At 39.6% G+C, this 243165-nt stretch overlaps 1 protein-coding gene and 1 non-coding gene across 5 annotated transcripts; one reads left to right on the plus strand and one right to left on the minus strand.

The window, feature by feature from the left end:
• Positions 1-920: 920 nt before the first annotated feature.
• On the plus strand, positions 921-190217 carry SHROOM4 (shroom family member 4). Of its 4 annotated transcripts, XM_045570362.1 has the most exons (11): positions 1105-1224; positions 56249-56405; positions 80562-80713; positions 144291-144425; positions 146938-149413; positions 155765-155826; positions 176457-177266; positions 180410-180928; positions 181434-181614; positions 185386-185655; positions 186613-190217. In XM_045570362.1, exons 3-11 carry the CDS (start codon positions 80598-80600, stop codon positions 186880-186882), a joined length of 4839 nt encoding a protein of 1612 aa, XP_045426318.1. In that variant the 5' UTR covers positions 1105-1224; positions 56249-56405; positions 80562-80597; the 3' UTR covers positions 186883-190217. The 4 variants fall into 4 exon arrangements, with proteins under 4 accessions (XP_036316400.1, XP_036316402.1, XP_045426318.1 ...); XM_036460507.2 differs by lacking the exon at positions 56249-56405 and having other exon boundaries at positions 921-1224; XM_036460509.2 differs by lacking the exon at positions 56249-56405 and having other exon boundaries at positions 923-1224; positions 180410-180559.
• Positions 131114-131218, minus strand: LOC118731829. The gene has a single exon (XR_004991976.1). It is a non-coding gene; the product is annotated as a U6 spliceosomal RNA (small nuclear RNA).
• Positions 190218-243165: the final 52948 nt, after the last annotated feature.

Genomic DNA, 243165 nt, shown 5'->3' on the forward strand with positions numbered 1-243165 from the left:
TGTGTGTGTGTGTGTGTGTGTGTGTGTGTGTGTGTGTGTTTGGGGGCTCCTGGTCTACAAGCCCAGTGTGAACAGAGGAGCAGAGATGTCTGGACCCTGCCTAAAAGCCTGTTCTTACAAAAGGCACAACATTGTTAACTGGCCTGCTTATCAATGGATGCTCTTTCCTGCAGGTTTGTTTAGGAGTGCAAACAATACTGCTAGTCATACAGTTTGCTGATTCCTGGCTTGGTCATCTCAGTGGGGCAAGTGCAAGGCCGTGCCAGGAACTCCAGATGACTGGAACATACACAAGCACAGTGCTACCCATAGACGCCAGCGCTGAGCCGGGTGCGGCTGAGCCCAGGCAGGGGGCATCCTCAAAGTGCTTCTTTATTTAAACTATGCTCCGGGGCAGTGTTTCATAATGACCCTACACACCTAGTGCATACGCACAGAGCAGCCTACACACACAACCCCACTGTGTTCGCTGGCCTGCTGGCTTTCCTTTCCATCCCTTTAGGCAAGATCCACAAATTAGCAGCCTTGTAACCCTCTCAGGAACCGGTTCTTGGGACCTTCGAGAAGAAAAAGGCAGTCAGAGGAACAAGAAGGCGCTCGCTAACCGGGGGAACCAGGGTTTCAGCCCACTCGGCCACGCGGGCCATCTACACTAATGCCTGGCTGGAGGGGCGGGGAACCCCGCCGTAAGGAGGAGGACCAAAGTGGGGGCCAGCTTGAATGAAACAATGTAACAATTGATGTGAGGCCTCGCCTTGCTCCCACTTCCCCGCGATCCTATAGGCGAGGTCTCAGGGACTGCCCCTCCCCATTGCTCCGTTTTCTTGTCCATTACACGCCATCCCTCCGCCTCTCCTTCTTTCTTTTCTTTTCTTTTTTTTTTTCCCTCCTCCTTTCCCCCCCTCTCTCCCCCTTTCTCCAGCTCCGTGTCATTTCCTCCTTGTGCTCGCCCGGGCCGGGCCGAGCGTCTCCAGCCGGGAGAGGAGGCGGAGCGGGGCGGTGCGGGGTGGCGTAGCGCTGGAGGGCAATGGTGGCGGAGCTGCTGGGGGCGGAGGCAACGTAGCCCCCGCGGAAAAGGAGCCCCGCGGCGCCTGAGCCGAGCGGAGGATGGAGAACCGGCCTGGGTCCTTCCAGTACGTCCCTGTGCAGCTGCAAGGGGGGGCGCCCTGGGGCTTCACCCTCAAAGGGGGGCTGGAACACTGCGAACCGCTCACGGTGTCGAAGGTAAGCCCTGGCGCCTCTGCCCCGGCGGTGCCCAACTTTGAATGGGCAAACGGGCGTACAGGCTGCAGAACGGGGCCCTCAGACCAACTTTGAAACCGGGCTCGGGCTGAGGGGTGAGAGCCCCCCGATGGCCCCGTAGCGGCTCGGAGAGCCCCTGCCACCAGCCAGGGCACAGACAGCCCCTGCAGTGTGGCCAGAGCGCTGCACGCAGACACACTCCGGAGGCTCTTTCGCTCCCCCACGTCGGGGGCGGCTGCTCCCCTCACTTTGCCGAGAGGAAGTGGTGGCTGATGGGGGTTTCTCCTTAGAAGTTCCCGCGCCCCTTGCGGGAAGGCGAGCCGCGAGAGGGACAGGCGAGGAGGCTTGGCAGCTTCCTCGGCAGCGGTGGGTGGCCCTCGGTGGGCCATCCCGTCAGGGCAGGTTGCAGGGCAAGGGTCTCCCGTGGGAGCGGAGATGAGGCATCGGTGACTTTCGTCGGCCTCACTTCCCACGGCCGGACGCGCGCACATCCATTCAACTCGCGGGGCGTCGCTGCCGCCGCCAGGGCACGGCCTTTCCCTCCCTGCCGAGTCCTGTCCCAGCGCCGGCGAGATTTCCTGCGCGCCGAGGAGTGTGGAGGAAACTTTTGCGCCATGGAGCGCAGCTGTGCTGGAGCTGCCGCCGCTGCCGCCAGGGTTTGTTTGTTTTAGGAGGCTGTGATCTGCTGGAAGCCAAGTCCCAGCTGAGGACCAGGGAGAGGAGCTCTCCCGAGGGCTGCAGAACCCGCAAAACTAGCCATTCCTGGGAGGCGTGAGGGTGGGGGCCGCGGGGGCCCTTCCTGGGAAGAGGGACTTGTAGGACAACTCACCTTGAGGCACCAGATCGCCAAGGAAACCAACTTCATGGACTTGATTTGCCCCGTTTTTGTTTGCATTTCTCTTAAGTGCTCAAACCTGAGGAGCCTTACCAACCCGCTGAAATGGAAGTGGAGGTTGTAGATGTGGGTTTGGGCTGGAGAGAGAAAGATGTGGCTTCTCGGCAGGGGGGGGGGGGGGGGGGGGAGATGTCACTTCTTTTTTGACTTTTTAACCTGGGTCATGTCTCAGCAGGGGCGCGAGTGCCCCTAACCTGAGCTGCTTTTGCCTTGCTCTGGAGCTGCTGGTTAATTTCTAGAGCAGATATCCTTGAGGCCTCGGGGCCCACCCACACTCTTACCAGCCCTGTGGTGTTGTCACAGGGGGTACCACTCAGCTGGAGCAGCATGAGGTATGCTGAGGCACACTTTTGAGGAGCTGCCAGGGAAACCTGGGATCTTGAGCCTCCTAGGACACCAGTAACTAGTTCAGATCTTCATCCAACACTCTTCCCCTATACTAGTCATGTGTTTCTAACCAGCCTGAGATGCCTTTGGAACCCACTGTCATCCCCCCTCCTAAGGCATCTCCTTCCAATCTTCTCTGGAGGGAGTAATATGCTTTTCTTTAAACAAAAACACTGTCAAACAACCCTTTTGGAGATGGCAATCCTGGCCTTCGGCATTTCTTCTAATCACCCCCACCCTCCTTTTTCATCAAGGTCACAACTGGCTATGTAGCCCTCCATGATCTGGCAGTTCCTCTCTTTTTCTCCTTACACCACCCACAGAATTTCCACCGTCTGCCTGAACAACCTGACTGGGAGTGGTCACTTGTGACCTCTGCCCAGGGCTGACCCATTCTGAGAAGTACCCCCATAGAGTGCTTGCCGCTGTGCTGCTGGATTGTTATGCGAGCCAGCACTGGCATGGCAGGGGGTGTTACTAAGTATGGGGCAGCCAGCAATTTGTGGTCTGGCTGGGGGATTATTTGCGGGTAGATGAGGGTTTCCTTGGCCAAGCTGCCAAGGAAGTGACTCGTGTGTGGAGAGGCAGGGTGCCTTTTAATGATTCCTTTCCATTGAATGTACAGGTGACCCCTATTATATGAAGGCTCATTATTACACACATTTGGAGAGGTAGGGGGTAAAATCATTTCTCCCCTCCCTCCCAAATAGCCTGGTTTCTTACAGTAAAGGCCAGCTATATTTCATCTTTAGCCCCAACAATATATAAAGGGGCCATAGTATTTTTTTTCTCCAAGTGCAGTGGTTGCCTATTTTTTTTTTCTTGCCAAGCCACCTTATGGCACATTTCATTCCCCTTAAGCTTTAGAACAATATAGCTTTCTTCTTGAAACCAGCTTCAGTATGAACACACTGGTGATGATGGAATGAAAGGGCATAGAAAGAAAATCCCATTGGCAGATCAAAAATGTTGGTTCTAATCCTTGATTTGCTACTCACTAGCTCTGGGATTCTTCATATTTCACTTGTCCTCCATGGACTTAAGTGCCACATGTCTACAATGAGTTTCAGGTGGGTGGTCTTTAAATAAGACGATGATGGTCTGGTAGCCAATCCTTTATGCTAGCTCAGGCCCTTTGCTCCCCAGAAGAGTTTCAGACTGAGGAAGATGATGCTTTGTTCCACTTTCACACAGGGCTACTTTTATAGTGTGTTTTCACATCCCTTATTTCATTAGCACTTTCCAGGCCCCCTATGAGGAAGTCAGGGAAGGTTGTGGACAAACTAATGGACAAACTGAATGGCCAGGATGCACTGAGTGGCTTGACTAAGTCTGACTTCTTGTAGTTTGTGAAGGGGCATGGGGCAATGCCATTCAGGTATATATCCAATTTTGGCAACCTCCCACTCCAGTCACCCTTTCTATGCCAGCCTATGGTTCCACAATGGGCCAGATCTGGGTTGTAGACACTCCCTGATGGAGTCTGGGCTCAGGGAGTGGGATAGGACTATTTTGATAATTTTAAACCACGTGTGATGATCTCAGGTTGGCAGAGACAGAGGTAAGGTATAAGAATCATGGTTGGAAATGGAGAACCTCCTTTAGCATCATAGGGAAACAATCTCAAAAATGATTGGGTCTGGATGGTGTGGTGTACATGCCTGGAGATAGCCATCTTGAGAGTGGACGAATTTGAGAAAATGTGATTAGTGGGAAAAGAATGCATGTAGTATGAAAGTCTACCTCATATTTGTCATGGGAAAACCTTTGGACCAAGAAATAATCAGGTTGGGGAAATCATCAATTCCTACCAACTCCTGGGATTTTCCTGAATGTGAGGAATTCAACTACCCAAAGTTATGATGATTGCTATAGTTTCCTCCTGACAATCAAGTGACAAAAAGAGGAATTTTTTTTTAAAGTTACTGTTAATTATCCCAAGTGTTAGAGATGGTTTCTAATTTCCCTATTGAAACATGACCCACAAGAGAACTAGGATCATGTCCTTGGTGTTACTAATTTCTTTGGTTAGTGTCTTATACTACCTTGTTGGTCCGTGGAACCCATCTAGATGAAATGGGGATTCTCTTCTAAACAGATTTGTCTGTTTTGCTATTTAGGGGTTCCCTTTTACAGTATAGACAGCCATCTATGAAGTCGGCTTCCTGCGCTGGAAAAGATCATCTTTGGGAATGGGTGACCTTTCCAAGGTTCTGGAACTAATTATTGTGCATCACATGGGGCCTTTTAGTGTGGTGAAGGACTAACTCCCAAGAAGCACACCCCACGGAGGTCCCATTGTGAATGCCAAGCCCAGCCTGAAACACAGCTAACAATGTTTCACAAGAACTGTCCTTTTCCATATAACAGGACCTCTGCACCCAACAAGAACTCAGACTTACAGCCAAGTTTATTGCCAACCACAAGAGAGCCTTAATCTGACTTTACTGGGATGGAGTAGGAACCAGATAGAGGGAGGCAAAGGGTGGAAATGAGGGACATCTGTAATAGCCTCAACAATAAAGATAAATATATATATTTTAAAAATAGGGCCTCTTAGAGCCCCCTTAGTGATTCAAATTTTATCCTCCTCTCTGTCTCTCTTATCCCCACCCACTGAGAGAGAGACTGAGCTATAGCATAGCATAGCATAGCATAGCATAGCATAGCATAGGATAGCATAGCATAACATAGCATATGGTTCCTATACTCATTTTGTTATTGGTAATGTGCCCTGAGGTTGGCTAAGGGTGGAGACCAGTGTGGAGATGCAGGAAGAGGAGGAAGAAAATTGGGTGTGGGAGGTTAAGATGGGGCAGAAAACAGGTTCACCCTACATATTTGCCCCTTTCTCGGCCCATTTTTAGCGGCAGTCTCCATTTGGCACAGTGAGGGAAGTGGGGGCTAGTGGCTGTCCTGGAACTAAGTAGAGTGGAACAGTAGCTTGGAGGAAAAAGAAGCTTCACTCCTCCATGTAATGTGCACTGATGTCACGATATCATTTCACCCTTTCTAGACCCAAGTCTCTGTTTGCAAAATGGGGTTAGGCAAACATGCCTGATTTTTATCATCAAAGATGACACAAGAATGAATTGGGCAAACTCTAATACTGCTTGTCTAGGAAGATGGCAGGTAATGCTCTTTAAGTTGCTTTTAGGCCCTCCTCATCCCCACTGTGGGCATATTTCTAGAAGAAGCACACAAAGACGCAGTTGAGATTTCAAGAGGACATGGGTAAAGTCAGATTAAGGCTCTCTTGTGGTTGGCAGTAAACTTGGCTGCAAGTTTGAGTTCTTATTGGATGCAGAGGTCTTGTTATATGAAAAAGGAAAGTTTCTGTGATACATTTTTAGCTGTGTTTCAGGCTGGGCTTGGCATTCACAATGAGACCTTCATGGTGTGTGCTTCTTGAGAGCTTAGTCCAGCATGGTTACTTTATAACTCCTCTCCTCATATCTGCCTTTAGAATCAGCAAAGATGCCTACTTCTCGGTTCCTCAACTGCTCTCCTCTCCCATAGAGTAGTAGGCATTTGGGGACATGATGTAGGAATTAATCCAGAGAGATAAAAAGAAGGTTGAAGGAAGGTAGAACGAGAAGGGAAGTGGTATATCTGGTAACCTTTGGCTGAGCTTTGGGTACACACTACTTTTGGGCCTGCTGGACTGTCACAATATACCTGGTATCCTACTGAGATCCTCATGTGTGGTCTGTGAAGTGAAAAAGGTGAAGTCTGTTAAAGGGTTTTCCATCATCTAAGCTTCAGACAAAGAAAATAATTCAACTCCAGCTGGGAAGACACTTAAATGTTGTCCTTTAAAAAATTAAAATTATTTATTCCCCTTGCTCTTTCCACCCCCCTCCCAGGATGTTTTTAAACAGACTTGAGATTGGTGTTTATAGAGTGATTACCTGGAGAGAACATCACAGTTTTTATAGTTAGGCTTCTTCAGAAGCAGTGGGGGTTGAGGGAAAGATGCTGACCCATCTGAGAAAAGTTACTGAAGAATAGTAGGGATTAAGTGAAAGGTGCTCTCACTACGCCCCTATACACACACACACACACACACACACACACAGCATAGACACACAAGCACGCACACAAACACACGCACACAAACACACGCACACAAGAACGCACACAAACACACACACACACACACACACACACACACCAAAGCAGACTCAAAGCAGGGCTATTAATCTAATGCTATTCCTGAAGGAGACCTAGAATCTCAGATTCTCAGCTGGTGAGGGCCTTTTGGAAGTCCTTTGGTCTTAGTCTTAACCAATCCATGAGCCTCCTATGCAGTAGCCCTGAGCTTATTCTCCTGTGGTCATTAGGGAGCTTGCTCCCCTATTAGTTAGTCCATCTCACTGTTAGAAAATTTTGTCTGTGGAAAGTTTTTTATTAAGTTGAGATGCAATCATTCTCCAACTATTATCTATGGGTCCTGGCACTACTTTCTGGGACCACGCAGAACAAGGATGCTTTCTCTGTCTTAGAACAGCCTTTGGGAGGTGCAAAGACAAAGACTGTGTCTCCTTGTTTCACTTTTCTATGCTAATGAGGCATAGATCTTTCAGCTGTTGAGATCCAGTCTCCTCTTCTGTTTCTTTCTCCCACTCTGGCTACAATCCAGCCTATCTATAATCCTCTTGAATTATGGAGCCCACAGCTGAGTACCATAACTGAGGAGAGTATGACCAAAGTTGAATAGGATCATTCTTGAAAAATAAATACAGCTGAAGACCATTTTGGCTTTTTCTGGAGTCCATGTCATATGAAGATCCTGTGTCAAACAAAGTCTTAGTGGCGGTATCTATCTATACTGCTGCCAAGCTATACCTGCACAAGCCCTCCACGTGGGCCTCTGGAATACCCACATAATACATTTGAGAGGGACACACTTCACCTATAACTATTGATTTAGAATTTCCCCTAACCCTGCTCCTAGTTCAGGCCAGCCTTGGGAGAAGTGTTATAAGGGAGATGAGAGGACAGAAGCCTTGATTTCAAGGAGTACATATGTTTATACAAAGAAGACAGAGAAGGAATTTTTATCATAGAAGAATTAAGTGGCATTTAATGAGTAGTGTCAAAGTCAGACTCTAAAACATCAGATTTAAGTTATTTTAGTTTTCCCCAACTGCTGGCTTAGAATTTGTAGGAGCAACCTCTCTAAACTTAATTTTCCCCTTTGGGGAAAAATAGGTGTCTCCAAGATTGAAGATGTTGACCATGTGTGATGTACAATCAGCCCCCAACTTACAGACCTCTATGTAGGAATTTAGACACAGCAGTTCTTATCCCCAACTCCTGTCAGATACTTATCTGCACATTAAGTGCACATTGCCACTTGCACTGACTGCGAAAGCCCCTGCTGTTGCTGCCATTCCTGGGTTCTCTGACCTTCTTTGTGTACCTGCTGGAATACCCAAAAGAGTCATTCCTGCTGGAGGTCTTGCACCCATAGTTTCATTTCCCCATGTCCTCATATCTATCAATTTGTCACCTGAGATGGGCAAATAAATATATATTTTTTGTTTGTTTTTTGCTACTAAAGCCCTGATCAGGAAGTGTATTGGGGTAGAACTTAGTACTCATTATTGCTGAAAGATGAGAGGCCTGGAGAAGAGAGTGTCTAGGACACATGTTCTATGGATACAATGTTATGATAACTAGTGTCGTGGTGCACAAATTTGTGCACATTGAAAGGAAATCAATTAGAAGAAATATTTTAATATTGCTATTCGCCCTTTCTCTATAATAGAAGTGTCAATCAAATTCACAATTGACAGTGACAGATCAAAACGCATGTGTGGGATTGGTGCCAGTGAGAGCTTTATATGTATCACACATGTGCGAGTCAACTTAGCCTTTTGTAAATATATTGCAATAGAATAAATTTGCTTAGTTAGACCTGCTTTCTGGTGTAGTTAAACTTTTCCCAGCCCAGTGAAGCAGCCCAGCTCTCTTTCAGGCAATTGCCAGCAACACAGCAGTAAATATCAATATGAAGCAGATTATTATTATAGATCTTGGAGGGAGAACAAAGGGTAAAATATTTAACTGCAACAGTGTTTGACTGTATTCTGCACAGTGAGAAAACCTGAAGTCATTTTCAAGTTCCATAATTTCTTACTTCTTTTCAGTTGGGTCAAGTTTCTAAACTTTCTAAATCTCGATTGTCTTGCAGGCCAGGTCGAGGTACCCCACCAGTGCACAAATCTATGCTCTGAGTTTCTAGTATACATATAAGATTTTTGTTTAATCTCTTACCACTCTCCTGTCTTCCCCTTTCCCTCTGAGATTCATCAGTCTGTTCCATGTTTCCATTCCTGTGCATTGAGCATCTGCCTCCTGGTGGTCAATGCGTGTCATAGCTACCAGTCAAACGGTGGAACTGTTGAATGGTTGACACTTAGCATTATATATATATATATATATATATATATATATATATATATATATATATATATATATATATATATATATATATATATAATTTTAGAGGCCTGGTACATGAATTCGTGCACCAGTGGGGTCCCTTGGCCTGGCCTGCAGGATCAAGCTGAAACTGGCTCTCTGACTTTCTCCAAGGGTCCTGGATTGTGAGAGGGAGCAGGCTAGGCTGAGGGGGACCCCACCAGTGCATGATTAGGGCTGGGGAGGGATGCAGGAGGTTGGCCAGCTGGGGAGGGACTGCTGGAGGGCTCCAGGGCTTCTCTGGCCTATCTCCATCAGTTCCAATTGGCCAGACCCCAGCAGTGAGCTAACCTACTGGTTGGAGTATCTGCCCCCTGGTAGTCAGTGTAAATCATAGCAAGCAGTTGAGCATCCTTAGCATATCATTAGCATATTATACTTTGATTGGTTGAATGACTGACTGGTCAATCAGACACTTAGCATATTAGGCTTTTATTATGTAGGATATATGGCCAATGGTCAGTGCATGTCATAGCTACCAATCAGACAGACAGACACTTAGCCTTTTATATATGTTATTGATAATAGCTAGGGTCATAACAGTTTTTGGGAAGGCCTATTTAAATCATAGTTTATGACTGATGAACTTTCAGAATCTAACCACCATGTACAATATTCTACCTACAGGGAACTATTCAAAGGTCCAAGTTACTTATTTATAAAAAGTATTTTCTGCAAAACCATTCATAAGTTTGGAATAAGAAATGCTCTAGATATCGCCGTTATACACATCTGGGTGAGTTTGGGGTTTCCACCAAAGATGCTCATATCACTGAGTGTTTGTGCACACAGTGTATGTATACATGGTTAAATTTTTTTCTGAAACGGAACTCCATGTTTACTTGAGTTATCTTGTTATCAGCAATTGTCCCTTCTATATTGCTTATGTTGGTACCTAGATCACTTTTAGCTTCTGTGTAGCCAATATTTTGTCTCTTGGTACTCCCCTGAAGTATACCTTTTAGGAAGACTTTAATTAATTACATCATTAACAAATAAGTTGATATATTATTTTTCTTGGTTAAAGATTGTGTTGGGGCAGAGGTTTGTTTCCTAACACTCCTTTGCCCCATCTAGTGTGAATAGGCCAAGTGGAAAGATCATCTTAGGCATTAGTTTTGCAAGGAATGATCCATTCTTCCTCACATTACACTGGTATGTTTACTTGGGCACATAGCCATCCTGGCTAAGCACTGAAGTTGCAAGGATCAAGATGACTTGGTTTCTCAAAGTAACTAACTCCTCCCCTTTGACTTCATCTCCACTCCCTCTTCTTACAGTATGATTCTGTGGCTATGTTATGTCACAGAGTGAGCACTGCCTAGTAGGAACAGAGACACATTTTCCATGTGTCAAGCTGCCCTTCTTTCATGACTGGTCTTGGATTCCTAGCCCCCACCCATCAGTACCAGTTGCTTGAAGCCTACATGTTGAACTGTCTCATTCAAATGCCATTGCTTCTCTGTTCATTCATTGGCTGCCCTATCCTCCTCTGTCCAAAATCCAACTTTTCCCCTTCTTTGGTTAGAGTGGGCCCTTCTAGTCCGCTATACCAGCTTAGTCCCTCTTGTCTTAGCCATACTTCTGGTGGGGGGGGGGGTGAGAGAAGGTCACAGAATTAAAGTTGATAAAGTTTAAAAACACTCAGCAAATTGATAGCTAGATTAGGGGGACATTTTCTCATGTTGTGACTCTCTGTCTTGTTTTAGTGGAGAACAAGACCTTTGTCACATTCCTGATACCCTCTTATCAACTTGTTGAGTAATCTTGGCATGTTACTTCACTTCTCTGGACCCTCCTGTTTCTTCTCAGACTCTCCATGAGGCAAGCTTCTGCTTTATTGATGGGTGCTAAGGGCTCCAGTATCCTTGCTTGGTCTTGGTGGAAGTGTGAAGGTTGACTGACAGCAAGCAGTTCTTACAGGGCATTGCTTTGCTCCACACTACTACTTCCTATCTTTCCAGAAGTGACTATTTCCTGGTATGTTCTCAGGGATGGCATGCAGCATGGTCTGTTAACTTTCACTCAAATCTTTTAATGTTATATCTGCGAGGAATGCAGGAGGTGGGACTAATTTGACAGGATCAAGGGTTAAGCCCAGTGATGGACAGACCCTTTGTGATGTCTTCTGGCCCCCACCCCAATGCCACTCAGCAGATTCCCAGCTGTATGGTTGTCTCTCTTCCTGAGCCTCTGGCAGGAAACTTTTAAATGGTTCTCCTATACTGCCTTTCACGGTCCATCAGAAATTGATTTTTCTTATGGGGAAGGGGGTTGGGGTGAGGTGAGGTAGAGCTGAGAGTAAATCTGGTTCAACTAGTTATTCTGGAAATAGGCTAGAGTCTCATGGCTGCAGCCCCATCTTTGCTTATGAAAAGATGACATGCTAAAGCCGTGTCTTTGTTGGGCTGCCTTGCTGTTTTCTATTTCTTTTTGTTTATGTTTTATGTAAGTAAGAGCTCCTGTGAAAACTTCTGCAGGTAGGCAGCTTTTGATGGCACCTTATCTGACTGATATGGTGAATGATGACATCTTGGAGTCTCAGGGGTGAGTAAATGTCTGATACCGACTCATGTTTTTTGTGTGGTTTTTTTTTTTTTTTTTTTTGAGGACTTGACTGAGAGTTAGAGTTCTGTGCTAATTTAAATTTTCAATCAGGGAATATCAAGATAACAGGCTGAAAAGTGGACAAGGTAAGGACTTGGATATACCACTTGTGTGGATGTGCCTCACTGGATAGAGACAATGTAGCTTGGTTGGACCTCAGCAACCTCTTGAACCAAAAGTGTCATCTAGATATGATGGGATAGAAGAGGTACTGGATCTGCTGCATGGCAAATACCGTGGTTTTTAGGTGTTTTATATATATTCTTATTTAATTTTTACAGTAATTCTTTGAGGTAGATATTGATGGCCCCATGTACAGATGAAGGGACTGTGGCTCAAGAAAAGTTAAGTTGCAGACTCCAAGTCACACAGTAAGTGGAAGAGCTGGCATGCAAATTTACTTCCCTCTGACTTTAAATCTCAGTCTTTTTCTATATTACCATGTTTTTAGAGGTGAAAGGAACAATGAGAGAAAGAACTGGATAAGCATAAGGGAGCAGGAAGAGATAAGAGAGATATGAGAGAATTATAATTTAGTGTAAAAACTGGTAATAATGCCAATATACCCTCAGGGATTCCGGTCAAAGAAAGAGTTTTTGATTTTTTTGGGGGGCGAGGGTTGTTTAAATCTCTAGTGTAAGGAGTATGAGCCTTGATTCAAAAGACATGAAATCCAGTATTTGCTTTGCCAATTATTACTTATTTGTCATTGGGCAAGTCATTTCCCTCTCTGAGTTTCAATTTCCTCATTTGCAAGATCAAAATAATATAACTTGTACTTTTTTCCCAGTAGGGAGGGAGATTGGTTTTATCCTTTATTTCATGTAAATATTTGATGTGTATGTGATTTAAGAAAGAAATAAAAAGCATTCTACGGGTGTCCATTATCAAATGGCAATTCTCCCAAGATAATTTTGAACTTAAAAAAAAAGAACTTTCTGAAGTTACCAAATCATTGAAAGTGTGTGCAATGGCAGGATACCTTTAATGTGATGTTTGCTACTGATGCAAGTTAGAAGACCAGACATAATTTCTGGCTAATGTCTGAGCAGCCAGCCATTTGAAAAGTTATGCTAACCCTGGTTTGTCTCCTAAGAGCTCTCAATTAAGCCTCCAATCAATCAGTCAGTCATCCCATCATTCAACACATATTTGTTGAGCACTGTGTAAAGAGCCTAACCCTAAACTAGAGAATTCAAGAGACAGCCACCATAGAAGACCCGCTCCTTAGAAGTGATAGTTTTGTTGAAGAGAGGCACTATTGAAAACTCAGGAAACAAAACTCTTGAATTTCTGAAACCATGGGGTAGGATCTAAGAGCAGCATTTATTCAGCGAGAAGAGATTTCATTAAAGGCTGCTGTGACTGGGGAGCTTTGTGGGAAAATGGAGAAGAATTAGAATTAGGCCTTAAGGGATATATAGGATATAGATAATCTGGGGAGAAAGAAGGATATTCATTTAGTGAGTGCAAGTGCTGCATGTTCTAAAGACACAGATAGGAGATTGAGACCAGTTGGTCCACTCCACAATGAACTGATTACAGCGTGAGCTCCCCAAGGACAGAGCATGTATTATTTGTTCATTTGCTCACTTAATTCATTCACTAAACTTACTGAGTGCCTGTTTTAGGAGCTGAGCTGTTCTTCCTCAAGCCTGTAAAACAAGCACAGAACTCCATAAATGTAAATTTTATTTGTTTTCTAACAAATTCTTTCATAATGCATATCCCAGGCCAGGCACTGGTTTTCTATTTGGACACATATGAACTCATTTATTAACCCCATTTTACAGATGATAGATTGAGGCATAGAGAGGTTAGGTAACTTGCTCAATGTTATACTGTTTGTGTGGTTGGCTAAATGAATCAGTATATCTCTGCTTGATTGTTGCAGAATAATGGGATATAAAGGTGAATGGTGTGAGCCAGTTATTCTGAAGGACTCAGAAAACTGGGCTACATAATGGCCAGTTGGGAATAGGTAGTGATTCAGTTGTTTGGGAAGAGTAGAGTTAATGTTTTAAAAATAAAGCCCCTAGCACAGCACCAGCCACATAAACGCTTCCTTGAAGAAAAACCTGAACTGAACAATGAAAGGGCACATTTTGAGAGAGTCAGTCATCTGGGCAGTGTTGTGACTGCTATACATTAGCAAGTTGTCAGAAGTTAGTGGTAATGAAACACCATTTGCATATGAAGAAATTAAGGAGAGGTAAGTGAAAGGCAAATCCAGTATTTATAACCTAGAAGGTTCTAAGTGGTGCTGGGGGTTGGGAGGGCTAATCAGTTTTGGTTGGATCTTTTGAGACTGAGGTGTCTACAGGACAATCAAGTTAAGAAGTGCCATAGGCAGTTAAAAAAAACACACAGGATTTGTTGACTTAAGGCCACTGATCAGTTAAAACAACAAATCATTATTTCAGGAACATGAGGGTTAACACAGACAATGTACTAATCTGCTGATTGTTGTGAAAATGTGTTAATTGCCAGAGAATCACATGCCCCAATAGACATTGGAACAGGCCTGCATTGTTATTTAATGGGACTTTTTGGTTATAGTTCAGTCTTGCTTTCCCCTCTAATCTGCAGGATGTCTAGTCACCTCAGGTGTTACTGGCTGAAGTTAAATTTAGTACTTTCAAGTGATGAGAAAGTCCCCAATCAAACAAAAAATAGAAGAAACTGACAAAAGGCCAAACTTCAGACTTGAAATGTTAAAATGTTCTAGGTTGTGAAAAAAAACCACAGTTGACTTGCCAAGATGTTTAAGGATTGCTTTCTCTATATGAAAAACACAGTGTTGAGGCTTGGAAAGCTAACCTCAAACCTCTGGAGTCTCAAGTCTGTATTGCATTTTTGTTGTGAGCAGTTTGACACTCTCCGCATGGTGTAGTATTATTAATTTGTGAATATCATTGTTAATATTTCTATGACAGTATTGGTTCTTGAGTGTGACCTTTGGGAAAACACTTAAATTTGCAAGTATTATTCAATTGCCTTCAGTGGTGTCCTTATCAAACTCTCATCCTGATTTTTATATTAAAATGAGGATGAGATAGGGATTTAATTCACAAATTCATTCACTGCTATGGGTGGGTGGAAAACATTACTTTATCATTAAGAGACTATTTCAAATTTGGAATGATTATCTAACCACTCCAAGTGGTTGGCAAACTCATTAGTCAACAGAGCCAAATATCAACAGTACAATTGAAATTTCTTTTGAGAGCCACATTTTTTTCAACTTAAACTTCTTCTAATGCCACTTCTTCAAAATAGACTCGCCCAGGCTATGGTATTATGTGGAAGAGCCACACTCAAGGGGACAAAGAGCCCCATGTGGCCCGCGAGCTGCAGTTTGCCGACCACGGATCTAACCCAAATCCTAGGCCTGATGCGCATACATACATACATGTAATTCTCAGAAAAGGTTACCTTTGTGTGCAGAAGGGCCTGGTAAGCTCACTCCTACCCCCAGCCTTTTTGATTTATTTTCTAGAGCCATTACTTCTTTTGTGCAGCATCATCTGCTTTTCCGTATGCTGAAAACTAAAACTTAGAATGTTGTAATGATGCTGGTGCTATGGGACTTGGTTTATTCCCTCCCTCTCTCCTATAGACAAAACTCATTTCTTGCTAAAAGACTAAGGGAACATGGATTCCTTTACCTAACTCTTCTCTCTGACAAGCTAAATCACTTTGCAATTTATGTTTGCAATTGATTTGAATATCTAGCTGCTGGGGCATTTTTATGAAAAAGTCTACCTGAGTATTCTGGCTTTTACAAGAGCCAGCTTGCTAACTTCTGCTGTGTGAGCCCTGCCTGGTGGGAGGGAGATACTCACCTTTTCTGGATGTAAAGGGTTAAATAAGTAATTTTCATGTTTTCCCGCGCCATTGGGCCCTTGGCTGGAGAAATGTGCAGTGTTCTGAAACCTGCCCAGGCTCTGCACATATTGTATCTGCTTAAGGAAGGTTTTGGCTCTTAGCCCTTCTCAGCTGCATTAGAGTTCAGGTTACATCCTTCTCCCCTTCCAGCCACTAATAAAAGCCAAAAGAATTAAGGATCAGGGAGAGTTAATTCCCACTGCTAAGACCCAGGCAGGGCTCTTACACCTCTCAGCATGGCTTCTAGGTTGGAGCCCTAATTTAAGGCTGAGCTCTAGTCTAAGCCTGTAAGTGACAGTGATCTGGAACAGGCCCTAGAAAAGCACTTGACAATCAGGTTTGCCCTATGCTGTTATGTCTCTCATCCTCTCCTCTCCTCTCCTCTCCTCTCCTCTCCTCTCCTCTCCTCTCCTCTCCTCTCCTCTCCTCTCCTCTCCTCTCCTCTCCTCTCCTCTCCTCTCCTCTCTCCTCCTCTCTCCTCTCTCCTCCTCTCTCCTTCTCTCTCTTCCCCTCCCCTTCCCCCCTCTTCTGTTTGGATCTTAGAAGAGACCAGTGACCCCAGGGGCCAAGCCGACTGATGCTATTATAGAAATGGAAATGATGTATCAGAGCACCTCTCTTCTAAACTGGAATATTTGGATGAAGCTTCTACTCTTTTTTTTTTTTTAAGTCCCTGACCAACTTCAGTACAACATGAGGAGTCTCATTCAGAAGAAGAAATGCTATTGATATTTCACTCAACTTAAAAGAGTTGCAAAGTAATGAGCTCTGAGATAGTGAGCTCAGACAGAGGGCAGCTTTGAAGGAGGATCTTGCAAGAGCTGGGACAGGCAGGAAGAAGCCTCCTTCTGGAACAACTACACTACTATAGTGGCTGCCTCAATGCTTTCCCTCCCTTTGATCATCCTCTCCTCCCCCCTAAAATTATTGAATGGCTCTCTCCCAAACTACTTCAGCCTGGTGTATGGCTCATTCTCCATCTGGCTCTAGTCTTACTTTCTAGAAATTCTTCCAGGACCTGGTTTTCTTTCTGCCCCCCTCTCTCCCCCAAATACACCTGGGAAATTATGGCCTCCAAATTTCCCACCCTGATGTTCTTTGAGTGGCTGGGCTTCACACTGCATACTTGGAAGGCCTTCTTTTCTCTTTTATGCCCCACCCAACTGGACCTAACCTTCAAGCTCTATCTGTATGCTTCAAGGGCATCATCTCACTTGGCTCCTGATGGAAGTAATTGCTCCCTTTTGGAATGCTGGAGTTCTGATTTTCCAGTAGGAATCATTGGGTACTTTTGCTGCCTTGTATCTGGCTTACTGGATGAAAACCTTCTAGAGGACAATGGTTACCTTTACCATCCTCAGCGAAGAACATAGAGTGGACTCTCCATAATGATTGGCTGGAAGACTCAAGCAAAAAATTTGTACTCAATAATTGATCATTTTTGCCTTTCCACTCCCAATCCCAAATTAGAAATAGCATATGACATGAAGTTTTCTAGTCTTTCTGTGATACCTAGTACGTTGGGTGAGCTAGGAACAGAGGAAACACATAAAAGGAAATAATGGTATTGGCGAAAGATGAGAGGGATCCCGAATGCAACCCCGAATGAGAGGGGAGATGGCAGTAGTGGTGGTTACCTGTTTGTCCCAGGGCTGCCTAGAGTTTGGTTTGCAATAATTGGGTTCCTTGCTGCTGCAGATCCTGTGTGTGAACTGTATTCCTGAGGCTTGTACTAGTATGTGGGGAAGGCCTGTTGGCTGATGATTACAGCATTCTCCTTGCTGTTGGGAAGGGTTGCCATGAGACTCTTAAAACAGCAGCCACCCTTCTTGTTGCTATGTGTTTGGGGAGGGTAAAGTGTGAGCATTCTCCCTGACTCCAGTGTTTTCACTGCTTCAGCTGAAAAGAAGTAGCTTTATGTGAACATTGTGTGTGTGTGTGTGTGTGTGTGTGTGTGTGTGTGTTTTCACTTTTGCTTAAGCAAGCCCTAACGAATTCTGACTGACTAGCCTTGAATGTGAGTCACCGTCTGGTATTTACACCCAGTGCCTTAAGTGTCCTTATTATTTGACCATGACATTCCTTTTCTCACTCTTTTACTCAAAGCTGAGAACACTGACAAGGGCCAGAAAGAACCATCTCTGTCCTCCTTCCTAATGGGGTCTAAACTAATTGGTGGCTAACTGTCTCTGTGGAAGTCAATTAGGTTCTGTTAGGCCACTAAAAGGAACATATGGAAACTCACAGTGGCAGTACTGTGATAGGTTAGAAGACACACTGTGAGGGCTTCTCTTAGTCTGGCTCAGACTATTATTGGAGCAGATTTTAGGAACAGGCCTAGAAAGGGACCCCAGGAAGTGTTTGTTCTTATCAGGATCACTTAGTAAGGAGTACAGACCATCTGAGACAGTCTTAGAGCAGATGATTCACTCTTTTCAGTTATTGGTGGGAGAAGCAAAGAATGTTAGCTGCTCCTTATGTCTGTTCCCGTTAAGGTCCTTCTGAAGTTGAAAATTTGGTTTCGGAAGCATGCTCCTAGAGTGTGGGAATGGTAAACCCCTTCAGGGCCACTGGTGTTATCAAAGGGACAGAGCCTCAGAGAGGAAGGACATGACTTCTAGCATGGTCATTTGGAGGCCAGGCAGCCAGTAAATCATTTGAGAATGAATTAAAAGTTCAAAGGGCAGGAGGGAATTCTTTGGCTGACCTCATAGGTGCTTGAAAAATCAAAGGGATAGCCAGTGTGCTTTTATTTTTTGAGGGCCATTTTGAAAGGGCGATGGAATGGAAGTGCAAAGTAGGAAACTGGCATTGCTGCTTTCACGTGCTTAGGAGCCTTAACTCTGGGCTTTGGATGATAACAGTTCCCATTAATTAAATGTCCTGGGAATTTTATATGTGTAATTTCTAATTTTTCATCATTGCTATCAATTAAGTAATAGTATTCCTATTTTGCAGATGAAAACATGAAGCTTAGAGAGATCAAACAACATTCTCAAAGTAACAAAGCCTGTAGTGGTAGACCTGATTTGAACCCAGGTCTGCCTGACTCCACATCCACTACACTTTAGAATTTTGTTTAGAAAACACTTTTTTGTGACTCATGATTTCTTTCCAATACCAATATTAACTATTCCTATGATCATGTTCTGTATGCCATAGCATTGGAAAAAATGGGTCACACAGAACCAGTCGTTCCCAAGCTTTCCTGGGAAAATGTTAAATATGCAAATTAGACTCTCAGGATTAAGTAATATAATGAGAGCTACTTAGTAGTGCCCCTAATTCTCAGATGCAGAAACTGAGGCTAAGAGGGTTAAATAACTTCCCAAAATTCATTGGACTGGTAATTGGCAGAACTGGTATTCAAAACGTGGTTTATAGGATTTTAGAGTGTCCCAATGCCCCCGATTGCCTCTCAAACTGGGATGGGGGGGACACAATAAAACAAACAAAAAAAAAAAACAGCCTGACTATCTTGATTCCCACAAATCTACTAATCTCGCATGCCCTCTTTGCCACCAAATTTCCTTAAGTGTAGAGTGGTGTTTTTTTTTTGTGTGGTTTATTTATTTTATTTTTTTTTAAGAGCAATGATGAGATCTCATGACTCCAAAATCTCTTGCCTTATCCTTTAAAAATATATTTTTTTATTGAATTCAGAAAGGAAGGGAGAGGGAGAGAGAGATAGAAACATCAATGATGAGAGAGAATCACTGATCGGTTTCCTCCAGCATGCCCTACACTGGGAATTGAACCTATAACCCAGGAATTGAACCCTAACCTCCTGGTTCATAGGTCAATGCTCAACCAATGAGCAATACTGGCTGGACTTTCCTTAACCTTTTTATCAAAGCCCTAGGTTCTTCAGCTGTCTGATGGACAGTATCTATTTGAATATTTTTTCTTTTTTTAAAACCTCAAATCCTAATATGTCCAAAGTGGAACTTATTATCTCCCCCTTACCAAACAGGCTCTGTCTTAGGCCTCCTGTTTTTTACTCAGCTAGCATTGAAATCTTGGAGTGACTGCCTATTCATCCTCTATATCTGATCAACCACCATATGCTTTCAGTCTTCCTTCAGAATAACCCTCTATTCATTTCGGTTCCTATTATCCCTTTTTTCCCTCCCTGAATTTCTGGATTCCTGGCTGTCTTCCCTACCTCTTAAATTTACCTTGTAAGTCACTTCCCCAACCTGAGACTTTTAGTGTTCCTGTTTGTATAATGAGGAAGCTGGACTGACTGGTTGATTTCTACAGTCCTTTCCAGCTCTAACATTCTAGACTAGCAATCTTCCTGAACAGTATATTCTCACCTCCTGCCACTGCCACTCCCTATATTGCCCTCTATCATTTAAATAGTTGCTTTGCACAAATCTTTCCTCCATATAGTTTCTAGTTTCTTTATCCTAACTAATGCTACTTACAGTTTAAAGGAATCTTAGAGGTCATTCAAGTTGTCTAACCCTGATCCACTGCCTGACTAGTATTTATAACATCTTTTAATTTGGTTGACCAGGCTGTGCTTGAACCCTTCTATTGATGGTAACAGCTATCTCACTAGCCAGCCCTTTCCATTGTCAGGTAGCTAGAGTTGTTATAAATCTATCACAAACTGACACCAACTTGTCTGACTTTATGGCACTCTGTTATTCAAAACTCCCTTCATTTTGATTTAAGTATCAACCCTTGAAGTCTGACATCCCAAGTTCTCCACAACTTTCTCTTCCAACGTTAAATCCTGGGTACTTTTTTTGCACTTCATTCGAACCAAAAAAATTAAAAAATTAAAAAAAATTGGCTAACATTTATTGAACACTTACTGGATGTCAGGCACTATTCTTAGTTATTTTTAATTTATTATCTCATTTAATCCACACAGCAATCATGTATATTTCTATTATTCTCTCCCCCATTTGATAGAGGAGGAAAATGAGGCATATGGAAATCCAAATGATTTACCCAGAGTCTCACAGCCAGTAAATGGGAGAGCTAGGATTTTAATCCAGCAAGGTTGTTTTGAGAGCCTATGTCCGTAATTCCTGTCATACACTGTCAGACCCCAATGTGACAGTTTTAGGGGTTGAGTCGTTAAGGTTTCTATGTATAAGATTATGTGTTCTGCAAAAATAGACAACTTCATGTTTTTATATCAAATTTGGATGCCCAATGCTTCTTGCTAGGACTTCAGTACTGTGTTGAATAGAAGTCTCAAGAGTGAGCTTCCTCATCATGTTCCTGATCTTAGAGGAATTGTTTTTAGTTTAACATTGATTACTTCTCACCTTCTCTCTCCCTTGTACGTAGCATTTATTACTATTCTATCTACAAAGTGGTGTGAATTTTGCCTTTTTACATAGGTAGAGAGATATTTAACTTCAACCTAGAGACATTATTCAACCTAGAGATTGTGAATTTTAGTGTGTATGAGAGAGAAAAAATATGAGAGAATATGAGAATGTATGTATGTGTATCTATGCGCGCGCGCGCGTGTGTGTGTGTGTGTGTGTGTGTGTGTGTGTGTGTGAGAGAGAGAGAGAGAGAGAGAGAGAGAGAGGGAGAGAGAGAGGGAGAGAGAGAGAGAGAGAGAGAGGTAAATACCTCTGTGTTTGGGTGGAGTTTGGAGTAGAAAGATTCCTTGTATTCTGTTTTAAGAAAGCTCTTTTAAAATGCTGCATCCTACAAAACTTTTTCCTCCCTCTCCCTCCTTCTTCTCTTCTTTCTCTATTCCCTCCCTTCTTTTGGTAGTGATGTGGTTTCCCAATTGTATTTTGCAAATGATTTCCATCTGAAGTTTCCACATTCTCTGGTTGAGTGAGATATGCTTATCTAGCATGTTACTAATATACAGTAACATGATTTACTACCCAGACAGACAGACTAATTCAATGGATAACACATCGTTCTCTAAAGGATCATGATACTGTTGCTAATTCCCTGTGTGTACCAATTTAATTACATTTCAGAAGTCAGAAAAATTTAAGTAGTTCCAGTTGCAGTGTTCCAGTTCACTAAGCATTAACTATAAATCACTAGTGGGTACTTTAAAAAAAATCTTTTGATGGATTGGCTGGTATTTTACATGAGTATAAGCCAACTACCTAAGGGTCTCTAAGTTGATTTTGTAAAGTAAAAATGTGTTCTTGATCTCTCTCTCTGGCTCCATAATATCTTTGTCAACCCCCACCCTATCCAGTACACCTTTCACAGGGCCCCCTTTTCTTCTCCCTTCATATATTTCATCAGACTCTTTAAGGGAGTCATAGACTGGTTGTGATTATTACTGAACCATATGGGAACCACACGTCTTATTTTTTCTCCTTCTAGTTTTTCGAATAACGGTTATATCTCTTAAGTAAATTAAAAAAACAAGACTAGTTTTTAACTATTGAAAAACGTATTATCAGGTAGCCTTGACTTAATTTCATCATCCAATAAAGCCAAAATTAATAATCCTTCTTTTCTCTTTTTTTTTTTCCAGCTAACACCTGAAATCTGTTCTATAGGAGGGTGATCCTGGTTACCTTAATATACATTAGTGTGAAGCTTTTATGACTTATTGTTTTTATTAACGATCTTATGGATTAGAAGGGTCTATGAGTCATTATTTAGTCTCTTTATCCAGAATGAACTGTGCATACTGTGTTAAGTTTGACTACAAAATAAGCATACTGGTTTTTATTTGTTTGAGAAATAAGTCCCTATTTTACATGTGTATTTATGATGGTGTTGAGTCAAAGTTGGGGATAATGTGTTTTCTAAGTATACTAATTATATGAAGTTGGGCTTTATTTTATTTATTAGCATATTAAGCCTTCTTTTGGACCTTCTCCAATTTGTTAGTGTTATCCCTGAGATGTGGTAACCAGACCTGCATATAGTTATCCCAGGTAAAGGCAAACCATGAAAAAGGAATTGGTGGCGGGGTTAGATGAAGTATTGAGGGAAAGGAGCATCCTCTCTCTCTCTCTCTCTCTCTCTCTCTCTCTCTCTCTCTCTCTCTCTCTCTCTCTCTCTCTCTGTCTCTTTCTCCCCCCCCCCCTCTTTTTCTGTTATTGACATACCTAGACCAATTATTTTGGCTGAAACAACAAATTAGGCTGGTGTCTTCAGAAAACATTCTACAGTATTTCCAGATCCCTTTCCTTGTTTCAGAGCTTATAGGTTGGAGAACATATTCCCAGAGACAGAACCACTTAAAAAAAAGCATTGCTCGATCAGCATGGCTCAGTGGTTGAGTATTGACCTCTGAACCAGGAGGTCATGGTTCAATTCCCGGTCAGGGCACATGCCAGAGTTGAGGGCTCCACCCCCAGTAGGGGGTGTGCAAGAGGCAGCTGATCAATGATTCTCTGTCATCATTAATGTTTCTGTCTCTCTCTCTCCTCTCTTCCTCTTTGAAATCAACTTAAAAGTATTTTTTAAAAGCATTAATTACCTTATACTTGTTTCTCCTGAGACTGTATGTGGAGTGGCTGGAAGGTCTCTTGGTCTCTCAGCTTAAGTATAAGTAGCCTGAGTCAGACAAAGCTTCTTTGGAAGTGTCCAACCACTCCCACCCATTGCTCTCCCATTTCTGCTCCTCTAAGAGAACTCATTAGAAATATATGCATATTTATACAACTGCCTTCCAATCCTTATTCACCCCTCAATTGCAATGGGCTTCAGCTTATGCATATTTATAGAACTACCTGTCAATTCTCCTTGCTCATCCCTAAATTGCAATGGGCTTCAGCTCTATTTACATGACCAGTGTGGAGTAAAATAAGAACTTTGGTTTATCAGTACCACATGAAGATAAAATGCCTATACCAGATCATCCTTTCATGTTAGCCTCCTATTATCATCCTAGTCTATTTTAGATCTTAAGTATGTAGAATGAAGGAAAATTTGCGGCTTAATGTGATATAATTTAAAGACCCTTGTGTCAGAAAAGAGAATGTATCCAGGAAATTTCAAATTAGCTCTAATAGTTGGGTGGATAGGATAGAGGAGAATGTAAGGGAAGGAGGATTGTGTTCAGGCATAAGATAAGTTTAACTTTAGCCTTTACTGTGGGGAGGACAAGAGGAATTCCAATAGCCTGGCTGTTTACATTGTCCCCAGTGCTTATGCAGATACACAGGTAGGATTCTGTCTGTCCCCTAAATTATATTTTTTCCATTTACTTATTTGCATTCAGTAGACAAAGTTGGGCCATCTGTTATGTGTAAGGCTCCCATTTCTGAAACATGGGTAATTTTCTTCCTTAATATTTTTGGCTTAGCAAAATGACTATTTGAAATTATTATTTAATTTGTCTCAAGTATATAATTACAAATGGAGAACATGAACAATGCCTGACTTCAGAGAACTTTACCCTATCCCACACCACCCTCACTGCATTTTTAATTTATGTAAAGCAAAATACCCTACACTCTACAGTGGAGATTGTTATTTCCATGATCAGTTATCATGGGCAAGTTACTACCATTCTCTAGGCTTCCTTTTCCCATCAGTAAAGAGTTTAAGGACCCTTTCAGTCCTAAAAATTCTGATTCCAACTTTTGTTTTTCCTTTGTGAGTGCAATATGGAACATAACATAATCTTCAATGGTGATGATAATGGCTTATTTTAATGTTTTTTAAACAAAAATTTTAACTACCCCTCTGAATCTTAACTCTGTTGAGAGTTTTTGCTTTTCAGGCAATTAAGTAAAACTCTTATAATATCCATCTCTATGTTCTTGAAAAGAGATCAAGTGAGTCAGACATAGCTGTATCAACAATTTAAACAATAGTCATGTGTTTTTTATCAATATGAAACCCTCTGAGGACACAGACTTCTGAGCTGTCTCTAGCCTGTATGTTGCTTTTATGCCAGATATGAAAAGACTCTCCTTTCCTCAGGTGCATTCAGCTCTGTATAGAAGCACCAGGCTTGGCAAGTGCAGCCCAGATTCCCATTTAGTCCCTCAGCCATGGGGAGTAAATGGTAACTCAGGCTCCCTTATGCAGTGCTTAGATGCTATGTGATTTCATTACTAGTGATTTTTATAATGTGCTTTCAAGATAGGTCTCAATTTTGCTTGTTTTTCTAACTCTTTAAATTGGAGTTTTCCAATTGGATCTTATCACTGACTTATTTTTCAGCTGTAGCATTCTTTGAGGTTGCAATGCAATGTTTGTCTCTCCTTCACTTTCTTACCTTTGGCTTGTCATACCATATTGTTGATTCTAGGTCCCATGATCTCTGCCTCCTTTTTGGTTGACATTTTAAAATTATCTTAGTCATTTTGGTGGCTGAAATCTCTCACCTGGATGCAGAGATAATTCAGGGTCTGTTTTCCTATCCTTAGCATACAGGGCTGACTTAGGACTCTTTTGCGCATTTCCTTACCCAAGGAATTTATTACTTAACAGCTACACAAAGATGTCCTCACCCACATGCCAGACACCATACTGGGACTTTCACAGCTATGCCTCTGGCCTCAGAGCCTTTTCTCTTTACAAGATGCTGCCACTTCTTGCTATGAGTTTGGAAGACTCCACAAGGCCACCATTCTCACCATCGCCCTTCCCATCTTTTCAGCAAGGAGGGAACACTATACTACTTTCTTAGCTCTGGCCCTAATTCTGGACATTACCTCCTTCTGGCTTCTCTTAAGAGGTGGTGGTGGCAGTGGTGACTGGATGATTCCCTAGGGTAGGAAAGAGGAACCAGAAGTTGCAAAGTCCAGGAGGGAACTGGTAGAACATTGTGAGCCTTTTTCTTCTTCCTGGGTGTTCCAGACTCCCCAAATTCATCATAGAAATATCTGTGTCTAATTCCCATTTAGGGGGAGTCCAGATAGCAGACAAGTATTCATTAACCATTTATTGGCCTGGAATATTGAAGGAGAAAAATCCAAGAGACCTTTGGCTTATCCTCCACAAACTGTTGACTTCATGCTTAGGTCACTGAATGCAATATCCACAATACTATTTTCATTATTTGTATCAGTGAGCTTGTGAGCTCTTACAGAGCTAGATCCTGCTTTTCCAAAATTTGGGTACCCAAAAGTGTCAGACTATCAACTTTTACCTCCTTCTATATTATCTTTTAAAATCATCAACTGTTTCTTTTATCAATTTCCTGTAAAACCCCCTGCTTATAAACATTGGACAATATGAACTCCAGAATCCTTCAGACCTGAATTTAAGTCTAGCTATGTAAACTTTGCCTTATGTAAAATAAAATTACTATCATTCTCCTTGAAGAGTTGTGAGAATTCAGTGAGGCTATGCACATTAAATTTCCATCACGCATTACATCATGGAAATGGCTCTGTTTATTAATGGCCTAAACAGCATGATTACTGATGGCCTAAATTCTGAAATACTTATCGTAATTACATCTAAAAATGTATAATACCTAAAACGCATATAGTGGTAACTGTGTCAGATGCTGTTTAAGAGCTTCCATTGCTTCACTCATTTAATTCTCACAACAACATTTTGAATATCTATCAGCATCTCCATTTCACAAATGAGGAAATTGAAACACATAGAGGTTAAATGTCCATGGTTACTCAGCTGGAAAGTGGCGGAGCCAGGTTTGTGATCTCAAGCTGGTAGGCTCCAAATTCCATGTCCACTAGGCTATATTAAATGAATTTGATCAGGGATGCTTTTAAATATGACCTTTAAAACTATTTTAGTTGATGAGCACTTACTGAGGGCCTCCTAGATGATAGAAGTTGAGACAAAGAGAAAAATGTACGTTACTATTTTTAACTATCTTACCATCTAAGAGAGAAATGGATAAATACCTGAGAGAGACTGAAGACAGCTTTAAAACAGTAAATAAATCTATCAGTTCATTATAGCTGTCAACATTTTGCTTTACCTGTATCTTTGGGGCCTTCTAGGTCATTACTTCTAACCATTACTGTGTATGCAAATCTCTTGATGAATACTATTAAATGCAGAATTTGATTCAATAGGTCTGAGTGGAACCAGAGATTCTGCCTAAGAAACTCCCAGGTAAGTCTGATGATACTGGTCTTGAGACCCACTTTAAGAAGAAAAGTTTGACACATTGAGGGTCTGCTAGGTAATGCAATGCTTTCTAGCTACTCAAAAACATGTTGAAATATTTTAAGGTGACTTTATGGGGAGCGGGATGACTGTTGGAGAACATAATAGAAAAATTGGTTTAAATATTGGTGTGTTATGTAAAGAGCACTGGGGGGTCTTTGTGGCAGACCAAGCAAAGGATTAATATGGTCAGAAACATGATTATTGGTGCTTTGTGGTGGGTGGATATTGGCAGCCAGAACTGAAGGAGGTCTAGCTCAGAGACTGGTGTGGACATTCAGGCAATGAGAGGGTAAAAGCCAGGAATGTAATTATGGCAGTGGAAATGGGCAGGAAGGCTGGCTCCAAGACAGATTGATTTCTGTAAACCACCAAAAATCCAGCACAATTAGGATTTCTTCAGTAATAGCTCTGAAGTGAATAGTACTCTAATGTTTGAAAAAATTACTTCCACATCCATTATCTCATTTCAGCAACTATGGGAGATTAATAGTTACTTTCACCCACATTTTACAAATGAAACTGAGATAATGTAGTAGCAATTTAAACCATGTTTGAGAAAAGGTAAAACTAATTGCAAGAGAAAGGTCATTGTGAAAAGGGTCACTATTACTCAACTTATTTTTATAAGTTGATTTTTCTCATTAGAAGAGTAATATATTTAGATTAAAAGGTAATGTGTATTTGAGATCATCATACTACATGGCTATATCGTTTATATCCTCCCCTCAAATTCTTCCACTTAACTTATTATGGCTTTTTCTTGTCATTAGAAACATTTCTGAAAGCTTAATTTTAAATTACTGCATAATAATAGCCTCATATGGATGCACTGTAATTTAATTTATTACTTCCATGAAATTGGCCATTTAGGTTTCCAATTTTTTGTTATTATAAATAACATTGTGGAGAACATATTTGTACATGCATATTGGCCCAAGCATCTGATAATTTACTTAAAGACATATCAACTCTTTAAGAAGTCTTCTTACTGATTTACAATTGGGCTGATTTAGTGCTTGATAAAAGATTGGGTCAGCCTAGGGCTTGAGGATGTTCCCAAAGATCTTCTCATTGTCTCAGATTACATAGTGAACTCACACTGAGCCCCAGGTTCAGGAAATCATGTCTTGGAAAATGATGCTGCGTTTTGGTATCATCATTGATCTTGAGTCTCCTCATGCTGGCCGGTCAGCAACAGATATGATTATCCATTGGTCTCTGGACTGGGATTTGGGTGAGACAGTGGGCAGAAGTGAAAGAGAAGACATAGTTACTGCCTGCAAGGGGCTTATCAGCTCTTTGAAGAAAGAGGTCAGTCACATGTGGGATAGTTAAGGACTAGATAAAATTAAAAAACCAGTTTATGTAGCTTGAAAATCGGTAGAGAAAAGCAAATATGTTAATGATATTATGGGTGATTTTGTTTTCTTCTTTTTGCTAACCTATATTTTCTGTGGTATCTATATGGAAGAAGTAGGAAGGCAATATAGTGTGGATCTGAAGGCCAAATTGAACTGAAATTCTGTTATTTATTGTGTGACCTTAGGTAAGTTATTGAGCCTTTTCAAGCCTAATTTTTCATCTGTGAATTACACATAATGATATTATTTATATGTAGGTCCTCTAATGTGAAGAAATGATCTAAGCCACTAAGTGCCTAGTCTTGTGCCTGGCACACAGTATTGCTTATTACTAGGTAATAAGTACTACCTAGTATTATTATTAACATTATTATATACCCTGTTTCCCCGAAAATAAGACAGTGTCTTATATTAATTTTTGCTCCCAAAGATGCACTAGGTCTTATTTTCAGGGGATGTCTTATTTTTCCATGAAGAAGAATATGGTACACATTTATTGTTAAATGAAAATAAAGGAAATTTATTACCTGTATACAGTATGGTAGTACGGTAGTTGTCAACACAAACCAGACAAACTGTGAATCCTACAGTATCAAGAATTTACTCATTTATTCAATGACAATCATGTCATCATCTTCTGGAACATCATCATAACAATCCAATTCCTGAATTTCCTGGTGAATTTCTTGTGACTCCATTTCTTTCAGAATCAGTGGACCAAATCTCTCATGTTTAGCCGGGGGGGGGGGGGGGGGCTTTTTTCAGGGGGATGCCTTATATTTCACTCAGAAGGAAACCTGTAAGTAGGTCTTATTTTCAGAGGATGTCTTATTTTGGGGGAAACATGGTAGCATTTAAATAATGGGTAAAAATATACATATGTAGTACCATCTATATCTATATCTATATCTACCTATCTATCTTCTGGTTTTTGTAAGTATATGTATTTTGCATATTGGTCCAAGCATCTACATATATGTATATATATACACACGTATATATGTATATATAAACACAAACATATAGCTGTTATAATTGTCATAGTTATATTTACAAGGAACAGAATAGGAAGGAATTTTTAAAAGCCTATAAATCCAATTTTGAAAGAGGCTTTCTGTGGCACTCAGCCGCTAAGGTAAAGTTGTTACTGCAGTCCCTTCTCACCGCCAATATTGGGCGCTTGGTTCCTTAGCTGTACAGGGCCAGCACTATTTAGCAGCAGGTTAACTTGAGAGACTACAAGTTGTGAAGCTACAAACATCTGGGTTCAAAGCCTGGAAGTCCTCTTTCCTAGCCAAGTGCTCCTGAGCAACTCCCTGTATCTCAGTTTCCTCATTTATTAAATGGGAATCATTCATTCTTAAGTTGCATGGTTGTTGTCAGGAGAATTAAATTAAACAATAATGCCAATATGATTGTATTGGTCCATGGTTGAGTGCAAATTATTTTATTTTCATGAAGTGTTTGAGGAGCATTGGGGTCAGTCACACCTGAGTTTAAACTTGGGCTTTGTCACACCAAAGCAGTGAGGGCTGACCCTTTCAACATCAGAACCCTGTTTTCTCACCTATAAAATGGGGTCAAGGGTACTCCCCTGATAGGGTTATTGTGAAATTTACTATATTAAGGCATACACTAGTCATATCATCATTATTATCTCATGTGCCCTTTTAGTCAGGTACTAAAATTAGCACATGAGACAAAACCCATCAATTATTGGAAATTCCCTTTGAAAAATATAGAGTGCTACTCTATATTTAGAACTCTATACAATAACTCTGTAAGTTTGTGAACCTATGACATGGACTAAAGGAAGGAGCAGGATCCTCTCTCTCATACTGGCTTTGAGGTAGTGAGCTTCCAGGAATGTGAGTTACCTATGAAGAAGGCCATGTGGCAAGCACATAAAGGTAGCCACCAGCTGACAACCAGAAAGTATCCAATAGCCCACAAGGAACTGAATCCTGTCAACAGTCACATAAGCTTGAAAGCAGATTCTTCCCTGATTGAGCATTATATGAGACCTCTGACCAACACCTTGATTTCAGCTATGCAAACAACCCAGATAAGCTGTAGTCTGGACTCGTGACCTACAGAAACTGAGAAATAATAACTCTGGTTTGTGTCAAGCTGAAAGAAAGGAATACATGGAAAGTATTGATGCAGGTGTCTAGCCATTTAAATAATTCTACTTCTAGGCTGACTATCAAATTCCTAGTGGTGAATAAAGGGATCTGTGGAGAATTCTTGAGCCTTTATTTGTTGGATTTGTTCCATTTTGTTTTCATATCACACCTCTACCTTAATCCAAGTTAATAGAATGGTGGTTGTGAAAACTTATATTGTATGTAAAACACTTAGTCCAGTTTCTGCCACTATGAGTAAGGACATAATAAAATGTTATCTGCTATTTCTCTTAGTAGTAGTAATAATAGCAGTACCAGTAAGATATGTGACAGCACCTAACACAGGGCCTCATACCTAGTCACTGATCAATAATATTTGCTGTTTTGGGTAATTGGATGCATATACATAATATTCCTTTTTAGTGTAGTAAAGAAGGTTTGGCCTCCTGCTTCCTATCTTTCTAAGGTTCCTGCTATGGCTCCATGGCCATTTGTCACATTTCAAGCTGGAGTTTATTCTCAAGTAATTCTGAAGGCATAATTTTGCCTTACTCATCTTTGTATTCCCACAGTTTCTGGCACATGATAGGTACTCAGTGAAGAAAGAGAAGGATGAAAGAATCAGAGGTTCAAATCAAACACAGACTCTTCTTACCTTTGTGAGATTTTTAGGGACCACGCTTCAATTTGGGCTGTTGTTGCTTTTCCTGGGCTTTTGGCATCAAGCCTTAATCGTTCTGCAAATTCTTTGAAACCTTTCTCTGAGCTGGAAACAGGTACATTCTTAATGGGATCTCTCTGGTATAAGTACTTGAAAGTATAAAAGTTGGCTTTGGTACACTGAGCACTTCAAGGAAGAAATGGCCTTTGAGAAGGAAGGTGATAGAGCAGCAAATAAAAGTATGAGATTTAGAGTCAAGAGAAACCTTAGCTCAAATCCTAATGCTGTCACTTCTATGGGTTCTTGGGAAGTCTCTTAAACTCTTTGAGCCTTGATCTCCTGTCCTCATCTGTAAGATGGGGGACAATATCCTAATATATAAAAACTCTGGATCATAACATCCAGTAATGACTGAGGCTTGACCAACTGGAAGTCAGTCCTGCAGTCAGCGCTGGGCTGCTGACTGCTGAGGGGGCTGCAAATCAGGGCCAGAGAGAGGCTGAAGAAAGAAGCAGAGACTGATCCATTGCCTCTGTGGAAGCTTTTGATCAGTACTTGCTTCTCTCTTTCTCTCCCAGTCTGGCCAGCAGCCGCACCTTCATTTCTCTCCAGGCCTCCACTGGAGCTGCTGATCAGCCCCGCCTTTCTAATCAGGCCCTATTGATAGACCCAGAGACACCGACTGGCATAGAAACCCACCAATCAGAACCATATCTGGGTGAAGTGTGAGGAACCATTGCCTGCCTAGGAGGCAGAGCTTTTGACGCTGACTGATGTAGAAACTGACCAATCAGAACCAAATCTGGGTCAACTGTGAGGAGCCAATGGCTGCGTAGGAGGCAGAGCTTTTGATGCTGACTGGCATAGAACTGACCAATCAGAACCAAATTGGCCAGTAGAGGAGGGCAGTTGGGGGTGAGATCAGGTTTGCAGAGAAGGGCAGTTGGGGGCAACCAGGTCAGCAGGGGAGGGCAGTTTGGGGCAATCAGGCTGGCAGGCAGAGGGGTGAGGGGCAATCATGGAGGCAGGCAGAGCCAGTTAGGAGCAATCAGGTGAGCAGTTAGGAGCCAGCGGTCTCAGATTGTGAGAGGGATGTCTGACAGTTTAGGCCCAATCCCCCAGGGGGTCCCTGATTGAAGAAGGTGCAAACTGGGCTGAGGGAACCCCTCCCCCTCTGTGCATGAATTTTGTACACCAGGCCACTAGTTACACAATATTATATACTTCTTGGTGGTGTTATGAGGGTTAAAATATTGTATAATGTGTGCTTAAAGCTATGGTATATAATAATTGCTCAATAAATGTTATCTACTATTGTTGCATACCATATCTCTTCTTCTTTTCAAAATGAATATAGCTTTATTGTTTCCATGTCATCAAAAGCAATACTGTTCATTATTTTAATACTTAGAAAATAAATAAAAGCTTACAGAAGAAAATTAAAATGACCACCACCTAGAGATAACCAGCACTGATAATTAGGTGTATATATGTCACACTTTTTCTATGTTTATATATACACACATATTAAAAATGAGGTCATATGATATGTATTATTTTATAGCCCATTTTTTATACCTGACAATATGTTGTAGGAATCTTTTCAGATCAAGATAAGCATTTTAATGGCTTCACAGTATCACACTTTATGACTATATGAATGTTATAAATATTGTAACCAGTACCATAGTAATTTAACTTGCTTCTAATGATTTGCTAATATAAACAGTTCTACAGTGGACATTTATGTACATAAATCTTCACACACTTGTCTAATTATTTTATTAAGAGACATTCATAAAAGAAGCAAATTTACTAGGTCAAAGGGAACACACTTAAAAATCGTCCCTTTCATTAAAAGCACATACTGGATTAATCTTTATTAAATGAGATAATGAATGGGGAAATCTTTGTAAACTGTCAAGAACTGTATGCATTATTTCATTTCAATTGTTATTGTTAGAGGTGTGGTTGACTGATGACTTTAAGGCAGGGGTGGGGAACCTTTGTTTTTTTTCCAAAGGCCATTTGGATATTTATAACATAATTCATGAACCATATGAAATTATCAACTTAAAAATTAGCCTGCTATATTTGGTCAAACATTTTATTAACTCACCCCTAATGCCTTGGCAGGGCCAGACCAAATGATTTTGTGGCCTTATACAATCCTCAGGCCGGACATTCCTCACCCCTGCCTTAAGGACTAGGAGGGGGGAGAAGGCTTGATTTCTCCCTGATTTCCACAAAAATTAGGATTACCTTTATGAACAGGTATGTAGAAGTGGATCATTACTACTTATTCTTCCTCTTGATGATGAAAAATGACTCTTGTAGCCTTGAAGTTAAACAATTGCTTTCAAATATGGCTGCTTCTAGACAAATGTTCAGACCTATTCTTTGCCAATCTCAAATTCTAGGAAATCACTTGAATAGAGAAGCACAAGGTCTCCAAAGCTGCTTCTGTCCTGTGTCATTCAACTATGCTCTTGAGAACCAAGCCTGGGGGCCTGGCTACTTTATTTGTGTAGGTGGGGAGGTAGGGGAAGGTGTTAGGGAGAAATAGCTTTTTAAGGCAAGGCTGGTTGGTCAGTGCCTAGCTTAAGGATGCCTTGGTCACACCTTTAGTAGAGAGACTCAACTTTCTAGTGAGCCTGACATTCCACCGAGCTCAGGCCAGCCTAAAGAGACCAACTTACCCACCCACTTCTCTGGCTTCCTCTTTTTCTATCAGCCAGAGTGCCTCTTGAGTGCAACTTTATTGTAAGCATTGTTGAGTAGGGGGAAGTGTGTATTGAGAAGTCTTGAATCTGGATCTCCTCATCTAACAGCCTGAATTCTCTCTGACTTCAAAGGCTGGGCACTCATCCAGAAATGATGCTCTTGGCCCCTTCTAGAAGGTGGGGCCAGGTGTGGGAATGCAAACAGACTGTGGGGGCCTCTATGAGGGTGGAAGGAAGCAGAAGAATATGTGACCATGGAGGGGAGCAGATGCCTGTGTGCTTGGCCTGGCTCCACCTTATAAAGGGTGCTCCTTGTAGGAATGTTTTCAATGATGCCTGTCAGAGAGTTTGGGCTCTTTGAACCTCTAAGTCTGAATTGGGTGATGTTTGCCATAAGCAGTAATGAGCATGGAAATGATTTATTCTGGTATCTTGACTATATTACTGTAAAATCACTGACATACTGATGGAGCCTATTGATCCTCAGACTGTTTCCTGAGTTCTCTCTACAAATCCATTCTCTCTAACCCCTTGCAAATCCTTGTCACCGCTGGCTATGTGTGTGCCGGTGTCTCAAAAAGCAGCACCCTGTGGGTATTTTGGACTCATTTGTCCTCCTTTCTACCCAGGCCTCCAGTTCATCAAGCTGTGATCTTTTTCCATTCCTCCTCAATCTGTGTACTTTGTCTTCTGACTCTGTAAGCAAACCTGTGCACATATATTTTCATGTGTTCACATGCACTTTAGGATATGCATGCTTGGGCCCTCGAAGCTATTTGTAAGTCTACATGTGTCAGTAAGCCTTTTTTGTGTATAAAGGAATATATCACATCTGTGTGTACAGAAACCTTGATTGTGGTTGGTGCTGTGGAGACAGGCCTTGTAGGGAAAGTAGGTATTGTGCTGAAGGGGAGTGATTGGCCCTTCTCTTGGACAAGCAGGCTTTGCTGAGCCCTTAATTGAATTATGAGTCTGGAGAACTGGGAAGCTTTTCTCCTACTGTTGGGGAAAATATGGGAGATTATACTGACTCTGGAAGAAAATGTCTTTATTTCTTTTTCTAGAATATGTGACATGGACTCAGAGGACTAATACAGGGTCTAGATTCAGAAGGCCTCATATTTAGGAAAATGTGGGGTTTGAGATGTGCAGTTGGGCCTAAGACATGTGAATGTTTTGAATCATTTTTATATTTCTCACCCTCTCTAGACTTAAAGCCTTTTATTTTTCCTTATTTTTAAAAATATTTTTTATTGATTTCAGAGAGGAAGGGAGAGGGAGAGAGAAAGAGAGAGAGAGAGAAAGAGAGAGAGAGAGAGAGAGAGAGAGAGAGAGAGAGAGATAAAAAACCATCAACGATGAGAGAAATTCATTGATTGGCTGCCTCCTGCAAGCTCCATACTGGGGAATGAGCAAATTGGGCATGTGCCTTGACCGGAAATCGAACCCTGATCTTCTGGTTCATAGGTCGATGCTCAACCACTGAGTTATGCTGGCTGGGCCATTTTCCCTTATTTTTGCATTTCCTCTCTGGGTCTTGTACAACACAGACACTTAATAAATAGTGAATGGATTATTAAGGCAAAGGGATAGACTGCTAGGCTTACTGAGACTATTGATGGCCCAATAGAGTCCCACATAACTCCTCAGGAAGGAAGGCTTAAGCCCGGGAGGTCTTGTTTCCAGAGCCAGCCTTAGACAAGGGTCCCTCCCTCCCCACTCATGAAGTAATTGGCAGGATGGTTAGAACAAGTGAATGATTGTGCCATAATTAGTTTATGACCCGAGGGCATGCCAGTTTGTAGCTCTGCCAGTCTGCTAGCTGCCACCAGCACAGATATGCCTCATAAAAACGCAAGCGACAAAGCTATGGCACTATTCCCTGGGCCTGCTAAGCCTAATGACTCAGGCCTATGAACTGAGAGAAACTGAGCTAGTGTGTTAACATTTCCTGAACACTGACCTTTTATATTTTTATTTTATGCAAAAGTAACCTTTATTTCTTACAGTTGTTAATCCTTTCTTTGACTTAATCATAATGTTCTTCCCTTCTTCCCTTTCTTAGCTTGCCTTCCTCCCACTTTCCCTTCCTTCTCTCTTTCCTCCTCTTTGTTTTGGAAAGAGAAACAGCGAGGCTAGAGCAAGACAGAGCATTTGGCCCATTATGTAACAATAATTGAAATCATTCCCTTCTGATATGCTCAGGAAATGGCTCAGCCAATATCTCCTGCAGGTCTCACTCTCCTGGCCTTCTGCTGGTATGATTGTTGTCTAAATACTCTCTTCCAGTGCCCTAAGAGTTCAAGAAACCCAACTTTGTTAATGGGAAATCTATCAACCTACCAACCTAATTCATATAAATGTGTGCCAGAGTGTTGGTAAGAGACATCAGCAGATTTGGATTCTGAAAGTACCTTTTGATTCTGAGGTTCCATGAGCTCTTCTTTCCTTTCCTGTCCATCAACCTGCATTGCATTTTTCGTTCAGATGCTCAACAGATGGGACTCTTTGGACCCATTAAAGTTTAATTAAGCGTGTACACAGTATTTGTTGCTGACCAAAGCACTAAGCAGCTCATGTTTATAGGTAAAGCAAGGGATTTACAGATTCACTAATATTCTTTTTACCTATAAGAAATAAAGTGATTTGCAAAATGGCCAAAATCAAACAATGGCTCCAATTCAGGGATTCCTTTCAGAATTTGTAGGATTGTTGTTTACAACCTCACACAAGCAGAATTAACACCCTTAGCTTGATCCAGGGTACAGAACCAAGGTGGGAAATTCTTCACTTTTAAAAAAATCTTCTTGTCATCACAGCCAAGTTTTCACAGCTTAAATTTCATCAGTGTTTTGTTTTGTTGGTTATGCTATTTAAAATGAAGATATAATTCTCTTTTAACATCATCATCAGTCACTTTTCCCACCCAAAATGTCCTTATTTGTATTTATTTTGAATTGCCTTTAATGTGTCTACTGGCTTTGGTAGGGCTGGTGTCAGGGTCTTGCACAAAAGAAGGCTTTAATAGGTTTATATTAGCGTCTGTATTTTGGCCCTACATTGATTTCAGATTTTTTAAAATTACTTTATTGATTACGGTATCACACATTTGTCATTGATTTCAGATTTGAAGGCTAATCATGTATGGCCTTCAGTAAAACCTGTAACTTACAGAGAACTGACATTTTGTTTTAAAAAAATAAGTTTGAGAATGGATCCTTGATAAGAAATGTTTGAGGTTGAGTTTTCTTTTTTATGAGAAATGAAAGGCTGTTATTTTCACATATTTGTGAAATTCAATACATTTTCTATTATTTCAAAGCAGTAGTAATCTGTAATAAACCAACGAAACCTGCATTTACAGAAATGCATTTTAGTTGATAATAGGCATAATATGATCATGACTCTAATAAATTTGCTATTACCAGTACTTGTCTTTAATCATCACATGACCACATGTATTCTCAAGACTTATAATTTATAGGCTATTTTTCCTGATCAGAGGTATTCAGAGGTATTTCCATATGAAAATATTTCTAGTATGAATTAGAAAAGTTTTGTTCATAGAGCGTAGGCCTATAGACTGAAGGGTCCCAGGTTCGATTCCGGTCAAGGGCATGTACATTGGTTGCGGGCACATCCCCAGTGGCTGGTGTGCAGGAGGCAGCTGGTCTATGTTTCTCTCTCATCAATATTTCTAACTATCTTTCTCTCCCTTCCTCTCTGTAAAAAAAAAAATCAATAAAATATATTCAAAAATTAGTGTTCATGAAATGCAAACAGTTATACGAGGGCCTATTATTAAGGCTAAACCATTTTCACTAATGTCTCACTTCTCCTGAAACTCAGAACATAGCCTGGACCGCAGTAATACGTTTTTTAAAGGCTTTGAAACAGCTGCCACAACCTGTGGTACAGGGTAAGAGGCCCTCATGCCTTCACTTCAGAGAGACCCACTGAGTCTTAATTTAATGGGAGCCTGTTATTCCCTAAGTTATAGCAGAATACAAGCAGTAAACTAGAATTGGGGGTAGCAGGTCACATGGGTTTTAGGAGGTAGTTTACAATGATAGTTGCTTGCTAGACAACTGAGACAGAGAGACCACAAAAGGAAAGACCTGGCGGTGTGGAAAAGGTACATAGCCTTCCACTAAAAAAACCAAGATTGTGGTATTCTGTAGTGTTGCTATGCCAGATTATTATTCTATTATTATTGGGAATTTAAGTTCTTTTAAAATTTTCACTCTTATAGGAAGTGGGTGGTTTCTGTACAAATTGCATTTCTTCTGTTTAGAGTTATTGCTTCCTGATATCTTACCAAAAGTATAATAGCCAGGTCAAAAGGTATGAGCTGTTTTATTGCTGTTGCTATATGTTGCCAGATTGTACTCCCAAAAGATTAAATTGTGCAAGCACGCCCATTTTCTCACAGTCCTGCAACACTGAATGTTATCATTTTAAATATTTTTGCTAGTGTAATAGGCATGTAAATATACTATCCATTTTTAAAATTTTTATTTACTTAATGAGGCTTTGCATTTCTTAATGTCATAGTTTGCCATCTGGTTCCTTATTCATTTTCTTTGAGCACTTACCAAGAAAAATTGACCTTCTATATTTTTATCTATTCTTTGTATTTTGGAGAGTCTAACTTTATCATTTATGTTTGTCACATATTTTTCCAATTTTGTTGCTTTCTTTTTGTGTGTGCTTTATTATATTTCACTATGCAAAAGTGTTCTTTTTCAAATTTATATATTCAAATCCATCCATCCTGTCTCTGATGGTTCTTTCATTTTTCAATATTCAGAAATGTACCACTCCTCCACAGCTGGGACAAATATGTGATTCTGTCCTCCCCACTCCCCCAGGGTGTTTTTTTTTCTTCTTTTTTGTGTTTAATTCTTGGACCCATCTGGAATTTATTGAAGTGTATGGTATGAGGTATGGATCTAAAGTAAAATCTCCGTACTGATAGCCAAATGTTTTAGCAATTCATTTTGGCAAATACCTCTTGAACTCCTCCTATGTGCTAAACATTGTGCTAAGTACCACAAGAGAGTTTTTTATTTTTTTTAAATGAGGCAAAGTCCGTGCTCTCCAAGTGTGTGATCCTGTGCCCGTGTCTGTCTTTCCCTCTCCCTTTTTCTCTGAAGAGGGGAAAGGTGGCAGTGGCAGTAATAGGGTAGATATTTAAATAATTATATCAAAATATAAAGGAATCATTAAAGAAGTGAGAAGCAAGAAAGTGAAGGAATTTAAAGAAGTGAGAGATTCTACGTGAGACAAGGTAAGGCCTCAAGGCGGAGGTGACATTTAAGAAGGGCTCATATGACAGGACTTTATTCATTTAAAAAAACATGTACTGAATATCTGTTCTGCTAGGCCATGTGCTGGATGTGAGGGATAGAGATGAACAAGACATAATCCCTGAATTCAAGGAGCTCTCAGACTAGCAAAACTGGGTGCTGATAAAGGAAACGGACCAGGGGATAGTAGAAAGGGAAACGGATGTGGTTGGAGAAAGTTACAAATTGGGGAACTGCAGAGATTGAGATTGGAATGTTAGGTTGGGGTCACTTTTAAGGTGGACCTTAAATGTCAAGAGGAAGCATTGATTCTTCCATTGTTTTGGCATGGAGAAGGTTTAGGGATATGACAGTGGATTTCTATCTAGTCCAGTCCATTTCATTTGGAAGGCTGTTTTCTGGACTATTCTTTGTTTGCTGGACAGTCTCTGAAATGTGAGTGGGGTAAGCGTGTGTACCATTTTGATATTTGGGCTCTTTGGCAGTATGAAGTCTACCTTTTACAGTATCTATTAATATGTCTGATACCTCTCTGTAGTTTGTGTTATCTTTCATTTATTGCAGATGGTGATTTTCAAAGCAATCCTTTATTTTCTGTTTCAAGTAGTTAGGATCACCTTTTTGCCTGAGTTATTTAGGAGACATTTTAGAATGAGTACATCAAAATGGCTAAAATGAAGTATCTGATGCTTGAAGGATAAAGTTCAGATATCAAGAAGATTTGGTTATGGAAAACAGTTCATACCTACCTTTTGCTGGAAAAACAAGAGGCCGGTATGTATTAGACAGAAAATTAACTTGAATGAGACTGCTCACATGAATGTACAATTAATAAATATGTGAAGTGTTTTCTTTTTTGTGGGCATGAAAACCATAGTTTGGAACTTAAAACATTGGTAACTGAACCCAAGCCATCTGCAAATTTGAAAATGAATTATTTTCCAGAGCTTAAGAAAAGCTTAATCAGAAGCTTAAAAATTAGTAGTTCGGGAGCAGAACTTCCAGAAAGAATGTGTGAAGAGCTTAACTAACTCTCTTTCCAGGGAAACAACCACTTAACTGGTGAAGATTATTTAAAACACACACACACACATTTGAAAATTCACCTAGGAGATTTGATATATTGAGAAGTATTTTAATGGAAATCTATCAAGTCCACTAAGAACAATGGGAGTCTAGATGTGACCTTGCCACCATCCAGCTCCATGCTATAGATGATTTATTCTTGGCAGGTATAGCCCAGAACATGGAGCTCCCTTACCATCAGTCCCCAGTTGTAGGGCTGTGGTTTCACCCTGAAGCGTGAAGGGGAGGAAAGGCTGCCAGCATTTCTTTTCCAAACTCTCAGCTTCATGTTGTGGAAGCTCTATTTTGGGCTGGCATAAACAAGAAGATCACTCCCACCCTAGTTTCCATGTGTATGGCAGAGGTTCAATGCCAGGAGAGGCAAGCTTAGAACACCACATTCCAACATCTTCCCCCAGGTCCTGCATGTAGGATTCAGGTTACACACCATGAAAGTCATACCAAGAAGGTGGGGGATACCATCCCCCCCCCCCTTCCAGCTCCTGCTTATAGGGTAGAAGTGTCACTCAGGGAGAATCTGACCACCACAACACCCTAACTCCCATAAAGTAGTACAGAAAGTCTGCTCAATGGGATGAGTAAAACTGGAGGATCAGCATGGAAGAATTAAGCCCCCTCCACAGGGCTACTGAGCTGCTGAGCCTCCAGTCTTATTCATCCCATTGTATAAAGCAACTAGTAGAAGGCTAGTAGTTTCATTAAACTAGGAGCAACACATGGCATGGCAGACCAGCTAGCAATGTAATAGAATCAGAGAGAGAAAGATAGACAGCTCATAGGAGCCCTGTTAAGAACACACTTATCCCTGAGGGCCAGGAAGGCTGTGCACGTATGCTACATTGCACTTACTCAAAAGCAACCTGAGTGGGCACTTGAGAGCTACTAGTCACTGCTTGAACATGGAGCTGCCTTAAAAGCATTTCCTAAGGTGCACAGAGATCTGAGACCAAGTTTTGAAGCCTTACTGGCTCAAGAGGTATAAACATAACTTTTGACCAGTCACTCTCTGAGTATTGTTATTGCTGACCCAGGAGCAACTCTGAGGTAGTTTTCAAAAATACAATGAGGCCCTGCCTGTGTGCCTCAGTGGTTGAGTGTTGGCCTATGAACCAGGAGATCACAGGATACAAAATAGTACAGTTCTTTGTAAAATAGTTGGGCAGTTCCACAAAATGTTAAATATAAAATTACCATATAATTCAGCCTCACCCTGAGATACATATTTACCCAAGAGAAATGAAAACATATGTTCACACCAAAACAGATACATCCCAAATGTCCATAAAATGATGAATGGATAAAGAAAACATGGTATATCCATACAATGAAACATTTTTCAGTACTTTTATAGGTCATATCATATGAATGAACATCTAGCACATTGTACTAAATGAAAGAAGCCAGACACATAAGTCTACATGTTATATGATTACATTTATATGAGGGGGAAAAAAATCTGTAGAGACAAAGTGATTGGTGGTTGCCTGGGGATGGGTTTGGGAGTGGGGACTGACTATATATGGCACATGGTTTTTGTTTGTTTGTTTTTATTAGGATAATGGACATGTTCTACAATGAAATGGGGGGGTAGTTGCACAATTCTGTAAATATGTTAACATTCATTAAACTGTACATGTTAAATGGGTAAATTTTATTATATGTAAATTATATATCAGCAAAGCTGTTAAAATGCAGTGGTTTAAAAAAATAATGATGATGATTTATAAAGGATAAGACTACTAAACAAATTAAGTGATAACATCCATTCCAAGATAAAGTATAATTCTCAAATTTATATTCCCGTTACATTCCCAGGACCTTGTTCTGTTTGTTAATTTCCTCCATGTACTCATTGTGTATGCTACCATGGGTCTCTTCCTTTGGATTTTGTGATCCACCTTTTCACTTGCCTTGAGCCTATTTACCCTTTCAGAACTTTTTTCTCTGCAGCATTCTGGCTTGTGTTCTCCAAAAACCCCTTTCTCTTAAGATTTATTTTATTTTCACATCCTGAGTGTTTTTCTCAAACTGCTGGTTCTATTTCTTTGATGAAAAGTGGAAAATAATTTCCCTTGGGTTTATGAATTTGGCAAATGTTTAGTGAGCATTTGCTGTGTACTTGACCCTGTGAAGATACTTATGTTGGCTTATGTTGCTGATCTTTGTGTTTTGGAAATAAGAATTTTTAGTATGTCACAAAATATTCTATATAGAAGTTACATTTAATTAGCAATTTTGCAAAGACAAATGATGTTAGTTGGGTGTTACATTGCTTTGGGAAAGCCTTTTCACTCTTCGGATTCAATTGCTACCAATTATTGAGTATCTACTGTGTGCCAGGTAGAGAGATAAGTGCTTTACATACATCAACCCATTAAATCCTCATAACGACCTTATGAAATAGACATTTAATTAGATCCATTTTATAATGAGGAAACCAAGGCCTGGAGAATTTAAATCAACTAACATGAGGAAGAGCATGCAATCAAACCCAGTTTTCCCCAACTATTAATCTTGTACTTGTTCCATTATACTACATTGCCTCCTGTTCTGTGTTACTCTTCATTCATTGATGCAGGGAACATTTATCAAGTCCCTAGCTCAATTGTATGCCAGACTTAGACCTTCTGAATGGAAAGGAATCTTGCTCTGCTGAAATGTCATTAAAAAAACAATTATATTTTCTAACACCATTTCCCCTATTTCCCATAACTGTGATGCCTGATAATTTGGAACTACCAGGGGAAATTAAATAACTTCACCCCTCATCTTCCCAAATGCTTCAGCAAGTTCCCTGAGGTGAGAGTATCTTACTTAGTCCCTGAAGATGAATGAAATCCCAAGCAATGGTTTTATCAATGCCATCATACCCAACTCCCAAAGGTTTTCTTTATGCTTTCAGTAGTTGAACGGCTACCAACAAAATGCTTACTTTATATCAGATGAGTCAAGGGGCATAGAATACTTATTTTATAGAAGATGAGTCAAGGGCCTTTTCTTTAAAGAATTTTTTTTAAAGTGTTAAATCCATTTAATGCTACTTAAAGGGGTTTTGAAGGGCCACATAAGGAATCCCAGTAGCACTAATTCCCCTCTTGGGCTTAGAAACTCAGAAGGAGGTGGAAAGGGATTGGATTAAACCCAAGGTTGAACCAGCTATTCCTTTATGCCTTTGTTAAGGTTCTTGTCCTTTGTGTTTGTTTCATTTTTTGTTTCTTCAACAAACATTTATAGAATCTCAGCTATGTGGCAGGTGAGGTGTTAGGCTGGTGCTGTCTAAAAGAAATATAAGGAGAACTACATATGTGCCATTGTAAATGTTCAAGTAGTCACATTAAAAAGGTAAAAATAATCAGGTGAAATAAATTTTAATATTTTATTTAACCAAATGTATTCAAAATGTTAACATTTAAATATGTAATCAATATAAAAAGTTATTGGTGAGATATTTTACATTCTTTTTTCATATTAAGTTTGAAATCTGGTGTGTATATTAAACTTACAAATACATCTCAATTTGGACGAATCATTTTTAAGTGCTCAATCATCACATGTGGCTAGTGGGAAGCAACTGTACTCATAGCCTTGCTTTCAGGGATATTGAAATATATTAGACTAGAGGCCCAGTGCACAAAATCCGTGCATGGGAGGGGGAGGTCCCTCAGTCCAACCTGTATCCTCTCCAACATGGGACCCTGATTGCCTCTTACAATCCAGGATCGCTGGCTCCTAACCACTCGCCTGCCTGCTTTCCTGATCGCCCCTAACTACCTCTGCCTGCCTGATCACTCCTAACCACCTCTGCCTGCTTTCCTGATCTCCCCTAACTGCTCCCCTACTGGCCTGATCACCCCTAACTGCTCCCTTGCTATCATGATTGCTCATAATCACCTCTTCTTTGCCCCGCACCTGGGACCCAGGATTCCCTCCTCTGGTGGGTTTCAGGCACCTGGGTCCTGGGCTTTCCTCCTTCTGGCCAGCTGCAGGCACCTAAGACCTTGGCCGGCTTTGCCCAGGCTGGCTGCAGCCACAGGGGACTGTGGATGGGCGGCTTTGCCTGGGCTGCAGCCACAGGCGCCTGGGACTGTGGGGCAGGCAGCTTGCCCCTATCTCAGGCCACAGCCTGGCTGGTCCTCATTTCTCTCTCGTGAGCTCATTTGTGCCTGGCTGATCCCCATTCTTCTCTCCCCAGTGTTGAGTGTCTGAGCTGTCATGGAATGAGGGTGTAATGACTATTTGCATATTAACTCTTCATTATATAGGATACCTTTCTGTAAAGTGATGAGGAAAGGCACATCAAGTGGAATAATACTAATAATAATTTACTTAGCATAAAGCATTCTGTGTTGTGTGTTACTTCCCTCATCATAGAGGGAAGTATTAGCTACATGGACTGAAAATCATGAGGTTAAAATCCCATATAACAGTCCTTCAGGTTCCTTCAAAGTCTCTCCATTGCTTTTGGGAGAGTAGCTCTCTTAAAGTAGGATAGAAGTTTGATTCTGCAAATATTCTCCAAAGCAGGGAGGCCACAGGTCTCTGCAGAGTGGCCATGAATTGGGGCAGGAAGTGATTTAAGATGGGGACCTTCAGGGTCATCAATGAAGAGGCCCCTGCCATTCAAGATGCTCAAGTGACCCAGGGGAAAGACCAATAAAGAATGATGTACTAGCCTGGGAATTCTCTCATTTTTCATTATCCTCTACCTTTCCCCATTGCTCAATCTCTTCTCCTAGGACATTCCATCTGTCAGGTGCTCCCTGTCTCTCCTCTGTGCTCTGAGGAATGTATAAATGTATGTGTGAGGGTGTGCAATTATGTGTGTGACTGTGTGGAGGTGTATGGCTATGTGTGGGACTGTGTGGGTGTTACCATGGCTTAGCTATGGAAGGTATAGGAGGGTAGTTTACAGACCCAAAAGTATGTCTAGGGATAATCAAGTGAAAAGATTCTTTCTAGTTTGTATCCACTCAGAAGATACAAATTAATGAAGCCTGAATTTAGGCCCTGAGATCACTAGACAGTTTTCAGAAAGACTCCTTCAGTAGTTGCAGGCCTGCCTGGAACAAAGAAAAACTGGTATTGAGTTTTCCACCAATGGAAGAAAATATTTTAAATCTATTTGTCACATAAAGGGCTCTTGGAATTGTCTTAGGTTTTAAGTACTCTTCCTTGATTGGAGATATAGAGGTGGGTTTTTAAAAGAGTTCCTTTGAAGAAGGCAGGTTTCTTTTTTAAACGTTTGGGACAGTAAGAACAGGAGAGATGGGAGAGTTGTGCTTTGTAGAAGGGACCCTTCTCAGAAGCCCTTAAACCATATCAGGCATTCCCTTAGACTGGTTATAAAGGCAGTCTGGCTAATGGAGTTAATCATCTGAAAACTAAGACAGGTGGCCATCTTGTTGCTCTGAAACAGACACAATCACATGTTGTCTATTGTCTGCTTTCCTCAGGGAGAAGATGTGGCTCTAAGCCAGTGTGTCAAAAGAGAAGAAAAAAAGGCACATTCCTTAGGATTAAGGTGTGAGTGAAACTTACTCTGTCTGTTCTATCAGAATAGGAAGTGCTTACGGACCACATTTTCCAGAGGGCTTAGTCTGCTGTTGACAAACCATGTTTTGCCAGGAGTGACTAAACCTGGCTTTAAAGCTGGAGGAAGATCAGAACTAGGAATTCTTGTAATATTGGACACAAGAAGCATGGAATAAAATGTTTATCCTCTATGTTTAGTCAAGATTTACTGAATACCTAGTCAAATCATCTTGTGTTATCTTACCAGATGTAGGAATAGTAAAGAGGAAAGAGGAAGATAACTGTCATTTACAAAAATGTGCCACACACTTCACATATTCTTAAGGCCAACCTGTGGGGAAGATGGCACCTTTCCCAGTTTATGTGACTTATAGCTAGTGAAGAAGCATTCCAACTTGGATATGACTTATTCCAAAGCCCATTTCTCCCACTGTCATAAACTGCTGCCTTAAATCTTATTACTTAGCTAGGGAAACATGACTTTTATTATAAAGAAACAATCAGAGAAAAGGTGGCCCAGAAAGAAGCTCATTACAGACTGATTCATATGCCTTTCAGCATAATGATTATTTCTTGTCTCATTTTTTATTCTTATAAATATATTTCCAGTAGGACATGATCTCACTTATCTAGGGGAAATGGTGAACAACATAGACTGATGAACAAGAACAGACCCAGAGATAAGGAGCCATGGGTCAGACTGTTGGACCTCAGAGGGAGGGTGGGGATAAAAGGGAGAGATCAACCAAAGGACTTATGTACATACATATGAGCCTAATCAGTGGTCAAGGACAATAGGGGGGTGGGAGCATGAGTGGGGTGGGGGTGGGGGATTTGAATGGGGGGTTTGGGACAAATATGTGATACCTTAATCAATAAGGAAATTAATAAAAAAGAAAGTAATAGGTTAATTATAATTAAATACTAATAACATGAAGTAGATACAGCATGTATTTGACATGATAAAGAACAGTTCTAAGATGAGGGAAGACTTTTTATTTCCCTGATAGTGTTAGTGTCATGCTGGGTAGTAGTAGAAGTAGATATGGAGCTGTCAACAATACAGCCCAGTGTTTCTAAAGGAAATGACTATGGTCACTTTCTGATTTCCCTCAAACTACGCAGAAACCAACCTGGACAAAAATCTAACAGTGAACCCCAACTCTTCTTGATTTACAGAATATCATTAACTCCTTAGATAACGTTATTTTGATAGACTGATAGAGAGTCACCCTTTTGGTAGGCTAGGTTTAGATTCTGGTAGGTAGAGAAATACTAGCTATCTATTGTTTTCCCTGGAGTTATAGCTGAGAATTCAATGCCTGATAGTTATAGAGGAGAAAAGTTTCATTATTGTTTTGTTGTATTGTCACATCACCCTAGGAGCAACAATTTCACAGTTGATCAAAGACGTGGTACTACATGGATCCATCTATAATCTGAGCAATGTTTAGCATAAGACTCCACAATTTCAATTAGAGTGGAGAGAATTTTTCATTGCCTCATAAGTCTTAACAAAATCAATTGTCTTGTTAAAAATGAATAAAGATAGGTTCAATTAACAGTGCTTCTAAAATACATTCTCTCTGTGTATGTCTTTATGAAACCTTTGGTAAAGGTAAAGAAGGCAAGTCTTCAAACTTTCTTATTTTTACATAGCATGACAGAGTCTTCCTGTGTAATATGGAGTGTCATATTAAGTGATGTCTTAATGACTTAAAAAGTCTTAATGGCCAGCCTCTTCTAGGCCCATTTGAGAACAATCTTAACCAAGCTGTGATTAGAGAGCTTTTATTAAATGTTCAGCACTGCTCCACTGCTATTTACCATTTTCCAACCCGAGTATTTGCTTGAGGACGACCAAGGATGATAATGAACATTATAGGTAAGGTTTCTTCTCTTATGGGCCTTAAAATCAACTGAGATCAGTGCAATTAAAAATAACAGATTTGCTGTGTCAAAAGAGGTTTGTAGAAACATAACCTCTTTAAACCATTTTAAAAAGGAGGCTATCCACAAATGCAGGAGTTTATCTCTTTAAGAAGGGTCTGTAATAGCAGCAATAAGGATTCCTGATGGAAGTCCTTTGGACACTTCGCTCTGGAAAAAACATGTCTTTAGTAGCTAATTTGGCCAGGTAGACTGGCACATGTGGCACTCCTTTTATTGTCTCTCAGTAATAGGGTCTCATCACTGGCAGATCTGGGCATAGATTCTAGTAAACACCTTCATAATAGTCATTACATTCCTGGAGGTGCTGCCTGGAAGAGACCAAAATAATGAGATGTTTTATTACCAGCTTGAAGTCCCAAAGAAACATCTCTGTTTTTCAATACCAGTTCACTGTGGCTTCAATGACTCTCAAGAGATAGATGATGGAAGTCTTGTAACAACCAGATTTCTAATGGCAAGGGCACAGTCAAGTCTTCAGTCAGCAATGGAGGCCAGTTCAGTTATTGGTATGCCTGTTGAAAGAGAGTCTACTTATAGCAAGAATACCAAGAAGTTGATTCACTACTTCCTCATATATCCTATGCCTTAAACAATCTGTATCTGATGAACTATTTTCTTTAAATGTACCAAGATCCTTCCCACTTCCTTGTCTTTGCATGTTTTACCCTTTGCTAGAATGTTCCTTCTACATGGTGAACTCTCAACCATTCGTCATGGTTTAGCTCATATGACATATTCTCTGTATATCTTCCCCTCATTCCAACTCTCATTCCCTTTCTGTGGTCCCACAGTCTTTTGTATAGATCTGTAGTGTAGATTTGCTCATACTAGGGAGTATATTATCTATGAGGATATCATTCTTTTAAATTGTGACCATTTCTAAGATGGGGATTGTGCCTTCTTATCTCTGTTACCTCCATTAAACAGAACAGAGACTGGCATTCAGCAGGCTGAACCAAGTAAATGCTGACTGAGTAATTGAGTTATTTATTCAGATCTGGCTGGGGTTGCATATTTCTGGGTTTACCATCATTAAGCTTTATTTGATATTATACCCTGTGTATGTGTATTTCAGGGACCTCTTGTTTAACGAAATGATTAAACTTTTTTATCTTTTTTTTGTTTGTTTCTTTGAGCAAAAGGTACATTTGTAGCCTTCAAGTGAATTGGTTCAATGCCCAGATTCCAATGGAATACCACTGGCTCCCTCTTGTGAGGCAATCTCAGAATTTCTCTTATAATTAATTTCTTAGTTCTGTTGTAGAACAAGTAGAGTTGTTCTAAGGGTCTGAATGCTTTGGCTCCTAAGTGCTGTTAACCAACCAGTTCCTTCTCAAGAAACGTTAATTCCTTCAGTTGAAAAGGGTAAAGAGTCATTCTGGGAATCTTGATCAGCTCAAAATCTGAGTATCAAGGATTCCTTGGAGGAGGGGGGGTCATCTTTATAACCTAATCTACAGAGCAACTCATGCCAGTTTTGAGTTGTGCTCTCTCCTAGAGGTTTCTCTACCTATTAGAAGGTTATTTCTTTTAAGGAACTAAAACCTGCCTCTGAACCAAAGCCTACTCAACTGTTTCTTATGTCAGGTTTGCAGTCATCTAAACCACTTCTTGTAGATAATTTCCATCTTGTCACTGGTTCCAAAGTTTGTAACCTGTTACATGTTATCCTTGTTAAATGCTTCCCATTGTTCCATCCAGTCCAGATTTGTAAGTTTCCATCATATGTAGGACCTTTTATGTCCTGGGTGAGCTGCTCTTTTAGTTCCTCAAGTATAAGCACTCAGTTATGGGACTTTGGAATACTTCTCAAAAAACAGCATGGTGGAATTGAAATGATGGGCACCAGATCTTAGCTTAATTTATTCACCTCTTTGGGTGATTGTCATGACTCATAAGATACTATCTGTAAAACATTAAGCCCTGTGCCTGAACACTTAATGGGTGCACAATAGAAGTTAATGTCTTTCTTCCTGCCAGCTTTGCCCTGCCCACTACTGCCCTCTACTGAAGAGAATCAGTAACTGCTTTGAACTTGAATTCTAATTTGAGCCAAGTAGTTCTATTCAGTTTATTTCTTTTTAGCACTTTAGAGAAGGGGAATCTTGCATGAAACATATATAACACACACTGGCAACTATGTAAAGTAGATCTCGTAAAAATATTGCAGCCAGTAGCATTGCCTATTTCTGACACAGCACAACTAAATTAGAACTCTGTATTGCATGGATAGCTATTGGTGAGAAATTATTTTTTTCAAGTATTACAAAATCCCAAGACAGTAATCATGGATGCTTTTAATATAATAAAAAAGTTTATGCTGTTCATTTAAACAGTCAAGATCACAGCCTGAATCTGAATTCATTCACAGATTTTCTGGCTATTAAGATTCCTGTGTTCTTTCTAAGGAGGAACATATATATGAATTAGTTCTTTTAATTCCTCTGAAAAAAATGATGTAGGATTTTCAAAAAATATATGTTTTACTTATTTCAGAAAGTAGGGTAGAGGGAGTGAAAGATAAGAACATCAATGATGAGAGAGAATCATTGATAGGCTGCCTCCTGCACGCCCCACACTGGGAATCAAGCTAGCAACCTGGGCATGTGCCATGAGCAGGATTCGAACTGTGATCTCCTGGTTCATAGGTCAATGCTCAACCATTGAACCACAACAACCAGGCAATGAGGTATGTTTTCATAGAAGAAATAAAAATACAGGGAACCAAGTGGCACTAAGTGACACATCAATGAAAGGCCATATTGTTGGAATTCTCAGTATAGTAGAGTGAAGATGATAGCCTTGGTATCAGATATGAGTTTGAGTTCCACTTCTGCTATCTACTAGCTGTATAATTTAGGTCAAGTCCTTTGACCTCACCTTACCTGAGCTTTGTCTTGTGTTAAATTATGAACAATTTACCAACCTTGTGGGCTTATTGTGAGAATTATGAGGTTAACAACTCTGTACCACTTAGTATAGTGCTCGGCAAGCAATAAATCATTGTTCTTAGGAACAATTTCAGTTAATAGCAACCAAGCCACTTAAAGCTACAGTATCATTTTCCTATTGGAGAGTGAAAGGAACAATATTATGTACATGATTTGGAGATTCAATTCCTGTGTTCATATAGGAACTGTGTCACCCTGGTTCCTTCAGATTCCACTAGCAGTTTAAAGAACATAGGAATACAATAGGTTGCTTAATAGCCCTTGATGGCATGCGAGCAAAGATTGTGAGAAGAACTCAGGAGAGTAAGGTACTACTTATGCTCTGGTGCACAGTTCTTTAAATGCAAGGACTTAGATTTACCAACCGAAACAAAAGTGAAATGTTGCTGCCTTTTTTGGATATCTATAAACATTATGTACATGTGTCTGGTAAGCTAGTTACCAAGGCCCCCTTTTCAGTGGAATTTGGTTACTAGAATCATTGTTTTCTATTGAGGAATCTTGAACTAGAGGAAAAAAGGAAATCCCTAAAATATTCTGCTCACAACAAAAGAGCAATCTGGCTGAGGTGGGTTTCTTAGTAAGGATAAGCTTTACCACCAACCTACTTTGTACATTAAAAAGAGACACAAAAACTAATCAATAGTGACAGAAAGATAATCAATGGTTGTCTGAGAAGAGGGCAGGGAAGGGCAGATGGTAGTATAAAGAGCAAAGAAACTTTTGGGGCTAATGTATGTCAGATGCACCTTAATGAAGCTGTTATTTAAAATGAACCCAGTATACCTGCAACCTAGTAGATGTTCACTTAATTATGTGTTGAATTAAGATAAGTAATTGTGACAGCAACTTCTGGAATGGCTATGTTCAGCAGACCCAGTGAAATAATTATTCTAATGGTTAAAATCACCAACATTTCTTTTAGTGTCTGAAAATTAGTTTAAAGGCATGCAAAAAATTGGAAAGCTTTTATTTAAGAAAGTTTATGGAGTCTTGGCAAGAACGATTGGCATCTGAGGCATTTGAGCTAAGACTTGCTCCTACCTCTCCTTCAAGTTTATATTTCAGAAGATTTATTCTAGGTGGGCACAGCAAAATAAATAAATAAATAAATAAATAAATAAGAATAAAAACAAAACAAAACAAAAAACAGGGGTTCTCTTCTTCACCAGATCCTGGTTGTAGGGCTGTTGTTTTACTTTGGCATTGGCAGGCTGTAAGTGATTTTTATTCTGCCCTCTAGTTCTGTGTTATGGAAAATTTATTCTGGGTGGGGATGGCCAAGTAGACTGCCCTGCCCATCTCTCACTCCTAAGACGGAGTCAATATCCTAGATAGGTACAGCAAATTGAGTGGCAGTTGAAGAACCCAGGGTCCCCCATTTCTTCGCTCAAAGATCCAGTGCCTGAGCCCAGGTGTTGTACTTGTCAGACAAGGATCTCAAGAGCTCTAGGGCATAGGTGTCACTCCAGAAGACACAGGCTGCCATATCACCCTCTCCCCACCCAGCATAGAAGCACAGACTATAGAGGCTGACTGTCTTCAGAACAGAGCATGAAATGAACGCATGCTTAAAGGTGTTATTGAAAACCATAGAGATCATAGTAGTGGAAAGGAGGAGAGCAATTATATATTAGTAGAAAACAAAAAAAGAGCAGATCAGCCAGATATTTAACAGAGAGATCTAGGCAAATAAACCATCAAAAATGGCCCTACTAAGAGCAACCTCTCTTGTTTCCTGGAAGGCTGTATCCATATACAAGGATAATCCTGTGTAGGGGCAACCAGAAATGTTATAGAACTTCTAAACTCTATTTGAATGTGGGGTAGAATAAAAAAGTTCCTGAATTGTGAAGGCATTCCACAAGCTATACAAAGATACATTGGCGAAGGATAGATGTCTAATTGAGTCTGGGTGCTTAAGAAAACCCTCTATTTGATAATAGGCTAAACACTAACTATACTGAACTAGTGGTGACGCAGTGTGAACAGAATCCAGAGTTATTATAATACATTATTTAAAATATCTATTTTGAAAAAAAAGAGCCTTATGAAATAAAATACAATGCCATTTACATTAGTATTCCCCAAAATTAAATACTTCAGTATATTGATAAATCAAACAAAATATGTTCACGGACTATCTGAGGAAAACTACAAAAAGTTCAATGAATGAAATCAAAGAACTAAATAAATGGTTAGGTGTTCCATGTTTCATGGATAGAAAGACTCAATATTGTAAAGACGTCAGTTTTCCCAACTTAATCTGTATATCCAATGCAATCCCTATCAAAATCCCTGCTGGTTATTGATAAGCAAATTCTAAAGTTTATATGGAAAAGCAAAAGTTGTAGAATAAAGACACAATATTCAAGATGAAGAACAAAGTTGGAGGACTGACATTACCTGACTTTAAAACTTACTATAAAGCTACAATATTCAAGACAATGTGGTATGGATAAAAGAATAGACAAATAGACCAATGGAACAGGGTGAGGAGCCCAGAAATAGACCCACATAAATATAATCAAATGATATTTTGACAAAGGAACAAAGATAATACAATGGAGCAAACATAGTCCTTGCAACAAATGGTGTTGGAACAACTGAACATTTATATGCAACAAATGAATCAATATACAGATCTTAAACCCTTCACAAAAATTAACTCAAAATACAGCATAAACCTAAATGTAAAACTATAAAACTACTGGAAGACACATAGGAGAAAAATCTAGGTTACTTTAGGTAATGCAATGATTTTTTAGATATAACACCAGGCATGATCCATGAAAGAAATAATTGATAAGGTGGAGATCATTAAAATTAAAAACTTCTCTGTAAAATACATTGTCAAGGGAATTAGAGACAATCCACTAGACTGGGTGAAAATATTTGCAAAGATACATCTGATGAAGGACTTTATCCTAAATATACAAACAACTCTTAAAACTCAACAATAAGAAAAACAACTCAATTAAAAAGTGGGCCAAAGATCTTTTTTTTCCAGTTTGTTTCTTTTATAAATTAAGTTTATTGGGGTAACATTGATTAATAACATTATATGTTTCAAGTGTACAATTCTTTAATACATCATCTTTATGTTGAATTGTGTGCTCATCACCCAAATCTAGTCTCCCTCTGATACCATATATTTGACCTCTTTTATCCTTTACTACCTCCCCTTCCCCCAGACTTCTTTCCCTCTGGTAATCATCATACTATTGCCTGTGTTTATTAGTTTGTTTGTTCACTTGTGGCTTTCTGTTTTATATCCCACATGAGTAGAATCATATGGTTCTTGTACTTTTCCATCTGACTTATTTCACTTAGTATGATGCTCTCAAGATCCATCCATGTTGTTGCAAATGGCAATATTTCATAATTTTTATGCCTGAGTAGTACTCCATTGTACCATATTTTTATTCAATCATCCACTGAAGAACACTTAGGTTTTTTTCAAGTCTTAGCTATCATAGATAATGTGGCAGTGAACACAGTGGTACATATATCTTTATGAATAAGAGTTTTAACAAATTGGGCCAAGGGTCTTAACAGATTCGCAATCAAAGAAGATATGCAGAGGGTAAGTATATGAAAATATATCCCATATCATATGTCATTAGGGAAGTGCAAATTAACACAATACCATGACCCCACTTACATATTAGAATGGCCAAAATCTAGAACACTGACAACATCAAATGCTGACACGTTTGTGGAGCTACAGTAACTTTCATTCATTGCTGGTAGGAATTAAAAATGGTATAGCAACTAGGCAAGAAAATTTGGCAGTTCCTTACAAAACTAAATTCTTTCTTTCTTTCTTTCTTTCTTTCTTTCTTTCTTTCTTTCTTTCTTTCTTTCTTTCTTTCTTTTTTTTAAATATTCAGAGAGGAAAGGAGAGGGATAGAGAGTTAGAAACATTGATGAGAGAGAATCATCAATCAGCTGCCTCCTGCACACCCCCTACCGGGGATGTGCCCGCAACCCAGGTACATGCCCTTGACCGGAATCGAACCTGGGACCTTTCAGTCCACAGGCCGACGCTCTATCCACTGAGCCAAAACAGTTTTGGCCTAAACACATTCTTGACCAAATGATTCAGCAGTTACACTACTTGGTATTTACCTAAAGGGGTTGAAAACTCATGTTTGTTTATAGTAGTTTTTTTCATAATTGCCAAAACTTGGAAGCAACCAAAATACCCTTCAGTAGGTAAATTGATAAATAAACTGTGGATGGAATATTTTTTATAGCTGAAGAGAAAGGAATAATCCATAAAAAGGCATGGAGAAAACCTTAATGCATATTACCACATTAAGCGCACAGCCTGTTTTGTCTTCTGGACAGAAAGTATAGTGTCAGTCACTGGTGACTGACTGGGCACTTAATGTGTTAATAAGTGAAAGTAGCCAATCTGAAAAGGATACATAGTGTATGATTCCAACTCTATGACATTCTTAGAAAGGCAAAATTATCCTATATAATAAAAGGGTAATATGCAAATTGACCAAACAACCAGTCACTATGATGTGCACTGACCACGAGGGGGAAGACGCTCAAAGCAGGAGCTGCTGCTTCCTGGTGGTCAGTGTGCTCCCACAGGGGGACCACAACTCAGCCACAAGCCAGGCTGATGGCTAGTGAATGCAGTGGTGGTTGTGGGATCCTCTCCCACCTCCATGGCAGTTCTAAGGATGTCTGAGGGCTCCTGAATTGCTAAAGGGTACAGGTCAGGTTGAGGGACGTTCTCACCCCCAGTGCATAAATGTCATGCACTGGGTTTCTAGTAGATATAATAAAAAAAATTAGTGGTTGCTAGTGGGCAAGGTTGGGCTGAATAGGCATAACAAAATCAATCTGAGTGCTGACTGCAGAGGAGCCAAGGGCTAGAGCTGGGCTGTGTGTTAGAGGCCACTTCCCTTAGGTAGACTTTTGCCTGACTTCTCTACACTTGCCCTCACAGACACCCCACATCCCCACCCACCAACAGTCGCATTCTTTGGCCTTCCCTGAACATTGCTGTGGGCCCCTACACTGGATTTCCCTCCCTCCTCGGACTTTTCCAGAAACATCTTTTCCACATTGAGAAAACTTTCATTTTCTCTCCCCCTCTGCTATTACTTAACTCAAGGACAGAGGAAAAAGCTGCAGTCCAGAAACATACTTAATAAAAAAAATATATAAAAAGAAGAAAAAGAAAAAGAAGAAGAAGAAGAAGCCTCAAACCAATCCCAGATCTTTAAGCAAACAATCCCATAGGATTTGATTTTGAATTGCCATGCAATGTGCGGAATGTGAAACATGTGCTAATCAGGACTCTTTCTGGTTGGAGCCTACCTGATTTCTCTGCACCCTCCCTAGCCAGCTGGGCTAGGCTAGGCCCAGGGGAACTACAAAGCCGCCAGCTTAGAAGATGGAGACAAATAGGGAGGCCCCAAAGGACAAAGCAAGATTGTTACTAGTTCTGAAGCCAAAGCAACACACATAGCGTTTAAGGGCTGTGGGGGTAGATGTAGCAAAGCCTGCAATCCCAGCTTTGACGTTAGACTGAGACTGACTTTCAGTGACTGTTCTGGAGGCAGCATTTTCCAAGCTGCTTCACCACCCTGATCCTCATCTTGACTATCTACCATCATACTTTCCCAACTCAGTCTCTGCAGCCAGTCAGTGCCTTTTCTGTACTGTTTGGCCACATGGCTGCCACAGTGCTCTTTCTAAAACAGAGGTTTGACCTCTACTCCCCTCTCTTCCAGTCTTTCTCATTTCCTTCAGGAGAAAGCCCACATTCCTTACATGATATGTAAACTGACCTCAACTGCTAAAGCCTCACGTGTCCACACCCCTGGTAACCCCACAAAACTATTTACAATTTTTCTGAACATGCCTTTTCCTTTCCTGTATTAGTCCCTTTGCATCTGTTACTCCTTCAGCCAGGAATGAATACCATTTTTCTCTTTTTCTCCATCAGGGTGTATTCCACTCATCATTTAAGACCAAGTGAAACCTTAGGCTTACTGGAGAGGGGTTTTCAGCTCTCTTCTTGTTTCCAGAGCTCACTGAATATACCTCGGGAAAGCAGAGAGGTGAAAAGGAAAGAACCCAGATTATGGAGTCAACCATAATAGGTCAATAACTTTCTCTCTCTCTCTCTCTCTCTCTCTCTCTCTCTCTCTCTCTCTCTCTCTCTCTCTCTCTCCCTCTCTCTCTCTCTCTCTCTCTCTCTCTCTCTCTCCTTCAGTTTTCTCATCTGTAAAATGGAATATAAATCCCAATAGGGAAAAGTAGTTGATGTTGATAAATTCTAAGCACAGTACCCACTACATTAGATACTTGGGCAATGTTGCATGTTGTAAATGATCCCTTCACCCTCAGTTGGGACTATGAGGAGGCTTTTCTCACCAGGTAATTAGTGAGTGGTGTTCTCTGGGACTGCTTTACCCAATCCTCTTCATAAATGTTCATCTGCCTTTGGCCATCCTCACATCTAAGGGGTGTTGTGCAAGTATCTTGCCTTCTTAGCAGCAGCCATCATCTGCCTTCCCATTCACATCCCTTAGAAATCTGTGTGAGAGAGGAGGGATGAAAATTTAACATTTCATTCTTTTCCTCATGCCCTAGTCTTACTTCCCAAGCCTGAAAGAGATTTTTTAACAATCATTTCCATGTAGACTTTGTTCTTTCCTATAACCTGCTTGCTCCCTAGTCTTTTTTTCTGCAATTGGGATTTCAGAAATGAAACTGTCCATGAATAAAGATCTACTGTTCTCAGATTGGGATGGACATACACACGAGCTGGTTTCTCATCTGGACTCTATTTCAGAAATGTACACAAGATGTCAAAAATATACCACTTGGAACTAGAGCAATATTTATTTTTTAAAAATTAGGGGGGAAAGTTTCCTTGCTTCAATTCCTACTGGAATGTAAAATAACTATGTGCTGATGCTGCAGTTTGACAGCATTGATTTAGTTACCCTCAGGGTCATTGGATGAGTGGTGCATGGCTGCAAACACTCTCTCTCTCTCTCTCTCTCTCTCTCTCTCTCTCTCTCTCTCTCTCTCTCTCTCTCTCTCTCTCTCATACAGAGTGCTTTGTTGTGAACTGGTGATTTCAGGCATTCTGATACCAGAGTAAGGCTTTATTGGATCAAGCCATCCATTAACAACACTTTACTAAGTGTTCCCTTGTGTGCCAAGCCTTGTGCTAGGCTGGCAGAAGAAAAGAAGCCAGGGAACCAGAAGTCATAGATGGAGTAATCAGAACACAATATGAAAGTATAATGAAAGCACTAAGGCAGTAAAATAGACTAAATATTAAAGGGTAATATTAAAGGATAAGGTTACTGAACTGGGGTCCCAGGGCACATTTCCTGGGTGGGATGGTGAGACCTGAGCAGCACTGCGTTGGAGGACAGGATTGAAGATGCCCAGTCACTTGCAGTATCCTCTCAGAGATGTCCATTAGAATGTATTGAATGGATATTATTATGCAGGAGGTAGGAACAAGAATGATCTAGACTTATCCATGTCTGAAAGAAGCCATATGAAAAGTTGAGAGTAATATGAGACCAAGAGGCGAAATGCATCTTAGTCCTAGTATTACCACTGATTAATTGTGAGTGATGTTGGACAAGTCCTTTGTCTAAGAACATCAGTTTCCCTATCTATACATTGCAACTAAATACTATTAGTCTTACCCACATCCTAGGACCATTGTTAAGAGAACAAATGACATAGTTGTACTTGGAAGAGTAGAGGGGACTATCCATAATATAAGTTGGTATTATGAAGGCAGGTGTTTATACTGTAGCCACTCTCCTGCAGCTGGGAATAGGATGACCTCAGTATTTGAATGATTTTTTCTTGGCAGGCCTCTTGCCTGCCATAATTATAGCCTGCTAGCCACTAGCTAAGTGTTCATAGTTAAACAGGATCTGTCACACAAATATAAACGTGGGCTCGTGTGTGTGTGTGTGTGTGTGTGTGTGTGTGTGTGTGTGTGTGTAAGCTTGTATTGGACTAGGATATTAGAATCCTGACAATAAAAATACTGGAAAACAAAAGTGATATATTGATATGGGGATTTGTGCAAATATTTTTAGGCCTGCTTATAGAAATGCATGCTCTGTTGCCCCTGCACTAAGCCCCGTTATCTACCATCTTTGGTATATTGCAAAGCCTTTCCATTTATCTCCCTGATTTCATGCTGCCCCAATCCATTCCATCCTCTGTACTGCTGCTGAATTGCTCTTTCCAAACCACATAGAATTCCTGGGCTCTTGTATGCCCACAAGGTAGCATACATGATCATTCACATGACATTGAAGTGGGGCACTAATATAGCTACACCTTTTTCAAATTGTGGAATACTTTGATATTCAGAGCTGCTCCTCTGCATTGCCTCAAGACCCCTCTTGCTGCACTGTTTCTCACTCCTCGGAACCCAGCAACTAAAATGATAGTGCCCAGCACAGCAGAGAACCTGAAGAATACTGTTTCATTTATTGACCTGCATCCATTCTGCTTGGTCAGTGCTCTTGTGTTCTGGTTTTTAAATATTTTGAGGATTATCTTCACATTCACAATTCATCTAATCCCAGCTCATCTTTATGGCCTCATCTCTCACAAGTTCTCCCCACAGATTTCAACAACACTGAAACCTTCATGTTTCATGCCTGAATTTGTACACCTGTCTCTTACTATACTAGAAACTTGAGGGCAGAGACAGTGTTTTACTCATTAATGTAGTCCCAAAGCCCAGCTCATAATCCAGCATGTAGTGAACATGCAATACATGTTTGTTTCTTAACGTAGGGCATGCTGGTAGATGGGCTGTTCTATTTGTAATCCTATAATCTACTCCAGAATCTAGACCTGAAGCTGGTGCAAAGCACTTTCCTGGTCTCAATAATACCTCATTAATTAATTATTCACATTTCAAGTGTCCTTGAAGGGAAAGGAAAGAGGAAATATCATTTCCATTCTATTACTATGGAAGTGGAAGTATTTTAAGAGTGTGTCTCAATCACAATAAATTCTTAATAGAGCTGAGACATAAAGTCATATCTCTGGAAGATTTCCTTACCCATTCTATAAAATAAAAGGGTAATATGCAAATAGACAGAACAACTGAACAACCAATCAAAGAGTAATATGCTAATGATATACAAAGGCTGCTCAACTGGTTGCTATGACTTGCACTGACCACCAGGGGCAGATGCTCTGACTGGTAGATTAGCTTGCTGCTGAGGTCTGGCCAATTAGGACTGAGTGAGATGAGCCAGACACACCCTGGAGCCCTCCCACATTCCCACCTCAGCCTGATCTTGCACCAGTGAGGTTCCTCAGCCTGGCCTGCACCCTCTCACAATCCAGGGCCAATGCTGGAGAGCTGGTTTCAGCCTGATCCCACAGGCCACTCTCCTTGGGAGGGTACCAGCACAGGGCTCATGTCTGTCAAGTGCTGCTTTGGCAGCGTCAACCTCTTCCAATCCGGTCTGATTGGATGCTGCAGGCACAGTGGGGCTGGGATGAGCAGGAGCAGCAGGTAGGAGCTGTAGGCAGCGTTGGACTGTGGGTTTTGGCCTGATCCCTGCAGACCACCCAGAGGGACCCCACCCGTGCACAAATTCATGCACTGGGCCTCTAGTAGTACTATAAAGCCCTTTGGGGTTTGGTGGTGAAACTATTGCTCTAATGTGAGTAATTGTAGACTGCTGCCTTTTAGGGAGGTGCTGGTTTTCAGTCTCTCTAAGAGGGCCTGAGGACTGTCTATTGGAAGTGATGTAAATGTTCGTGCCCCTTCTCCTCAAACTGCCAGGAGAAACATTCTCTTGTGGGGTTGGGGTGGAGAATACATTGCATCCCTCTTGAATTGGTTGTCAGCTTCTGCTTCATTAACATGGTTTCATAACTGGTTCTTCCTTGAGCAACAGGCGAATTTTTGTTTCAGTAACCTCTCTGACAGACTCTCTCTGAGATTCACCTTCCCCTCACTCACTGTAGCCAGCCAAGCTGTGATTACTGTAGAGAAGGCCAGAGTGAGAGAATGGCTAAGCCCTATTTTCAAAGAACTTAGTGTTTCTCAGGAAGCAGGTATCATATAGTACCAGGTTTGACTTAGGCTGCAAGTAACTGAAACTCCTATTCTAAGTCGAAGTTATCTCACATAACAGGAAATCCAGGGAAAGGGCTGGCTTCAAGATTGGTTGATTCTGCTGCTCTTAATGACTATTAGCATGTGGTTTTTTTTGTTTGTTTGTTTGTTTGTTTGTTTTTTGTTTTTTGTTTTTTACCTTGCTCTTATCCAACAGGAGAGAGAAGAATCTAGTAAATCCTAAATCCAGTAAACCATGTTGGTGTAAAACATTCTCAGTTTCCTCTTTATAGAAAGTAGAAAAACATGGGCACTGGAGAGCAACAGGGTAGACTCAGAGTACCCAGTGAGTTCATATTAGCAATGTGGCCTTGTATGAGTCAATTAACTACTCTGAGCCAGTTTCCTTACATTTCAAATGGCAATCATAATATCTGACTTGCTTCTGAACAGGTTTGTGGTGGGGATCATGTGGCAATGTGAAAGCATTTGGTAAACCATATAAAATGCCATATACTTTGAGGCCTTGTAAAGATGTACGCGGAACACATACTGTATATAAGGCAGTTTTAGATTACAATGTTCAAATTTCCCCAAAACAGTTTAATAAGCATCTACTAAGCCACCCATAGATGCTAGGGACACAGATATGAAAAACCCAGTCTCTGCCCTGAGCGAGTTTTCAATGGAGCAGAGGAAACAGACCTATGAAGAGATAACTTCAATACTATTTGGTAAGTGTGTGGAAAAGTAGAGGTTCCACACACTGGAAGTACACAGGATTTACTAGCTTACCCAGGCCACATAAGAAAGGGATAGAGGCAATGTCTGGAGCTTATAAAGCAATAAAAGTTACAAAAATAACCATATAACATAGATACATGCACAGCGAAGTCCCCAAACATCTTTCTTACTTTATACTGTAGAAGCAAACAAAGGAGTGAGAGTCTGTAGAAAACAATGAGTAAACAATAGGGTGATAAATTCTTTCCTCCCTCCCCTCCATATGTTGTGGTTAACCCACACATGCTCCTTAGAGCTTCTAATCCACATATATAGCCTTAAATCTAAGTATCTCTCCATGAATAACAGCGTCTCAAATTGTCATTGAACACCGACCCTCACTGGCAGAACAGTAGCTTCTGAAGTTGCTTCATGATCTCCTATAGCACATCCTCTAGGACTTACAGAAGATCAGGCCCCCTAATAACTGGTGGGGACGTGTATATCAACTTTTTCAGAAAAATATTATTTAACTATAGAGTCTCAGATATCCTATCATTAAAAATCCCAGTGGTTGGCAAACTCATTAGTCAACAGAGCCAAATATCAACACTAAAACGATTGAAATTTCTTTTGAGAGACAAATTTTTAAACCTTTAACTTCTTCTAATGCCACTTCTTCAAATAGACTCGCCCAGGCCTTGGTATTTTGTGGAAGAGCCACACTCAAGGTGCCAATGAGCTGCATGTGGCTTGCGAGCTGCGGTTTGCCAACCACTGCCCTATCCTATGTTGCTATCTTAATGTACCTTAAACTAAAACTATACTTTATGTGCATTTTTAAAACAACAAGATGTTCTTTAAATATAAAGCAATTTTTCAGTTTTTCTAAAAGTGCTGTTTTCATTGACTTTATGAGTTCCCTGAACTGTGTAAGCCCTGCTGGTAATGCTATGAGGACAGGGTAGTAGGCATGCAAAGTCTGTACAATCTAATCCCTGAATCAAACATCAAGGTTAAATGCTGAGTTCCAGTGACAAAGCCTTGCTTGTCACCACTCTCTTATGTAGAGATCTTTGCTTCTCAAGGACCTTTTGCTGGTGGAGGGTCTTGCCTTCAATTTGTAAGAAAGGCAATATCTGAGAAGTACAATAAAGTGAAATGCAGTAAAATGAAGTATGCCTGCATTTTTAGTATTGACAGTATTACAGATGTCCTCCACCCCCACCCCTTTACACTCCACCATCCAGCTCCAGCCTTCCCCAGACCTCCCCCTCACTGTTTTCTGTGTCCATGGGCTATATATATATATTCTTTAGCTAATCTCTTTCCATCCCTTTTACTCCCTTCTCCTCTGAGATCTGTCATTCTGGTCCATGCCTCCATGCCTCTGGACCTATTTGGTTAATTATTTTACTATCTTCATTAGATTCAACATATAAGTGAGATCATGTGATATTTGTCTTTCTCTGACTGGCTTATTTTGCTTAGCTGATAGGGGTGTCGAACTCAATCAGAGAAGGGGCCAAAATCTAAAATCCAGCCTAAATCACGTGCCGAATGGTTTACTGAACAGTCATAAACTGTCATTGTGATGGAAACGCAGCGGAGTGCAGTGATGACAGCGCGGTGCGGGCCACATTGCAAGGCCTGGCGGGACGGATTTGGCCCGCGGGCCTTGTGTTTGACACATGTGGAGCACAATACTCTCCAGGTCCCTCCATGTTGTCACAAAGGGAGAGAGAGAAACATCAATGATGAGAGAGAATCATTGATTGGCTGCCTCCTGCAAGTCCCCTAATGGGGATCGAGCCTGAAATCTGGGCATGTGCCCTTGACCAGAATCGAACTAGAGACCCTTCAGTCCACAGGCCAACTGTCCATCCACTGAGCCAAACCAGCTAGGGCGAGGTCTTTCTTTTTTACAGCTGCACAGTATTCCACTGTGTAAAATGTACCACAGTTTTTTTTATCCATTCATCTACTGATGGACACTTGGGCTATTTCCAGATCTTAGCTATTGTAAATAATGCTGTTATGAACATAGGGGTGCATACTGTATATTGTTTTTAACTGTGCTGTGCAGTTTCCCAGTTTCCCTAACAGTTAGGGCCTGACTGAACTAGCAGCTCCGTTGGTAGCCAGAAGTCAATGTTTCTAACTGGGAGGCAGTGCCGAGATTGCTTTTCCTTCATTGACTGGGGGAGAACCAGTTGGCATTTAACAAGATTTGGTCCTCATATTCCTTCACTTTGAAAAATTTCACCTGTAAGCATTTCTTCTCTTTTCAAGCAAACACTTGTGAAAGGTAGCCCATTGGTTACAGCAATTAACTTACTAGTTTAAACGGAGGTGAGAACCTTGAATAATTTGTTTGATTTCATTGTAACTCAATGTCAGTGATGTATAAGGGCTAACATTAAAGGCTGCTCTTTTTAGCAGGGCCTCTTTCATCTGGGTTTGTTTAAAAGGAAAAATAATGCTGCTAAACAGAAAATGTTCCCAGGTTGGTCTTCAAAGTGAACTGTAGTCAGTTAATTGAAGCACAGATCAGGGCTGTGAGCTGAAATATACACAGAACACTCAAAGGAGTGTGTGTGTGTGTCTGAGTAGGATTTAGATGAGAAACCCAAAGGGCCTTTGGCCTATTTGAAAAAGGCCTGCTGGAGCAGATAAGCTGAGCTACCTCCTTGAAAACCAGGCTTCGAGTAATTTGGCAAGTACAATAGTAGGTCCCGAGATTGTGAAAGGTACTATACACTGAATTGGCAGAGGTACCGCACCCAACATGCCTGTAGCCTTGGTCTTGTTGGTTAATGGTACTTTTGTTGGCTGACAATGTTAACATCACCACTAGGATTTCTAATCCAGGGATTTCCACAATTGAGAGTTTACAAAAGCACAGATTGCTGGGGCCTGCCCGGAGAATTTCTGATTTCGTACAAGACCAAGGGTGGGTCCAGAAAATTGGCATTTCCAGGGAGAAGCTGCTGCTACTGGTTCAGAAACTACACTTTGAGAACCCCTGCATGAATGAATGAATGAATGAATAGGTCCCTTGTTGCAAGAGCACATGCCGCCCCCCCCCCCGCCCGTAACCTTATGGCATTATTTATAGTTGAGTGAGAATGGGCACACACTATATAGGATGTGTTTGATCCTGATAAGTTTTAGAATGAGGGGATTACTAGGGAGGACATAAACAGGAGTCCTCTCTTATCTGTGAAGGGATATATACCAAGACCCCCCAGGTGAATGCCGAAACCATGGGTAGTACAAAACCCTAGATATACTGTTTTTTCCTATACATACACCTATGATACAGTTTCATTTATAAATCAGGCACAGTAAGAAATCAACAGCAATAATTATTAGTAAAGTATATCAATAACAAAAATATACTCTAATAAAAGTTACATGAATGTGCTCTCTGTTTCTCAAAATATCTTGTACTGTACTCACCTTTCTTGTGATGATACGAGATGATACAATGCCTGTGTGAGGAGATAAAGTGAGGTGAGTGACGCAGGCATGGAGAAACAGCTGTAGGCTACTTTTGCACTTTGGGCCATTATCAAGTAAAATAAGGCTTCCTTGAACACAAGTACTGCTATCCTGCCACAGTTGATCTGATAAGTGCAGTAGCTATTAAATGACTAACAGGCAGGGAACACATACAGCGTGATTATGCTGGACAAAGGGGATGAGTCACGTCCTGGGCAGAATGGAGTGGGATGGCGAGAGATTTCATCGAGCTATTCAGGGAAGTGAACACTTTAAAATGTATGAATTTTTTTATTTCTGGAATTTTCCCTTTACTGTTTTTCGACTGCAGTGGATCACAAGAAACTGTAATAACAAAAAGCAAAAACATGCCTAAGGGAGGACTACTGTACACTACCTCTTTCTTTAACACGCACAGCAGGGATTTCAGTTTGTACTGCGCTGATTATGACCCTGAATTTTTCACAATCCTAACTGATCTTGCTGCAGACAAGGAAAGAACCCAGGCCCCAAACCACATGGCACAGTTTTAATCAACTCTCTTCAGTGTCGAGACCCTCTGAAAGAGATAATATGCGGCTATGGAGACCATACGTCCCAGGTTTCCTGGAATAGCTCTGATTTCACATAGTAGACCCTCTCGTCCCCATAAATATAATTGTCAGACCATGTCCTGCTTTGGGGTTCAGAAAATATTGTTCCCATATGCATGGCTTAGGGGCCTTGGAGAGCCAAAAACAAGTCTTCACTGTCTTTCTCGAGATTGAAGGGGCCAGGGCAAAAGCTTGGCTCACAGAAAGGACTGCAGAGTTGGGATAAATCTAAACATTTGAAATCAGCAACAAGCTGCTTGTTTCTTCTTTTTTTGTGTGCGCCTCTGTGAAGTGATTCCTGTTACAGATCCTTGAGTGTTACAAACACGAGATTCTGAGCTCTGAGAGGAACTGAATTGGACCTCTGGCTGCCTCTTTCCTCCTTCCCCACTCTCTGAAAGGACCACACAGAAATAGCCCAGACAGAAGAGCCACTCCAAAGAAGGAAATTCCACAACCTTCATTGACCCAGCACTCACTCTAATATTTACCTACTTTCTCTGGCAGGAAGTCCTTCCTTCTTGCTAACACCAGTCCCTCGCATTGCAATTTTCGTTTCTTTTCCTTTGCTCTGCTTTCAATCAAAATTGAGAACAGCTGGTCCTCACCCTCGATGTTTTTTATGTGCTTAAAAATCATATTAAACCCTTCTTCCTGGGCCCAGGTTTAACCATCCTTGGAGCTCCTTTATCCTTCCTGCATGCATCTGACTTGCCAGCCGTTTAATCATCTTTGCCATAGGGAAGCAGCTTAGGCAGTTCTGGCCAACAGTGCAGCAAAGCCCAAAGCTTTATGATTTGTGCTAATGGGCATGCTAAATGTTTAGTGGAGGCTATTTTTGAGCACGCAATTGTGAACAATTTAAAATGGACTGTACATGGAACCCATTTCCTTCCCCGGCTCCCCCAACAGGGCCTCCCCTTAGCAGCTGAAATGAGTTAGTGGCAATCAGCGTAGAATAGGAATCCTGTGGTTTCTGCCCTTTCCCTCCTGCTGTTCTATGGCAGATAGTCTCCTAAAATGAGCTTTCTCCTTAGTATGGCCGGTAACTGTGTCTTCAGAATCAATTGGGCAAGGGGTTTAGGAATCGCTTTCGCCAAAAAACAAGAGGTTTTAGTGGAGAAACTCCTTGTGAGGTTTAGGACAGGGTGGGAAGACAGGGGTTAACAGGAATGAGAGAGAGAGAGAGAGAGAGAGAGAGAGAGAGAGAGAGAGAGAGAGAGAGAGAGAGAGAGAGAGAGAGGGAGGGAGAGAGAGAACATTCATAATGTTTGCTATATACAGGACGATTGCACCTCCAAATTAGGGCTAATTTTATTCCTAAAGAGAAGAAGGTGACTTGCCATTTCACATGGTTTTCTGTGTCAAATGGGTTACCTGCCTTTTGTGTGGTAGTGGAGGGCTGTTATCTTAGGTCACCCTGCAGGGTTCCGTACAGGGCCCATACTCATCAGGACATAGTAGACCTAGCTGATGGCACTGCAGAGGAAAGGGATAGGGTCAACTGAGATTTGTCCTGTTCTTATTGCCACACTTGTTTGCTCCTCCTTTTTAATAAAACCTTAAAAAATCTTATCTTCATAAATGCTAGCCAGGCAGTTTGTCTCGGCAAAGCTACAGGGGCAGTTAATGCATCCGGCCATAAAGAAGGAAGAGAAAATGACAGAGAAGGAAAAAAATAGCATTTGTACGAGGGTGTCATTGAAGGCTTCATCACAGATACACTCAAGATGTAGACATGCACAGAAATCGTTTGGGGTGGGGGGTGGGGAGAGCAGTTTGATTGAAGCATTAGCTGCCTTGGCACTGAGCCAAGGCAAATTGCCAGAGAACCATTAAACTCTGTGTAATTCCATATAATTCACAGCAGCCACAGGTAATCTGAATCAGACCTGACAAAATGTCCCTATCATTTATTGTTCATTAGTGCTGAATGCATACTACAGATATTTAAACTTGTTTTAGTCATAGCGTGGCGGCCATATTTTCCAAACCCCCCACATCAGGAAACCTGGCTTGACAAAGTTTCTTTTTTTTCTTTTCTTTCTGACTTGTGAATTTGTTTATATGAAAAGCCTCACGAAGGTATAAACACTAAATCCCACTTAAACATTGAACAAATGGCCTTTAAGGAAAAAAAATCTATAGTTACATAAGATTGAGTCAGGGCAAACTCTCATTCAGGGTCCTCCCCACCACACACACCTTTTGAGGGGTCTGAGGGAATTGGTTAAGTAAGCACTAAATCAAATTAGAATCTGGTTTATGCCCATCGTCTGTATTTGCTCTTAAACTTTTCAGGAATGGTAGACTGAAAGGGCCTGTTGTAATGTCTGTACACAGGAAGGGAGAGTAGATGTTACTTTGAATTCCAGGATGCTGGGCGCAGTAAAATCTCCCAGCATTCATGGTCTGTTTGTGAGGGCTTGTGTGTGTTTTAAATTAACTTCCTGAGGATGAGAATGTTAAAACCTAAGGAGAATCATGTATGGGTACAAGGTATTGTTGACATGCACATAAGTTTACTTAAAAGCTTCATTCCTCCCACCAAATTAAGTCTAACAATCACCTCTGGGTCCTCACCACAAACAGGAGATATTTAGCTCAAAAGATAATTATTTTTGGACTATTCTGAGTCAGTAACAATAATGCTTAAAAAAAAAAAAAAGCTTGGAGACTTAAAGTACCTTTTTAACAGAACTCTTTGCATTGCTACTTATCATGAGTAGCAATATACCCATGGAAAACAAAAATGTGTTATCACATCCTTGCAGAAGGAAAGATATTAAACCTAATAGATTTTGTAGTTTGGTCAAGTCATGTAACATCCATGAACCTCAATTATATAATCAGCTGATCAGCGAAGTGAAAATAATATTACTTGTCCAGAATCAGAGAAATAAAGATGGGTGCTATCCTGAGGTCGCTTCTAAGTCTAATTTCAACCAGTATTTATTGAGCAACTACTATGTGCTCAATACAAATATTTGTTTCCCTAATTGCCAGTAATAGAGCTATAAAAAGACATTATTTGATTTATCTCCTGCTACAACTTCAGTATCCTGACAGAAGGTAAACATATGTATAAATAAGTGAAAAAATACAAAATGATGACTTTTGTGAAGAAAATAAAACAAAGTAATGTGATGGAGAATAAGGATGGAGGTTGGGAAAGAGAATAAATCTACTTTATATTGATGGTTAGGGAAGACCTCTCTGAGGAGGTGACATTTGAGCTGACACTTGAATGATGAAAGGAGCTACATAAGGATCTAGAAAACAAATAATGTTCTGAACAGAGAGAACAGCAAGTTCAAAGGTTCTGAGGTGGGTATGCAGTTGACCTCTCTAAAGAACAAAAAGTTCAGTATGACTACAGTGTTTGTAGGAAATGAGGCCAAAAAAGACAGACATGGCCAGATTGTGTAGAGTTTCTAATCTGCTATTTACTTGGTAGGAATCATTCCTGGTCTCCCTGACTGATTTAATTAGTAAACATAAGTGCTAGATGTTAATGATAGGGTTCTTGATGTTTGACCATAAGAATTCCAGAAAGGGCACTGGTGGGTTGTAGGGAGAAGGCTAAGGCAGAGAAAACAAGCTCAAATACCTTGTGGAGAGAGAGGTGGCAATGGAAGAGTGTGTACCCAGGAGAGGTGGTTAGGGAGGGCTGGAGAAAGTTTGGAGGGAGGAGGAAAAGCACCAGAGTGACCTTGGCTACCTCAGTGCCAAGGTCTGTGGAGTCCACTGTCAGATGGGATCAACCATTAAAGAAAAAGGGGGAAGGCTCTATCCTTGTATTTAAAATTAGAGAAGTGGAAGTGAGCAGGGATGGAGCTAAAATTCTGGTTCTTTCTTATCATCCGGCCTTACCCTGAAAAGCAAGCCTATACCAAGAGAAAAGCTTCCATACTGTTTTATCCTTAGTGATTCCCCTGATCTTAATCTCAGATGCGTATCATGTCCTCCTTCATTTTCTTCTCAAACAAATCCTGGCATTTTGATCCATGTGCTCTGATGTAAGAGTCCCTACTTAACACCAACACACAAATAATTGAGTACATTCTCTCTCTCTCTCTCTCTCTCTCTCTCTCTCTCTCTCTCTCTCTCTCTCTCTCAATTGTGGAAATTAATTCAGTTTTGTTTTATTTGATACCTCTTGCTGAAATGGTATGTCACTACTCAGTCACCATGTGACCTGGAAAGTAGCTTGGACCAAACAGTGTGATGGCTTACCTATTAACAGCTCTGCAGCTCGCTGTGAAAGCAGCAGTAAGTGTGATAACTTAATATTAAATTGGTTCTATCCAAGGGTTGGTAAAGAATATATTGCTCTTGCCTTTGCAAAATGTATGTATACCTTGGTAGATTATTTCTGTGGAAGTTGTTTGCATTGATAGCCATTATGCAGAAGGATGGGAGGCAATTGAATGCCTCTTTACACCCTCTTTATGTAACACTGTTCAGAGGGCTAAGCAAAGAGCAAAGATTAAAATCACTGCTGAGAAAAGGAGTCCTGGGCAGAGGCAAACAATGTCCTGAGAGCATAATGCAGGGGCCCAGCTGTGAAAAAGAGAGATCCAGCCACCTCTCCTTTCACCCACATCTTATAGAGGGCACATAGGTGCCCAGTCAACTGTACAAGTGGCTTCCAGATAGTAGAGCAGGCCTGTTGGTTTCCAGAGGCAGCCTTTTGTCCCTTCCCTAAAGGGTGTTAGTCCTTTGGTCTTTTTCCAGTCAGAAATGACTAATGTTGGGTATGTGTACTCTTTAGAAACTGTCTTTGGCTTTTTGCATAATGGGTTATAAATAAATGGCTTCAGGGAACCAGCAATGAGTTATTGAGTGAACTTGGTTTTTGGGATGGCTCAGATTCCAGATAGTTAATCATATCTTCTTGGGCTGAAAGACTGTATGTAACTCATTTACATTCAGCTGGGAAGTTAGAAGATACTTTTAATGATCTTGAGAAATAGTTTTAACATAGAGATTGGGTTGATAGTGGAGAAATAAACATTATATTAACCCAAGTAGAATTATTTCTGTCTCTAGTAATCTGATGGAATTTCACAGCCACTTATATTTTAATTAGGGCATTTCTTCCAAGCATTCATGCACAGCTCATAAATGTCAGTAAGTTAATGCATCCTATTTCCATTGTTTTATATTAGACTAGAGGCACAGTACACAAAATTCATGCCTTGACAGGGGAGCTCCTTCAACCCAGACTATGCCTCTCACAGTTTGGGATCCCTCACTCCGTACTGCCCGTCTGCTCACTGCTCCTTACCACTCGGCTCGCTGATCCTTAGCGCTGCCTCAAAGTTGGGAGAGGCTCCCACCACCACTGCTGCATTTACCAGCCACCAGCCCAGCTTTGTCTGCCCTCTGGTGGTCAGTGCGCATCATAGCAACCGGTCATTCTGGTTGTTCCACTGTAAAGGTTGCTTAGACTTTTATTATATAGACTAGAGGCCAGGTGCACGGATTCGTGCACTGGTGGGATCCCTCAGCCTGGCCTGCAGGGATCGGACTGAAACTGCCTCTCCGACATCCCTGAGGGGTCCTGGATTGTGAGAGGGTGGTTCTCCAGTGATGCACCCCAGAATAAGGCTCCCTCCTCTTTGGTTTCTGGTGTGTCATCTGAGAATTGCTGCTGCCAAGTCACTGCAGCTCGGCAGCTCCTGCATTGAGCATCTGCCCCCTGGTGGTCAGTGTGTGTCATAGCTACCAGTTGACCAGTCACTTAGGCTTTTATATATAGAGACTAGAGGCCCAGTGCACAAAATTCATGCCCAGGAGGGGTCTCCTCAGCCCAGCCTGCACTCTCTCACAATCTGGGACTGCTGGCTCCTAACTGTTCACCTGCCTGCCTTTCTGATCACCCCTAACTGCCCCCCCCCACTGCCAGCTTGATCACCCCTAACCACCTCTGTCTGCTGGCCTGATTCCCCCTATCTGCCCCTCCTGCCAACCTGGTCACTCCTAACCCCTCCCCCACCTGCCTGGTTGTCCTTTACTGCTCCCCTTGCTGGCCTGGTCACCTCCAACTACCTCCAACTGCCTCCCCTGCTGGCCTGGTCACTCCCAACTGCCCCGACTGGCCTGGTTGTCCCACGCAGCCTGATGTTCTGTTGTTTGGTCGTCCCTCACTAACCCTCCTGCTGGTCTGGTCTCCTCATGCAGCCTGTTGTTCAGTCATTTAGTTTTTCCTCACTAACACCCCTGCCAGCCTTGTCACCCATGCAGCCTGCTGTTCAGTCGTCCATCTGGTTGTTTAGATCATGACAGCCCCTGGATTTTTATATTTTAGGACTAGCAACCTGTTGCAGGAATATTCCTACAAGACTTTCGGAGGGCTTCCCTCCCACCACCGCCACCTCTCCCACCCACCCCCACCTCTCCTGCTGCAGTGAGCAGGGCAGGGCAGTACCCACCCGCCCCACCGTGCCATGGCCACCATCTCCGTGGCTGCGTGAGCTGCCACCACCACTGCCCGCCTTGCCCTGCACACCCAACCTATCGCGCCTGCAGCAGCCACTGCCTCCATGTATGTGCACTGCTGCTGTGCCTGCTGCCGCCACCTCTGGGGCCACATGTGCTTGGCTCCACCCCATCCCGCCCCACCCCTGCTTCCAGTGCTTTCCCTCCAGCAGCCACAGCTGCCTTGCTTTCCACTTTCCCTCCCTCTTTCTTCTATGCTGTCTTCAGTCTTCACTCCTCCCTCCCTCTGCATATGCAAATTAACTGCTATTTTGTTGGATTAATTTGCATACTCTGGCTGGTGGGTGTGACTGGTAGGTGTGGCTTGATGGTGTAGCAGAGTGATGGTTAATTTGCATATTACTCTATTATTAGGTAGGATAGTATGAGAAAGGTTGTTGGACTTTCCTGTCATCTAGGGTCACTCACTAGATGGACTTTCTGCTTTGTCTTAGACTTTTTAAAATTTATTATTTTTTAAATTTATCTTTATTGTTGAAAGTATTACAGATGTCCCCTTTGGTGTTTGTTTGTATTTTTCCTATTGACCCTTTCTACCTGGCACCTGTCCCTCCCAGGCCTTTACAACACTATTGTTCCTGTCTATGGACTATGCATATATGCATATAAATTCCCAGGTTAATCTCTCCCTGCTCCCCCACCCCCTTAGCCCCTGCCTTTCCTCTGAAATTTGTCAGTCTGTTTCATGCTTCTATGTCTCTGGATCTCAATTTTATTAAAATAGACATTTAATGGACATAAGAAAAAAGACTGGAGGAGGAAACCGTCAAAATATTATTGATTATCACGTCTAATTGGGAGAATATGAATGAATTAAATTGTTTTCTGTGCTTTCCTCTATTGTGTAAGTTCCCTTTAAATAACATACATCCCCTTACTGTAACAAAGTTGAATATAAAGAAAAGAGCAAAAAGAGACCTAGTCTCTTATTACCCAGAAAATTCTGTTGGCATTTAAAAAAACACACAACAATATATAAACATTGAGAGCCTAGAGAAGTATAAAATTAGTAGTGGAACTTCCCATCTGCTTACCCCCTCCATTTTTCCCAGTCTGTGGCTTGTCTTTTCACTTTTTAGTGGCATTTTGATGAACATATTTTTTTATATATAGATGAACTCCACTATAACACTCTTTCTCTTATGGTTATTGCATTTTACATCCTGCCCAAAGACATTATCTTATGTTTTACTCTAAAACCTTTATGGTTCTAGTCCTGTCATTTAAGGCTATGATCTGGCCAAATATTTTTAGTAAAAATTTGCATCAGTAAAAATGTTTCGAGCATGTCTCTTAAATATACATAATCTTATTTGTGGATGACACAATTTATACTACCACCAATATTAAATATTAACAGGCTTGATTTTTAATTTTTTTAGATAAGCATAAATATAAACAGAAGTTCCAGAATCTCTTGTTCAGTAGATCATCTTGTGCATAACCTGGGGAATATATACCCCACTCTGGAGATTATTTTTCTAAACCACCAAAGGCTAACATTTTTTTTTTTTTTTACAAACACTGATATTATTAACATCAGTAAGAGACTTCCGGTGTAACCAATTGACTAAAGTTTATAAAGTGTGAACAGGACCCCAATAAGTATATTGCTGATAGTGGAAGAAACTCTGAGTTTACTCTTGCATAGTGATGTTTATTCCCCCTTATCTGACTTATGGAGACAACAGGGTGATCTGGCTTGGTAGGATCAAAGACAAATTGACTTTTTGTTGCTGATGTAGGCTATAGTGTTTTTGACTCCCTACCCCTTTCCATCACCAAATTCCTAGAGCTGAGTTTGGCTGACTGAGTTTTTGGCACAGATATTTAGAATTTGACTTGGGCTAATCCCTAGGGATATTCAATGATTTCAAGCTTAGAGGGCCTTTGTTGTGAGGATTAGTAAACTAGATGATGATTAAGCAATTGGGGAGGTGTCTATAGGTATAAGGTCTGCTGTGCCACAGAGCATAGTTCCCTTGGTCCAAGGTCAGCAGAATCCATGGGCTTAATTCACAGAACAGCAGCCCCTTGTAGAATTTGGGCATCTACTTCTTAGCTGGTAGAGGGAATGAATATCTTCTCTCTTGATGTCTACCTCCTTCTTGATCTGTCTCCATACAGGGATTATTACTTAGAACCAGGCCTACTTACTTCTTTTCTTTTCTTTTCTTTTCTTTTCTTTTCTTTTTTTTTTTTTCTTGCTTACATTTTTGTAATTGGTTGGTGTTTTTGAATTCTTCTTTATTTAAGAAAGAGGTTTTTGTTTTCTATTTTTCCTTTTGGAAACATAAAATCAGAAACATTAGAGTGTCTTGTTTTTCTATTCTAGACTACTTTGGAAATTTGAGAGAAATTTTGAAGGGAGAGAGTTGCTACAAGAGAGACAAGGCAGGGCAGCTGATATAGCCACAACCTGGAACTGGACTGTTGAAAGTCATGGCAAAGACATTGCAGAGATTTCAAAGACTGTATCTCCCCTGCCCAGGGCACTCTTATTAGTCTCTCTTAGCATGGTCAGATTCTAAGGGGTACCACTAGGATAAAAAGGGCAGATTAGAAATGTTCCCCAACTTGTAATCTACTCAAGATTTCAAACTAAGTTTCAGAATAAGCATAGACTTATCATTATTTTGTGGTCTTACTTCCTAATAGTTTAACTTCTTAAATCTAGCTTATCTCCACCTCTATATTTTCTTTATACTTATTCCCTAGAAAAGGCCAAATTGCTGAATGAGTGTCTGAAGTGTTAATAGAATCTGAAAATCTTCTAAATGACATTCACAAGATATTCTATTTTCTTAAAGCAATGAAGTCGCTGTATTCTGGGTGGACCTCTTCTGTCTATTTGCAAAAAACAACAACTAACAAACCATCAATTTAAACAAGTAAACGTTTTTACCTTCTTAGACTAGCTGGCGGAAGTAGGAATATGGGCTGGTAATTTGGCCAGAAGGTTCTAGAACTGGCCAAGAAAGTTTTAGTCAATGCCTGATTTTCCAATAAATTTCTTGTGGCAAGTAGAGGTATTTACAGTCATGTCATTGATTTTTTTAAATTATTTTTTTAATATATATTTTATTGATTTTTCACAGAGAGGAGGGGAGAGAGATAGAGAGCTAGAAACGTCAATGAGAGAGAAACATCTATCAGCTGCCTCTTGCACACCCCTCACCGGGGATGTGCCCACAACCAAGGTACATGCCCTTGACCAGAATCTAACCCGGGACCTTTCAGTCCACAGGCCGACACTCTACCACTGAGCCAAACTGGTTTCGGCATCATGTCATTGATTTTTAATGCTGCTCTTACACCATTGTTATAAGCATTCAATACCATTTGTTTATCATTGCAGATGCTATTTCTTTTGCTGACAGCATTTCTCAAGATAAACCTGACTTAACTTTTTTCTTCACTTTCTCATATCTTATAAATTTATTCAAAAGACCCGAGCAAGTATCTGCTAATATCTGACTAAATAAAAGCTACTAGAAAGCTAGTAAGTGCTGTTAAGTCAATTTTTCTTTGCCTTTACTCTCAAGGGGCTGACTTGTCACTTTGTTGCCAGCTATCAGAGCATTTCATGCTACCTTGAGAACCCATCAAAAATTTCTAAAGCATCATCTCATTAGCACAAAATGGGGCTTGTTGGGGGCAACCAGGCCTGTGGGGGAGGGCAGTTGGGGGTTACTGGGCCAGCAGGGGAGGGCAGTTGGGGGCAATCAGGCCGGCAGGGGAGAGTTGGGTATTGATCAGGCTGGAAGGGGTGTGGTTAGGGCATGAGTAGGCTGGCTGGCAGGCAAGCAGTTGGGAGCCAGCAGTCCTGGATTGTGAGAGGGATGTCCAATTGCCCGTTTAGAGGGGTCCAAGATTGGAGAGGATGCAGGCTGGGCTGAGGGACATCCCACCCCCCCGTATATATATTTTCCCCTCATTCTCTCCCTTCCTCCATTCTTTCCTTCTTTTTCTTTCCTTTCCCTTTTCATTTCCTTGTTAGAAAAATGAACAGTTGTTCTATCTTCTATATAAACAAATGTGTGGTTGAGCCATTGACCTGGAGAACTGGCTCTCAGGAGGCAAAACAATAAACGAAAGACATGCTGTTTCTCAGAAATCTATGTGGATGCAGGGGAAGAGAAAGACTAGTGGACAATAGCTTTTAAAAGCATAAAACAATCAGGAGGAGTATGAAAGAATCAGTTATATAATTAATGTCGTTTTTTAACATTCGTTTAAAATCTTGCTTGGCGTTGACTTGTATTGACATAACCTTCAAACACGTGGTATCTACAGAACGTGTGAAGTGCAATTAACAAGTTTTGCTTGAAAAAGTTTGTGTTTGGTTTGGTTTTTGTTGCAAAACTAGGGCTAAGAAGATGGCAGATGAAGAGCATATTCGGCACTGCATGCTTTACGAGTTCCAATTAGGAAGAAAAGCAAGTGAGGCTGCAAAAAACATCTGTAGTGCTCTTGGTCAAGATGCAGTTAGCACCAGAAAATGCCAGCATTGGTTTGAGAAATTTCGCAAGGGAAATTTTTCGTTAGATGACAAGAGTGGTCGAGGCCGTGTGTCCAATTTTGATCAAGAAGCTCTTCAAGCTCTTTTGGTGCAAAATCCTCAAATTACCCAACAAGAGCTTGCGACAACTTTAAATTGTTCACAAAAAACAATTTCCAATCAATTGCGTGCACTTGGCAAAGTCCAAAAGTTTGGAAAATGGGTTCCTCATGAGTTGACCGACAACAACCGTAATCAAAGAGTCACAATTTGCAGTTCGCTCCTCTCTCGTCAAAACCGTTTGCCGTTTTTAGAGCAAATTGTTACCGGAGATGAAGAATGGGTGCTGTATGTTAATTTGAAAAGGCGGCCTCAATGGTTGGACAAAAATGAGGCTCCGCAGCCCAAGCCAAAACCTGACTTGCATGCGAAAAAAGTGATGTTGTGTGTTTGGTGGAATTTTAAAGGAATTCTTCATTATGAACTTTTACCATCTAACCAAACCATTACAAGTGCAGTGTATAGTGCCCAATTGGAAAGGTTAGCCCAAGCTTTAAGAGAAAAAGAACCCGCGCTGATTAATCGGAAGGGCGTAATTCTTCACCACGATAACGCACGACCACATACTGCAAGAATCACTGCTGAAAAACTGCGCCAGTTGGAATGGGAAGTTCTCCCTCAACCTGCATATTCTCCTGATATTGCCCCTTCTGATTACCATTTGTTTCGTTCTTTGCAAAACTTTCTTCTTGGAAAAAAATTTAATAATGAAGAATGCCTCAAAAATGCATTGACCGAATTTTTTGCATCAAAATCACAAGAATTTTACAACAGAGGGATTAAAATGCTTCCTGAGCGCTGGGCACAAGTAGTAGAAAACAACGGCAACTATATTGTTGATTAAATTTTGTTGTATTGTTTAAATAAATTCGATTTAAAAAGTATTAGAAAACGACATTAATTATTACTAGACCAAATAGCTCAGTAAATGCCCTGTGTCTGGGAAAGGACTAGTTTGGTGTATAGTCCAAGATATCTTCAACCAAAGAGAGTTTCGTACCCTGCTCTGGGATTGTGCAGTATGCCAATAATTGGCTGTTTCATTGTTTGCAAATCCTCACGCTTGTGCTAAAGTGGCATTGTCTGTCCTGAGGAGGATACTGCTGGTGACTGAGAAAGGGCATGGAATGGCAAAAAGGGCATGTAGTCAGCCTGAGGCTATAGTCTGAAAAGAGTTCCTGCAAGGACTCAGATAATGGCAGCTGAAGTGGCAGTAGGGAATGTAAAATGTCTGAACTTTTGCTACAGCAATAAAACTAAGCATTTTAGTTTAAAAAGTACCTCTCTTTCATTTTCTGGTCTAGAATAAACAGAGATCTTGCTGATGTAACAAAGTGCTTAATTAACTCGAAGTGGTATTTAATATCAATACATATTGAAGGGAAGACTTGCTGTGGCTAACAGTAATATGGATAATTGAGTTGTATGAATAAAAAATGAGTAGAGTGAATTAAGACTAATGCACATCAACAGGAAAAATCTATTAGCAATCATTAGTTTGATTCCTATTTGTGGTTGTTTGTTAGCCTAAGGAAGCCCTGTTGAAATTCCTGCCTGAAGCTGAGGACCTTTCACGGATGCCAAAGGAATGAGTCATTCAAATAGAACTCCTGAAATTCAAGTATAGCAATTTTTTTTTTTTTTTGGCAGCAGACAGCAGTGACTGTGGAGTAATAATGATAATGACAATTGGAATAAGAGTGCAATCCTAATTAATTTGCTGAGAGTTGTTCCACATTTACCAATATAGGCTTGTTTTGAGTGGTGGCCTAGGTACTGGAACAAAGGTATATATATTCAAAGTCACTTGGCTAACCTATAATTTATCAAACAAAGATCAATTTAAAAACTGTTGGGTTAGCAGCAATAAATTTAATTACAGTCTGTGACTTAACTTAAAATTTCAATTTATTTGATGTGGTTTTGAAACCCTGAATTAACATTTTTCTCTGCACTAAGGAGGGCACATCTGCCAAATTGCATATGAACTGGCCAACCTAAAGCTCAGCAAAATTCTAACTTCCATGGTGTGGGATAGATTGGATGCTATTAAAAACTGAGAGAAAGATTGGAACAAGAGTAGAAGTGTAAAAACACCTGCGGCAAAGACCAGCCCATAGTTGCCCCACTTAGAATCTAATTTTCCCTAAAGATTGTGTGGTTTAATCACCCTCACCTCAACTTGCCCTTGGAGAAAAACAAACAAACAAACAAACAAACACACACTTCTTTCTGATTCTATCAGTGGATTAGACCTTTTATTACTAAACCACTTGTGTGGCTATTTGAATTTTAGATGGTAACCTACCCTTGAATCTAGGAGTTGTGTGTGCCTTCCTCTATTCTGTATGCCCAGCATGTTCTCCTGAGCACACTAGAAATTCACTAAAAACTTGACGACTGAATTAATGGATAGCTGAGATGACTCCTAACACCATGGATGGAATTGATGTTCCAATAGGTAGAACTCACTTTGGGGGTTGAAGGAATATATAATATACTAGTGGCCTGGTGCACTAAATTTGTGAAGTAGAAGGGGAGTCCCTTAGCTCAGCCTGTGCCATCTCACAGTCCAGGACCCCTTGGGGGAGGTCATCCTGCTGTCTTAGGCTTGCTCCCCGGGGATCGGGCCTAAGCCGGCAGTTGGACATCCTCCTTGCTCCTTATTGCCTACCTGCTCATTGCTCCTTACTGCTCAGCTCACTGCATCTGCCCTCCCACCCCCTGGTGGGGAAGGACTGCGGGAGAGCTCCAGGGCATGTTCAACCTGTCTCACTCAGTCCCAATCTGCCGGACCCCAGCAGCCAGCTAACCTACTGGTCAGAGTATCTGCCCCTGGTGGTCAGTGCACATCATAGCGACTGATCAACTGGTCAACTGTCTGCCCCCTGGTGGTCAGTGGACATCATAGCAAGCAGTTGAGCAGCCTTAGTATGTCATTAGCATAGTATGCTTTGGCTGAACCGCCAACCAGACAACTGGACACTTAGCATATTAGGCTTTTATTATATAGGATAAAAGTAGCTATAAGCAAGGACCCCTTAGGGGACATTCTGCTTTGATTTTCCTTTGTCTACCACAATGGCTATTATTTATGACTTTGCTTTCAATGCCCCCTTTCTTGCCAAGATTGGCTTTCTCAATGGAAATTTTCTAGGTTGTGGTGGAACAGTGAACACCCAGGTTCCAAGCTTTCAGTAAATGCCCCCTATGTGCCAGACACTGGAAGCACTATGCTGGGTACTTGTTGAAGAGACACAGATAAATGATCAATTACTTTGTTTGTGCATACTTTGAATCTTTTGAATTTGCAATTTCACTCACAGAATATTGAGCTAGAAGCTACCTCGAGAGTCAATCCCCTTGCTATAATAATCAGAACTCTCACATTTATTGAGGACTTATTGCTCCCAGACACTTTGTATCCTAACAACCCTGTGAGGTAGGTACTCTAATTATCTATATTTCACTTATAAGGTCCTCAAGACACAAAGATATTAGGTAACTTGTTCAGGGTTACACAACTATGAAGTACTAGACCCAGTATCCAAACTCGAATTTGTCAGAGTTAAAAGTCTGCCCAAAGATAGGAAAGGAGGGGGGGGGGGCAATGGTATATGTACAAAGATAATAATTTAATAAAAAATTTTTTTTAAAAAAGATAGGAAAGGACTTGCCAAAGGTGATTTTGCTGAAGTCTAGCTCTTTGGACTATAATTTACGTGCACATTTTGCTATGCCATTCTGCTACTGTAGCCCATATTGTGGGGTTCCTTCCAAGCATAATTTTCATATTTAGAAGTGCTTGTCTCTCTATTAGGGGTGTCGAACTCAATCAGAGAAGGGGCCAAAATCTAAAATCTAGCCTAAATCGCGGGCCGAATGGTTTACTGAACAGTCATAAACTGTCATTGTGATGGAAACGCAGCGGAGTGCAGTGATGACAGCGTGGTGCGGGCCACATTGCAAGGCCTGGCGGGACGGATTTGGCCCGCGGGCCTTGTGTTTGACACATGTGCTCTAGATGGACATATTGTATTATTATCATGTTGCCTCCTTCCTCAAAGGCTTGGCCAAGCTTTACCTTCAGTAAATAATGGTCTATGATCAGCTTTTTAGCTGCTTCCTGGAGCTTCCTGGAGCCATTCACCACCCACCTCACTGCCTCCCCCCTACCCCAACCCTCCCATGTCCCACTGCAGTATTACTTGTGGCTCAGAGGTTGGGAGGAGATGGAAGTAGAATTTTGGGGAAGGATTTGCCTCACCACCTGCTTTCTATCTTGTTCTCTGCAACACAGATTGAAGATGGGGGCAAGGCAGCCTTGTCCCAGAAGATGAGGACTGGTGATGAGCTGGTGAATATCAATGGCACTCCATTGTATGGCTCCCGCCAAGAGGCCCTCATCCTCATCAAAGGCTCCTTCAGGATCCTCAAGCTGATTGTCAGGAGGTAAGGTACAGGGACATTTCCTGCACGGTGCAAGGGCTGCCAAACCCACTTGGTTTGTAATAAAACCTCAGTACAGTCATATCCCTATCAATATCACCAAGGAAAGAGGTGTTTCCCATGAACAGAATTCTGTACACAACCGAAAATACTGTATTAGGAGAAAGGCCTTTGGTTCAAACCCTGACACCGTCACATACTATCTGTGTCTTCTGTATAAATTTACTTTACCTCTGCAAGAGTCTGTCTTATTTGCTATTGAGAGAAAAAAATGACTCAATGCACACCAAGGGCCTCCTTAACCCACCGTTTTTCTGTCTTCTTCATAACAGGCTACCACCGCTCAACCACGTAGATTTAAAGAGACCCTACTACCTTCCATGGTAGACATCCTGGAGGCTGTGGAAAACTCTAAGATAGAAATCCTGCCCTTGAAGAGTGTATAGTTTAGCAGGGGAGAAAGGATTCACATGTGATTAATTAGCAACATAATTCTGAAGAACAAAATTAAGGAGATTTCATAGAGTGAGGGGTGATTGTCAAATGGATTGCTCAAACAGATATTGCTATTAGAGTTCAAGAGAAAGAGAGGAACTTCAGAAGAGATTGATAGGGTAAGACTTCATAGAGGAGGTAAAATTTGAGCTCAAGGGAGGGTAGAATTTGACAACAAACCATCTGAAGGAAAAGGGCACTCCAGGTAAATTGAGTGGCATAAACAAAAGGTAGGCAAGGGCATTTTAGAACAGTCATTCTACTGCCACCAAACATCTGCCTACTGGTTAGCTTTCCATATGGCTGCTGCATCTTTGCTCTGTTACTGAAAATTACACTGAACGTCTGTTAGCTTGTTTTCTATACACAGGCCTAGGTTTCTCCATATTAAATATTTTTATTATAAAAATAGAATTTAAAACATCCTTCCACAATTATACTTTCCCCTCTAGCTACCACCCTATCTTCTTTCTTTTGCTGATAATCTTTCAAAAGGAGATTCTATAATCACGTCTCTACTTCTTCACCTACCATTTTGCCTTTTACCCTTTGCAGTCTAAATTTGACTCTCAGAACTCCACTGAAACTATTCTGTCAAAGCTGCATATTACTTTCTAACTGCCAAAATCAATGGCTTATTTTCAATCTTCATCATATACAATTTATACATAGCCTTTGATTTTGTTGCTATGGATTATGCCCACCTTTGTGAAACTCTCCTTTTTCTTTCTTTTTTTTATTTTTATTAAGGATATAGATAGATAGATGATAGATAGATAGATAGATAGATAGTACCATTGCCCTCCCCCCACCCCAGTCCCATTCATGCCCTCCCTCCCCAGAGTTTTTCGTCCATTGGTTATGTTTATATGCATGCATGTAAGTCCTTTGGTTGATCTCTTATCTCCCCCATATCTCCCTATCCTCCCCGCTGTAATTTGACAGTCTGTTTGTTGCTTTACTGTCTCTGTATCTATCTTTTTATTCATCAGTTTATAATGTTCTAAACTCTCATTTCTTGCTTTCAAGATATCCATTTACCTGTTCTTTTCTTATATCTCTGTTCATTTTTAAATGTTACTTATTTTTATTTTTAAATTAAATTTATTGGGATGACATTGGTCAATATGATCATACAGGTTTCAGATGTGAGTTTCTATGTTACAAGATCTGTATGTTCCCTGTGTGCCCACCACCCAAAGTCAAATCTTCTCCTGTCTCCATGGATGGGACACCCATTCCCTGCGGCAACCACCACACTGCTATTTGTGTCCATGAGTTTCAGTTTTATATGCCACATATGAGTGAAATCATATGGTTCTTAGCTTTTTCTGACTGACTTATTTCACTTAGCATAGTATCCTCAAGGTCCATCCATGTTGTTGCAAATGGTACTATTTTATCCTTTCTTATGGCTGAGTAGTATTCCATTGTGCACATGGACCACATCTTCTTTATCCACACCTCTATCGCAGGACGCTGTGGTTGTCTCCATGTCTTGGCCACTATGAATAATGCTGCAGTGAACATAGGGGTGCATATATCTTTGTGAATACAAGTTTTTTAGTTTTTCAGGTATATATTAAGGAAAGGGATTGCTGGGTTTTATTTTTATTTTTTATTTTTTTTAAGGAATAGCCAGACAGTTTTATATTTGCATAATGTTCTCAAGGTCCATCCTTGTTGTTGTAAATTATGCTATTTCATCTTTTTCTTATGGGTGTGTAATATATCACATCTTCTTTATCCAGTCTTATTTGATTTGCATTTCTATAATTGTTAGTGAGGTTGAACATCTTTTCATATATTTATTGTCTGTATATCTTCTTGGGAAAGGTCCTCTGCCCATTTTTTTGATTGGGATGTTTGTTTGGTGTTGAGTTTTATGAGTTCTTTATATATTTTGGAAATTAAACCTTTATAGGAGCTACTGTTTACAAATATCATCTCTTATTTGGTTGGCCGCCTCTTTGTTTTTAATGTTCATTAAAAAAAAAAAAAAACAGGTTTCTACCTACTCTTCTTTAACCATATCTTAAATGTTGGTGTTTCCCCTACTACCATTCTTCCTGACTTCATTAATATAGCATCAAAAATCTCACCCAGTTCCAGAGCTTCGATTATTATCTATATGTGGATGAGTGTACCTCCTGTGCCCTAAACTCATATAACCAACTTCCCATTGGACATTTATACTTAGATGTCTCAGAAGCATTTCAAGGAAAACATACTCAAAACCTAAAATGTCATTTCTTCCTAAGATCCTTATCACAGTGATTGAGACAACCATGCCCTCAGTTAACCAAGCCAAGAAACACAGAAGCCATCTTTAATTATTCCATTGTTCTAAATGCTTTATCCTGAGGAAAGAATAATTAAGAATGAAAGGGTTTTGAGTTAGTAGGGGGTGAAGTTATATAGGATCATAATCATTTACTGGTATTATGTTACTTTCTGGTATCTAATATTAATATTAAGCTATGTCTGAGCATTTATTTGGATAGGAGGTGACATCTTAAGCAATGCTTTATACAATACACACATTGTCATGGACTCAATCTTCAATTGGTCATGATTTAGGTTATAAATAAGACTTCTTGGAGGGGTAGCTTGGTGCATTTGGCAGAGTTTTTATTTTGGAGTCAGGTAGTCCCATGTATGTTACTTCCTAGCTCTGTCATATGGGAAATAGTTATTATATAATGGCATCGTTGAATTGATTAAATGAAGCAATTTATGTAAAATGCCTTTTTCATAATGGGTTATCAATGAATTTCAGTCTCATTTCTTTCCCTAATACATAAAAGAAGCATAATTGGGATAACAAAACATTATTAAATAAGGAGAACATCAGAACTGTAGTGTACTTTGCAACATAACCTTCAGAGAACATGATTTGCTGGGAAATCATTTAGAGGCGACAAAGATCTGAACAGGAAATAAAGGTCCCTGTGAGATACTGATTATACAGAAATACCAGAAATACCAGAAATACCAGCACTTTGTAGAACTCATAAGTCACCATTCAGGGTTAGTCATAATAATGAGAGTGTTCAGGTGTGTCACTCACTCATCTTCCCTTGGTAAGCTCCAAGTCCTCTTTCGCTTACCTATAGCAACATCAGCCACTACCTACCAGTCACTTAATTATGGCCTTTGGAGATAGTAGGGCCCTTTTGTTTTCATTGGTGTGGCAGTTGCCATGGCTCCCTGAACCTATGTAGTTTACCTTTCAATCTTTTCAGCCCTTATTGGAGGAGACTTTCAATGGCATAATTTATTATATGATGCTGCCCTCTTGTGGAAAATATAACCTTCACCTGTAGACTACCCTGAGGATAGTATAGGGAGGGCAGTTATTCATTCTTATAAATATAAGTTATTCCTCAAATTTATGAAAGAGCTCCTAGCACATAAAATAAATGTGTTCTCCCTGAAATTTAGTATTTATACTAATGTTTTAGAATAAGGTAGGAAGACTTTGGTTTGAGTAAGCAATCAACTGACAAAGATTCAACACTGAGCGTTAGGTCTGGGCTTGAATCCTTTGGGAGGAATATAAAAAGAGGGAACTGTTTAATATGGCCTATTCTAAAAAGCCAGCCCAGCTCTTCCTCCTATATGGCCTTTAGATGATGGTTAACAATATCAGAAGTCTAAGTGTTACCTTCAACACTTCTCACTCGCCCTAGACCCCATCAATCCAGTTTCCTTCAATCCAGTCCCCTAAAAACCTCTCTGTATCCTTTTTCTTAATTCAGTCATTCATAATTTCTGCCTTCTCATCTTTTGGTCTTAGCTCCTTCCAATCAATATATCCTCAAAATAAATGATCTTATCATGTCATTAACCTATTTGAAAAAACAACAACATACTAACAACAATAATCATACAATTATTTTTGTCCCAAGAAATTCATTTTATAATGATAAAAGACATAAGCTATATTAGGATATTGTAGTCATAGACCTTTTTTTTTCTTTCTTCAAAAAATGGCATCCAAATATGTAAAGAAAAAAAACTGTAATACAAGAAGAAAAATTAAAGAAATGTCTTTAAGGGAGATTTCCATGTAATTTAATCATTACAGAAAAAGTATACAAAAAATATAAGTACTTAGAATATTTGAAAAGCATAATTCATTAAGTCTAATTAATAAATATAAAAATATTTTTAAATTTCTTTATTGACTAAGGTATTACATATGTGTCCTTATCCCCCCCCCATAAAATATTTTTATGGACAGTGAATATTCTTATTTCTGAGAACATTTTCAAAAAACAGAGAAATATTTACAGGATATATATATATATATATATATATATATATATATATATATAATTTTATTTGTATTTATTGTTGACAGTATTATAGATGTCCCCCACCCCTCCCCTTTATTCCCCCTTCATCTCTAGACCTTGCCCCACACTAGGCCTTCTCCACAATACTGTCTGTGTCTATGGATTATGCATATATGCATATATGTTCTTTGATTAATCTTTTCCCACCCTCCTACCTCCTTGCCTCTGAGATATGTCAATCTGTTTCATGCCTTCATGTCTCAGTATCTTTGAGTAGTATGACACTTTAATTACGTAAATTCTTTGAATCTATGAACATGGTATATGCCTCCACTTGTTTGTATCTTCTATTTCTTTTTTAAATGTCCTATAGTTTTCCCAGTACAAGTATATTAATTACCTCCTTGGTTAAGTTTATTTCCAGTTATTTATCTCCTTCCTTCTACTTACTCTGTGCTTTTCTTGTTATTTTCTTTCTAATTCTTTAAGTTATATGGTTAAATAGTTTATTATTAATTTTTCTTGTGTCTTTAGATAGACTTGTAATGCTATGAACTTCCCTCTCAGGACTGTTCTTGTTGTGTCCAATAGATTTTGGCTTGTTGTGTGTTTGTTTTTGTTTGCTTCCAGGAAGATTTTAATTTCTTCCTTGATCTTGAGAAAAGGAAAAAATGTAAGAGAAAAAAGGAAAAGAAGAAAAAAAGAAGGGGGAAATATACATATATGGGGAGAAAATTCCACAAAACAAACAAACAAACTAAAAAGTGCAAATAACAAACACCCAGGAAAAAAAAGGGGGGGGGAGCAGAATCTCTAGAAGCAGAGCTTATTTTCCAGAAATTAATGTAATTAATGTAAAGGAATTGAATTAATAGGGGGAATGGCCTCAGTTCAGTATAGAGGATGTAGAAAGAGAATGAGTGGATAAGAAGAAAAGTAAACAAACAAAATAATCAGTAAATAAAAAGACTAAAATGGTTTTTGTCTTTATCTATCTATACATTCATCTATGTCTGGGAAATGAGAATAGAGGAGAGAACATATAGGATTGAGTTTAGTGAGTTAAACTAAGCTATTAGGAGAAGAAGAGAGTAGAGGAAAAACAAAAGCATAAAAATTGGCTAGTGAAGAAACAGAAAAGAGAAGGGTGCATGGACTTGGAGCAGGGGAGAGAAAATTAGTTATATGAGTAAGCCAACTTATACTACATTAATAATAATGCTTCAATAAAGCAGATAAAGAGCCAAAACCAGTTTGGCTCAGTGGATAGAGCATCAGTCTGCGGACTGAAAGGTTCCAGGTTCGATTCCGGTTAAGGGCATGTACATTGGTTGTGGGCATATCCCCTGTAGGGGGTGTGCAGGAGATAACTGGCTGATGTTTCTCTCTCATCAATGGTTCTAGCTTTCTATCCCTCTCGCTTCCTCGCTGTAAAAAAATCAATAAAATATATTTTTAAAAAGCAGATAAAGAAGATCAATTTTTAACAAGAGGTAAAAAGAAAGGAGAGAGAAAAACTAAGTCAGGAACAGGAGAGGAGAAACAGGATGAAAAAGGGAGAAGTGAGGAATAAAGGGGTAGCAAAAAAGAAAAATTAAGATAATGTAATAAAATAATGATAAAAAATAAAAATAGAGTGAAGAAAAATAATCCAAAAAAAATGAAAGGTAAAAAAAATAAAATGAAGTGTTGTTCTCTTCAGCCGGGTTTTAATGTCCCATGTGGGCTGGTTTAAGACACCTCTCTCCTGTTCTGTCTGCCATTTTTCAGTTTCCTGTTCGGTAGTCGCACCATGTCGAAGTTCACAGTGATTCACTACTCCTCTGTGTCTGTCTCCACAGCCTTGGTTTCAGGAAGGAGAGACCAATCTGCCCACTTTATTTGTCTACCTGCTTCCAGTTGTATTTACACAAGCATCTATTTCTGACACGGACTCTAGGTGGGGGTGTTTCAGTATTAGTTTCCAGGACCAAATGACCCCTCCACCCAGTCCCCCAGGACTTCCTGGGCCTATTCACATTCTTGGTTTCCTCTGCAGAGCTTGAGGCTGGGTGCTGCTGCACTAGTTGCCCACAGGTGCTGGGAGGGGCTGGCTCTTCAGGAGAAAAATGGCTGCTTAGGGTTGGAGGGACCAGATTGTCCCAGTGCCGGATTCCTGGTCACCTCTCCCTGTCCTGCTCCTCTCCACAGCCTCTCCCCAGTTTCCACAAAACTGCACCTCCACCTGTGCTGCAGCCTCGGTGAGTGTTTGCAATGGAAAGGTCCTATGAACTGGGTTTAGCGAGTAAACGCAAGGAAAATATAAAGGCAAACACCCACACTGCTGTGCATTTCTTTCTCCTGGTACCACCCGACTAGGGCAGTTCTTCAGGCTGCCTCTCTGGGCACAGCCTCTTGCAGCTGTGGGCTTAGATCTAGATTCCCTGTCTGCCAGCAGCCCTGTGGACCCCGTTACACAGTCGAGTGTTACACATGTCCCCAAGGGATGTGGACTTGGTGCAGCGCGGGTTCCTTCTGACCCTTTCATCCTGGTAGTCGGGCATCCCTCTCTCCAGCCCAGGTCCCGATCCTACCATTCTCCAGGTGTCCTCTATCGTTTCTGGCCATGACTGTCTCACCAGCTGTGTTTAACTTGCCAATTCCAGGTGGATGTTATTTGATTTAGTTGTTTCTTTATCTGCTCCTCAAGAAGGCACTGGACATGTCTGCCAATTTGACTTCAATTTTGTCTCCCTTTCCTCTCTCTCTTGATTTCTTCTCCTTAATGCAGTCTCTTTAACTTTTCTTGCAATGCTGGTTTGCTGGTAATATCCTGTTAGCCTTCTTTTGTCTGGGAAGCTCTATTTTACCTTCAATTTTAAATGTTAGTGTTGTTGAATAGAGTAGTTTTGGAATCAGGTTCTTGCTTTTTCTTTTACTTTGAAAACTTCATGCCAATTACTTCTGGCCTGAAGTGTTTCTGTTGAGAAATCAGCTGACAGTCTAATGGGAACTCCCTTATAGGTAACTTTCTATCTCTCTCTTGCTGCCTTTAAATTTTTTTGTGTGTTTAACATATGCCATTTTAACTGTGATGTGTCTTATGTGGGTCTCTGTGTTCATCTTGATTGGAACTCTGTGCTTTCTGATATTGTGTGACTTTTTTCTTCTCCATGTTAGGGAAGTTTTCTGTTATTATTTCTTTAAATAAGTTCTCTATTTATTGCTTCTTACTGCTCCTTCTGGTACCCCTATGATGTGATGTTGTTATCTTTCATGTTGTCCTAAAATTCCCATAAACGATCCTACTTTTTAATTCTTTTTTCTTTTTCCTGCTCTGATTTGGTGTTTTGTTTTGTTTTTTCCTACCTTGTCTTCTAAATCACCGATTCAATCCTCTGCTTCATTCAATCTACATTTAATTCTTACCAGTATATTATTTATTTATTTATTTATTTATTATTTTTAAAATATATTTTTATTGTTGATAGTATTACAGATATCTCCCCTTCTCCCCCCCTTTACCTTCATCCTCCCATCACCTATTTCCCTGCCCCAGGTCTTCACTACCTTATTGCCCATGTCCTTGAACTATGCATATAAGTACATAAGTTCTTTGGTTTTTCTCTTCTTGTCAGTGTATTCTTTAAAAAAAAAATCATCACCCAAGGACATCCTTAGAGGAAGGAGAGAGAGAGAGAGAAACATTAATTGGTTGCTTTCTGTATATGCCCCTACCAGGATCAAACCTGCAACTCAGGTATGTGCCCTGACTTGGGGAGCTGAACTAGCAATCTTTCAATGCACAGGATGATGCTCATCCAACTGAGCCACTCTGGCTGGCCCAGTGTATTCTTGATGTCAGATATGGTATTCTTCATGTCTGACTGTTGAAGTTCCTATAACCATTACTTTGAACTCTATATCTGATAAATTGCTTGCCTTTGTTTCTTTTAGCTCTTTTTCTGGAGCTTCCTCCTTTTCTTTCATTTGGGAGTTGTTGTTTTTTTTATTTCCCAACATTTTCTGTCTCTTTGTGCTTGTTTATATGTAGTAGGTAGAACTATGCTTCCCAGTCTGTGGGGTGGCCTTATATAGTACACGTCCTATGGGACCTAGTAGTGTAGACTTTGTTCTCCTGAGCTAGATGCTTTAGGAATTTCCCTGTGCATGTTATTTGGGCTCTCCTGTTGTAACTGGGCCTTAATTGTCATTGTTCTGTTCATGGATGGGATCTCCCCTCAGGCTGTCTGTCTCTGAGGCTCAACCTTAACCATGTCATGTGAGCTATTGTGCAGGCACTGAAAGAACAAAATACAAAAAAATCCCACAACCACACATATAAAATACCTCTACAGTGACAAAAACAAACACACACCCAATCACACACACACACACACACACACACACAAAGAGAAAAGAGAACAAGAATAAGAAAAGAAAAATTATGGGAAGAATAAAGGGGAAGGTAAAAATATAAAAGGAATGAAGCAAGAGAAAAAAATAAGAATAGGAAAAGGGGACTGGTATAGAAGAAAAGAAGAAAAAGAATATGAAAAGGAAAAGAAGAAGAGATAGAAGAAAGAAAAAATAAGAACAGGAAAAAAGCAGAGAAAGAAGGAGAACAAAAAAAAACAGAGCAAGAAAAGGAAAGAGAAAAATAAGCTATAAAGGATAAAAGATAAAAACAATAATGAAGCATTAAGAAAAGAAAAAAAAATGTAAAGAAAAGAATGCAAAAAAAAAAAAAAAAAAAAAAAAAAAAAGCCAAGTGGCATTCATCTCAGCAGAGTTTAGTGCCCCTGGGAGCTCCCTTTGTATCTTGCTCTTAACATTGATAGAGGCTGACTGTTGTGTATGCCATTTCTGTGCTTCCCAGGAAGTACTGGGTGCTAGCCACTGTCCGAAGCTGTCCATGTTTGGCTCTCCCAATGGGTTAGAAGCTTCAAGCGATTCACTATTTGTGACTGCCTCCACAGTACTTGGCTGCGTGTGGGAGGGGCAAAGTTGTGTTCTAGGTTCAGGGCAGATCAGCTAATATCCCAAGACACCTCGGGGATCTGCCTCCACCCACTTCTGCCTGCTGTCCAACTGCTAGACTTAGTCAACTGAAAGGCTGTTTTCTGTCAGTGAGGGGGATGACGTTCAAATTTCAAGGAAGGTGGTAGGTATGTTCCCCCCTCTGTGAGTCACACATCTGAGTCTGTTGCGAATATTTCCCTGACTTCAAAAGGGCAGAACCCCTTGTATGTATTCCAGTTATGTTTGCCCGAAGCTGGGAGTTTCTATCAGGTCTCCCCTGAGGGAGAAGCATCAGTCAGGTTCCAAAGACAATGGGGGAAATGCACCCACCCCAAAGACTGTCACTGATGCCCCCTGAGACTGTCCAGACCCATATGTTTTGCTTCTGTAACTGTTCAGCAAGTGTCAAGATGCAGTGTGGGGCAAGCAGGATTCCTGAGGGTGGGGCTGCTGTCCCCGGGGCGGGGCGGGGTATTTGCCTTTCCCAGGCTGTTGCTGCTTGAAGGGGTTGAAGCTTCCAGGAAAAATGGCTGCAGCAGTATGGGGGTGGGGGTGGGGAGAAGATGACTGAGTATAGGACTCCTAGCCACCACTTTTCCACATCTCCCTCCAGTGCCTCTCACTCCAGCCACACCTCCCTCCCTCCACTGAAGCCTCATTGAGTGGCTGCAAATGAAAAATCCTGTACTCTGTTGTTGTTGTTGTTTTTTTAAGTGACTTTATCTCCAACTGGGTCCTTATCTCCCAGGCAGAGAGAAGCCCCACCACTTTTCCTGGCTGGATGTTTTGTGTGCCACTGTTCTCAGCTCTGGTCCTCTGGGCTGGGAGCCCAGCCTGGGGTCCAGGCTTTACTCCTCTCAGGGACACATCCCCTACCCTCACAGCTGAGATATCCCTCTTCATCCTCCACCTCCACCCATGGGAGCTGGGCCAGCCCCTCTTGCGACCCCATCCTTCCTACAGGTTTTAAGGTGTTTTATGCCCTCACTTGTTAAAAGTTTCCTCTTCAGCTAGTCTTCAGTTGGTAATTCAGGGGGAATGTTTCTCAATTTAGTTTTATTACCAGCTTGGTTCTGGGAGGAGGTGCGGGAAGATCCACCTACTCTCCCGCCATCTTGAAACCCCTGAGAATATATATTTCTTAATCACTGTATGGTATGCCACAGAAAAACTTTTGAAAACTCTTACAAATAGAAATTATATTTATCCTCTTCTCTGATGATAATGTAAAAACATTTGCAAATTTAAACAACTGCTTGAACATTTCAGAACACATTTATATGCATGTGCTAGCCCAAAGAAACACTAGTAGACTAATAAAAAAATGACAAAAATGAGATCATGACATCATAACTTTGAGAACAATATCCAAAAGTAAATCTATAACCTTAAATATATCATTATTAAAAATGAAGGATAAAATTACATTACTAAGAATCCAATATAATATGGAGCCAAGGGGTAGGTTTTTTAAGTGGCTCAATGAATCAAGTAGATACGCCTCTAGAAAATTTAATCAAGAAAACAAAGATGAATTATAAATAAAATTTAAAGGATATATGAAATACAACAAATACAAAGATTTCTTAAATTATAGGATATGACTTCAGTTGTACCTTAATGAATTTGTGAATCTCAGAGAAATTCAAAATATCTAATGACATTTTCAATGCCAACTGTTGTTGAGAAGTTGAAAACTAAATGTACCTGTAACTGTAGAAACACTGAAAACAAATACCAAAGAGAAACATAAGGTCAGATGTTTTTATCAGTGAGTTCCTTCAAACTTTCTAGGAATTACCAAGGTCAGTTTTATAAAAATGTTATCGAGTTGAAAATCTTGCAGTTATTCACATTGTTTTTGAAGCTAAGTCACTCTGATGTCAACACCTGATATACTGCTCCAAACATAACATTCTACACAATCTGTAAACTAAGATGCAAAGCTTATAAATGAAAACCTTTTAAATCTACTTGAATTATATTGGATGATAACACTTCATTACAAATGTTATAATATTTTAAAAGATAAAACCTTAATTCTCACAACGATATAAAAATGAACATATTTTTAAGATTTTAAGTAATTAATGAAGAAATTGTAATGTGTTACAACCAGTTCAAGGGATAAGTCAAAGAAGCGCAAATTTAATTTAAAACTAACAACAGATTACAATAACAATTAGGAGCTATCAGGAGAAATATATTCCATTCATAATAGCAACCAAACACAAAGAATTCTTAGGAATGACTAAAAAGAAATATGTATCAAAGAAAGAGGATGCAGCCGAAGCCGGTTTGGCTCAGTAGTAGAGCGTTGGTCTGCAGACTGAAAGGACCCAGGTTCCATTCCAGTCAGGGGTATGCGCATTGGTTGCGGGCACATCCCCAATAGGGTGTGTGCAAGAGGCAGCTGTTCAATGTTTCTCTCTCATTGACGTTTCTAGCTCTCTATCTCTCTCCCTTCCTCTCTGTAAAAAATCAATAAAATATATATATTTTTTAAAAAATGAAAGAGGATGCATATGGTAGAAATGACAAAACTGCACAGAAAGATAAAATGTAGATAAGTTATTTATTTATTTTTTATTGTCTAAAGTTTTACATATGTCTCCTTTTTCCCCAATTGACCCCCTCTCCAATCCCTTCCCAGTCCGGGCAAGCCCCTACCGTCCCAGTGTCTGTGTCCATTGGTTATGCTAATATGCATGCTTATAATAGACAAGTAATTTCTAATCATATGGGTAAAGTCTCAGGACACTGTGTTAAATGATAAAATAAAAAAGCAAAACAATTTAATGGACTGTACCTTAATATGCCCTGGTTTAGGCATGCTTTCCACAGATAACTTCCAAAGCATTATTCCTCCAGCTGCATTCAAAATCCCTTCACTTTTGAAATTCAAATGAGCAGGTTTTACCATTTTTATTTCTTTACCAATATCATCTATCAGCCTCCAGGCCATTCTCCACTATTGTTTTATACTTTGGCACCTGCTTCACTGTCATCCTCTCTACCCTAATTTCTACTGTCATACTGAAAGATTTTATTGTCCTTGTAGAGCAGGTGTTGGGAACCTTTTTTTCTGCCAAGGGCCATTTGGATATTTATAACATTATTTGTGGGCCATACAAAATTGTCAACTTAAAAATTAGCCGGCTGCCCTAGCTGGTTTGGCTCAGTGGACAGAGCATTGGTCTGTGGACTGGAAGGTCCCTGGTTTGATTCCAGTCAAGGGCACATGCCCAGGTTGTGGGCTCAATCCCCAATTGGGGGGCACGTAGGAGGCAGCCGATCAATGATTCTCATCATTGATGTTTCTATCTCTTTCTCCAACTTCCTTCCTCTCTGAAATAAATAAATATGTTTTAAAAAATTAGCTGGCTATATTTGGCCAAATATTTAATTAACTTATCCCTAATGCCTTGGCAGGGCAAGACCAAATGATTTTATGGGCCTTATATGGCCCTCGGGTCAGATGTTCCCCACCCCTGTCGATAAACCCTTGAAATATCAGCAGTTCACTCCTCCAACTGTACTATGGACCTTGCCAACCTTTCAGTCAACAAATATTTATTGAATGTCTAGCCTACACTAGAGTCCGGTGATTTGGTCATATATTACATAGGTATGGTCCCCGTTCTCATGGACTCCTGACAACTTCCATTCTTCTCTGACAGGGTTCCTTATCTAAATTACAGAACAAAGAAAATAACTTGAGTGAATATTATATAAATTGCTTCAAGGTTAATACAAAACTAGGAGCATTCTAAAGCAAGCATGTCAAACTCAAAGACTAACGAAGGCCAACCAAACAAGGTTTAAGCTTATGTGGGCCACAAAAAAACCCTGAAAGCTTCAATTTTCATACAAACGTAATTTTATTTTGATAGAGACATGCTGAATACAAAAGGCTGAAACAAATGAGTAATCGTTAACATAAAATAATAGAACATTTTAATAAAATTAATTATTTTCTTGAACATTAACTTACCAGACACTGAATAACTGCACAAATTAATAAATGTAACGCGAATAAACCTATTTTTTCTTGTTCTCTGAAAGTGAAATATTTCCTGTTGCACACACTAACAAGTCAGTCCAAGATTAATGATGTGTAATGGGTTGCTAAAATATTCGCTGCTAGTATTAGTGGAGAGAAATGGTATGCCTACTCATAGGTGCATAAGGGAAATGAATGCAAAATGATTATAGTAATCAGTCATTAGTGAACATTGTAGTTCGTTATTAATAATTATGTATAACAGGATATTGTAAAAATTAAGTTATGAAATGTTTATTAAAACATTTCTTACATACCATTGTATTGGTTGAGCCAAAAAAATATTCATTGTGGGCTGCATGTGGCCCATGGGTCGCGAGTTTGACATGCTTGCTCTAGATGCATAAGCAATAATTTATTTTTTTAATTTTAGAAAAGTTTTCTATTTACAGAGTTATTGAGAAGATAGTACAGAGAGTTTCCATATATTCTATACATATTATGAACAACTTACATTATTATGGTTAATTTATTTCCAATTAATGAACCAACAATGATACAGTATTATTGACTAAAGTCCATACTTTATATTTTCCCCAATTTAATTTTTTTCTCTTTTTCAGGATACCTCATTATATTTAGTCATATGTCTCCTTAGTTTCCTTTTGATTGACATTCTTCTTCTTATGACCTTGGCAGTTTTGAAGATTACTGGTTAGATATTTTGCAGAATGTACTAATACCTTAAAGGGGATTTGTTTGATGTTTTTCTCATAATTAGCCTGGAGTAAAATGTTATTTGTAAGATCAAAAGGCAAATTGCCATTTTTATCATATATCAGATAAGCAAGTATTTAATTCATTACTCATGATGGATATTTTAGGACTGTGGTTCTCACTGGCAAGTATCTCTTTGGGGCTTGTTAGAAATGCAAATTATTGGTCACCACCAAAGACCTACTGAAGGAAAACTTTGGAGGTGGTGCCCAGCAACATCTTTTAACAAGCTTTCCAGGGGAAAAGCTTACAGTTTGAGAACCACTTCCTTGAAGTATTAAGGTTTAAGTTCTCAGGAATTGGTTGAGAAAGACTAATTTTTACTGTTTCATAACAACCTCTTCTCCTTCTACCTTTCTAATTACCCCTTTCTCTTTACAATTGCTCTTCAATACCATTAAGGCCTCAAATATTATTTTTTCTGACTGCCAGTATCCCTTTTTAAATATATATATATATTGATTTCAGAGAGGAAGGGAGAGAAGGGAGAGGGAGAGAGAGAGAGAAACATCAATGATGAGAGAAGAATCATTGGCTGTCTCCTGCATGCCCCCTACTGGGCATCGAGTCCAAAACCAGGGCATGTGGCCTGACTGGGAATCAAACCATGACTTCCTGGTTCATAAGTTGACCCTCAACCACTGAGCCACACTAGCCAGACTGAGTCTTTTTTTATTTTTATTTTTTTATTATTTTTTTATAACCATGGCCCAGGAGTCTCCTTACTCTTATTAAACCTGAGCAACTACATTTATTCATGGTTTTAACTATCACATCTCTGTTCATAATTGTACCTTTAGTTCTAATCTCTCCCAAAAATTCATATACACAGTTGCCTGGTAAAAACATCCACAGGAAAACCCAACAGAAAATTGAAATGCAATGTGTATAAATCTGAATTCATTATCAAGTTTATAAAAGTCTCCCCATCCAATAGCAGTTGATGGTACTTTAATCTACTTAGTCATCCAAGTGAGAAAACTCAGTCACTTATGACTCCTTGCATTCCCTCACTGAAGCATGTTGATTTTACCTTGTAGACACTGTCAGAATTTATCCTCTTCTCATCACCACTGCTATTGTATTGCCCTAGTTCAGGCCCTCATCATCTCTCCTTAGTCTACGTCAATAGCCTCTCAACTATCTCAGATCTGTCTGCCAAAGTGGTGCCACAGAGATAAATCTAAAGTGCAGATTCAATTATATCAGTCCCCTGCTGAAAACTTGTTAGTGGCCTTCCTTGCCCAGAGGCATATTCTATAAGACATTTAATATCTTCATTCCTATCCATACCTATAAGTTTATCTGGCACTCCTCAACTGGAGTAATACCATTGCTGGAGGAATATCATTCCTCAATAATTTCATTATGTTTAGCAACTCTGTGACTTTATTTTCTCTTTTCTACTTGGAGCATATTTTTTACTTTCTTTCCTTAGTGAATGCCTTCATATTAACATTATTTAAGACTCAATTCTAGGGTTGCTATGCCTAGGATACTTTCATGCCTTGGGTTGAGTTAGGTGGCCTTTCTCTGGCTCCCATAAAACTCTAGACTTTATCATGTTGTGTTGAAATAATCTGTTTCTACATTTATCTTCCTCATTAGACTAGGGGTTGGCACACTGTAGCTCATGGGCTAAATCCAGCCTACCACCTGTTTTTGAATGCCGTGCTAGCTAAGAGTGTTTTTTAAATGGCCGGGGGGAAACAAAAGAAAAATAGTATTTTATGACATGAAAATTATATGAAACTAAAATTTCAGTGGCTGTAAATAAAGTTTTATTGGAACAGAACCATGCTTATTCATTTATGTATTGTCTACGGATGCTTTCACACAACAATGGCACAATTTATTAGCTATGACAGAAACTATATGACCTGTAAAGCCTAAAATATTTATTATTTGTCCCTTCACTGAAAACAATTGTTGATCCAGGATTAGAAGAACCATGAAGAGAGTGGATTTTTTGTATACATTGCTGTTTCCCCAGCATCTAGTATACCATATGGCCCCCAGGAAAGACTCAGGATTACACACACACACACACACACACACACACACACACACACACACTGATGTAGGGAAGTAGGTACTATGAGTAACTGGTCCACTTGATAATTATATTTTTCATGGTCAACTAAATTGGCATGAGATTTCATTCAGTCTCTTATGAGTATGGTTATCTGTGAGCCTGTTTTTAAGAATTTATCAACTCTAGGTACACCTTTTCTTTTCCTTAAAACCTGATATCCAGATCTTGGACCAACATGATTATGAAAAGGAACCACCATATCTTGGGACTTTGTCCGGGTTACCCTCCAACCCCCCTAGCTGACCTGTTTCTGTTGTTATATCCCTGCCATCGACAATTAAATAAAAGGGGTTAAAATGTTGAAACTGTAGTTGTCTTTTCATGATTAATGTATCAGGGATAGGAGGAATTTTGAGTTAACATAGTGTTAGAGAAGTCCTAGAAAGGCAAGAAATGGGAGGATCAAAATAATATTATAAAGCAGGGGTAAGTGAATTATGGTCTGTGATCAAATCTGGCCTGCAACCTGCTTTTGTATAAATAAAGTTTTATTGGAACACAGGATTGCTAATCTATCTATATGTTGTCTATGGCTGCTTTAATACCATAAAGGCCGAGTTAAGTAGTTGTAAGAGAGTTCAATATGGCACTCAAAGCCTAAAATATTTACTACTTTACCCTTTTCAGAAAAAGTTTACTGGCTTCTGATATAAAGAATACTCCAAAAAATGACCTTCAGACTCCATCTAGGGTTTAAAAGGAATGAAAGGGAATGATCACAGTCTACAAGTAAGAATGAACCAAAAATTACAGAATGTTTAAACCAACAAACATGCAAGGCAGTCTGATGAATTATAGGATCCTTAAGATTCAATTATTATTTTGAATTTGGGTGATGATGTGGATGGTATAGGGCAAAATGAATGATATTTGTGTTCACACAAGTATGTGAGTGCTACTGTAATCTAGATACTGAGCTAGCTGCTGGGGATACCATGGAGAATAAGACAGAGACATTCTCTGCCCAGATGGAGCTTATAGACTGTTGTATTTACTAGCTGTGTGACTTTGAGCAAGTTTATAGAACTACTCCTAGCCATTCTTTCCCCACCTGTATAATGAGATTACTAACACTTCTTTTGTGTTTGCTGTAAAGATTAAATTGTATACATTGAGTGGCCAGATTGTTATGATCTCTGAATGCATAATAATTTGGCCACTCAGTGTATATCCTATATAATAAAAGGCTAATATGCAAATTGTCCCCTCGACCAGGAGTTCAACAAGCAGGCAGGCCAGCCAACTGCCCATGTCCCCTCCCCCTGGCCAGGCTGGCCAGACCCCACCCATGCATGAATTCATGCACCGGGCCTCTAATATATAATCTGGCCACTTAATATATATATAATTTTCCCCAAGTCATTGAAAGAATATTTATTGAGTGCCATCTATATGCTAGGCACTATTTCAGGCATTGGTGATATAGTAGCAGCAAATTTAAAAAGAAAATCTTGCCCTTATGGAAACTGCATTTTAGTCAAGTATATCAAAGTACCTGAAACAAAGTAGACATTTAGTAATTGTTGTTTTCCTTTTCCTGAAGAAATACAAATTAGTGCTTATCCTTCAGTCCTGATTTTCTGCAGGGAGTACAATACTAGTTAAAACTTTACTATAAAAATTTCCTTCCAGTGGCTAGCACTTTTGACAACACAGAACAGGTATTATTGTCAACCATTCAGTATGTTAATAATCAGTATAATCATTAGATTGCATAACTCAAGTTGTGAAAAACAACTATCTCCAAATTGGCTTATTTTTCATTTCTTAAACGTGCTTCTGCCTCTTCTATGTTGTTCCTTGACCTAGTAAGTTTCCCATCCCTCTATGCCAAACCCAAGACTGACCATACACTAAAGTCAAGCTGTGATTAAAGGAAATGCAAAACAAAACAAAAAATTAAAGGAAAATGCAATGTCAGAGCTAAAAGGATCTCTGTAATCACTGTATTCAGCAATCCCATTTTATAGATGAAAAACTGAGACCCGGGATGAGAAAGGACTTTCCTAAGGCCACACAGCTTAGAAGTGACAGGGATAAGACAAAACCAGCAGCTTCTGCTTACCAGCCAAGCATTCTTTCCACTGTTTCTAGGACATCTCACATTCTCTACCTCCTCTAGGAAGCCTTCCTGCATTTGAGGGAAATATCTTCCTATATCCAAAGTACATTTCTGATATCATTTTCCTTATCCTTTGCATCTGCCAACTCTTACTTTATGAATTGATTTACTTCCAAGGGTTTTGCCTTTATCCTGAATACAGGAGACTGCATGTCCCTCTGCCAGCATTACCTTCTTCCTGAGCTGCAGAGTTCCATTCCAAAGTGTGCACTACACCTCACCCAACCTCCTCCTTGATATCTCTATTTCTGTCCATTTTATATTTCCTCCCTCAATGTGTCAAGCTCATGACTGCAGAATCATCTTCAATTTACTCTTTTACCTCCAAGACTTCTCTAAGCTCCCTCGGCAGTGTTTCTAATATCCATCTCATCTATCACCTTTGTCCTCTTCCTGCTACTGCCAGGGACTCATTACCTTTTGTCTGGATGCCTTCCAACCCATTCTCTGCAGTTCTGCCAAGTGAATCTCCCAAAAGTACATTTCTGTATTCATTTCAATCAGCAGCAATTGTGCTCCAGGTAAACCTCATGAGTTATGAGGTCGAGATTGTACTTAGTCTGAGTCATGTCCACTTCTTTTTTCAAAAAATGCCCTAATTGCCTCCAGAATTAAATCTAAGCACTTAATTCCATCATTGATGAACCTATATAAATGGGTCTAAATTACTTTTCCCCTACCCTTATCTTCCTGAAACCCAAAGGTTTAGATATTAAGAGAGTTTATCTTCTCACTTGGACATACTGATTCTTTTCCTTGTGGCCTGGGCCTTATTCCCTTCTACTTCCTGAAGAAACCTCTCTCCTTTGATTTTCCCTTTTTCATATATTGTCAGCTTGTTGTCCTCTTTGCCATGGTTCCAACATCTACATCTACAAACCAAATCATATCTCTCCCATATTGAAAAAGAAAACTTTTTCAGACTTATGTTCAGATATTGCTCTTTGCTTCTTTCATAGCTAAACTACTTTTATGGATAACATGGAACAGATGGGTAGGAACCAGAGGGGAGGGGGCTAGGTATGACTGGATTAAGAAGTTGAAGGAATTAACTAAAGAACATATATGCATATCCCATGGACACAGACAATAGTGTGGTGAAGGCCAAAGGAGGGGGAGGCAGGAGTAGGTGGAGGTGGGCAAAGGAGGGGGCGGGGAAAGGGGGAAGTCTGCAATAATGACAGCATTAAAAATTTTTAATAAAAAAGAAAAATTGTCCACACTCACTATTTTTACTCTACCACCTTTTATTTACAAGCACAACCCATAAAAATCTTACCCTATCTCTTACTGCATCCCTCAAGTGACTCTGGCCAAAATTAACTGTTAGTTATTTAAAGAAATGAACTTTTTTCAGTGCTTATCTTATTTTACCTCTGTATTAGTGTGCTACGGCAACCATAAGAAAGTAAAAACTGGTACCTTAAAACAACAGAAATTCTCTTCATAGTTCTGGGGCTAAAATTCTGAGATCGCAGGCTAGTCCCCTTCCCAAGCCTAAAGCCTCCACCCAATGGCTGGCTGGGAGTGACCTGGGTGCTGAGGAGGTTCCTTGGATACAGGAGGTTCTTTGCATACATACAACTACGTATGTATGCAAATTAACCGCCATCTTTGTTGGCTTAATTTGCATACTCTGATTGGCTGTGGATGTAGCGGAGGTATGGTCAATTTACATATTTCTCTATTATTAGGTAAGATAGTTCACAGTGAACTCAGTTTCCTCAACTACTCACTTCTGTATCTAATTGATCAAATCTTGGCAATTTTTACCTTCTGAAAATTTTCCAAATTTCTCCTCTTTTGTATGTCCACTGCAATAGTCTTTCAACTAGTTTATCTACTTCCAGTCTTACCATTTTCCCTACCTCCTGAATTTACTCTCCACACTGTAACCAGAATCTTCTTAGAAGTAAAACTTGTCATGAAACTTACTCACCAAAATCCTTCAAAGTTCCATATTGTGTTCAGGATAAAGTGCAAACTCCTTAATTTGGTTAAACAAAGCCCTTTGGAACAAGCCCATATTCAACTACATGTTATGGCCATATTCAACTATATGTACTTTCCCAACTATACCATCATCTCCCATAACTGTGTCTATTCCGCTGCTGCTTCCTAGAATGGTGACTGCTCTCTCCTCTTCTTTGACTCTAACTCTTAATCAACACTTAAGACTTAACCAAGGCTGTACCACTTCTTAGATACTTTCCTTACCTCTTTCATCCCTGGGATATATTGTTTTTATCCCATAAACAGAATCCTTTGATTTCCTCTATCTAAAATTGATAACTCTGTATTGTAACTGCTGTTTATTCATCTGTTTCCCCTCTTAATTTTGGGCAGTGTCTGTGTGTTATTCATCTAGAATAGACATGATAGTGCCTAGTGGGTTATAAGCTCAAAACCCATTGAATAGCTAATTGAATTGAATGAATACGTGCCAGGCAAGGGCATTCAGGGTTACTGGAGTAAGGATTAAAAGCTGAGAATCCCAGGGAAGCTGAGTTGTTATATTTTCAAATACTTGAAAAAATTGAAGTGGTGGGTTCAATTAAAGAAGAAACGTTTGGAAGCATTTTCCCATGCCTCATCTTATTTGATCCTCACAGAAGTCCTAGAGTAGGTAGATAGGAGACTCAGTAGAATCTTATTTTCTTTTCATTAGCAAGACAATGGAGATTTAGAAAGTTTAGAAACTTGACCCCACTGAAAAGGAGTAATAAATGGTGGAACTTGAAAATGACTTCAGATTTTTTAGCTGCACAGAATGTAGTCAAACACTGCTACAGTTAAATATTTTACCTTTTGTTCTCCCTGCATGATCTATAAAAGTAATCTGCTTCATGTTGATATTTACTGTTGTGTTTCTGGCAATTACCTGAAAGAGAAGTTGTGATGCTTCACTGGGCTGGAAAAAGTTTAGCTATATCAGAAAGCAGGTCTAACTAAGCAAGTTTATCTCTATATATAAAAGGCTAAGTTAACTCGTGCATGCGAGATATATATAAAGCTCTCGCTGGCGGCAATCACACACATATGTTTTGATCTGTCATTGTTGATCATGAATTTGGTTGACACTTCTATTATAGAAAAAGTGCAAATAGTAATATTAAAATATTTTTTCTAATTAATTTCCTTTCAATGTGCATGAATCCATGCACTTGGACACTAGTATTATATAATATCAGTGATGAGTGCTATAAAGAAAAACAAAGCAGTGTAAGAGCATATAAAATGACTAAATGTGGATATGGTGGGTGCAGAGAGCACAGGGAAGATTTTATCTAATTCAAATAAGATTTCTGAATATATTTGAACTAGGAATTAAAGGATGAGAGAGAGGGAGCCATACAGATATCTGGGGGGGAAGAGCTTTCTGGCCAGAAGGTTATCAAGTAGGAAGGTCCTTAAATGGGAAAATGCTTTATGTATTCAAGGATCAGAAAGAAAGCTACTGAAAGTGGAGCATAGTAAGACAAAAGAAACATGAGAGGAGATTGAAGAGGTAACCAGGGACATAATCACATAGTCTTGTAACCTCTTATAAAGAGTTCAAATTTATTCTAATTGCAGAGGGAAGCTATTCTAAGCAGGACAGTGGTTTGTTTTTGACTTGAAGATGAACACCTGGATGCTGTATAGGGAACAGACTCTAGGGGGTTAAGAAGAAGCAGGGAAATTTGTTAGGTGGCTAATTATAATAATTCAGAGAACAAGCGATTATGGGTTGGACTTGAGCTTTAGTAATGGAGATAGTGAAATGTAGTTGGATGTGGGATTTGTTTTGGATAACTTGTTAATGGATTAGGAGTGAGTTGCAGGATTGTGGTAGGCAAATAGGTTGGTGATGAAGTGATAGAAAGATGAGGAGATTCTCTTCTCTTTTTAAAATCAAATATAAGGGTGAGGCATCACATGAGAATGAGAGGAGAAATGGGATGTAAAAGAGAAAAAGAAAGGGTAATAAGAGATGTAGGAGGAGATATATGGGAGAGGGGTATCAGGAAAACCAAGGGTAAGGATGGGATTTTCAGAATAAGCAAGCCATCAATGAACAGTGTTAAATGCTCTTGCATTTGAGTTGTATGAATATTGAAAAAAGGCTATTAGGTTTACTGATTAGGTTATTGGTTGACATTGGCAGAAAAACCTTCATTAAAACATTAGGAGCAGAGATCCAAATTCAGTGAAGGGTAAATAGGAAGAAGGAATTGTATATGTCAACAATATTCTTTAGAAAAGTAGGTGGGGTATAAATTGTAGAAAAGGACCTATTTATCTCCTTTATTAGACTGAACCTTGAGGAAGAGGAATATGTCAGATTCACGTTTTATACCTAATGACTTGTATAGGGTATGATATGGCTGTTTTCCAATGAAAGTTGAGTTTGTGAGTGAACGAATGAATTCTGTACTTAGATAGGGTCAGAATCTTCTAAGATGTTCTTCTGAGGAATTGGATCTGTCTTACTACCTTTATCAAAACATGTGATTGGAAAAAATAGCTACAGATGGGTACCCTAGATGAATAAAAAAGGAAGATAATGAAGAAGGCAATTCAAATGCAATCTTTGATCTCTGCATATCCACCACACTGCCCAATGTATAAGAAGTGGCCTGTAAAGTCTGAACCCAGAACTGCAAGATATTAGATGACATTCTCTGCATAGGGTAGGGAATACTGCAGTGGCTAGTAGTTGTGGGAGAGTTAAAGAGTTTCTTCTATCAAAGTTAAAGAGTCAGCCAACTGACCCTTGGAGAGGGGAAGGAATAGGGTGTGATAGCCATATAGCTATAGCTGAAGGGCACAAATACAACAACAAACAAGGAGTTGCATAATATGGAATCAGGGTAGGTCAGAGCATAATTAGATTAAAAGACAAGGGCTGACTATCAGAGAAACCATCTTGAGACAGAAAATTACTCAATTATGGGCTAACCTTTGAGAGGAAATAGTGGAAACCCTGCCACTGAGTCATTTATAATTATTTACAATTAGGCAGGACAATGTAGCTGAAAAATAATGTAGCATAATACAAGGAACAGTTTTGCTATGTTCCCAGAGGGATGGAGTGGATGTGACCTAATAGGTTTTTCCTACGCTAATTTGGTTGCATGTGTCAGAGAAAAGACTGGTTGATCATTTCGTTCCCCTCCCCCCGCCCACCCCATTTAGTGACTCATAGCTGACTTGACCACAACACTATAACAAAGAGGATGCCTATTAATAAGGCAGATGGCAGAATATGGAATAGAAGGTTGTAGGAAAAGGCACAAAGCCCCCCAAAACTTGAGGAGTTGTTCAGAAATAGGTTAAGATCCCTAAAGTCTGGACTTCGTGTTGTTCACCATTGATTTCAGGGCATGGCTTCAGAGTCTGGAATATAGCATTTTAGGAATAAAGAGCTGATGAATAAATGAATAACACCTTAGGAAGAACACTTTGGAGCACCAATATAATATGAGCAATAGACTAATAGGTTGGACATGTTCCTTAACATTTCTGGGTTTGTTTTCAATGTGTTCTTCAGAGGATGAAATGAGAATATATAAGTAAGATACTTGGGATTTGGTATTTTAAGAAATACTAGCTCTATTTCCTCTTTATTTTTCCAGATTCAATCTTTCAAAATAAGCCAAACTTTCAGTTTATGTTCTACTACAGTGGGAAAATAAAATTTAAGACTTTTCACTTAAAAAAACAAACCCACATAAACATTGAGGTTAAAACAGCTTTCCTTAACATTAACCAACAGTCTAGGCAATTTTAGAGCAATTTTCAAAAACAAAAACAGCTAAGGCACTACCAGATATAATATTCTTTCACTTTGCTTTTATCAATTTGCACTGAATCTTAATTCCAATAAAATAAAATAAAACTCTCTAGCAGCATGTCCACATCTGCCTAGCTCAGTGATTAACTGCAATTTACAGTCTTGTGGTCACAAATAAACTGCTTCCCTAATCTTAGCTATAGGAGCTAACCAGTGAGAAAATCCAAATTTACCTTTTCAAACCTCCTTGCTTCTAGATTTCCTTCTATCGTTTTTTTCCCCCCTTTTTTTCTTTTTGTCCTTCCATATCAGACAGAAATTATAGAAAAAAGAATGGCTTCATTCAGCAAATGATATCACTGTGTCACTTTCCTTAATTAGGAGATATATATAATATATAATATATATATATATATATTATATTATATATATATAATATTTTTTTTTTCTCTCTTCCTTTCACTTTGTTGCTTTTTAAGCTGAGTTTAGGAGACACAGATTTAAGCTGGTTACAATAACTGGTTTTTAAATTAATATACCAGGACAGGTCACTTTCTTTAGCAACACTGTCTGACAATTTTTTTTCCTGAAGTGTTTCTCCCCCCCCCCCCAGAGGTTTATATGTATGCCTTGCATAGAACAGAACACTTAGAACAATATTAAAATAGTTTTAGACCAGAGAATTAAAGTAATCTTATCATAACAGCTAAAGATGGGTGTAGAGAATTTGATGAGCGTTCAAGGAAGTGCTATAAAATGATTGATGGATAGGAAAGTCATTCAAGTAGAGGCTTTGTAAGGAATCAAAATGATTCAATCCAGAGAAGACAGTTTTCAGACCCTTAGAAATACACACTTGCCATGGATGGTTTAAAAAACAAAACGAAAAATGCCAGCTTAACTTATTCTACAACCAATTTAATGGCCATGGGGCATTTGTGCCTTGAAAAGTAAAGAAGCTGTGTGTTGGTGTCTTTATACATTTGTTTTCAGACAGGAAGAAATCATGTAATAACTACTTCAAGTACTGAAAATTATTCTCTACAACAAATAATCTGCTATTCTAGAATACCAAGAATGTGTCCCATGGTTTCCTCTATTGACCCCTTTTACTCTGTCAACCCTAAGACTTCCCACCAGCCACTTTATTCTTGAAAAATCTACTTTCACACGCTGTTTATACCTGAAAACACATTCTGTGATACACACAACAGGGTGTCCGTTTTCTTTTCTTCCTTTCTTTTATTTTTTATTTTTTATTGAGGACAACACAGGAGGAAACAGCATCATTTGTAGCATGAGGGAGTTTGCTAGGTCTTGCAATCTAGAAGACTTCCAAATCACTTTCTGTAGTCAGTGATAATTTAACAAAACAAAACAAAACAAAACAAAAAAGCTATAGAATTTTATTTGTTGACCTCAGCACATCCTTACCTCCCTGGAGATGCCATGCTGAGACAGAAAAGAAGGGAATTGGCAGCAATGGCTGAGAAATGGATGAACTACAGCCTTTTCATCTGTTTTAGTTAAGGCAGAGTTCTCTAAATGTTAATGCATCAAAGGGAATCTAAACTACTTATGTGAAGACTGAATGGCAAGCACTCAAAGAAATAACATTGGACTTTGCTCTGTAAATTTCTTTTTGTCCTTCACACATAACAGACACACACCCAGCTCCTCAGTCTGTCCTTTCAATATGTAACATAATTTATTACCATGGCTTCAACTGCCTGCATGCTGATGCCTTTCACATTTACATATCTAGCCCAGACTATTTTCTGAATACTAACCTCATATTTCCAGTTGTCTAAAGGGCATTTTTGTCTAGAAACACAGTTACCTTGACCTCAACATGTCTTGATACCCTCCTCCAAAAATAAGAACCTTTCTTCCTTTGCTTCTCATTTAATAGTCCTAGTCCCCTAAAGTAGGGCTTAGAGAAGCATTTGAACCTCCCTTTCTCTTAGCTAACGATTTCTCTTCTACCTAATCAGGTCCATATCATGTTCATTCTACCCCAGATACGTTTCTTACAGATTTTATGCTTTTAGCTTCTTTGAACATCTTAACCATTCCTTGAGTATACAAGGTCCTCTCATGACTTGTTGTCTTTACAGATAGTTTTCTCTGCTTAGAATTGTATCCCACCCTTTCTTTATCTGGTAAATCCCTGTTCATTGTTAAAGGGCCCCACTACATTTTATAAGCCAGTCCTCATTTTCACAGGAGAGCTGGTGTTCCTCTCTTCTGTATTCTTAGCACATTTCATCATAAATATCAGTTTCTCTTTTTTTTAAATTTCTTTATTGATTAAGGTATCACATATTTATCCTCAACTCCTTATTCCAATTCCCCACCCGCCCACTCATGCCCCCACATCCCTATTGTCCTTGACCACTGGTTAGGCTCATATGTATGCACATACGTCCATTGGTTGATCTCTCCTTTTTATCCCCACCCTCCCTTTGAGACCCAACAATCTGACCCATGGCTCCTTGTCTCTGGGTCTATGTTGTTCATCATTTCCCCTCAATGAATGAGATCATGTTTTCCCTACTAAACTTTGACTCCTTGAAGGAAGGGACTGCATCTTAGTCATCTTTAAAATCCCATAACTGCACACTTAACAGTCTGTAGTAACAATTAGTAAAGAATGAATGATATAACCTAAAGCCAATGTATCAGTTTACATGAAATCCATGATGTGTTTTGAAATTTTTTTGTGTAATTATGAGATTTACTTTGAGGTTCATTTTTAGGCCTATGGTGGTCCAGTTGCTATAGCACCAGTTTTTGAAAAGACTATCTTTCCTCCATTGAGTTACTATTACAATTTTGCCAGAAATAAGTTGGGCATATATGTTTGGCTATCTTTCTGGATTTTCTATTTTCTTCTTGGTTCCTCTGACTTTCTAGAATAATTGCATCTAAACCTACAAAAAAATCTTGATGAGATTTTGATAGAAATTTCATTAAATCTGTATGTGAAACTAGGGAGAATTGATATCTTTACTATGTTTAATCTTCCAATTCATGAATACAATGTGTTTCTCCATTTATTTGATATTTGATTTTTTTTATCAGCATGGTTGTAGTTTCCAATATATACAATCCTACACATGTTCTGTTAGATTGACACCTAAGCATTTAATTTGTTTTGCAGAAATTGTAAATGATTTTTTGTATTTTTTTTAAAGTTGTTACACATGTCTGTTGTTAGTGTATGGAAATGTGATTGCTTTTTGTGTGTTGATCTTGTATGCTTCAAATTTTCTGAACTTAGGACTTTTAGTAGTTTCTTTGTTTATGTTTGTTTTTAGATTCCTTGGGATTTTCTACATACATCATCTGCAAATATGGACAGTTTTATTTCTTTCTTTCCAATATGAATGCTTTGTATTACTTTTACTTACCTTATTGTGCTGGCTATAAATTCTAATGCTATGTTGAATAAGGGTGGAGAGAGTAGATATATTTCTTTCCCTTGTTTCTGATCTTAAGGAGAAAGCATTTATTATTAAGTATGATGTTAGCAGAGGGATTTTGGTAGATGTTCTTTATCAAATTTATTCCATGTTTGCTGAGAGCTGTTTTCATGAATAAATACTGGATTTTTTCTGGTTCAACACATGATTATATGAGTTTTCTTCTTTAGCCTTTTGCTATATTAGATTGACAGGCTTTTTAATTGAGGAAAATTTGATATATAATGTTATATAAATTTCAGATGTACAACATTGTAATTCAACATTTGTATATACTACAAAGGGATCATCCCCAAAAGTTACCATCTTTTACCATACAGCTGACTCCCTTCACCCATTTGGACCCTCCATCCCCCTTCCCTCTGGTAATTATCAATCTATTCTCTCTATCTGTAAGTTGGTTTTGTTGTGTTTGTTCATTTGTTGTTACTTAGATTCCAAATAGGAGTGAAATCATATGGTATTTGTATTTCTCTATCTGACTTATTTCACTTAGATACTCTCAAGGGTAATCCATGATGTTGGAATGGCTAGACTTTGTTCTTTTTTAAGGCTGAGTAGTATTCCATTGTATTTATAATATATACCACATCTGCTTTATCCTTCTATCCATTGATGGACAGTTAGGTTGTTTCCTTATCTTGGCTGCTTTAAATAATGCTGCAATGATTATAGAGATGAATATATCTTTTTGAATTAGTGTTTTTGTATTCTTTGAATGAATACTCAGAAGTGGAATAGCTGGATTGTATGGTAGGTCTAGTCTTAATTTTTTGAGGACTCTGCATACTGTTTACCATAGTCGCTGCACTGATTTACATTCCCACCAACAGTGTATGAGTTCCCTTTTTTTCCTACATCCTCTCCAACACTTTTTCCTGTCTTTTTGATAATACCTTTTTAACAGATGTGAGGTGATATCTCATTGCAGTTTTGATTTGCATTTCCCTAAAAATTAGTGGTGTTGAAATATATTATCTATGAGTTCATTATATAGTTTGGATATTACCCCTTGTTGGGTATATTTTTTAAAATATCTTCTTCCATTCAATAGGCTATCTTTTTGTTTTGATGATGGTTTCCTTTACTTTGCAGAAGCTTTTAAATTTGATTTAGTCCTAATTGTTTTTGTTTTTGTTCCCCTTGTTTTTTTTTTAATTCAGATCCATAAAAAGAACATTGTTAAGACTAATTACTAAAAATCCTTAATAAAGGAGCTTACTTTCTATGTGTTCTTCTAGGACTTCCATAGTTTGAGGTCTTACAGTCAAGTGTTTAGTCCATTTGAGTTAATTTTTGTGTTTGATGTAAAATATTGGTCTAGTTTCATTATTTTGCATGTAGCTGTCCAGTTTTCCAACACCATTTATTGAAGAGATTGTCCTTTTACCATTGTATATTCTTGACACTGTTGTTGTAAATTAATTATCCATATTTGCAGAGGAGATGATACCATATACACAGAAAACTATAAAGACTCCACTAAAATATTGTCAGATCTAATAAGTGAATACAGAAAAGTTATAGGATACATGATCAATACACAGAACTCTGTGATGTTTCTATACACTAATAATGAACAGGCAGAAAAAGAAAACAATCCCATTTATAATTACAGCAATATATATATATGTATATATATATATATGCTGTAATTATAAATGGGATTGTTTTCTTTTTCTGTTTTTATAAATGGGATTGTTTTATATATATATTATATATATATATAATACCTAGGAATTAATCAAGATGAAAAATCTATACACTAAAACTATAAGACACTGATAAAAGAAATTGAAGGCTTTTCAAGATGGTGGTAGAATAGGTGGATTTTACAATAATCTGCTCCCAGGACCAAACTGGAAATATAACTAAATTAAAGAACAATCATTCTGAATAACCAACTAAAGCCAAGCTGAAGAGGGGATTTATAATAAAGGATTTATGAAAGAACTCACATCAAGACTGGTAGGAAGGATGGAGACATGAAAAGGGCTGGCCCACTCCCAGGGCACATTCCTAGGTTTTGGATTTGATCATAACATTTCTATCCTTGGCTTTACTGGTGTGGTGTATATAGTTAATTTATTTGTGGCTGAGGGTACAGAGGAATATCTCAACTGCAGGATGTTCCCCCTAGAAAGTTTGGAGCTAAACTCCCCAGCCCAGATCATCAGAGCCAGGAAGAGGTGCCCACATAACATCTGGCTATGAAAACTATCAGGGTTTCTGTCCACCAAGAACAGATGGAATTTGCTGGAGAAGAAGGCACCCACTTAAAGGGCCAATGCACAAAATTTTATTTGCAGCCACTCACCCTGGGCTATGGGTTTGAAATATATGGACTTTAGTATGTTGTTAGGTTCTCTGTATACTCACTTTGTTGAATTTTTTATAATTGTAAATGGATGTTGAAATTTGCAAATTCTTTTTCTCTATCTATTGAAATAATTATCATTTTTAAAAATCCTCACCCTATGTTTTTATTGATTTTTTTAAGAGAGAGGAAGGGAAAGAGAGAAACATTGATATGAGAAACATCAATTGGTTGCCTCCCCTATGCGCACCAACCAGGGATCAAACCTGCAACCTATGTATGTGCCCTGACTGGGAATTGAACCCACAACATTTTGGTGTACTGGATGATGATCCAACCAACTGAGACACATGGCCATGAAACATACCTAGGTTGTGGATTTAATCATAAAATTTTTATCCTTGGTTTTACTGATGTGGTGTATATTAATTTATATATGGATGTTGAGCCTTCTTGCATCCCTGGAATAAATCACACTACGTTGTGGTGTATGATCCTTCTAATGTATTATTGAATTCAATTTGCTAATATTTTGTTTAGGTGTGCATCTGTGTTCATTAATGATACTGGCCTGTAATTTTCTTTTTGTGTGTGTGTGTTGTCTTTGATTTTTGGCATTAGGGTAATGCTAGCCTTGTAAAATGAGTTACCTTCCTCTTTAATTTTTGCAAGAGTTTGAGAAAAATGGGTATTAAATCTTTGAATGTTTGGTAAAATTTGCCAGTGAAGCTGTCTGGTCCTGGATTTTGTTTGTTGGGCGGTTGTTGACTAATTGAATCAGCTTTACATCATAGGAATAAACCTCAGTTACCCACATTATATATATTTTAATATATTGCTAAAGTCTATTTTCTGATATTTTATTAAGGATTTTTAAATTAAATTTTTCATTATTTGAGGTTTGTAGTTTGTATTTTCATGCTTTGTCTAGTTTTTACATCAGGGTTTAATTCTAGTTTCATAAAGTGAATTGGGAAGTGTTTTTTCCTGATTTTCTGGAAGATATTGTGTAGAACTTGTACTAATTATTTTTATTGATTTCAGAGAGGAAGGGAGAAGAAGCAAGATTTAGAAACATCAGTGATGAGAGAGAATCATCAATTGGCTGCCTCCTGTATGTCCCACTCTGAGGATTGAGCCCACAACTCAGGAAAATGCCCTGATCCAGGAATCAAACTGTGACCTCCTGGTTCATAGGTCGATGCTCAACCACTGAGCCACGCCAGCTGGGCATACTAATTCTTCTTTAAGCATTTGGTAGAATTCTCTATGAAACCATATGGGCCTGGGGATTTCTTTTGTGAGAATTTTTAATTTATGTGCATGAAATTGTCTGTTTGATATCTGTAAAGTCTATAATAGCCCTTGTTTCATTCATGATATTGGTAATTTGTGTCTTCCTTTTTCCCCCTCTTTGTCAATTTTGCTAGAGGTTTTTCAATTTCATTAGCCTTTCAGAAGAATCTGTTTTTCTCTATTTTTTTTTTGTTTCAATTTCATTGGTTTTTCCCCTTATCGTTACTATTTCTTAATTTCTGCTTGCTTTGGGTTATTGTGTATATATATATATATATATATATATATATATATATATATATATATATATAGTCTTAGGTTTAAGCCTTTTATCCTTTTTAAATATAAGCATTTAGTTGCTTTAAACTTTCTTCTTAACACTGCTTCAGCCATGTTTCACAAATTTTGATAAGTTGTATTTCATTTTCATTTAGTTAATGTAATTTGATTTCTCTGGAGAGTTCAGTTCCTCTTTGATTCATAGATTACTTAGAAGTATGTTGTTTAGTTTCCATTTGTTTTCTATTACTCATTTCTAGTTTGTTTCATTGTGTTCAGAGAATATACTGTATATGACTTCAATTCTTTTAAATTTGTTCAGGTTTGTCTCATAGCCTAGAGTCTAGTATACCTTGACATCTGCTCTATAAACACTTGAAATAATGTGTATTCTATTGTTGTTGAGTGAGGTATTCTATAAATGCAGATGAGATCTCACAGGTTGCTGGTAAGGTTGATTTCTTCTATATCCGCACTTATTTTCTGTTTAGTTGTTCTATTAATAGTAATTGAGAGAGTAGTGCTGATGTCTCCGAGTGTAACTGTGGATTTATTTCTCCTAGTTCTATCAGCTTTGCTCACATATTTTACAGTTCTGTTGTTTACTGCATACACAGTTCTGTTCATTATGTGATCTTGATGAATTGACCCTTTAATTATTTTGCAATGATCCACTCTTTCTCCAGTAATCTTCTTTGTTCTGAAACCTGCTTTATCTGCTATTATTATAACATTCCTTCTTTGTTTTGAGTAGTATTTGCATCATGTATTTTCCTATCCTTTTATTTTAAACCTGCCTATATTGTTTTATTTGAAGTGAATTTCTTTTGACAGTATATAGTTGGGTAATGTGTTTTTATCCACTCTGCCAATCTCTGTCTTTTAATCATCATATACATTTACAGTAATTAGTGATATGCTAGAGCTTAAGTCTAAGATTTTAACTTGTTTTCTCTTTGTTTATTTTATGTTTTCTTTTTTCCTGCCTTGCTGTGAGTTACTTAAACATTTATTAAAATTCCATTTTTATTTACCTATAGTTTGGGGGTATATCCCTTCATATAGAGTTTTTGTGGTTGCTATAGATATTACATTTTATATACATAATTTATCTCCATTTATTGGTGTTCTCATTTATTTACCAGTTTGAGTAAAGTATACAAAATTTGCATCCATTTACCCTCCCTCATTTATAATAAAATTGTCTCAATTTTTACTCTACATACATTTAGAACCACATCAGATATTGTTATGATTTTTGTTTCTACCATCAAAAATAATTTAGAAAACTCAAGAGGAGAAGGAAGTCTATTTTTAAATTTATATATTTCTGTGTTGTTACTTCTTTCCTGATATTCCAGAATTCCTTCTTTTGTCATTTCCTTTCTATTTAGAGAACTTCCTTTAGCTATTCTTTAAGAATAGGTCTGCGGGTGATGAATTCTTAGTTTTGTTTTTTCATCTTGATTTCCCCTTCATTCCTGAATATTTTTGTCTGGATATAGGATTCAGTGTTGACAGATTCTTTTTTTTCTTCCAGTAGTTAAAAAATGTTGTGGCACTTTCTTCTGGCTGCATCAGTTTATAATGAGAAATCATATGTCTTTCAAATTATTTTTCCTATACAGGCAAGGTATCATTTCTTTCTGCATTCAAGATTTTTTCTTTGTCTTCAGTTTTCAGACATTTGGCTGATATATATCTTGGTATGAATTTCTTTGGGTTTATCTTGTTGGAATTTGCTTAGTTTCTTGATTGCAGGTTAATGTCTTTTGCCAAATTTGGGGAGTTTTTCAGGCATTACTTTTTCAAATACATTTTTTAGCCCTACTCTCTTTCTTCTTTCCTTCTGGGATTCAGATGTCATTAATGTTAGATTGTTCAGTATAGTCCAACAGTTCCTTCAGCTTGCACCCATCTGAGGAGGTAAAAGACCTGTACATGGAAAACTACAGGAAACTTAGAAAAGAGATAGAGGAAGAAATAAACAAATGGAAGAAGATACCGTGTTCATGGATTGATAGAGTCAACATCATTAAAATGTCTATGCTACCCAAAGCAATCTATAGATTCAATGCACTCCCCATTAAAATACCAACAGTATATTTAACAGACCTAGAAAGAACTCTCCAAAAATTCATCTGAAATTAAAAAAAGTCCCTGAATAGCTGCAGCAATCCTGACAAAGAAGAACAAAGTAGGTGGGACCTCAATACCAGATATCAAGCTATATTACAAAGCCACTGTTATCAAAACAGCCTGGTACTGGCACAAGAACAAACATACATAGATCAATGGAATAGAATAGAGAACCCAGATATCGACCCTTAACCATTATGCTCAATTAATATTTGACAAAGGAGGCAAGAACATACAATGGAGTCAAGACAGTCTCTTCAATAAATGGTGTTGGGAAAATTGGACAGATACATGCAAAAAAAAAAAAATGAAACTAGACCACCAACTTACACCATACACAAAAACAAACTCAAAATGGCTAAAGGACTTGAGTGTAAGACGGGAAACCATAAAAGTACTAGAGGAATACAAAGGCAGCAAAATCTCAGACATATGCTGAATTTCTTCACCGATAGCACTCATAGGGCAATGGAAACTAAAGAGAAAATAAACAAATTCGATTGCATCAAAATAAAAGGCTTTTGCAGAGCAAAAGAAACCATCAACAAAACAATAAGAAAGCCCACTGCATGGAAAAACATATTTGCCAATGTTATCACTGATAAGGGTTTAATCTACAACATTTACAAGGAACTCATACAACAAAAGGAAGATAACCCAATCAAAAAATTGTCAATGGACCTAAATAGATACTTTTCGAAAGAAGACATAAGGAAGGCCAAGAGACATATGAAAACATGCTCAACGTCACTAATCATCTGAGAGATGCAAATCAAAACGACAATGCAATGTGGTACCACCTCACACTTGTCAGAATGTCTGTCATCAACAAATCAACAAATGACAAGTTGCTGGCGAGGATGCGAAGAAAAAGGAACCCTCTTGCACTGCTGGTGGGAATGCAGACCGGGGCAGCCACTGTGGAGAACATTGTGGAGTTTCCTCAAAAAATTAAAAATGGAACTCTCATGTGATTCAGTGATTCCACTTCTAGGACTATATCCCAAGAAACTAGAAACACCAATCAGAAAGGATATATGCACCCCTATATTCACAGCAGCACAATTCTCCATAGCTAAGTTATGGAAACAGCCTAAATGCCTATCAGCAGATGAGTGGACTAGAAAACTGTGGTCCATCTACACAATGGAATACTAGGCTGTGGTAAGAGAGAAGGAATTCTTACCATTTTCAACAGTATGGATGGAACTGGAGAGCATTATGCTAAGTGAAATAAGCCCATCAGAGAAAGATAAGTACCACATGATCTCATTCATTTATGGAATATAATGAACAATATAAACTGATGAATAAATACTGATCCAGAGACAGAGAAGCATCGATCAGACCATCAAACCTCAGAGGGTCAATAGGGGAGGGTGGGAGAAGGGGGAGACATCAATCAAAGGTCTTGTATGCATGCATGTAAGCCTAACCAATGGTCACAGACAACAGGGGGGTGAAGGCATGAGTGGGGGTTGGGAGGGTAATGGGGGGATCAGAACACATATGCAATACCTTAATCAATTAAAAAAAAACTCTCAAAAAACAAATTAAGCAAACTTTAAGCACATAGGTGTTTCTTTTAGATGATGAAAGAAACATAAATCTTGAAGATGTTCAGTATGTCTCACCAGTCCTTATTACTTAATAGCTTCTTCAAGCCCCAGTCTTAAACCTGGATTCTGACCAGCATGTGAACCCTGGACCTTAGTGCAAGTGTCAAGCTACCTTCTGGGGATTTGGCTCTGAACTGCCAGCTTTCTGGACTTCAGGCCAGTTTCTACTTTGAGTGAAAGTTCCAATCTAGCAAGAGTGTATTGATTTCTTTCCAGCTAATCATAGGGAAAGCATTGGTTAGCACTTTTGGCATCTTTGTTCAACTAAAAATGATTATGTATCTGGCTCCTAATGCAAAGATATATTCTTCATTTTTTCCTGTAATGAAGGTGCAGAATATCATTCAATTTTATTAAGTATAAAGTTAATGCATGCCTTTGAATAGTCTTTGAGAAGTTATACAGTGTAGGTTTTCTAGAGGAAAGGGAGATCATTACCCACCCTTCTCTTTCAGACATAAAATTTGTTTGAATTAAATTTACACAAATTGCAAGTTACTTACCTTAGGTTATCTCTCTGTGCACTTTCGGAATAGATTTCTTAAAGTACGAGTGGCCCTTCCAACAGAATGGAACATTTTGAACAATAATTAAAAACTAGTTTTGGTGTATAAATTTTATATGAGATTAGGAAATGTTTCTGTTGGGAGAAGCCTTGAGTTTCATAAAGGAAAGTTTAAGGGTGATTGGAGGAGGGCACAGATGAAGTGATGGGAGTATGGCTGACCTCTTATATGTAATTCAGGATCACGATTATGATGAGCCCCCACCAAAATAGGAGAATTGCTAGAAGTGCCTTTCCAGGCCATAATCAAAAGAATTTCTTCTTCCCTTCTCTTTGTTCATCAGGGTAAACACTGGCAATGGCCATAGGTTTGCCACAGATGGAAAGTAGCTCTGTGTTCCCTATGAATTATATCCCAGGACCTGATTAGCTTGCTTGGCCTGAAACTTCATGTAATCCTAAAAATACAGTAGTGATAGAACCTTACATCTATTGAGTTTTCACTACAGTTTCACAAAGTATGTATTATGTGAGACAACCAAGATTCCGAATAAACATTTCAGTTGTCTAAAGCCACATAGCTAAAAAGTTTCAGTGCTGGACCTCAAATTCAAATTCAGTCTCTCTGTGTGACTCCAGAACCTATCTCTTTCCCCTGTATCAGTGTTACTGGGGTAATCAAGCCATTGGGACTATCATATCTATGGCTCACTGAGATAATGCTGTATCAGTACTTTATCCAGTAGTTGGTTTGAAAGTGTTGAGACTAGTAAGGATAAACTAAGCTACCCTTAGGGTTTTAAATTTAGGCTGCAGGGTTCTTCCAAGGTAACTTCCCACCTAAGTGTGAAGAGGTTAGCCAGAAGCATGATTACCTTCAGATTTAATAGAGACTCTGTAACTGTTAATACTGCCTCTATCCCACCACTTACTGTTGGCCAGGTACAGTGCTAGCAATTCTCAAATGCATCATGTTATTTATATATTTGTTTGTTTGTTTGTTTGTTTCACCATACTGATTATTCTCCACTGAAGTTACCTTAAACCCACCAAAATTTAGAGACACTAAGCTACCTTCAAGAAATATGCAAATAAAAATATTCCTCTTTTGTAAATATGAAAGACTATAGTTTTTCAGGAACCCTATGATAGCCAAAGGTTGGTATAATCAGACACATGATCTTTTTTATTCTTAAATTATTTCATCAATCAGAAGTTAATCATAGATAAATTATGCCACCATCAGTGGCATCTTCCTTCTCTTTCTTCTTCACCTGTATGTTCTACTTTCTCTACACCTTCACTAATAACCTTGGAGGAGAGATCTGGCTGATGGGGGGAAAGACCTCCCTTTGACAGAGTAATGGGGGTTCTTACTCGCTTGTCCTTTAAGGCAGTGAATCTCAAGGTGTGATCCGGGAGCAGTAGCCTTAGGGTCACCAGGAGCTGGTTAGAAATGCAAAGGTCCACCTCTGAGGGTGGGCCTAACACATCTGCATTCTAACAAGCCTCCCCAGGTGATTGTGAAACACAGAAGTTCTAGGACCACTGATTCAGAGAATAGATACCAGGACAATCACCCACTGGGGAGTGCACAGAAAATTCTATGCTCTTCTTAGAGACATTCCCCAAATTTATTGGTTAAATTCAAAAAGAAAAAAGGTTATATATTAAGTACTGTGCCTTTACACATATTGCAAATTAAGAAAATTTATCCCAAACAAATGCCACTATGGGGCATTTATCTTATAAATTACAATCTGAGGTTTGAGAACTTCAAAGCTTAAGGGTGTTTTTTTAATTTAAATTCTTTATTGCTGAAATTACATATATCTCCTTTTCCCCCCATTGACCTCTCCCCGACCTCTTCCATCCCCAGCACATGCCTTCACCCATCTACTGTCTGTGTCCATTGGTTATGCTTATATGTATGCATACAAATCCTTTGGTTGATCTCTTATCCCTCTTTTTCCCACCCTCCCCTGCCTTCCCTCTGAAGTTTGAAGGTCTGCCCGATGCTTCTATGTCTCTGGATCTGTTTTTGTTCATCAGTTTGTGTTGTTTACTATATTCCACAAATGAGTGAGATCATGTGATATTTATCTTTCTCTTACTGGCTTCTTTTGCTTAGCATAATGCTCTCCAGGTCCATTCATGCTATTGAAAATGGTAAGAATTCCTTCTTTTTTACAGCAGTGTAGTATTCCATTGTGTAGATGTACCACAGTTATTTAATCCACTCATCTTCTGATGGGCACTTAGGTTGTTTCCAAATCTTAGCTATTACAAATTGTGCTACTAAGAACATAGGGGTGCATACATTCTTTCTGGCATCATGTCATTTAATAGTCACAGCTGTCTTATGAGGTATAAGGATATCCCCATAATTACAGATGAGAAAATTGAAGTACAAAATAAATGAAGTAACTGACATGTCCACTTTTTACCCAATTCTGGCTGACTCCATATGTAGGTTGCTCTCTATAATACCTAAGTTGGTTCCTTCCTTCCTACCTACCTACCTACCTACTTACCTACCTACTTTGCTTCTGTCTCAGTAATATTTTTAGAGGCTTTAAGTTGAATATTTTAGGTGATATCTAAAGAGATCCTCCTGTGACTTTAAAAATCCCTAGGCTATACATGCCTTTTCCTTAGCCTCTCCCTGTGAATATTATCCTCAGCAGTAACCTTGTACCCCTGTGGAGCCCAGAGCAAAAGAAAGTGTAAATTGGTCTGAGAGGATAATTGAGTCTTTATCAGTCATCTAGGCTTTTAGCTTTGCCTTGACCTTGGGTGCCTGCTAATCTAGGCAGAAAAACATACTGACTTAATTGGCTTCTGAATGGGGTAAAGTGCTAGGTGTGGGTCTGTTTGCAACTGAACTGAAGGCTATTGGCTTCTTACGTTAAGACATCTAATAGCCATCTGTTGAGTGAAGGCATCTTCTTTCCTGATATAAAGCTGGGCCAGTCTCCGTTAGAGGGAAAATGTTGTCATTTGTATTCTGCATCCCTCCTGTTTCTTCAGTGTGTGCTATGTTTAATAAAGCATGCATTAGGAGATACTAAAAAAAAAAAAAAGAATTTAATCTAGTCTTTTTCTCCCAATAGGTTTAAATTGACCCCAAAGTATATGTGTATGAGTGTTTCAGACCAAGAATCACTGAAGAGGTTGACATCTCATTATGTGCAGGTTATTGCATTCGTGGAACAAAATCTCCCTTAAGTGATGTATCTACTATGCGTCATAAAAATTAGTTTACTTTATGTGTGCATGTTTTCATTTCAGGCATCTTTAATAGGAAATATATTCTGGTAGATTAGTTTACAATGTTTCTAAATAATAAATCATAAACACAAATAAAAGAAAACATGTAAAATGTGCTTATTTGAGAGTCAATTATATGTTGATTAACCTTATGTGCTTTTGCCATAATTCTTACTATTGTCATTTTCCCATGTTATCAAACAATTCATTTTTGGAACATAAAGTGCATAATTATGAATGTTAATATAGCACCCTGCTGCATCTCATTTCCCTTTGCATTATAGCACAAGTTTAAATCAGAGATGCAAAGGTACTTTCATTATTCATAGTAACTGTAATTAGACACTAAACTCAAAATATGAATATATTTATTATTTACCTAATTTGTGAATTATAATGTTCTTACATTGACTATAGAAAATAATGTTTACAATTCAACTGAGAACTATGGAACCTTGTTTAAAAATGAAAGAAAGGAACCTGTGTTGTGGAGGATAGAGCAACAGAATTGGGAGTTTTAATTGCAGGCTGAGTCCTCAGTGGCAAGTACTATTAGGCAAGTCTTTTACCTTCTCATGGTGTTGTCTTTATGGGTAATTTAGGGCAATAATTTCCACCTGATAGACATCTGGTACGGATTAAATAGGTATTTCATAAGAGAGTGCCTAAAAACCAGTGAACATGTACTGTTTTTAACATGGCATTTGAAAGTTAAAAAGAAAGTAGCCACTTTCTAAATATGAATTCACCAAATATATATTACATAGCAAGTTTTTATGATATAATTTCATTTATATATATATATATATATATTAGTTTAAGTGCTTGCATGTACATAGTGGTATATGCTAAACAATATGATAGAGATCACAGTAAGACAGGAGTATGCTCTAGCCTTGAACTCCAGTAGAAGATGATAAGACACATATAGGTGAAATGGTTGAGTAAGGAGGTAGATGAGTGTCCAAATGAGTGATACCAGCAGTAAGGGGTTATGTCGACTGGAAGAAGAACATCACAAGTAGATTGCAAAAAGATGAGTGGCTTGACCAATTCCTAAATGGTGTGTGAGGAGGCATAGAGAGGATGGAGAGAAATGTAGGCTTGGGGAATATTAAGGAGTCCAAATCCAGGTTATGACTTATATAATGGGTCAGTAAGGTAAATTTGAACAATCTATAGAAAGCTCAAAAAAGCCTTTAAACTAAAAACTTTATTTAGTAGGAAATGGGGAGCTATTGCAGGATTATGAGTAGGTAAATAATAATGAAACTGGTGTATGTGGAAAATTAGTGTGAGTTTCATAGGATGTAGGAAGGCCATATGACATGGCTGCTTATATAGAGTAGGGACAGTAGAACTAGAGAAGATAACTTAATCGGTGACATGCTTCATAGCCAGGACTTGGTGAGTGATTCAATATAAAGCCTGAAGAAAAGGAGTTAGACAATGGTTACAAGGTTTGAGCCAGTCAGACCTTTAAGTATTTAAAACAAACAGACAAACAAGTAAACACAAAAAGATAAATTAGGAGAATGTAGGTCTTATGTCAATGTTTGTTTTTTGTTTTGTTTTGTCTTTGAAGTGATTGATGAGATATGTAGAAATTCAACATGCAGTGTGGAGTGTAGGTAGAATTGGTGTAGTGCTTAGGTGAGAGATCAGGAGCAGAGACCTATTAAATGCTATTCCTAATGTAAACTAATTTACATTCCATATATAAAAACATCACCTGACCCTACCCAGTTTGGTTCAGTGGATAGAGTGTTGGCCTGCAGACTGAAGGGTCCCAGGTTCTAATCCGGTCAAGGGCACATGCCTGGGTTAGAGGCTTGATCCCCGGAGCATGCAGAAGGCAGCCAATCAATGACGCTCTCTCACCATTGATGTTCCTATCTCTCTCTCCCTTCCTCTACGAAATCAATAAAAGTATATTTTTAAAAATAAATTAAAGACATCACCTGGCCAGGTTGGTGTGGCTATGTGGTTAAGTGTTGACCTGTGAACCAGGAGATCACTGAGGGTTGCAGACTCAATCCCTATTGGGGAGGTATGCAGGAGGCAGCCAAGCAGTGATGTTTGACATCATCGTTGATGTTTCTATCTCTTTCTCCCTCTTTCTTCCTGTCTGAAATCAGTAAAAATATAATTTTTTAATTAAAAAAGGACTTGTATGCATGTATATAAGCAAAACCAATGGACAAAAAACTCTGGGGAGAGAGGGCATGCATGGGTGTGGGGGGGCAATGGCAACATATGTACACATATAATACCTTAATATAAAAAAAAATCACCTGCCCTTATCCTTTATCCTTCTCCAACTACCAGTCATTTTACTTTCACAGCAAGGTGTCTTAGGCTCTTAAAAAGTATTCTTAATGCTCATTGCCTCTGTTTTCTCATCTCCCATCTCCTCACTACAACCTGGCTTCTGCCTGTACCACAACTATTTTCTGTATAGTTCCAAAATGAATAGTGTCCTCCAGACTGCAAAAAAAATATCAAGGAGCAACTTTCCTTATCTTTTTTTTAATGGACCATTTTTCAATATTAGTTTTCAGTAGTGTAATACAGTGGAAAGAACATAGATAGTCCTTGTTATATAACAGAAGTAGTGTCAAATAATATATCCACTGGCTGACCCTTTATAAGTTACTTAATCATAACTTCCTCATCTATAGGATGGGGATAATGATATCTACTTTACAGGATTATATGAATAAATGAGGTGATATGTATAATATCCTTTGGAAATAGTAGTTGGATGAGCTCTTCTTTCTGGAAATTTCTTCCTTTTGATTAATTATCAAACAATTCTTTTTCATGGTTTTATTACTACTAATTATTTTTAGCTCTTCTGCCTTAATTTGTCTCTGAACCACCAATATACCCTAAATCAGTAGTCCTCAAACTTGAGAGTGCATTAAATCCTCTAGAGAGTTTCTGACCAATAAATTGTCAGATAATGCTGGTGCTACTAGACTGAGGACTGAACTTTGACAACCAATACCTAGAGTTTTGTCTTAGACCTTCTTTCTCATCCTAAACATTTTTTTAAAAATATATATTTTAGTGTGTGTGTGTGTGTGTGTGTGTGTGTGTGTGTGTTTTGTTGTTGTTTGTTTTTGTTTTTGTTTTACAGAGAGGAAGGGAGAGGGATAGAGTTAGAAATATCAATGAGAGAGAAACATCGATCAGCTGCCTCCTCCACACCCCCTACTGGGGATGTGTGCCTGCAACCAAGGTTCATGCCTTTAACTGGAATCGAACCTGGGACCCTTCAGTCTGCAGGCTGACGCTCTATCCACTGAGCCAAACTGGTCAGGGCTCTAAACATTTCTTGAGAGGCTTTGGATATCACTAATGTCTCCCAGATACCTATATCCAGAGAAGACCACACTCCTAGATTTCAGATTATCATTTTCAACTGCATGTTATACTTCTCCATCAAGTAGTTTCCCAAACAAATCATAATGCAACATTCCCAAACTGATTCTAAAATAAATTTGGAAATATAAATGTATAAGCTGATTTAGGAAATACCTGAAAAAAAGAAGAGTGTTAATGGAGAAATGACCTGTTGAAATATATAACAGTACACTAATTAAAATAGTTTGGTGCTATCAAATGAACAAACAGATCAGTGGAGCACAACTGAGTCTAGAAATTGATCTGAAGACATAGTTTAATATGTTATCCTATATAATAAAGAGGGAATATGCAAATTGACCATCACTCTACCACAAAGATGGTGATGCCCACAGCAGAGGCTGAGTCCCCGTAGTGAGCCTTAACAAGCAATCAACAGGGACCTGAGGCTTGACAGGGACCTCAGGCTGCACCCTCTGACCTGGTGCTGGGCCAGGGGACCTAAGACTGTGCCCTCCCACTTGATGGGGCTTGATGGGGCCCTGAGGCTATGCCCCCCACCCAGCGGGGCTTGACAGGGGTGGGGCCAGCTGGGTCTGGGTCTTGTGCAATTTTGAGGCATGCATGGGCCAGCAAGGACTTGACTCTGGGTCCCGCAGCATGCCCTAGACCAGTGGTTCTCAACCTTTCTAATGCTGCAACCCTTTAATACAGTTCCTCATGTTGTGGTGACCCCCAACAATAAAATTATTTTTGTTTCTACTTCATAACTATAATTTTGCTACTGTTAGTGAATTGTAATGTAAATATCTGTGCTTTCCGGTGGTCTTAGGCTCTACAGCAGTGGTTCTCAACCTGTGGTCTAACAGGGTTGCCTAAGACCATCGGAAAACACAGATATTTACATTATGATTCATAACAGTAGCAAAATTACAGTTATGAAGTAGCAACAAAAATAATTTTATGGTTGGGGGTCACGACAACATGAGGACTGTATTAAAAGGTCGTAGCATTAGAAAAGTTAGAACCACTGCCCTAGACTGACAGGAGGAAGATTTTCATATACATTTTACTAATTTCATCTCTGACATTTGTATTATAAAGGGCAAATGGCAATATTAAAATATTTCCTCTAATTAATTCCCTTTTAATGTGCATGAATTTCGTGCACTGAGCCACTAGTTTTAATATAAGATTATATCTAGAAATATTAAAGGTCTTTCTAAGCAAGACACAAAGGAAATGATAGAGTTAAACTTGACTACACAAAAGTCAAAATTTACAGCATCACATAAAGCCATAAACAAAATCCAAAGGGGGGAAAAAAACTTGCAAAGAAGGTTTTGCATTTAATATGGGAAAGAACTGGTTCTCTTAATACATAAAGAGCTCTTGAGATTGAACATCACTAAGGAATATACCAACAAACCATTTGAAAGAGGAAAAAAGGAACTAAGCAGGCAGTCTGGAGAAAAAGTGGCTTATAAAAAAATAAATGAAAAGATGCTCAAGAACACAGTTAAAGAAATATAAATGAAGCAACAACTCTCACCTTGAATTACAACTTTCACTTATCAGAATGGCAGAAAACAGAGCATTTAATATACCTATTTTTTGGCAAGATCCTGAGAAACACATACTTTTACCTTGCTATATACCTTGCTACTCAAAATGTGATCCTAGGACCAGAAGTATCTGCATCAACCAAGAGCTTATTAGAAATTCAGCCCCATCCCAGACCCATTGAATCAGAATCTGCATTTTAATGAGATCTCCAGGTCATTTGTTTGCACATAAACGTTTGAAAAGCACTGTTCTAATATATTGTTAGAGGAAGTACAAATTAGCATAACCTCTTTGAATTTCAGGAGATTTTACAAGGACTAAACATTTGCATACTCTTTGAACCAGAATTCCATTTGTAGGAATTTATCTAATAGATATAACCATGTATGTATGTAAGGATGTACAAAGGTATTCATTGCAGCACTATTTGTATTCGCAAAAATTAGAAACAACCCCAGTGTTCCTTAATTGGATAAAGGGTAAATAAACTATGAAAAATTCAGACAGCGCAATACTGTGCCGTTATTAAAAATCTGTGCTAAAGTATATGTAGATAGGAACTTATCTTGCAGATGTATTGTTAAGCACAAACAGCAAGGTTCTGAACAGTGTTATAATGCCAGTTTTATAGGTAATGTGAGGCAGAGATGTTAAATAACTACTAGTTCAAGGCCACACAGCTAGCAATGGAGGATTTAGATTCAGACAGTCTGGTTTCCAGGGCTTATTCTCTTAACACTAAGCTATACTGCTGCTCTGGAGTAAACAAACTATTTACTGTGTTTCCCCCTGGTGTCTTTTTCATTGTACATGCCTTTGTACTATGTGAATTGTTTGCCTTCTGCAAGTATTGCTTTAAAAATAAGAAATACGTTAAAAAAATTAACTTGTTCAAAATTGGGATAATTCCCCTCTATTCTTCTGCTGGCATTGGTGACAGGCAGAATCATTCATTGAAATGAGAAATCTAGCAGGCATTTTGGATTTCCTCTTTTTTTTACCCCTCACATCTGTCTAATCAGGCATCAAGATTTGTTGGTTCTACCTTCTAGACAAGATAATTCTTAAATCTGTCCCCTTATCTATCCCTGAATTATAGATCACTTGGATTATAACATTTATTTCCTAAATGGTTCCACTTGCTTATTTTCTCCCTAAACAATTCTAACTACTAGTATACATCTTTACACAATGCAAATCTGGTTCTGCCACTATTGCTTAAAGTACATCCCTGGCTCTCCAGTACCTGTGGGAAAAGTTCAAACTCATTAAGAACCTAGATCTTTCACATTCTAGCCCAGCCTGCCTCTTTATCCTTACTTCCCACCACCCCCTTTTCATATATTCTACCCTCCAGATATCAATTTTTCCTCACATTTCCATAATTTTAACACGCTATTCCTTCTACAGAAATACCTTTGATCTGGATCAATTCCTATCCTTCCTTAAAGACCAGACTTTAAGCATAATGTCCTTTATGTAGATTTCTCTGGCTGCAAGCTATAAGAAATTATGCATTCTTTTCCATGGTCTCTCAGTATACCACGGAAAATATCTCCATTATCAAAGCACTCCTGCATGAATCCTGGGTATTCATACTCCGTATGGACCCCAATGTGGATGCAGTAACCCTCAGCCTGCTTCTCTAGCTCTTAGCCATGGCTAGTTCTGGTTTCCCCCTTCCCCCCCCCCCTCAGGTCTACCATGGACCCTCAGCACTCTTCTTGCTTACCTAGAACATCTGGGAAACTTCCCCTTTTATTTTCAATTTTAGATTCATCATCTTCTCGCCCCCATCCTTCTATCTCTACCTTTAGGCAAGGCCAGTTAGAATAATGGTTAAGAACACAGGCTGCCTAAGATCTAATACCTTTTCTAAGACTTTTTAGTTCTGTGATCCTGGACAAGTTACTCAACCTTTCCAAGCCTCTAATTTTCTCCTCTTCAAAATGGGATGATAATGGTAGCACTTGCCTCATAGGGTTGTTAGGGAGTATAAATATTTTATTATTTGTCCCAGCCGGCATGGCTCAGCGGATGAGCATCAACCTCTGAACCAAGAGGTCACGGTTCGATTCCCGATCAGGGCACCTGCCTGTGGGCTTGATCCCTAGTGTGGGGGTGTGCAGAAGACAGCCAATCAATGATTCTCTCTCAACATTGATGTTTCTATCTCTCTCCCTCTACTTTTCTCTCTGAAATCAATAAAAATATATTTTAAAATATTTTAATATTTGTAACATATAGAAAACACTGGTTTTGAGATAAAATTGCTTAATGTGAGTGGGAGAATCTTCTCAAATTGGCATAGGAGGCAAACCTTTTTCTCCTTTGGGACTCTTTTCTACTAAAAGTGGCTTATTAAGATTGGGAACAAGTATACCTGGGACAACAAGAATCCCCTCCCCTTTGCAAGTCTCCTGTAAATTTGGTTTATTTCCCCAAATCGGAAGATCGTAAGTTTCTTGAGGGCAATAATCATAGTGCAGGCATATTAAACTCCTTGGCATCTACTAGACACAGGTTTTATTCCCATCACTCTTAAAATTAAATCCAGAGTCCTTATAACGCACTCACCTAGCTCCTGGCTTCTCCCCAACTTGATTTCCTATCCTTCTTAAGTCTTGCTTAATTCATTCTGGGCACACTGGCTTTCATGCTGTTCTTAGACCATAGCCAGATGATTTTATTTCAGACCATTACCCTTGCTGATGCTTTTGCCTAGAATATTTTCCCTTCAAAATTCACCTGGCTCTTTTCCTGTGTTCATTCGGTTGCTGCTACCAGAGGCCTTCCCTAACCTCATTCTCTAAAATAGCATTGGCTCCATGCACCTCTTGTCAGTCAGTCTATCCTTTGCCCTCCTTTCCCTGTCTTCATAGCATTTATTACTATCTGACATATGTTTATTGAACTGAGACCTATGAGAACTGAGGTCTTGTCAGTTTTGTTCATTGCTTTGCCCCAGCACCTTGAACAGTGTTTGCTTGGCTTTCAATGACTAATAAATGAGTCAATCATTCAATGACTAAATAAATGAATAAAGTCAGTGCTAGTACCTGTGTGGAAGGGATAGATAACAAATTCAATTCACTCTTAGAATTTTAAATATTTCATAATTTTCATTCCACGATTCTGTCTTTCAGCTTTAGTATTTTAAAATTAAATCTATACCCATGTATAGTTTTTGTTTCAATTTTACAAACATCACCTTGCTAAAATTTAAAATCCAATTTGAGTCAAGTCCAAGTTTCAAAAAAATAGATGATTGGTTTGTTCTCTATCACAAGGGGAAAGAATGTGTATCTGTGTATAATTGAGTGTGTGTGTGTGTGTGTGTGTGTGTGTGAAGATGGGAGAAGAGCAGTCCATGTTCCCCAAAAGGAGAATAATTTAATTTCAATTCTGCAATTTTTTTCTAAATTGTTTCAAAAACAGTTTTTAAAAACCTAATTGAAAACCAAAGAAGTGAAAAGCTTTATGAACGAGAGGTTGTAAATATAAATATATCAGAGCAGGAAATTTCTCAGGGGCTCACGCAGAGTATTGTGGAACTCTGTGAAAATGTCTGAAAAGAACCTCTGAAAGGGAAGTAGCTATAGGGCAGCTGCTTGCCAGCTCATATATTCCCACAACCAGGGAGGCTGTGACCTGAGAATTTCCCTCTTTGTTCTGGGACCTTCCCACTATGAAGTAGTATTATATGTTCCTGCCCCTGGAGTCCAAATTCTATTCGAGCAGTTTCTCTCTATTATGTACAAAGCCATTGACAGTTGGAGGGAGGCTCCCAGCCTGCCTTGGAAGACAAGACCCCACATAAATCAAAGCAGCAGTCAGTAGTTTAAAGAAACCATTTGAAAATCTTTTAGATGTATGGCAGCATTTAGAGGGCTGGGTCTCACACTTGAGCATGCATCAACATCATTTGGAGAGGACTTGTTAAAATTCAGATTACTACCCCCCCATCCCAGAATTTCTGATTCACAAAAATTTAGAAGCAAATAAATTTGGTTCAAGCCTTATGTGATTTACTTCACTTCTCTGACCTGAGTTTCTTCTTTTGTAAAGTCCAGTTTATAAAGTTGAAGTAGGGACTAAATGGAATGATGTCTGTGGACGTTCTTTGTGAAGTGTAAACAGGGTATACAAATATTAACAGTTAAATGGCCTCATAATTGGTACCTGCTGCTACCCCCACCCATCAGATTTTCCAGTGTTTTGTACCCTCTCCACCCAACTTTGTCCCCACCAAGCCCATCAGGCACCCAGAAAGAAACTAAAGCCAAGAAGGCCCTGAGTAGCAAAAGGAAAATAAGAAAAGAAAAAAAATTTTTTTTCAATTCAATAGGCACAGCCTTGATGCTGACTTTGATTTGACCTCCCTTTTCCTCTGCCTGTCTCCCCCAAACTTGCTCCTTGTTTTTCCAGCCCTGCAGCCTCACACAGCAAAGAACAGCTCCCATTGCTAATATTGAGGTAAAGAGTGTCAGATCGAGTTTTTAAAAAAATTAGTAAAAACAAACAGAGGAAGCCACTGCTAAGCAGAAAGCATTTGTTGGGGAAAGCATTTTGCTAAGTTGGTGGGATCTAAGCTGATTTCCTCAAGGTTAAAATCCACATGTTTGAAATAGTTAAGTCAAAGTACAAGTATATTTGCAGATTCCTAACCGAGGAATATGTCAGATAATTCTAACAAACAGTTGCCAGGATACATGATATGTGCATATAGAACAGTGTTCTTTTTCTTTGGAAACCTTTTCTCATTCCATGTATTCCATGAGTAATACATAAGGCCTGAACAGTGTGGCTCAGTGGTTGAGTGTCAACCTATGAACCAGGAGATCATGGTTCGATTCCCAGTCAGAGCACATGTCCAGGTTGCAGGCTCAATTCCAAGTAGTGGGTGTGCAGGAGGCAGTCAGTCAATGATTCTCTCTCATCATTGATGTTTCCATATCTCTCTCCCTCTCCCTTCCTCTCTGAAATCAATAAAAATATATACTTTTTAAAAGTAATGCATGTGTAGTATAGAAAATTTCAAAATTTTAAATAAGTGTAAGCCTGCACTCTCTCCAATCGGGGACCCTTGCGGGATTGGGCCTAAATTGGTGGTTGGACATCTCTTTCACAATCCATGACCACTGGCTCCTAACTACTCGCCTGCCTGCCTGCTTCATTGCCCCCTAACTGCTCTCCTACCAGCCTGATTGATGCCTAACTGCTCCCCTACTGACCTGATCACCCACAACTGCCCTCCACTTCTGCAACGCGCCTCTTTCACTGTACTTGCCTCCCAGAGCTGTGGGACCCCCAGGCCTCACCACATGGAGCGGCCAATGGGCCCCGCCTCTGCTGTTTGCATGGTCATCTTGTGGTGGCCATATTGTGACAACATTGCACAAGGACATGATGCCAGAGTATGATACCACCTAGGCTTTTATTATATAAGATATATATATATATATATATATATATATATATATATATATATATATATATATGTGTGTGTGTGTGTGTGTGTGTGTGTGTGTGTGTGTGTGTGTGTATACATTTTTTAAAAAAAATATTGGGCTGGTAGTATGTACAGGTTTTTCTTTCACTTATGATTATATCATGAGCCTTTTCTGAGATCATTAAGTAGCTTCAAAAGCATGGTTTTTAATAGCAGACTATTATTGTCTTATGTAGATGTATAATTCTTCACCTAATTCTTCCTAAATGTTGGATGGTTAGGATTTTCTTAATTTTACCATTTTAAGTAGCCCTGCAGTGGATGACACTTCATGTACATAAATCAATGTGTGCATCTCTAATTGCTCTCTTAGGATAGATTCCTAGGAGTAGAAAAACTGGATCAAAGGGTAGGAACCTTTCTAAAACAGCTATAATTCATATAACATAAAATTGAATACTTTCAAATACGTAATTCAGTGGTTTTTAGTATGGACACAAGGTCGTGCCACTATTACTGCTATCTAATTCCAGAAAAAAAATGTGGAGCACTTCACAAATTTGTATGTCATTCTCATGCAGGGGCCAGGCCAATCTTCTCTATATCATTTGATTTTAGTATACATTGGCTGAAGAAAGAACATTTTTTATGTCTTGATAATATGATAGATTTCTGTCCAGCAAATGTGTACCTGTATCCATTCCCACCTATTTTATTGTTTTGCCTCTTTGATTACTTCTTCTTCCTCTCCCACCTGAATTGTAGCTGTTCTGTAAAGATCTTCCACCCACCATCTTTCCTTTGCACACAGTACTGTGGGCAATCACATCTACTGCAATAGCCTTGGCTGCTTGCCTCCTCTCTGTGGTTAATGACTACATGGCCATACCCTGTCCTGACCTCTTTCCAGCACCGCAGCCCAGACTCAAGGATTCTTGCTGGGCATGCCTATCTCCATAATTTGACAGCAGAATAAGCAAACTTGTGTCTAAAATCAAACCATGTGTCCTGAAGCCAGCTCCTGCTTTCCACTCCCCTTTCTAAATTAGTGATAACACTATTCTTGTAGGTGTTTCAGTCATTTAACTCTTCTTTTCCCTTTATATTTAATTAGTAGTCCAATCCTGTTGATTCTGCCTTGCGTGTTTTGTATCACATTATTCACTTCTTTCTTATTTTTATGATATTTAATAGATTACCTTTTTATTAAAGATGCCTGTTTTAAAGTGTTTTGTGAGATGTTATAGTTGGACATTTCTTCTTTACTGATCCTTAATTTGGTTGTTTTGGAAAAGAAGATGCCTCCCCCCCACTTGGGGATAAGATCTGGTTTTATATTTAACATTTCTGCTTTATGTTTGATGTTACTTTGAGTTGCCACTTTTTCCTGGTGAGCATGAACCACCTGCTGATTTTTCATTTGGAGATTATGTTTCACTGAGTATTTATTATAATTTCAGCTTTAAATATAGCATTTTCGTGCACTTAATACATCTAATCCTTACTGTGAAACAGATTAATGGGCCTTTGGTGTAAAGCTTAGGAACATTAATTTAGTTCACTTTGGCTTATTTAACCATGTTGCAGCATTACTGGGGCACAGCATTACTGGCTTATTTAACTGTGTTGCAGTGTTACTGGGAGACACGTCTACAATTGAGAAAGGATGTCAGATGGTAATAGCATGACATTTCATTTTCTCATGCTGCCCAGCAGTTTGATAAAGAGCACTCTTAGGGAAAAATAAATAATAGTTATTTATTTAATTTTCAGCTTGATAGTCTCAGCTCCAGCTTCTAAACTATCCTGTCATCTGTGTCTGGTACCTTGTTTTGACCCCCCATCCTGACTCTAAGATAATTGTTCTGTTCATCATTCCTCTTTCTATTTTTGTTTCTTTGAATATTTTATCCCCTTTTTCATGTATTTTTAAATTTTAAAAAATGTATATTGTTGAAAATATTACAGTTGTCCCACTTTTTTCCCCCATGAGTCCCCTCCTCCCCTTTTCTCTCCCCTCCCCAGGCCTTCACCCCACTAATGTCCATGTCCATGGTTTATACATATATGCATGTAAGTTTTTTGTTGATCTCTTCCCTCCCTCCTTCCCTTTGAGATTCCATAATCTGTTGTATGCTTCCATGTCTCTGATCTATTTTGTCAGATTATTTTGTTCATTAGATTCCACATATAAGTGAGATCATATGATACTTGTCTTTCTCTGGCTTATTTCACTTAACATAATACTCTACAGGTCCCTCCATGTTGTCTCAAATGGTAAGAGATCCTTCTTTTTGGTAGCTGCATAGTATTTCATCGAGTAAATATACCTTTTTTTTAATTAAAAAGAGTTGGTTACAACTTGATAAGGGGCATTCATGAAAAACCTACAGCCAAAATCATACTTAATGGTAAAAGACTGAATACTTTCCCTTAAGATCATGAAGAAGACAAGGATGCCCGCTCTATTCATTTCTAGCCAACATTATACTAGAAATTCTAGCCTAGAACCTCCAAAGGCTTTTTCCTGCCTTTTGGATTATGTGACATAAATGCTTTAACCTGACACTTTAAGGACCACCATGTTCTTGTATCACTCTAATTTCACTTCCTATGTATCCTTCCTCCAGCATATTCCTGCTTTTCCCCACTCTTGTTTATACAAATCCTGGCATAGCTTCTCCTCCAGTTTTCTATAGTTGAAATTATACTGTCTTCAAAAATTAGCTCGGAGTCTGTATAAAATCTTCTTTGATTCAACCAGCTTTGCTTTCTCCTTTATTTAACTCTCCTTTTGTTAGCATTTCCTTTATCACATGACATTCTGTCCTGTTTAATGGTTACATAGGTATTTCTATTTACCCCTTATCACACTGTAAATACCTTGAGCACCAGGATTATATTTTCTTGGTTTTGGTGTGTTTCATAGTAACTCTTCAAGCACCTTAAATGTAGATAGAAGCTTTATAAATGCTAGAATAAAAGAATAAACAAAATAAAAGCTTTATAAATGCTAGAATAAAATGAAAATTGACAACTTTTTTTTAAGAACTACTAATGACTCAGTTTCAGGAATGAATTCTGTGCTAAGAAGGAACAAATGCCAGATGACCCAGATATCATGGTTTCTTCTTTTCCCTCATTCTCCACATAGAACCCATTAAAAAAATACTGTCAGTTTTACCTCTTCAAGATACCTAATCAAATTTCTTTTATTTACGCCTACTGCTTCTTCCCTTTAACAAACCACCATTATCTCTTATCTATAAGAACTTTTTAAAATGGTTCCCCATATTCTACTCTTCTATTTAAATCCATCAACCAAGTGAAAGCTTCATGAAACTTAGATTGTGGTAGTGCCCTGCTTAACAACCTCTAGTAGCTACTAACTATACTGAGAATAAAATGTAAACTTCTTTCCTTGACTTTGAAAAACTCCATTATCTGGCCTTGGCACTTCCGCAATCTCACCTCCTATTACTTGTCCACCTTGCTGGCTGTGCTCTAGCTCTGAGCATTGGCCCTTCTTCATCGTCATGTTTGTTCAAGGCAGAATGAGTAGGTAGTCTTGGTTCTATTGGGATCCTGGCTATTGTTAGCTATTGTCTTACAGCTTTGTGGCTTTAGTAGTGCAGATGGCCAGAAGTAATTCCAAGGGCTTTTAGACTTGACCACAAAACCTTTGTGGATTCTATCTTTTCCCTGAAAAGTGGTATCTCCAATAATGAGTGTGAGATTAGTGCTATTTGGCTTAAAGGGAGAAGAAAAATCTACAATTCTCATAACCTTCTTCCCAAGGGATGCTACAGATATGTCTGCTAGAACCCAGAGCTGGAGGGCAAACATCCTATTATCTTCTTTATCACTGTTGATATTAGTGTAGGAAATTGGGCATCACAGCAAAATCTGACTCTATGGATGATTCTCTATGAACCTGCTGTCATTTTCCCCGTGTGCTCCTCCGAAGTCTCAGTCAGCCCTCTTAGCTTTTGTATATACAGGAAAGAGACTAAAACTATCTTCAATTATTCAGTTCTTGACTTGCCCCCCTTACTCCTAGAAGCTACGAAATGTGCACAATTCACCTCCTTGCCTTTGGGATAACTGATAAGATATAGTCTATGATGGGTATGTTTTATCAGACTATGCATAGAAAACTTAGAATATACTCCCCAGCCCATTCTGAAAGAGAATTCCATGTATCATTTTTTTTCTAAACTCCTAAACATTTTCTAGCCCATAATATTTGAAAAACTCTCCCACATCATTCATATGGTTGCCTCTTTCCAACCTTCTTTAGAAAAAGACATGCCCCCATGTTTTAAAGATTCCAATGTGAAAATGGAGTCATGAAAACAGAAGGTTAGATGCAAAAGTCCTGAACAGATGAAGTTATCACTCTCTATTTAGAAAGCCAAAAGGCACGCCCTGACATACACACCACTGCATTTGGGGGAGCCCTTTTTCCATCCCAACATTCCCTTCATTTCCTATTCATTACCCTAGCTTTCTTTTGGTTAGGGATGAATCCTGAGGTGGAAGGTAGAGATGGTGACCCAGTAGATTTATATGAAAGATCTTCACCTGGTTATTCAAAGGATTGAGTGGAGAGGTAGGAAAGGTGGGAAGGCAGAGCTGGGTAACAAAGCCCTGTCTGCATAAAGTACTCATATCTGAGATGACCCAGATTATAACTTTTCCAGACTGAAAAGAAAGCTAATGTCCTAAAAGTTCTCTTTAAAATTATACATACATAAACACAGTTATACATATGCAGAGATACATATATACACATATACACACACATGCATACAAATACATAAACATACATGCACAAAGACATATGCACATACAGACATGCACATTTGCATATATATTTCCCCTTGGTTGGGTCTGTAGTAAGGATCTCTAGATCATCAGGCTTCAAGTTCCTTCAGCTAACAGTGAGGAGTGAGTGGGCCTTTATAGCTCTGTATCCCTCCATGGTGATCAAGCAGATTTCCCGTCTTCTGTCAGATAAACAAGCCATGCATTGTTCTGTCTACCGGACAGTGTGCAGGCTTCCCTTCCTGCTAAGCTGGCCAGAACGAGCTTGGATCCCTTCAAGTGGGGCAGGTGGAATGTGCTGTTTGTGTGGAGACTGGAAGAGCCACAAAAAAAGTAAACAGAGCTAATCAAGGACACCCTTGTGCTTCCCTTGTCTAAACGTTTTATTTTTTTATTGATTTGAGGGGGAGGAGAAACATTGATGCTAGAGAGAAACATCAATCAGTTGCCTTCGAAATGTGCCTTAACTAGGAATTGAACCCGCTGCTTTTCAGTGTAGGGATTATGCTCCAAGCAACTGACCACACCAGCCAGGGCTTTAAAATACTTACAAAATAGGAAAGAGCCTACAGTGGGTTATAGGCCAGACATCCTGACTAAGCACAACCCCAAGAAACAGTGGCCATATTTTTCTTCTTGCCCTAGAGTAGGGCAGAGTCACCAGTCTCTTTTTGCTTGCTCCTTACCTGTCCCCCCTCTAAGTATCTTCTGAGGTGTCTGCTGGGAGCCAGGCTCATAGACAGTTATATCTGAATATATTGGGTTGACAGCCTACTAACACAGTTAGAGATTGACTTCTTCCAGAATTGGTTCTCATCTCTCCTCTTACCTCTCCCAACAGTCTTTATAAGGACTTTTCTGGGAGATAGCTTTTGGCTTATCTGCTACTTGTGCCTGCATGTGCCTACTCCCCAGTGCACCCATGCCCACTTCTTATCCCCTGAGTTCTTAGAAAATAAGCAGTCATCTTTACTTACCTCGAAGGCTATACTTAGACATGTTATCTGGATTTCACCTCTGCTAAGTGAGAGGGTGCCCCTTTTATTCCCACCTCATCTTCTAGCCTCTTTCCCGAATCCCATACTGACCAAACTGCTCACATTTCTCTCTTATCTTTTGTTGTTGAAGAATATCTCAAGTATAAGAATATCTCCTGCCTATCCTGTCACCTCTTCTGGTGACTACCCAAATAATACTCCCACCCTGCCTCCATACCTCAGCCAGTCCTATGAACATGCTTGTGCCACTAGTCCTAATTTCTTCAGCGTCCTCTGCCCCCCCCCCCCCAACCCCACGCCGGCTACTGACAGAATCAGACTACTATCAAACTCATTGCTCTTTATTTTGTTAGGACATGGGAATCAGCAAGCCTCATTAAGGAAGCGCTTTTATAGGCTGGGTTACTAAGTGGAAGAGGGAAGGCTGGACACCCAGGACTGAGTAATGACATGAGAAGAAACTGCTTATCCTGATATTTGTTTGTTTTTTTCAGGGCAGGATTTATTCCCTAGTGTACTGCTAATGGTATTATATTCCTTAGTGTGTTGTCAAAGTGTGATTATCATACCTGCAGCATTAGTCTTACTGTAGAGCTTGTTAGAAGGTCAGAATCTAGAGCCTACTCTAGACCTATTGAATTAGAATCTGCATTTTAACAAGATGCCCAGGTGATGAGTATGCCCATTAAAGTTTAAGAAGCTCTGTTCTAGAGGACTACGTTTGGCTTTTGTATCTTTTCTTAACTAATTCTTTCTCTTTCATCTTTAGGATTAAAGAAGTTATTCTTCTTGCTACTAATCATATCTTGCCTATTATTATTTTGTGTAGATGATAATACCAGTAGTAATAACAGATGCTGTTTACTGAATGTCTACAGATTAGTAAACTGAGGTTCTGCAACATGCTCAAGGCCAAACTAGTCAAGGCCACACCAGATCCATATGCCCACAAAAAATCTCCAAACTTTACCTATACAGTACTTATAACTACCTAAGGAGTGCCTATAGACTTACTTGAATGACATCTGCCTTTTGTGGAATAAACATCAACCCAGACTTCCCTAGGAGTACAGAGGGCAGCGAGGGGAAGTGGCTTCTAACCTCCAGGAATGATTTCCCCAGAGAGGAAAGGCCCTAGCATATTTCTTGTCCTGTGGGAGCTCACGTAAGCCCTTTCAGGAGTCAGAATTTGCTGGAATTGGAACCAAAGGCCAAAAGAAACTGGAGTGGGAATCAGGAGGATTATTAAGGGAAATCCCCAAGAGAAACTAAATCCTGATGCCTGAGTTTGGGCTAAGAGTGTGCAACAAACTCATGTAGGGCTATTCTGGGTTCTGGCTATTGCACAGGTCAGCGAGGGCATCATTTGAAGCCCTAGTCTTGGGCCTAGGCCTATTACATAATGTCATGTTATAGCTAGAAGGGTTATTGGTGATGATGGAGTCCAATGTTTTATTTTGCAGAGAGGAAGCAGAAGCTCAGAGAGGGGGAGTAAGTTGCCAGAGGTCAGAGCAAACTCAGGGCAAAGCTAGTGATGCTAACCCTGAGTGCCACTCTTCTGGAGGTGGAGTCTCTGGTGTGAAATAGAGTTTTCTCTGGGTCAGCCCAGGTGCCCAAAGGAAGCACAGACCCTGTAAATATGGCCCAGAATGGCTTATGAGTCTTTATATCTTAGCAGGACCTTTACTTTGGGAAAATCTCTAGGCCACATACCCCCAGTTATGTAAAATCAGCTGTGGTGCTACTTGCTCTTCTTGTCCTAGAAGCTACTAGGCCTGGCTGATCTGGACTTTGCTTTTGTGGGGCTCAGAGGACCTTCGGAGATGGCTGGGTGGGGTCAACTCAGTCCAGGAAGTACAGGAATTCTTTTAAGTGTGTGTGTCTGGGGTATTTTTCTCTCTCAGTTACGTGTATTTTTAAAAATTCTTTTTAGACACCGGCTTTATCTTTCCCAAACATCATTTCCTTGCTCCTTTCCTGAGTTCTAGCAGTGGCTGGGGGCCCAGCTTCCTTATTGGCCTCTAAGCTGTGGAAGGGGGCGGGCCAGGGCTCAGAGGAGGCTGGGATCAGGAACAGGGGGGCTGTTTATGCTACTGAAACTGCCCTTCATCCTTCCCTTTGCACTAAGGTACAGGCTGGTTTCTTGAGCAGGGTCTAAACTCTATTGATTTCTTGATACTGGCTTTCATTCACTAAGGCTGTGGTTACATCTAGGGCCAACCAGGCAACTGGTCATACCTTGCCTCGAGTGTCACTCTTTTCTGTTCTTGGAACCTGGACCTGGCTGTGTCTGGGCTCCTTGGATCACACTGAGGAGCTTGGGTTGACGGCCCCTCGCCTCAGGAGGTCTAAACTGGAAGGCAGATTGCCCTCAGCTAATGGAGAATCCAACTTGCTAAAAGAAGCCCTCGGGGCTGACTGGAAGGATTGTTGATGAGCATCTGAGCTGATTGGATACCCAGCTCCCTCCTAAGCCATCTCCCCACTCTGGGCAACTATCCTGGTAGGTACAACTAGTAGCCATGGCCATCATGGCTGCTGCCTCTCTGTCACTTCTGCTTTCTTTCTTCTGTATCCCTTACTTTTTTGCTTCCAAGGAAGGAATTTTGGGGTAATAAATAATGGGGCATGCGTTTGCTGTTAGTCCTGAGCCATCCTTAGAAGAAAGGGATGGTTGCCTCCACAGCTAGGCCTAGAGCTACCTGGCTAGTGGCTGGCATTTTCTTACCTCTCTACTTATTTCTCCTCATACCACTTCCCCGCTGCCTAAAGAAGGTGTGGTTTAAACTCTAGGATGACTGGTTTCCTTTTCTGGCTGCTTCTTGTTTGAAATATATATTTTTATTGATTTCAGAAAGTAAGGAAGAGTGAGAGAGCTAGAAACATCAATGATGAGAATCATTGATCAGCTGCCTCCTGCACTCCCCACACTGGGAATAGAGCCTGCAACCTGGGCATGTGCCCCTACCGACTGGGAATCAAACCTTGACCTCATGGTTCATAGGTCAATTTTCAACCATTGCTGGGCCTGATTGCTTCTTGAGGGAATGGCTAGGAGATGCCTCAGGTGTACAAGCTTTTTGAGACAGATTGCTCTTTGAGGAAGAGTAGTTGTGTGGTATCCTAGAAAGGGATGAAGTATCTGAGCCTCGTTAACAACTGCTGGTGACTAACTGTGTGCTTTTAACCAAAGCAATTCAGCTCTCTTGGTCTTTGTTTCCTAATCTGTAAAGAGGGGATAATAATAGCTCTTACAGATAAGGTTGGAGTGAGGATTGAATCAGCTAATGCACACAAAGTGCACATCTTAAACATTGGGATCACAAGAATTCTCGCTTCAGATTACACGGTGTTTTACAAAGTATCATACTTTAAAAAGATAGTAGCTTGTAAGAACATGTAATAAATAACTTCAAAAAGCAATGGGTATTAAATTTTAAAGCATGCCTTTAACATTTATGTGAGACTTTTTTTGTACTCGTTCAATAGAAACTTATCTGGCCACTGGGTAAAGCTAGCAATAAAACTACTGGTCCACAATGCGTTAAGTATTCAATAAATCGTCCCTATTGTTACTTTTTAAATTTCATAGTATTTCAGGTACCATGCTGAGTGATTTCACATATGGGACTTCATCCAAACTTCAACTCCTGCGTAAGGGATGGTTATCTTCCCCATTTTACAGATAAAGAGTCTACAACTCAGAGAAGTGATTTAACCAAAGTCAGAGCTAGGATTTGAATATAAGTGTAGGCTATGTAGAGCTCTTCAGGAATAATTATAGACCAAGTATTAGACTCGCTATATAGTTTTGTCTCTTTTCCCAAACTATGGCTAGAAGACTCCGGCTGTGGCTACGGATCCTCTGTTGGGATTTTCTTTCCCCAGCTTATATTTTCCCCCAAATGGTCCCAAAGCCCCCACTGCCTTGCCTATGTATACTTTGGGATTTTTCCCCATTGCTGGAAAAGCCCTAAAGAGAGTAGGGGCCCTTTATTTTCCAAAGTGAAGCAAGAGAGTGATACAGCAGAACTTTGACAGTGGATGGACAAATCTGGGTGGCAGTACTCTTGAACCATTAAGACAAGTCTGATCTGATAACCTTTATTATAGTACATATTATTGAAACTTGCTATGCATCAAACTCTGTTCCAGATGTTTTGAGAATATTATCTAATCTCTACAATAATCTAGTCAGGTGAGGATTATTGTTCTCTTTATCAGATAAGAAAAGAGCTCTGAAGCTCAAATGGGTTACATCAGTGGTCGGCAAACTGTTAGTCAACAGAGCCAAATATCAGCAGTACAACGATTGAAATTTTTTTTTGAGAGCCACATTTTTTAAACCTAAACTTCTTCTAATGCCACTTCTTCAAAGGAGACTAGCCCAGGCCGTGGTATTTTGTGGAAGAGCCGCATGTGGCTTGCAAGCTGCAGTTTGCTGACCACGGGGTTACGTGACTTGCGTAGAATCACACATTCAAAGTGGTCGAGTTACGATATGAAAAAAGGGGCACATCTGTAATACATTCAACAATAAAGATAATTTTAAAAAAAGATATTAACCTATATCTGTCTCACTTACTTTTGCCTCATTGCCTATGGACTCAGTATAGTTGGTAGAATGAGACTTAACTTATATGAAATAATGATGAACAATATAAAACAGGTTACTATTAGGAACTAAATTGTGAGTGCTAAATTACTAAGGACAAGATCCTTAAAGGAAATGTCACTTGAGCAGTACCTTGAAGAACAGTTGGAATTTAGATTAACAAAATGGGAGGGGGCATTCTAGGCAAAGGGAACAGTCATAGTAATAACTAAAATTGGTCAGGGCTTACCAGACCCTATTCTAAGCAATTGGCATGCATTGTCTCATTTGATCTTTACAGACCCCATTAATGAGATACTATTATCCCATTTTACTGCCATGGCAACTAGAGCTCTGAGTAGTAAAGTCATGTATCTAAAGCAAAAGAGCTAACAAGTGTTGAAAGTAGGACTCAAATCAAGGTGGTTCAAGTCTAGAGCTTGTGCTAGGTTCTACAGGAAGACCATCAGCAAAGGCACAAAGCTGGTTTCAGAGTTTGGCTGGAGCAGAGATATGAGAGATTGGACTGGGTGGATAAAAACAGCTTTAAAAGTCTGATCCAGTTTATATTTATGCAGGGCAGAGTAAGAAATAGGGAGCCAGTGAAGATTCTTGAATATGAGAGTGCTATAATTCAGTTGGTGTTTGATATGATATGATCTAACACTAGTGACTGGAAGCAAAACAAGGGGACACTGACTGGCAGATTGACCTAATATTTTGGATGTAAATTGTTAAGGGCCTGTACTATTAAATAGAACAGGAGGTGTTAATGGTAGGTTATGTGTAGGAGAATTGTGATTATGTGGAATAGTCTCAGTGAGAATAGAGAGAGAGACACATACAGAGAGAGAGGCTCAAAGCCAGAGAAATGTGAAAGAAGACTGTAGAACTCAGTAAGCAATTTGACAGTTGGGAAGAAGGTGGTCTTAAGACTGCTAGCTTTTTAAACCCTGGGCTCAGAAGAACTTCAGGAAACTTAGATGTGGATGAAGATCCCACAGTGAGAGAGGTTCCCTGTTCTCAACTGTGTCCTCGTTGCTTAGTACACAGTCCATTGTAGTACGTAGTATTTCTGTGAGATGGCTTATATTATAAATAGTTGTTAATGCATGACTACCAGGTACAGAAGCTGGAGAGATTTCTAACATCTGGGATTTGTGTATGAGCAAGCCCTCAGCTCTCCCCCTCAGCCCTGCAACCCCTGCCCAGAGCTTTCTTGAGGTTTCAGCATCCCTGCTGTGCACTCCAAAATCCATAAGAGAACAATGCGGTTAAATGTGGGGGCCTCACCTGGCTTCCATCCCCATAAATCTTAGTCGCTGCTTCTGACCTGTGTGACTCTGGTTCCTGGCCTTTGACAATCAGCTTCCCCTGCCCTTCCTTTTACACCTCCTTGTCTGTGTCTGGCCTCTTACCAGTCAACCCATGTTTTTCCAGGCAAGGCCATTCTCCTCAGAACTTTATTTTTAGGCCTTAGTCCTCTAGAGCCTTGCACTGCTTGGATTTTCTGTGTTTCTGCTGAATTATCCCACCGTGTAACAAGCTTCTGAAAACAGAGGCCCTTACCTTAGTCAACTCTAAACCCTTAGTATCTAGGATGGTTCAGTGGAGGAGAATTATAGACTAAGTAAATAAGCTATCATTCATTTATATCTCTGTCATCTACTAATTTATCATCTGTTTCTCCTACTCTGTCATTCATCTCTATCATCTAGTCCTTTCAACTATGTATTTCCCTATAATCATTATCATGGTTTTCTACCTTTTGGTCATTTGTTTTTCTTTGTATTATCTTTTCCTCTTATCTCTATCATCTACCTGGCCCCTGCCATTTCCTTCCTCCCTCCCTCCCCACCCCCCTCCCTTTGACAAACAGCTTCCCCTGCCCTTCCTTTTACATCTCCTTGTCTGTGACTGGCCTGTCCACTCAACCCATGTTTTTTCCAGCAAGGCCATTTTTTCCCTCCCTCCTTCCTTCCTTCCTTCCTTCCTTCCTTCCTTCCTTCCTTCCTTCCTTCCTTCCTTCCTTCCCTCTCTTTCTCTCACCCTCTCCTTATCCTCCCCTCCAATTCGTTGCCCCTCTCTCATTCTCTCTCATCAATCTTTTCTTTATCTTCTGGCATTACCCATGCCCCATGTGTGCTCTTCTCCAATTATTCTTATCCATATCCAAGTATGGAATTTATTCATATGAAATATATCAGAGGACAGGGATTAGTTCTGTTTAAGCCAATGAGTTCAGGAGTTATTGCTTCAGCTTCCAGCATCCAGAGCCTTGGCCTCAGACCTGTTTCTCTTATTCACCCCTAACCGGCTGAGTGGAAGTGTCCTCTGTCAGCCTAGCATGCACCTTTCACCACATTGTTCTATGTTGCCTGGCAGGAATTGGGGCTCCTTTGCACCACTTTGCTACATACTCAGGTGTCTCACTTCCTATCCTTCACTCTCTCAAAGCCTTTAACCACTTTTTATTTGAATAACTGTGTCTTGTTCACAAATCTATAACTCTCAAAGGAAAAGACTATATTTGATTCATGTCTGTGCCACCAGAGCTCTAAACAGATTGTGTACAGTAAACATACCACAAATTCTTTAAAAAAAATTTTTTAAATATATATTTTATTGATTTTTTACAGAGAGAGGGATAGAGAGTTAGAAACATCGATGAGAAAGAATATCGATCAGCTGCCTCTTGCATACCCCCTACTGGGGATTTGCCCGCAACCAAGGTACATGCCCTTGACCGGAATCGAACCCGCAGGCCGACGCTCTATCCACTGAGCCAAACCGGTTTCGGCACATACAACAAATTCTTATCCAGTGAACAAGCAAAGGTTGGAGAATTTGAAGCCCAGTGTTGTTCAAACTTCTCAATCACTGGCTGATTCCTTTCTTAGAGAAAAATGGGAAGATTGGCCAATTGATTTTTTTTTTCCCCGTCAAAGACAATTTAGGGTAGAGTCACTGTTCATTGGTCAGCAACACTCATTTATTCCACAAATATTTACTGAGCACCTACTATGTGTTCGGCATTGCTATACATGCTTGGGATACACCTATGAACACAATAGCTGTGTGAAGCTAACATTTTGTTTCTCCAGGGATCACCCTTTAGGATGAAAGAGATTTGAGTACTAGGAGCTGAAGAGGGCCATTAACATTCTTATGCCAACTCCTTGCAAGACATTGTACTTCATTTTAGGGAAAAAAGAGGGTGGGGACGGAAGCTGCTTGGGAAGTGATTTCAGCTCTGGTTCTCTAAGCTGACTTCCTGTCCCTTTCTTGCTGTAGGAGAAACACCCCTGTCAGTAGGCCGCACTCATGGCATGTGGCCAAACTGCTGGAGGGATGCCCTGAAGCGGCTACCACCATGCATGTCCCTTCTGAAGCCTTCAGTTTGTCCTGGCATTCCGGCTGCAACACAAGGTGAGTTTGGAACTCCCCTCTCAAGGTGGTCTGGAGGGTGGGTAATGTGATCACTCCTTCTCCTCTGATCTAGTACCTTTTGGATGTTCTAGAGCCCAGAGTGCTAGAATGGAAAATGCAATGGGATTCCAATCTGCATTCTAGTCCTAGTCTGCTGCTAATTCTGTAACTTTGGGTCACATGCATTCTTTCTGGAAAATGTTTCCTTGAAATACTTAACTTACTTGGCTTTTTTCCTGCTTTTTGTATGTTTCACCGGTTGCTCCCTTGCTATCTCTTTCCATGGTTCCTCCTCACCTCCTCTTAATGTAGGAGGGCCCAAGGGCTCAGTTCTGCTCCTCTTCCCTGTCTACAATGACTCACTGCAACCTCATCCAGTGTTCATCAGCTCTGTCACCGAGCCAAAAACCTTCAGAATGCGATCTCCCTGAATAACAGGGTCCACCTGCAGTGAGTATCTCTCAATACAGAGAGTGTGGTATAGTCTGTTGTTGAAACAACTTCCTGTAAGAGGTATACAACTATTTCAGCAAGCTCAGAGCCAGTAAAGCTGCTGGCCTTAGCTGCCTTTTCCCTCACACAACAAGATCATCCAAGAAGTGATTTCTGTTAAAGAGGTTCAGAGAAGCTCAAGGTTGAGTTGGCTCCCACTCAGTGACTTCATTTGGCATTGCAAGCCATAGGCTTAGTGCAGAGCCAGAGGCAATTTTGTTCTAGAAGAATACACAAAAACATATTTTGAGCTTGATTCCTGTTGGAGAGGGGGTGTGGTTGTTTTGAGCAGGAAGCATGGTGGGGTGGGTAGCAGGTCCCCTTGCCAACAAGGAATTGAAAGATTCTAGCCCAGAGGTCAAGTTGAACAGAGTGGCTACGGGGCAGTGCAGGGAGCAAGAATTATGGGAGGCTGATCTGAGAGTCTCATGAGCTCCTGCCACTACTCAGCTCTGGCTTTTTGAACTGTGGCCTGAGAGCAGCCTGCAACCTCTGTCGTTCTAGTCATAGGAGTTACTGGCATGACTTGGCTCCATTTGGCGTTGTGTGTGGGAAATCATACTTAAAATTCAAGACTGTGTCTGACCCTAGTCCCTTACTTGGTCTCCCCAGTTGGCCTTTACCATGGAGAATGAGGGCAGCATCATGGTCAAGGGCCACTATACTACCAATATTAGTAGTAAAGACAAAGCTGATAAGAACAGCTATGGAAACAGCAATCAAGAGAGTAGCAGCTAACATGTATTGAACTTTTGCTAGGTGCCCAGGCTGTGACAAGAGCTTTACATTTACTATCTAATTTTACTCACAGTGCAACCTACCGATGCAGATATTGCTATATTCCCATTTAACAAATGATATAGCACCATGGTCTGCAAACTGCGGCTCAAGAGCCACTTGCGGCTCTTTGGCCTCTTGAGTGTGGCTCTTCCACAAAATACCACAGCCTGGGTGAGTCTATGTTGAAGAAGTGGCGTTAGAAGAAGTTTAAGTTTAAAAATCTTGGCTCTCAAAATAAATTTCAATCATTGTACTGTTAATATTTGGCTCTGGTGACTAATGAGGTTGCCAGCCACTGGTATAGCAGATCTAAGACAATGGACTTACAGAGGCCTGGGTTCTAAGTCTAGCTCTGCTTCTTTAGTAGCTTTGTGAGGCTGTCAGTTTATGTGACCTCTTGTAGCTTTAGTTTTCTTTATTGTAAAGTGCAGATAATTTCTTGCCTTAAGTTTGAAATGTGACACTCTAAAGTGCCTGGCATATCATAGTTCCTTGGTAAATTGTCAGGATTATTATATTACCAAGAAAAAACAACAACAACAACGAAAAACAGAGAGAAAAAACAAAGATGCCTCAATTCCAGTCCTATCAGGGCCACATGCTAGAACTGAGTAATCTTGTGAAAAATAACCTCCTCAAAAAGCTCTTCCTTGGCATGGCTTGCTTTATACCAGTGGTTCTCAAAGATGTGGTCCCTGGACTAGCAGCACTTAGTATCACCTGGCAACTTGTTAGAAGCAAAAATTCTCAGTATTTACTCAGACCTTTTGACAATCCCTCCTTGTGATTCTGATGCATGCTCAAATTTGAGAGCCACTGATTTTCAAAATGGGCTGTCTGAAATTGAATCAGACCTTTAAGGCCACTCTCTAATGTTAATAATCTGTGGTTATAGCTCCTGGCAGAGAGCCCCATGCTGACACCCTGGAAACAGTGACAGGTCAGAAGCAATTCTAGATTCACTGACATCAAGCAGAACATAACCTCCAATGGAGACCTCACATTTTTAGTCTTTGGGATCTTGCCCATCCTTCTTCCATAAGCTGTCTTCTCTCCCATTTTACCACATCACTGTGGTACCCCAGTGTCCATATCTTTCCCTTACTTTCTTTCTTGCTGTATCTCACTTTCATTGGTGGCACGGGTGCCTCTGGGTTGTCTTGCCTTCTCACATGGCAGGGCTGGCCACAGTGGGAAAGGGATTTGGTAATTTGGCTAACTAATGCCCTGTGTCTTACAGTGACGTGTGTGTGCAGTGGTGTCCACTCTCCCGGCACTGCAGCACTGAGAAAAGCAGCTCCATTGGCAGCATGGAGAGCCTGGAGCAACCAGGCCAAGCCACCTATGAGGGTCACCTCTTGCCCATTGACCAGAACATGTGCCCTAACCAGCGGGACTCAGCCTACAGCTCCTTCTCAGCCAGCTCAAATGCCTCTGACTGTGCCCTTTCCCTTAGGCCAGAGGAGCCAGCCTCTACAGACTGCATCGTGCAAGGCCCAGGGTTAACTAAGACCCCTAATGGCAGACCTAATGTGGCTGAGACCTCAGGAGGTAGCCGGCGCACCAGTGGAGGCCAACTGACTTCCAGCTCCCAGATGTCATCCCACCCACAGGAGGTCCACCACTCAGGGCCTGCCAAGGCTGCCAAGGGCCCACCACAACCTCCAGTGAGGCGAGACAGTCTTCAGACCTCCAGAGCCCAACTCCTTAATGGAGAGCAGCGCAGGGCTTCTGAGCCTATGGACTCTTTGCAACAGAAGGAGAAACCAAGCTTAGACACTGAGCTATGCTCAAGGAACCCTCACAGGTTCTGCTGCCTCAGTGGGCAAGACCAAGTGACCAATGAGGGCCATCAGAACTGTGAGCTCAGCCATCCTCCTGAATCCAATCAACAGGGCTCTGAGCACTTACTTATGGAAGCTTCAAGCAAAGCTGCTGGATTCCAAAAATCGTATGATTCCAGCCCACACAGCAAGGCTTCAGCAGAGATAGCTAAAACTTCTTCTTTTGGCAGCCCTCCACGCCTCACAGGACCCACAGGCCATCGCCATAGTGCCCCTGAACAGCTGCTGGCATCCCACTTGCAGCATGTGCACCTTGATACTAGGAGTAGCCAAGGAATGGAGCTCCCAACTGGACAGGATGGGCATGAGTGGAATTTGTCCCCATTGCATAACACCCACACGGGGAAGAAAAGTCCATGTCCCCCTATAGGAGCAACCCAGGACCAGCCCAGCAAAGAGAGAAAGACCAGACCAGTGGATGATAGGTCTGTGGGCTTGAGACACCAGAGGCCACGCAGCTCCCCTCATGAAGAAGCTGATGGACAATCTCCAGAAAGACGTTTTCAGGACCTAAACAGAGTAAGCAGAGGAGGCAATGAATTGCCCAGCCAGCAGCCCTCTGCCTCTGGATTGCTTGTTCAACAAACCAGGGACTGTTCTTCAACCACTAAAGTAGCTGACACCACAGAGGCAACTGAAGAAGGGGACAAGGAGCCCAAGGAGTGTAGCCGGGTGGGTGGCAGGCGAAATGGAGGGACCCGGGGACGCTCAATCCAAAACCGACGGAAGAGTGAGCGTTTTGCTACCAACCTGCGGAATGAAATTCAGAGAAGGAAGGCCCAGCTCCATAAAAGCAAGAGTCCCTTATCACAGCTGTGTGACACTAAGGAGCAAGTAGAAGAGGCCGAGGAACCCCTAGAAAGTCCTCTACTTCCTGCCTCTAATTCACCTTTGCTACCTTCATATGAAAAACCACCTAGCCCCAGAGATAAGCTCTTTAATAAGAACATGATGCTTAGGGCTAGGTCTTCAGAGTGCCTAAGCCAAGCCCCTGAGAGCCATGAATCTAGGATAGGCTTGGAGGGCCGAATGAGCCCTAGCCAGAGGCCTAGTCAGTCCTCTTTGGGTCTGAACACCTGGTGGAAAGCATCTGACTCATCCTCTTCAGACTCTGAGAAAACAAATGTTCACCGTGGAGTCTATGGAGGTCATTGGAGATGGTCTCCAGAGCACAACCTGCAGCCACATGTGGAACTAACCACAGAAAGGTCTTCCAGCCCAGGAGATAACAAGGAATTGAAGGCTTCTACTGCCCAAGCTGGGGACGAAGCCATCCTCTTGCCCTTTGCAGACAGAAGGAAGTTCTTTGAAGAGAATAGCAAATCCCTATCTACATCTCATTTGCCAGGTTTAACCACTCATAGTAATAAAACTTTTACCCAGAGACCAAAACCTATAGACCAAACTTTCCAGCCAAAGAGCTCCAGCTATAGGGAATTGAGGCGCCATCCCATGGACCAATCATATCATTCCACAGACCAACCATATCATGCCACAGACCAATCATATCATTTCATGTCATCCCTTCAGTCAGAAACTCCTACTTACTCAGAATGTTTTGCAAGCAAAGGTCTAGAACAATCCATGTGTTGTAAGCCACTGCACTGTGGTGATTTTGATTACCACAGGACCTGCTCTTACTCCTGCAGTGTCCAGGGAGCTGTAGTACATGACCCTTGCATTTACTGTTCTGGGGAAATCTGCCCTGCTTTGCGAAAGAGAAATATGATGCCAAACTGCTACAACTGCCGGTGCCATCACCACCAATGCATTCGGTGTTCAGCTTGCTGTCATAATCCCCAGCACAGTACCCTGGAGGACAGCAACTTGGCACCTGGCAACGCTTGGAAAGCCAGGAAGCCAACAGTGCAGGTGAGGACTTGGTACTTGCATGGGTGAGCTTCGCCATTCTCTTTCTAAGGAGAGAGCAAGGTGAATCATTTGAAAACAATTATAATTTCTTAAAACGATATAGTCTTGGCTCCACCATATGGTAGTTTACTAACCTTGGGCATGACACGCAGCTATCAAAACTGCGGTTACCTCATCTTTAGAGTTAGACTAAAATAACTTTTGCTTCATGAAATGGACCAAACTTGGATTTATACCCTGGCTATATAATTGGTATCTGAGTGACCTTAAGCAAGTCATTCAACCACTAAAATTGGCAGTTATGTGATTTTTAAAGGGACAAATGAATTTTCATCTCATAAAATGCCAAGTACTAAATAAAGTCTTATTACCTCATCACTAAAGTGGAGGAAAATAATGGCTATCTCATAAATCAGTTGTGAGGATCAAATGAGATTGTGCATATAGAGTGTCAGAGCAGTACTTGACAAAAAGCAGCATGAATTCCATTTCCTGCTTTAGAACTATTTGGGGCTCCAAAATTTGCAAATGGTCCCCCAGCCTTTGCTTTAAGGAATCTGATCTGTCTGGTTTTCTAAAGGACAAATACTTGCCCCTCTTTTCCAGTTTCTTTCTCTGTCAGAGACCAAGGTTTAGACTGGCTATTGCTATACCTGGTTATGACCTATCGCCCTAACATAAGCTACCACCATCTCCCAAGGTTTTTCTGGGAGGACCCTCTAGGACTTTACCAGCTCACTGCCAGATTCCTTCTCTATGGCTTTCTGAGTGCCACTTTTGGCTGATGCATTCAAACCAGAAGTGAGTTCCTCTATTGAACTGTTGTTGCACAGGGAAATGCTTTTGAATGAGTTGGTGTATGAAATTGCTCAATACATATTTTTTGAATAAAGGAAACTTAGATGTGAAAGAAGCCTTACACAGAAGAATATACTCTGCTATTCCTATTATATAAAGTACTAAAACAGCTGTTCTATGGAAAATAATTCAAAACAGTGGCTTCCTATGGGAGGTGGCACAGAGATTGACTGGGATAGGGCATGAGGGAATTTTGTTGGATGATGATAATGTTCTATATCTTGATAAGAGTTTGAGTTACACAGGTGTATGCATTCATAAGAACTCAACAAATGTATACAATTTGTGCACTTCACTAGAAGTAAATTTTGCCTTAAAATATTATAAACAAATATTTAATGAACTTTATTTAATGATATGAATGCTAAAGTTTTTGAAGTCCACTGGTTCTCTAACTTACTTTAAAGTTTCCAGCATACGAATGTTGCACATATTTTGTTATATTTATCCCTAAGATTTTATGGTTTTGATGCTATTGTAAATAGTATTGTTTTCTTAATGTCAAGTTAAAATTCTTACTTACTATTATATAGAAATACAATTCAATCATGTGTATTGGTCTTGTAGCCTATAAACTTTTCAAACTCACTTAGGATTCTGGTAGCTTTATGGTAGATTTTTAAACATTTTCTACATAGATAGTCATATCATCTGCAAGTGGAAATAATTTTAAATATATCCACTGTGTATGTCTTTTCTAAGGGAGAGGGGGAATTTATTGCACTGCCTAGGACCTCCAATACAAGGTTTAATAGAGATGGTGAGATTAGATATTGCTGCTATGTTTCCAGTCTTTCAGTATTGTGATGTTAGCTGTCGAGTTTTTTAAAATATGTTTTGATTGATTTTTAGATAGCAAGGAAGGGAGAGGGATAGAGAAATAGAAACTTCCATGAGACAGGAACATTATTGATGGGCTGTGTCTTGCACGCCCCCTACTGGGGATTGAGCCTGCAACCTGGGCATGCACCCTGACCAGGAATCAAAACCTGACCTCCTGGTACAGGGTCAATGCTCAACCACCGAGGCACATCGGCTGGGCTAGCTGTAGGTTTTTGTAGATGTCCTTTATCAGGTTGAGGAAGTTCTCTTTAATTCCTAGTTTAATGAGAGCTTTTATCAGGAGTCTATTGATATAGTCAATTAGATTGATTGATTTTTGAAATAAGAACTAGCCTAGCATTACCCACTTGGTCAGGACATATTTGCTTTGTTACTAGATTTGATTTTTTCATAGTTTAAGGATTTTTAATTAAAAAATGTTAATGTTAACATTATTGCAGAATCTCCCCACCCCCACTCCTTTGACCACTCCACCCTCTATTATCTCCCCCTTCCTTGGCCTTCACCAAATGTTTGTCTGTGTCCATGGGATAGGCATATTTGCTCTTTAGCTTTTTCATTCACCTTCTTTATTCAGTCATCTTCACATCCCTCTCCCCTTGGGCATAGGCCAGTCTGTTCCATGTATTCAGGCTTCTGAGTCCATTTTGTTCATCTGTTTATCTTGTTCATTAGATTCCACGTATTAGTGAGATTGTATGACATTTGTCTCTTCTGACTGGCTTATTTCACTTAGCATAATACTCTCCAGGTCCCTTCATGCTGTTGCAAATGGTAAGACTTCCTTCTTTTTTTATAGCTGCATAGTATTACATTGTGTAAATGTACCACAGGTTTTTTTTATCCACTAATTTACTGATGGGTGCTTGGGCTGTTTCTAGATTTTTACTATTGTAAATAATGCTGCTACACAAAGATGCATATATTCTTTCTGATTGGTGTTTTGGGATGCTTCGGATATATTCCCAGAACTGGGATCACTAGGTCAAAAGGCAGGATTTTTGTGTCTATGTTTATCAAAGATTATAGTCTGTAGTAATCTTATAATGTTACTAGAGGCCTGGTGCATGAAATTTGTGCACTTGGGTGGGTCCTTCAGCCCAGCCTGTACCCTCTCGCAGTCCAGGAGCCCTTTGGGGATGTCCAACTGACAACTTAGGCCTGCTTCCTGTGGGAGAGGCAGACTCTTGACACCACCACTGCGCTTGGCAGGCATGAGCCCAGCTTCTGGCTCAGTGGCTCTCCACCTATATGAGCACACTGACCACCAGGGGGCAGCTCCTGAATTGAGCATCTGCCCCCTGGTGGTCAGTGCACATCATAGTAACCAGTTATTCCACTGTTCAGTTGATTTGCATATTACCCTTTTATCATATAGGATTGTCTGGTTTTTATACCAGATGCTGGCCTTACCAAATGAGCTAGGAGGCCATGTTCAGGAAGAATTTGTATAGAATTGGTATTATTTCTTCCTTAAATGTTAGATAAAATTCATTATCAAAGCCTTCTGGAGTTTTCTTTGTGGAAAGGTTTCTAAACTACAAATTCAATGTCTTTAATAGGGACATTAGGTTCTCTATTTCTTTTTATATGAGTTTTTGTAGTTTGTCTTTAAAGGAATTTGTCTATTTCATTTAAGCTTTTATTTTTATGGGAATAAAGTTGTAAGAATTTGAAATATATAAAGAATTTAAGATAGGATGGTAGATGGATAGAGGAGTGAGTAGTGAAATATGTGATAAGGCAAATATGGTAAAATATTAATTGTAGAATCTACGTGGTGAATATATATGTGTTAATTGTAAACTTGTTCAACTCTCTGTATGCTTGAAAATATCCATAATAAAATATAGAAAAAAAGGAGAGGAAATACAAAATAATGGTTTAGGGGCACTGATGCTGGAATCAACTGCCAAGGTTCAAATTTCTAAGTTTTCCCACTTTAAAAATGGAGGTAATAATGGTACCTACTTCACAAGTTGGTTTTGAGGATTAAATGATGTAGCTTGTGTACGGCACTTAGAACAGTAACTGCCAGATAGATGAGTGTGAGTTATTATCTTTTAAAATAAAGGGAGAGATTGGCTTAGCTTGAGAAACTGTTTGCTGACAGAAGAACCTACAAATAAAGGGGACTGAAGTTGGAGGGTGGCAGGGGTTAAGAAGATGATAGCTACAGAAGTGTCAGCCCAGGGCCAATAACTCTGTAAAGTAAGGAGATGAAATTTGCAGGTTACATCTATCTATTGGCAGCACCAATGCAGGCCTCCTTTTGCACTCTGAGGGAGGGACACATTGAATCCCTAATGCCTGTTAGACTAGCTAAAGAGGTCTGCTTAGACACTGGCCTTTCAGACATGTATATAACCATCTAAGAGCTACTACATACTCACTCATTCTTACCCCAGCCACCTGAACACACCCTGCCTCCAAACATGAGTAAACTTATAGCATGGATTCGGATACCCCAGCTCACACAGCTAAGGTAGTTGTGATGGTGGCTGTGTGAACTAGGGCTGGTGCCTTCCTTATGGCCCCTGGAAGATGTTCATGAGGTCATTGGCTCCTGTTTTGTGCTGTAAAGGAACTAAAAATCAGTACACACATCCCTCATACTTCATGCCAGTTAGTTTTCCATATATTATCAGGTCATTTCATTTAACAATTGTATGAGATAAGTTATAATAGGATCCCATTTTACAGCTGAGGAAACTGAGGCTCAGAGGGATCACACACCTAGCAAGTGGCAAAGCCAGGATCTGAACATTTATAACTAACATTTGAGTGTCTACTGTGCACCAGGTATGGCTCTAGGCACTTTACATGTATCAACTCATGCAGTCCTCAAAGTAATTAAGAAATAGGCAATGCTATTATCACAATCACACTATTAAATAGCTGGGGAGAATGAGATTTTAAAAAGTTGTATATTTTGCCTGAAGTCACATAGCTAGTAAAGGGCAAGTGTGGGACTTGAATAGTTTTGCTTCAGGGCCAAACTCCTAATAGACTTTTACACTGTTTCTCCATAGGCTGATTGCAAAGCCCAGGCTCTCTCCAGTATGGCAGGACACCCTCTAGTAGTATATCTTTCATTGGGGCAGCAAGTCCTCACCACAGTCAATCCCCATCTGCACCAAGCCATGGGGTGACTACTACTTTGGTTCAAAGGTTGCAGGTAATTTATAGCAACCTAAGTGGCTCAGGAAAAAAGTGAATCTATGAGGGAGGTTGGGAGTTGGGACAGGACTTTGTTTGGTTTGGCCACTGCTATTTACTGAGCACTTCCCATAGGGCCAGACAGGGCATGGTCAGGAAATCCTGGCTCCCACTGTGGCTGAGCAAGTAACATGTCTTTGAGGGCAGGGACATCTCACAAGGGCATCAAGGCAGAGTCTGAAATCTAACAAGTGGTTAGAGCTGCTCTACCATGACTTATCCAAGCGGGCCTGCTCTGATCCCGTAAAAGTTGAGTAACCTCATCCTTTCCATGACACTCAACATCCAGAGTTTCCTATGTGCTGAGCCCTGTGCTAGGCATTATCTATTCAGATCCCACTTTATTCCCACTACTGGGAACCAGCAAGGCTAGATATAATAGCATAGTCCTTATTTGCCAGAGGGGAATCTGAGGTTTAGGGAGGTGACATAGTTCATCTCAAATAGCACAGCTATTAAGTATCTTAGCTAGTATGACTAACACCAGATGTCTTAGTCCCAAAAGGGAGTAATTTTTGTCTGGGGTAAAGGTAATAAAACTTTGAATGGGACCAATAGTGGTATTAGAGAAAGAGGGAATGTGGAACATCGTTGAGGTTTAGGAATACCTATGCATTCTCATTGGGCTAAGCTCTGGGTTGCTAGATAGAAGGTACTGAAAGCAAAACCAGGGAGAATGTCAAAGGCACATTTGTATTACGTTTGGAGCTAGAATAGGAAGGAAGGGACATTTTTACAAATGGCACACATGGAGAGGGGGCAGAGTTGTTTTGGCAAAGCCCTTAAGGAAAAAAAATACACAGGGTGAAGAATGTACTCCTGTAATGTGGGGAACATGGCACCCAGCACTCAGGCTCCCCTGAGATAAGCCCACCTCATGCCCTGCCAGCGGATCGGGGCGGAGGAAGGGCCCTTGCTGTGTGCTGGAATGCATGATCTTCCTCTGCCTCACTCTGGGAAAGGGTTGCAGCAGCAAGAGCTAGTTTAGGCCTCAAAGCTCCCTCAAGGGCTAGGGCTTCCGAGAAGATGCTCTCTATGTTGGTAGAGTAAAAGGGAGAGAGCAGGTTCACCAGGCAGAACAAACAAAAATGCCTTCTTTACAAGAGCCAGAGCAAACAGCAAACATGCTAAACTGGTTTTTAACGTGGTTTGGGAGGGGAGCGGAGAAAGAGAGGGAAACACTGAGTTTCTAGACTACACTGTCAAGATCCCTAAGTGCTCTCTTGGTCTCTGCATGCCCTCAGCAGCTCAGCAGGCCTCCTGATAGAAAGGCAGCCCTCCAGGTACGTATTTCTCTACCTGCATGGAAGAGTAGAAGAAACCATCTGGGGGCCTGGCCAGGGACAGGTTTCTGAAGTCTTCACATTTTTGAGGCCATCTAGATACCTGACTGCTCAGAGCTCCCTAATTTATCAGAATTTTGCTTTGCAGGAATTTCCTGGGGACAAATGGAAACCAGTAACAGGAAACAGGAAGACCAGCCAGTCAGGCAGGTAAGTGGCTGCTCAGGGTGTTGGGGTGAGTTGCTACCTCTGAGTTTGCTATAGAAATGGTAAGGTTTTCTTTGAGAAACCTGGTTTGGAGTTTACATAGATGTCATCCAGCCTGGTCTCAGACAGCTGGGCTACAGACCAAACTGATTGCTAGGATGGTATTTTTTTTTAATTTTTTTTAATTTTATTGATTTTTTACAGAGAGGAAGGGAGAGGGAGAGAGAGTTAGAAACGTCGATGAGAGAGAAATATCGACCAGCTGCCTCTTGCACACCCGCTACCGGGGATGTGCCCGCAACCAATGTATATGACCTTGACCAGAATCGAACCCGGGACCTTTCAGTCCGCAGACCGACACTCTACCACTGAGCCACGCCGGTTTCGGCGCTAGGATGTTAACATTGTGCCCATCATCTTAAGGACCTGAGGCAGACCTTCTCAGGCACAAGAACATATGGGACCAGACCATGCTGAAATACATGAAAAGGCATAAATTATGCATACCTCTCTAGTGGTCATCAGGCAGTTGGAGGGTGCAGAGCGGAGGTGAGATGGTCTTGCTACTGCTGTGCCTTTGTCTCAGAGTTGTTGGAGGTACTTGTTTCTTGGGTTCTTCCACCTTTATTTTTATAGGGCTTGTTGATAACTTAAGGTCTGCCCATTAAAAGTCCAAGGGCAGCCCAGCTAGAATGGCTCAGTGGTTGAGTGTCGACCTATGAACCAGGAGATAACGGTTCAATTCCCGGTCAGGGAACATGCCCTGGTTGCAGGCTCAATTCCCAGTGTGGGGTGTGCAGGAGGCAGCTGATAAATGAGTCTATCTCATCATTGATGTTTCTCTCTCTCTCTCTCTCTCTCTCTCTCTCTCTCTCTCTCTCTCTCTCTCTCTCTCCCTCTCTCTCCCTCTCTCTCTCTCTCTCTCTCTCTCTCTCTCTCTCTCTCTCTCTCTCTCTCTCTCTCTCTCTCTCTCTCTCCCTCCCCCCCCTTCCATTTCTCTCTGAAATAAAGAAAATAATATTTTTTAAAAAGTCCAAGGGAAGATCATGCTAACAATAGATTAAAATTTCTGAAAGAAGAATTTTTACAAATGGCATATATGGCTTGGGCTAGAGGAAAAAGAGTTGTTTGGGCAAAGCCATTAAGGGGAAAATGCCCAGAATGAAGAGCGTACTCCCGTACTGTGGAAGCATGGCACTCAGCACTCAGGTTCCCCAGAGATGAGCCCACCAGTCATAGGTGAACATAGGAGTGACAGTTACCTTCTTGGTGTTACTCTACATCAGCCTTGCTGGACCCTCTCTTTTGTGAAATTCCTTGCTATTTTCTTTCAGTTCTTCTCCACGCCTAATTATACAAGAAGCTCCTAGATTATAGTGACTCTTTAACTCAAACTGTAGGAATGAAGGTGGCATAGGGAAGAAGCCTGTCAGCCTTGTCTCTGAAGGGGATCTTAGGGAGGGGACACTAAAGGAGAGGACTAGAATCTGTGTCTCCTGACCACTGGAGTTCTTTCTTGGGGGTCTGCATTATCCCCTGTGATTTGTTGTTGTAGTTAGGAATAATTTTGGCTTTCTATTGGTTCTAAAGTCTGGGTAACCTATCAGTTTTGTGGTTGGCAATGGAAAAAAAAGAAGGAACCCAACATTTATTATCTACCCTGTTTCCCCGAAAATAAGACAGTGTCTTATATTAATTTTTGCTCCCAAAGATGCGCTAGGTCTTATTTTCAGGGAATGTCTTATTTTTCCATGAAGAAGAATACGGTACACATTTATCGTTAAATGAAAATAAAGGAAATTTGTTACCTGTATACAGTACGGTAGTACGGTAGTTGTCAACACAAACCAGACAAACTGTGAATCCTACAGTATCAAGAATTTACTCATTTATTCGATGACAGTCATGTCATCATCTTCTGGAACATCATCATAACAATCCAATTCCTGAATTTCCTGGTGAATTTCTTGTGACTCCATTTCTTTCAGAATCTGTGGACCAAATCTCTCATGTTTAGCAATAGCATTCTGAGACAGAGCCTGGGGGGTCTTATTTTCGGGGGATGCCTTATATTTCACTCAGAAGGAAACCTGTAAGTAGGTCTTATTTTTGGAGGATGTTTTATTTTCGGGGAAACACGGTACTAAATCACTGGGCTGGATGTTTTTACACCCATGATCTCATTAATTCTTCACAACAGCTTTATTTTTATTTTTATTTTTTTTATTTTTTACTATAGATGAGGTCCAGAGAGGTTATATAACATAGCTGAGGTCATGCACCTAGTATAAGTGATAGAAACAGGATTCAGAACCAAGTTTGGCCCCAAAGTTCATGCATTTTCCATCATAACTGCTTCAATTGAGATCCCTAAAGTACCCTTCAAACTGATCACTCAGCATTATGCCTCTGTAGTCTGACCTGGATGGGGATATTATGAGATTAAATGACTGGTCTTGATCCCTCACTGTGAACTGGGTTGTACCATGTCCTTTGAGAACTTGTTTCCATCTAGTGGGTCTGCAGAGTTTCCCACATTAGGCTGAAAAACCAAGAGAAGAGACCATGCCTTGGTCATTGATTTACTCTCTATGACTAGCACAGAGAAGTTGCTGAGTGGTGTTGTCATTTGCTTGCCAAATGAAGAAACAGAGCCTTCACCACTGAATGGGTAAAATGACACAATAATAATAATGTTAACTAAAATTTCTAATGTTAACTAAAAGTTCCCTACTTGGGCACCATTCAAAAATTTATCACTATAACCTTAAGGGGTAGGTACTGTTAATATCCCCATTTGCCTGAGAGGAGAAACTGAAGCCCACACAGGTAAATTCATTTGCCTAAAGTTCCACAAATAGTAAACTGACTAGATCCAGGCAGTCTTACTTCAGAGACACTCCACAGTGAGTCTTCACTTAATGTCACCAATTGGTTCTTGGAAACCTCAAATTTAAGTGAAACGACACAATGAAACCAATTTTACCATAGGCTAATTGATATAAATAAGAATTAAATACCTATGGCATTTTTTGGTCACAAAATCATCACCAACTTTCTAAATGAAGACCCAAAGCACTTCTAATATTCACCATTGAAATAAATGTGAGCCATACATACATTTAAAAAATATTAATAAGTCACTTCTTTTCCAACTTACCTATTGCAGTTCAGGGTTACAGGTGGCCAGAGTTGATCTTGGCAGCTCAGGGAGTAAGGTGGGAGCCCACCCTGGACCAGATACCTTTCCATTGTAGGGCCACTCACATGCATAGACTCACAGTCACTCAGATGGGAACAATGTAGACATGCTAATTGACCTCACATATCCATCTTTGGGATGTGGGAGGCAATTGGAGTCCCCAGAGAAAACCTATACAGATATAGGAAGAATATGTGAACTCCATACAGATAGTGGCCCTGGCTGGGAATCTTTTTTTTTTTTCTAATCAACTTTATAACTTCATAACAAGATGCCACTGAACAAAGTGATCAAGGACCTGCTGTCCTATCCTATGGTGCTTCTCCAAAAATGGTTCTCTTACCGATCAACCAATGAAGTAAGAACTTGATTTAAAACATAATGTAGGTACTGCCTTTTTCTACACAAGCAGGGAAATATTAAAGAGCAGCAAGAAGCATAAAGCCTGTCCACCCACAGCTTGAGCAAGAAAGACTAACCCACACAGAGTTAAGTAGCAGTAATAATTAAGTGCCATTTCCAAAACAACCCACACACCACAAGCTAAGATACACATATTATGTTATGTTTTATTGTCCCCAAAGCTCTGTCAGGTAGGTAATTATTTGAGCTAGGGTGATGGTTCTCGAACTTGAGTATGCATTTGAAACACCTGAAAGGCTTGTTAAACTAGAGATAGGCAAATCTCATCTCCAGCGAGTGTGATTCAGTAGGTGTACAGTGGGGCTCAAAATGTGCATTTCTAACAAGCTCCCCAGGTGATGCTGATGCAGCTGCTTTTGGGATTACACTTTTGAGAATATTGACTCAGAAACAAATCTGAGGTTCAGACATACTGGTATTGAGTAATTTACTGAATGTCTCACAGGTACTAAAGGGACAAGCTAAGTGTTGCTTACTCAGGCGAGTTGCTATAGATGAAATGTCAGACACAAGTTTAAACAAGATAAGACCATATATGTAATACTTTAATCAATAAAGAAATTTTAAAAAAGAAACGCCTGGGACACTGTAAGGGGACAACACATGATAAATATCATTGTGCCTTGAGTTTATTGGACAATAAGAACACTGAAGGTTGGGACCCACAGGAGGAAAGGATCAGAAGAGAGACTAAGCAGGTTATGTGGGAGGAATAAGCCCTGTTGGTTAAGGGTTCTGTCCTTGCTGCCAGTTGGCCTGGGTTCAAATTCAGTGTCTTCCATTCTCTAGCTGTGTTAGGGTAGCTTAGGAAGTCTCTCTCTCTCTCTCTCTCTCTCTCTCTCTCTCTCTCTCTCTCTCTCTCTCTCTCTCTCTCTCTCTCTCTCCTCCCTTCCCTCCCTGCCCCATCAGTTTCCTTATTTCTAATATGGGGTAAAAGTACCTACCTCATGTGATTATTGTGAGAATTAATATATGAGTTAATATATGTAACTCATATGTATTGGATGTGATAATGAGGTGTAGGAAGAGGAAAGGGAAGAAGAGCACCAGCAGTAACAGTACAGAAAAAAAGGGCAAATAGCAAAGTATCAGGAAAGAATAGGTAGGCCTTAAAAACTAGATGGGATCACAAACAATTGAAGGTTAGAGATCAGGTAAGTGGAATGGTAAATGTAGCTAGCACTTTAGAAAACTTGGTAGCATTTACAGTCTAGATGGGTTGAAGAGAGACCAATTATGGGCAGTGATCCAGGCATGAAAGAGTGTGGCCCTGGATTGGAAAGGAGGGGTGATGTAGAAGGAATAGATAAATGTGTGTGATATTTAGGAGAAAATGTTGGTTTACTGTAAAAAACAATGTGATAGAAAATTAAAACCAGAAGAAAAATTAGCTTGAGTGCTACCACCTTAACACCTTAATTGTTTTTATTTATTTATTTTGCCAGCTTTTATCTATAGATATAGAGGTGGGTTTTTTTTGTTTTGTTTTGGCTTGATTAAATAACTATGTAGATGTGTTTTGTGTGTCCTGCTTTGTTTTTCCCCACTAAGTGAACAATTTTTTATTTTGCTGTACAGGCTTCTTCAAATGTTATAAATTTTAATGGCTGCATAATATTTCACTAGATTAATGTGCTCTAATTTCCTTAATAATTCTTAAATTGTTGGATAATTAGATTTTTTTCCAATTTCTTGCTATTATAAAGTAATGCTGCAGAAAAAATTTCTGTAGCTGTAACCTTTTTCTCATTTTGAATTATTTCATTAAAAACAATTATCCAGAGTTGGGATTACCAGTTGAAGGAATATGAATATTCTTATTGTTTTTTATAGATTTCACCAAACTGCTTTGCTAGGAGGTGTTTTACACTGCTGTTAGCATTTTACAAGTATACCAGTTGCCCAAAATTTTGCCATCATGGAAAATTTTCTTTTATAAGATATATTTTTATTGATTTCAGAGAGGAAGGGAGAGGTAGAGAGAGATAGAAACATCAATGATGAGAGAGAATAATTGATTGGCTGTCCCCTACATGCCCCACACTGGGGTTTGAGCCTGCAACCCGGTCAGATACCCTGACTGGACTTGAAATGGGTTCTCCAGATTCATAGGTCAACACTCAAGCACGAAGCCACGCCAACTGGATGGAAATTTTTCTTTTTCTACTGCAATAGGTGTAAATGATACCTATTATAATTTTAATTTGCTTACTTTGATTATTTTAGTTTTGAAATTTTTCATGTGTTTATTTGATATTTGCATTTTATCTCATGTGTTCTGTTCAGATTATTTGCTAACAAATATTGACACCTTTTCAGAGAAAAGTAGAGCAAACTTGGTGATTGGAATTTGGGAAAGAGAGGAGATAAGTAAAAAATAACTCCAAAGTCTGGTGACTTGGAGAAAATTATTAACATAGCTGGGGCCGGTGAGAATGGGAGCTGGTTTGGTGGAGATAATAAGTTTGAATCGGCATCTGTTGAATTTGAAGTTAGAGATGGAGACAAATGGGTTCTTGTGGATCGCCCAGCAGGGGGTAGGATGAGAAAGAAGAACCAGCAAACAATACTGAATGGGCAAGCAGCTGGAGTAGTAGAAGAAGTATGCCAGAGCACCATCACCGAGGATAAGGAGAGCCCTGCTACTGGCTTTGACAGTTTGGAATCACAAATGACCTTCAAATTATCAAACTTAGGAAATAGATGACATGATAGTCTGTAAGGGAGATGCATGGAAGAGAAGTGCACACAGCTTTATGTATCATAAATTCATCTGTTTTAAGAGTATGCTTCAAAAAGTTTTAGTAAATTTACAATGTGGCGCAGTCAGCACCACAATCTAATTTAAAGAGATCCCTTGTGCCCAGTTATTCCTCATTTCCACCTTCAATTTCAAGCAATCACTAATCTATTTTTTGTCTCTATGGGTTTATACTGGACATTTCATGTAAATGGAATTATATGGGCTTTTGGGTCTGGCTTCTTTCAGTTATCATGCTTTAGCAGTTCATCATGTTGTAGCATGTATCAGTATTTCATTCCTTCTTGCCAAGTAATATTCACTGAATAGATATACCACATTTTATTTATCTATTCATCCATTAGTAGACATTTGGGCTCTTTCTACTTTTTAGCTGTTGTGAATAATGCTGCTATAACCATTGATATACAAATTTCTGTGTGGACATATGTTTTCAGTTCTCTTAGGTATATACTTAGGAGTGGAATTTCTGAACCATATGGCAATTCTGTTGACTTTTTGAGGAACTGCCTCACTGTTTTCCAATGCAGCCATACCATTTTACATTTCCTCCAGCAATGTAGAAGGGTTTCTGTTTCTTTTCATTAATTTTAATACATTGATTGTGTGTTAGTGTTATTGTGTGATTTGAAAATACTTTAAAAGAAAAATGTTTCAAAAAACACTTAAACATTGAAAATCTATATATATAAAAGGCTAAGATGCAAAGGAGTTCCACTGGGAGACCGGGTATTTGATTGCTCGCTATGATGTGTGCTGACCACCAGGGGGTGGTGCAGAATGAAGGAAGGCCCTGGCCAGCAACTGGAAGGCCCTGATGGGGCCTGAACACTAGCCAGGCCTAGGACTCTACCTGTGCACAAATTTCATGCACAAGGCATCTAGTATTTTAATAAAAGAGTTATCTATGGGTAGGTAGGAGTAAATTAAATGATAGATGAGGGGGCAATAGGGTTTAAGGTAGTGGTTCTCAAAACGTGGCCCTAAGACCAGAAATCTAAGTGTCACCTAAAAACTGGTTAGAAATGCAAATTTTCATGCCTCTTTCTAATCAGAAACTTGGATATTGCCCTGTAATCTGTGTTTTAACAAGCCTTCCAGGCAATTGGGATTTGAAAAGCTATGAGAACCATTGGTTTAAATGAAGGTTTGGTCAGGATTTGAGTAACTGGTTTTAGTTTAAGGATAGAAAGGAGAGGTCAGTGGAAAGGGACGGAGTATTGATACTGAAGATGGAGGAGGCAGATTCACAGTTTATAAACTGAGGGAAGATGAGAAGGCCTAGGAAAGTTCAAGGGCAGAGATGACATTTAAGAGGTGAAATCCTGATGGAGTTTCTACTTGTTCACACAATATATACACATTTTAACATTTCTTATGTCATTTCTGTCACAACAGGAAGGATGGGTGTAGGTGGGAAAATTAAAGGTATATTCTTAAGCCACCCTCTTTTCCTGGAAGCCTACAACAATTTTTAATTCCATGTAGTTACATTCTTGGATGTCTTCCTCCACTGTTATTTGTTTTGTGTGCAGAGAATTCAAACGCATTTTAAAATTAGCAGGAGGGAAAAAATTATTGAGTAGATCTGCTGGGAGAAATAGCCACATACGTGTGATGTACTTAAAACCCAAAAGAAAGTATTTTATGGATGATCTATTTTTGTTTCTGTACCTATGATTGCCTCCTGTGATCCTTTCCATTTTGAACAAACCTTTAGAATATGTAGGGTGTTCTTATGAACATGGCCACAGTTAATCCTCACAACAGTCCATGTGCTTGTGTGGTTAAGCATTATTGTTCCCATTTGATTGAGAATAAAAGGGAGCTGAAACTCAGGAAAAGTATTATACTATTATTAACAACAACAACAAAAATATAATAGTTAACATTTATTAAGTGTTAGGCACTACTCTAAGCATTTCACGGAAATTATTTCATTATTATTTATCATTACCCTGTGAGATAGTTACCATTTATTGACCCACTTTAAAAATGAGGAAACTTACAGATAAAGCCACTTGCCTAAGGTCAAACAGGCATCTGACCCCAGAATCCATTACTTCTGAGATTAGATAGCAAATACATGACAAAACTATTAGCCAAGTTTTTTAATTCTTAGCCTAGATCTGACTCTCTTCTTTCCCTTTGTCATACCACATCACAAACAGAGTGTGGAATATCCAATACACATTTCCTATGTGCTGATTGAATGAAAGAAAATGAATAATTCAGAGTTGAATTTAATTTCATAGGAAGAGTAAATTTTTTAGGAAGACTTTGCCACTTAAAAAGAATGCAACCTTCAGAGGTATGTAAGGATTTGTCAAAGGCATGACAAAGTGAATTTAAATACTTTGGTATTAAATTAATGCCTGGGAACAAAGAACTTATTCAAGGAAAATTATAAAACTCTTAATGGGAGAAATAAAGACATGAATAAATGCATAACTATACTCTGCTTCAGTTTGGAAAAACTATAATAATGATTGCAATACTCTCTAAGTGAATACATATATAGATGCAATAAACTACCGATTAGAGACACCATGGGATACTTTATAAAACTTGTCAAATTAATCATGAAATTTATCTGGAAGAATAAGTGGGCAAGCATACCAAATAATACATTTATTAAAAAAGGTAATGATAGTAGATTTACCCTATCAGATTTTAAAGCCGGTCATAAAGGGACAATTATCAAAACCATATGATAGAGGGTTGGGGAAAAAAGTCAATGAAATTTTTAAAAAGAGAGATTCTAGGAACAGATTCAAGCTATTCTAGGAATCTAGAGCACAATGGAAGCTACCCTTAACTAGAGAAAGCAATCACTCTGTCTTTTAAAAAATGTTGAGAATCCTAGTTATCAGTTCAGAGAATTATTAGGCCAATATTTCATACAATACTCTAATAAATTCTAGAAAGCAGACAAATATAATAGAATAGCATATTTATTCCACTTATAAATGGAAGGTAAATTGGTGTCTGTTTTAAATGGAGGATAATGTCAGAGACAAGATGGATGGTTTCAAATATATAAAAGTTAGGGGAGAAACTTTGTACCAAAAAATGTAATAAAAAGCTAAACAACAGAATGAGGAAATTGTCTGGGGTCAGTATCACTGATAACAGTTGATTGTCCAAAAAATATAAAGAATGGATACAGATATTGAAGGTTAGTTTGTAGATTCAGCTTCATAAACGGGTGAGGAAAATGAATAGGCAATTTACACATGAGGAAATAAAGGCAGTAAAATCACTGCATGGAAAAGTACAACCTCTCGAGCATTTAAAGAAAAGCAAATAAAAACACCTTCAAGGTGTCACAACCTGCTTATTAAATTATAAACAATTAATAAATAGAAATTAATAAATGATAAATAGAAATTATAAAACCATTTATTAGCAAGATGTGAGGGAGAAACAGTATATGTTTCTGGGAGTAGTATACATTGGTTAAGTTTCCTAGAGGGCAATATAGAAATATGTGACAAGGGTTACAAAACTGCTCACACTCTTTGACCTAGTATACCCCCAAGGAAGTAACACAAAAAGGAAAAGTAATTTGCTTAAAGATTACAATAAATGTATTATAGTAGTGCTATATATAATCATGAAAAGACTTACCTGTTTAATATATCATCATGGTGGACTAGAAAATAGCCATTAATAATGGCAGGCATACAAATACTGGGTCATGCAAGGAAATGGGTATTTGTAATCTCATTAATGAAAAAAGGCTAAATCCTAAATCACATGTTGAATCTCATAGTAGCCTTACACAAAGAAAATTAGAAAGGCAGCTAGTAAAATGTAAATAACTGGAGTTGAATGCACATGGTGTTCTCTGCATACATGTCAAGTTAGCTGGAATTTATAATAAAAAAAATAGAAAATCGGAGGAAGAGGCAAACCACAATGATTTGATTTAGTCCTGGGAAGTTCAACATCAAGGACTTTGGGAAAATCCCGATACTAATAACAGTGTTACTTACTAGACAAGCTTGATCTCGCTGTTCACTAGAATTTGGTTTGCTAGAATTCTTCACCAAACAATACTTTTGCTTATCTAAATCTGTGAAAACCTTGACATTTCTAAGGGGGATATTATCAGATCTTTGTGAGCAAATCTCCAAATTTGTCATCACCACTACAACACAGAACTCACTCACCACTACCACCACCAGTAAACATTATCTGGCTCAGAAACATCACTTTCTTAAGACCTTACCATTGCTCTTCACTTCCATCACCAGCAATAATAGTTTGCATTTTAGTGTCATTATTAACAAAGAACATTTTCTTTCTACCATGGTTACTTCACAAATCTACTCTGAAAGCAAATAGAGATCCATCAAGCCATGTTGAGATGGAACTGCCAAGCAGTTGACTAGGGTTCCTCCTTAGCTGAGTGACTTACCCTAAAAACCAGTATGTGATGCTTTGCAAAGTCAAATTCATACCCTTTGCACGTTGAGCAATTACTACATTTCATGGATCTTTAGGGTTACTCCAAAAACATTAAAACCTCAAATGCTTAACATATGCCTTCCCAAGCACTACTCTATAATAATAATTGTCATTCACAATTCATAATACCCAGGATGCCTTATAAACCATCTGAGGTAGAATCGTGTCCTTTATAATGTTCGCATTAAGTCCATTTCATTGTATTCTTGGTCTTTGAAATACAGTACATTAATGCTTTGTATACAGGAGGATTCAAACAGACAAAACTTGTAAAACTTGCTACCCCCCCCCCTCCCCGACCAGGCCTCTCTACTGTTTAACCATGGCGGGGCACCACATTTCTTTAAATAGTATCAGGATTCCCAGAGCTTTTTGGAGCTTCAGTATTCCCAATATTTTATTTTATAAATCTTTATCCCACTTGTCCCATGTTTTAAAATGACTTTAGAATCTTAAGATTCCCTGGTGAGTTGGCAACCTGATAGATAATGACTGATTACAGCAGTGGATCTCAAAGTGTGATCCCGTACCCACAATTCCATCATCACTTGGGAAATGGTTAGAAATAAAAATTCTCCACTTCATCCCAGACTTACTAAATAAGAAATCTAGGGGTTGGACCCAGCAACCTGTGTTTTAATAAACCCTCTAGGTGATTCTATTGCATGCTTAAGCTTCAGAACCATTGGATATTAGAGAAAAGAGGTTTAATAATCATGGCCAGCCTGATATTCAGCTAAGTTGTTCTTGTGGATATCAAACCTTCTTGGCCCCTTGGCAATGTGTTATGTTCTCCTAAAATGTCTACTATTAAATCTCATAAGAAGGTTATGAGAACACTGGAGAGGCAGCATTTGTGATGGCCAAAGCATGGGCATTGGAATCTAATGGACCTTAGTTGTAACTTCTGGCCACTTACTCTGTTTTCCCTCAGTTACTTAACCTTTCTGAGCCTCATTTCTTACACGAGAAAGAGAATACCCAGATCAGAAGATTGTCTCAAAGGTTGAATGAGGTCAAGTCTGTCAAGTGTGCAGCCCTGCACCTTACATATGACAGAATTGCAGTAAATAAGAATTGTTATTATCATCCCTTATCGCCATGGGTATGACACTACGTAACACCCAAGGTCTAATGGGAAGACCTTCTTGGAAATTCCAAGTTGAGATCATTGAGGAGAGGAAGCTAAGCTTCTCCCAGGACAGCACATATAAAACAAGGACTTATCTGATCTCTTCAGAGGACACTGCATCAGTCTCCTAGGTGCTATTGAAGCCTCAAGGGGATTCCAGCTACTTGCATTTTTTTTTTTTTTTTTTTTTGGTCAGGCTATTCGTTCCTTGCTTGAAGTTCTGTGAAGTTTTTGGTAGAAAAGGGTGGTAACAACAAACTCTGAGCCCTTGCCCCCTCCCCATACAGCCTCCTTGTGTTCCATTTCCTGGATCTTGCAAACATTTCCTTCGGCAATAACCCACAAGTGGCTGTTTCTCTTGGAGCAGTCTTATCTTTTGGCTGTTGAGGAAAGGGAACGGGGAGAGGGGCTGGACATGTGCACTCTTATTGCTGAGATCCTGGAATGCCCAGCTATTGTGGGGAATTTGAAAAGAACATTTCCAAACAAAAAACTTCAAAAAAGCCTAAGGAGGAGGAGCTTTTTCAGTATTTGCAAATATTGGTTTTCATGTTCAATTATTATTAGGCAAAAAAAAAGGGGGGGGGGGATCTATTCATCAGAAGATATGTAACCTGTGCCAAGAGGAAAAGAGAACAGCCCAGGACTTGGCAGGCAATTTACTTTTGTTTTTGCAATGTAGTCTCCTTGCTGGTGTCAACAAAGCCCTTTCTCATACTGAGTCTTCATGCTTTCTCACTGTTCTTCATGGGCACTTGGGGATGAATGTAGAGCGAGTAATCTTTGCCCCTCCCCAGGAGACCTTGCTTCAGTGAGATTGCCCCATGGAGGCAAGTGTTAGTCTGGGCACTACTGACTCTTATTGGTTAGAAAAATGATATATCCTTTCTAAGCTTCAGGATCCTCTTCTACAAACTAGCAATAATAAAACCCATTGCACGGGGTTGCTGTGAAGATTAATAGAAATGTGTACATGGAAGTGCCTACAATAGTGCCTAACACACAGAAGTAAGATAGTTATTTTCCCTTAATAAAGCTCCTTGTCCTCCACTTCAGGGAAGAATCCTCCACTTGGTTCCAAAATGGAGTTGTAGATTTCTGTGTACATAGATAGGAGCCTTGAGCCCTTTGAAAGTAGTACCTCTGGAGGTAAATATCATCACCTTGAGCCTGACACACTTCAATAGAATCCTTCTGTTCACCAGTTTGCTTCAGCTATTAGTGCCAGGAAGGCAAGGGCTATGTTGGTTTTGCTCCTTGCACAGTGTAATATTCAATGAGGGCTTGCAATGATTTGTATACACTTTGGCTTAGCTGATCATATTGAAGGCCATTCTTCCTCTTTCTGATGTCCTGTGTACTCTGTTCCACTGATATAAGTGACTCTGCAAGGCTCAGGATAGCCCTAAATAAGTTCTGTAAATGGGAGGGGAGTGTTTTTAAAATCAGAATTTATGTGGAGAATAGTAACTTCCAGATTGCCTTGCTAGAGCCCAGTGCCTGCAAAAAGGGCCTCAGTACCCTGAATCAGTGCACCCAATATTCCTAGAAGACATGCTTTTTTCTTTCAGCTGATTCTGGAGTTGGCTACCCAGGGGTAAATTCCATAAGACTGACAGTGATTAGTAGCTAAACCAGACAACTTACAATAGAATACCTAGTCCTTTTGATCTTATCTCTGCTCTTAAGCTTGTCTTTTATTATCTTTCTTTTTAATAGATGGGATGAGGGAGTAAATGAGACCAGTGTTAAAATCCTTAGTTAGCTAGGGCTTCCTGGCTAGGCAGCCATGTGGCTGAGATGAAACCCAAGGTTTTCTGATCTCTTGGCTGTTAAACAGGTCTGAACATTAACCATAGTGGGGTACAGTCCAATTCCCTTGATGGAAACAAGGAACGAGGCTAAAGTATACAGTAGTGAAGGCTGTACACTGAACAATTTATACAACCATATGCAGTGCCCTGAGTAAGGGACTTCACTCTAACAAACTTAGACCTTTCACTTATTAATCACCTTTCATGTACCCAGCATCTTTGCTAGGTCCTTTTTATTTTATTTTTAAAATTGAATTTATTGAGGGTGACATCTATACTAATAAAAGGGTAATATGCTAATTAGACCAGACATCCTTCTGGTCAAAGCCACAGTGGTGGGGGCGAGGCAGAGGCAGTTAGGGGCCATCAGGCTGGCAGGGGAGGGCAGTTAGGGGCAATCACGCCAGAAGACAAGTGAGCAGTTAGGAGCCAGCAGTCCTGGATTGTGAAAGGGCCTAAACTGGCAGTCAGACATCCTCTGAGGGGTCCTGGATTAGAGAGGGTGCAGGCTGGGCTAAGGGACCCCCCATGCCAAATTTCATGCACCAGGCCTCTAGTTGGTTAATAAAATCATATAGGTTTTAGATGTACAATTCTATAATACGTCATCTGTATGCTGTATTGTATGTTTACCACACAAAGTCAAGTCTCCTTCCATCACCCTTTATCCCCACTATACCCTTTTCTTTCTCCCCTACTGTTTTTTCCCTTTAGTAATCACTATAAGGTCGTTTGTGTCCATGTGGCTTTTTTTTTTTTTCTTTTTTCTTAATCCTTTCACCTTTTCACCCAGCCTCCCCACCCCCTTACCCTCTGACAGTCATCAGTCTGTTCTCTGTTGCTAGGTTCTTTTTATATGGTTTATCCTCCATCACAACAGCTTTGTAAAATAGATATTTTACTAAAACTGAGGTAAATTAAATACTTTGCTCAAGGTTGTACAGCTTTAGGGTTATAGAGCCGGATTTCAAAATTTTCCTGGAATTTGGACTCAAGCCTTTCTGACAATGTGTTCTTTCCGCTCTGCTCTATTGCTTTTCTTGTACCCTGGCTAGTAAGAGAAGAGAATGGCAAATTTGATTACTACCACAAACCTGGGTTATTCTTGCTGCAATAGCAGGACATTGGCCCAAATGAGGCCTTTGGAGATGTCGTCATTGCATGAATTTTATCAGATCAAGATTGGAGATAAAGATGGGGAAGGGGGAGAAAGAGGTGGGAATGTGTGTGTGAGGGGTGGACGACAGGCTGTATAGACTGGAAACCAATCTAATTGGCACAAATAAATCTGCCTTCAAACCTTCAGCTCTACATTACAACACTCATACATCCTTTTGTATCCTGGGCCTTTCTTTCTATATAATATGGTCCCTGAGCCACTTGTATTAGAATCCCTTGTGCCAGTTGTTAAAAATACGGATTCCTGAACCCCCACCAGAGGTACTAAGTTCCCATTTCGGGGACTGAGGCTCATGAATTTGTATTTAAAAAACTTCAAGTAATTCTCATTAGGAGCCACTTTGTTTAATAATGGCTGTTCCAAACCAGTGGTTTCCAGCTTTTTGGATCAGGAACACTTCTCAGGAAGAATTTTTTAAGAATACACCTTTAGTATATGTTGGTAGTTGATTAATAAATTCCTTATATGTACTGATCTCCTAATATTTGTGTTTTTAAATGCAAAATTTATACATTAGTATTCTTATATGAGAATGGTCTCTAGTTTTCCTTTATGTATCTTCTAGTTTGGGGGTTTTGGTATTGACACTGTGCAAGATTCTTTTCTTATCCCTCTATTCCCTAGATTCCATAGTCTAGAAAAATAATAGCATTGGGCTTGTCTGTTTCTTGAAGGTTAGAATCAACACAAGACCATCTGAGTATATTTTTTTATTTTTGGTCAAATTTATCAATGTTCTTCTATGGTAACTGGTGGGTTTAGATATTCTCATTCTTCTCATTCTGTGCACTTGCGTTTTAAAATTAGATTTGCAAGTGGCTTATCTGTCTTATTTTAATTTTCTTTTTAAGAATTAGCTTTTAGCTTTAATTATTTGTACTATCATTTATTTTGTAGTGTATTGATTGGTACCATTAGTTTTCTTTCTGCTTTCCTTAAGTCTATTTTTTGTGGTGGTTTTCTTAATTTCTTTTGTTGAATGCTTAATTCATTTATTTTAATTTATTCTTATGTATTGCTATAATTATTTAAGGCTACAATTTTCCCTTTTACCACTGTTTTAATCAACTATATTCTCTAGCTTCTAATATTTTCATTGTTATTTTCTACATATTGTATAGTTTCAGATTAGATCTCCTCTTTTATTAGCCTCGAGAATGTTTTCCCTTTTATTTTTCATTTTTGTTATTAAGTAGAGGCCTGATGCATGAAATTCATTCACGAGGTGGGGCAGAGGGGGCGTAGGGGTCCCTCAGCCTGGCCTGCACCCTCTTGAAATCCAGGACGCCTGTGGGATCAGGCTTAAACTGGCACTTGGACATCCCTCTCGCAATTGGACACCACTCATCTGCCTGCCTGCCTGCCTGCCTGCCTGCCTGATCGCCCCTAACCACCTTTGCCTCTGCCCCTGTATGGTGGCTTCATTCAAGTCTTCCAGAATGACATCTGGAAGGTCATTTGGCTGTTCGGTCTAAATAGCATATTACACTTTTATTATTATAGATTTTGAGTGTTGCTGTATTGTGATTAAATACTGTACTCTGTACTACTTCCACTTTTTAGCTTAATATATTGTCAGTTTAAAAAATGTTCAATGAGCCCTTAAAAAATAGTCTGTTTTTAGTGTATGAATAAATTTAGATTTTTCCATTATCTTAGCTTTTGACTGTCAAATCTGTCATCAGCTGAAGGAGTGTCATATTCTGTTTCTTTTTTTTCTACCTTTGCATTGCCTATACATTTTGTCTTAGAATTTTTTTAATTTTTATTTTTTTAGCTATAGATGACATACCATATTATTTTAGTTTCAGGTGTACAACATAGTGATTAGAAATTTATATCACTTATAAAGTGATCACCCAGAAAAGTCTAGTACCCTCCTGGCACCATACATAGTTATTATAATATTATTGACTAATATTCCCTATACTGTACTTTACATCCCCTTGTCTTGCTTTAGACACTTTTTTTTTACTGTAGAAATAAAAAAATATTTAAATGAAGTAAATTTAAAAATTTTTGTGCTTTAGAAATTTTGATGCTCTGTTATTTGGTACATAAAGATTTGGAGTAGTTAGATCTTCATCATGTGTTCTAATCATTTATTATAGTGCCCTTCTTTATCTTGTTAATTGATTTTTGCCTTTTATTCAACTTTTTAATGTATGAGTATCATCACCCTTGTTTTTTTCTCATGTTAGCATTAATTCATGTATTAAACAAATATTTATTGAATGCCTACTGTATGCCAGGCACTAGACATCAGATGAATGAGACATACAAGATCACTGTCGATGTGGAGCTTACATTATAATTAGAGGGTGGCACTCAAAATAAGTAAAAATAGGTATGTGACATACTAGTAATATCTGGTGGTGATGTATTCTCTAAGAAAGAACAAAATAAAAAAAGGAAAAGTAAGGATAAGTCATTTTAGATAAGTGTTCAGGATAGTCCTCTCTACCTGATGGCATTTGTCATCTTTTTACTTTCCATTCAACCTTGGTTTTTTGTTTGTTTCATGAGGGGAAAATGCCAGGTGGAAGAGTTTGCACACAAGAGATTATTTTAATCTAAAGGAGATCTAGGTAATAAAACATGAAGAAAAAAATAAAGGAGCTCTAGGTGGGCTAAGGCCTAAATGAGAAGAGAATAGGGAATGTGATGTATGGATATGAACTTTTGATCCATATGAGTGATGAATTAGCCACAGGATGGGGACTGGAGATAAGAGGAATGAAGGATATTTTGCTTTCCATTCTACCTGAGCTTGCATACCATTATGAATATTATTAAAGAGATATTCTTGGTCTTCATTATGACTATGTCTGATGATTTTATTGAACTTCTGAAATTTCCTGTCACTAGGCAGTACTTAGAATGTTGCTTATTGCTTACAGTCTACAGTAGAAAACCAGATCTTTTGGTTTAGCAAACTTAACCCTTTATACTATAAAGCTAAATAGATGACTTCGGTGACTATTACATAGAAGTTTGACTTTATATATTTATATATCCCATATAATAAAAGGCAAATATGCAAATTGACTGAATGGTGGAACGACTGGTCCTATGATGTGCACTGACCACCAGGGAGCAGACGCTCAATGCCGGACCTGCCCCCTCTGGTCAGTGTGCTTCCACAGGGTTCAGGCTGGCGAATGCAATGGCAGTGGCAGGAGCCTCGCTTTCCTCCACAGCAGCACTAAGGATATCTGGCTGCAGGGAGCATGCCTAAGCTGTAGTTGGACATCCCCTAAGGGCTCCAGGACTGCAAGAGGGCACAGGCTGGGCTGAGGGAACCCCCTCCCAGCAGTACACGAATTTTGTGCTCCGTGCCTCTAGTATTTAAATAAACCTGAACTCATTTACCTTGGATATTTTTTCTATTACTTATAATGTGAGCATCTCATTTCTCCTTACAATAGTCTTCTTAATTTTGATAGTACATACATAGGCATATAACATATATTAAAATTCTGTACACATACACCCTTAATTTGTGAATCTGGAACTTATTTTGATATGTAATGCATGGTATAGCTCCAAATAATACTGCTCTGCAGTTATCTCAAGAAAGATTTATTAAATGATCTTTTTTTAAAAAATATATATTTTATTAATTTTGTACTGAGAGAAAGAGAGAGAGACAGAGAGTTAGAAACATCGATGAGAGAAAGTCATCAATCAGCTGCCTCTTGCACACCCCCTACTGGGGATATGCCCGCAAACAAGGTACATGCCCTTGACTGGAATCGAACCCGGGACCCTTCAGTCCCCAAGCCGATGCTCTATCCATTGAGCCAAACCGGTCTCAGCTATTAAATGATCTTTATCTCCTTGTTATGGAAGGCCAATTATATATAATATTAGAAGCCCAATGTATGAAGAATTATGCAGGAATGAGCCTTCCTTTCCCTGGCTGCCAACACTGCCTTTCCACTCCAGTTCTGCCTTCCCATGCTGCCCAGAGTGGCTGGGACAGTGCAGAATACCTGTGTCATCACCATGGTGATGATGCAAGCGTCCTGCCCCACCCCCAGCCCATCCATGCCTGCATATGCAAATTAACCCACCATCTTTGTTGGGTTAATTTGCATACACCTGACTGGCTGGTGGACATAGCGAAGGTATGGTCAATTTGCATCTTTTACTTTTATTAGTGTTGATTTTGAACTTTCCAATCTGTTCCTATAATCAGTAACACACTGTTTTCACTATAAGTTCTTTATAATATGCTTAATCCCTTACTCACCCCCCATTTTCTTCCATAGCAAATACTCTTTAATGTGATATCCTGCTTTATTTTACAAGCTATTAAAAATTTCTATTGTTAAAAATTCCTATTGAGAATTCTGACTGGAATTGCACTGGAAGGAGATATTTTAAATCCAAAATAGCAGATATTTGCAAATGCCATACTTGATGTTTTTTCTTATGAGTATAATAACATGGACAGAAAATATACATGTCAAATTCACGCTATAGCTTGCATCTGGAGAAGCAATAGGTTAATGGAAGTGGGGAGTAAAACAAGGGTATTTTTTCTTTCTTTTTTTTTTTTTTTTGTTTGTTAATCCACACCATATTTTCCCATTGACTTTTAGAAAGAGTGGACGGGATGGGGACAGAGAGAAACATCAATGTGAGAGTGACACATCAATTGGTTGCTTCCCACACATGCCCCAGCCTGGGGCCAGGGATCAAGTCTGCAACCAAGGTACATGCCCTTGACCCTTCAGTCTGTGGGCTGATGCTCTATCCACTGAGCAAAACTGGGACAGGCTTTTCTTATTTCTTAAAAATAAATTCATGAAGCATCAATGAATGGCACAGTATTAAGATGTCTGAGCAGTATTGGGAACATGAATATTTATTTTAGCAATCTCTGTATATTTGTAAATATTTTAAATTTTCATAGTAAAAAAAAAAAAAAAGAGAGAGAGCAGCAGATGAAGCAAGATAACCAGATTTGTAAGCCTAAGGATATAGTCCTCTAATCTGAGGGCTACAAACAGACTGAGGTGGTGTGTATATTCAGTCTTTGGAGGTAGATTGTTCAGGTTCAAACTCTAGCTCTGCCACTTACTAGCTTTATGGCCCCAAGCAAGTTACTTATCCTTCCCTTGCCTCAGTTTCCCCAGCTATAAAATCAGGATAATAATAATAACTTCCTATAGTTATGAGGATTAAATATGATAAGACATGGAAAACACTTAAAACAATGCTTGGTATTTAGTACCTACACAGTGTTAGCTATCAATAATATATATTATTATCACATTTACAACAGATTACATTGTTTTGTGGCCACTTTAAATTTTACATAAGTGATGTCATCAAAAATATGGGATCAACCTAACTGGTGTGGCTCAGTGGTTGAGCATCAACCCATGAACCAAATGGTCCCTGGTTCGATTCCCAGTCAGGGCACATGCCTCGGGTTTGGGTTCGATCCCCAGTAGGAAATGTGCAGGAGGCAGCCAATCAATGTTTGTCTCTCATTGATGTTTCCATATCTCTATCCCTCTCCCTTCTTTGCTCTCAAAAAAACAAAAAAACAAACCTCAATAAAAACATATTTTTTGAAAATATGGGATCATCTGCAACCTGCTTATTTTACACAATCCCCATCTGCTCTTTTGCAGGGAAATGGCTCATTCCAAGGCTGACTTTTCATGGGCAACCCCCTTCCATCCTTGCCTTGAGAACCCAGCATTGGACTTATCAAGCTACCGAGCAATCTCTTCTCTTGACCTCCTTGGAGATTTCAAGCATTCCTCGAAAAAAACAGAGGAAACTTCTGTTTATGAGGAGGAGAGCTCCATGGCCTCCATGCCCCACCCACTGCGCAGCCGTGCCTTCTCAGAGAGCCATATCAGCTTGGATCCCCAGAGCTCCCGGGCCTGGGGGCAGCCTAGGAGGGAGCTCTTTACCAAAGTTGGTGAAACCCAGCTAGATCCTTTGGGAACCAGAAAGAAGGCCTTTCCTCCTCCTCGTCCTCCTCCTCCCAACTGGGAGAAGTACAGGCTCTTCCGTGCAGCCCAGCAGCAGCAACAACAGCAGAAGCAGCAGCAGCAGCAAGAGGAAGAGGAGGAGGAGGAGGAAGAAGAGGAGGAGGGGGTAGAAGAAGATGAGGAGGAAGAGGAGGAGGGAGGAGAGGAGGAGGAGTTGCCACCCCAGTATTTCAGTTCAGAAACCGCTGGTTCCTGTGCTCTCAATACTGAGGAAGTCCTGGAGCAGCCACAACCCCTGGGCTTTGGTCACCTGGAGGTCTCAAGGCAGGGTCCACCAAGCCTCCCAGGAGAGCAAGAGTCTTTTACTCGCCATTCCAGCGATTGCATGCCTCCAATGAGGGGCCGCTTGGGATCTCAGCCGGAGAAGGCTCAGCCCCCTTGCTATTATGGCATTGGTGGACTTTGGAGGACATCGGAACAGGGGACCACTGATCCCTCCAAGTAAGTGCTTATGAAAGATATTAGAACCCCGCAGACTCAGGCAGCATGCATTTGAATTCTACCTTTACAGTGTATCAGCTGCATGACCTTGAACTGTTCCCAGCCTCAGTTTTCTCACTGAAAAATAGGCATGATTGATACCTATTCCACACAGTTGTTATGAATATGAAGTTATTCTATCACATAGCAGGTGCTCAGCAAATTGTAGTTGTTCATGTTCTTATCCCTAAATACCACTATCAAAATATATTATTTCCCAATTTGTCTTTCAGGGATGCATCAGTTTCTGGCCCCTGAGACAGAAAGCATTAAACCCTTATTCCCTGTACAAGGCTTTTCCTAGAAGCCTGCCTCCTGCCCTCTTCTGTCTTGTCTTATGCTTGCTTTTCAGAACAAGAGGCCAGGTTGAAACCTGATTTGCCTTTGTTCTACGACCTACCTGGGCTTCTAAACTCTTCCTAACACCCAACATCAAAGGTGTTACTGGGGTTGCATGCTTTATGCCAGGATCATTCTTTACAATAGCTAAGAACATTCTTTTCATCTTCCACTTTCACCTCTCTCTGCATTTTCTTCATCGAGTAATACGTGTAGTTGACAGGATGAGCTGCCTGGGCAAGAAGCCTAAGACCTTCCTGGCCACTGGACTGCTAGTGTCTGTTCCCTTCACTGTGCCAATGCTCATATGCATGCACTACACTGTGTGGTTGTCCTCTTTGCTCCAAAGCAAAAGAGCTTTGGCTTTTAGCTCTGCCAGGCCTCCCACAGAGAGATCAGCTCACTCTCTTCTGGGAGTGAAGATGGGGGTGGGGGCAAGTGTCTTTCCTCTAAGTGCTTTATTAAATCTCTTTACAGAAGGAATCTGCCTGAGACTTGTTACTATTAGAAGTATCTTATTATCATGTCTTTTACTGACAGGCAGATCCATTACCTGGCTATCTGGAGCTAGTCAAGGTTTTCTAGCCGGAAGTGCCACAATCACAGCACTTATAGGGCCTGGCTCCCAGACACTGAGAGAATCTCTTATTAGTTCCCTAGTGGCTGCTTCTCAAGCTGTTCGTCTAGTTGGAGAGCATTCTTATAATCGGAAAACATTTTGTGGAAAATGACTGTGATTTTTACCTATCAAGGGGAAGGAGAGGTGACCTACCACTTAATATTCACAGGAAAGAATAAAGAAATGAATGAATGAATGTCTGCTGTGTGCCAGGCATTGCTAAGTCATTTTATATTCATCATTTCATTTAAACCTCCCAACAGCCCTAAGCCTCATTATTATTCCCATTTGACAGATGAGAAAACTAAAGCTGAGCAAAATAAAGGACTAAATAAGACAGAATTGTGCAGCAAAAACTCAAAACCAGATTTGTCTGCCTCCCAAATCCATGCTTCTTTCACTATCCTAGTCTCACATCTTGTTCTTTTGGTAGACCAGACCTTTATGAGGCCCCCCTGTCTCCTGTAGGGCAGTTACAGTACCTTTGTCCCTCTGCTAGTTCTTTTTCCTTTATTACTTCCATTCACCTTGGCACCTTGGATAGAGGAGGAAATTGCTATTATTAGAGATTTTTGTAAGGTGTTCCAGAGATCTTTTTAAATGACTATGGGATGCAAGGGAAAGCATTTGTTTGCATACAACCCTGGCTTGTGGCTACAGAAAGTCAATTATAGATGCTTCTTTGAGTGATAGCGATTTAAGAACAGCATCACTCCCAACATAACTAATTTTTTTTTGCTTGCTTACCATGTGCCAAGCTAAAAACGTTCATGTATTGATTGGTTTAATCTTCACAACACACCTATAGTAAATACCATTACTCTCCTGCATTTTTTAGATGACAAAAGTGAGGCACAGAGAGATAAAGTAACTTGCAGAATACCACAGGTAGCCAGAACTCAAGTAGTCTGGCTTACTGTGGCCATTACATCATCCCAAGATCTCTAGACTGATCAAGAAGAACCTATTCCAGATCATCAGACTGCAGAGTTCTCACCAGAAGAAAGTGGCTTTAAAACTTATTTTTATTTTTTTTTCATTTTATTGACATAGAGCCACATCCTTTAAAAAATATTCCATACTTTCCTGCAGCACGTTCTGGCTCAGAACACTCATATATGCCCTGAGTATTTTTTATACATAAGAATTCCCTATCCTATACATTTATATGCCCTTTAGAATGTTCTATTTTCTCTGCTAACAGAGATATTGTTCAGCCAGAAAATTTTTTACATGCAGGTTTTATATGCTGTCAAGTTGCATCCTTGGAAGTATAGCATAGTGGCTAAAAGCACAGATACTGGCCCTGACCAGAGTAGCTCAGATGGTTGAGTACTGTTCCGGGCACCAAAAGGTCACTGGTTGGATTCCTGCTCAAGGCACATACCCAGGTTGTGGGTTCAATCCCTGGAGCCAATAAATGTTACATCGATGTGTGTGTTTTTCTCTCTCCCTCTAAAAAATTGATAAAAATATATTCTTTATTTTAAAAAAGTATTGATTCTGGAGTTAAATCGCCTAGATATAAATTATGGGACTGTCGTTTACTGTCTGGTGACCTTGGGTAAGTTACTTTACCTTTCAATGCCTCATGTTCCTTATCTGTAAAATGGTTGTCATGAGCATTGAATTTTATATCTGTATCTACATGTCCCCCCTCACCCCCCCCCACACACACACACATACACAGCCAGCTTGGGACAGTTTCTGGGACATAGTAAGCCCCGTGTGATATTAGCAAGTAGTGTTCCTTTATCAGTGTTATTAGCTTAAAAACCTACATGTAAATGAATACCTAGGACGAGGAATGCTGGCATGCTCAAATTTCTTTTGTGTGATGAATTAGGAGACAGCATAACATGAATCAGTAAAAAGCTGTGGAGCATTTTAACCATTATTTTTGACCTTTATTTAAGAGCTGCAAATAGCTGCAAAAATGACTAATGAGTTTTTCCTATTTTTCCTTTCAAACAGCTAAAGGTTAGCAGAGGGGCAACGACACAGACAGGTGGAGGGTGGGGGTGGCTGGTAGGCAACAAGAATATAGAGGGGGTGGGCCTCTCCCTTGCATAAATCATGGGTGAAATTATTTGCTCATCTGTGCCTGAAGCCCAACTTTTTTCCCCCCTTTTTTCCCTCATGCCAGACCAGAATCCTTGATGGCAGAAGACTCCAAACCCAAGCCAGCATGGAGCCAGAGCTACTTGTTTCCTGAAGAGCAGTTGTCCCTCATGGGCTGGCGCTCTGAGAAGCAGCACCTCAGTCCCGTGGGCTTCAGTGAACTCAAGACAACAGGGTCTGCTGCTACACTTGTCAAGCCCCAGGGTGCCACTGGTTTCATTTCCCCCCCATATTATTCTGCAACTATGGAGGAGGCTGGGGCCATTGGGGATACACCAGAAGTGGCGAGATGCTATTCCTTCTCAGGCAGAAGGCCTGCTCTACAGCAGGCAATCTCAGAAGAGCTCATGAGAGATGTGGTGGGCCGTGACAAGTCCCTGGCAGGGGTGCTAACCCCAGCCTCCAACATGGTGACCACTGCTGAGGTCATGGGTGACCTCTTTGCTGTGGGAGATCTGCAGTGGAGGGGCCATCTCAAGCAGAAGTTGTACCATCAGGAAAGAAGAAATTATCGGAATGTCCAGGAAAGCCACAGGGTGCCTTTGTAAGCAAGTAGACTAGATAGAGCTGGGGGTGGGCAATGTCTAGGATGGGTAGGAGGGATGCCAACAGGCTGAGAAGACAAATAGCTAAGGTCTCAGATACATCCCTACCACCTAGACACTCCCTTAGGGTTCATATACTGGGGCCATGAACCAAGGGGAATAATTGATGATAAGCCCAGGACTTTAAGGTCCTGTCAGTTTTTCTGGATTTTACTGGGTTGACAATGACCAAACCAAATTATTTCTAAGGAAGTCCCTGTAGCTTCAGAAGTTAGGGACAAGGAAATAGCCTTTTAAGTTCTTAAAATTGGTCTTGAATCCTAGATGGCCTTTATGTGGTCTGTTTATATTTGAATAGTGCCACCTGGTCCATTATTTTCTTATTTTACAAACTCCTTGGCAAAGCAGGATCCCACTGTATTACAAATAGGGAAACTTAAGAAGGAAAAAGGTCAGCAGCCTCTCCCACAGAGGTGTTCAAATGGTCACCCTTTGTTCCCACAGGCAAGAATTTCAGCACTTCTCGCCTCCTCAAGGGGCCCCAGGGATTTCTACCTCTTACTCAGCTTATTACAATATTTCTGTGGCCAAGGCAGAGCTGTTGAACAAGTTGAAGGACCAACCCGAAATGGCAGAGATTGGCCTAGGAGAGGAGGAAGTAGACAATGAACTGGCTCAAAAAAAGGTGAATTTTTTTTATATATATACCTTAGAAATTTTAGCTTGAGTGAGTCTAGAGATTGCCCTGCCCTCTAAGCTCTTTAGAACATCTTGGTGCATTCCTATGTTTTCAGTCTGAAAATCAAATAGCCTCTCTGGGTTTCTCATAAATGCAACTCCAGTCTCTTCTTGATCTGGTCAATAATAGTAATTATGGTAGTAGCAATCATAGTCATCACTGCAATGTCTAATCTTTAAAACAGCTCTACAAGGTAGACATTACTATACCCTTTTTGACAATTGAGAGGACTAAGTTGCCCAGGGTTATAGACTAGGTGGTAGATTCAGGACTTGAAGACAAGACTGTCTTTCTTTTGGGCTGTGCCTCCGAAATAAGCCAGCCTTGTTTGTTTGTTTTTCTTTTTGGTTAATCCTCACCTGAGAACATTTTTTCCCATTGTTTTTATTGTTTTTTCAGAGAGAATGTAAGGGAGGGAGGGGTATAGAGGAGGAGGGGGAGGAGGGGGAGGAGAAAGGAAAGGAGGGGTAAGCAGGAAGGGGAGAGAGAGGTGAGAGAGACACATCAGTTAGTTGCCTTTCATACACACCCTGACCAGGGCCAGGGAAGGAACCTGTAACCCAGGTACATGCCCTTGACCTGGAATCGAACCCATGACCCTTCAGTGTGTGGGCTGATACTACCACTGAGCAACACTGACCAGGGCAAGCCAGCCTTGTTAAGTAACACATTGCCCAGGGCACATCAGAGTTTTGGCCAGTGAACTCTAACCGGTGGTAATCATTGATTGTATTATCTGTGTAACATTCTGGGACAGAGAACAGACTAACTATGAGACTGAGCGCTACCTACTGCGCTAACGAGGCACCTAAAAAGGAGAAATTATAAGCTGGTAAACTATAGTGTTTATTTTTAAAAGTAATCAGTAATCTCTTAAAATATTAAACAGATAAATGGAAATGTTGTTGCTATTGCAAAGCCTCCCCTTTCTTCCTCTAAGTACCACTAGCCTGGTTGTCTAATCAAATTCCTGGAATCACTTTGCCCTCTCTGCACTTACCCATTTTATTTCATAAACAATTGGGTTTCCATGACAACCTGAAAGGCCCAATTTACCACTTGTGGACATCTGAACTCAATGTAAATTAGTCATCGGCCTATGTTTCTCATTCAAGATATGACCTGTAGGAAAGCTCAAGGCTATTTACAAAAGTCCCCACCACCACTTTCCAATCTGAAACAAAATGTCAGAGAAGGAATTAAAAGCATGATAGTATCAAAGATTTCATGATCTAGATGCCTCTTTCCTTGTATTCCATGTTCACTGATCATGGCAGGCTTCTCCTGCCTTACTTAGGACTTCTCATTAGGAGAAAACCTAATAATATTCTAACCAGAAGAAGAGAGAAATGATCAGAAATGGTGACGCATAGACATAGCAGATAGTGATTTGTTGGTGGGCTGGAACAGTTTTTGTCTCTGGGGAAGATGGTGAGAAATGATACTAATTTGTGGTATCCCAGAAAAGCAGCTTAGTTCTAGCTAGGTCTGAGATGACTCCATAATTCTATCTACTGCACTTTCCCCAGGGTTGAAGTTCAGGTTGCAAAGCCCAAATGCCAAGAAAGAAAGGGTTGTCTCCACTTTTATCCTGGCAGACCTATGGAACCTAAGAACTGAGTTGGGTAGTTGATTTTCCAGGTTGATCATTTGGCCCCCAGCCCTACTTTATCTCTGGCATTGAGTTTTATTTTGTAGAAAAGAAGATAAGAAATATCTGGGAGCCTCTTGACATCTAATTCTGTTGCCTCATTCATATCATTGAGCCCTCATTGCCAGTGGATTTTGGATTTTTTCCTAAATTAAACCTATTATACTTCAGACTAAGATCATGGTGATCTCCTGAATATTGGCCAGTTCTGAAATATGACAACAGATTCTGAACCCAGAGCAGGGTCTTTTGGTCTTGGTCACCTTGGATATCTCTAAATAAAGCACTAGAAAAGAACACAATCTAGAAAACTATTCCTGGGAAGGAATAATAAAACAAACATCAAAGCATATTTCTTATATACAAGATACTGTTCTAAGCACATAACATATACTAACTCATTTAATTATCATAACAGCATTTGAGATAAGTAGTATTGTTACCCTATTTTCAGATGGTAAAATTGAAGCCCAGAGTGGTTATTTGCTCAAGGTCACTCTGCTACTTAGTGGCAGAACTGGGATTCAAACTCAGATAGCAATATTAGTAATACCCAGCTAATCCTATATAATAAAAGGCTAATATGCAAATCAACCAAATGGTGGAACAATGGGTTGCTCTGACATGCACTGACCACCAGGGGGCAGACGCTCAATGCAGGAGCTGCCCCCCTGGTGGTCAGTGAGCTCCCACAAGGGGAGCACCACTCAGCCAGAGGCCATTCTCACAGCTGGCGAGGGCAGCAACAGTGACAGGAGCCCCTCCTGCCTCCAGGACATCCCATGAGAGCTCCTGGACTGCCAGAAGGTGCAGGCTAGGCTGAGACACCCCCCCACCCCCCAAGTGCATGAGTTTCATGTACTGGGCCTCTAGTTATATAATGAAAGCCTAATATGCTAAGTGTCCTATCGACTGGTCGGCCATTCAACCAATCAAAGCATAATATGCTAATAATATGCTAAGGCCACTCAACTGCTTGCTATGACATGCACTGACCACCAGGGGGTAGGCAGTAGATCAGTTGCTATAACATGCACTGACCACCAGGGGGTAGACCCTTAACATGGGAGCTGCCCCCTGGTAGTCAGTGCACTCCCACAGCCAACCTCCCACAGTCCCTCCCCACAGCTGGCTGGCCCCGATCAGCCACAATTGCAGGTCAGGCTGAGGAACCCTGCCCATGCACGAATTCATGTACTGGGCCTCTAGTTTTTTATTTCAGAGAGGAAGGGAGAAGGAGAGAGAAAGATCTGATCAATGATGATAAAGAATCATTGAATGGCTGCACCATATTGGGGATGGAGCCTGCAACCCAGGCATGTAACCTGACTGGGAATCAAACCATGATCTGTTTCACAGGTCACTTGCTGCTCAACTGGTGGGCTGGATTGTTTGTTTGTTTGTGTGTGGTTGTTTTTTTTTTTTTTTGGTGTTGAGTTGTCTGAGTTCTTTATAAATTTTGGATATTAACCTCTTATCAGGTATATTGACGAATATATTCTTTCATTCAGTGGGTTTTCTTTATTTTTTGATGGTATCCTTTACTGTGCAAAACATTTTTAGTTTGATGTAGTCTCATTTGTTTATTTTTCTTTTTATCCATTGCCCAGAGCGATATACCAGAAAAAATATTGCTATAAGAAATGTGTGAGATTTTACTGCGATGTTTTCTCTAATATTTTTAAGGTTTTGAGTCTTAAATTTTGTCTTTAATCTATTTTGAATTTATTCTTGTGTATGATATAAGAAGGTAGTCTAGTTTCATTTTTTCAGCAAGTATTTATGAAACTACATTTGGTATTAGCCCATGGGTATCACTTGTCTAATGCCAAGACATTTCATAGTGACAGAGATTCCTCCCAGATTCTATCAATAAGAGATGGGAGATAAGACTGTCCTGAAAACAGGAAATGCTCATGTGGCTTGCTCAGGTTTCTTTTGCTTGCAGTGACTAGGGTAGAGCTCACCATCTGTTACTTGGATCCAAAAACATAGGTTACAAGAACATATCAGTTTCTGACAGTTCCTGTCCCCATCTTTTGCTTTCTTCTCTTTGTTTCTCCTAGATACAGCTTATTGAAAGCATTGGCAGAAAACTTTCTGTCTTACGGGAGGCCCAGCGAGGATTGCTGGAGGACATCAATGCCAATTCTGCCCTTGGGGAAGAGGTGGAGGCCAACCTAAAAGCTGTCTGCAAGTCCAATGAGTTTGAAAAATACTGTTTGTTTATTGGGGACCTGGATAAAGTGGTCAACCTGTTGCTGTCACTCTCTGGAAGACTTGCCCGGGTAGAAAATGCTCTCAACAGCATTGATTCAGAAGCTGACCAGGAGAAGGTAGAGTTGGAGTCTCTTGGGTGTGGATGGAGGGAAATGCCATATGTGTCTTCTTGGGGCTTCCTCTTTCAAGTTTGGGTAGTCTGGGAGGGAGTAGAGCATATTGTTATGCGTGTGAGCACTGGCTTTTAAGTGCCTTGAAATTCTGGCTCTACCCCTAATTAGCGGTGTGACTTGTAGGCAACTTACTTAACCTCACTTTGTCTCAATCTCTTAAAAATGGGATGAACACACGCCCCTACTATATAAGGTTTGAAAATTAAATTATATAATTCATGTTAATGTCTTAAAACAGGGCCTGGAACAGGGTAAACACTAAATCAATACTGTCAGTAGTAATAGTAGCAGCAGCAATCTCTCTCTCTCTCTCTCTCTCTCTCTCTCTCTCTCTCTCTCTCTCTCTCTCTCTCTCTCTCAAAGGGCAAGTATTTGAGATTGGGAGGCTGTCAGTTCCACAAGTTGCATACATTCATGAACCCAAACTGCATTGACTTTCCCTATGCAAGTGGTGTTAGATAAAAATTTGATTTTACAATAAGAGGCACATAGGCATGTATCTACACACATGGCTACACATATATACCCACGCAGAGACAGATACCATTTTAAAAGCATTCTTTCAGTGGTGGTTGTTCACTAGATAGAAAGGGGCCTGAGCTAGCTTTGTCAGAGCCTTCCCTCACACCTACCTCAGTGATAGTCCACTAATTAAAGATAGTCTAGAGATGGAAAAAGGGAAGTGCATATTCCCCTGGCCAGAATCACTTTCGTGTATATTCTCCCCCTGCGACAGGAAGGAAAAGCTTTTGCATGAAGGTGGACATCAGGGCAGGAAATCTATGATCGATCAGTTAGCAGAATGCGTAGTTGCTTTGTGGCAGCATGCCCGGTGGAGCAATGGGTTAGGCTGATGACTGGTAATTGAAATGACTCTTAATTGGTTTTCTATTTCCCCAGTTGGTGCTGATGGAGAAGAAGCAGCAGCTGACAGGGCAGTTGGCAGATGCCAAGGAGCTGAAGGAGCACATGGACCGGAGGGAGAAGCTGGTGTTTGGCATGGTCTCCCGCTACCTGCCGCAGGACCAGCTCCAAGATTACCAGCACTTTGTGAAGATGAAATCTGCTCTCATCATTGAACAGCGAGAGCTAGAAGAGAAGATCAAGCTTGGGGAAGAACAGCTCAAATGTCTCAGGGAGAGCCTACTCCTGGGGCCTAGCAATTTCTAATTCCACCAGCAAACTGCCCACATCATCACTGCCCAGACACAATGGGAAGTGCTTTCAATCTTTGTTAGCAGTTCGTTAGCAAATACATAGCAGATAGTTAGCAGTTTGTTCCATATCCTCTACCCTGGATATCTCTCACTGCCCCTTACCAAGCTTTGTGCCCAACCAGCTAGGACACTCTGGGGAGACCCCAAACTTCTACCCTAGAAAGTAGAAGCAAGAATTAGAAACTGTAGCAGAGTGTGATCATACAACCACACTCTTTCCCACAGTTTGCACAGCAAGCACTTAGCACACACAGAACCAACGAAGTGCCTTCATTCTTCTTTGTAGTAGGATATTAGAGACATCATGCACTCACTGCCCACCCACATCATAATCAGCCAAGGCTTAAGGCCCAGTCATTTCCCACAGAAATTTGACTGTCTTGAGGGCAATTACCTACTGGAATTTCAGGGCTTCACTCAAGCTTTGCAGTGGGAAGCAAAGAAGGAGGAATTTTACTTAACAGAATGTGAGCAAAGGATTTGGGGTTTCCAAATGCTCTGCTTAATGAATTCCCAGATACTTAGGCTTAATGAAATTGGTCCCATCCCCACCTTTCCCAGCATCTTCTTAAAGGGGAAAAGGCCCACTATCAGCCCTGGGTAGTGTGGCCCTTTTCCTGTCCTAAGACTTTGGACCTACCACTTCCTGTTTCATCTTGCCTTTGTATTGCTGGAGTTACAGGTGGCTACCCTAAGGGCTTCACACTATGGGCCATGAATAGCTCTGCTGAAGCTGACTTCTGCATACATGTTTCATTACTGGGGGGAAGGGGTTCTTATTGTTATATTTTAAATGTCCTTTTGACTTTATTTATTTTTATTGTTTTTTTTTCTTCTTTTTTAACTAATAAGGTGAGAAAAGGGGAGTTAGAAAGGGAAAAGTTAGCCCAGAAGGAAAACATTTTCTGTAGATCAGCCTGAATTCACCATGGATAGGTAACTGGTGTCAAGGCTTTGAATTATTCCCACCATAGCTGACAAGTATTTAAGAAAGTTCTCGCCTTGAACTCAGAGCTTCTCCAGTGTGGCCTAGTCCTATACTTCCATTGAAGTATGGATCACCATGAGTTTAGCATTTTCCAACAGGGTCCAATTTTTTCTTGAAACCAAAGAAATCTGAAACTGACCAAGGTCCATCTATTTCCCCAAGTCTTTAAGCTAAGGAAAAGGGGAGAGATAAGCTCAGGAGGTACTCCTCCACCTAATTGCTTTCTCAGCCTGTGGTCTGGCTCAGGGAACCAAAATTCATGGTAGCAGAAAGCTCTAGTCAGGGCCAGCCCCCAGCACAAATTATGAACCAGCCAGGATCTGAGGCAGACAAACAACTGATGCTGCTGCTTCTGCCTAGTTCCTGGTGCTGGTAGCCAGTTTCTGTCCTGGGAAAGCCTTCAGGTGAAGGCAGGAAGGTAGTTGTGGCCAAATTGTCCTGTTATACAGCTTAGTTCCCTATTCCTTGCTAAGGGGCCCATGCTTGGTGTTGCCCAGCCTTGCCCAGCATCCCTGACATCTGTTCTAGTCATTGCTGAGTTTCTCACTGTCTTTGGAGGTTAACTGTAGCAGCAGGAGTGCCTCAATTGACCAAAAGAATTTACAAAGGAATTTTGCTGCTGCTACAAATACTGGTTCCTAACTTCCGTTTCCTCCTCATTGTATTTGAAAACAATAGAAGAATCTTGGCCAGCAGGGTGTCCTGGGAAGGGGGAGGATGCAGGGAGGGGGCTGAGTACGCTCTTAGTATACTGCTGCTGTCAGAACTACTGTTAAAATGTCAACCTGCCATTCTCCCCCCAAGTGGAGAATTCTACTTTATTCAGGAAGGCTGATGGCTTGTAAAGGGCTAAGTTTACCCAAACCAAGGTTGAGGAAGGTAAAGGAGTGCTTTTAATATAGGCTGTGGCTGCCATGTTTTTAAAAACACAGGCTCTAAAATAAACAATGAGCAAGATTGAGATGAGGCCAATGTAGTCCATCATTATAAGATTGTATGCTTGTGTGTGTGTGTGTGTGTGTGTGTGTGTGTGTGTGTGCATGTTTGTGCTTGTATGTGCACATCTAGAACAGATTTTTAGAAATATAGGCCCATAGAAAAGAGTAATCACTCACCTGGACACTATGGCCACAGTCTTAGTTTTTCTAGTCAGCGATAGATTGGTTGTACCTTGTTTATCACTAAAAGTACTATTGCCCCTCATGCCACCTCAAAGTATTTTAGAGTTGGAATCAGAGCAAAAGAATGCTCACTTGTACACACAGGGACGCTTTCCAAAGATCTTAATAAAATAAACCCCAAATTATATTGCTCAATATAATTAATGCCCAGCACTGCTAACTTGGCAGTCCCACTGTGAGTGATAGTGCTATAAAGCTGTCCCTATTACTTCAAATGCTGAGTCTCTCCTCTGTTCTCATGTCCTGGGCTCTACCCTCCACAAAGGCCTGCCAGAAGGAAGAAGTTTGAAAGGTAGGCCAAGGGATTTTCACAAAGTGTTATTGGTCTTGAAGTCTTCCCTCTCCCTTCAAATACTCATACAGGCCCCAGTGCGTAATAGGTAAGTGCAGTGGTTGATATAGAGAGAGGAATCAGTGCAAGAGCTACTATAATATGTCCCTGCTAACTCCCCACTCCCAGAGCCTTGGGTAATCAAGTCTCCTTGAATCCTACTAGCTACAGACTTGGCCAGGGTATAGGAGTAAATGCTCAATGGGAATCCAACAGAAAGAGACAGAGACACTGAAAAGAAAGTCCTTGCAAGGGAAAAACTGGAAGCAGAGGTACACAGAAGGTGAAAAGATGAAAAGCCTCTTTGAAGACCAGGTTCAGGTTCTATTTTCCATTTAACCTCATGTGCCAAAAAATTGTCCAGGGGCACTAGAGCCACAACGCCAGCCTCCCTAAAGGTGCTGCTCTGCCCATAGCAAGTTTCAGATGGAGGAAGCTGGGCACATCTCTGGCCACTTCCTCCTGTCTGCAGCTTGGTGACTCCCTCTGTGTTTGCCAAAGGAGTTATCTATGCCAATGATATTTCTGTAACAGCATATTATATTCTTTGAAGATTAGTAGATCTTTAGAGGGGGGTGGGGCAGGGGGCAATTTCTATAGATAAAGAATCAGTGTTTGTTGTACAATTGTTGGGGGTCATCTATCCCATGTGAAGCTATTATTTTTCTGAGTCTTAATTGTTTCTGCATTTGTGTCCTCCACCACTCCCTTCTTGGCTGACATTGATATGCCTGTCAGATTGTTATCAAGGGTTATACTTCAATAAAAGGTGCTAAGGACAAAAATAATTATCTCATGTGTTTTGACTGAGGCGATGGAAATCTAATATCCTACTGAAAACTATTGGAAAGGAATTTTTTCTTCCATCCATAGATCTTCACAGGTAACCATTTGACCAGAGCCTTACCCACATTCTTAAATCCTTAACCTGGCCACTCAGGGATTGCATTGGTACTATATCATTCATTATCCCCAGTAAAATAATTTAGAATTCAGGAAGAGTCAACAATAGTTTTAACCACAAATGTAAATCTCAGCAGTATAAAGAGTCCAGTTCTGAAGTCTGTTCTGATCAGAAGTGAATAACTTTCTGTACCACCTCTAATCTTGAGCTCTGTCTACTAGTATAATCTTCCTTCTACCTGATATTCTGGTCTCACACTATCACTCTTAGCAACATAATCAAGATAACCTCAAGCTTTAGACCCAAATGCACTCTAGGCAACTCTGCTGACCCTGAAAAACTTAATTTTTTTTCCTGATCCATATGTTGTTCATATTCCAACTGATATCCTATTTTAGATATCCAGTGTGAGGGAGTGGAAAGAGCCTAGCTTTGGCATTAGTATGAATTCTGGTTCTGCCACTTAGTCTATGAACTTGGTTATTTGCTCAACTTCTGATTTCCTTTTTATCTATAAACTAGAGGCCCAATGCATGAAATTCGTGCATGAGTAGGCCTTCCTTCTTCAGGCTGCTGGTACTGGTTTCCCTCGGGCACCCAAGACCCGGACTTCCATCACAGCCCTGGCTTCATCTGGAAGGTTGCCCAGAAGGATAGTTAATCTAATTAGTATATTACACTTTTATTATTATGGATGGAAACAATAATATATATTTTACAGGGTTGGTGTGGCTTAAAATAGTAAGTGAAAGCTACCAGCTACCTACTGAGAAGCTGTTAGACATAATCCCAGACTCCACCCAAACCCACAGACAAAAGTCTGCATTTTAATTAGATTCCCAGGATATTGATATGCATATTAAAGGTTGAGAAGCAGTAACCTATCACAAACATGCTCAATACATGGTAACTATACATTATTCTAGTCCTGATTTACTCAATAATCCCTTCTGAATCCTAGACATATTCTTGCTCTTCTCATACTGCCTGCCTAAATGAGTTCAGCAAGGTTGCATGATATAAGGTTGATATATAAAAGCCCATGTATTTCTATACATTAGCAATGAACAATCTAAAAAAATTAAGAAAGCATTTCCCTTTACAGTGGTATCAACTTAATAAAATACTCAGGAACACATTGAACAAAAGAAGTGCAAGTACTCTGAAAACTACAAAACATGGTTCAAAGAAAATTTTAAAAATCTAAATAAGTATAAAGACACCCATGTTTATGGATGAAAAGACAACATTGTTTAAACGACAGTACTCCCAAAATTCATCTATAGATTCAATGCAATCCTTATGAGAATCCTAGCTGGCTTATTTGCATAATTTGAAAAGTCAAACTTGAAATTCATATGTAATTGCAAGGAACCCAGAATAGTTAAAAAATAATCTCTAAAAAGAACAAAGTTGGAAGATTCACACTTCTCGAGTTCAAAACTTACTACAAAACCACAGTAATCAAGACTGTGATGCAAACACAAAGTTAGATACATAAGTAAATGGAATAGTATTGAGAGTACAGAAATAAACCCTCACATTTATGGTAAATTAATTTTTTATAAGAATGCCAAGGTAAAATGGAGAAAGAATAGTTTTTCAACAAATTATGTGGGCACAACTGAGAAACCATATGGAAAAGAATGATGTTGGACCCCTGCCTTATACCACATGCAAAATTAACTTGAAATGGATTATAAACTAAAATGTAGAAGATAACATTACAGGACTCTTAGAAGAAAACATAGTAGTAAATCTTCCTGACACGGGGTCAGGCAGTGATTATTTATAACTCCAAAAGCACAAGTGACAAACAAACAAACAAACAAACAAACAAATTGAAGTACATCAAAATTAAAAACTTTGTGCTGCAAACAATACTAACAAAGTAAAATCACAATCCACATAATTGGAAAAATATTTATAAAATAAAAATATATTGTATATCTAATATTAGACCTTTATTCAGAACATATAAGTAACTATTAAAACTCAATGATAAAATAAATAAAATGGGAAAAGGATTATAATAGAGATTTCTCCAAAGAATATATGCAAATTGCCAATAAGTACAGGGAAAGATGTTCAACATTAAAGACATAAAATAAAAACTATAGACCTAGCAGGTTTGGCTCAAGGGATAGAGCATTGGCCTGCAGACCAAAAAGTCCTGGATTTGATTCCAGTGAAGAGTACATATATTGGTTGGGTTACAGGTTCTTCCTGGCCTGGGCTCTGATCAGGTCACGTGCAGGATGTAACCAATTGGTGTGTTTCTCTCACATTGATATTTTTCTCTGTCTTTCCCTCTCTCTTCCACTCTCTATAAAAATCAATGAAAAATATCCTCAGGTGAGGATTAAAAAAAAAAAAAAACTACAATGAGAAACTACCTTATACCCACTACAATAGCTATAACAAAAAGACAGACAATAAAAAGTATTGTTGAAGATATGGAGACATTGAAACACTCATACATTGCTGGTAGAAAACAATTTGGCAGTTCCTTAAAACATTAAATTTAGTTTTTAAAACTTTTTTTTTTTTTTTAGAGAGAGAGGAAGAGAGAGAAAGAGAGAGAAACATAAGTTGGTTGCTTCCCACCTGGGCCCCATCTGGGGATTGAACCTATAACCTTGGTAAGTGCCGTAACCAGAAATCGAGCCGATCAGCTCTTGAGCATTTTTAACTCCTCTGTGCCTGAGTGTCCTCTTCTGTGGATCAGAGGTAACAAAAACACATACCTCATTGATTTGATGTGAGGAATTATTGAGTTAATCCATGAAAAGTGCTTAAAACAGGGCCTAGAATAAAGTAAGTACTCAGTGAATGTTAACCATTATTATAAAGTTAAAGTAGGAAACAAGTGAGTTTCTTGGTAGAGCTGGATATGCGGTAGGTCCTCAGTAGGTTCCTTTCCTCACCCACCCTGATCTGTGCCCCAAGTCAGGATTCCCGTGGACTTGCAGAGAAAGTGTTTCAGACTAAGGAGGTCACCATAATAAGTATAATTTTCTGGCAGGCTTATCTTTTTTTGAAGTTATTTAAAAATATATATTTTATTGATTTTTTTACAGAGAGGAAGGGAGAGGGATAGTAAAACATAGATGAGAGAGAAACATCGATTAGCTGCCTCCTGCACACCCCCTACTGGGGGTGTGGCTGCAACCAAGGTACATGCCCTTGTCTGGAATCGAAGCTGGGACCCTTCAGTCTGCAGACCAAAGCTCTATTCACTGAGCCAAACCGGTTAGGGCAGGCAGGCTTATCTTAATGGGAAAAATGTCGTCATCTGTTAGCTGTCTCTACCGCCATTTCCCAGCAAATACCCCATTAAGAGCAATAGTGTACAAATGATTTTACATGTGGAGTACTTGGACTCCCATTTGAGGATAGTGTAGGAAAACCCTCTACCTTTTTCAAACCTCTCTTTAGATTTGAAGTCTACTTAAATATTGAATTCCCTGCCCTAGGTTAGGCAGTTTCACATATTTTTACTTCCACTGTGGTTTTCTATCTAAATATACACTTTAAAAAACCTTCACGTAACCTTTATAAGAGCTCTGTGATTTTTAAACACTTAAGTAGAAATTCAGAATTTTGTCAGCATTTTTACTGTATGTAAATTAAATAAAAGGGATGTAACTGTAATGTCATTCATTCAACTTATATGGTAGGTATTGGTTTATGCTCAGGAGAACCAGCAGTGAACGAAATAGGCAAAATGCATATTCATAGCAGATTTTATCCTAATGAAAGGGACATACATAATTATATGATACTTTATACATAAAATACATACATAATCATTTTTTACCCTGTACAGAGGCAAAACAGCTTTTTCCTTGATGCCACAGCTATTACTAATAGGCCAAATTCATGAATCTCTTTGCTACTGTAATCAATAAAATATTTCATATTAATTTTCAGCAGAGATATTATTTTATCACTAAATAAAATTTGTATTGTGGTTTGTTTTTTTAAATGTCTAGCAAAAGGATGGCAACCCCTAAATAAGTCAGATTAAAAGATAGCTTAGAAAGAAAGGTTGAATTCCACTATTTATTTATTTATTTTTTTTTTTTTTTTACAAACCCTTGTGTCGAGGGCGAATTCCACTATTGATAAAGACAGCCAACCTATATCATGTGGAAATTTTGACCATTTTTGTGTATGATTCAAACATGGCCACAGGCTAAAGGGTTCTGGCAACTGGGCAATGTAAACCTTAGTCTTAGAGAATATGCTCTATTTGTAAACTGTTTATGTTTTTTAAATATGGAACTACATCCTGGATTTGCTCATTACTATTAACTGAGTAAAACAACATGGTTTTGAATTCTCATTTTCTCTCAGCTACTGATTTTTCTACCTAAAAAAGGATAATTAATGGAACTCACTTTGTCAGGTGCTGTGTTGGTCATATTTTTTGCAGAGTAAATAATTTGGGAAAAGGCCATCTGAGTGAAAAATATTTCCAACTTGAAAATGCATGAGGTTAAATGTGAATAAGTCAAAGTGCTAAAAACATAACAACGTGTACCCTGAGTTGTCCACATTTTTTAGTTTGACAAAAGTAAAGTAGCAGAACCGTTAGTAGATATAACAAATGATAACTTCTAGTTGAGAGAAATCTCTCATACTGGCTAAGCTTGAACAGCTACCATTTAGAAGTCTCACAAATGATTATATATTTAAATACTTTTTACAAATATAAAACCTTATTTTTCTTTTAGGAAAGTAGATTGTGGTAAGAGTGAAGAGGGGCAGATAGAGAAGAGTAATGAGACTGGATAAATTAGGTAAAGCTGTGCATTTAGAACACAATTTTGGTTCCTTCCCCACAGCCTGGTAGCTATTAAGACCTATTGAAGAATCAGTTACTAAAGCCTTTTGTAAACAACTCCAGTTTTGACAAAACATGGCCTAAACCATGTCTGTTCCTGCAACAGTCTGAAAATGAGGAAAACCATGTGTCTCGTGGACCTTGCTAAAAGGCACTCAAAACCTTTATACCTACCCCCACTCTGATAAAGTGTTCCTTTATCAGTTCTGCAAAGGGGGTACTTTTGTGGTTATTAAAGTGAAGAAATAACATCCTACCTGCTTCCAGGATCTGAGTACAGGGTGCACATAACACCACTCTTCAAGTCTGACCTCCAAATGGCATATAAGGCCAGTTCCCTCTGCTTGGCCTCACTGCCCACAGGATCAAGTCCAGACTCCTTGTATACAAGGCTCTTCCTCGTCTCTTATGTACTTCTCCAGCTATGACTTCTGACACCTCACATTCATCCATAGTTCTTGCCAGTTCTCCTAACACGTTACACAGCCTCATCCCTCTGTGCTTTCACAGAAGTAAATACCTCTGCCTGAAATCCCTCCCCGATTTCTTCCATTAATTGCAGCTTGTCATTTGACACAACTGATTTCACTTCTTTCAGAAATATTCCCTTATTATACTAATAACAGTGTATGATGTTTGGGTAAGATAATTGTTGATGCTTTCTGTCTCTCCCGTTAGGCTGTGGGCTTCTCAAGGACACCAATTTATACCACTAGCATTTAGCGCAGTGACCCTAGCTCATATTAGACAATTCAAAAATGTAAGGTAGTAATATTTATGAGAGAGATGCATTCATGATGCTCTTGCTGTGGGATTCGTATTTTGGAGATATTTTATGCTGGCTTGTACTCAACAAAATTATTAAATACTAGAGGCCTGATGCACGAATTTGTGCATGGGTGGGGTCCCTTAGGGTGGCCTGCCGGGGGCCTGGCACTGCCCCCCTCACCTGCTCCACCATCCCGCCTGTGGGGCGATCAAGCAGGTGCGGATCCTTGGCCTGGCTCCCTCAGTGCCTGAGAACCAGGCAACGGTCCTGCCCCCCACTGCTGAGCTGGTGGGGTGATTGGGTCCCCCGCACCCTCTCACACCCACCTTGGCCTGGTGCCACCCGTTCACCTGCTCCACCATACTGCCTTGGTCCTGATCTCATCCGGGCCCATCAGAGCTGGCAGCACCTCCACTACAGCCTGCTTCCAAAGACGGGTCACCAAAGCCCACCATGTTTCGCGCTGCCCCCTGGTGGCCAGCACATGTCATAGTGAATGGTTGAACTCCATGTCCAACTCCCAGTTGAAGGGACAATCTGCATACAGGTTTTTATTATGTAAGATTGAGATCTCTTAAAGTCTAGTCCCAGTTCCTCTTCTCCTTGTTCTCTCTTTCATGTGTATGTAGTTGATTCCTAAAATTTATCTCCAGTTCAGGTCTTCTCTTAGTTCCAAAGCTTTATATCTGTTTGGATGCTCAATGACACTTTAAACCACATATGTCCAAATCTGAACATGTGATCTTTCCCTCCAAAACCTGGTCCCCTACAGTGTTCTTTATATTTCAATTATAATCCCTATCCAACCAACTAAGACATTTTAGAGTGATCCTACATCAAAATATTAATGATAATTTTTTTAAATGTTAGTGGTCAATTTTTAAAAGTTTATCAATATAATATGGAACAAAGTTTTCAAGCACTGTCACACTGACTACCATACTGTTGATTTCTCCTCAACAGCATTTTTATAGCCACAACTTTACATTTATATGTATGACTTGTTTATTAATGTTTTAGTCTTATGTTCGATTATAATCTCCAGAAGAGTAGGAACCTGTGTTCAGTTTTCTTTATAGTAGTTGTTTTGGTCCAATAGAGTTCTTGGCTCCCATATCCCCCTTTCCTCTATGCATTCTCACCTCACATAGGAGGGGAAATAGTTAATATCATAAAAATGCATCAAAATTATCCTATCGAAGATAATCAATAAATAGCAAGAGATGGGTTTATGAAAGAGAAAGCTCACTTTAAAATATTTAATTAATGTGAAAATTTGGAAGCAACCTAAATGTCCAACAGTAGGGGAATTATTAATTTTGCATGGTACATATAATCCATTCAATAGATACCATTCAAAATCCATTCAAAATCACCTTTGTTAGGTGATTACCCTGGCCAGAGACACAGACTACAAATGAGACTGCAACCCAAGCATTACCACCTGCATTTCCTAATAATAATAGTGTAGCTAAAAAAAATAAAATAAAATAATGTACTTTGGAGTCAAACTCTAATTCTATCAATCTTGGATGGGCAAATGGAGGTCTGCCTATCTGAATGAGGTTTGTCTAAAGCGGTGTTTTTTCAAACTGTGGTCCTTGAAATACCATATATCTGGGAACATGTTAGAAATTCAAGTTTTGAGTCTCAACCCAGACCTACTAAATTAAAATCTATGGAGATGGGGCCCAGCACTCTGTTTTAACAAGTACTCCAGGTGATTCATATATATATATATATATATGTGTGTGTGTGTGTGTGTGTGTGTGTGTGTGTGTGTGTATATATATATATATATATATATATATATTTATTTATTTTTTAGAGGGGAAGGGAGAGGAATAGAGAACTAGAAACATCCGTAAGAGAGAAACATCTATCTTGCCCACATCCCCAATGTATGTGCCCTTGACCGGAATTGAACCTGGGACCTTTCAGTCCACAAGCTGACGCTCTATCTACTGTGCCAAACCCGTTTTAGCAAGTCCTCCAGGTGATTCTCATTCATCTTCAATAGGAGATCCCAAATCCAAGCCACATCTGTTTCACCCAAGTCCCATTTTGGTCTCTAACCACCAGGTGGCAACCTTTGCCTAAGGTCCTATGAGTTGACCAATCCACAGTAAGTGGATGTGGTCTAGTCACCTAATTGTCCAAAGGGCAGTAAGTGGTAATGTGATATAGTGATGTGAAAAGAAAAGTGGGTGATAGAAAAGTAAGGAAAGAGATGGAATGAGGAATATGGCTGGAGGGGGCTTTATTGCTCCTTTTAACTCAACAAGTTAGCTTGGGTAAGGAAGAAGGGGTGGTAGTGTTCTGGTGCTGGTATCAGGTTGTATAACATTTAACAATTCAGTTCATTATGGGTAGAAAGCAATGTACATAAATGTTAGAGTGCTTGTGGGCAACCAATTCCATCTATACTTTTCATTTTTATAATCCTAGCTACCACTCAAAAGCAAGCACCACCCCACACATCACCTTATCTCTTCCCACCCTTGTACTCTAATCATGAATTTCTTATCCAATTCTCTTCCCAACATTGATGTCCCTCTTTTAAGACCTTTCCACAGTTCTTCCTGGAACCCCGTTGCACAGTAAATCAAGCTCATCCCATGAAAACATAGAGATATTGTGGTTGCCCCTCTTTATCCTTCCTTAACTGAAACTTGGTAGTTCCCTGAATATCCTACTTTCCATACAGCTCTCTTTGGTGAAATCCATTCTTTTTCTTATTCCTCATAAATTATAGGATTTGACAAAGATAGCAGAGAATGGGAAAACCCCAAAACAGAAATCTCAAAGGAGGATAAAATTTTTTCTCATCTCTGGCAATGCAGACATGTCACCTAGCACCGTAGCTTCTCAGTTCTGTTTCTTTAATTCTGTTTTACTTCAACCACTACACAGCAGATGATTTTATCTACAGGAAATCCACACTGGAAATCTTTTACATACATATAAATATTTTATTGATTTCAAAGAGGAATGGAGTGGGAGAGGGAACTAGAGAAACATCTAAGATGAGAGAGAATCATTGACTGGCTGCCTCCTGCACACTCCACACTGGGCATCAAGCCTGTAACCCAGGCATGTGCCCTGACCAGGAATCTAACCTTGACCTCTTGGTTCATAGGTTGACGTTAAACCATTGAGCAATGCCTCGGGGCTGGAAATCTTTTTTGACTTGTTTATCTTTTTCTTTTCTGCCTTCTATAGAATAGATGGAATTTTCTTCTGGTTTAAAAGTTATACATTATATATTTGTCCTTATTGTGGTTTCCCTTAACACACATGTTCATTTAGTCATATTAATTTATCAATATTTATGTTTTCCTTTTACAAAGTATTTGAAATGTTCTTATGGGTACCATCATACCTTATCTATCATTTTGATAGGCTTTAAGGGTCTGAGTTACTATGAATATGCTTTTTCTTGTGTATTTTTTAAATTTTTATATTAGCAATAAACTATACCATGATATTTATCATGCTTACTTCCCATATCTCTTGAAGCATCTCTTTTTCTCTTCTATTTTGAAAACCTCAAAAATTGCTGTTAATGAGGATTTTGGCAAGCCTTCTGAGACATTGTATGACCCAGAATATTTTATTAGTTTAATACATTTACATGAAAAAGGAATTATATGCTCAAAGTCCTTTTAAACACTGCAAGTCTAGTCCTATAAAAAGATTACTTGATTGTCTTCTTCTACTCAAATTTGATAAGAAGTATGTTATCAGTTTAATTCTTTGCTTTGTAGAATATTTTACTTTTCAATCTGGAAGCCTTGAGAAGTCTGATATTTTTTAAAATATATTTTTACTAGAGACCCAGTGCATGAAAATCATGCTCTGGGGCTGGGAGGGTCCCTCAGCCCTCAGCCCTGCCTGTGCCTTCTCACTGTCTGGGACCCCTCACTCCTTACCGCCTGTTTGCTTACTGCTCCTTACTACTCAGCTGCTGTGGAGGTGGGAGAGGCTCCTGCCACTGCAGCTGCACTCACCAGCCTTGAACCTGGTTTCTGGCTGAGTTGTGCTCCAGCTGTGGGAGCACACTGACCACCAGGGGGTGGCTCCTGTGTTGAGCATCTGCCCCTGGTGGTCAGTGTACATCATAGCAACCAGTCGTTCTGGTCATTCTGCCGTAACAGTAGCTTAGGCTTTTATTATATAGATTGATTTCAGAGAGGAAGGAAGAAGGAGAGAGCTAAAGAAACATCAATGATGAGAAAGAGTCCTTGATTGGCTGCCTCTTGCACACCCCTATTGGGGATCGAGCCCACAACCCAGGCATGTGCCTTGACTGGAATCAAACCCAGGACCCTTCAGTCTGCATGCCAATGGTCTATTCAGTGAGAAAAACCAGCTAGGGAAGTCTTTGATATTTTAAAATTCCATTTACCTTATCTTTCCTAGTCTGTGTTTGAAAAATGGGGAGAAGAGAGCCCCAAGTACCACAGAACCTGTTAATCATTCCTATTTATTGCCACTTTATATGCAACTGCTATGATGAAGGCTTTATCCTGAAACTCACTGAAAGAAGCAGCACTGTGAGAAGTCCATGTCCTAGGTTTTAATATACCAGTCTTGGGATTTGAAAGGGATGGAAGAATGAATGTCTAATGAAGTAATCCCCATCTGTTTTCAACAATCTCCCACCAATCAACCAAAGAGATGGATTGGGTGGATTTGTTGTTATTGTTGTTGTTTGTTTGTTTGTTTGTTTGTCTTTTCATTTATGCCCTGATATATTCTGATTTATCCACAGTGACTGATAACCGTGGTTTGGGATGTTTCCACTGATTTCTGAAGTGAAGTGGAAATTAAAGGAAACACTAGAGAAAAACTTCAAAAGCTTTCATTAAACTTATTCTCTTTCTGATGCCTCCAGCTACCCTCTATTCCAGGCTGCTAAAGAAACCATACTGCTATGCAGATTGAAGCCATTGCAAACTTCTTTTCTCAATTGGGCCCTCAACTCCAGTCAACTACCTCTTCATTTGTTAGCTTCCTCTCCCATTTGTTCAGTGCCATTAGAATATTCACTGCACTTGTCATGCCCCTCCAATCCCACTTCTTTTCAGCACCTCACACAACTCCAAAGTCATCCTCTCATATGTGAATGGCAGTTCTAGAATACAACATGGATCATGGTTAAAATTATAGCTCTAGTTGTGCTATACTGCAGCCTTGCAGAGACTTTGGATCTTACTTCAAAGGCAAATGAAGGCAATGAAATGACAAGAAAGGAAAATTATAGGCCAATCTCTACATCCAGTAAACATATCCTTCAGGAATAAATCAGAAATCAAGACATTCTCAGATGGGAAAACTAAAATAATTTTCCATTGGTAGACCTATTCTGTGCTTAAAGGAAGTTCTTGAAGTATAAAAAAATAATTTTTAACCCTTGCTGGTTTGGCTCAGTGGATAGAGCATCAGCCTGTGAACTGAAGGGTCCAAGGTTTGATTCCAGTCAAGGGCACATGCCCTGGTTGAGGACTTGATCCCCAGTAGGGGTCACGCAGGAGGCATCCGGTCAATAATTCTCTCTCATAATTGATCTCTCTCTCTCTCTCTCTCTCTCTCTCTCTCTCTCTCTCTCTCTCTCTCTCTCTCTCCTCCCTCCTCCCCCCTCTCTGAAATCAATAAGAATATATTTTAAAAATAAAAAATACTAATAATTTTTAAAACAAAAACTTTTATGTGCATAGCAGGGTGAGATACTACTAAGTTAATGTCCAAATACCTTGCTCTTTACCTTTTCCACAGAATGGATTAATAAACAAAAGAAGGGACCAGGATGTTTGGAGCCAGTCTCAGGTTGTGGTGGCTTTAACAAGCTCCTAGGTAACTGCAATACATACCAGAGTTTTATCTAAACTCATCATGGACATTGGATGAGTTGCCAAGACAGAGAGGAAGTTGTATAGCTTCCTTCAGGGGAAGTAGTGAATTGGAACCATTGGGTTTCTAGTTTCTACCTCTGTTCACACCAAGCACCTAGGTAGTGACAGGGCCTGGATGGTATAGCCGTGAAGATTTGGGTATTAGGCACTACAACCCTAAGAACCTCAGTGAAATGTCTCATAGCAGAACTTGGTATGGAAGGGGTACAAGAAAAGACAGAGCTCATCTCTGAATGGATAACATTGGCTGGAAGAGGAGCAATCATATCTTTGTTGCCAGACTCCTCCTATTCTTTTCCTGGACTGCCTAAACCCCAAGATTCTGCTAGAATTGAAGTGAGGTGAAAATATCCCAAAAAGCAATTGATATTGACTTCTGGCCAATGCTTTTGAGTGGGAACTCATATAAGATTTATGTTTCTAATTTAATCCTATTATTTTCTAATTTTTATTATATTTTTAAAATTTCATATACAAAACACTTAATTTCTAGTCATTTGTAAGCTTAAAATAGAGTTAAAAACCAATATTGTTCAGCTGCTAAATATAATACTAACTCTAAAGCTACCCTAAGTTCTGCAATAAATCTTCAGTTCTATACCTCAAAATTGCTCAAAAATGAAACTTTCAAAATTATAGTTATATTAACAAAGCCATTATATTCAAAGTTTATCCCAACACTAGCAGTAATATAAACAAAGCAAAGACACAGTTACAATAAAATTCTATTTTCTCTATTTCACAAACCAGATAATTCATTTCATTTTAATTAAGACTTTAAGATATAAGTTATCTTCTGTTAGGTGAAGAATGTTAAGAGGAAGTATGCTGTAAATAGATGATGTCTCTCCCTCCATCCCTCTTTTTTTAAAAACATTTTAAAATATGTTTTTATTGATTTTAGAGAGGAAATGAGAGGGAAATAGAGATAGAAGCATAAATGATGAAAAAGAATCACTGATCAGCTGCCTCCTGCATGGCCCCACTGGGGATCAAGCCCACAACCGGGCATGTGCCTGGAGCAGAAACTGAACCATGACCTCCTGGTTCATAGGTCGATGCTCAACCACTGAGCCACACTGGTTGAGCCCTCTTTCTTTCTTTAATGTATATTGATATCAAAAGATTTATAAAGATATATAACAAACTCTTAAAATAACAAATAAAACAGTTTATCTTATTATTTTAATTTTTTTTTTTTTAATTCTCACCTGCGGATATTTTCCCATTGATGTTTAGAGAGAATGGGAGAGAGGGAAAGACAGAGAGAAACATCGGTGTGAGAGAGACACATTGATTGGTTGCCTCCTGCACGGGCCTAGACTAGGACCCTGGCCAGGTCAGAGCCTGAAATAGAGGTACATGCCCTTGACTAGAATTCAACCCTGGAGGCCGATGCTCTATCCACTGAGCCAAACTGGCTAGGGCTTATTTTAATTCTTAATTAAACATTTAATTTGAGATCATTATAGAATCATATGGAATTTTAAGAAATAATCCAGACAGATCTTGTGGACCTTTCATTCAGTTTCCCCCAATGATAATGATAATACAATATTACAATGGTGATATTGGCATTGATACAATCCACTAATCTCATTCAAATTTTTCCAGTATCACTTTTACTCATCTATGCATTTAGTTCTATACAATTTGTCCACTTGTGTAGGATTGTGTATCCATCACTACAGTGAAGATACAGAACAGTTCCATCACCCCAAGGTTCTCTTGTTTTGCCCTTTTATAACCACACCCACTTTCCTTCTGCAACTTTCCCTGAACCAAAACCGCCCTGACAACCACTAAATGTTCACAATTTCTATGATATTGTCATTTCAAAAAATTTAAATAAATGAAATTATACATTACATAACTTTTTGGGATTAGCTATTTTTTATTCATCATAATTCCCTGGAGGTTTTTTCTATTATATTTTTCAGTTTTCATTTGGTTCTTTTCTATAATTTCTATTTCGTTGCTATGATTTTCTATCATTTGTTTCTAGCATGTTCATAATTGCCCATTGAATCACTTTCATAATGGATTCTTTAAAATCTTTGTCAGATAACTCTAACATATGATTCATCCTCAGTGTTGGCGTCATTTGAGTGTATTTTTTCATTCAAGTTATTTTCCTGGCCCTTGGTGTGACAGGTGATTTTTTAATGTATTCTGGATATTTTGGCTATTGTGTTAGAAATTCTAGACCTATGTAAATCCTCTACTTTTGCTGGCATTCTCATTTAACTTTAGCACATAGGTCCTGGGCTACTGCTGTGTGCATTGGTTCTAATAGTTCAATTTTCAGAGCTGTTACTGTGCTTCAATCTGCTTGGAGTATCTGGTGCCTCTGTAGCTCCCATTAATCTGTGCTGATTTTACTTATGAAGGCAGAAGGTACTTCTTTCAGACTGGATTGTGTGATGCTTCTAGCTAGGGAATAGGAGTCTCCATAAAGAAGAACATTTTCAGAATTTGGCCACGTGTGGCAGGGTCCCTCCTCCCAGGACATGGCCAGTCTTTGTTGGTGAGAGTATTCTCAGATCCATGGGTACAAAGAAGTTCCTAAACTGATCACTAGTTCTGTAGGCATCCCACTTTCAAGAAACTCCCTGATCACCCAATGCCTGTCAGAGGTGATAGGGAGTCTCAAGAACTATAGGAACAAAGGGATTTATTTCCAGGATTCCTACACGTACTTAGAAGAGGAAAGCAAGGTATAAATGAGCTTATGCCACCTTTGCTGGACAAGAAAGACCTCTTTATTCTCTTATATGATAGTTAAGATGTCTTATTGTTGAACTAACCTCTTCCCCTTTTAAAAATTGTACACAGGATTTTAAAAATATTGTTCTTTGCTTTACATCTAAGAAACTTGTCACCTCTCATTTCTACAGCTAACTGGATTACTCACCAATAAATGAACTGAGGCAGTTACTGGTATTTTTATTCAATGTTATCACTTTAAAAAAAGAAAAATCTCCTTTTTTGTGTGTATTATACAGAAAAGTGAATAAATCTAAAGTTTACATACCAGTAAATCATCACAAATGAACACACTCATATAGTATTTCTTGTGATTAAAAAATAAAGAATCTGGAGCTATAGTTCACAAAAATAAGAATATACTTAACACTACTGAATGACACACTAAAATGGTTAGGATTGTAATTTCCTGTTATGTGCTTTTTATCAAATTAAGAAAACTGGAGAGCATTATGCTAAGTGAAATAAGTCAGTCAGAGAAAGATAAATATCACATGATCTCACTCATTTATGGGATATAATGAACAACATACACTGATAAAAACAGATCCAGAAACAGAGACCATCAAACAGAGGGAAGATAAGGGAGGGTGGGGGGAAAGGGAGAGAGATCAACCAAAGGACTTGTATGAGTGCATATAAGCTTAACCAATGGACACAGACACCAGGGGGATGAGGGCATGAGTGGGGGAATAAGGAGGTAATGGGGAATAAGGACACATATGTAACACCTTAATCAATAAAGAAATTTTAAAAAATAAAAATAAAAAAAGAATTTGGGGAGATAAAACCACTAAATTCCAAAAAATATCAATAATATCTCCATACTCAAAAGCTAGCAGAGGTCACTGGAGCAAATTCCTAGCATATAGACTCTATGTCTTTAGTTCTTTTTCCTCCTACATATTTGAAAAAACCCACATATTTGGGGTTTTCATGTATTAAAAAAATACATAAATGATACCTGTTGCACCTTAAGTGTATGGGTAAAGCATATAATAGCTACTCTAGTTCAAGTCCAAGTTGTGTAGCAGCCCTGCCCTTTTCACTTGACTTTTTACTACACAGTCATCCTGTCCTCAGAACCGTTGTGCAAATTGGTGAAACAAAATAGGTAAAATGTCTGCTACATGCACATGACCTTTAAAAATTTGTCAGCCTACAGACTGAAGGGTCCCAGGTTTGATTCTTGTCCGGGGAACATGCCAGAGTTGCGGGTTTGATCCTCACTAGGGGATGTACAGGAGGCAGCCAATCAATAATTCTCTCTCATCATTGATGTTTCTGGCTCTCTTTCCTCTCCCTTCCACTGTGAAATCAATAAAGATATATTTAACACACACACACACACACACACACACACACAAACACTTGTTCACCATGTGATAAAATAAGAGGGTCATAGAAACTGGCTTATATTATAAACATGCTGCTAACATCTCTAAAGAATAAAACCAGGGAAGAACAGTCAAGAATGGGACTTATGTGCCAAGTACCATAAAAAGTGATTTATAAATGACAACTCATCTAGCTATCTACAATTAATGCTAAGAAAGAGGTACTAATAATTTTCCCACTTAACAAATGAAAAAACTGAAGCTCAGAAAGATTAGAGCAACTTGCCCACTGTCACACAGTAAAAAACAAAAAAACAAAAACAAAAATAGAACTAGGCGCAGGGGTCCTCAAACTTTTTAAAGTGGGGGCCAGATCACGGTCCCTCAGAGAGCTGGAGGGCCGGACTATATGAACTACTAATTCCTACTGTAACACCTCGGCTGCGCTCACTGCCCAAAAAACCTGACGGGCCGGATCAGACTCCTCTGCGGGCCGCATGTGGCCCGCGGGCCGTAGTTTGAAGACGCCTGAACTAGGGTTTGAATTATCTACCTTTTATCCTAGAAGTAAAGCCAACCATGTCCAAATAATAAGGCTCAAACCCCTTTTCATGAAGTCCAATACTCCAGTCCCACAGACCTTTCCAGACATCTCTCTCTACTTCTTCTCCTTGTGTTTTACTCCCTCGCACCCTTCCCCTTTCAATCATTACACATTTTCACCTGCTGCTACTCACTTCTGTGCTTAGTTCCTACTGCCCTCAACTTGGCATCCTCTCCCTCTCCCATTTACATGGATGGCTAAGTCACCTTTTCTTGGAAATCTTCCCAAATCTAACTATTCCTGTCTCCATAACTTGCCCACTCCCATATATTCCCACTATGCTTATGTATACTGAATTGCCAGTGTATATTTATTTTTTTAATGTAAGCTTCTTGAAAATAAGAAACATTTCCTATTCATCTATATTGTATCTAACATGATTTCTGGCACATACTTGTTATCCAATAAATACTTGTTGAATGAGTAAATGGATTCTAGTGTTTTTACTCTTCAGCCATTCATCTATCCTATTCTGAATTTTGGAACCATATTCTTGTGCCAACCACCTCTACTGCTATTATTTACTTAATGTTTTCTTTAACTCAAGTCTCTTTTTAATATTTTAAACCAATTCAGTCTTGTTCTAAGCAATATTTGTAAAATTTTGACTATGTATTGGGAATATATATTTTAATATACACTAAAATGAACACATAATAATTGAAATTTAAAATGACCACCTGTTTACTGCCTAAATCATCCTGTAAATCTTCAATGGCACACATATCATACTTAAGAAAATACTCATCTAATGTCACTGTTATTGTTGTACTAAGCCTGGAACTGATGGGCAGAGGAAGCTGGGAAGGGTAAATGGCAGCTGGATTACTTTGTAATAATTATCACTAGGACAGGTGACGTAATACTGAGACTATTTTGATTGAGGCTGGAAGTCCCTAAACAATAGCAGTTGCCTATGGTACTGCTTGACCAGTCTCTGGAATATGGCATCCCAGACTTGATCCTGGGATGCCTACATGCTGCCAGGGGTTTTAGCCTAAGCCATACCTGGTTCAATCACAATGCACCTGCTCTGTTTAAATTGGGCTCTGGCCCCAAGTATTTATTTTTTTAAAATTATTGTTTTAGGTATTACAAATAGTAGTACATATGTCCCCCCCCCCGCCCCCCAAGTATTTAGTTCAAGCCTTTCCAGAATGGCATATAACGTGTAATACTGAACATAAAAGCACTATAGCCCAGTGCTGATTCTTAATTGGGTGACCAGGAGCAAATTTGCTGAAATTAAGTTTCCTTATCTGTAAAACTGTCAGAAATTCTGACTTAATTGGTGCGGCGGAGCTTGGGCCCGGATGGTGTTTTTCAAGTTCTCTAATGTGTAGATAATGTTAAGAATGACTGAGTTAATTAGAGAATTAAATGAAAGCATGTATAAAATACATGATATACAATAAATACACAAGAAATATGAGCTATTATTAATATGATCATCATCTACTATGAAGCTTATTCGTTGGTTACCTTTTCTAGTTTCCACTGTAAAGGAAAAGTCAGGCATCTGTAGCCCCAGACCAGGTCTGCTTTATGAATCATGTTTTATGGCTTTGAGCCTTATCTTTCGCCCTCCTAGCAGAAGCCCTGTGATGAGTGCCTGTCGCTGGGAACACACGTACTCCACGCGTCTGGTTGAAGCCACCTGTGGCCAGGTTTACGGGTGATTGTGAATAAGACCTCATGTCCTGCTTCTCTGTGGAATTTGAGATGCAGCTGGTGGTCCTGGCAATCACATGCTTCCTCTTTCTTTCTCCCTCTTATCCAGGGACATCAGGTTATAAGAGAACAAGCTGTTCTTCTGTCTTACTAATGGGGTGGGGAGAGGAAAACAGTCCAGCTGTATGCCTATGAGTCGCATATGAGCGGCATATAAACCTCAGGTGAGTTCACTGTTATGGAGGATGCTTTTCCTTTTTTTTTTTTTCATATTATCAGTCACTGAGGCTGGTTTTGAGCCTAAGGGAGGCTGGTAATATGGCTACTTGCTAATAATCACTCAAAAAACAATAGTTAATGTTTATTGAATGCCATGCACTGTGTTAAAGCACCTATTTATGGATAATCTTTTTTTTTTATTTTTTTTTTAAGTAAAGGAGGTGGTAAACCGTGTTTCTTTTCCCCCAAGAATGCTAAGTGTCAGAATTGGAAGTTAGGCTGAGCTCTTCTGGATTTAAGTCCTGTGTTCCTTAGCCACAAATGCTGCTGTAAACAAAAGGAAAAAGAACAAATGTCTTTATCAGGTGCCTGCTATGCTTGCCTTTCCTCACAAAATTTACTAATTCTCACAGCAGTGTTGTGAAGCATAGCTGTTTTGCAGGTGAGGAAATGGAGGCACGGAGAGATGAACTGCCCAAGGCCCGGAGCCAGTAATGGCAGGACCAGAATTCAAACACGTTTATCCCAACCGCGGGCTCATGCACTTTCCGCCGTCTGTGCTGTCTTCCAGCAGAGGGCAACGTAGAATACTGACATGTGGCTCAGAAGTGGAGGGGCTGTGCTCTGGCCTGGCTGGAGGAGAAAGGGTCCATGCCCAGGTAGTCCTATCTCCAGTGGCAGCCGACCGCCTTGTGATCTCCCAGAAGCCTCGTTCTTCCCTAGGAGCGGAGCTCTTTCACTCTGAAAGTTATGAAATGAGCTCTGTTACAAGTCAGCTTTATGTGAGTGTGACTAGTGCCCGTTTTCTCTGGGACCCAGATCTCCTGGATAACCTAAATCCAACGATTCTGACAAGCCTGCAATCCCGGGAGCCCAGAAAAGCGAAGGCCACTTGGAGGCCAATGGCCCCCGTAAGGCCAATGACCCTGTACCTTGACTTGAGCAAGGAGATGATCTCTGACTTAGTGTAAACTTGGCCATCCCTCTGGCTACCACTGAGGGACTAAATATTTTCTTTCATATCTGAAAGAATGAATTTGAAGACGGATACAATTTTATGTGAATATGAGCTATTTTTTAATCTATTGATTTTTTTTAATATATAAAGAGAAACCTTGACTTGTTGTTCCACTTATTTATGCACTCATTGGTTGATTCTTCTATATGCCCTGACTGGGGATGGAACCTGAAACCTTGGCGTATTGGGACAATGCTTTAACCAACTGAGGTACCTGACCAGGGCCTGAATTTTTACATATAGATTGCACATAAACTTTTTATAAGCTGAGGCTGTGCTGTCCACACAGTCAAAATATTTGGGGGTTAATATTTAGAGTGGTGTTCATTGCCTTTCTCTTCGTTCGACAGCTATCAGGCCTCCTGCTCGTGTCACAACGGGCTCTGGGGATTGAACTTGCAACTGAGGTATGTGCCCTTGACCTGTGACCCTCTTTGGTCTTTGGATTGACACTCTAACTACTGAGAAAAACCAGCTAGAGCTATTAATATTCTATTGCTGCCATAACATTACTATAAGCATAGTGACTTTAAGACAACTTAAATTTGCCGTACAGTTCTGGAGGTCAAAAGTCTGAATGGTATCTCACTGGGCTAAAGTCCTGATGCCATGGATAGAATTGGAGAACATCATGCTGAGTGAAATAAGCCAGTCAATGAAAGAGAAACACTGGATAATCTTATTTAACTTCCAAAGCGATCCTTGGAGACAGGCCCTATTTTCATCATCTTCATTTTTTTTTTTTTTTCAGATAAGAAGACTGAGAGGCCCAGAGAGGTAAAGTAATTTGTCTTATGGTAGCAGGTATAAGATCCCAAGAAATCTGGCTCTGGAGACTGTGTGTTTTTACCCAGATCTCTAGACTTAATTCTAGAGATGCAAAAGATGAGAGAGTTTGACCAATCCAATCCCCTTAGGCTATCAGTGAAGTCCAACTAAGAAAAGGAACATTTTCCCGAACCATGGTCATCTTTTAAAAAAAATTCACTTAACAAATATGTATTGAGCACCTACTAATGCCAGGCCCGATAGTTGTTGCAGATATACAGGTGGCTTTTTAAAGCAAAAAATATATATACCCTAATGAAGTTTATATAGGAGAGGAAAGACATAAACAAATTAATAAAATGAAAGTGATATACTAGAAAGTTATAAATACTATAAGGAAAAAAAAAACAAGGAAGAGATCAAAGGAGTATAGGGGTGAGTAGCTGAAACTTTAAATAAAGCAATATTAAGGAAGATCTCGCTGCAGAGGGCATTATTTTAATTAAGATTGAAGGGGTGAAGAAGTGAATTATTTGAGTATTTGAGGGAAGATTTTTCCAGGCAGAGAAACAGCTAGTGCAAAGCCTAGAAAATTCTTTTTCTCCTTTAACAAAATGTCACTCTACTTCAATATAAGTCTCCTGTGGCAGGAGTAAGCTTGTTATGCCCAAGGACCAGCACAGAAACCAGTGTGGCTGTAGCCGAGTGAGCATGAAGCAAAATAGTAGGACCTGATGTTGCAGAGCTAAAGAAATGACAAATAATGCAGGGATTTGTAAAGTCATTGTAAGATCTTTGCCTTTTACTCTGAATGAGATAATGTCATTGAAGGATTAGGAACAGAGCAGTGATATCATCTGACTAGAGAATTAAAATATCTCTCAGGCTGCTATAAAAAAAAAACAGACTGTAGAGAGGTAAAGGCAGAAAAAGAGAGACGAGTACAGAGTCTATAGTGAGTGAATGTTGGCTTAGAACAAAGTGGTAGCAGTAAAAAGGATGAAAAAAATGATCAATTTCTAAATAAACGTAAAAGTACACCCAGTTGTAAGGGAAGAGCAGTTGTGAGATGTGAGAGAAAAAGTCAAGAATGTTTGATTCAGCCAAAACCGGCTTGGTTTCGGGCACATCCCCAGTAGGGTGTATGCTAGAGGCAGCTGATCGATGTTTCTCTCTCATCGATATTTCTGACTCTCTATCCCTCTCTCTTTCTCTTTATAAAAAAATCAATAAAATATATTAAAAAAAAAGAATGTCTGATTCAGACTCCTCCATCCCTATTGGGCCCAAGAATTGATTTCACCAAGAGTTGCCATTAATTATGATTCTCTCTTCTTGTCCAGGTTTTAATCCAATTCCAAAGATAATCTTGAAATCCACTGCCCTCTAGGGAATTGTGGGAAAGATCTGAAGCCAGCAGAATCACTGTAGTGAACCACTGTAGCAAAGGTAAGGTAACTTGGCCTGATGTGCTGCCCTCTCCCAATCAGACTACCTGCTCTAGGACCACTGCAAGAAAACAGAATATTGTGAAATTTGAGGCCATATGTACTCATTTGCCTGTTGGATGAGGCAGCCATTATGGCCTGAGAAGGAAATAGTGTGGTTCCCCTGGCCCTTCCTGCAGACAGTCAGCCAGAAGAGACCTAAGTGACAGCCTGCAGACAGAAGCCCGGGGGGGAGGAATCCACGTTACTTCAATATAAGTCTCCTGTCAGACAGAAGTGCCACAGATCCCATGGCAGACTTTGAGAATCTAGAAGAGGCTTTTTTGGTTTTCTATTTGGGGTGACAGCTGAACATTAAGATATTTGCATGTGAAAACTAAAAGGTTTTGTTCCTCCTCCCTTCCTTGATTTAGAGTCTTGACTGTTAGGGTTTACAGTTTCAAGATTCTTGACAACTTCAGCTAATCCCAGTCATGCTTTCCATTATGTGCCTCTAACAACTGCTTTTCCAGGAAGATATCAAACAGATTAAGATTTTCCATAGCGCACATTTGAAAAATAAAATGACATTTTGTTAGAGAAGAAAGAGAATTTTCTAGGAAGTTGGGAGAGGTCAAAGTCTCTACAGGGTACCCGGACCTTATGTTTCCACAGTTATTCACTGCTATCTTCCCAGATATAGATGAAAGGGATTGAGCAATGCAAATCTCTCCAAAGCCTAGCTGTGACATGTGGACCAACGTCAAGATGAGAAGTTGATATCCAGTCTCTTTCTTTTCTAGCTGTCCTTATCCCAATGGTAGCACCTCACAGGAATCACTACTTCCTAGGAATGGTGGGCGCACCTGTATGGCATTACCCTAACCCAGTGGTCGGCAAACTCATTAGTCAACAGAGCCAAATATCAACAGTACAATGATTGAAATTTCTTTTGAGAGCCAAGTTTTTTAAACTTAAACATCTTCTAATGCCACTTCTTCAAAATAGACTCGCCCAGGCCGTAGTATTTTGTGGAAGAGCCACACTCAAGGGGTAAAAGAGCCGCATGTGGCTCGCGAGCCATGATTTGCCGACCACTGCCCTAACCCAAGCCAATCTTTGTTCATACTTGTCACTGGAAGGCACCCGCAACCCAAGGTTGTAGAGTATCCAATAGTAGGAGCCACAAGTTACCAAGAGAATAAATCATAAAAAAATGAATGAGGTTTCACTTAAAGGGCCACTGAAGAATCACTGCCTAAGAATATAAAATTATTTTTTTGTTCTATAAACAAACTTGCCATTGTTTTATTTTTTAAATTTTTATTATTGACACTATTACAGATGCCCCCCCACCTTTGCTCACATCTACCCAGCTCCCACCTCAGGCCTTCACCACACTGTTGTCTGTGTCCATGGCTATGTATATGTTCTTTGACTAATCTCTTCACCTTATCTAACCCCCTCTCCTCCCAATCGCCCTCCTCACTAAGATATTTCAGTCTGTTCCATGTATCCATTCCTCTGGTTCTATTTTGTACATCAGTTTATTTTGTTCATTAAATTCCACATATAAAGATTATGTTAAGAACTCTACAAGTCATAAAGTAAGTAATAGTCATGATCTCCATTTATGGTGTACTCTGTGCTGGACATGTTATACACTTTTATTCATTTAATCCTCACTGAAACCTTACAGAATTGGCATTGACACACCCATTTGAAAGTTGCGGAAATGGAAGCCACCACTGACTTTGTCCTATGTTACATACTAATCAATGTCAGATTCAGGATTCAAAGCTGGGTTTGTCATGTTGCTCTAAGTTGGTGGGAGTGTCTGCAGAATTTAAGACCCTTTGAAGTTGGCTCACTTATTACCTATGAAATTCTCTTGTCTCATGGATTCCCTGTATTCCAGTTGGACCTCTATCAGCTCAAACCCTCATGAAAACACCTAGCACACTCAGGAGGTAGGTGGGATATTAGTTAAAACTGTAGGCTCTGCAGCCAGAATGTCTGGATTCATAATGCCATTTCTTCCACTTCCTTGTGGTATGGCCCCTGTTTCCTTTTCTGTAAAACTGGGGTAATAGTAATCTCACATAGGGTTGTTGTGAGGATTAAATGAGATAGTGCACACAAAGGTCTTAGAATGGTATTTGGGATAGAATAAGAATTCTTTAAGTGTTAAGTATTGTTACTAGCTTTTTTTCTTATTTCTGTTAAACTTTATTTAAAGAACAATCCCCTTCCTCTTCTTTCTATCCAGGTACTTCCTAAATAACCTTCAAAATCCAGCTTAAACTCCATGTACTCTGAGATTTCTCTGACCACAACTTCCAGTATTTACAGTCTGACTGTATCATCCTCTCTGTGTTCACAGTTCCTAGTCTTTGTTTGGGACCTAGAAAATGCTCAATAAATTCTCATGGAGATGTACAATTGTGTGAACAAAAGAGCCATGTTGCCAGCTTGTTTTTAATATGTGAAAAACATCTGCCCTCCCCTCTCCTGCCCAATTAGGCAATGCAGACATTCCTGTTCTTTTATAGCGTAGCTTAACAAGACTTGGATTTCAGGATGGAAATTTTTTGCCCAGGCAACTTGCTCATTTTTCATTCTCTGACTCATCTCCAGGAGACAGATGAACTTAACTTGCTAACGCATTACCTTCATGACTAGATGCCTTACTTATATAGTGGGAAAAGTATAATTTTCTTCCTTTTTACTGGTCTAAAAATCATTGGAAGATTCTGATTTGCAGTTTTGAAGCTTCTCTTCCTAGTCCGATTTCTGGATCCTCTTCTCACCCCATTCTGTACTCTACCTGAGTGATTACATTCATTCATATAGTTTTAATCACCACTTGTATGTTAATGGATCCCATGCAGTGGTATGCTGGTAAATATAGGCTGTGGCAAAAGTAGGCTTATAGGTGTATACACACAAACACAGGTTTTATTGTTGCATTATTATTTATTCATTATTGTATTATGTGCCATACGAACAACTATAAAACGACTTTTGCCACACTCTATATTTAACCCCTGGCTCTCTAAAGAAAAATACTGGTTTGTATGTAGTGTTTGCTATTTTCCCTTGTGTAAATACTTGCATCATGGCAGACTTCAAGTTACCAACATGCAATCAATGAACACAGAGATGGGAAATGATGCAAAATAGCATACCATTATATAAGATTTCCATTATACAAATACAATGCATGCAAATAACCTCAAGAACATAGATAAGAAAATAAATATGAAGCAATGAATTTTGAGTATTTTTCTTTTTATTATAATTTATATATTTTACATGATTCACTTATATAAATTTACAGAATTTAGTTTTTAATAACTGCTATGTTTAACAACCAGTTCACTTAAATCTCTGAAAATTTAGCAGTCTCTCATGAGCCATTACAAGAAGGACCTAGCACACCACTGCTCCCATGTATAAAAATTGCTCTCCTAAATTCCAGACCTATGTACTGGAACAATGACAATTTAACTTTACTTGGATGTTCAACAGGCACCTCTAACACATTTCAACAATTATATTTTCCATCAACTCCCACTGTCTGACATCTACTAAACACATTGTCTTCCCTATCTCAGTAAATGGCACCACTAGTAATCTAGTGACACATGCCAGAAACCTGGAAATCATCTTTGGCTTCTGTTCCTTTTTAGGCTATCTAATACCACTGAGCCTTTTCTTTTTTCTTTTTTTTTAAATATATTTTTATTGATTTCAGAGAGGAAGGGAGACGGGAGAGAGATAGAAAAATCAGGGATGAGAGAGAATCATTGATTGGCTGCCTCCGACACACCCCCTACTGGGCATTGAGCCCACAACTTGGGCATATGCCCCCGACCAGAATGGGACCCGAGACCCTTCAGTCTGCAGGCTGCCGCTCTATCCACTGAGCCAAACCAGCTATGGTCCCTGTTGCCTTTTCAATTGTAACTTATCATCCCCTTTTCCCTACTAAGGCTCTAGTTTAGGCTTTTTCACCTCATGCCTAGAACATGACAATAAATTCCTAACTGCTCTCCCAGTATTTCCATCCTAATGCTCTACTGATATATCCTACAGAAATTAATTAAAATGAAATTCAAACCTCACACTGTCATTATCAAGCTCAAAACTTCTCAATGGAGATTAACTTCCAGTATGACAGTGTGAGGATGTAGAGGGCCACCTGAGAAGGCACATAGACATTCTTTAAATTGTTAGCTGAGCCCGAGGCACTGGCAGAGTACCTTTGTCCAGCTGTCAGCAGGAGCGGGTCTAGATATATAAATCCAGTAATGCTAGAGCCTAGTTAAGAATGCAAATAAGCTCCTTTGACCCTATAAATAAACCTGCTTGGCTTGGGGGGTCGCCTTTGCTGCCTCTCCATCAGAGAGATGGCGCCCACCTAGCTCCCAGCTTGATAAATCTATTTCTGCCTCCATGTCTCTTTCTTCTTTCTCTAATTTCTTAATCCCCAGCTCCTCCACTCAGGAACCTGTCATTTTCTGTGATGGACACAGAAAACAGAGAAACAGCCCCCCCCCCCCCCCCCCCCCCCGCATGAGAGCCTCCACTGACACCCTCCCCAGTAAAACTTGTGAAAAATATTTTTTAAATAACCATTTAAATATCTGGAAACAGCAAATGAAGCAACATCTATTCAAGAAAATCTGCAAAAAATCAGTTTAAAATGTAAGTTTGTAGTATTTAAAAACAGCTCCTTCTGTCCTCTTCTAAGCTCATCAAGAGGAGATATTTTATGGGGGGTTGAGGACAAAGAAATTTTGTTTGCTTAATCAATAAAGACATTTAAAAAAAGAGGAGATATTTTATTCCAGACTATTGCAGCCAAGAACACAGGACTCCAGCTCTCCCAACTCCCAGTCAGAGGCTCTCCTCCCATGCAAAACAGAACTTCAGCATTTTGCATCCTGCCTCAAGTTACCTGTTACTGAAGCTAGATCCTGGGTCACTGTGATCAGGAGGTGATGTCTCTCATCTTTCACCAAACTCCCACTTACAGATTATAGACTGCCTTGAGTGAGGCATGCTGAGAATACTAAGACCTTGATCATATTTTCCTGCCTTATGTTATGGTAGTTCCAAGGAGGGAGAGGAAAGCTGACAGCACCTAACTGCCCCCTTCTACCAAGTGATCAGTCCCTAGAGTGAAAAGTGTCACTCAGAGAGAAACTTGCCAATTTCTCATCCCCAGCTCCAGAGCATTGGTTCAGAGATTTGACCTGGGGGTGGGAGGGTGGGGGAAAGCAAGCCATAAACAGATAGATCGTAATCTCTTACTAAAGAAACTGACATTTGTAACACCTTGAAGAGTAACAGGCCTACATACTGGAACTCTCAAGAACACTGGTGATTGTGGTGAAAAACAATTGGAAGGAGGTTCATGGATTTAATAAAGGTAAATTCTAGACTGTGCAGAAAATAGTTTGCAAAAGAAAACTGGGTAGTAAGATAGCTGGAAGGAACCCTCCGAGAGTCGCAATTATCAAACACTGAAAATGAAAATGCTGGACTTTAAAAATATAACTGGACTTCTGGTAACCAGTTCCTTAGAAGGAGCTGGGAAGTTGCCATTTCATCCCAACAAGTAAAAAGCTAAACAGACTTAAAACTCAACAAATATTGTATCGATATAAGATAATTCAGGACACAGGGCAAACTGCTGACCCCAAAATTTGAGAGACAAACAAGCAAATAAGATTATCACAACATATCAGAACAGATACTCAGGAGCAGGAACCACTGCTGGTGCAGAAAAAAATCTGAACTGTAATTGATGAATTGCTGGAATCTGATTATGAAAAACTCTAAGACTTAAAAACTCCAGGAGGACCAGTTATGTTAGGGGTGTCAAAATATTGTGAGATTTGCCCCCAGAAGCTCAGTTTTCTATAGTAAATATCAGAAAAATTCCCCCAGGCTTCCAGCAGGGTGAAAAGAGAAGGAACCATTTTGAAATACACCACTCCATTAGAACACTCTATTCTTAATAAGGCCTGCTATCAGGTGAACTTAGTTAAGCAGAGTCTAACCTGCTGGAGCATTATAAGAACTTAACTGACATGGGGGAGGGAAATATCCAAATCTAGCTGCCTCTGACTATCCTTTCCCACTTCAGTAGATAGAAGATGACTGAGAAACACTTTTGATGTGTGAAGTCCAGAGATATAAGCTACCTAAAAAACTGAGACCTAACCATAGAACTATAGAATGCTTTCTTTTCCCCCACACTTCACCATCACATTACTAAAGACCTATTTATGACAGTTTATTTTACCTGATATATCATGTTCAGTTTTCAAGGAAAAAATTCCAAAAGCATAATTCACTCTTTGAAGAAACAGAGCAAACAACAGGAACAGACATGGAAGGGATGTTGCAATTATCAGACTGGAGATTTAAAACAACTATGATTAATATGCTGAGGGCTTTAAAGGATAAAGTAGACAACATGCAAGAACATATGGGCAATGTAAGCAGGGAAGTAGAAATCCTAAGGAAAAAAAATAAATTCTAGAGATAAGAAAACACTAACATAAATGAAAAATTCCTTTGATGGGCTTATTAGTAGACTGGACATAGCTGAGGAAAGGATCACTGAGCTAGATTACATATCAGTAGAATCCTTGAAACCCTGAGAAAAAAAAGAAAAATACTAATAATGCAGTACAGAATACCCAAGGACTGTGGGACAACTACAAAAAGTGTAACATGTGCATAATGAGACTACCAGAAGGAGGAAAAGGAGAGGATGAAACAGAAGAAATATGTAAAACAATAATTACTGGGAATTGCCCCCAGATTAATGTCAGATGCCAAACTATAGATTCAGGATTCTCAGAGAATACCAAACAGGTTAAATGTAAAATAATAATAATAAAAATCATCCCATACCTACCCAGATAAATCTGCTATAAACATTCATGTGCAGGTTTTGGTGTGGACATAATTTTTCAACTCCTTTAGAAAAATACCAAAGAGCACAATTACTGAATAATATGTTAAGAGTATGTTTCATTTTGTGAGAAACAACCAAGCCATCTTCCATCTGTACTATTTTGCAATGAATGATAGTTTCTGTTGCTTCACATACTCTTCAGCATTTGGTAATGTCACTGCTATGGGTTGTGAGCATTCTAACAGGTGTGTAGTGGTATCTCATTGTTATTTTAATTTGCATTTCCCTGATGACATGTGATGTGAAAGATTTTTTTTCCTGTGCTTATTTGCTATCTATTTATCTTTGGTGAGGTGTCTGTTAAGGTCTTCAGCCCATATTTTATACAAATTGTTTTTGTTCATTGTTGAGTTTTAAGAGTACTTTATATGTTTTGAACATCCCCCAAAAGTTTTAACTCTCAAGATTGTTCTGGTCGCTGAAGGAGGTACACATGAGGCTGAAAGTGGTAAAGAATTATAAATTTATTAGGCCATCTGGAAATCAGATGGGCTGAGCCCCAAAATGGCACCAGCACCCAGAGATGGGGAGTCAGAGGTTTTAAAGGACTATAGGTGGGCTTTTTTGTTGGGGGATTCTCTGGGTGGGTCCATATCCTGAGCAGGTCCAGAGGGGAAAGTAATTGGTCTTAGCAAAGGGAATGTGGTCTAAGTGAAAGAGAATATTGGTTGTAAAATGATCTAAAGATCAGTTTCCCAGGGGAACTGGAAAACTGATCTTTAGATCTATAAGACTATAAGACTGATTATTGGGGGGCTATGTCTATGTTGGGTGAGAGATGGACTAGAGTACAGGTTCTTGTCCAATTGATCATTCCTGTCTCTTGCTAACAAGGGATGTAGAAAAAAAATTCCTAGTACATGCCAAATAATTATAGTCAATGTTTGATTAAGATAGTAGGTAGAAGCTGCATGGGATACCATATTTGCCAATGTTATCTACAATAAGTGTTTAATCTCCAAAATATATAGGGAACTCATACAACTTAACAAAAGGAAGATAAACAATCCAATAAAAAAAATGGGCACAGACCCAGAGAAAGAGAAGCAGCGATCAGACTTTCAAACCTCAGAGGGAAAGTAGGGGAGGGTGGTGGTAAGGGGGAGAGATCAACCAAAGGACTTGTGTGCATGCATATGGGCTTAGCCAGTGGCCATGAACAACAGGGGAGTGGGACCATATGTGGGGGGGGGGGGGTTAGGGATGGGAATGGGGGGATGAGGACAATTATGTGATACCATAATCAATAAAAAATTTTAAAAATGGGCAAAGGATCCTTTTTGAAAGAGGACATAGAGAAGGCCAAGAGACATATGAAAACATGCTCAAAGTCACTAATCATCTGAGAAATGCAAATCAAAACAACAATGAGATACCATCTCACACCTGTCAGAATGGCTATTATCATCTGATCAACAAATGACAAGTGCTGGTGAGGATGCAGAGAAAAAGGAACCCTTGTGCACTGCTGGTGGGAATGCAGACTGGTGCAGCCAATGCAGAGAACAGTATGGAGTTTTCTGGAAAAGTTAAAAATGGAACTCCCATTTGACCCAGTAATCCCACTTCTAGGAATATATCCCAAGAAAACAGAAACAGCAATCAGAAAGGATATATGCACCCCCATGTTCATAGCAGCACAATTTACAATAGCTAAGGCTTGGAGACAGCCTAAGTGCCCATCAGCAGATGACTGGATTAGAAAACTGTGGTACATCTATACAATGGAATACTATGCTGCTTTAAAAAAGAAGGAATTTTTACCATTTGCAACAGCATGGATGGAACTGAAGAGCATTATGCTGGGCAAAATAAGCCAGTCAGAGAAAGATAAATATCACATGATCTCACTCATTTGTTGAATACAATGAACTGATGAACAAAAATAGAAACAGAGACATAGAAGCATTGAACATACTGTCCAACCTATGAGGGAAGGCAGGGGATGAGGGGTTAAGAGATCCACCAAAGGACTTGTGTACATGCATATGAGCAAAACCAATGGACACAGATGGGGGGGTGAGGGCATGTGCTGGGGGGGGCATCTGGGGAGTAGTCAATGGGGAAAAATGAGACTTATGTAATACTTAAAGCAATAAATAATTTAAATTAAAAAAATCTAGGTGGAGTTTTTTGTGGTACCCAAGGCTGAGGAAAACTGTTGAGTGACTTGGAAGGTAAAAGCTGGTCCAGAGGCAGTCACTTGTCTGTTTTTGCTGCTATTCTGGACCTGGACCTAAAATACAACTGAGGCCTAGATATTATCTTTAGGGAGGGAAAGGTCAGGGGGTCTAAACTGCCTGATTACTGATATACTAGGGGAGGATAGGTTACACTGAGGACAAGATTCTTGTTTTTCCAGTTTTGCCCCGTGCTAAGCATCTGGAGCTTTCTGCCCTGGTGAGTTTCTGTACCTGGCCCATCATTCTTGCTCTGAGGGCCTTGGATTTGGGCATAACTTGACCCAGTATCCTTTCTTGTATTTGAAACATGGGCTTGGAGGAAGCTTAGCCCCTGCCTTACCCATGCATGGTTCGAGGATCAGCACTTAGTTTGGGGTTCATGAGAGTGGTTGCTATAAGCCATGCCTGATCTCACTTTTGTTTTTGGATTTAAGTCTCCTCTCTATTATTATATTAAAGACCTTAAAGGCCAGGTTAATGAGGTATTTTTGAGGGATTTGTGGAACTTTGTCTATTTTTCAAATTTTGTGGCCTATGTCGGGGGTTGATTGGGGTATAAAATGGGTGTTCAGAAGAAGGATTCCCTCCGGGGAGGTGGGGTCTAAAGTGATAGATTTCTGGACTGCCTCTGTGAGGTGGGAGAGTAAGAGAGCTGGGTTTCTGTCAGGGCCCTGAATGATTTTATTAAGTTTGTCATAGTTGACTACCTCATGGGCAGCCTTTTTGAGTCCAGCATTGAGACAGGTGATTGTATGGCTATGGAACTGCCACTCAAGAGAATTAACTTGATAGTCCCCTGTTGGGTCAGTTGGAGGGGACCACGCCAGTGTCAAATGGGTTGGCCACTGCATTCTGTCTAGCGGGGGGTGGGGTGGGGGCGGGGGTGCGCGAGCATTGGCATGATTCTGAGCTGCTAGCCTGATGCTCTCTTTCTCCTCTGTAGTTAGAGAGGAGGACAAGATGACTTAGATGTCATGCTAGGTTAGGTCATAGAACTGGATCAAATACTCAAATTCCTTAGTAAAATTTGTTGGGTCTGTGGGAAAAGACCAAAGTCGTTTTTCCAATATGGGAAAGGTGGGACATAGGGAATAGAACAAGGACTCAGACTATGCCCTTAGTTCCTGCTCACTCCCTCAAGAGTAGAATGGGCACAGAAATAGAAACAGCTGTTGAGGAAGGCATTCTTTAGTGGCCAGAGAGCAAGTGTTAGGTAGGGAAAAGGCTGTATTGAAGCTCATGTTCTCCAGATTTGGGCTCTCATGGACTGGAAGATAAGGTGGTTTCTAGTTATGAGGGAGGGTCAGGGTTTTAGAAATCTACTGCAGGTGAGAGAGGGGACACATAGAGGGTGGAGGTCAGTTGTCTGCTGGGTTAAAAGTAGATTCAGAATCAGAAGTGTTAGGGGTATGATGTTCTGTGTGAAAGAGAAGGATCTCATAGAGGCTTGAGACCAAGGATTAAAAAGGCCTAAACATAGGGAATCTTTGACCATTTTCCATTGTGGTGACAGCAATTATCTAAATCATGCCATGGGTTAAAAATCAAAAGTGCTATTTCAGGCCATTGAGACCCATTATCTAGTTTATATTGTGGCCAAACAGTGTTAGAAAAGAAAATGAGGTCTTTGGGTATGATCTCAGTGAGTCTAAGGCAGTTGAGATTTTTAAGGAGATAGCCAATAGGGTCTCAAGAGGATGTGGAGGAAGCATTTCCCATGATAAGGAGAATAAGCATGGCCCACGAGAGTGGAAGAGTGAATGACAGACTACAAGTCCAAAGGTGGCTATTTAGGGCAGGTGTCGCCACCACTAAACAAATCACCATGAGAAATGAGGCGTAACTCTCCAGCCTGGATGTCCCCCGTTCCGAATGATACAAAGCCAATGGCCAAGGAGTCTAGAACTTTGAGAAGAGAAGACTTTTGAGAAGTCAGTGAGAGTAAGTGGACAGAAGACTCAAGATGAGTGAAATTGTGGAATGTCACTCACCTAGAGAAGATTGGCTGGTGTGGGATGGAGGGTCAAACAATGGAGAAGAAGTAGTTGCCCCAAAAAGCAGCCTCCTTGGCTGGTTGGGGAGGGTTCATATGGGAAGGAGGCCTACTCAAGGCCAGTGATCTTGTCACCCACGTAGGATTTGGAGGTAAGCCCAAGATGAACTGCTGATGCCTACCACTCTCCAAGTAGCAAACTGCATGCAACCAAAGCCCAGGTGATGGCTCCCCTTCCCCATGGAACTCTCCTGGTTTCAGCACCAAATGTTAGGATCTCCGAAGGAGGTACACACGAGGCCAAAACTGGTAAAGAATTATAAATTTATTAGGTCACCTGGAAACCAAATGTGCTGAGTCCCAAAATAATACCAGCACCCTGGGATGGGGAGTCAGAGATTTTAAAGGACTCTAAATGGGAATTCTCTGAGTGGGTCTGGATCCTGAGCAAGTCCAGAGGGGAAAGTTAGCAAATGGAATATGTTCTAAGTGAAAGGGAATGTTGGTTGTGAAATGATCTAAAGGTCAGTTTCCCATGGGAGGGGATATCTATTTGATTATTTCATCAGACCTAACAAAGGTAACCTACACTGAGCCCCTAACATCTCATTGAAGTTAGCATTTAAGTGTTCCTCCCATTGTCTTTCTCCAGAAGCTTCTGCTGCTGGTAAGTTGTGATTTTCTGTATTTTCCTGTCTCTCCATCTTTTGGGGCGGTAATTTGCCCTGTCACCTCAATTCTCTGATAGATCTAAAAAAAATTATTTATTTTCAGCATGTTCAACTCTTCTTATGTTGTGAGTGTGAAAGTAATAACTTATAAGCTCTTCACATGTTGGAACTAAAACCAGAAGTCCCCCTTTTAAGCATTTGTATGATATGTGCTTTGTTACATATTCCAACCTCTGTGCCATCTTGTTTGCCTCTTTTCTAATGTAAGTTGAGATTTTCATGGTTCTTTGCACGTGGGTGATTTTGGATTATAACTTAGATATTTTGAATATTCTGTTGTAGGACTCTGGATCTTGTTTAAGTTCTATGGGAAAGATTGTTATTTGTTTTAGCAGACACCTGACCTTGTTTAGTTCAAACCACAAGTTTCAACCCATTTTCTGTAGGATGTGGTTCTAATGTCAGTTTAGTTTTCAAGGACTTTGCAGTGCTGTTTAGACCTATCCTGTATGTGCACCACCCAGTGGTCAGTGTAGGATCTGGACTGAGATCTGTGCATTATCTCAGTTCTCAAAATATTTGTTATGTTAAGGAAGAGTAGACCCATAGTTTCACAAGTCAGGATTGAGCCCATGAATTCATCAACTTCTTTTTGGGATCATTTCCCTATGCTCCATCTCTGCTATCTCCCTAGTACTTTTTGGTTCCCTAGGCCTCCTTTATCGTGCCCACAAACTGACTACTTCTGTGATTGTGTTGAATTCAGAGTCCAAGCAACAGGAGGATCAAGAAAAGTACAAAATAACCAATGGAGTTTGGCCTGGCTTTCTTAGAACCATTGCTCCACTAAATGAAGTGGGAAGTTTCTCTTCCCCATGAATTTGGCTCCTACAGTTTGCTTTTCCCATTATTCACTGCTACCTCCTCTCTGAGAGAGGAGCCACTTGGGGGCTGGGGCATGAGAGAACAGAGAAAAGAACCAGGGTATTCCTTCTACTTTCTCCAAGCTCTAAGTGTTCCTTTTTTCTTTCTTTGACCTTTGATCTAGAAGTAGAGTGTTTTTCCTATATTTCTCTGTCTGCACTACAGCACTCACTTTCATTTTTTGAGTTGCATTGCCTTTAGGCCAGAGGATTCCAAAGGAGTTAATATGGTAAATTTACAGCTGGTTCAGTAGTACTTTGGTTTTTGGTGTTCTTCCTCGTTGGTATTTATTTTTCAGAGTTCTCAAAAAGCTGCACACGAATCCATCCCGGGTTTTATTTTCATATTCTGTGGAAGAGAAAGGCTGGCATATATTTACTCCATCCTTACTGGAATCAGAACTCCTTGAGGAAAATCTTTGAAACATAAATCAGATTATGTCACTCCCTTACTCTCAACCTATCACACTTTCAATAAATTTAAAACACATACTTCTAAAATGAAGTGACACTCCTTCCAGCTGGCTTCCCAGGATGCAACGTAAGAACAAACAGAAACTTCATTTCATGTATACCAATGTCAACCCCAATCAACAAAAAGAATATCAACACATATTAATACTTGCTGTTGATATGATACAGCCTCTGATTTCAAGTAGAAGGAGGAAGGAAGAAAGACATTTGGTAAAATGAAATGAAAATCACAGAAATGAGTCAAGATATTTCCCAAGGAGAAATAGTTGGCTGTTGAACAAGTAAGCTCAGACACAATTCTATGAAAAGTTGCACAAAGAATATATTTCTGTGACCTGGGTTAGTCTTGGAAGGCCTCATAAAGAAGATGATGCTTTAGAGAGCCTCATTTATTCATTCAACAAATACTCATTGATGATTTTTTATGTGCTAGCACCCACCCTGACATTCCTTTTTATACCATTCTGACTTTTCTATCATTCTGACAAAGCCCTTTGCCTAAAGTTAACGACTGGTCAGTGACAGAGTTCAAATTGAAGCTCAAGTGTTTCAGGGCTCTGAAGTCTGCACTTTATAAACTTCTACTGTAGAATGAGCCTCAGGTTATAAGTATAGGGAATAGCATATACAAAGATGCAAAATTAAGAAAACAGGAAACATAAGTGAAAGAGTAAAGAGTTCAGCTGATGTGTAGAGTTGCAGAAGTTGGTATAATAGAAAGACATCTGAATGCAAGAAGCCTAAAATGCCAACTATGTGATATGATAAATGTGTCCTTTTGAGAATATCAATCAAGTGTCACTGTGCAAGATCAATGTGAAAGCAAGAGATTGAATGACAGGAGACAAGTCAAGTCCCTTGATGTTGCTCAGCAATCTTATGCCTCCGCAAACCCTCTCCTTCCTCTTCAAGCTTCATAACACTTTTCTTCAGCTCCTTAATCCCCCATTCCCATTTTTGTGCTTTCAACAACTGACCTTTATGAGAGAACATTAGAGGAATTAGGTACAAATGCCCTTCATTCTTGACTCTTTACTGTCAAATTTATCTCTGGCTTGTCCCCATTCTATTTTCCTTAGTAATAATAGCTACCATTTTATACACTTACTGTCTCATGTGATCTTTTCAGCTACTCTGTGAAAAGGTTTAGTTATCCTCAATTTATAACAGAAAATTGAGGCTGCTTGTCAAGTTTGCCCAGATAGAAAGTGGTAGATTTGGGACTTTAACCTAGGGCTATTCGATTTCAAGGTCACCTAATAACTACTACAGTCTGACAGTGAGAGGTATCTGCACCATTTGTCTCTTGGGTTCCATTCTAACTACTTCCTCCCACCTCCTTGGTGTCCTTCTCCAGCAAGTAACCCTTGTCTTTCTCCTACAGAGTCAACCTCTCTGTTTTCATGGACATTTTCTTCTCAGTGAATATATACCCTGAAGTCTCATCTACTAAAAAACAACATTAAACTAACAGTCAATTTTAATTATTTCCCCCCTATAATTGTCACTCTAGTTATGTGTCTTTAAATATTTGTCTATCTTGTCTCTTTCCTCACTTCTCACACTGAAATCTGCTTTCAGTCTCTACTACTACATGATATTGTTTTTGCTAATGCCACCAAATTAATAAATCCTATTCCAGCCCTCAGATTACCAAGCCTATTTCCAGTCTTCTTATTCTTGTTCCTCTGCCACTGTGTCCTCTATTCACAACCTCCTCACCATTACTTTATTTCAGAAGAGAAGCAGAGATCAGACTCTCAAACCTCAGAGGGAAAGTAGGGGAGGGTGGGGGTAAGGGGAAGAGATCAACCAAAGGACTTGTGTGCATGCATATGGGCCTAGCCAGTGGCCATGAACAACAGGGGGTGGGGGCATATGTAGGGAGGAGTTTGGAATAGGAATGGGGGGATGAGGACAATTATGTGATACCATAATCAATAAATAAAAGAAATACACAACTGCATAGTATATTTTACATGGTTCTTATAGACTCATGGCCCTTCTTTAGCTTTTTAGTCTTCCCCTTCTTATTGTGCAACCTGTATTCCATATATATTGGGTGCCTTCCCCCACCCCCCACCCCATACTCTCATGCCTTTGCATGTGCTTTGTAACCTCCATTTCTTACATTTCTTCTTCAGGGTCACTAGTTGAATTACTTCCAAGATTCAGTTTAAATGTAATCTCCTATGTTCTACCATCTTGACTCACCTCCCTATGACCTCTCCACTCCCAACTCTTTCACAGGTTCAAATCTCTGAACAGTTTATTTTTCTGCCCTCTATTTTATCATAGTACCTCTAATAGCACTAATAGGTCCTAATAGCAATCATTATATGCCCCAATGAGACTATCAATTCCTCAAAGACAGAACATGGCTCATAAACATTTTTTTATTATGCTGCTTGGCACATAATATGTGTTCAGTGAATGTATGTTGAACTTAAAGAATGAATGAATAATGAATATAAAATAGAGGAGAGAATAGCCTTGGCTAGGTATGGGAAAGAGAAGATGAACAAAGCAGCAAAGATGATTGGGGATATTTGTATCAATGGCAGAGAATGGAAAGCTAATAGGCTTGACGTAAAAATGCTGAAATAGGACTGGTTGCATTAACTGTACAATAAGATGTCCAGGTAACAATTCTGAGCTGTTGAAAATAGAAGCACAAAACGTGGGAATGAAATTGAGTTTTCTAATATTGAACCTGGAGATGCCTTCTCTTATAGAAAACAGATGTCCCAACAGAACTTATTTTGATTAAAATTTCCCTGTATCACTTTCTTATCTCTCATAGATTTGTTGAAGATCATTATTAAGAGCTTCCCATTTATAATCCTTGACTAAATTACTCTAATTGCATGTGTGTAAGTAAATGAGAGGTGAGAACATCATCCACGTTCCCTTTTAGTCATCCATTCATTCAACAAATATTCTGCAAGTACCTGTTCTCTACCACACTCTGTGCTAGGTTAGGTTCTAATCTAAAGAAGACAAAGTTCCTGCCTTCATGTGATGCATGGCATTGTGAACAAAACACCATAAAACAAATAATCACATGAACATATGTAAAAGAAATAATAACTTAGAAATTGTGAAAACCACAATGAAGTAAAAGCAGAGAATAATTGAGGGAATGCCTCAAGAATTATTTGAGAAAGTGACATTTAAGCTAAGACTTTGATGTTTAACCTTCTCAATGGCCAATTATTTAGACAAAGCCAAAAATACAAATTTAGAGCCATTGAATGTTGGAAATCTTAGCAGCATAGTCAACTGATCATATCAACCTGATTATATCATATATATATATATATATATATATATATATATATATATATATATATATATCATTGCCATCATCCCATTCTCACAAATCAACTCAGTTATTGCTGCAAAGGAGCAAAGACTGCCGGGATAAGGGGATAAGAAGGGCTCGGTGGTAACTAGTCTTCAAAAATGACCCCCAATAAACCATTACTTCCCAGTGCTCTCACTCTTTTACAATCTCCTACCACATTGACTCTGGGCTGGTCCTGTGACTAATTTTCACCAATAGTATGTGGCAGAAATTATGCTTTGTAATTTCTGAAGTTCAGTCTTGTTTCACCACTTGGTACACTCCTTCCTGAACCCAGCTATTTTACTATGATAAAGCCCAAGCAACAATGTAAAGAGGTCTGTAAGAAGAAAAACCAAGCACTCAGCCAACAGTCCAGCTGAGTTCCAAGCCAATAGCTAGCACCAACCCACCAGCCATATGAACAATAGCATTTCACACCTTGCAGCCATGCCAGAAAAACTGATATCACATGAAGTAGAATGGCCAAGTCAATACACACTATCACGAAAAATAATAAACCATTGTTGTGTTATCAATAAAAGGTTGAAGTGGTAACTGAAGTGCTTACACTAATGAAAGACCAAAAGTAAGATAATGTTTTAAGGCAAAGCTGCATAAATTATCTTTTTTGTGCTTTTTAACTTTATTTATTAGAGAGGGAGAGAGAGAGAGAGGAAGAGAGAGAGAGGAAGAGATGAGAGAGAGAGAGAGAGAGAGAGAGAGATTTGTTGTTCCACTTATTCATGCATTCATTGGTTAATTCTTGTATGTTCCCTGACCAGGGATTGAACCCGCAAACTTGGAGTATCAGGACAATGCCCAAACCAACTCTCCTACTAAATCAGGGCCATGTTTTTTGCTTTTTATTTAGTTTTTCCATTCCCAAACTTTTTACTTTTATAGTCATCAGTGATTGCCTTTATAATTAGAAAACATAAACATAGTAAGAATTTAAAAGTAGGAACATTCCTAGGTGGTTTGGGTATAGCCTTGGCCAGGGGTTTCAGTGGTCAGCATGATAGATTACTGCCCACACAATCCTTTTGCTGACTCTCTGTTGACTGCACAAATAAGGACCGTGTTTTTCATATAGTCAGTGCAATATTTGTGAAATATCTTCCTGACTCATGAGTCCAGGCAGGCCACCGTTAGAGGCTGAATAAAAGGCACCCTCTCCATTTATTTTGGAGACTTGAAGTAGAAAGGAGTTAAGCAAAGAAATAAATTCAATAATATAGAAAAAAATCATGTAGCTAAAAGAGGCTGGAAGGCTTGGGGACTTGGGCAGAGTGGCTGGACATTTCTGGAAACAGTTGAAACCCTGCATTGAGAGAAGAATCTAATGCAAACCTTTACGTATCTTAACAGAACTCTTGCCAGTTTGAATCTTCACCTGTTACTCAGTTTCTTTACCAGCACACCTTTTGCCATTAAATTAGCAAATGAAGATCCATTTCCATCCAATCTGTGGAATGTGCATTAACTTATTCAGATTCAGTCAACTAGCAACTTTGGTGGCAGTCTTCTGTATATGTACATCTAAAAATGTGTATGTGTGTGTGTGTATATATATATATATATATATATATATATATATATATATATTCATATGGAAAATAATATAATAAATAATATAAGAATAAACTCTGTGTTTTACATACAACTGTAAACCTACTTTTGCTTCACCCTGTATATGTATGTACATATGTAAATTTTATGTATAAATGTAACAGATAGTCACAACTTGATTATAAATACTTCTGCTTTAACAAGCAAATGTTATTTACTTTTTCCCTCCAAATTAGAAATAAACTAAATCAAAGCCACTTTCATAGTTAAGGTACAACTGAGGTTATTTTGAAATAACATAATGAGAGAAGAAATGCTTTAATAGTTTCAAGACAAATCCTAAACTTTTGGTTTTGAAAAAAAAAATCTTTGATAAAAACTACTTGTTGAAATAAGCAGCTCAAGAAGTGCACAAAGGGATGTAATTGGAAAGTTTCTGTCTCATACTTTGATGGTGTGGGTGTTGGACTGAGCATGAGTTGATGGTGCAAGAAAATGGATTCTTGACAGCAAAACGTATTCAACTTATTCAATCAACTGTGGTTTGAAAATTGTCTCATTTTTACCTTGTATTAGAATTACAAAAATGCAATAAATATGTAAATGTGTTCTGATTCAGGAAAATACCTGTACATGAAGACTAATGTCTATGGAAATAAAAAATCTTGCCTCAGTGACATCTAATAAAGCCTGTAAGAAAGCCACTGCAATATAAGAATCATTGGGGAAAATATAGGTTTTAAATTGATAAAAACTTTTAATAGTGACCAGTCCAGGTATAGTGACTTCAGGAGTTGGATACATAGCAAAGGGCCTTTGTTTCAGGTGATTCTGTAGGCAGCATGTGAGGACCTACACTCTTTAGAATTGTGCAGAAAGCCTTATTTACTGACTTGCCAGAAAAGCTGTTAGAAAAATCTCTGGTTTTAAATGAAAAGTAGTATGAACTCATTGATTTATTCAAAACATATTTATTGGATTACTACTCCATGTCATGCCCATTATAGATCCTGGGGATATAGTAGTGAACCTAATCTCCCAGAATCTACATTTTAGTAACTAAAAAAATAAAATAAAATAAAATAAATGGCAGTTTTAAATGGTTGTAAGAGCAAGATCCATTTGTGAGTGATACCTGTAATTTCACTTGCGCAGCTGTGGCTAACTCCTAAACAGTGATTTAAATTTCCTTATGGGCATCTCTATCAACATCAGGGGACCACCTTCACCTCCAAGATTTTTCCCTTTCTGCTTTAGCTCCTGATTTTCCATCCTTTATCTCCCTGAGGCTGACTTTTGGGGATCAGGATATTTAAGAAATGAATGTTGACACCACCTATGGAATAGGCCCCTCAGCTTGTTTTAATCCCAAAGGAAGGTACTGACTGTCCCAAACTGTTGGTTAAAGGTCATGCTACACACACACACACACACACACACACACACACACACACACACACACACATATATATATATATATATATATATATATATATATATATATACACACACACACACACACACACACACACACACACACACACTGAATGGCCAGATTATTATGACCACCACATCAGAACTTCATTTGGGCCATGTTTTCCCTTGAATATTGTGGTGATTCTTTTTGGCATTGACTCCATGAGATGTTGAAAGGTGATGCGAGGAATCTGATGAATAGCACTGTCCAGTTCTGTGAGATTTGATGGTTGTGGAACCAGCTGCCTGATGGCTCTTTTAACTTCGACCCACAAATACTCAATTGGATTGAGATTTGGTGATTGTGGGGGCCACCTAAGCAAGGTAAAGTCTTCCTCATGTTCTTTAAAAAAAATTTTTCTTTATTGATTATGGTGTTACATGTGTGTCCCTATTCTTCCATTACCCCCCCATATCCCCCACTCATGCCCTCACCCCCCTGTTGTCTGTGTTGGTAGTGACATTACCAAAGCAACTGGTGATTGGAAGAATCTTATTCTTTTAAAAAAGTTAAACAGTATGCCATGTTATGCTGGCAGCAGCCCCATTCATCTTGTGTTTACTGCATCTCTTGATTGCAACATTTTCTCTTGTGCTTGATTTAATCTCCTGTTGTTTGTTCATCATGGTCCCTAAGCATACAAAATCTGCTGCTAATGTTGCCAGGAAGAGGCCACATAAAGTGATTGACCTGAAAATAAAATTAAAGGTGTTTAAGGACTACGAAGTGGAAAATCAGTGATGGTTATTGCTCTCCAGTCAGGCATGTCCCATGCCACCAGAGCTTTGATCTTGAAGAACAAGAACAAAGCGACAGAAGCTATTAAAGCCTCTGCTTCATTGAAAGCAACAAAACTAACAAAAATTCAAGAAGAGCCTATATTAGACAGGGAGAGACTACTAATGACCTCAATTGAAGACCAGACACAGAAGCATATCCCTCTCTGCATCATGATGATCACAGCCAAAGAAAAAGTCGGTTTATAGTGTGGAAAGAAAGGCTAGACCCAATTATGGTTTTGAATTTACTGTTAGTTCTGGGTGGTATAAATGATTCAAAAATTATCACTCAGAACAGCAATGCATGACTGAATGGTTAAAGAACTATAGCTCCTGTTCATTGAATTCAAGTGATAATGGACTTTATAAATAAAATAATTTGCTGGAAATAATGGAACTAATTTACAAATTTATAGCAAGGTTCATAATTCACATCACTGAAAGAGGGGCATGTAGGATTCATCTAATCAGTGTTATGGGGCTCTAAGTATGGTTCGTACATCAGAAACCAAAATCCAAAATGGACTAAAAGAAAGTTTTCAGCTTTCCTGAGGTTACTAGTTAATAAACTTAAGATCTTAGTTTACTTGTTCTTCCATGGGCTGTATCCTTTCAAGCTTCTTAAACAGAATATTAAAAAAAAAACAAAAAAAAAACCAAAAAAAAAAAACCACACACACAATAGTATGGACTGCAAATAGCCAGACTTTAAGTTCTTGAGTAAATCTGAACCTCAAACTACCCCCCAACTACTCTTCCTAATTATTCCAATAAGAGGAGAAGCAGTAGATATCTTTTCTTTTATTTTTGTAAAGTTAAGGTACCAACTGAATGCTGCCAGGCTGTCTTTATAGAGCTGACAAGCAGTTACACTAGGGGGGAAAACGAAGCACCTCAATAGATACCCTTCAGAGCTTTAAACCTACCAGGCCTGTTTACAATAACTCTAATGTGTAGGTATGAAAGAAGTGCCAGGAAGGAGCCTACAGTGGCACTGTGACTTGATTCTTTGCAGCTTCCAATCTCCTGTAGAGATGATCCCCTCTCATATGTTTGTCTCTTCTAACATTATTCATTTGAGACAAATATTAAGATGCTCCCAGGTATACAGACAAGGGAATGTCACATATGTAATCAGGGAAGGGAAATGGACTATGAAACCACAACAATCTTAAAACAAGAAACCAGCTTTGTCTTTTTCCATATTAGTAGTTTTTATTTGTTTTATTTTCAAAGGTATCCCCAAAGCCCAACACCCCAGTTGTTAACTCTCTTGTCTTAAGACTAAGATGTATCTGGGACCAGCTTGGTTCAATTCAAATCTCAGTTCTGATATGTGAGACTTGGGCAAATGAATTAATTGTTTCTGTTTCCTCCCATGTAAACTGGGGAGAATAACAGTACCTACCTTTCAGGATTTTTGTGGCAATAAAGTATACTTATAAAAAACTTAATACAGTGCCTAGCTCACAGGACCTTGATGTTCTTTGATGTAGCTATTATTATTATTATTCACTTAGCCAAGGGATAGGGTAATTAGTCAGTTGCATCAGCCAAGACAAATTAGACCTAATCTGACAATCTTGATTTGTAAGCATTTTTCTTTCAGTAATCTGACATCTTTCTTGCTTTCTCCATGGCCTCCAAATAAAAAACAAAACCACACAAACTGCTTGTGTTCAAATTGTGTCTCTACTACTTAGCTATATCTGTGTGGCATTCTTAAGTTACTTAACACCTCTGTCTCAGTTTCCTCACACAAAAAAAGAGTATATTAGTAGCATCTTTATGATCAGTTCATTGTGAGAATTAGATGAGTTGTTTCACATAAAATCCTTAAAACAATGACTTCTAAAAAGATTGAATGGGATTGGGACAAGAATGAAAAAAGCCAAGGCAAGTCCATTTTAAAGACCAGGAAATTGGAATACAAAGAGGTTAACTAACTTGTCTAAAATCTTGCTGCTAAAAATAAAATAAAATAACAAAATAAAATCTTACAGTTAGAAATGGTAGATCAAGGATTTGAACATCTTCTGAATGTACTTTTTTCCTAGAGATTTTTCTCTCCTATTGTTTGCCAATTCTCCCTTGTATGAGCTGCCTCCTTCACAGTAGTATATTTATTCACCACCTATATGTATGTTGTGTCAACACACCTTTGCACACACAGTATCCTTTGCTTGGAATGTCCTTTCCAAGTCCTTTATAACTCTCTTAATTAAGGCCTAAATGAAATTTCACCTTGCAAAATTGAGTCTCACTGACTTGATTTCCAGCCTACGTCGATCTCTTTGCCTCTTGACTCTGGAATTCTCAGTATTTAAATCAAACCTTGACACTAGTGACTAACACTTATTTAGTGCCTACTGTGTACTTAGGTATCATGTAAGCAATGCATGATCTCATTTAATCCTCCCAAGAAGCCAAGAGCTAAGTGCTTTTATTAGCAGCCTCATTTTATAGCCGAGGAAATGAGGCTCAATAAGGCTACGTAACTTGTTCGTTACTATCAATAGTTAGTTGAGGAGAAAAAATTCCATGTGATCCCTAAGACTACACTCTTCCCCACAACATTCCACTGACTGGTATCTTTAGGTTCTCTTCACGTGTCTCTCTCTCTCTCAGCTCCCCAGCTTGAATCTAAGCTAATTGAGGGGAACAATTATCTCTTATTTATTTTTATAATTCCAGTGTGCCTAGTAGCATAGAGCTTGGCAAGGAATGGGTATCATAAATATCTTTTTAATAAGAAGCAGCATCTAACTTAATCCATAATTTCACCTTGAAAATCAAACAGAAACAAACATGAATCATGTTTATGGATAAAATTAGGCAAGGTAGTATGGTTTAATCATCAATTCCATTAATCTTTAGTGGCAGGGTGATGTCTGCATATTCTGGAGCCTGAGATAAGCTTCTTCTTGACTTTCAGTCTTTCCTCACTAACTCATTCAACAAATTGTAATAGAGGTAGAAAAATGCATAGGGTATTGTGGGAGACAGAAAAAATAACTGACTGGGGGCAGGGGAGGGTGTTGGTGAAGATTTCTCAGAGTAAAAGGCATAGCCCCATTCAGCAGCCACTGCAGTACCATTTCAATAGATGCATAATAAATGGCAGCAATAATAGCATTACCTAAATAAATAATGGAAATGGGCTAGAGTTGGCAGAGATCACTTGATTTTAGAATTCTTAGTGAAAGGATCTTGAAGCTTAAGGGCATGAGATTTGCCAGGGCTTAAAGTATAGGTTTTTTTTAATAAGTAAAAGATAGGGGAATAAAAAAAGAATTCTCCAGGTATTGAAGGCCTTTTAATTGCCAGATGTTTGATATATTTTATTTCATTTCATTCCCAAAAGGATTACCCTTTGAGACAGCATGGAGGAACCTGAGAGTATTATGCTAAGTGAAATAATGCAGTCAGAGAATGTGAGATAAGTCCTTTCTCCAATTTTATGGTAATAATGCTGAGGACAGGAAGGTGAGGTGACTTATAAATTATGAAGATCAGTTTGACTTCAGTTTTAGTGCTCTTTCCAGGAATAATGGTAGCAAACTCTCATATAGTGCCTATGAATTACAAAGCAGGTTTCTTAGGTTGTCACATGTATTACATTATTTAATCCTCTCAACACCCCCAATGAGGTTGGTAATAATATTACCATATTATTTTACAGATAATAAAATGAAGATACAAGGAATTAAGCAATTTGATCTAGACCACACAGCAAAGAACATGATGGAACCAGAATTTAAACACAAGTAATTGTCTCTTAAACCATGTACACTAGGCTGCTTCCACTATGTTAGATCTAGTTAGTTAGAAGGAGATATTGCCTTCCCAATTCTGCCAGGCCAATTTTTTCCTGTGAAGGTGACTGATTGGAGTAGGTGTGATAGAGAGTAGAAAAAGAGATCCGGACTCAGCAGAAGAAATCATTTCTTACTACCTTTTTACTTCCCCTGCTTTACCAGAAGGTCAAAGAGGTGGGCAGCCTGGGGACACAGAGATCACAAACTGCTTGCTCACCCCTGTCCGTGGATCTGACAAGTTGTGGGGTATCTCAGTTTTCTCAGAAATACCCCACAACTAATCCCCTCAACTTCATCCTAGAGAAATGTACAATGTTTGGCATTAGATCCTGAAATTTCTCTTCAATTTAGCCTATTTACTGCCCAGAATGAGTACCATGCCTATGAGGGATGCCAGAGTAAACTCATGATGGGGTTTTCCCCTTTAAGGAAATTTGAACTTATATAGATCCCAGTTACGTGTGTGTGTGTGTGTGTGTGTGTGTGTGTGTGTGTGTGTGTTTGTGTGTGTTTTGTGGAGCAGAAGCTAGGGGAAGAGAATCATGACATTTTCCAGTCTTTGAACTGCAGTAACCTAAGATAAGGAATGAAAGAATATTCTAGATCAAGGCAAGCTCCATGTAAACTCCTATTCCTAACAGCAACGAACATGCTGATTTGCCCTGATATGGGCTGTCAAAAGAAATACAACCCCTTACCCTCTCACCATTCAACTTACTACCTTTCACTGTTTTTTTATGACCTATTTTATTTTATTTTTAATTTTATTGATTATGGTATCACATAATTGTCCTCATCCCCCCATTCCCATCCCAAACCGCTCCCCACATATACCCCCAACCCCCTGTTGTCCTTGGCCACTGGTTAGGCTTACATGCATGCACACAAGTCCTTTGGTTGATCTCTTCCCCTTATCCCCACCCTCCCCTACCTTCCCTCTGAGGTTTGAGAGTCTGATTGCTGCTTCTCTTTCTCTGGGTCTGTTTTTGGTCATCAGTTTATGTTGTTCATTATTTCCTCTAGATGTGTGAGATATGTACCATTCATTGTTGCTGCTTTTTTTTTTCTTTTTACAAATTAGATGACTATATGTCATCAACATTTGTCATGTCACTTTGGTGAAGAGTAATGCTTATTAGTTGGTTTAAATGGAGAGCCAAGTAGAGCAAACAGGAGGCTGGTCCAGATTGTATCTCCTAAGGGCACTTCCATCTGACATGCAAATCACTTGCTGCATGCTACTCAGTGACATTCAAATCCAGCTCCCCCACATTATTTGGAATTGAATGTATCATGCCAGGGTCCCCACTGAGCTGGCTGGGACACCCTTCCTTACAGAAAAGCAAATACTAATTGAAATTGGCACCCCCCCCATCCGATAGAAATAAGAAATGAGGCATATACTCAAGCTCCCTGTTTCCAATCTTTGAGGCAGTACAGAGAATGGTTTTGTAACAAGCCAGAGAACTTCCATTCTGTTTCCTGCAGCTTGACTTTATCAAACTTTATGTATTTATTTATTTATTTATTTTTAATTAAATTTATTGGGGTGACAAAATTAATAAGATTATATGAGTTTCAAGTGTACATTTCTATGATACATGATCTGTATATTGCATGTGTGTCCATCACCAGAAGTCAAATCACCTTTACATCCTCAACTAAATTAATGTTGTGGCACCCACCCCCAGTTGAGGTGATAGAGTGGATGGCTCGCTCAGCCAGCATAGTTCAGTGGCTGAGCACTGACCTATGGACCATGAGGTTGCAGTTCAATTCTGGGTCAAGGCACATGCCCAGGCTGATCCCCAGTGTGGGGTGTGCAGGAGGCAGCTGATTGCCTCATCATTTATGTCTGTCTCTCTCTCTCTCTCTCTCTCTCTCTCTCTCTCTCTCTCTCTCTCTCTCTCTCTCTCCCCCTCTCCTTTATCCCTAAAATCAATAAAAATGCATTTTAAAGAAGTGGTTAGCTCAAAAGATTTCCAAGGAAATAAACCTCTATTCCAATCTATAAGCAGAGAAAAGTGTTGGCTGAAATCAAACCTGCAGTGACTGTTGTGGGAAAAGAAAGAGGGAGAAGTACGAGGGAGGGAAGGGGAGATAAGAGGTACTTATGAAAGGGTGAGAATGAGTGCAATACTGGATAGCCAAGACCAGAGATAAGGTGAAGGAAGCAACAGCTGCTGATCAAACCCCTTATTATAGAGCTGAGCTATCAGGTAGGGTTTTTCCCCTTTGAGAAATAACTAGATCAGTGAGCATATTAAAGACCTCATTCAGTAGAACTGTGATTATAGCTGCTCCAGCTATGGAGTAGGGAGAACAAAAGACAAACCACTGGATGTGGGAATGACTAGGGGATCTGAGGCAAGGAGGATTGAGAATAGAGGAACAAATGCAACAATTTATGAGGCAATAGTAGCAAGACATTAAAGGTTGGATTTAGATGTTGACATTTTCTTTGCTATTGGGTGTCACAGTCTCAGGGAAAGAAAGAATTGCACAATCCTCACAAGGTGAAATGAAGACCTGAACAGAATCACTGAAAAGAATAGAAAACAATAGTAAACAATTCAAATGATGATTTGTTGTTAGGATTAGATGCCCAGTGATGTAAGTAAATATTCACACAGAGGCTGTGTGGCGGGAATATTAATAATTCATACATTGGGATGTTTCCCAGGGATCTATTTGCTATGATTCAAGTTGGAGGCGTGACAGAATTTAATGTAAGTTGCAGACCCAAGGGACAGCTACATGTTGCATGGTTAGAAATAAAGCTACAAAGGAGAGAATCAGATAAATTTTGGAACTAAGGAATCACCTAATGGAATCCTCCCCTTGACAGGTAAAGACACTGGCTAGAAAGGAGAGGCATTTGCTCAGTGAATTACTGTGGGATCTGGGTTTTTACACCAGAAATCTGTACTCATCCTCATACAGTCACTCTCTCTGTGTGTCCAGAACCGAGGAGAATAGGGACAAAGAGGCACTAGAACCAAGTGCAATTCCTCACCTGCACCCATATCTCCAGGAATGGGAAATGGGTAGATACTGAAATTGGTGATTTAAAAAAGGAGAGAGAGAGAAACGCCTAGAAGAAAGGCTAGGCCATCACAGCAAAAGAGGAATGGGTTCTTCGTCTCATTATCTGAATTAATTAAATGGGAAAAAAGCATCAAATAACACGCAGCCAAAATGATTCTCTGGCATCATCTACAAATTGAAATGTATTTTTTTGAGATGCTTCTATGTATTTCATGCTATGTGAGGCTGTGAGAGATGTAAGTGAGGCATGATACTTAATTTGCTCTCTCAAAGGCGATGTTCATGTGGGTGAGGAAAACAGCTCCAGCAAGTGAATTTGGCTACCAAAAGGCCTAGATTTTCCATGTTAGTTCTCATTTAAAATATTCTGCTCCATGATCCTCTCTTTATATTCATAGTTGCGAAGCAATGTCTTAAGTCATTTGGTTTAGAAATTTTGGTCACTCATTCATTCAAGATATATTTATTAAGTGTCAGCTCTGTAGCAAGCACCGTACATGGTGCTGGGGACACAATTATAAACGGGAACAATCCCTGGCTTCATGAAGTTCAGAGTCTGAGACACAGACAACTAAACACACAATTACAGTCATAGTACAATATAAAGGGTTTCATGGAGGGAAACATATCCTGTTATAGAAACATAGAGGAGGGGACAGACACTTTTATGCCTCCTGGAGACTGAAAAGACTCAGAGGTGAGGGCTAAGGTAAGGACTAAAGAACAAGTACTAATTAACAAGGCAATAGGCGCCCTAGCTGGTGTGGCTCAGTGGATAGTGTGGGCCTTCAGACTGAAGGGTCCCCGGGTTTGATTCTGGTCAAGAGCACAAGCCCAGGTTGCGGGCTCAATCCCTAGTAGGGGTGTTCAGAAGGCAGCCAATCAATGATTCTCTCTCATCATTGATGTTTCTATCTCTCCCTCTCCCTTCCTCTCTGAAATAAATAAAAATATATTTTAAAAAATAAAGTAAAATAAATTTTAAAAATTTAAAACATCCAGATTGGAAAGAAAAAGTAAACTATCTCTATTTGTAGATTGCATGATCTAATATATAGTAAATCCTCAGGAATTCACTAAAAAATGTGTCTGATCTTCCAATCTTCAATAATCTGATTAACTTTAAAATGGTAAGTGCTTGCTCTAGTCAGTTTGGCTCAATGGATAGAGCCTAGACCTGCAGACTGAAGGGTCCTTGGTTCAATTCCAGTCAGGGCACATGCTCCGGTTGTGGGTTCAATCCCCAGTAGGAGGAGTGCAGGAGGCAGCTGATGAATGATTCTGTCATCATTGATGTTTCTATTTCTCTCTCCCTCTCCTTTCCTCTTTAAAATCAATAAAAATATATTTTAAAAAACACAAGGCAATAAGAGAGCATGAGGAAAGGAATGGAAAGATGTTCCTGGAAAAGAAAATAGCAGGTGCAAAATTCCCAAAGGAAGAAAAGAAAACATAGAAACTACTAAAAATCAATTAAATTGTAGGTTGCAGGCATTAAATATATTACAAGGTCAGAAAGGGGGGGAACTAAAGGTCTTTGGTGGTTTTTGTTGTTTTGTTTTGTTTATGCAGAGGTAGAAGGAGAGTAAGTGAGAATGAAGACTGAAAGAAATTCCATAATACTGGAAACTGCCAAATATAATTTTAACTTTCAAAAAAGTTTTGAAGTATTTTACAGACTACTGATTAGAGTGTTTGGTGTTAATCCAGCTCTATATTTCTAAATGTATTGTTAAGGACTGGTTTTAAAACATATTAAAAAATACAAAGGTGGGGGGGGGGGCTGTAAGAGATCAACCAAAGACTTGTATGCATGCATATAAACATAACCAATGGATACAAGACATGGGGGGGAGGTGAAGGCATATGCTGGGGGGTGGGTAGGGAAGGCTGGGGGGAAAGGTCAATGGGGAATAAAGGAGACATATGTACTGCTATTTGTAATGCTTCAAACAATAAAATAAATAAATAAATAAATAACATATCAGAAGTAATATAATAAAACAAAATGCTTCCTAAAAAAAAGAAAAGAAAATACAAAGCAGAGCTCACAGAGTGTTAGCCAGGCCAGGCTGTTTCTTTTCCCTACTCATGGGATTAGGAACTCAGGGAAATTGTATAATCAGAACATATCTGAGGGTCTTGATATTTTTTCAACAAATGGAGAAATAAGGCTGATGATTCTAGACTTTGATGAATGCTCAATAGATGAGTGACCACCCTGAAACATGCAAATGACGCATATCAAATATGATAGAATACAGAATAAGGAGCCAACAAAGATCTTTCTTCTCAGCCAGGTCATAAGTGCTCTACAACTACAGTGACTATGTAATTTATCCAAACTGGAACATTTTGATAGTGACAGAGTCATTTCTTAACAATTATGTCAGTAACATATGCATTAACCAGCTCTGTCTCCAGACAGACCGGGATATATGGCCCTGATCTATAATTATTTAGTGAATGAATGAATGAATGAATGAACAAATATACGAATGAATCTCATCTAAGAGCATCACTTCTCCTTAAGTCCTTCTGAAGTGTGTCATAGGCAACATTATCAACTATCTTTCTAATCCTCTGCTGTTGCTTCCGAAGAGTTATTCATCTTGCAAAAATTGTCCTCTTCTAAGTTTTGTATCTTCAACAGGTGTTCAATACCATGTAGAAAACCTTCTGGTCATTCTTCCACATTTATTACAAACTTTGGAATCACTCCTAACCTATCCCATTCTCATACAAGCCTCACTGTTATCCTTAGGGGACTTTAAAGATCACTAATTCATTTAGACCCCTGATCCCACAGTTCCTTGTACTCTTTAATTTTGGTGAGTTTCTTTTCTGCTCCAACTGTAACCACACCCTGCACTGCATTAGCACTTGGTTGAGCATCACCCTGTGTACCAAGAGGTTGCTGGTTAGATTCCCAGTTCAGAGTACATGCCTTGTTGTGGACTTGATCTTCATGTTTCTCTCTCTCTTTAAAAAAAAATACAAATATTTAAATATTTTTAAATATCATAATTTAACTATGGTGGCATTCAAGAATGTTTTTAATTTTCAGAAGTTTGGCTATGATATGTCTTAACATGGATTTCTTTATATTGTTTTTAATTCAATTAGCATCTTGAAGCTGTAGGTTTATGTCTTTTGCCAAATTTGGGGAGATTTTGGCCATTTTCCTTCAAAACACTTTTTCAACTCTACCCATTTTTTTTCCTCTCCTGGAATTTCAATGACATGGAAGTTATTGGGGCTTTCTCTGATTTTTTTTTTTTTTTTTAGTTTATTATTCACATTGGGTATTTTTTTTTTCTTGCTCTGTTTTCAAATTCACAGATACTTTTTTTTTCTGCCTTCTCCATTCTGATTTGAGCCCATCCACTGAGTTTTTTTTTAAATTTGTTTATTGTATCTTTGATAAGAATTTTTATTTCTTTGCTGAGGTTTTCTATTTTTGTTTTAAGTGTGTTTGTAATTGCTTATTAAATCACTTTTATGATAGTTACTTTTAAACATTTTTTTAAATAATTCTAACATCTGTGTCATCTTGTTACTGGTTTTGGTTGAGAGTTTTTTTGTCATTCCAGTGAAGATCATCCTGGTTCTTGATGTGACAAGTCATTTCTTATTGAAACCTGAACATTTTGGGTATTTTGTTACGAGACTCTGGATCTTACTTATTTTGTTTTAGAGGTGTTAACTTGTTACTGCCATGCTGAAATTAAAATCCAAGTTTTCCATAGCTTCAACTGATATTATGGAGGAATACTGTTGAAAGTTTACACTTTCCACAAGACTTCCACTAACATTACTCCAACAACTAGAAGGTGGGATCTGTCGTTCAGGTGGAAATGAAAGTGCAAGCTTCCCACATGATTTTCAGTGACACCATGCTACAGGGTCCTTATTAACTCTTGATGAAGATAAAAATCCCAGCTCCCACTCAGCATTCTCTAACATTTTCTTGGCAGGGGTTGGTGTAGGGTTGGGTGCATCAGTACAGCTTGACTAGAGTGAAAGTCTAGCCTCCTGATTTGGTCTTTGCTGACAGTGTTTGGGAGTGGGACCACAGATTTTTTTTTGTGGTGTTTGCTTGGAGTTTTCTGTCTTGCTGCTTTTCCCCTTTCCTGATCTTTTGTCTAGAGGCAGCAGGAAAAGGGATCTGTGCTCATTATTGTTGCTGCACCCAATCTGGGATATAT

The sequence above is a fragment of the Pipistrellus kuhlii genome, unplaced genomic scaffold, assembly GCF_014108245.1.
Source record: "Pipistrellus kuhlii isolate mPipKuh1 unplaced genomic scaffold, mPipKuh1.p scaffold_m20_p_32, whole genome shotgun sequence".
Taxonomy (NCBI): Eukaryota; Metazoa; Chordata; class Mammalia; order Chiroptera; family Vespertilionidae; genus Pipistrellus; species Pipistrellus kuhlii.

What these genes read in the sequence shown, in the direction of transcription:
- SHROOM4 (XM_036460507.2), top strand. Translation starts at nt 1,108, where the DNA reads ATGGAGAACCGGCCTGGGTCCTTCCAGTACGTCCCTGTGCAGCTGCAA. An exon ending in CATTCCGGCTGCAACACAAG is followed by an intron (nt 144,426 to 146,937) that starts GTGAGTTTGGAA and finishes TGTGTCTTACAG; the next exon opens with TGACGTGTGTGTGCAGTGGT. An exon ending in CCAGGAAGCCAACAGTGCAG is followed by an intron (nt 149,414 to 155,764) that starts GTGAGGACTTGG and finishes TTTGCTTTGCAG; the next exon opens with GAATTTCCTGGGGACAAATG.